Source organism: Cervus canadensis, chromosome 13, assembly GCF_019320065.1.
Source record: "Cervus canadensis isolate Bull #8, Minnesota chromosome 13, ASM1932006v1, whole genome shotgun sequence".
NCBI lineage: Eukaryota > Metazoa > Chordata > Mammalia > Artiodactyla > Cervidae > Cervus > Cervus canadensis.
Genome location: NC_057398.1, coordinates 5326054 through 5611261, shown reverse-complemented (window position 1 = coordinate 5611261; position 285208 = coordinate 5326054). Strand labels below are relative to the sequence as shown.

The 285208-nt window shown below is 52.2% G+C and overlaps 1 protein-coding gene and 2 long non-coding RNA genes across 3 annotated transcripts in view; 1 reads left to right on the top strand and 2 right to left on the bottom strand.

Annotated features, from left to right (window-relative positions):
* Positions 1–8001, bottom strand: part of LOC122452040 — an 8122-nt gene extending 121 nt beyond the window's left edge. Inside the window, exons 1-3 of the long non-coding RNA XR_006272575.1 lie at positions 7868–8001; positions 756–881; positions 1–23 (exon numbers count right to left, since the gene is read on the bottom strand). The exon at positions 1–23 is cut by the window's left edge and continues 121 nt beyond it. This is a non-coding gene — a long non-coding RNA (uncharacterized LOC122452040). The remainder of the gene's footprint in view (positions 24–755; positions 882–7867) is intronic.
* A 42448-nt stretch (positions 8002–50449) lies between these two features.
* On the top strand, positions 50450–279336 carry PLXNA2 (plexin A2). Its single transcript, XM_043485126.1, has 32 exons — positions 50450–51245; positions 77167–78434; positions 84428–84610; positions 153382–153516; positions 193558–193658; positions 197717–197840; positions 199543–199696; positions 200395–200491; positions 203608–203722; positions 213700–213900; positions 215674–215770; positions 220181–220371; positions 238728–238879; positions 245025–245142; positions 247406–247542; positions 248443–248610; positions 248741–248834; positions 252939–253178; positions 253785–253928; positions 254205–254439; positions 257185–257327; positions 257991–258259; positions 260160–260226; positions 260450–260596; positions 261235–261394; positions 261737–261840; positions 266465–266564; positions 267756–267946; positions 269750–269919; positions 272644–272856; positions 273475–273625; positions 274302–279336. Exons 2-32 carry the CDS (start codon positions 77247–77249, stop codon positions 274395–274397), a joined length of 5685 nt encoding a protein of 1894 aa, XP_043341061.1. The 5' UTR covers positions 50450–51245; positions 77167–77246; the 3' UTR covers positions 274398–279336.
* LOC122451945 lies at positions 97380–107469 on the bottom strand. Its single transcript, XR_006272548.1, has 3 exons — positions 107332–107469; positions 98989–99156; positions 97380–97694 (listed from the first exon to the last, which is right to left on the bottom strand). It is a non-coding gene; the product is annotated as an uncharacterized LOC122451945 (long non-coding RNA).
* Positions 279337–285208: the final 5872 nt, after the last annotated feature.

Here is a 285208-nt window from a genome sequence, read left to right as displayed (position 1 = left end):
ATATCTCCAAGCTCTGTGGCTGGCTTTCAAGAGAGAAAAAAAAGGTGAGGAGTTTGTCAGATTATTTGATATTACAGGCATACTTGTGAGACATTACCAGTTCAGTTCCAGATCACCACAATAAAGCAAATATCACATAAAGAGAGTCATGCATTTTTTAAATTTCCCAGTGCATATGAAAGTTATGTTAACAATAAATTGTGGTCGATTAAGTATACAATAGCATTATGTCTTAAAAAAATGTGTGTACCTTGATTAAAAATATGTATTACTAAAAATTGCCGACCATCTTCTGACAATGCGGAGTTGCCACAAAACTTCACTCTGTAAAAAGTGCAGTGTGGGCAAAGCACAGTAAAATGAGGTATGCCTGTATCCACCTCGCAGAAAACAGGAGAACTCAGCAGAATACTGAACCTATACAAAAATAGATGTTTAATGAAGATCTCAGGGAAGCTGCAGTGGTTTCCCTCATTAATTGAGGCATACAGGATTAATTTACTCAACTAGCAGCCGGGGTGCTAAGACGGCCCCTTCAGTTCCCCACTTTTAGTTCAAGAACCTCAGGGACTCTCATCTAGATTGAAGAGTGAGGAACCTGGGTGGAGCAGCACTTCAGAAACATGCATATGAATCAACTAAGGTCATCTTCTTGTTTTTGCCTACTCTTTTTTTCTTTTCTTTTTTTTCTTTCTGGTTGATTCATGGTGATGTGTTAGTTAAGGTGTACAGCCACTTGATTCAGTTATGCCCACCTGAGTTCTGAGGTCTTGCTGGAATGCAGATTCTGACGCAGTAAGTCTGGAGTTGGGTCAAGATTCTGCAAGCTCCCAGATTCTGCAAGATTCTGCAAGCTCACTGTTGCTGGTCCTAAGAACATACTTTGAAAACCAAGAGGAGAAGGTAAGAAAGGATGAAAGAACCAAATAGTAGAATTTTACCCCTATTCAAACTGACTGTGAATAATAGGATTTTAAGTCATTTAAATATTTTGAGTGAAAATCCCTGAAACATTCCAAGAGCCAGATGGGAACTGCCTTTTTTTCCATGCACATGGCATACTGTGAATTTGGGGAGAAAGTGATATTTAGGCTTGGGGAAGTGTGGAGAGAGAGAGCTTGGAGTGGGACAGTGAGTGACACCATGGGGAGAAATCTTGAAGCCAGTGAGGATTCAGATGAGTGTCTGAGAAAATTGGAGCTTGGTCAGATCTTCTAGAGCAGCCTAGATGGACCTGAAGAAGAGATGGAGCATCGAGCATCCTGGATGGGATCAGCTCAGTTCAGTTCAGTTCAGTTCAGTCACTCACTCCTGTTCAACTCTTTGCCACCCCATGAACCACAGCACGCCAGGCCTCCCTGTCCATCACTAACTCCTGGAGTTCACCCAAACCCATGTCCATCAAGTCGGTGATGCCATCCAACCATCTCATCCTCTGTCATCCCCTTCTCCTCCTGCCCTCAATCTTTCCCAGCATCAGGGTCTTTTCAAATGAGTCAGCTCTTCACATCAGGTGGCCAAAGTATTGGAGTTTCAGCTTCAACATCAGTCCTTCCAATGAACACCCAGGACTGATCTCCTTTAAGATGGACTGGTTGGTTCTCCTTGCAGTCCAAGGGACTCTCAAGAGTCCTCTCCAACACCACAGTTCAAAAGCATCCATTCTTTGGCGCTCAGCTTTCTTTACAGTTCAATTCTCACATCCATACATGACTACTGGAAAAACCATGGCCTTGACTAGATGGACCTTTGTTGGCAAAGTAATGTCTCTGCTTTTGAATATGCTGTCTAGGTTGGTCATAACTTTCCTTCCAAGGAGTAAGCGTCTTTTAATTTTATGGCTTCAAGCACTATCTGCAGTGATTTTGGAGCCCCCAAAAATAAAGTCAGCCACTATTACCACTGTTTCACCCTCTATTTGCCATGAAGTGATGGGACCGGATGCCATGATCTTAGTCTTCTGAATGTTGAGCTTTAAGCCAACTTTTTCACTCTCCTCTTTCACTTTCATCAAGAGGCTCTTTAGTTCCTCTTCACTTTCTGCCATAAGGGTGGTGTCATCTGCATATCTGAGGTTATTGATATTTCTCCCAGCAATCTTGATTCCAGCTTGTGCTTCTTCCAGCCCAGCGTTTCTCATGATGTACTCTGCATATAAGTTAAGTAAGCAGGGTGACAATATACAGCCTTGATGTACTCCTTTTCCTATTTGGAACCAGTCTGTTGTTAGGATCAGCTAGAGGGAGTCAAAAAAAAAGAGAGAGAGGGAGAGAGGAGACAGGATTTTTAACAATTATGGATCAGAAACAACCAACAGTCTCCAACCAAATGCACAAAGAGAATGCACAAAAATGGGATTTCTGAGAAGGATGCAGAGGGCAGGAGGCCAGGGCTGAAGAAGAGGGCCACCAGTTCAGCTTTCTAGCAGAAGCTAACGGGTATATATTTTAAAGGCAAAAGTTTGGTTTTGAGCTAGAGAATGGAAGCAGAGGAAATGCCTGGGAGGCCCAGGGTGGCCAAGTAATATTTTAACCCTGAGTGAAGCTAACTTAGCCATGGGGCTGCACAATATTGGAAGGCACAAGGCCATGCGATATGGAGGGAAGACTTGGAACCGGGGATCAGGAGACCTGGCTTCTCTGTCAGATTCATCTTTTCACTCATTACAAATTCACTGGGAGCCTGCCAGACTCCAAGCCCTATGCTAAGTTCTGGAAAACTTAAAATAGCAGTTGAAATAATTAAAAAAAGAACAAAAGTAATACAATAATGTTAGTAATTTGAAGTGATTGATTTTGTTAAGTACTATCCTAAGTAACTCATATTTCTTGAGTACTTTAACTAGCAGAGGCTTGTCTGGTGGCTCAGAAGGTAAAGAACCTGCCCGCGATGCAAGAGACCCGGGTTTGATCCCTGGGTCAGGAAAATCCCCTAGAGAAGGGAATGGCTACCCCCTCCACACCCCCAGTATCCATGCAATATCCTTGCCTGAAGAATCCGATGGACAGAGGAGCCTGGTGAGCTGCAGTCCATGAGCTCACAAAGAGTCAGACATGACTCAGCAACTAACTTTTTAGATATGAGAACAATCTATTGAGGTAAGTGATGCTTTCATGTTCAATTTTCAGATGTTTAAACTGAGGTAGAGAAATAACAGGACAGATTATTTCTGCTCTAAGGGAGCTTATTGCTAACAGTCATGTCTCCAATTAACAGAATGATTTCTGGTGACTTCTCATTCTGTTTCCCCTTCTTTAGCCATGACAATCATAGATAAAAGTGTGAAGAACTGTTCAGACATATTATCTTATTCAATCCTTGCAATAACCTTATGAGGTAATTACTATTATCATTCCCATTTCACAGATGAGGAAACTAAGGTTCAGAGAAGCTAAATAAATTTCCCAAGGGGCCTCCCCTGGGATTTAAACTCAGGCAGCCTAAATCTAGACTAAAATGCAGCACCATGGCAAATTAGGAGACTGGACCAAATCTCTGAGATCACATTTCACCAGAATGTTCCACTGCCGTCCTATAAGTTCCTTGAATCTCATGTATTTTATGATTCAGATATTTCTGTATTTGAACTGGCTCTGTGCACTAACAAGAGTTCAAGGGGTAGGCTAAAGGAAAGGCCACAACCTAAGGACACGTCATGATAGGGGAGGAATCCATTTGTGGTCTGTGGGCAAGAACAGTAAAGAGCCAAGTCAGCTCTCCTCTCTGTGGTTGCTGGTTTCATCACGCAGACCCAGACCTGGATCTGTACGGAGATGCTCCACTCAGCTGGGAGGCCTCACTGTGCAAGGAATAACTGACTGTGCGTGCAGGGATTTGTCTCAGCAGAGATCCAGAACGCAACCTTTCCGGATCGAGTTGTTCAGGAAAGGATTTAAATTGAGGTCATGCTCTGAGAGAGAGGAGAGCGCAGGAGTCACGCTCATTGCTGGAGTCAGAAACAAATCCATTTTCCCTGTGAGGAGTGTTATCAAGCAGGAAATCAAGTCCCAGGTGAGGGAGGCGGTGAGGTGCCCAAGGGAAACAGCAGAGGCAGCCAGGCAGTCACCAGAGTAAGTGCATCTCCAGACTCTACAGAACTTCATACAAAAGAAAAGGTCTTCACAGACCATGTGCCATCTTTTGGCTTTTATAAGACATAACAAAATTTAATGGATGTCCCCAGACTTGAAAATTTTAACTTGTCCAGAGTCAAAGTCATTCATTCATTCCTTCATTCAACAAGTATTCAGTGAATGTCTGCTGCGCTCCCAGCCTAAGAGATGGGACAAACAGAAATGGACCCTGGCTTTCTCAAGCTTATTTCTAGTTACAGAAAACACTCAGAGAGCCTGATAACTATGGATAAACCCATAGTAGTTAAGTAAGACAATCTGAGATGGTGATAAATGTTATGAAGGGCACAGAGATGATCTGATTGAAAGGGAGAGGCTGGAGATGGGATGATCTTAGACACGGTGGTCAGGAAGGATCTACATTGTGAGTGACATTGGATCTGAGATCTGAAGGGTAAAAGGAAACCCGTGTAACAAGCAAGGGGAAGAGAGTGCCTGCAAGCAGGAAGGGCAGGGTCAAGGCCTCAGAGCAGCAGCAAGCGTGGCCAGTCACAGGAGGCCACGTGGCCACGGAGTGACGGGAGGAGCATGCCAGGTGAGGTCCTCGAGAGCAGAAGCCAGGACGGAGCAGGGGACACGGGGCTGGGGGTGCCTCACTGAGCAGTCGGTTCTAAGAGCAAAGGTAGCTTGTTAAGCAGACGAGCGACTTGCTTTTCTTTATGCCAAGGGTCACGTTGCTCCAGTGTGGAGAAAAAACTCGAGGGAGTTCCAGAATGCTGGCAGGGAGACGAGTGAGAAGGCTATCTCAGTCACCCACGTAGGAGATGATGGAGGGGCACAGGAGGTGGGGAAAAGTGGATGGATCTAAGAGCTATTCTGGAGCTGAAACCGATAGTCCTTGCTAATGGATTAGGTGTGGGGATGAGGAAGAGGGCATATTTGTGCCCTAGTATCACAGTCTTTCCGTAGTCGAAACTCTTCTTGGTGAATTCCGTTCAGCTTCATAAAACAGGGCTTCCCTGGTGGCTCAGATGGTAAAAGTGTCTGCCTGCAATGTGGGAGACCCGGGTTCGATCCCTGGGTCAGGAAGATCTCCTGGAGAAGGAAATGGCAACCCACTCCAATATTCTTACCTGGGAAATCCCATGGACAGAGGAGCCTGGTAGGCTACAGTCCATGGGGTCACAAAGAGTCGGACACGACTGAGCGACTTCACTTTCATAAAACAGAGATGCCCCTGCGTGCGACGCGCAGTGAACCAATGCGGGCATCCCATGCTCTTCTCCTTTGTGCTGCTGACCGTGACCCAGGGCAGACCACCGTGGAGAGGAGAGACAGCCAAGGACGTGGATGACCCGCCCCCTGGATCTGCAGCCTCCCCGCACCATTAGCCTCCCGACTCCTGGGCTGGAATCACCTGGGGGAGGCCAGTGATGCCTCGCTGGGCACAGAACCCTGGAAGACGGCTCTGCCGATGGTTTCATCTCTGCCTTATGCCATCAGTGAGGAATGATCTCAGGATGAGTGTGGGGGGGGGGGGGAGTCAAGGTTAAAGTTGAGAAAACCATGGAGAGCAGAGACAGGCTTGCAGTTACCTACAGAAAGGGTCCTCCTCAGCTGCCTTGAATTAACAGAAAGGAAAATAACCCCGTCTCACTCCTGGATGCCTCTGAACTCTTGGAATCTGTCTGTGACTTGCAGCAGGAGGGCAGGAGGTAAAATCTGCCCATCCGTAGCCTCCCTCCCTCCCCAGGACCCCTGTCCCCTCTCCAGGCAGGGCCCTCCGGCAGCACAGCGGGCGGCCGCCTCACAGAGGCCAGGTCATGAGCCGGAGGGAAGCACAGACACGCTGCCCCTCTGTGACCTAGTCAAAGCCAATTAGCCATAAAGGGGGAGGAGAAGGTCTTTGAAAACTTTCCTTGAAAGCAAAATAAAAACCCAGAGCTGGGCCCGAGTGATCCACCTTCAAAAGTCAGAGAAAACGAAGGGGAATCTCAGGTGGGAGGAAAAGCAGAATCGTTGAAGAGAGAACCCAAGGGTATGTTTGGTTTGGCCTGTGATAAAAGGGGGAGAACCAGACAGATGGAGTGGGGGTCTGCTGAGCCTTTAGAAAGGGGTTCTCCCTTCCATCCACCCATTTCATATTACGAGTTTTGACAAATTACTCAATCTTGTAGGCCCTTGTTACTTTGCAGCTTCCCTTGTGGCTCAGCTGGTAAAGAATCTTTCTGCAATGCAGGAGACCTTGGTTCAATTCCTGGGTCAAGAAGATCCACTGGAGAAGGAATAGGCTACCCACTCCAGTATTCTTGGGCTTCCCTTGTGGCTCAGCTGGTAAAGAATCTGCCTGCAATGCGGGAGACCTGGATTCAGTCCCTGGGTTGGGAAGATCCCCCAGAGAAGGGAAAGGCTACCCACTCTGGTATTCTGACCTGGAGAATTCCATGGGGTCGCAAAGAGTCGGAGACGACTGAGCGACTTTCAAGGGAAAGGGAAAACACACATAATACCTTAATTGTCTGGAGACAGGGGACTGAGCCAAATGACCTCTCGAGGTCTTTGCAAGGTGTAAGGACTACAACAGTATACAAGAGACAGAAGCATGCAGCGGCAAGGAACGCGGAGGAGAAATCGATTACACCCAGCTGTGTCGTATCCCGGCCGAGTAGCCTCGGACATCAAATCATGACTTCTCTGTCCCTTAATTCCTTAACTTGCAAAGCACAGACCGTAGCAGGGTTGCTGTAAAGACTGAATGAGTTAACATAAGTAAACTGCTTAGAACAGAGCCTGCTTATTGCTCCATAAATATTAGATGTGTTTTCTCTGTAAACCAGTCTCCTGTATACCAATCACTCAATTATTTTGGCTCCAAAGAATTCAAATACAAGATCCTTAGGCTACCAGGATGATCTGGCCTCATCGTGTCTGTTTTCCTGCTTCCATGGAAACTTTGTCTAAACTGTCCCAGAGAGATGAGAGCTTCTGCCACAGAACAGAATTTGGGGAAGCGCCCTGAGGGGTCTGGTTTCCATGGCTACCAGCTGGTGAGCCTGGATATGACCAGGAAGTCTCCCCCCTGACTAGGAAATCTGGTGGGTACCACAGCCACCATAAATGAGGCCAGACTCATAAAATCAGGCATTTGGGCAAAAGATCACGGTGAAGGGTAGCTGTCCGAGAGCATAAAGCCACCTAAAGAGCCAGCTCAGGCTCTCATCCCCTGGTCAATGTTCCAGGGGCTGGTGAAACAGAGTACTCCCATCCCAAACTCGTTTTACTTAGTAAGGCCAAAGATTCATTAATTAACCATCAGTCTTATTAAAAAGGACAGACACAACATCACAAAGCACCAGGGACCCACAGTTCTCAGAGCAAGGAGCAGAGACAGTCGGGAAAGGCAGGCCGAGAAGAGAGGCTCTGTGACCCGGCTTGGGGAGCAAAGTGCCCCCCGAAGTCCTCCTTTCCTTAGCACAATGCTGAATGCTGCTCTAAAATATGAATAATAAATGGCATGTGGGTGAGTCCATTCTCTAACAAACTCAGAGGCCGTCAGAAGCAGCTGTCATCTTATCCACTCCAGAAGCAAGCAGCAGAACTGCAAATGCCCTTCCTTATTTAACAAAGAGAAAACTGAGGTCCACCGAAGAAGAACTTGCCCAAGTCTGCAAAGCAGTGAGGGGGTTGAAATTGAGCTCTGTTGTTTGACACCCAGCTACTCAGGCAGCCTCATACCTGCTAGTTTAAGCAAGGGAGAAAAAGATGCCTTCCCACAGCATCTCCTGCTTACTCACCTTGTACGACCCAGAAAAGCAGTCATGTGGGGAAAGAAGAGGGAAATCAGCCCCCGGTGGCCTCAGTGCCTCTGGTCCCGTCCCCTGAAATGCAGCACTGTTCCCAGAGTGATTTTTCTAAAACTCAAATCTGCTTATGTTACTCTCCTGGTTAAATCCTTAAATGACTCCCCATTGACTTTAGGATAAAATCCAAAGGCCTTGTAATGAGACCAATTCATGAATTGGCTCCTGCTTCTCTCACCAACGTCATCCCTTCCTCTAACCCAACACACACACACACACACACACACACACACTACATTCCATCCATCAGACGCTCCCCAATAGCTATGCTTTCTCTTTTCTCCAAGGTACAGTATGTATCTCACACTGCCTGTCCAGCCTTTCCAACGTTCCAACTTCAGTTCCTCCGTAGCCAGATACCACCTCCTCCAGGATGCCTTCCCTGACCATCAGGCTGAATGAGGTTCCCCTGACAGTGCTCTCGCAAGAGACGGAGGAGTTCCCTTAGCTAGAGTGTGTCACCACCTTTCCTTTCGAGTCTGAGTCCGTGACCCCTTTGCATACGAGCTGCCCTAGGACAGAGGCTGGGACTATCCATGTCCATCTCCCCAGTCCCTAAACCAGTGTCTGGCACATGGCAGACGCCTAATACATAATTAACAATTGCCTCTCTCTCACCTAAAGTCTGTCCCTTTCGTTTTCATATTTTTACATATATTTATTTGCAAGCCCATTTCATCTCAACCAAGAGAAAAACCAAGGGAACAGAATCAATAGTTAATTACTCTGAAAATGATTATCACCAGCTTTATCAGCCAAAAAGAATGGTATCAATAGCTCAAATCAACAGATGCCCTGAAAGTCATTTCTGGCTAGTGTGCATGCCTATAGATGTGCATGTGTGCACACACACATACATTTGTGAAGAGCAATGTGGCATGTGCAATTACCTGTGAGGTTTGCTTTTATAATTTGACCTTTATTTTGCTGACTGCATACATGTTAGAGAATGAAAGGGAGAAAATAGGAAGAAGTTGGAAGAAATGAGCCTGGTACTACAAGTTACCCAAAGGCATACAATTCACCAGAGGGATAACTCACAATACCCCAGGAATTTAACAAAAGGCTATCAGTGTTCATGATCCCTTTGTCATAATAACCCCTTAAGTTTCTGTTGCATGCTAGAGTTTACAAAGCACTTTCACATTACTCATTTGTTTCTGACAGCATTCTGAAAGGTATGAAGCATATTTTATCTTGTCTTGTTTTATCTCTAAATAATGTAGCAAGAAGCCATGTACCCACCAACAAAGCAAAAATTAGAACCTTTCTAGAGACCTCTACTTTCGGTATTTGACAGTGTTGTAGTCTTTTCCCACCCTACTTCTCCCCTACCCCACACCCTGGAGCACCACGCTAAAGGAAGCCATCTCTTTCCTTTATATGTATTTCTAAAAAGCATCTTTTTATTTTAGTTTTTTTAAACGAAAGCTAGCTTGAAGTGGGCATCACGTGACATAATATCTTTGTGTCTGATTTTTTAACTTAATGCTGTATTGCTAGATTTCAGCCTTACTGTGCATGGAGCCGTGTGTATCTTTTTGCGTGCCAGATAATGTTCCATTATACAACTAACTATGCATCATACAACTTCTATATATACATTATACAACTTCTCCCTCAGTGGGTACTTGATTTGTTTACAAGTTGTTTTGCTATTGAACGGTGCTGTTACGGATATTCTTATGCATGTACCCTTGTACACATGTGCAGAGGTATCTCTTGGGTATTTATCAGCAGTGCAATTTCAAGGAAATAGAGAAAGAAAATGTTAAACTTACCAGAATAATGTTAGGTTGTTTTATGAAGTGATTGTACCAAATTGCCTGAACACCACCATGGTGTAGGTGCCCCCATCAATCCGGATCCTCTCCAACAATGAGGCTGACCCAAATAACTGAGAGTGATAAAACATGAGTCTCAAGCCAGTATCCTTTGAGCCAAATGAGGCTACCTGTCTTGCAACGTATTTTACTTGTTATTTGCTTTGTTGTTGTTTAGTTGCTAAGTCATGTCCGATTCTTTTGCGACCCACAGACTGTATCTCGCCAGGCTCCACTGTCCACGGGATTTCCCAGGCAAGAATACTGAGTGGGTTGCCATTTCCATCTCCAGGAAGTCTTTCCAATCCAGGGATCGAACCTGCGTTTCCTACATTGGCAGGCGGATTCTTTACCAATGAGCCACCAGTTGTTTATTTATTGAGTTTAATTTGACTTTGAAAGGCTTTGGATGAACAGACAGTTTTATCTACTACAGTCCTCACTATTCCCTAATGTATTATACATGGGCTAATTCACACATTTTATTATCACCCAGCCTCTATGAGCATTTACGTTTGAGATCCCTGTGATTCATAAAGCTGGTGAATTTAGATTACGGAAGAGTGAGTCCAAGAAAACGTGCTTTCTAAAAGAATACAGGAATATTCCATCGAATGCCTTGAAGGTTGTTGAAAATTATCTCTAAAAACTGAAACTGTGTCTATTCTGCACTAAACAGAGTGAGTTATAATCTAAGGAGTTAGTGAAATTCAAGTCCAACTGACAGGTGCAAATGGGATGGTACGCAAAATAAACAATGTTGAAGGTGCGTGCTGTCATAATTAAGCTTCATGCCAACTCACAGAGGTATGTGTTCTTCATTCCCATTTCAAAGCCAAAGAAAATGAAGCATAGGGAAGGCCCTTGGCATCTCAAGCTAATAAGCAGGGGAGAGCTGGGTTTGAATGGATGACTGGATCCAAAGCCTATGTACAGTACGCTAGAGCACACTGCTTCCAAGATAACACCAAGTACCTCCTCTGTTCATCAGCGCACATACCAGTTTCGTGGGAAGCACCAGATTTAAGCCCCTAATATCACTGCAAGGGGGTAGGACCGGTTGCTCCTGCTGTTTTGTAGAAACGAGAAATGGAGGTCTGGAGAAATGAAGGGGTTCACCCAGCATCACCTGGGGAGGAGGTGAAGGTACTGGGATTTGGAATATGCTCCTCTCACTGACACCAGCTTCACAGGCTGAGGCACCAGCCCATACCGAAAGGCCTAACGGGAGTCACTGCAAGCTGACGTAATTTATTCTTTCTGGAGAGAAGCACGTCTCCTCACAGCCAGGCATGGAAATTGATGGTCCCAGAAGGAGCAAGTTTGGGAAGGAAGAGAACAGTTTTACCTGTACTCATCTAGATATGGGGCTGTACTTTGAGACTAATTATCTCCTCTGGAAGCCTGCTAAAACAGGAGGCACATGCCAGAGCTCAGAGATTCACTAATCTCCCTGGAAAGGAGAGAAATGTCAGGAAGATAGTCTTCCAGAACATCCTCCCTAGAAACAATGACAGAGCGTGGGAACCACTTCCATCAAGTTTTAATACGATGCCCTTCTTTTTCTCAAAGTAGGTTTGGGAGGTTGCCAGAATAAATTGATCATCCTTTGAGAATAAATTAAACTTTAAATGTTTCCACTCCAGGTCAGCTTTCCTCCATGCTGGGTCCTGGTGAAGGTTTTATTGTAGAGACCAGGAGAACCCTCCAATTTCAGAATAGTCCTCCAGAAGAGTCATCACTGGATCATTTACCAACAACAAGTCTGAAATCCGAGTCTATTTGAAGAGAGAATATTTCTGAAAGACTGGGATGTCATTCATCATTAGTGCTTCAAGCTTGCATGGAGGCTGTTTCTTTCCTGAGTACCAGCCAATCCCAGGAATGTCTTGGGATGATGACTACTTGCCTTCCTTCAGCACGGAACTAGACACAGAGGATGCAATGATGAATAAGATAGGCCTTTCCCTCAAAGATCTTGCAGCCCAGTAGGGAAGACACATATAGAAATAGGCACAGGCAAGTTCCCTGGTGGTCCAGTGGCTAAGACTCCATGCTCCCAATGCAGGGGACCAGGGTTTGATCCCTGACAGTGAACTAGATCCCACATGCCACAACTTAGACCCAATGCAGCCAAATAAATTAACTAATTTAAAAAAATAGGCACAAATCAGAGTGCCATGTTCAGTGATAAAAGCATGCAGCCAGGCCTGAAGATGAGAAAAATGTGGTTACTGCTCTCTGTGGTGTAAAAACAGCATAAGGAAAACGAGACTTAAGACGTGAGCTTTACGGATGGATATAAGTTCCATCCATTGGATTCCAAGTTTGTGTCTAGGACTGTGCCCTGAGCTACCTCTTCACCACAAAGGCAGAGTAATTATCTCCTGTGTGGCAGAGAATTAACACTTTCATTCATAAAGCTGAGATTCAATGGTCCTAAGATTAAAGAGAAAATATATCCCCTTGAAAGACATCCGTGTAGATTGCAGCCTTTTCCTACACTAGAGGAAGAAGCTAGCTCTCCACTCAAGGGTTCTCCACCTACCTAGATTCATTTTGTACCTGTGGAGACAGAGGCCGAACTGATCACCTCTGATAGTAGCATCTGCCTCTTTGTCTTTCTCTCTCTTACCCAGCAATAATAGCAACCTTTTCTATTGTCGCAGAATCCCCGTTCAAGCTGGCACCTTTATCTCCTGTGACCATCAGATCACCAGATGTCTGTCTCTACTTTGCCCTCCAGAGAAACTACAGGTTAATTTGTTGCAAAGTAGTGGGAGGAAAGAACTGCCATCACCTTCTCCCCAGCAATTTTAGCATCCCCACTCCTCCTATCCCCTCCCTCCCATCGAAGTCAACAACGCCAACCATTCCATCCTGATCTGTCCCTTTCCCCTGCACTATATAAAGCTAGCTACAGATGGCATGCACGGATTGATGCTCCAAAACTCACCAGTGCCCACTCCCTTCCATCAAGCTGGTTCCTAAATCTGTGGATGCAGCAGACTTCAGAAGAGGAAGCGGCGTGATCACGCAGTATGAGCCTTGGCACAATGGAGTCTGGGCTGTGCCAGGGCCATGATGCCCACGTCTCTCCCGCTCTGATGCAGCACTCGGGATGGCATCTGGTTGCCCTACCGCCCACGTGATGGGAGCCTGGTGTTTAGAGCCAAGTTTCTCTCTTTAACGCGCTTTGGGTAGTAGATAAAGAAATTCATGATAAGTGGAGAGAGACAAAAAAGAAAAGGAACAGGGGCAAAGGGGTTGAGGGGGCTTAGAGGAAACAAAACCTTGAATGCTTCTTTCTCTGCTCATTCATTTTCCTGCAGACAGCTTCCAGAGGGGTCTCAGGTAAAGCCAACTGAAGAAGCAGAATAAAGGATTCTGAAGGCCTTTCTCCCTTGAGAGGGTTTTTTTTTTTAACTGTTCCCAGTATTTGTGCCCCAGTCATCCTAAATTCTGTCCCCAGGACATTTAATAATCATAATAATACTCATGGGTTGATATTTATTATGTTCTAAGCATTGAATAAAATGTTTCTACTCCTTTTCTCATTTAATTCTTAGGCAAAGCTGAAAACTGGTATTTCCTCCCAATTTTCTTCCCAATTTCTTCCCTTTTATCAGTAGACAAAATGGAGATATTAAAGAAGTTGCCAAGATCATACAGCTCTTAAATGGTGGGCTCGGGATTCAAACCAGGCAGGTTAGATATCAAACCCTTACTCCTAAAGGAGCTTGTCAACTTTAGCCAGCTGCCATAGTAGAGTCAAAAAGCATTACCTGAAGCTCCCTTTCTTGGAGATATTTACATTTTAATAGCCTGTCTTTTAATGAGGCTTCAATGAGCAAAGAAATGAGTTGCTTGTAATGCTATTTGGGGCACTGTAACAGGTCACAGAGAAAATTTGTGGGGTCAAGGGTGTCTCAAATAATGGTGTGTATGAAGCCAGACCCATCTGAAGGGAGATTGAAACTGGGTTGTATTTATCTCAATAGAAATTGTGTTCATTAGGGTTATGACCAAGAGAAATTTTACGTGGATATAGGAAAGACTTCCTGGAGAGGGAGAAGGTGGAAGTATGATAGATGACTGCAACATACACATGAACACACACTCACACACACACACTCAGCTCTCACGCCCCAGACTGGAGTTGGGTCCTACCTGGTCACACAGATGAATCTAAGGTGATTTCCCAGGAAAACTCTTGTTCTCAACTTGGAACATTTAACTTTGACTCAGAATATTTCATTTGATTTCCCAGGACCTCCTAAAGACACACAGTTGACATTTTCTGTCCTTAAAAACAACATCAGACAAGCAAAACTAGAGACTTCCAACACATTCTTTGAAAAGAAAAATATTTCCCCAGACTTGGCTTAAGAATGTGATGTCCAGGCAAAACATTTGGAAATTCAACTGTCGCCTTCCTCCAGGCTTCCAGGTCTCTCAACCCAAGTTAATGCTCTTGTCCTTCTGGGTCAGCCTATCAGTTCAATGAGTCACTCAGCTGAACCGGAGCTCTACAGGATCAACCTATGGCGGAAATCATTTCCTGATCGGCTACCAAACACAACCCCTTGAAAGCAAGCAGCAGACCAAGGGCCTTCATTTGTCCATGCCTCTCCTCTCCTGCTATGGAGACAAGCTTGTCTCCCATCAAGGAGGGTACAAGGGGAGCTGCCCTCCCCCACCCTGGGGCGGGCAGAGGCTAGGATGCCGGCTTCCTCCTCGGATGCTCCCTCTCTCTCCTTCTCCCCCTTCCCGAGTCCTCCGGAGGCTGCCCTGCCAGAAAGGGAGAAGAAGGAAGGCCACAGCCTCCGGAGGACATTCCATCCATCAGGAGCCTCAATTCAATTCAGTTCAGTTGCTCAGTCGTGTCCGACTCTTTGCAACCGCATAGACTGCAGCACACCAGGCCTCCTTGTCTATCACCAACTACCGGAGCTTGCTCAAAACTCATGCCCATCGAGTCGGTGATGCCATCCAACCAGCCTGCCGTGTGCAAATCGAGGATGAAAAGAAATTGAAACAGGGTTTTTACACATTCTCATCCAGAGATGTAAAGGCAGGTGAGCTGGCTGAATACGGGCGTGGGGATTCCACGGCTGACTTTCTGTGCGCTCTTTCTTTCTGGCACTGGCAGGAAGCCCTAAATATCCCAGCTCCATCCTATCCACAAAGCTGTGTGCTATCTGACAAATGCTTTGGTGATCAGCTATTGGTGATTTTGTCCTGCCCTTAAGAACAGATGATCAAGCTGGTCAGTGTTGAACCTCAGAGGAAAAGCCAAACTTCCTGTTACAGGTGTCCCACAGGCACTTTGCCACGTGCCCCCCACCCCCAGCCTGTCTGCCCTCATTTCCTAACAACTGCCCTCTCACGGCCCTCCAGCAAAGGGTCTCCTTGCTGAATCTCCAATTTAACGGTCCTCGCCCTGGCTATGCTTTTTGACTAGAATCATATCTCCCCAGAAATCTCCTCCAATCATTCCCTTATCACATCAAGTGTCTGTTCAAATACCACCTTTCAGAGGAACCTCCTCTCTTCCCTACGCCCCAGAGCACCCCAGCTGCCCTGGCCCCCCTCCTCAGGCCCGCTCTCCCCACAAGCCCACTTGGCCCTGTCCTGCACTCTCCTCTTCCGTTGCACTTGTCATTTCATAACATGCTGCAGACTTTACTGGTTTATTGTTTACACTGCTTATTTCCCTTTATCTGCATATCCTACTAGAATACAAACTCTATTAGAGCAGGGGGTTTTGAGTTTTTTTTCATCACAGATGTATCCCAAAATATCTAGAGTAATCCCTGCCTGACATAATAGATGCTCAAGAAATGTTGGCTGAATGAGTGCTGACTGAAGGGAATACACCTCTGATGAAGGGATTTCAAATACTCTCTAGAACCAGATATTCACCCTCGACCTGTATTCCAGGCAGTCAGGTTCACCCCAGCTCTCCAAAGAAGGGCATACTCGCATATTTCCTCTGTTCCTCACAGCCTTAAATCCTCAGTCCCCTTCGATCTATTTTCCTTTCACATTCCTTTTCATTTCACACTCTGCAACCAAAGGCAAAGTTCATCCTCCCACCTTTTTACTTCCTGATTCATTTCTCATTATGGATTTGCAGTGCCCGCCCACAGCCTCTCGGGTTGCTGCTTTACTTGCCTGCAATTCAGGCTCTTCTTCCCTCTCTCTGGTTTTGGTCTCCCAGGGCTGCCTGCCACCTGGTCCTGCTTGGACATTGAGTTCCTCTGCTGGACAAAAGCCGCCCCACACACCCCACTTGGCCCCAAGAGGCTCTTCCGGGGAAACTGGGACCCTGGAACAAAGTCATGTTCTTGAATGGATCTTCACTTACTATTGTCAGTGGTACCTGAACACATTCGAATCAATAGTAACAAGCTCTCCGTTCCATCAGGAAACAAGTTTAGTAAAGAGGATGACGCACAATCATGCCTCCTTTTGTTCTGGATGTCAGGACTAACCTTGAATTTGTACATCAATATGACAACAGCAAAACACGTAAAAACCTGAAGCCACAATGACAAACTGTCCCTGAATTGCACATGTGTTTTACAGAAAATTTCTCCTAGTCTAACTCTTTCTGACAGCAAAAATCAAATGATACTTTACTTTTCAACAGCTGCTCAATCTCAAAGCTGGGGGCAGCCATTTTTTACACTGTCATCGGCCGCCCTGCCAACGTTATGGGATGGAAACTCTGAACGCTCCAGACCGAGGCGAGGCTGCCGTGGACGTGCGCTGTGCTCTGCGGGCTCATTACATCTGTGAAACTTCAGCATCCACATTAATCACAAACTCCTCCCACCTGAGCCCACCGCTCCTCACGCTGCAGGACCTACCCGTCTTAAACCCCACAGCTTCATTCTCTGCCCTCCCTCCCCACAATATAAAAAAAGCACCTACCATGTGCATATCCCTTCACAGATTCTGAGTACCAATACATGCATCGCCTAATTTTACCCCCACATCCATCCTGAAGAGCAGGCGTTACTGTCCACCTATTACATACAAGCAGTGCTAACTAAAATACAAGGGACTTTGCAAGCTGGGACACAGAGAGGTTAGGTTTGAACCCAGGCCCCAGATCCCACAGCCAGGATTCAGCCTTATCACCTGTGCTCTCTGACTCAGCCCCTCAGCACTCTTCAGCTCCCAGTCAATCAGTTCAGTTCAGTTGCTCAGTCGTGTCCGACTCTTTGTGACCCCATGGACTGCAGCACACCAGGCCTCCCTGTCCATCACCAACTCCCAGAATTTACTCAAACTCATGTCCATTGAGTCAGTGATGCCATCCAACCATCTCATCCTCTGTCGTCCCCTTCTCCTCCCACCTTCAATCTTTCCCAGCATCAGAGTCTTTTCCAAAGAGTCAGTTCTTTGCATCAGGTGGCCACAGGATTCAAGTTTCAGCTTCAGCATCAGTCCTTCCAATGAATGTTCACGACTGATTTCCTTTAGGATTGACTGGTCCCAGTCAATACTTCTGTGGATAAATATTTCTCTTTTTATGCTTCTCTTTTTATGCTGCAAAAATGTTCTTTTCCTCACCCTAACTGCATATCCATACTATCCCCCTGGAGGATGTTCAAGGCATCTATTTCAGGTTCAGGCACCAAGCAGATGCTCTCAGCTCCAGCTCTCTGCCTCCTCTGTGCTCTGCATCCACACCTTGACTATTGCACTTCTTGCTTTGAAGTTACTTCCTTGTGCATCACTCTCCGCTAAAGGGCTCCTCCAGGATAGGGACCGTGTCTTACTCAGCTCTATTGACCAAGATTTTAGCACAATATTTGATACAAAAGTTTTTGATCAAGATAGGCAGTCTTTGAGATGTCCAACGAGTGACAGTCATGCCCAGGAGAAGAGAGGGCATCCCTTCTGATCCAGGTCCAAACTCCATCCCGGGCCCAGGTACACAGTCCTCTCCAGAACTGGCCAGTCAGGGGCCACCAGAACAGGAGGGTCTAAAATCCCAGGGGCCCCAAGTCTCGCTGCTCCAAGAGCCTTGGAGGAAACTCAGAGAAGCGAAGAGTTGCTGGAGTTGGCAGGCACACGGATAGAGAGTGAAGCTCTCAAGAGGGCAGAGGCGGGTTGGGGGCTGCTGGGAGGAGCACCCACTACATCTCCAGTCTGAGCCCTGATGTGGCAGAGCCTCACAAGTCTCTGAACTAAGAGTGCTCAAGCTCCAAGGCCCCTTTGAGGAGGGCCATGCCTGAGTCAAGAAAGGGCTTTCATGTCAATCTGGAATTACACTCTCTATAAGCAAAATCCCAAGCTCCCTGAAAGCTGGCCCAGCTGTACTTGGTTTTATCTCCATAATCTTCACTCCAAACCCCGCTTCCAGTTGGAGCCTCTCTCCTAAATACACACACACACACACACACACTCTCCTAGGACCAAGTTCAAATGTCTACCACAATGATGGTAGATCTTCTCAGCTGTGTGTGCAAGTCAGTCAAATGTAGCTAATGTGCTAAGGTCTCCTCTATATCCAGCACAGTTCGGGGCATGCAAACCTGAATAAGCATGATTCCTACCCACATAGAGCTCTCAATCAAGTAAATCAGATGAGCCCATATAGAAAGTAGTGTTAGTCACTCAGTTGTGTCCCACTCTTTGCAACAGAGTGGACTGTAGCTCGCCAGGCTCCTCTGTCTATGGAATTCTCCAAGTAAGAATATTGGACTGGGTTACTATTTCCTTTTCGAGGGGATCTTCCTCACTCAGGAATCAAACCTGGGTCTCCAGCATTGTAGGCAGATTCTTTACCATCTGAGCCACCAGGGAAGCCCCTACATAGAAGTTAAGGAAGCTATAACAAGCAGTAGAAATGCTGTGGGATTAGGAAAGAGAAGGATCCATCCCACTTAAAGAGGATCAGAACCCCTGGTGCAGTGGGTATGAGCTGAGCAGAGCTTGGAAGGCTGCAATTGGGGCCAGTGTGGGGCTGAGCACCTAGCTCTCCTGGGCTTCCCCGGCGGCTCAGCGGTAAAGAATCTGCCTGCAGGGCTGCAGGGCAGCAGCCTCAGGAGACACGGGTTAAAACCCTGGGTCGAAAGGATCCCCTGGAGGAGGGCACAGCAACCCACTCCAGTACTCTTGCCTGGAGAATCCCATGGACAGAGGAGCCTGGCGGGCTACAGTCCACAGGGTCACAAAGAGTCAGATATGGTTGACAGCGACTTCGCACACACATGCATACCTAGGTCTCTATGTAGAACCCGTCACTTCATGGTGTCCACTCCAGGGAGCAGCTCAGACAGGATTAATATGCTCTCTTGTGAGCAGTAAAAGTCAATCAGGAAACCCCAGAGCAATATGCACACACGGGTTTGGGGTCCTCTTTTTTTGGAACTGGGGAAGTTACCTGTCCACCAAAGTCAGCCTGGAACAAAGCTTGTTCAGTCAGTAACTGTGAAAAGTTAAGATATAAAATGAGAGCATGAATATTGAATGCTTAAAACAGTACCTAGACGATACCACCTTGTCACACCTTATATATATATATTTTTTACCAGCACCAACTTACACTCTTTAATATTTACTTTCAAACTTGTTCCCCAGTAGGAGCCCCCACCCTCAGTCTTGGTATCAAATCTAAAAATGTGGACTTCAATAAGAAGTTGTGAATCGGGGCAGTGTTCCATGGGAATGGTGGCATGTGGGGCCTCTCAGGGGATGGAGAATATTCCCACACTGCTTAATGGGTGGGGATAGTGGGAAGCAGTGTGGCCAGAGGACCTGGGGATCAGAGCATGTGGAACTATAAGCCAAAGACTTCCAATAGGATGGCGCTGGCAGGGCAGACCACTGAGGGCTTCTAAGGAGTGAACTGATCTGATCAGGTCTCGACTGGCTTCCCTGAGACCTGTGTCCTCACTCCAGGAAGTAATCACCCTGAGAGGAACACAGTGTTCATTCTATCCTTAAAAGATGAGGAAGGCATTTGCTGCCTCTGTGGTCTGTCTGAGCTCCTGGGGGTCGGTCTCCATGCGGTTATCTCTGAGGGTCCTCAACGCCACGTACGCCACTAGCGGTTGAACATGGACAGGTGAGCACGGATGCGGTATCTCCTCCCCTGGTGAGAGGACCAACAGGCCTGTGTGTGCTGTACCTTCTGCCTTACCGCGTTCGGGTCCCCAGATGGCAAATGCGGTGTTCCTTTTGTTCACAGCACATTTTCTCTATCCTCCCTGAAGGCTTCCCAAGGAGAATGCATTGCTATTCAGGGGCATGCAGCCATTTTCATTACAAATATATGGTATGGACCAGCCCGTGCAAATGGGTTACCACTGAGCATCACGCACTCGCTTGTCTAGCCCAAGTGACAATGTGTGTTAGCTGGTGGGGGGCCGTGAGTAACCCACCCTTGCCACGGAAGGGCATGCACATGAAAGCAGGTAGACTCGAATCATTAGAGGCAAGAAGGAAGGTGTGGCCAACCTTGCTCTTTGAACAGAGGAAACGCAAGTTCATGTTCCCTCGCTAATTACACTCATGTCCCCCCGCATCCTGACATCTCTGGATTAGCAGGCTTGGGTGGAGCTGGAGCAGAAACTGTGAAGTCAGAAGAAGTAAGCCTTCGTTCTTGTGGCTTCTGGGTTATAGGGGACTAAAGAGTGTTACCATGGCAAAATAGATAATCAGATAATTACAGGGAACATATTTTTAATATAAAAATTGGACATATGGTTTGACAAGTGTGGAAAATATAAGAGAGAAAAAAACTTTGGAAATTTGGACTGTTCCTGAACAAGCTTTGACATGTGGTCACCTTCACACAGTGCCCTCACTTAGAGAGGAATACGGTGCGTGTAATTCAGGATAAACCAATTAACACAAACCACTAGTCGCAACTCTGGCTCACCTGTGATCTGCGTGTAAGAACTCATCAGCATTGCTCAGCTGAGCCTCTGTGTAACTCTCAGCAGCTCAGCCAGTGACTCAGAGGTCTCCGCGTCCTGCAGGGGAGGGAGCCTCCATCTCCTCGTGAGGACACAGGACCGCTCTGGCCAGTGCAGCACCTGGGCGCAGACTCCGAAGCTGATCAAGTTCAAGGGGAGGGTTACACACTGTCCTCCCAGGGAGCTTTCTCAGGGGGTTTCTCCATCTCATTTGTGTGCAGTTCCCATCAGGATGAAGTAACAGCTTTCCTCACTACCTAAGAAGTATTCTGTTCTCATCCACAAAGTGCACAGTTGGTCTCAATTACCCCTATACACACGTAGACACACCTCCAACACAATCCACCCCCCTCTCTCTCTCTCACACACACACACACACGCACACACACACACACATACACACACACACACATGTAAGAGCAGGCTCCATTTGGTTGTAGCTCTTGGGAGCGATGCAAAAAGGAGCCAGATTTGCATAGGATGCCAGACAAGCCCTCCGGCCCCTGAAACTTCACACCTGTCTCCTGCCAGTACTCCAAGTGCCATCTGCTTCCCCAGGAAAGCCAGACACAAGGCCCCCCTCTTTCTGCCTTTGGTAGATGAAGAGAAAACCTGGCATGGGGAGCCTTAATTGCTCAGAAATAACCCCATGGTACGTAACATACAGTTACATGAAGATCCGAAGAGAAAGCCTTGGCAGTCTTCTTACAAACATTCAGATAATGGTTGGGGCATGCAAAAGAGAAACTCTTTAAGGACTTAACCTCATCCCAAATTATTTCTACCACCAAGAACTCCACCAGTGAGGAGTTCTGAGTATGCAGTAGAAAGTCCCCCAACAAAGGCATGGGAAGCATCCAGGCAGGATTGTCCTCTTTCATCTGCCTCACACTGGGCTTGCGAGGCTCTCCTAGAGCTTTTTCTATTAATACCACCTCACACAAATAATCTTACTCCTTGGTGCTACTTGTAAAGTCACCTTCTAACTCCAGTTACGAGGCCAGAGCAGAGGGAAATGCCCTCTCCCCGGCCTGAGCGAGAGCAGCCGCACAAAGCAGGGAGGCGTGGGGGAAGCAGCGGGGTTTCTGGTGTGGAGGGTCAGCGCGGAGGACACTTGAGGGCAGGGTTTATCAGCGGCGGCCCTCTTGACATTTTCGGCTGGATGCTTCTTTGCCATAGGGAGGTTTTCTGTGCGGGGTGGGATGTTTTGAGCATTCTTGGCCTCAATTCATTACATCCCAGACATCCCGCTCCCCAGTAAGACAGCCAGAAATATCTTCAGACATTGTCCAATGTCTCCTGGGGTTGGGTGGGGTGGTGGTGGGGAGGGCAGCTTTACCCCTTTGGAAAACCACTGAACTACAGAGTCTCGCAAAGTGTCTTCAAAGCCCCTTATTGGGGTATGTAGGTGGCAGAGAGCGTTCTGATAGCATCGCATTAATCGCAGAGAATGATATTCGCTTGCTTGTGAGGCGATGTCTCCCACTAGACTGCGTTTCAGTGAGGACAGGCATCGTCTCCCTCTGAGCCCTGCCGTCTCTCCAGCCCATGGCCTGGTGCCTGGCACAGGCGTCAAAGGGAGGGGTCAACGCCTGGATGAAGGCAGGCTGGACCCGGTCTCCTTCCCAGTTTCGAGCTCCTAGCGCCAAGTGCTGGGTCTTTGTGTTGGTGGTGGGGGTAGGGAAGGATAACTTCACAAAACTAATAAAATAAATGACTAAATAAATGGAACCTCTCGTCTAAAGAACACAGAGATAAGATAAATCATTCTGAGTCCTGGGAAAATTATCTCCACCATCCTGCCCCGTTTCTCCGTTCAGCCAGAAAACACTTTAATTTATCTTGTGAAATTTTTCATCCACCAGACGAACATTAAGTATTTCTTTCTTCTTCTTCTTCTTTTTTTTTTTTTTTAAATATTCTTCTCTCTACAAAGGTGGGTTGGCTCTCGACTCATTGGAATAAAAGCTCCATTAGCCTCACTGCACGTAAGGCTCATGAGGTTGGCCTGGATTCAGGGCCAGCAGAAGGATAAAGAAATCTGACACTCATTCTTCACGTAATTAGAGTTGGTAAAATAAACTGTGTGCATTTCATTAAGGGAATGGATCCATCAGGCTCAAGACAGGGCGGGAATCCCATGCTCACTATACCAGCCTTTTGTCTCAAATTAACCCCCAGCTGATCAAAAAGGTTCCTGTGGAGTCCCTGGGGAACATTCCTGCACCCCACCACCCCTGGCCCTTCACGCCATTTAGTCTCTGAGTCCACATAGTTTTGCTCAGCTGGCTCAGACTCAGCAAACACCACACACAGTTGTCTGCTTATACACGACACATGTTCTCCAAATCCCTGCGTCAGACGCTGCTCTCGCCCCTGTAACATGATGGCACTTGCCAGCAGATACCCAGGAATCCTCCCCTGGCCAAGAAGACTCTGGCTTTTCACGCATGGCAAGAGCCAGGATGGGTTTGCACTGAGAAAGCCACACTTGTGACCCACCTTGGAACAAGTAACAAAATGAATGACATTGCTGATGGGGCATCAATAGAATCACCTGTGATGTAGAAATAATTTCTTTTTGAAAAGCAAATGCCCCTTCCTAAATTCAAATTATGGCTCTTACCTATGTTAATATCTTCTTCTGCATGTCAGATCCAACCAACCCTAACTCAGCTTTCAAAAAACGCCAAGGTCTTGGAAGCATCCAACGTTCTTGGATTACCGACCGAAAGATGCAGTCATAACTCTATGTGGCCTTCCTCTCTGCCATCCTACCATGCCCTCACTTTGGCCAACTTAAAATCAGTCTAAATCTCCTCTAGCGGGTCTCCCCTGCTCCTTACCTAGCAGAGGCTCTTATCTTTCTGCATATTTGATCGCTAGGACAGAGAGGGAGGCAGCTGCGGGAATAAGATAGGCTTAAAGAACAGACAAGCCAGGTCTCTCTGGTCTTGGAAAAATATCTCAAGTAAGAAACAAAAAAGGAACCAGAATAGTATAGGACCACTGGGAAGGAAAGACAGTCTTCCTTCCCAGAAAGACAGGCTGGGGAGGAGACTAGGGAAGTAGGAATTGTTTTGTCCAGAGGTGTCAGAGAGCAGCCTGGCAGTCTGCCCTCATCAAGAACTTGCAGGGCCTTGTGCTGGGGCCGCCGGGTTGTGCCCAGGGCTGGGAGAGAGGAGGAAATAGCTGAGGCTACGATGTCAGCTAGCTAGGGGACGTCTCTGCTGGTGCGGGCTGTGAAATGGCTTTCCATTTCATTTCCCGGGTTTTCAAGACCAGGAGAGGCAGTCTTCTATCTGAGAAGAAAATAATGCTGAGCTAGCCCGGGTGGATCCTAGGAAGTTTCCGTAAGTCTAGCAAACTATGAAAATGTCCAGGGGGCTCTTCCCAGGGCAGGGCGCAGCGCCCGAGCAGACTCCAGCTAGGGGAGGGGATGCTCTGGGAGTCTGGCTGGGTCCAGTGTCCGCGCCCTTAACCCAGCCGGCGTCTCCCCGGCTTCAGTGTGCGCTGAGGGTATTTCTCCGCCGTCCTGGTGGGTATACTTTGCGGTGTTTGCTTTTTCATCATCTCGCTGATAGAAATGTGTGTGTGTGTGTGTGCGCGCGCGCCTGTGCACGCACACACACACAGACGCACATGTGCATTTTCTTGGCCATTTGCCCCATGGGAAGGTTTCCAGGGATATTTCCATGGGGGTAGACGCTTGAGCAGAGATGAAGAGCTAGAGGGAGGTGGCTTGGGGGTGAGAGAGAGGCTGTTCACGGCTGAGCCGTGGCTTCTCCATGAACTCAGCCGCTTGGCATCCGTGACGTCTCTGCCGGGGAGCTCACAGCAAGCTGGGGGCCCTTCTCCCCACACCCTCCTCCCCCACTCCCTTCCCCGCTCCCTCCTCCGCCCCCATCTATGCCCAGCTTTCCTTCTCCCCGCTGGGTTCTTCAATTTCAATGAGTTTATTGGCATGACGAATGTTGCCAAAGCCAAGAGCGCCGAGTCTCAGCGTCTGGGGATGGATTTCACAGTGGGAAGGGGGTGATGACCGGGGCCTCAGACCTCGTTCCCACTGTGGGTTTCGGCTTCAGTCTGAGCCTGTGGCAGGCTGCCAGAGACCCTGTTCCCCTGGATTTCCAGTCCCAGCTGAACTCACCAACCTTGTCTCCAGACGGAGAGAAAGTTCTTATTATGGCAGAGGTCATGTCTGGAGCCTCAGGTCGGGTCGGAGGGGCGGGGGGGAAGCTTCAAGTTCATGTTTTCAAGGAGCAGTTTATAAACACACCTCTCACTGTCCTATGTAAGCCAAGACGCTAAAACTCCAGCCACCCACCGACCCTGCAAATTCACACACTGGGGCCAGTGTGACAAAGATAGGTGGCTCTCAACCCAGGCATTCAAGGGAGATTAGAAAGGGTCCTTGATGGTCTTCTGAACATGGAAGAGTTCTATCTGTTTCCATACCCACTCCCCTCCTCCACCAACACACACACACACACACAAGAAAAGCAGTTTGGAGTAGGCAAGAGAAGATGGATATTGTTACAACCAGAGCCTCAAATATCCATCTCAAATGAGTTCTAGCTAAGGAAGTCTCCTTCCTAATGAACGAGCCTTATGAGGCTTATCAAACTTCTATTTTCTCTGTCTCTCTTTTTCTCTCTTTCTCATTTTCTCAAACACACACACACACACACACACACACACACACCCCTTGTCAGCATAGCAGACTTTCCCCTCCAGGGTGCCTCAGCTGATGGAAATTTCTATTTGCAATGAAAATCAACTTTGGATAAAAAACGTCACAGCAAGGGACTTTTTTTCCCTGGCTGCCCCAAGATTGATCTGGTCCATAGGATGCCCCAGATCATTGCATTCGGTAATTTCATTCTGCTTATGATCTATTTCTTATACGATCAATATGATAAATGCGAGGGAGAGCAAAGCGGGTTACGGCCCGACGCTGGTGAAGTGAGGAGAAGGGAGCGCTGGGCTGCCGCACTGTGTGTCTCATGAAGCAGAAAAGCAATTCAGTCAGACTAAAGGCTACAGACAAGGCAGTATATTCTCCGTGATAAATGCAAATGATATGAGTCCATTTCCCCCCGTGCACATGGGGCGAGGGTCGGGCAGAGAAGAGCCCCGCTCTCTGGGATCACCGTATTCCCTTAGGGACCCTCAGGAAGTCTGCACGAGGCACACACGTGGCGTTGGGGATGCCGGGAGGGGAGAGCCAGGGTTGGTTACATAGACAATGCTAACAGCAAGGCCCTTCTTACTGATCCAGCCATGCCTCTGAACACCGCCACTCTTAAAGCGGGGCACAACAGAATCGGGCATCTAGCCAGTGGAGAAACATGTGGAAATCTTGGACCGTGCACTGATCCATGAGAACCGCATCATCTTTCCTGAGCGTCCAAGTTCCCCTTGGCTATAGGTCTTGTAAGTAACAATCCGTGTCACTGCCTGCATTGTTATTTTGTGCCAGGGTCTTCCGCTGTCCCACAGGAGCTGGTGTACTTCGGTTCAGTTCAGTCCAGTTGCTCAGTCGTGTCCGACTCTTTGCGACCCCATGGACGGCAGCAAGCCAGGCCTCCCTGTCCATAACCAACTCCCGGAGTTTGCTCAAACTCATGTCCATCAAGTGGGTGATGCCATCCAATCATCTTATCCTCTGTCATTCCCTTTCTCTCCTACTTTCAATCCTTCCCAGCATCAGGGTCTTTTCCAATGAGTCAGTTCTTCACATCAGGTGGCCAAGGGATTGGAGCTTCAGCATCAGTTCTTCAAATGAATATTCAGGACTGATTTCCTTTAGGATGGACTGGTTGGATCTCCTTGCCTGGTGTACTTAGGTGTCTTTGAACAAGCCATTGAATTCTCTGCATCCAAGTTTCATCATCTGCTAAAGGAGATCCATTCTGTCTCTGAGGCTGTTGGAGAGTGTCTTTATGAGGATGAAATGAAATAATGTAGATAGGTGTAGAAACATATAGTCTGCCCAAAGGGTAAGGTGCTGGTTGTGGTAGGCACTGGGAAACCTGGCAAAGAAGAAAGAGAGGCCACTCTCCTCAGAGCTTCGAGCTTGGTGGGGAAGATGGTCAAATACACAAAGAGGAGAAGCAAGGCAAGCTCACACAGAAGGAAAAGTCCTGGACCGGGGGATGCAAGCCCTGACCTGTAAGCATGGCTCTTCCACTCCCCCATCACATGTGGTACAAGTCCTTCCTCTCTCTGGGGCTCAGCTTCCCCAAAGGAGTGGGTTGAAGAATCTCCAAGGCCACCACGGGCTCTGATTTTTTTTTTTTTTAATGATGCTGTAACAAATCAATCCCTAATGTGGATGCAGAAGATGAAAGAGTGATCTGAGCTCCAGAAGGAAATGAAATAGATCGAGATTTTTAGAACAGGGGAAGGGCATGCTTTGGCAAAATGGAATGGCAGGGACATTCCAAATGAGGAAATCAACCTTGCTAAGCTTCCCAAGTGGGAGTGGGCGCCTCCCAACCAAACGTGTTCAAATGCAGGTGGCTGGATCTTATAGAAGAAGGGTAAAGAGAAAGGTCACATGGCACGGGAGATACCTTTGGCATCTGAGCCCTCGTCTGGAAAGAGGGCAGACAGATGGCAGGGGACAGGACTGTCGGGGCGGTTGGGCTCTCCCCACCAGCGGAGAAGGGCCTGACATGCTGCCCTCCCACCTCCCATTTCTACACCTATCTACCAAAGAGACCCCGGGAATCTTTCTCAGGAGTGCTGTGTCACCACAACACTGCTGTGTCGTATGCTCTTCCAGGAAATTAAATTTGAAGTTGCTCAGCCCTGCTAGTGTTTGATCCTTCCCAGACACTCTCCCCCTCCCGCTACAGAAAGCCTGAGGTGGGTGCAGGGAAGGTAGGCCAGGGAGAGAGCGCTGTGGGTGGGGATGCCATGTAAGATGGATTCCAGCAACACTACGTTGGTGATCCTCTGCCCTCCCACCCCTCCCACTGCAAGAAAGTCTGGCCTGTGTGTGGAAAGGCGCAGACAGAAGGCCCCGTCTCTTTTCTTATCTAGGCGGCAGAGGTTGGAATGAATCTCCATGGGGAATGCTAAGTAGCCACTGTACCAAGGGCAGAACTGGGAACTGGGATCCCACTGTTAACAAAGCCATTCATGGCCCATGTGGAAATGGTCAGGACAGCTCCTCTGGACACATTCCATGTGCAAGGGGGCCAAGGGAATTGTGTTCCTAATATGTACCGTATCTACCAAACGCATATCTTGGTGGTGGTGTTCAGTCGCTCAGTCGTGTCTGACTCTTTGTGACTTCGTAGCCTGCAGCACACCAGGCTTCCCTGTCCTTCGCCATGTCCCGGAGCTTGCTCAAACTCATGTCCATTGAGTCAATGATGCCATCCAACCATCTCATCCTCTGTCATCCCCTTCTCCTGCTCACTTTAATCTTTCCCAGCATCAGGGTCTTTTCTTATGAGCCAGGTGGCCAAAGTATTGGAGCTTCAGCTTCAGCATCAGTCCTTCCAGTGAATATTCAAGCTTGATTTCCTTTAGGATTGACTGGTTTGATCTCCTTAGATTTTATATCTTAGATTTTATTAAAGGTGACCTTCCATGTGTTCATTCAGTACTGGGAAGAGAGCTCCAAAACATGAAAGTGTTGCCTCCTTCATGATGGCTGAGACAGCTGAGACCTGTCCAGGGGGAGACAGATGGTAACTGGAAGACCCGCAGGTCTAGACGGTGTGGGAGGTCTGTGGCTTTTGAAGGAGGTGGGGGTCTGGGTGGGAGACCATGTGCAGCTGTTTGGCCACATGCAGCTGTTTTCAGATTAAAAGAAGAAATGAAACTTTGAAAATGGGAACCACTTATTTTAACCCAAGTTTTCTCATCTCCTCTCCACTCAAATATCTCAACAAGTATGAAGTTCAGAAGGGAGTACAGGGTGGTATCAAGGATCAAAGGGCAAGGTCCACCCCCTTTGGCTTTCATGACGTGAGTTGTCTAGGCAGAGTGCTTCAAGCTCGCTTACCAGTGACTGAGGATCATCAGCAAGGGAAAAGAACTTCTTGAGTTGGTGTGTTCAAAAGCTGCAGCTGGTGTACTGAATTAAGAATGTACAACTCAACAACAAAAAAACAAGCAATCCGATTAATAACTGGGCAGAGGACCTGAATAGACATTTTTCCAAAGAAGACATATGAATGGCCAACAGACACATGAAAAAATGTTCAACATCATGAATCATCAGGCAATGCAATCAAAACCATGATGCTAAAAAAAAAAAAAAACCATGATGCTATATCATCTCACAACTGTTACAATGGCTATGACCAAAAATGCAGCAGATAAAAAGGCAAGGATGTGGAAAAAGGGAACCTCCGTGCACTGTTGGTGGGAATGTAAGTTGGTGCAGTCACAGTGGAAAACCGTATCAAGGATTCTCAAAAAATTAAGAATAGAATCACCTCATGATCCAGCAATGATATTTCTGGGAATTTATATTAAGAATATGAAAATATCAATTCAAAAATAAATATATACCCATATGTTAGCTGCAGCATTATTAGCAATAGCCAAGATATGGAAATAGCCTAAGTGCCGTTCACCCATTCAATGGAAGAATGGATAAAGAAAATACAGTCTATGTGTATAGAATACTACTCGGCCAGAAAGAAGATGAAATCTGGCTATTCATGACAACATGGATGAACTTTGAGGGTATTATTCTAGGTGAAAAACTCAGATGAAGAAAGACTAATACCGTATGATTTTACTCGTATGTGGAATAGTAAACAAACAAACAAGACAAAACAAAAACACATATAGGGACCAGACTGATGGTTACAGAGGGGACGGGGTGGAGGGAAGATGAAACGGACAAAGAGGGTCAGTCGTGTGGTGACAGATGGAGACTTACTTTTGATGGTAAGTACACTGCAGGCTATACAAAAGCCAAAGTAGAATGCTGTACTCAAGAACCTGATATAATGTTGTAAACCAGTGTTACCTCAATAATAAAATTAAGTAAGGGCACATATGACCTACTGAAGGAGGAGGCACAAGCCACCTACATGTGGTCAGCAACTAACTTCTCAGCATCAGAGCTCCCATTTTTGGGAGTGAAAACTCTGTGGTCCTTTTGATTGATACAGGGCTTCCCAGGTGGTGCTAGTGATAAAGAACCCACCTGCCAATGCAGGAGACATAAGAGATGCAGGTTCGATCCCTGGGTCAGGGAGATGCCCTGGAGGAGGGCATGGTAACCCGCTCCAGTATTCTTGCCTGGAGAATCCCATGGACAGAGGAGCCTGGCGGGCTACAGTCCATGGGGGTCACAAAGAATTGGACACAACTGAGCAACTTAGAACGCATAGCACACAGTTTCAATAAGCCCACACAAAGAAAAGAAAGTGACAAAATTTGCTTCTCACAGATCCCATAAATGGGGAGGATGCACAAAGTGAGCTGAGGCAGGGACAGTCCTTCACCCCTGCCTCCCAGGTCACAGATCAAAGGTCACAGGCAGGTGGGCAGAAAATGCAGAGCAGGGCGGTGAGCACCTGCTACTTACAAGGTGGTTGGTGTGGAGATCACTAACTTTTCATGAGCTCAACTCTGAGCAGTTATTTCAAAAGGTGACCCAGGAAAAGCCAAGTGTGAACTTGAGTCAGGACTCCTAAGCTCCATCTTTATCTACATGTCCAGACTCGGAGCAAGCAGGGTTATCATCCTGTAAAATGCCAGGCAGCAGCTCAAAACAGTTGTTCCTCCCGTCCCACCTTCCCACTCAGAAAAGGAGAAACACTGCTCCTCCCCCAACCTCCCCACCTCTGAACCCCTTTTCTACTGACTTGACTTCAGCTTCTTTAGGCTTTCAGCCTTGAAGGGATTTCTGACTCGCTCTGTGCCAGCAGCCCAGGTTGCTCTTCTTTGGTTTGTAACGAGTTCAATTCCCATGAAAAGCCAGAGCCAGCTTCAGAGGCATCAGGGCAAGTCCCAGACCACGTTTCTGCCTTACTTGCTGGTGAATTCATCTCAAGCCCCCAGACAACTTAGACTCTGCTCCCTCCAGCCCACTCTCAATGCTCCAGAAGAAGTCAAATAGCAAAACTCAAGGGGAATTTTCCAGTGGAAAGGCTTCCAAAATCACCAAAGACTTGAATTACCTTTCCATCATTGGGAAGGTCCACCAAATAGCAGAGACATGATCTCTTTCTTTTTCCCCTGGCTTGCCAATCGAAACACTGTCTGCTCCTGATCCAAGGCCTGTCACGAGGCCTCTCCCCAAAGAGCTCAACTCCAGTAATTGGAAGCAGCCCTACCTCGCCTTTGGTCTTGGGTATTTTCATCATGGGACTGTTCCAGCCAAGGCATAAATTTTGCCAAGGAAAACTTTGCTTTGAAACCTCCATCTTATCCAAACAGAGAGCTGGAATTGACTCTTGGCAGCTCCAGAGATAGTTCTGAGTTATGAAAAATAGAACATATGTGTCAGCGAATCTATGAGATTGTCCCTAGTTTGGGGAAAAAAAAAGGCAATCTTACACATGAACTCATCTCTCCTTCCTATAGCTGATAAAGTCAGTGCACCTGCAAAGTTCAGAGTCCTTTGAAACCACCTGTTCAGCTCCCCTGGATGTGACCCACCCCCCACCAAATCCTTTTACCCAAAGAAGTTTGTAAGGCAAAAGAGCAAGAGGTGTTTCAAAGAAAGAGAAGATCTAGGGTACAGAGAAACATAGTTGTATTCTTCCAGGGGAGGCATTCAAATTCCAGCTGCTGGCAAGATTACAACTTGGGGAAGGTTTGGTCCAACTTGGAGGAACTTCAGTGTTGGGGAAAAAGGGCCTTTGCAGGCACTGTCTGCCTCCTTCGGGAGTAGAGTGGGTCTTCATGATGGAAACCAGATTTATACCCAGAAGCTGGAGAAAACATTTGCAAATATCCAAGCCAATCATCTGACCTGGAAAACAGAAGGTATGCAACCCCCTGACAGCTTTCCCCTGGGCAGGGGCTGAGGGAGGCAGAGAAGGGCCCTTCGTGAGAAATTCCAGGCTCTGTGAGTTTCCTCCCCTTCTGCCTCATCCTGGGTTACCGATTTCTCTCCTAGTGGCCTTCACAGCTCCTGGAAACGAAGTGTTATCGCATCACACTCTCAGGACAGTCACCCTACGGGGAGAGAAAGCTACTTAGAATCATAAAATCTCATAACCGGACATGACCTTAAGGTCCATTTAGTCACCTGGCCCATCTCATCTAGAATGCCTCCCAACACAGGAACCTCCATTGCCCAGACAGTTGCTGTCCTCCAATAGCTCGAGGAGCAGGACCACACAGGGTACGTCGTCGCTGTGGTAACCAGATGTGGAGACAGATGAACCAGCTTCACCAGTTTAGGGGATAATGCTGCTTAGGATCATGGGCTGAGACTGCCCGGAATTAGACCCCCTGAGCTCAGACCCTGGGCCCACCGTTTACTCCTAGGTGTCTCTGGGCAACTCAGTTGACCTGTGTGAGCCTTGGTCCCTCATCTGTAAAATAGCGGTCATGATAATACCTACCTCATTTGGTACATGTGAGGTTAAAATGAGCCAACATGAGTAAATCACCTAGGATACGCTTATTCCACCACATCAGCCAACAGAGATCCCCATTTTAAAAACTTATTATAAATAACTGTACATGCTCTGTATACAAAGGCATCAGTGTCAGTACAACAAGCCCTTATACATCGAGATAGTATCACGAACGAGTCAGCCAGCTGCCACTGTACTCCACCCACTTCACTCCCAGCCCCGATTATTTTAAAGCAAGTCCTATTTAATCCTTAAAGACCAGTATGCATCTTTAAAAAGGGGCACACTTTAAAAAATAAATAACCATAACAACATTATCACACTCCTCCCAAAATATAAAATGATTCTATAATATCAAATATCTTCCATCTCTGTTCAAAATGATATGAAAAAAGGTCTGCACATTGACATTTGTTGATATGTCTCTCGCTGTGGTCAGTCGCTCAGTCGTGTTCAATTCTTTGTGACCCCACGGACCGTAGCCCGCCAGGCTCCTCTGTTCATGGGGATTTCTCCAGGCAAAAATACTGGAGTGGGTATTGCCACACCCTCGTCCAGGGGGTCTTCCCAACACAGGGATTGGAATCGGGTCTGCTGCATGGCAGGCAGATTCTTCAGTCTCTCTTAATCTGTAGTTTCCTCCTTCAATTTTATTTTGTTACTAATTTTCTCCTTGCAACTTTTTTGTCATAAGATTGGACCAGTTGTTGTATAGAGTTTCTGACAGTCCGGATTCTGCTGATTACGTATCATTTAACATGTTTCCCGTCCCTTTGCATTTCTTATGTATCGATAATTAGATCTGCAGGCTTTAGTAGTTTGATAAATCTACTTTAATAATTGAGGTTCAATCATTTGACAAACCTACTTCATGGGCAGTGGTATGTGTTTCTGTCAGGAGGTTCACAGTGTCTGGTTGGTTCTTTTGTGAGGATGCTAGAGGTATCAGTGATCACTGTCTGGATTTATTAATTCATGGTCAGATTGGCATCAAAACGTAGGAAGTCCAGTTACGTTTGCATTTCAGGTAAACAATGGACAATGTTCAGTGTCAGTTTATTTCAAATACACTTGTACTAAGTAATTAATTGTATTTTATCCAAAACTTATAGTTAAGTGGGGTTCTGTGTTTTTATTTGCTAAATCTGGAAACCCTAAGAAGGGACTGCAAAATGGTGACTTTCTAGTTCTATGATTCCTTTTTTATTTGTTAGTCATGTTTTTCTAAACATACACTTCCCTTCATTGATTTGATAGCCCTAAAATACATATCACATATGAGAAGCAGAAGAGATACTTGAATTTTTTTTCCTTTTACTTGTCAATCGAAAAATAATGAGATACATTCTCTAATGATCAATAGAGGCACCCTTATGAACTCACAGATGTGAATATATTTGTTGTGAATTTCAACAGTTGGCAGTTATTGGCCAATTATTCAATTGGCAGTTATTACCTTTTTTGATGTTTAAACCATCCCATCTCTGGTCAGTGAAAATCTATTCTAGTAGGCTCCTGAGTCCTTTTTGACATGACACTAGTAGTTTAATATTTAGTTTGCTTTCTAGTATGACCAGATTTTCTAGGCTCATCATGTATATTTCCAGCCCTGGATCTGAAATCAGGCATTTCTTCAAGAAGCCCTATTTCCCTTTAAGAGAAAATGGTACTTAGAAAACATAATCAGGGAGCTACAAGAGTTCCATGCTACTGAACTGTTCATTATTTGTAGGTCTTTTCAGCAGATAGAGCCAGTAAACATGTATCTTTTTCAAAGATAATGACATTCATAAATTTGTAGTATTTTCAATACTGATGCAAAACCACATGTTTTTCTTTGCTTCATGTATCTCACATCTGTATCCCTTTTCTCCCATGATAAAAATCCCTATTGTCAATGATATTCATTGAATTACTCACATACAACACATACACATAAAACAATGTATACACGCAACACACAACTTCACTTACACCACGACTTTGGAATAGCAAAAATACCAATGCTACCACCAACAATATGCTTGGTAAACATAGCTTAAGGTTCTGTTTTATTTTGTATAGTTATTTTTATTCTTAGGGCATATACCACTGGGGAAATAAAAAATATGTACTTTTTATATATTTATTTTTTATATAAGCAGAGACATTACTTTTCTGACAAAGGTCTATCTAGTCAAAGCTATGGTTTTTCCAATAGTCATGTATGGATGTGAGAGTTGGACCATAAAGAAAGCTGAGGGCTGAAAAATTGATGCTTTTGAACTGTGTTGTTGGAGAAGACTCTTGAGTCCCTTGGACAGCAAGGTGATCAAACCAGTCAATCCTAAAGGAAATCAGTCCTGAATATTCATTGGAAGGGCCAATGCTGAAGCTGAAGCTCCAATACTTTGGCCACCTGATGCAAAGAACTGACTCATTGGAAAAGACCCTGATGCTGGGAAAGATTGAGGGCAGGCAAAGAAGGGGATGACAGAGGATGAGATGGTTAGATGGCATCACCGACTCAATGCACATGAGTTTGAGTAAACTCTGGGAGTTGGCGATGGACGGGGAAGCCTGGCGTGCTGCAGTCCATGGGGTTGCAAGGAGCCGGACACAACCGAGCGACTGAACTGAACTGATGTTCCAAATGGATGTACAGTTAAGTTCTCTTTTTAAAATTTCATTTTACTTTAAATCTATAGGAATTGCTCTTTTGTGTTGCATTTTTAAATTATGTAAAAGCATTTATATAGTTCCAAAGATAACTCTATAAAACATTCAAAGAAATCTAGTGTTTATTCTGGTCTCCTCTAGTCTACTCTTTTCTTCCTTCTGAAGGTAAACATGCTATTTTCACAACTTATCCTTCATTGGTTTATCCTTCTATAATCACTTTAATCTAAGCAAATACAAAGATACATCTGCATCCTCCTCATTCTTCAAGGCTCAGCTCCAATCTTACTCCTCTGAGGCGTCATCACCAAGAGCTGAGTACTCACCAAATTGATTACAGTTAGCAGTATCACCTGCCTAACAATATGCTGGTGTGGCCACACTGTTTACAACTAACCTCCATTCTTATGGTTCAGTTTTCTCTTCTAATTGGTTGGTGCCCGAGTTTTACCTGATGACGGTTCGTTGCATTTGCATCTGCCTCTCTTGGGAGCAAACGCTGCTCAGATTTCCTAGAAAGTCAAGACCAGGCCAGCCCTTATGTCTTTTTTTATATATATATATTCCATACAGCCACCCTTAATGAAAATTCATTGAATTGAAAGCATATAAATCAGTGCCTCTTAGCCCTGGATATGCATCCAAATTACCCATATAGCTTTTCTAGCTTTTTAAATAAGTACAGGTTGCCAAGTTCTACCCAAGACCCACTGAATCAGAATCTCCAAATGTGATCACCAAGAATCTGAATTAAATAATAAAGCATGATTCTATTACACAGCCAGTTTGAGAGCCTTTGACCAAAAGCCACTCCACATAAAGGCCCCCATGGAGTAGGCAACTGCAGTGGGTGTTTCTTAATAGAGTCTCCCCTCTGCTGCTTAAGATGGGGCAGGTCTGTGTCAGTAAAACCAAGAGGAAAGCTTAGCTAGCCATTTCATTTACCCTGAGGATTACCTCCGGAGAAAACCTAAAGAACTGTGGAGGGTGGGCTTCTGCCTTTGAAAGAGAACAGTTGCATACAAAAGTTAATTACTTTTTAAGGTCACAAGGTTTGTCAACACCAAGGATGAAACTGGCTTCCCAGTCTCCTGGCCCAGAGCTCCGTCATCATTAGCAAAACAGTTGCTTCCCTTTACCAAGCCCAGGATTATCCAAGGGCAGGGATGGCACACGTCTTCTGCTCTCTCCAAGGGCGCGTCCATCCCCAGGCAGGATCCAGAAGGGATTTCAGAGATCTGATCCAGTCCCTGCCGTGAGATAGCCCTGTCCTGAGTCAGACAGTTAAACGCAGGGCTCAGACTAGAAGCCCAGTCTCCGGTCTTCCGGGTTGATCAAGCTTTTTACTTTCCTTGATGCCTCCATGATCTCACGCTTTCCTATGCCACCCAGTTAACAGTCACTGCATCCGTGCTTTGCAGTATGGGCAAAGCTGAGTTGGGGTTGCTGACATCCAGTCTCAGCCAAATGGGCCGAAGTCAGATTTCTGCAACTATGTAGAAGGCAAGACCCAGATTCTACTCTGCTTGTCTAAGCTTTAGTGACAAAGCCATTCCCAGACCAGTGTCCAGGAAGCCACACCCTACATGAGCTGGGAGGGGGTGAGGGAGCTGGTAGAGAAGGGATTATCTCCTCCTTTTACAATAGCTTTAAATGAGCTCTCTCATTTGATTTTTCTTGATCATCTAGCAGTGAAAAGGGGCAGGGGGTGGGTGGGATGGCTGGGGCAGGGGGCCCCCCAGAAGTAGCAGCGCAGTCGGCTTCCTCCAAGTCTGCCTTTTCACGTCTAGCCCCAGGGCTCTATAAGCCAGAGATGGTCTAATTGGTATCCTGGTGGAAAGGGATGGTGGCTGAGCTCTACAGAAGCAGGCCTTGGGTTTTTCTTCCATTGTGCCAGGCTCCGTAATCCTCACCATTCTCTGTCCCCCGCCCCCGGTTTGAACCAAAGGCAAAACCTGGAGGTGGTCCACTTGGGTACATCTGGCTATTTTGGGAAACTCCAGGGAGGAAGTCATCACAGTAATCAAATGCCTCAATTAAACCCAACAGATCCTTTTCAATCACAGGCAGCATATACATACACGCGCGCACACACACACACACACACAGAGTCTCAGTGTACTATCCAGGACTCACTCTGGCCTCCCCGTCTTCCACATTGTGAAGAAAGGGAAAAAAAAGAAAAAAGTCTATTCAGGTCACAAGGCTGATGTTATAAGGGATGAAGGAAACCGGGGTTGGGGTGGGGGTGGGGGGCGCCAGCTTGCTGGTGAACTTGGATGTGTGCCAGGGAAGGGGGCTTTGAAGGCAAGAGTGCTTGTGCTATAGGGACGCTAATCTTGAGAATTTCACTGGGATAATTCTGGGTCTCTCTCTCACTGGGATGCACACAAAACTGTACTGTGGGATGGGAGCCTCCCAGCTGTTCTCTGTGGCTCGTCTGGAACAGAGGTCAGTGGTAGAGACCAGCCTTCTGCCCGAGGCTTTCGGAAAAATCACTGCTTTCACTAGATTAAAGTTCAAAAGAAAATTTTAGGCTAGAATTTAAGAATCTTCCAGACTAAAAGTGCTGTAAAAACTATAACAAGTACCAAGAGTTTTAGTAATATATTCTAGGTCTCCTAAAGGTTATAAGATAGTAAATGCTTTATCATTGGATGGATACAAAGAGATAAAGAATGACCACTTACTGAGTTGAAGGAGGCAGTAATTTTTATAGAGGGTATCCCCCGAAAATAAATGTTCAAGTTTATGTCTACTAAAAGTATATGTTCAATTTCTAACCCCAGTACCTCTATATGTGACCTTATTTAGAAATAGGGTCTTTGCAGATATATTCAAGTTAAGAGGATGTCATACTGGATTAGTTCAGTTCAGTTCAGTTCAGTTCAGTCTCTCAGTCGGGTCTGACTCTTTGCAACTCCATGGACTGCAGCATGCCAGGCTTCCTGTCCATCACCAACTCTATGAGCTTACTCAAACTCACATACATCATGTTGGTGATGCCATCCCCTCCTCTGTCGTCCCCTTCTCCTCCCACCTTAAATCTTTCCCAGCATCGGGGTCTTTTCCAATGAGTCAGTTCTTCGCATCCAGTGGTCAAAGTATTGGAGCTTCAGCATTGGCCTTTCCAATGAATATTCAGGATTGATCTCCTTTAGGATGGACTGGTGGGATTGCCTTGCAGTCCAAGGGACTCTCAAGAGTCTTCTCCAACACCACAGTTCAAAAGCATCATTTCTGGATTAGGGTGGGCCCAAATCCAATGATCGATATCCTTAAAAGAAGGCCATAGGAACACACACATGGGCAGGAAAGATGACCATGTGAAGACAGGGGCAGAAAGTGGAGTGATGTGACTACAAACTAAGGAAGGCCAAGGGCTGTGGACAACAGCCAGAAGCTGGAAGAGGCAAGGAAGGGTCTTCACTAGAGCTTTCAGAGGGACCCATGGCCCTGCTGACACCTTGACCTCCAGCTTCTGGACTCAGCCACCATGAGAGGATAGTCTGTGGATTTAAACCATCCAGGGTGTGGTCCTTTAGGAAGCCAACGGGCTGCCCAGGCGGCACAGTGGTAAAAAGTCCACATGCCAGTGCAGGGTTCCATCCCTGGGTCTGGAAGATCCCGTCAGACTTCACTGTGCTGTGCAATTCTCTCACACACGCCCCTCTCCCTGCCCCTCGCGCAAACATCGGCTGCATACCTGTGCTGCCTCTCAGGCACAGAAATCAGAACCTACTACCCAGGGCGGTCAAGTGGGATTCCTGACTCAGGAGCACATTCAATCCCAAACAGTTAAAGATAATCCAATCAGCATCTGCCTTTAGAGGCAGAATCTCCCCCAGGCAGTGGGAGGAGGAGGAGAAGGGGTGAAGAAAGACGGTGGACTCAGTCTCAAGGTCACTGTGACCTCCCAGCTTGAGTCACTTGAGACAGATGGCTCAGAGGCAATGCCTAAGTTCTTAGAGGCTGACACCAGCGTCCTCCTCTGAGGAGTCAAGGTCGAAAGCAAAGACGGCACATGCTTCAAGGGACAGGGCACCTTCCAGAGACTTGTAGGGGAGCCCACACATCTCCATGAACAGGGCACGGAGCTGGACTCGGAAATCTTGCTTTTCTCCATTTATCAGCTGCATCCCTTGAACGAAGCGTTTGAGCTCCTAAACCTCAGTGGCCTCGTTGGAAAACAGTGATGTTGCTTGACTTGATTGCTATCTTTCTGTGTCGTTCTGAAGACCGAAACGTATCGGGACCTGACGCTTCCCACCTTACAGAGGAGGAGAACGAGGCTGCCTGACTTCCCCAAGGCCACACCTCAGTTAGTGACAGGCAGGGGCTGAGGCGGAGGAACCGCCCTGTAAGCAGCGGGTTTTCTCGAGCCAGACACCACAGTTTACAAGACTCATTTAATTCTCATAACAACTCTATGATGTCCACATTCTTTTCCTATTTTCCTATTGAGGGGATTGAAGTCAGCGAGAGGTTAAGTAACTGCTGAGACCAAACGGAGTCGGTGGCACAGCCAGGAACCAACGCCACTCTGAAGTCTATGCTCTGAGCAACTGCCCTGGGACCCAGCCAGCTTTCCAGCATGTGTCCACCTGCTCCTAATGTACTTGAAAACTTTGCCAATGCTTGCTACGCACATTATTATGTTAATTATTAATTGAACTTTTATATATTATTGCGTTAAGAGAAGTGAGCATTAGTTTGACTTTGAAGCGCATCAGAAGCACAGAGGTGAGTCACAGGTCCTGGGATGAGGTGACTGCGGAAACTGCAAAGCACTTTGGCAAGTTCTTCTGTCAAAGGGTCTTTCCTGAGCTCATCAGTCAACAGGGTAGAGAGGATAGCACTTTCTTAAAACAAAGCCAGAGGTGTTGGTGACTGTCCCTACTGAAAGAACCAGTAACAGTAAATCTGAAAGCATCTCGAATGTCTCAAATGAGGAGACATTCAGCCTCCTGAGAGTCCTGTCTCATCACATCCCATGTGGGAAAGGGAGACCCAGATTGGTGGAGCAGGGCCGGGTGGAGGAACACAGTTCACGGGTGTGTGCCAATCCAGGTCCCCAGAAGACCCCAGTGTCAGAACCAAGACCTTCCAAAGTTTGGCTCCGAGATGTGTATTTAGCCAGTTTTGACAGACTGGAGGAAAGCTAGGGTGAAGTGGTAACAGCAGATTGATTAAAATTTTTCACTTCCAAGGTAAGGTACAAGAGAAACATAAGGCCTGGCCCCTGCCCAAAAGGACTTTGCAACCTGATGAAAAAAATGGAATGCTGAAGCTAAGCACACGGATGTGAGAGTTGGACTATAAAGAAAGCTGAGCACCAAAGAATTGATGCTTTTGGACTGTGGTGTTGCAGAAGACTCTTGAGAGTCCCTTGGACTGCAAGGAGATCCAACCAGTCCATCCTAAAGGAGGTCAGTCCTGGGTGTTCATTGGAAGGACTGATGTTGAAGCTGAAACTCCAATACTTTGGCCACCTGATGGGAAGAGCTGACTCATTGGAAAAGACCCTGATGCTGGGAGGGATTGGGGGCAGGAAGGGGACGACAGAGGATAAGATGGTTGATGGCATCACCGACTCGATGGACATGGGTTTGGGTGGACTCTGGGAGCTGGTGATGGACAGGGAGGCCTGGCGTGCTGCAATTCATGGGGTCGCAAAGAGTCGGACATGACTGAGCGACTGAACTGAACTGAAGCATGCTAGTGAGTAACAGGAGAGGTCAGAGGCGACCGTAGCAGGAATGCAGCACAGCATAAGGAAAGGACCCTGGACTCGGAGCGAAAGCATCCAGGTTCCAGTATCTTCTCTGCCACATAACTGGACAGGTGATCTACAGGCGACTTAAGCTTTCTGAACGTCTTTACCTTTACCTTCTGGGAAATGGTGAAAGTAATTCAGTAAACATGTATCTAGTGAATTCTCTAGGCCAAGCTCACTATGGATAGAAACAAGTTTACAAATTATTAACCCTTTATGAGCATCAAGTGCCCTGAGCACAAGTTGGAAACGCTATCTTTAAAAACACAGGTCTTGGAAATGGCAACCCACTCCAGTATCCTTGCCTGGAAAAGTCCATGGACAGAGGAGCCTGGCGGGCTGCAGACCATGGGGTTATACGACTGAGCACGCGTTTGCATGAGGGCGGAGGGGGATGGGTTGGTAGCAATAAACTGGTAGAACTAAAAAAAGGTCTTGAGATCCTAAAGATTGTTCAGGTTCTGGGAAGTGAGGAAAGGAACAATACATTCCAGAACATGGGCAGAAGTATGGAGAGAAAACGGGCTTAACAATATCAGGGAACCCAGAGAGGACCAAGAGCCTGGATGGGCGGACAGAGGTTTTTAGGAATAAGACTGAGCATAGGGAGTGGGCAAGCTGATGCAGAGCCTTGAAAGATGGCCTGTCCGTCCTCTGATATTATGATGATGGCTGTTATTTTTATTCAAGGGGAGGAAAAAGCAAAGCAATTCATGCTGCTCACCCAAACTTCAGGACATTCTGTTCCTCTGTGACTGTGCTTCGTGAAAATGCTCTCCAGCAAAAAAAAAAAAAAAAAAATGATTAAGGGGAAAAAAAATAACCAGAGCCACATTCATTTCAGCTCCACTGAAAGCACAGCAGGAAGAAGTCGCTGTGTTTGCCAAACTCCAGAAAGAGACACAATTGATGGGGGAGGGGGGGGGAGCGCAGAGGGGGAGGGGCCGGGGTAGCTTTATTCTCCCAAGAAGATATTGTAAATAATGGCAAGGTATGGTGCACAGAAAGGGGAAATTACTCTGACAGGACCCTTTTAGGGAGGAAAATGGAACTAAATACAGGTTCCATTATTTCTGATCTTTCATTCAACTCCCCATTTACATGGGGGCTCCCCGGAGCTGATGTTTCCCCTTTGCTGTCATAAGTAGTCATTGACTGGAGCCGATCATTTCGAAATAAAGGCCTGCAATTCTTCCATTGTCGTGACTAACACAGGGTAATAATTATTAGCCACACGGAAAAACTGCAGAGTAGAGAGGTACCGCTGCCAGGCTGCCCAGCTTTCCCCACGCCAGAAAAGTTCCCCGGCATTCCACCAGGGGGGGTAACGTCCCCGAGAGACCTCAAAAGGGCTTTGGCGTCTCCAGCTTCTTCGGAGGCCGGGTGGGCAGCCGGGACTGGGATTTGTGGCTCAGATGGTAAAGAATCCACCTGCAAGGTAGGAGACCCGGGTTTGATCCCCGGGTCGGGAAGATCCCCTGGAGGAGGGCACAGCAACCCACTCCAGGATTCTTGCCTGGAGAATCCCCATGGGCAGAGGAGCCTGGCAGGCTGCCATCCATGGGGTCGCAGAGTCAGACACGCCTGAGCGACTAGGCACAGCACAGCAGGGCCTTGTGGAACAGCATGAGATAGAAATTCCACAAGGAGGACAGGGAGCAGGAGAGCCAGGTGGGAGGGGTCGGAGGATGAGGAGAGGAAGTGCCGCAGATCCACCCTACCTGATCACCCCCTACTCGCCTTGGAAACATCAGGAGATATTATCAGCGGGACGGATCGAAGGGGCTGGAGCCACCCATGACTCAGAAAGCTTCACAACAGCAGAGCCCTGGACAGGAGAGTTTATCAAAGGCAGGCAGAGACAGAAATATCCAACTGCAGGCAATTCAAAGGCAAAATCCTCTTTCTCAGCTCTGTTACTGCATTGTACATCCCCGGTGGTGTCCTGGGCACTGGGCTGTCTTAGTCATGGCCAGAAAGTTGTCTAGTGTCCAAGGCCCTTCTTCCATCCTCCAAGGAGAGAGTTGGAGTGAGGACAGGCAGAGAGGGGCATGAGGAGCCTAATTCCTGCTTCTTACGGATGCAGAAACCAGGGCCAAAAGGAGGGAAGGGATTCGTGCAAGGCCAGGCAAGAATGGAAGCAGGGTCAGCACCCAGGTCGCCGGACACCCAGGGGGAAGGGAGTCTGACCTCCGTTTATTGATGGAAATGGTACGGTTGTCATTCGGATACTGATTCTGAATGCATAGAGGCCATTTCAGAAAGGAAAACACACACACACACACAAACAAATAAACAAAAATCAGTGCTGTGGCCTCAGAGAGAAAGACGAGGAGAGTCAGAAGAGAAGGACAGAACCAGAATCACTCTTGCTCTCAGTCTTTCCTGTCTACCTTGTGTGTGCGAAGTCGCTTCAGCTGTGTCCGACTGTTTGTGACCCTATGGACTGTAGCCCACCAGTCTCCTCTATCCATGGGATTCTCCAGACAAGAATACTAGAATAACCCGCAAGAATGAATTTCACAAAAGGGATTAAAAACAGACTTATTAAACTGACTATGAGGGGAATGTGTGGACCTTACTTTCTAGGAATTCGAAACTCAGAATACAGCAAATGCCGTTAAAGTGCTCTATTTATTTCTTTCCTCGTGGCTATTAATTGTTTCATGATGTTGGTGATGACACTGTTGATTCCTGCCTGCCAAGATTTGCGCCATTTCTGACTTTTTCCTTTTAGACACTAGTAGTTTACATCCTGCCCTAAATGTACAGCAATGAAGCAGGCACTGGGGTTGGCATCTGGATGCCAGGACATCTGAGTTATTTAGGCAGTGAGGGCAGTGGACTTTACTCTCCACCAGCCTCCTCTGGGCAAGGCCCCATCCCCCCACCCCCACCCCCTACAAAGGGCCCAGGATCAGCTGTCAGGCATCGAGCAGGAGGCATTCCAGGCCCCCTCCCCGCCAGCCCCTGCTCAGCACTGCCTCCCAGCAGACCAGCAGACCCGAGACAAGCCCCGGGGTGGGGTCTAGCTTTTCCAACCAGCCCCTGTTCATCACTCCCATCACACACAGGCTTCGGTCCCAGGGAGGGCCTGGCACTGCCTTAGGTCCTCCAGATATCAGACAGGAGAGAGAAGGCTGGGGGCAGGCAGAGAAAGAGCTTAATGTTCTGTCTCTGAAGAGCCTGCCATCAGAGGCAGGAAGAAATTCTTCCACTATCATTCTTGTCTTCCTTTCTCCCCTAATTGGGAGGAGATGTAAGTTCAGTTCTATTGGGGTTTGCAGAGCCCAGATGCAATCAAAGAGAAGGCAGACGCAGGTACTTGGCTGGTCCTGCTCCCCGTGAATCCCACAATGACCAACTGGTATGCTCTCTCTAAGGGCTGGGCTCCAGCCCATCACCCCATTATCCTGCGGTGTTGTGCGGGGCCGAGGTTGACAGAAGCTGGTGGCGATCTGCACGTGTGGGCAACTTCTTTCCTCTGGACCAAGTCTCACGGTTAAACGCATACACTCTGCAAAGCAGGGGAGAATTGAGCTAGTCAGTATGATTGTTAATAATAATCACCATAACAATGGCAACAAGCTCTCCTGTGTAGGAGAAAATGACATGCTGACCTTAAGCAGAAGCAGAGCTCAGAGATGCTCTGCTGGACTTGTGATGAGGACTCCTAAGGAGCCCTCTTGATACAGGGAGCTCTGGCTCACTGGCCAGCTCAGTGCTGAGAACGGGGATTGAGGCCCAGAGCCTCCCGTGTCCTGGCACGTGAAGAACAGGACTCCCATACTTTCATCCCTTTTTCCTCCTCAGAAGAGAACAAAACTAGAGAAAAGGGATTCAGAGAAACCCAGGTTCAAATTCGGACTACCCGGGCAATCTCGGGACAGTTGCTGAGCTTTCTGATCATTGGTTTCTGCATCTGGAAAGTGGGGTGGTAACACCTACGAAGACCAGACTTGTGAGGACGTGGAGTCAGGTAGGCACACTGCCAAGTGCAGTAATGGAAGCAGCAAAGTGGGCACCCAATGCGTGTCAGCACATACCACTTTATGATGACAATTATGAGCAACTGAAGGGAAGGTATCCCTTTGTCTAAATGAAGAAACCTGGAAAAAGCGGGTGCTCCCTGTAGGTTCTGATCTCAGAGGAATAACCTGCACCGGCTCTGTCCTCTCTGTCTCACTCCCAGCCCGGATGTCTGCCCACGAGACACTGCATCCTGAGAAAGCCAGGCAGCCCGGCTCCGGCAGGAGTTCGGGCAGTGACTGTCCTCTGAGCCAGGCTGGGCCACGGGGGCTGGGGAGGTTAGCGTGGAGTCTGTGGCCGGTGAAGGTGGCCAAGCAGAGAAGGACCTCAAGACAGCGTCGTCATGCTGTATCTCAGGCAGTGAGGGCCCATGCCTTTCTGACTCCTGTGCAATCGGGAGTGTCCCCCGAGGCATCTCAGCTCCTCCGGCCCTCCCCCACCTGCCTGGAGAAGCGGGTGGACGGGGACGGCCCGCAGTGAGGACCAGCTGCAGCCTGGAACTGCCTTGTGCTTCCAGACAGGAAGGGAACAGGGCAGAATCTCAGTCTGCAGCACTTTCCTGTGGATGTGTGAGAGAGAAGGAGGGACCCCAACGTGATGGGGAGACGATGTAGCCACCCCAAAAGCAGAGGGGTATCTCTAAGGAGCCCAGCTCTTTCTCTCAAAAACTGAACAAGAGGTTGGACTGTAGATTCAGCAGTTGAGAAGGCTTGGCTCTCGAAAGGACCTTTAGAACTTTAAGACAGCATCCCCACTGGACAAACGTGTCGTGGTCTCCAACTCACAGCGAGCATCGTGTCTGATTCTTGTGAAGCAGAGCATGCGGGCCAGGGGTATCATTCCCACTTTATAGACGAGGAAACAGAGGCACTGAGAGGCCTAACCAGGGATTACACGGCCAAACCGGCAGTATTCTTTCCTTTTGGGGGAATCTCTTAGGAGAAAAAAGAAATAGCAAAGAGGACCCTTTCTCAGGCCTTCAATGCCCCGCACAGAACAGCAGCAGAAGTCATACGCCCAGTCCTCACCTCCCACGTCTGAAGCCCGGCGGTCCACGCTCCCCCCTCGCCCCCTGCAACCTTCTCACCCAGGACACACAGGAGTCTTTAGATGGATCCAGAGACCCGTTCACATAGGTTTAGGGCTGCAGTTGGCTGAGCCTCCCAGAGACTACTCTCCTCCCAGAGTAGCATCCTTGATGGATGGGGAGACGGAAGGAGGGTTAGGGAGAGAAGCTGAGGATACAGGCACACCAGCTCCGCTTGTGGGAGGTTTAGTGAGAAAGGAGTGAAATCCCGCCTTGTTTGATTTGGAGCCTTAACAGGCTGGCTACTGTTTAAAGTACACAGGAACGTGGGCTTTGTGAAGGGCTGGGAGGGGAGGAGCGAGGCGGCTGACATCTTTATGAATGGCGCAGAGAATCCTGGAGCAGATGCCCGGTGGCCGCATCCTGGACCGCTGTCCCCAGCGCCCAGCCAGCCGCCCGCCACTCTCCATTCACGAGGCCCGGCCCACACACTCCAGTCTGGCCCATCAGACGGGGCCCTTTGTCCCGGCCCATGTGGGGGGCGGAGGGGCAGCTGCTTCTGCAGCATCCACTGGCAAAGGTGAGGTGGGGGGTGGGAGACGGAAGGGCCCACCCACCGGGAAACGTGCCCCTGCCATGAAATGGGGGAGGTTCGGGATGGGTGGGGCAAACGAAAGAGGACAGGCCTCTTAGAGCCAAGGGAGATGGAGCTGGCGGTGGCACCCATGGTCTCAGCTTTGGGAGTTAGAGGCAAGCCTGCAAAGAGACCACGCTCCACCCAAAGGTCACGGCTGACACGGGCTTCCTGCCCACAGCTCCAAGCATGCAGACCCCCCAGCCCAGGCCCCCTGTCACTCAAGGCCTCCTAAATGTATGCACGGGCACACTCGCAGGCAGCGTTCCCATGCTCAACACTGACTGCTTGCCACCCTCCCAACCTCCGCAAGAGAGCAGACTGGATGCTGAAAGCCTGCCAAAGTATGGCTGCCTGCCAGCACCAAAAATACCTCCCGTGATCCGAGGGGCTACCGGACTGGCATCTATTTGTGGGACTGGAGCTGCTACTGTGACAGAGAGGACTTCCCCTGGGGATGGGCTGGTTGCCCATTTGGGCCTATTCTCCCCCAAAGTCTCAGGCTTGCTTGCAAAGGCCTGCGGAGGCCTGCTCAGCCAGACCTGCCTCTGCAGGAGCAACGCTTCTTTCTCCCAGGGAAAGTTCGGCTCCACTCCGGAGTGTGCCTTTCCCGTGTTCCCTCCCACTCCTCTGATCCTCTTCCCCAAGCCACCCATCTTGGGACCAGCAAAGAAGAGGCCTGGGGCCTGGGATGGCAAAGCAGCAGGCACCGGTGATTCTGCAGGACTGAGGAGCCAGGAGCACTGTGACCTGTAGAGGTGGGTGGCTGTGGGGAGGAAAACCCTGCTTGCTACAACTTTCCAAAGATGAGGATCTGGCATAAGGCAAACATCTGCCCACCCATCCCTCTACTCATTTGACAGATATTATGAAACACCACCACTTCCCCAGAGCTGTGCTGGGCTGTGACCTTTGCTCCTGATGGACATGAGGAGGGACTACAAGCAGCTGGCAGAGGCTTGACGAGTTCCCAGGGGCCATGAGTTTCATATCAGCTGAACAGGATGAGAAAGAGGACATCAAAGCCCAGACAGACACCAGGAAACTCCGGTCCCAGAAAGATGTAGACGGGTCTGAGGGCATGGAACCTGTTAGCGTGATTATCAGCATAATTTCTCTTAAAAAAATATGTGTGGAAGAAATAATCATGTACTATATACCATTCCATTTAAGAAATTTAATAAAGTCACTCTTAATAAATTATGTTTGTGGAATGAATGAATGAATGAATGGATACCCAGTGATCAAAAGGATATGATTACTGGAGCACCTTTGAAGATCAAAGACTCATATATATTGCCATTGCCTCAGAGGATGTTATATCTAAATATACAGCATGAATCTGAGTTGTTCTTTTTTATTCCCAAGATACATTGTTGTAATAATGTACTTAACTAATAAGATCTATATTTGTTTTAGCCTATTAAGACTAAAAATATGAACAAATCTTTCCATTTTAATGATACTATTAAAATCTTCTAACATTTCTATATATTTCTATTTTAGCTCCCACAACTCTCTGAAGATTGGAAGTAGGAATTCCCATTTTACAGATGGACAAACCAAGGCCCAGAGAAGTTAAGTGTACTTAACAGGTGCCTCCCAGTAGACCTGGTAGGGTTCTTGCCTTTGTTGTGCTGACCACAGGCATTCCCATAAAGTCACAGGACTCAGACCTCAGGCTATGTTCCATAGCAATGTGCAAACTGGGTGACACCGTGTCATGCTGCCTGCAACAGGTTTTCCTGCCTATCTTCTTTCTCTCCCTCCCTCTCTTCACTATTTATTTGAAAGGGAGAGGGGAGCCTGGGATGAAGGATGCAGTGAGTGGAGAAGCTTGTTTCATTTTACCTTCCTTACTCTTCCTTCTAGGGTTGATTTCTGGACCATAGGAGGTAGGATTGGAAAGTTATTTAAATTGCTATCAAAATTAAAATCGTCCCAAGACGTAATTAAATTGAGGCATAAGGAGATCAAACCAGTCCATCCTACAGGAAGTCAACCCTGAATATTCATTGGAAGGACTGATTCTGAAACTGAAGCTCCAATACTTTGATCACCTGATGCAAAAAGCCGACTCATTAGAAAAGCCCCTGATGTTAGGAAATATTGAAGGCAGGAGAAGGGGACAACAGAGGATGAGATGGTCAGGTGGCATCACCAACTCAATGGAGAGATGGTGAGCTCTGGGAGATGGTGAAGGACAGGGAAGCCTGGCGTGCTGCAGTCCATGGGGTTGAAAAGAGCTGGACATGACCGGACGACTGAACAACAACAACTACAAAAGAGATGTAACCTCTTCCAGAGTCACACAGCACTTGGTTTGAGAACCAGAAAGTCCTAATTTTCAGCTTCAAGCTGTATCAGTTAGGTATTTCCAAGCCTACCACTGCCTGTCCTGGGTTGAGCTGACCAGACCCATGCTCCATGTACCAAACAAAAGAAATTTTCCAAAATCTTCTAGCATCTTCTTCAAATCATATTCCTTAATAAATTGTGGTTTATATTCAGTCTAACCAAAGTTGAGACAGTAGGCAAGGCTGTCTGGATGGAGAGACAAGATCAACTTATAAAGAGAAATAAATAATAATATAGAGTAACTTATGATAATTGCCTGGAGGACTGCCAACAATAAATACTAAAGAAGTTCAAAGAAAAGAACAGGTATGGATCAGGAAAGACAGCTTAGACAAATTCTTTGTGGCTGCACAGGACACTACAAAGAATAACCAGTGAAAGTCACAAGAAGACAAATTTCAGCTAATTAACCGTGAGGAAAGAACTTTTGAGAAATGAGCTAATTTCTGTGGATGAAGTAAATCTTACATTCCCCCCACAATACTTTACTTAATTCAAGGGGTGATTGCACAAGATAACAGGTGAGTCTACATTTATTTCTCCTTTTTTTTTCTTTAAGGCCCCTGCTGCCCTGAGAATTACTTGTGATTCCTTTTAGGGTTTCTTGTGATTTTTTTTTTTCTTCCTCTTTTCTTTATACCACTGAGGCCTGTGGCCACGAGAGGGCAGTAGACGGAGCTTATCGGAATACTTGGACGTATTGAGTAAACTCGCGTGTGCTCTGATCGCCAACAGGGACTAGGCAGATCCTGCGAAGTCGCCCGGCTCCAGCTCGCAGGCCTGTTTCGCAAAGCCGCGTGCAGAGGCTGCGGGGGAACCGAGATTCTCCAGGACGTGGGAAGAAGCAAGTTAAGGCGCCGAGGCATAGCCATCCGGAATCCAGGTGCCTCTCACCTTGGTGTATTGAAACAAGTTATTGTACGGCTACCTCTCTGATTCCCCCAGCCAGGGAGGCTTCCTGGGTCTGGACATAGAAAGCTCCCCGCTGGGGCCTGCCTCCCTCACTTGCCAGATGCCCAGGATCTCTAACCAGAGTCAGAAACTTGCAATTCAGAGCAAGGCTCCTCTTCACATAATAAAAATGGTAATTAATAAAAAAACAACTTCAAACCTCATTTGACAGCTTGTTGGCTTTCCGAGATTCAGGAGCAGACGGCATCTGCTTGCACAAATTCCGAGAGCCCCCTTCTTAAACTCATCAGCCAAAGGCCGGTTCCTCCCTCCACGCACCCCTCAAATTAAAGACGAAGAGGGACTGTGCAGGATGCGCGCGGTGACAGGTGATGCGGGGGGGGGGGGGGTGCCCACGTCCCCACTGACCTCACCCACCCACTCCGCTTCAGTCCTGAGCTCCCCACGCCCTCCGGGGCTCGGCCAGGCCCCCACCCGAATTCCCAGGCCCCAGCACGGTTGGCGTGCCCACCCCCCCGCAATCCTGCTTTGGCCACTTAAGGTGGCTGGCGGGTCCGGGCTGGAGTTGGGCGCCGAGGAGACAGCGGGGCGGCCTCCCCCGGCCCAAGCTGGTTGTCCTTTGTTGACAGCTGGCGGAGGAGGAGGTCCGGGGGTGGGGGTGGGGGCGGGGGGACGGGGACAGGGGGCTGGCTGCGGAGGGCGGTGCCAGCGGCGGGCGCGGCCCCCGTCCGGGCGGGCGCAGCCGGCAGGGAGGGGGTTAAGGCGCGCGGCCTCTATGATAATGAGCCGCCTGGTAATATAGGGGGGCCGGCGCTCAGGGCCCCGCCGCCGCCGCCGCCGCGGGAGCCGAGCCGCCGGGCGCAGCGCCGTCCGCGCCAGACTGGAGCGGAGCGCGGCGGAACGCAGTTGCTGGGAATTTTTCAGCCGAGAGGGCAGGCGATCCAGACACAGGGACCCCGCGATCCAGACACAGGGACCCCGCGATCCAGACAGGGACCCCGCGATCCAGACCGAAACCCCGGGCTAGCTCGGGAGCCGTGGGGAGCCCGGGGGCCGCCGGAGCGAGCGGAGCCAACCTCGAAATAGATCCGGAGAGCCAGGTTCTCGGAGGAAATAGGACTGTGAACGAACCCGGGGAGCGAGAAGGGAAGGAAGCGCCGCGATTGCTGATGTCAGAGGAGCCCGGAAAGTCGCGCTGGAAAAAATCTGAAGACAGCCGGGGCTCTGCCGCTTCCCAAGGAGAGACCACCGCCAGCCACCACCGCCGCCGCCGCCCCCCCCACGCCCCCTCGGCGCCTCCCGGTTCTCCCCGCGAGCCGGCCACCGCGCCCGGCGGGGCTGCCACCGGGCGGCGGAGGACGGAGGGGCTCGCGGGCCGGAGACCGAGGGGCCACTTCAGGAATACAGATAAGTGGCTGGTGGCTTGACGTGGATTTTAATGAATTTGGACTCCATGTGGATGCGGTCGTCCGCGTGATCTTGAGCCGTGGGCAGCCGGAGGAGCAGGCAGCGCGCCGGCCTCGGTAGCCGGCGGCCGAAGCGGTCGGACCGGGGACGGAAGGACAGACCGACATCTCCGAGCTGGGTAAGCGGCGCCCGAGGCCGGGAGCTTGGAGTCCGCGGCGCCCGCCCGCCGCCCGGTCCTCCCGAAGCGCGCTCGCCCCGCGGCTGCTTCCCGGCGCCCCGCCTCCGCGGGGTCCCAGCCCCGAGCGCCAGGGCTCGGCTGCAGCCCAAGAGTCCCCGCACCGGTCCGGCCACTTTCCCGGGCCGGAGCGCGGCGCCCGCGAGCGCGGGTGCGTGTGCGGGCATCTCTCGGTGCGGCCGCCTCTGGCCCCGGCTTCCCCGCCGGCGCCCCGCTTCCCCGCCGGGCTGCTGGCGGGCGGCGCTCCTCCGCGCGCCTCCACGGCGCACCTGCCGGCGAGCTGAGGCTCGGGGCAGCGCGGGGGTGGCGGGGCTGTCCCGAGAGCTGCAGCCCCAAAGCGGGCCTACCCGGGCACCGCACCCGCAGGAAAGCCGGGGCCATGGTGGCCGCCGCCGCTCGACTGGGCCGGGGAGGGGCGGGGGGAGGGCGGCGTTCACTCTGGAGCCCGGAGACCCTGGAGGCCACTGGTGGTTCTTCGGAGCAGGGGATTCTGGAATCCTAGGCTCAGCTTCCGGAGGCTCAGGGAAGGAGTCCAAGGCACGGAATGGGGCAAGAGCTCTGTGCCCGCTTCTGTGCGCCCTGGCGGTGAAGCGCCCATCACCACCACCCCCAGGTCTGAGCTGCAGGAGAGGGTTGGGGGGCTGAAGGATGAGCTTCTTTCGGGTCTGAAGGCCCCTTATAAGCCACTTTAGGATATTTCCTTCCTTCGGCTTCTTCTTGCCCCACCCCACAAGTGATGTAGGGATCTTGGAAAATTCTAGCCCTGTTTCTCCATCCCACAGGTAGTCTCTATACATACATTCATCATGGTCTGGATGGTCAGAGAGAGTCATCCCGAAACTGCCATCCCAGGCCCCTGACGAATGTCCACCTGTTTGGCATGACTCTTGCTCTAGGAAAGAGCTACCTACTCCAATGCATCTGGGAGGGATGGGGTTGGAGGGAGTCAGCTATTTCTAGAAATGAGAGCCCTATGAAGTGGGTAGTGGAAATATCATCAGGTCTTCTGTAAGAATCTAAGATCCTAGGGCAACCGTGGCATATCCTAGAAGTGGGTAGACACGGGACACAAGACAGGACCAGCTCAAGGTGGTGGCTTGGGGACCCAGCAGCTTGGAGGAACCTATAGAGATCTGGGAACCCACTCAGTGGACAGGGTCATGAGAGGTAGATGAAGATGACTGTCTGGGCTGGGCAGGGCTGGACCTTCTGGGAGCTGGGAGTCAGGTTCAGCTCAGCCCCCACCCCCACCCCACACAATAGCAGGCTCCTGTCTTGCTGGGCTTCTTCCCCAGACCTTGAAACTTCACTCTTCCCTCTGGGCAGGCTTCTGGGGCCTTCCCCAGAGCGACAGAGCCCAGGGAAGAGATAGCTCTGGCTGGAAGAATGCATCTATTCCCAGTTGAAATGCACAACTTATGTGCAGTCACCCCAGAGCACTCCAGGAGTTGCTAGCAGCTGTCTCTCCTGTGACCTCTTGGCAAGAAGAGAAGAATTCATTAACTTTCTCTTCACCCCATCTAGTACCTTTTGAAGTAATTACCGAGGCTCTCCCCTCCTTGGCCTGGGGGGAGGGAATCCAGAGGAAAGGTAGGGAAACTGAGAGCCATCTGCCAAGATGCCCTGGTGAGGTTTTGCTTTCCCCTTCTTCCACCTGGTGTCTCTGCTTCCACCCACCCTTCCTCCTCCCAGAACCTGTCCTCGCCGGCTGCCAGCATCACCTGAAAGAGCGGCTCCGCTCAGCCCTCCAGCCAACCCTCTTTGGGGACCGCTGAAAATGGCAGGGCAGGGTGGGCTGCCCTCTCTGCTCCCCCGCTGTCCTCAGCAAATCGTATTAGGATGGGGCAGATTGGCTTGCAGAGCGGTTAAATGGAAATGACATGTAGAGTGCTGGGCAATGGAGACGCGGCTGAGGAGCGTCAAGGTGGGAAGAGATGGAGAGCGGGAAGGGCCCTTCCACCCAGGACTGCGAGGACAGGATGTAAGGACCAGGGTCAATCATAGCCTGGTGCCGGGCAGGGGGACTGGTTGGTCTTGCAGCCCTAGTCTAAATGAAGAGTAAATAGTGGTGTCCCATCACCCCCAAAGAAACCGATGGGATTACAAGGTTGGTGGCCCTGCCTTCAGAGCTGCCCTGAAGACCCACCCCTGTCCCCAAAGCACCAGGGAACATTCACCCCCTCCAGCCTCTAGACCATCAGAGCTGCAGGCGTGTCAGATGCAAAAGTTCTCCAGCTGTTGTAGTGGAGTCTGGGCTTAACATGAGGTTCCAGAGAAGAACAGCTACTTCTCTATCAGGCTCCTTGCCCACTTCCAGATCCTTCTGGCGATTCTGTTCATCTTTATTTCATGGGCACGTTACAAGGAAACACACGAGCAGGAGGGGAGGCCAATGACACAGTTAAATATACAAGGCAGCAGCTGGCAGCAGCCTCAACTCGCCAGTTCAGGTGCCATGAAATATTTACAGTGCTGGAGTTGTCACTATTGGGGGGTTTTCTAGTCTCTGTCCTGCCTCCTCTGCTATGGCTGCCTCTCCAAGCTCCGGGGTTTGGTGCAGGGGGAGGCGATTTCTGTCTCCAGGAGCAATATCCTCCACCCACCCCCCGCCCCAGCTGTCTCCCTGCATTGCCACACAGCTGTCTCCACACATGCAGTCTGGGGGTGGGGGCAGTATCGTCTGTGTCCATCATAGCCGAGGGGAAGAGAGACGCCCCAAGCCAAGCCTCCAGCCCACCCCCATTCTGATCATAAAGAGACCAGAGCATCGTGTTACTGGAGTCTGTGAACCACAAATAAGTCAGGATGGTGAACAGGGAAACTGGCAGAAGCGGGCTTTGAGGTGCTGTAGTTTCAGAGCTCGTGGACACAGCCACCCCCCAGCACTGCTGCCCTCGCCCAGGGCCAGTCTGTTATCAGTTCATTCTAAGAGCATCTTTCTCCCCTTCGCAGATGCTGGGCTCCAACAATAATGAATGGAACTGATTCCCTTATGGGAAACAGTTTTTTTTTTTCCACTTAGTTACAAAGATTTCATGCCTGATTAGAGTAAATGAGGGGTGGTGGGGGGGTGTTCCCTTCTTGTCTGTTTCTAAAGGTGAGCCCTGTGGAGACAGAGAAAGGCGGTTCTTCCTGGGGATGGCGGGGGTCTGAGGGGGTCAAACAGCTGGTCCCAAGGGCCAGGAGGGATGAAGGTAAGAGCTGGACACCCCCTTTCTCCCTGGGTGTAGCCCTCAGCCTCTCCAGGGCCCCGTTTCCTGGCCTTTGGGGCAGCGGGAGCCTCTACTCTTCTATCTGGGATTCAAGGGCAGAAATAGAGGCCAGAAAGTTCTTTGCTGGGGAGCCGGGTCCCCTACTGGGAAAGTGTAGATGGACAGGGAGGGGGAGGTGGGGAGAGGGAAGCAAAGGCCCGAGTGGAGCGGCGCGGGGCCCCTGCTCCCACCGTGGGTCAAGGTGGGACCCTGTCCGGGGCCTGGTCCTGTCTCCTGCCGGCTGGGGGTGTTCCCCGTGCCCGCCTCTCACTGCCCTGTCTCCCCTGGGCCCCCAGCTCAGCCCGGGTCCCCGCTGACCCTTTTCTCTGCCCCCCTCCGCTGGCACCAGCATCCTCCCCCCAACCCCAGCCAGCCTTCCCCTCCCTGGGGCTCTGCCAGCTGTTGGCCTGGCAGCAGCCTGCCCCATGGGGACGCTGGCGGGATGGTGGGGAGGGTGGACTGAGCGGGCACGTTGGGTTCACACAGGCCTCCAAAACACGAGCTCCCAGCTCAGGCCACAGACTGCTTCAGACCTGCACATCAGCCCCGTGGGGGTGCTGGGTTTGCTAGGGAGCCGGGGTGAGGCTGGGGTTCCCTCGCCTCCGGGAACGCCTGAGTTGGGTGAGGAGTCCCTGCCTTGGCCCTCGGAGAAAGGCCATTTGCTCCAAGGCTTGGTCAGAGCATTTCCCTCTCCTCGGACCTGGAGCCCTGAACTTTGGGGCGGGGTGAGTGGAGAACCCAGCCGACCGACCAGAGATGCAGACCAAGATTCAGGCGTGCGAGGCGCACGTGGTGAGACCCAACTTAAGGCGCAGGAGCAGTCGCAGACAGGCTGAGAGAGGCGGGGTGACAGAGGACAGAGATGAAGACAGACAGCCTGGCAGTGAAAGGGGGGCGGGAGGGGCTGAGCGCAAACTCAGGGATGGTCAGTGGGAAGGACGCGGGCAGAGCGACCCTCGGGTCCTCCGGGGCCCTAAGGGGGCTGAACTGGGAAACCGAAGCTGCAGGCTCTCTCCACTAGAGGGGGCGCTTGAAAACCAGGCTGGGCCCTAAACAGTGGCTTTTGTAGAGGTTTTTTTGTTTGTTTTCTGATTTGTTTGTTTTGTTTTAAAAGAAGGAAAAATATAGTTAAGATATGTTAGAAACTCCCAGCTGTCACTGCTCTGAGACCACAACGGGTGGGGTCCCGTTGCCGGTAGGACGTCTGGGCCCCGTCTGGTCGCAGGGGGCAGGCCGGGGCGCCTGCGGCATTAAGAGGGGGCCCAGGGTGGGGAAGCCGCTCCGGGAGGGGCCTGCCCGGCTGGCAGGATGTGTCTGGGGGCCGGGGGGGGGCGGGCAGGCGTTCTCAAGCAGTCCTGGCTGCCAGCCTCCCCGCCACGGAGAGGCTCTAGCCTCTCTTTATCAGCGATACAAGTTTTTGGCCCGAGCCCAAGGTGCCTTCACGGGGCCTTCCTCTTCTCCCAGCCCCCTAAACAGTCTCAGGTGGTGGCGATGCTGCTCCCGAGGAGACTTTTTCAAAGAGATCTTTCAGGAATTGAACGCATGTCAGCGTTGTATCACTGATTTCATCTTTGTCTTCATACTCTCTGTGGGAGCCTTTCTCTGAATTATAATTCCCCCTTTCATTTCAGCAGAGGACAATATGGAGAGAACAGGGTCCAGAGGCTTTTCTCATCTGAACAGACAGTAACCGTCTGACAGGGGTGGGGGGAGATATTAAAAGTTTGGGGACGGCAGCGGGCCGGAAAGGAGCATCTCTTCAGATCTGATAGCATCCTCTGATATTTAATCTTGGCTCCCCTTTGGTTCACGTTTACCTGGGGTCAAAGAGGGAGGCAAGGGAGGAGAGAGCAAGGAAAAAAGGAAAACAAGACAAATGTATCATGTTATGAAAGTCTAATCCTGCTTTCCCTTGTCTAAAATTACTTTCGGTATGAGAGATAAAAGGCAGTGGGGTCGCCCTTGCAGAGTTCAGCTTGTCTTGGAGAAGGAAGTGGGGGAGAGCTCCCAGGGCCAGTGGATTATCCCCTCTGCTCTGCCTGCCCCCCCAAAAAACATGTGTTCTCCCTGCAGCTTTGAGAGAGGGGGCGGAGGCCCTGACTAAGGCACCTTCACTTCTCCACGCTGTCTGGGGAGTTAAACTTTTTGTATTTTTTTTGCATTTACAAGCCTGCCTTCCCACCTTGGTTTCTTGTTTGCCTATGGAGGGATAGGGAGAGATAGCAGAAAGAGGTGTAGAACAGCTCAACAAACGCCAAGTGTAATCTTCATGTGAGAATCGTTGCCCTTGTGCTGAACCAAGACAGAAAGACAATGAAACCTGGAATCGGAACCCACTTAGGTTTAATCAAGTAGAAGTTGGTCATTGAGTCAGTGCCAGGAATGTGTAACACTCAGTACCCAGACGAAAATATAACTGATCCTACCTTCAAGACGCTTACAGCCTCCTGGGGGGGTGGCAGGGAAAATGAACATCCCCTCCCAGAATTTCAATATAAAAGCAAAGGCAGACTGGAGTTAACGGTATGCTGGGGGATCAGAGTGAGTGGAGGTACAAAAGTTTCCCTTTTGCTCTTTCAGTGGAAGGTGCAGGTTTTCTGGGAGGGAGACTCCTATGCTGGAAAACCTCACAGTTCCCCGTCACAAGGGACTGTCTCACCCTCTCCCACTCCTCAGCCTCTCAGAGCTACCCCAGCCTTTTTTTTTTTCCCCTCATGCCCCTGCATGGATTTTAAACTGACACCACTGTAGTTGTTTTCTATTAGTCAACATCCTAGAGCAAGATCTCCGCGTAGCACCCTCCCAAGGGCTTTGCACCGTGTATTCTATGTAAATTGCATCCCTTTCCGGTCTCCTGGAGCTGGCAGCTTGGACTCCACTGTGCTTCATCAGGAAATGTTGTTACTCATCTGTATTCACGTTGAAGTGTCCAGAATCCTGCTGTTAGCGCACACACTTTTATCTGAAGGAACCCATTAAAGGGAACCCAGAGAAAATATATTCGGATATCCCCCTTCATCTTGCCTGAGCAGGAAAGCCCCCTCCAAGAGCTATCTCTGCTTCTGTCTGCCTCCTGGAGAAGGACACTCCTTTACAGGTTCTGTCCACAGAGAAGGCCGGGAGGATTAAGGGAGGGAGGTTACAAGCAGGCAGATCTCACTTCAACTTGAAAACTTTCTCTAATCCCATAATGGAGGGTAGTGTTCTGCTTGTACCTTGACGTGTTCAGATCAGATTTGGGGTACGCAGAGGCCCAGCACTGGGGGGAGGCAGAACCAGGGCACATGCTTGGACTTTAAGAGGCCTTTGAAACCTTTAAAAGTCTATGCTTTTGAGAAATACATGTATATGTGTGCATGTGAGTGCATATATTTCTGAAGAGAAGGAATCTGCAAGCCCCGCCCCCCTCCCAATATAAAGAACCACTAAACTCGAGTCTCCAGGACCTTACTTGGCCCCGGTTTCCACTTGGTGCTCTGGTTGTGGATGGAATCGAGGCTTCGGGTGAGGAATTGTAACCCCAGTGTCTGCCCCGCATCCCCAAGTGACAGATGACTGACTCAGAGGAAAGATGAGAGGTCCAAGGTCCAAGCCTGGGCGCCCAGGTGTGGTCATCGCTGCACAACCATGGACAAGTCACGGCACCTTTCTGGGCAGGATGCAGGGCGGAGGGCTCCTGCCTTGAAGGGGCCGAGGGTGGAAGGTTCAGGAGGGGAGGAAGGGCTGGGTGAGAAAGCCCTGGCTGCCCCGTGGAGGCAGGAGGGCCAGCGGGCAGACAGAAGTGACACCAGGGGACGGTGCCGCTTTGAAGCGGTTTCCTGCTCCATGAAAGCGAAAGGCCTCAGCTGGGCTGGGTAAATATTACGTTGGCCTCTGACCTCCCACCTCCCCTGACCGCCCCCCGCCCCCCCCACTGCAGTTTCCCTTTTTTTTTCCCTGAGCTACAAAGATACCTGAGGGAGAAGAGGCTGTTTTCTGAACTTGGGGTTCTCAGTGGAAGCCCTTGGCCAAAACCAAGTGGGAGGATCAGGCTCCACCGCTGTGCCCAGCCCTGGGAACCCGGGTCAGCCAGCCCTGCGGGGTCTGAGCCCCTGTTTCACGCTGGAGGCTGGTGATTTTTCCAGGAGAGAGGCAGTCAGGGTTTCACAAGCCCCTGGAACGACTGGCCCCCTGCTCTCACCCCAGCCACCCAGACCTTCCTGACAGGCCCCTTGACTCTCTGTGAAATTAAAACCCACAACCACTATGGTTTCGACCAGGCAAACACCCCCTGAGGTTTATCCGGAAATTAACAGAATTCAAGTCTAACGCCCCATTCCGAGTGACCCCCAGGGTGTGAAGCCCTGCAGGTTCTGGGCCCAAGAACCTAGCTGTAAGAGGCTTCAAGAAAACCTTCTGAACCACTTGTGAAACTGGGAAGTCACACCTGGCACCCGTCTTCAAGATCCTGAGAGCAGCTAAGAGGGGTCGGAACAGATGGTCAGGAAGAGACCAGTGTGAGGTTAGGGTCCTAATGCATGAGAACAAAGGGCCTTCTTTCACACTTGTGGCTCTTCCATCTTCCTGAAAGCTTTCTTACCTGTTGACTGATGCTCATCCTCCATTTGCTCCCAGGTCAAAGCGGGAGATACGAGGAAACCCCAGGACACTCTGGGAGAATGGCCTTCTGCCCCTCACACAGCACCTCCGTTTCTTCATCTGTATAGTGGGGATGAATTGTCTCCCTGACTCTCCAAGTGCCCTCACTTGCCTTTGTTTCTGGAGCTGGGCATGGGAAGATAATATTAAGGGATTTGGAAAAACAACAATTGTCGCAACCTGCAAATAATTCTAAAGGTTACAACAGGAATACAGCCAAGCTAGAGTTTTTTTCCCCTCCCCCCCTCTCTCTCTGAAATTTGTTTGGAATTTTCTGATAAAAATAAGATTTTATTTAAAGAAAATCTGTGTGCTAAAGATTTTTATATATAGAAATAGATGAAGGACTTAATGCTCAGTGGAGACTAGAGGCTGAGAGCAAAACCCACAGTGATCCTGGCAGCCAGGTCATGTGTGTGGCTCTGAGTTAGGACTAAGCCGTGGGGATGGAGTTTGAATTCTGAATTTGCTACCTTTGGGCTTTGATATCTTCACATCTAAGAGTGGAGATTTAGGATACTGTCGCAGAACTGACATGTTGGCATTTTTCTGGGAGTCAGCCTCCAATGAAGGGCAAGGGGCAGAGCTCTGGGGCTCCTGCTGCCTGCCTGCAATCAGCTTGCATTTGTCTGTAGAGAGAGCTCCTAGAAGCGTGGGTATGAATGGGATGGACACAGCATGAAAAGCACCAGCAGACACTGGGGCCCAGGGCCAAGCTAGACCCTGGGGCTCAGGATCTAGATCCCTGGGCAGAATGTAGCAGGATATTGGGGGAGAAGCTGTCTTCTATCAGCCCAAGAAGCTCCCCCCTACCCAGCCCTCCCCGCTTCAGCACAGAACCTGGCCTCTGGTTGAAAGTACGGAGCACGGGAGGGTGGATGCAGGTGGAGGGAGCCCCGTGCCTTCCACAGCACTGCCCAAGAGCCAGAGGTGGAAAACGAGGGTGACAAGGTGCCTTGGGTCTCTTTTCCAGAATGTTATGAAGAAAACCATTTGCATTGCAAGAGAATAGGTGTTATACATACAACACTTGAGAAATGTCTCTGAGTATTCGACAGCAACTTTTCCCCGGGTCCACACAATAGATGCAGAAGCTGAGTCCAGCCTGGGCCAGTGGGAGCGGCCAGTCAAGCTGTGGAGAGCGTGAGGGGGCCTGTTTGCCCCAGCCAGGCCCAGCACACCATCTCCGCCTGCCGGTGTGGGAACTTCTCTTTCCAGCCTCTCATGCCTTGCCACGTCCCTGCCTCTCTTTCTTGAGTTTGAGCAGGTGTCCCTGAGGACAGACCTCTCCCCTGCCCTGCCAGTCCGCCGGCCCTCGGGCACCCCCGTGCTTCTCCGTGGCGCAGGGCAGTGTGCAGAAACCCCCCCCCCTCCCAGTTAAAGACTCCAACAAGCTTTCCCCCATCCACAGCAGGCCTTGCTATTTGCAGAGTCAATGGCCCTGGCAAAGCCCAGCTCTCCCCTCCCTCCCCAGAGGCAGTGTGGGCACTGTTTGCGTGGCGGTCTCTATAGACTCGGCATTCACAGCTTGGAGAGGCTGAGACAATGACCCGAGCAGCTGTCTGCAGACGGAGCTGGCTAGGAGACTACGGGAATGGGAGGCGGGAGCCGGGAGCCAGGAGCCGGCCGGGCTTTGCCCAGCTCGCACCTGCGAGCTTTCTCAGGCGGCCGTAGGGGACCCGAAGGCCACAGGAGGCAGGGCTGGGATTCGGTGGACCTGGCTCAGGCCACCTGACTGACTCCTGCCACGAGCCCCCAGCCTCCTGGGCCAAGGTTGCCACCAGCCATGTGGTCACTCTGGGCCTGGAGGGAGAAGCAAGGCCCGGTCTTCTGAGGAAGCAGTGGCCTCTGGCCTGAGGACAGGAAGCGGAGAACACCTGTCCAGGTAGAGACAGACAGGCCATTTCCCCAGGAACCTGCCCAGGCAGAAGAAAGGTTTTTGGGTTTGGATTTTTTTTTTTTTTTGCATTATTTGCAAGGAGGCTGAAGTTGGTGCAACGTGATTTACTTTATACAAATGTTTATCGAATACCTGCTATGTGGGGGGTATCATGCAAGGGAGGCAAGGCGCTATCCAGGCTCTTGAGGAGCTCCCGGTGTGGCAAGGGAAAAAGGGGAACACGTGCAAATAATGGTCGTACAAATTAAGTGTTGGGACACAGAAGAGAGAAATCAGTCATGTAAGCCAGTCATGTGATCCAGGGAGGGAAGGAACTCTGCATCACGTGAGGGATTCAAGCAGAGGTTGGAAGGTGATGACCAGGTCTCCTGTGGAGCAGGAAGGTGGAAGAGGTGATGGCCGAAGTCCTCACCCACACCCCAGTGCTCTCAAATGGGGGTCTTTCTGTTTGCTGCTCGGGGAATTCAACACAGGAGAAGTCTCCTTTGAGAAGTGAGGCTGAGTGTCAGGTTTGTGAGAATGACCCACAGCTGCTGGCCTAAATTCCACTGTAAATAGAGATGGTTCTCACACCTCCGCTCCCCCAACGACTCCCTTCGGAGCGGGGTGCCAGGAAGGCTGGAGGACAGGGATAAGCCCTGGCCTCTCCTGGAGCCAGAATCGTCCTAATCGTGTCCGAGTGAGCCCTCTGTCTACAAGCAGGGGCAGAGCCGCCTGCATGGTCAGCTCTCTGTCTGCACAGCTCTAACTTCTAATCACTGTCATAAACAGGACGGAAGCAGCTGCTCACTCCAGTCTATTATCAGCTTGGTTGGAGACAGAGAAATTTAAATGACAGTAAGATGCTTAGCAAAGAAACGAAAAGTCGGTGTTAAAAATAAAGAAAACGAGACAGCTTGTTTCATCGAAATAGAAGGGTTATTAAACAGCCCTGAATTAATCAGTGATCTGCCAGGGCTGGGACTCGGAGCACGCGGAGCCAGGGAAGAGAGCTGGAGAAGACAGGGCAGTCAGAGGCAGGTAGGGGCTGCCTGCGATCTCGGGCCAGCTGCTGGGACTGCGGAAGCAAGGGTCTTAGAAGGGGAGATGGCAAGTATCAGTTTTCTCCCCCGCAGATAAGAGCAGGTCGGGTGGGGAGGGGACTTTGGCAGCCCAGCCTCTCTGCCTGCAAAGCCCTGTTTCTGGATTCTTTTCACCTGCCAGCACCTGAGCTAGCCCTTGAGCCATCTCCAGTCCTCGGCCCCTCCCCGGGGCCAAACAAGTGGCATTGGGTGGAGGGCTCCTAGGAAGCCTCTTCCTGTCTCACAGGGTGTCCCCAAGAATGCAAGTCTGAATTGAGCTCCTCACACTGCACCCCCATTCCAGAAGAGTGGTGACTGTGAGCTGGGTGTGGCCAGAGCCTGCCTGCCGCAGGGAGACTGACCTCCAGGGTCGGGGGTCTGTCCTTGCTGGTGTCACTTGGTGGCACCTCACTGCCGGCCGCAGAGCAGCAGAGAGACAGATGTAACTCAGGCCTACTTCCAGATCAGTGCTTTCTCCAAAATATTTCACCTCAAGTCTGCCTACGTCTGTGAAGTGGTTATGCTGACGCTCCGCTCTCCTTCACAGGCTTGCATGAGCGGTGCGTTAATGGGATGTTGTTGTCCACTCAGTCGTGTCCAGCTTTTTGCAACCCCATGATTCCCTATCCTTCACTATCCCCTGGAGCTTGCTCAAGCTCACGTCCATTGAGCCGGTGGTGCCATCTAACCACCTTGTCCTCCGTCACCCCCTCCTCCCGCCTTCAATCTTTCCCAGCATCAGGGTCTTTTCCAATCTTCCCATCAGCCAAAGTGTTGGAGCTTCAGCTTCAGCATCAGTCCTTCCAATGAAAGTTCAGGGTTGATTTCCTTTAGGATTGACTGGTTTGATCTCCTTGCAGTCCAAGGGACTCTCAAGAGCCTTCTCCAGCACCAGAATTCGGAAGCATCAATTCTTTGGCACTCAGTGTAGGTGAAATTCTTATTATAGTTAACTATAAGATCGCTGCACAAATGCTAGTTTATACTACAGTGGGGTCCCTTGAAGACTCAGGACAAATGGAAAGGAAGGTTTGCCATACGGTATGGAGTGGGTCTGGGGAAAGCAGACTTGGGGGCACCTGGCCGGGGCTACGGGCAGGGAGGCGGGGCCTCGGGTGGGGAGGTGGGGCCAAGGGGAGGCGGGGCCACAGGCAGGGAGGCGGGGCCTAGCATGTCCTGAGCACGTGTGCTCCTGACCTGCCAGGCCGCCTGCTATATCTTGAATTAATCACTCCAGGAGCATTTTCTTTGCTCTTTGACCTCAACATTCTTTCTCCTCTCGCCTCCCTCCCTTCTCGCTTCCCTCCTGGCTGTTTACCCTTTTCCAGGCTCCTCTCTCACACCCCATTCATCATCAGGGGGCCAGATCCTCCCTGGAGAAGCCCTCTCATCTCCGGCCCAGGTGGCCCCGCGCTCCCCCGGCCTGTGTTTCCTTCTCTCCCCTTCGGCACATTCTTCTCCCCGGCCGTGTCCGGCTTCCCCCATAACTGTGCCCTTCACTTTCGTTCACCGCGGTTGGGCCTCAAAAACCTCTTCTCCCCTCCCCGCTCACCCAGGTGCTCAGGGTCCTCCAGGCCGAATGCGTTCTGGCACAGACAAGCCCCATAAGTGGGCACATCTCTGCCCAGAGTGCCCCTGGCCCCGCCGTGTTCACGCGTCTCCTTTATCCAGCACCGCCGCGGTTCCCCTGCTCCGTGTGAGCCTGAGTGCGCCTGTTACTTAAGAGAAACTGCTTGACAGCTCGGGATCTTCTCTGCAAAGAGCTCAGAGCCTCAGACAAAGAGAGAAAAATAATAGAAGCTGAAGGTGGGGAGGGACAGGGTGGGGACACAGCCTGCTTAAGAAGCTTCCTCATAAAAAGGAGTTACAGCTTTTTATTCAAAGGCAGGCTGTTGGTTCAGAAAAGCCCGGGAAAGAAGGAGAGGCGGAGAAGATACTGGAGGGGAGTTCCAACCATTGTGCTGACCAGACCCCAGCATGGGAAGAACCCCCCCAAAATGTGGAGCTCAGCTGGGCAAGCATCTCTCAGCATCTCTCTCTCCTCCTGTAGACCACCTGTCCTCTCTCCCCCTTTCCTTCTTCTTTCCTGCCAGGGGCACCTGGGTGAATCACCCAGAGCCCAAAAGGGGCCCTTAAATCCCTCTCAGAGCCCGGAGAGGAGGGGGTGAGGCCCAGGGCAGCGTGGGGCCCAAGGGACTGGAGTGATGGCTACTAGGGAACAGGAGCACCCAGGTCCTCCCCAGAGGCCTGAGTCCCCAAGCTCCGTGAACAAGAACCACCCCATCAGCTGAGTGAGGCCAAGGCTTCCTTGTCGTCACCACCACCCAGGGCAGCCATTGTTGCCAAGGAGATGATGCCCTTGTACAGTGTTTCTCCAAAAACAGAAACAAGAGTAATTGGTGTTTATTCAAAACTGTAGCGTTTGCAAAACACCTTCTCCTCTATTTTTCTCATTGATTCTCACCACAACCCTGTGAGGTATCCTTTTACAGTTGAGGAAAGTGAGACTTCAAAAGGTTAAATAACGTGTTCAAGGTCACTGAACTAGTAAGTAGTAGAGCAAGACTTGCACCCAGGTCTACTTCCAAAGGGCTTCCCGGGTGGCTCAGCCATAAAGAATCTGCTTGCTAATGCAGGAGCTGCAGGAGCTGAAGTTTGATCCCTGGTTTGGGAAGATCCCCTGGAGGAGGACATGGCAACCCACTCCAGTACTCTTGCCTGGAGAATCCCATGGACAGAGGAGCCTGGTGGGCTACAGTCCATGGGGTCACAAAGAGTCAGACACGACTAAAGTGACTTAGCACACACGCACATCCTACCCCCAAAACCCATAGCCTTCCCTCCGCGTCTGCTGCCAAGTGTCACAGTGAGTTTGACTTCCTCATAGGAGAGTCCTCCTCCGAAACCTTCCGAGGGGACGTCTCACCCCATCCCCTCTGCTCCTGATCACTTTATGCTGTCAGCTGGCCACTTCTGAGTGTGTACTTTTTAATGTGATTGATGATAGTATATGATTCATGGCTCTGGTGCTCTCTTGCCAAGGCTTTTCCTGCACCAGCCCTGTCTGTAGGGGGCGTTCATCAAAGGAGAGCTGGCATCTTCCCACTCTTCTCCATCCTTCTCCCCGCCTTACCCACCCGGCTAATGACATTTGCTCATCACCCAGTGGCCCAAGATAAACAGCAGCCAGGATCCTTCCCGAACGGCTCACTCTCTTCTTCACTGCTGCTCAGTGACCAATTACGACAAATGCTTGAGCCAAGTGTGTTAGTTCCACCATGGCTTAGAGCAGCCTCGCGGGTGAGGGAAGCGCATATGCAATCCTCTCCCCTTTGCCCTGCTCTCCACAAGTCAAACTGAGTGCAGTCCTGAGTAGAAGGCCTCCTGCTACCCCTGCGCAGATGTCAAAGACCTCTACTTCAATGGGCAGGTCGGACACAGTCACATGGAAAAGAGGGCCAACAGTACAATGCAATGTTTGCTAGAAACAGCAATGTCTAATTGACTTTGGAGGAGAGACAGGTGAGCGTCTAGAGGCTTCCTGAAGTTTTGAAGGATTGGCAGAGTTTGGATAGGGCAAGAAGAAAGTGGAGATGGGCATTCCAGAGATAAAACTATGCGAGATGTGTTTTGGGGACTCTGCAAATGAACAAGTTTGTTAGGAGTGGAGTCACTCTGGAAGAGGTAGGAAGGAGAGCCAGAGAAAAACGGAAGAGCCAGTTTGGGAGGACTTGAACTTGGGCACTTAGCAGTCCCTGGTCTGTCTGGGCAACAGCAGGGAGCCAAGGAGGGTGTTTCCATGGGTGGATATCATATTTTGGCCATATGCCTGGCAAAGTCAGTCAACGGTAGTCTTCTGACGCACGAGAAATGAAGCAGGACAAGGCACACCTTGCCGGAAAACTTCGGCTGAATCTTTGATGCCAGTGGCCTTCGCCAGAGCCGGGGGCGTCCATCAGGGTGGGAAGCCTGGATGGTGACTGTCTTACATGCACATTTTCAGGGAGGCCGTGCAGGGTTGCTGGTGAAGAGGACCACTCTTTTGAACTTTGGGGAACCCCAGCTTCTAGAAACAGCATTTTTTTAAAAATGCACCTTGATCTGGCACTAATGGCCACTTTCCCTGATGCCAGGACAAGGAAGCAGTGATGGGGAGTGCCCCTAGTCCCTGGAGCCTCTCAATGGCTGCCATGGGGCAGAAAGCAGGAGGGTCTGCAAGAGAAACAGCAAGTGCTCTCACCCAGGGTCTCCTGGGGGCTGTTAAAATTCTTCAAGAGGAGAAAGGCAGGACCGCTTCCCAGAGAGTAAGTGGCGTGTAGGGCCAGTCCCCTGCCTGAGCTGAGATGAATGTCTAGGACTTTGTTTTTTTTACTTTCTTCTCTCTTTTGCCTCCTCCAACTCCCCCCCCCGCCCCACCCCGCCTGCCCCATTGCTGAGAACTGGAGATGTGTCACCGTTCTTTGAAAACATGGCAGTTAATGGCAGCATGATATGCCATTATGTGGAGTGACTGTAATTTATTAATATTTAACCCCTTAGTTGGGCTCCTTCTGCCCTGTGTCCTGCTCTCCTGTCCCATTTCTGTCTCGGAGTTCCTGGCTCTCCCTTGTATAGTAAGCATGGGTGAGAAGGCGGGAGACACATTTCCAGGCTTCTCGGGAAGCTCTTTTGGAATTTCTCTGAAAGGTGACTGCCAGCCAGCAAACCTCTTGCAACAAAGCACCTCCGGACTCCACCTTGTAACAGATAACTCAGTCCTGGCCACTCCTCCCTCAGTCCTGCTCCTTTACCCCGATAAAATGGGAACCTCAAGTCTTGACCTTTAAAATGCTGGCCAAGTCTTATTTAACATCCTTGCGAGTATTCCCAGACCAGACACAAGAGAGTTTGGTTGAAAAATGACTTGTAAATATCTCCATAACTTCTGCTTCCTAGCAGAATGATGCTAGTTACTCAGCCTTCCTGAGATTCCATTTTTTCCATCTGTGAAATGGGGAGAATGATACCTATCTTGCAGAATAATCACAAAATCACCCATTGCATATGCCAAAAATCTAGCTGTGTGCCACATAGCAGATGGTTAATAAAGAATAATAAGATAGCTGCTCCTCTTTATTATTTTTGCCATAGAAAACACAGGGAAATTTTTATCGTCCTACTATTCATGGTTATGAAGTCTTCAAACATGAATTTGGATTTGACTTAGCAAAGCTAGATTCCCACTTTTATTCCTTTGCCAGACTTGGGAAGGAGCCTGAAATTCCTCTTCCTGTCCTTTCATTTCAAAAGGCCTACCCACAGAGCAACCTCACCACTGGAGTGGTTTGGATACAATCCGGCTGGAGTCCGGGGACCAGTGGGGTAACCTTTCTAGGGGCCCCATAGTGCGGAGGGCAGACATACCCCTAGGGTGCAGCTTGGAGGCTCAGCGCCCCGCTAAGTCACCGAAATTCTTTCTGCCCCTGGGGTGAGGCGGTCACGGCCAGGCCCGGCTGCGCTATCCCCCAGAGGGGGTTGAAGAGGGCAGAGCCCACGGAAGGGGGATAGGCAGGGGTGGCGGGCTGGCAGCTGCTTGAAATTGATTGCTCTTGTGGTTTAGTTTCCACCCTGGGCCCCTCTCTGCACTGCCCGGGGGGCGACCTTTAGATAATAAAGGGAATTCTGGGAGATCTCTGACAGGCCCGTGACATATGGGGCAGGTCTGCAGGGTCAGGCGGTGTATCTCCCTGCTCCCGCCCCCAGGATAATGAATCTTGTTTTGACTTGGCTGAGCCAGCCCAGCCAGCGCCCCAGAAAGGAGCCCAGCCCCTCCGCGCTGCAGCCCTTCAAATCAGCGCCTGTCTTTGGAATCCTTCATAATGCAGGGAGACAGTTCCAAACTTTGATAGCCTGTGAGTGGAGAGGAGAAACACGGTGTGTTTTGCTAAGGCCCTGGGAGAGCTGGTGTGGTTTCCCGGGCTCGAGGAGAGCCCACTGGGAGACCTGGGAGAAAGGGAAAACACAACAACAGAAAACCCGTCCCGGGGTGAAGAGGCAGGGCTCCCCGGAGGACAGGCCAGAGGAGGAGGAGCTGGGGTGGGAATGGAGCGATGTTGCTCCCGGGGGGTCACAGAGTATCCCCGAGCGTCCTTGTGGGCAGGCGACATGTGGACTCTTCTGGGCAGGAGCAGAAGAGGGCGGGGGAGGCGGGATGGACCGGAACGCTTTGCAGGAGCAGCGGGAGAGGTGAGAAGTTCTACTCCCCCCGGGGCCAAAGCGGGCTCAGGGGCCCTGTGTCTGCCTGGTGAGGAGGGAAGCGCGTCTCACCGCCTTCGGTTCTCACGGAGGCCTGAAGCGCCTTCTTCTCCAAGAGTGTTGGCCCCACGGGGATTTCCACCCACCCCCCTCGCCACAAACACCCTTTGCTTTCAAGGAGCAGGTCGCACGCCCAGCCAGTGGAGTGCATCGCTCCTCCTGGCTATAGGAGTTTGTGGGGACGGCTGTGGCTGAGCACCATGCCCGGGGTGGCTTAGACACTGGGGTTAACGGCCTCCTGGAGGCCCGGAGTCAGGGTGCGGGCAGGGCTGTGAGGGAGGGCACTGTCCCGGCCTCTCTTCTTGGCTTGCAGGTGGCCGTCCTCTCCCTGTGTCTCTTCACACATCTTCCCTCAAAGCCTACCTGTTTCTGTGTCCGAATGCCCCCCTTTTGTAAGGACACTGGTGCATTTGAGACATAAGAGATATGGATTCAATCCCTGGGTTGGGAAGATCCCCTGGAGGAGGGCATGGCAACCCACTCCAGTATTCTGGGCTGGAGAATCTCATGGACAGAGGGGCCTGGTGGGCTGCAGTCCACGAGGCCGCAAAGAATTGGATTTGACTGAAGTGACTTATAATGCACACGCACCACCCTACTTATCTAATTTTAATTCAGTTACTTCTATAAAGACCCTGACGACAAACGCAGTCCTCTGAGGTTGTGGGGATTAAGGCTTTGCCGTATGAATTTGGGGGTGTGTGAGAATAGGGGCACACCTCAGACTCCTGCCTTTAATGCCATGGCTCAGCCCTTGGCCTCCCCTGCCCCCTGCCTTGCCCACGGTGCCATCTGGGGGGCGGAGAACCCGCCCCCTCACGGGGGATGCAAGGCACCTGCCTGGCCCCCTCACTGTCTGGAATCCGGGTGCTTCCCTAACTGCTGATCAGTGTTAGGGACGCCCCACATTTCCTTCGCTTACTCCTTGGTTATTTGAAATTGAATCGGGTTTATCCACCTGTGGCAAAGAATGGCATGACAGATAAGCAGGGTGTCTCCCTTCTCACAGTGAGAGGAATGATACTACCGAAAGTTGCCTTGACATTCTGGGGGGTGGGGGCTGGGGGGAGGGCACAAGGTCGTCTATTTTACTTTCTCAGAAAAGAGGCCCAGAGGCCACGTAGGCAGAGGCCTGTTTTCCCCCTCTGTCTCCCCTCGCCTCCTCTCCTCTGGCTCTGGGGCAAGGTGTAGCCACTTAGCTTCACAGAACAGCCCAGAGTCTGGGGGAAAAAATGACATTCGATTAATGAAGCAAACGCAGCTGGTACAGCAGTGACATCTAAATTGTTCCTTTGGTCCTGTTATTTTCTGTAGGAAATTCTGCCTGTCCCCACCCCACCCCCTCCCCTCTTCCCTTTAAATCGCGTGCATAAAATACGCTAATAACAATCTCCGGTGTCTGTGCCTGAGTGACAGCTGAAATAAGAAAAAGACTAATCATACCTCCTGCAGCCCCATCACATGGAGATTAAATGAGTCTCTCCCCCACCCCCTCCCTGCCCCCCTCCCCCTCCCCCCACTTTCTCTCCTGGTCTCTTCTCAATGAGCATCATGGGCATTTGAATAATAATATTATAGACGCCGTCAGGGTGACAGTGGGGGAAAAAAATCAGCTCAAACCCATGATTACTCCTTCCATCTAATAATTATTTAAATACCAGATAACTCCTCTCACTCTAATTGAGGCCTTTCAGCTGTCGGCGTCACCCGGGGCCTCTGCGCGCGCCCTGGCGCTCACCTTGTGCTGCCCGACGTGCCTGGACTACCTCCGAGGTCGCTGTTCGACAGTCACACTCGGAGTCCTGGCATGTACAGCCACGCAGATGACATGCGTGCGGGTCCTTAGGGAGCAGTCCATCCACGGGAGGCAAGGCGGGGCCCCCCGAATTGTGCCGTGAGACCATTACCCTCATAGATTTTGATTCTTAGAAACCCTACCCTGAAGGCCGCCTTCTCGGGTCATTGGAACCGGTCCCCTGCCTCTGGGTAAGCATATTCCTAAACAGCTGTCAGGAAAACTCACTGTCAGAAAATTCCATAATTTCCTTGGCAGGATGCCCCGGGATCCTCTCTGGATAGGAGGCCCGCTGGATAGCTCACTCCCATCCCTTCTGCTCTATTTCTGACTCTTTGAGAAAAAGAAAGACGTGGCCTGCGCTGGGACATGAGTGTCCTGTCTGTGAGGTTGTCTGCAAGCCCAGGGAAGATGGTACAGGACAGTGGGGTAGCTCCCCAGTCCAGTTCAGTCGCTCAGTCGTGTCCGAGTGTTTGAGACCCCACGAACCGCAGCACGCCAGGCCTCCCTGTCCATCACCAGCTCCCAGAGTCCACCCAAACCCATGTCCATTGAGTCGGTGATGCCATCCAACCATCTCATCCTCTGTCGTCCCCTTCTCCTCCGGCCCTCAATCTTTCCCAGCATCAGGGTCTGTTCAAATGAGTCAATTCTTCTCATCAGGTGGCCAAAATATTGGAGTTTCAACTTCAACATCAGTCCTTCCAATGAACACCCAGGACTGATCTCCTTTAGGAGGGACTGGTTGGATCTCCTTGCAGTCCAAGGGACTCTCAAGAGTCTTCTGCAACACCACAGTTCAAAAGCATCAATTCTTTGGTGCTCAGCTTTCTTTATAGTCCAACTCTCACATCCATACATGACCACTGGAGAAACCGGTCATAGTAGAGGCGCCCTTCTCGTGTGTGATGACCACCTGGACCTGCCTGGGCCTGGAGGAGGTCACTCCCCTGACACAGAGGGAGCCACTCTGCGTCCCTTTTCTCCCCTGCCCCGTAATCTGCACCCCTTGAGTCTGCCCTGCATGACCACCTCCCTGCCCAGGCCCAGTGCCAGGCCCACTTCCACCGTCACTGGGCCTCCACCATCAAAAGGCGTCTTCTCTGCCCCCCAAACAGGGCAGCCTCGAGGCTAAACGGAACTGACCCCCAGGACCGCGTCACCCACAGCAGAGGAAGCAACGGGCCTTTGGTCACAAGGTCTGGGTTCTGCTGGCACCTGCCTCCGAGTCACGCGGACTCACCTTTGACGATTTGTTTCCTTTCCACGTGGTTTGGCTTCTTCATTTGAAAAAAGAGAAGTGGGTTGGAGTCATCTTAGAGTCAGCTTCAGCGCTGGCCTGGAATCCCTGCTTTAAAGGTGCCACTCATTAGAAGGGGCAGCTGAGGAGAGGACGGGCTTCTCCCTGCCCTGGGAGAGGAAAGGGCTTTGGGGGAAGCCCAGGAACAGCTGCCAACTCCTCGGACTGCACAGGCCTCATTTTCTGTTCGTTTTCAGTTCAGTCGCTCAGTCGTGTCCAGCTCTTTGCAACCCCGTGGACGGCTGCAGGCTCCCTGTCCACTCTGTTTGTTTTGTTGACGTGTAGTTGGTTTTATTATAGCTGGTATTGTGTCAGTTTCAGATGTACAGCAAAGCGATTCAGTTATCTGTATATGTTTTCAGATCCTTTTCCATTATAGGCTATTATAAGATACTGAATATTGCAGTATTTTACAGTAAATCCTATTTTATATATTGCAGTATCTGTTAATCCTATACCCCTAAATTACCCCTGCCCCCCTTCTTTTTTCCTTTAGTAGCCATAAACTTGCTTTCTATGTCTGAGTCTGTATCTGTTGTGTATATGGATTCATTTGTATTACTTTTTAGATCCCACATACGTGATATCATTATTTGTCTTCCTCTATCTTACTTCACTTAGTATGATAGTGTCTAGGTCCACCCATGTGGCTGCGAATGGCAATATTTCAGCTTTTCATGACTGAGTAATATCCCACTGTATATGTGTACCATGTCTTTTGATCCATTCCTCTGTGGATGGACACTGGAGTTGCTTCCACGACTTGCCTGTTGTAAATAGCGCACCGCCCTCGTTCTCATACTTAACTGTCTGGATTCTGGCTTCTCGGGATCCTGGCTGTGTGGGCCACCTACTTGGTGCAGTTATAATAACAGACACCTTTCCTGTTATTGTGATGAAAAATATCATAGCCTGGATGATGTTGGTGATGATGGTGCTGGTGATGGCGATGACAGAACGATGGAGGAGCTGCAGATGGGCCCAAGGGTGGGAGCTCTAGCATCAAGAATTTTCACTGAGTTTAGCAAAATTGTATTCCGACACTAACTCCTCTTCCTGCCTCCTCTTCTTTCCTTTTGCAATAAGGGGGCCGGGGGGCAATATGCATAGAGGCTTGTGCTCCCAGATATCCTGAAAAAGGCAACAGGGCGGGTTGTAGGGAGGAGAGATCCTTCGCTGAGCTGACCTGGAAATGCCTGATTGTCATCTCGTCCTTGTTTTGCCCCTGATGCCTGCAGCATCTGATAGGGAAGGTATTAGATGCCTTCTCTAGCTGTCACCAACACCTGCCTCCTGAGGCCTCATCGGGGAGATGGTGGCACCAGGCCCTCAAAATGAAATATTTAGTGACTCTTGCTTCCCAAAGAGGCAAGTGTGGCCTCCCCTTGGCATCAGTGCTCTGAGTGCCTTGCGGGTAGAGCTGGCATCCCGGGGCAGCACATCCTCCCTTGAGACTTGGGGTGGGGGAGAGGGAAGCTGGTAGGAGAACAGCCACTCAGCAAGTGTGGCTCTTGGGAACACGTGTGGCACAGAGACTTCACAAACTAGACAGAGAGGAAAAGGGACAGGAAGGAGGCATCATGGAGAAAATCCCCAAGGGGGACACTTGGGGTGAGGAGGAAATGCTAGCTCTACACAATCATATGCATATGTTCGCTGGCTTCTACCAAATTAAGGATGGAAAATTCATTCTAAGACAGACCGTGGGATAGACGTAGATGAAAAGCTGGGAATATTGACAAATAGATTACTACTAATAAAGGCTAAGGTATCTCAAACATTTATTATGGACCAAGCATTGTTCTAAGTGTATTTATGTGTTCTAAGTCTATTTATGTGTATTAAATGACTTCACCATCGTAACCCTATGAGGTAGATGCTAGTGCCAATCTCTTTACATCTAATGAGATAGCATCAGAGAACAGCTGTGTACCTTGAGCAAGTTTACACAGCTATCACCTCTGTTTGAATCCAAGCACCTAAATTCAGAGCTTATGAGTCTCTCCATTACACTACATGGCCTCTCATCAGAGGTGGGTACCCTTCTCCCTCACTCTGAACTCAGACTGGAGGTTTGATCCTTGCCAACCAGCCCCTGCTTTGGAAGAACTGCCTGATAATGTCAGCATTGGCATTGAGAGACATTGAAAGTGGCTCTCGACTCACTCTTGAAGCCAGTTGGTCTTTGTGAATTCCAAGGTGGGATGCAAGCGTCCCTCCACCCCTGCATTGCAGGAGACCCCATCTCCTCTTGACCCTGAGGCCCTAGTGCCTGCGGCTCCCAGGTGGACCACCCTTGAGCCCTGTGGAAGGAGTCTGTGTGGCTGGTTCCCGGGAGCAGTCTGTCCCAGAGTAGACGCTGATTGAGAGGGAAGGGGAAAACAGTACAACTACTGGCCTGTTGAGACCTCTAGATTTAACCAGAAGGACCTCAGCTGTTATTGCAATTATTGACTCTAGAAGCTGAAAGCAGCAAGTCTCAAGATACCATTTTGTCTGAAGAAAGAAATCGTACCAACTGGTTATGACATCCTTTGTTTTAATAGCATTCTTTAAGATCAAATAACATCCTTTATTTTAAGATCAAGAAGTAGACTCGGGTTGATGCTGGAGAAGCCTAAAGCCACACAACTCTTGGTGACACAGGCAGGATTTGAAAGCAGGTCTCTCTGAGTTCCCCACTCTGCCCCCTGCCCTATGACTCCATGCCTCCTAGCCACCAGGCCGGTTTTCCCACTCACGTCAACTCTTCAGATCCTGTACCTCCACCAGGCTCCCCGCAGGCTGCAGAGAGCCGTGCTGGGGCTGGTGCAGTAGTGTGCTGGAGATGATCACCTTCAGTCCATTCCCTCTTCTTTGATGCACGCCTTCACTGGGCCAGGGAGGGCTGGGGCTCAACGGTCTGCCCACAGTGTTCATTCCCATGGAAAGGAAGAATATGAGCAAAAAGAGAAGTCAGGAGGTCTGGCAGGATTCCTAAAGGGCAGTCTCTTGGGGAGGCTTCAATGATAATAATAAACTAGTGTGAGTTAAGCATTCACTGAGTACCAGCTCCCATGCTAAGAGGCTTCCCCGCATCATCTCATTGACTCTGATGACAACCCGAGGGGCCGGTACCGTCATCATCCCATCCTTCCAGAAAGGAGTCTGAGACTGGACTTGCCCAAGGTCCCAAATTTCTTCCCAGATTCTGCCTGACCACAGAAGCCACTCACTCTTCAAACTGTGTGTCTGGAGGATACATGGCAGGGAGGTGAGACAGGTGATCTCAGCCTCACTTGGTGTCCTCTGGTGTCACCTTTCCTCCTGGGACCGTCTTCCTCCCCTCCATGGGCTAAGCATGTCTGTGCATGTATGTTGTTGGGGAGGCAGGGGTTCTCTGCCCACGTACTCAATGCCAGAGCGTCTCAGAGAACCCTGCCTAAAAGGCCAAACCCCAAGTACATCACGATGGCAACTATAATCCTCATGGCGGGAAGGTCGGGGGCATGGGGAACACACTGCCCTCCACCTGTAGGCAAACGAGCTCTCCTACCCAGAGAAAGGGCACGCACAGCCCAGCCTCCTGCAGCTCCCTACCCAGATGGAGAATGGGAGGATTCTGTTATTTCCTTTCCGCAGCTCCTCTTGAGGAATTCACGTCTGGCTACCGGCCCCAGGACATAGCTAAATATAACCTCCGATTTTCAAATCGAAAGCTCTGTCCGTCGGGAGGCTTTGCCGGTGAGCGCATGGGGCCGGAAGGGCTGTGTCAGAGCCCCTGAGGTCAGCCCAGGCCTCATGCCGCTGCGCCTTCCTCTTTCCAAGGAAGCCTGGGGCCTGATGAATCACCCCAGAACAGCACTCCAGTGGAACCTCCTTGGAGGAGAGCGGTCAGGTGGGGCCCGCCTCTGGCACCGTGGGGGCTGTCAGGCGGGGGAGGCACAGTTGCGGAGGACAGGGGGAGTTTCAAAAGACACGGAGCAGAGAGCAAGTGGATCCCGCAGGGGGCATCTATTCGATCCCAGATTCCAGCCCTGTGTAGCCAGGTGGGGGATAAATAAAGAGACCCAGGACCCTGATGCTGGGAGGGATTGAAGGTGGGAGGAGAAGGGGACGACAGAGGATGAGCTGATTGGATGGCATCACCGACTCCATGGACTTGAGTTTGAGTAAACTCCAGGAGTTGGTGATGAACAGGGAGGCCTGGCGTGCTACGGTTCATGGAGTCACAAAGAGTCCAACACGACTGAGTGACGGAACTGAACTGAACTGGACTCTCCTAGGCCACCTTGGAACACGTGCTCCATCCTGGGCTTGAGCCTTTCCACTCCTCCTGCCTCATCGCCCAGGCTTCTGTCTGGACTTGTCTGAGAAGGTTGCCGGCCAGTCTGTCCAGCCGAGAGACAAGATTTCTCTACTAGAGCCACCACTGTGCCCACCTCCCCCATAAAAGTCAGGAGCAGGCAGAGCGATGGGAAGCCTCCACCGTCTACCCCCTGCTCACGAGTCTCTGAAGGCCTGCGGGCCAAAGGCTTGCCCCTTTGGGCAAGCTTCCCTGGAATAGTAGGAAAAGCTGTAGAACCTGGGGATTGGGAGTGTAGGGAGGGAGCAGGGAAGTCAGGGCAGAGGACTGACCGGCTGGGGCGGGCAGCCTGAGGTTGACCTCGTGGAGCCTTAAATCATCACGGGGCCCCAGTGGTGGCTGCCATGAGACTGACCTTCAATTCACCTCCCTTTGCTCTTCCCCACAGTCTCCCAAACCCAGAACTCTCACCCGGGTGGCTGAGGCTGGACTCACCCGCCAGTCCCTGTGATTAAGGAGGCTGGCTCCCCGCTGAATTCGACCTGCAAAGGCGGCAACAAGGTCCCCGCTTCTTGGGGAGGCAGTGGCTGAGGTCCTCCTGTCCCAAGGAGGAGGGGTGGGTGGCTGTCTGCCCATTGCCTGGGGATTCTTCAGGCTCCTAAATAGCACCTGTGGGAGCCCCGGGCCTAGCTCACTCTCAGAACAAGTTTTCCCTGATAACACTGCAGGATTCTCTCTAGAGAGGACCAGGCTGAAGGGCGGCGAGAGGCAATGTTAGGATGACCAGCTCCCCTCCTTCCTTCCCTGTGGGGGACCGAGCGTGAAAGAGGAAACCCACAGTGCGAGGCGGTGGACGGCTGAAATAAAAAGGAATTTTATCTGTGACACCAGATTCGGAAGGGACAGCCTGGGAGAGGGCCTCCCTAACCACTGGTGTTTCACAGGCTGGAGCATTTTCCACTGGACTGGGAACAAGCAGAGGAACGTGGCAACTGGGTGGGAAGACTGGCCTTAGTCCCCATACTGCGATCCACTGGCTGCAGGGACTAAGTGTTAACCTCTCTGAGAGGTAAAAACGATATCTGAAGAGGACAGAAATAGAGATGCTTTGTAAAGTTTAAAAAAAAAAAAAAGCATTTTACAGTGTCAAAGCTGGAGACCAAAATAGATAATAGGATTCCCTGAACATCCCGAAGAGGGAGAATGTATGTTAAAAATAGAAAAACCCAAATACAGAAGGAAGAGGCCCACAGAGCTAGTAGGCTCGGGGACCTGGGTCAAGCAAGCCGGTTCTCCGGGGATTTGTTTTCTGTCTGACCACTCTGCCTTGTGTTTTGCAGAACCATGTGAGGGCCAGGCCGGGCAGGCGGAGTTCGCGAGAGATCGGAGGCCCTGTGTCCCGGGCCTCGGCCGGCTCAGAATGGAACAGAGGAGGCCCTGGCCGCGGGCGGCAGACGGGGACGGCTGGCCTGTGGTCCTGCTCTCGGCCGTCTGCGTGCTGCTGGCGCCCCGGGCGGCCGGCGTGCCCCAGTTCAGCACCTTCCACTCGGAGAACCGGGACTGGACCTTCAACCACCTGACGGTGCACCGCGGGACCGGGGCGGTGTACGTGGGGGCCATCAACCGCGTGTACAAGCTGACGGGCAACCTCACCATCCAGGTGGCTCATAAGACCGGGCCGGAGGAGGACAACAAGTCCTGCTACCCGCCGCTGATCGTGCAGCCCTGCGGCGAGGCGCTCACGCTGACCAACAACGTCAACAAGCTGCTCATCATCGACTACTCGGAGAACCGGCTGCTGGCCTGCGGCAGCCTCTACCAGGGCGTGTGCAAGCTGCTGCGGCTCGACGACCTCTTCATCCTGGTGGAGCCGTCCCACAAGAAGGAGCACTACCTGTCCAGCGTCAACAAGACGGGCACGATGTACGGGGTGATCGTGCGCTCGGAGGGCGAGGACGGCAAGCTCTTCATCGGCACGGCCGTGGACGGCAAGCAGGACTACTTCCCCACGCTGTCCAGCCGCAAGCTGCCGCGCGACCCCGAGTCCTCCGCCATGCTCGACTACGAGCTGCACAGCGACTTCGTCTCCTCGCTCATCAAGATCCCCTCCGACACCCTGGCCCTGGTGGCCCACTTCGACATCTTCTACATCTACGGCTTCGCCAGCGGGGCCTTCGTCTACTTCCTGACGGTCCAGCCCGAGACCCCCGAGGGCGTGGCCATCAACTCGGCCGGGGACCTCTTCTACACCTCGCGCATCGTGCGGCTCTGCAAGGACGACCCCAAGTTCCACTCCTACGTGTCCCTGCCCTTCGGCTGCACGCGGGCCGGGGTGGAATACCGCCTCCTGCAGGCCGCCTACCTCGCCAAGCCCGGGGACGCCCTGGCGCGGGCCTTCAACATCAGCGGCCAGGACGACGTGCTCTTCGCCATCTTCTCCAAAGGGCAGAAGCAGTACCACCACCCGCCAGATGACTCCGCGCTCTGCGCCTTCCCCATCCGCGCCGTCAACCTGCAGATCAAGGAGCGCCTGCAGTCCTGCTATCAGGGCGAGGGCAACCTGGAGCTCAACTGGCTGCTGGGAAAGGACGTGCAGTGCACCAAGGCGGTAAGGAGGCCGCCCCCGGCACACACCCGGCTCGGTACACGCCGGCCCCCAGATCCCCTGGGGGAGGAAGGGGCAACCCGCTCCAGTATTCTTGCCTGGAAAGCCCCATGGACAGAGGAGCCTCCGGGGCTACCATCCACGGGGTCACAAAGAGTCAGGCATGAGTCTGCTACCGAACAACCCAGACCCCTGCAGCCTGCAATGAGAGAGGTGGCTAGCTCATGCACTTGAGCTACCTTTGTTGATCCTGCAGAGTCATTCCACATATATCTCATCCAGTGTCTCCACCCCACCAGACACTGTTGTAAGCGCTGCCGGCTTCAGCCGTGAACCCTACCACATCACGACCTGCCCTCATGGAGCTTTTGTGTGTGTGTCCACGACTTCTGCTCAGTCGTGTCCAACTCTTTGCGAACCCGTGGACTGTAGCCCGCCAGGCTCCTCTGTCCATGGGGATTCTCCAGGCAAGAATAGTAGAGTGGGTTGCCATGCCCGCCTCCAGGGGATCTTCCCAACCCAGGGATCGAACCTGGGTCTCCCGCGCTGCAGGCAGATTCTTTAACGTCTGAGCCACCAGGGAAAACCCCTCACTCATTTCGTTAGAGAGGCAAGACAGAGAAATACATAAAACGGGTAGTCTGTCCAGTGGTGACAGTTGCTGTAGAGACAATAAAGCAGGGAATGGGGAGAGGCAGGACCCAAGAGGATTGGGTCATTGAGAAAGCAGCATCTGAGCGAAGAATGAGGAAGAGCCAGCCCGGTGGGTATCTGGGGAGAGCATTTGAGAGTGGGCGGGAGCAGCAGTACAGAGAATGCTGGGCATGCCCGGAGCATGTGAGGAAGAGCGAGGAGGCCACTGCAGCTGGACCACAGCAGGTGGCAGAAAGTGTGGCCGGAGAGGAGGCCGGTCAGGGTAACAGGGACCACGGCCTGCCCATGCAGGGCCCCGCCGGCCACGGCGAAGGGTAAAGGAGGCAGGCAGGTGTGTAGGCTGGAGGAGGGCGAAGGGAGTCAAGCGTGACTGATAGGTTGAAAACTAGAGAAGAAGAACCAGGCGTCCCAGCAGATGGAAAGGAGGAGAGGAAGGGGAGTTCGGAGTCCAGACCTGAGGGTGGCAGAGACGAGGAAGTCGGCGGCGAGCCCCATCCTGTGCGAGGGTCAGAATGCCGCCATCTCCGTGGTCCCCAGGATCCATCCGTCTGTCCCTCTGCCCATCACGCCATCCACCTACCCACCCCTCCATTCTTCCCTTCATCCCTCCCTCCGTCCATCCGTTCAGCAAGAGGGTATCGAAGGTCTCTCGAGTGCCAGGCACCGTACTGGGCACTGGGAATGCAGACATAAAAAAGACACGATCGTGACTCTCCAACGTATCATAACCCAGTGGGCAAGAGAGTGAGAGATAAAAATAGTAGGCAGCATCATATAATGCTGAAGAGTTTGGGATTCAGAGTTTAGATTCCATCTGTGCTACTTCCTGGCTTCAGAAGTGGCTTAGTGTGTCTGCATCATCATCTGTGAAGTGGGACTCATAATGCCTACTTCACGGGATGATCAGACAAGATCAGATGTGGCAAGGTTAACACCATGCCTGGGGTATTAGGTTGGCCATTATTAGTTAACTGTTATGCAGTGTGACAAATACTAAGATGGATTTCTGTGCAAAGTCCTGTGGATAGGAGATCTGTAGCCTGGGGAACAATCTGACTCCAAGTGACCTGTATGGCTGCCTTTTGAACCCCCTAAAGGGGGGGTGTCTGCTACTGGGACCAGAAGCCACTTCTTAAAGCAAGAAGAAAAAAAAAAATCACACGTAGGCTATGCTTCTGTTCCTACTGTCAGTTTCCTGGTACAGTAAGACAGTAGTTAAGGCCATAGGCTTGGCATTCCAACAGGTTTGTATTTAAAAGGCAGTCCTACCACTTGTGTGACTTTGGGCAAGTTACGTACCTGATCTGAGTTGTGTTTTTATTTTAACAATAGAAAGAAGTCTCTTTTTATGGTTTTTATGAGGATTAAATAGAAAAAGTATGCACTAGCACAATACTTGGCACATAGCGTCTAGTAAATGACAGCTATGTATTAATTAAAGAACCAATTATTTCTTGTTATTTTACCTTTATACAATGAGGAGGTTGAGCTAGATAGTTTCCAAAGTTCTTTACAGCCCTGAAATTTTAAAACCTATGGCCCCAACAAATTGAGAAAGAAGCATTGAAACATATACATTGCCATGTGTAAAATAGACAGCTAGTGAGAAGGTGCTGCGTAACCCAGGGAGCTCAGGCCAGTGCCCTGCGATGACCTGGATGTGGGGAGAGATGCTCCTGAGGCCGGGTATATATGTTTACTTACGGCTGATTCACATTGCTGTATAGCAGACGTCAACCCAGTATTGAAAGCAATTATCCTCCAGTTAAAAACAAATGCAAAAAATAATAAAACAAAAGTACAGATTGACAACCAAAAAAAAAAAAAAAGAAGAAGAAATGGCCTTCAGTCAGCACAGCAGGCTGCCCACCACAGGTTTGTTAAATGAATAAATAAAATTCCCTCAAGCACTTAAAAAAAAAAGAGAGAGAAAGGAGGAGAGGAAACGAAAGGGTTAACGCCTTGCAAAGTCTGTCAGTTCCCACTGCCCAGAGGGGGCCTTGTCGGGAGGAAACTGCTGATTCCTGCCTGCTTCTGAGCCAGAGGAAGGAGGAAGAGCCCACACCCTCGCAGGGCTCCCCTGTCTGCAGAGACAAGCCCGGGCTAGTAACCAAACGGCCGCAAAGGCGGGGGACAGCAGGTGGGCTCGGGCTCAGAGAGAACAGCCCCGCACTCACCATGCCCCCCTGAGCATCGGACTCTGCTGGGGCCGCCTGGATAGCAGGGGTGCGGTGGGGGGCAACCAGAAGGGCCCTTACTGTCCTTAAAGTCCCAGACCTGGGCACCCAGAGGCATTCTGGTGGCCTCAGAGGGGGTTAAAGGTGAGTGAGAGAAGCAGAGGTCCCAGGGCTTAATTTTAACATGCTCTTTGGACTCACATGAAACTCTCAGATAAAAGATTTTGAGCTTTCTTCCCAGAAAAGAAATGAGAAAAGGAACCCTCGCTCACTGAATAGCAAGCAGTTCTGTCCTAAAGGCTGTGCTGGGCAACTTAAGGGTTATCTCACTTCATCCTGAATATGACCCTATAAAGCAAGGATGGTTGACAGATGGAAAAATAAAGATCCAAAAAACTCAACTGCTAACATCAATACAACCATAAATGACACAGCAGGGGGTTGGATGCAGTTTAGCCCATAGGACTTGTGAATCCAAGCTCTTTGTGTTTAGCCATGATGCTACTAAGGAAAGCCATGCTTCAGGCTCTCCCTTTCTGGACAAAAGTAAACGGGCAGCAGGTGTCTGGGAATATCTGACAACTTAGAGAAGAGAGAAAGAAACGCTGCCCAATCCTGGCAGCTTAGGCTCAGAACAAGCCATTTCCCTCCCAGTCCGGGGATTCTAGACTCAGGAGGGATATAGAGAAATTCAGAATCACCGACAAGTGTTTAGCTTCTGTCATCATTTCTCAGAAGCTGGCTTGGGTTATGCCTGAGCCTAGGCTCTGCAGCCTTGCTGGTCCCTGGAGAGAGTGGGAAAGAAAGCAAGGCCATGAAATCAGGAACTTCCGGAGCCAAAAGGCAGCTTGACAATTGCCTGGTCCAGTCCTTTTCTTTTACACTTGAGAACATTCAGACTCAAAGATATGTGATACATCAAGATCTCATGGCTGGCTAGTGGTAGAGGCAGGACTACAGTCTAGATTTCCTAATTCTTTATCGGGGCACTTGGGCCTACAGCGTAGGGATGGGAAAGAGAAGTAGAAAATAAGTGGTAGCTGAGTCCTCTGACCTGCCTTTCTAGGGAGCTTGAAATTTCCATCATTGGCTCCAGGGATATACTGGTGAGGCTTAAACGGATGGCTATATGCAGGCAGTGAATGTGGTAGGGAAGAGATGGGGCTGGAGGATCTTGATCAGAAGCATCTGCCAATGTCCTTGGTGCAAATACTCCCACTGTGGATGATTTCAGGCCACTGAGGTGATGTCACTAAATGCAGAGATAGATGTATGGGTGGGCATCCCTCCTGAGCTGGCTGGAGCAGGTCATTGCTTCACTCCCTTCCTGAGAAACTTATCCCTTCCATTGTGCAGAGCTGCATGAAATCCAGAGTTCAAGGTAATCCTTAACCTAAGAGTTAAGTTTCCTTTCCTAAATAATAAACACACACACACACACATACACACAGACAACCACACACAAGGATAGTGCCATAATTCACTTGTTGGAGCAGCAGGTCGCTGCAAAACACCAAGGAATCACAAGGATGCAAGCTCTGTTCCCTTTGGATCTGAACAGGGAATGGAAGGGAAGTCCCTGTTTTACCAAAAGGAAAAAAAAAAAAAAAAGCCCACGCTGATACACCAGTTCTTCCTAGGAAATGAGGCTGTCAGGGGGCAATAAGTCAGCTTGCTCTTCCCTGGTGTGGCTGAGAGGAGGAGTGTGATGGGAATACGTCTCTCCACCATGCCTTCCATGCTTCCTGTGACCATCATTTCCTTCCTCCCCGGGATGCCTTCCCAGACCCAGAAGGAACAGCTGCAACAGGGCTCAGTGCTCTTTCAGATCCAGAGTCTGCAACTTTTGCCCAAAGGATTCCCTGTTGTGTAATCAGCCAGGCCATTTCAGAGGACCCATCATGGCCCAGCCCCAGGCCAAACAGTGTGCAGAGAATGCAAGCTCCTTAGCAGGCCCTGGCCTCAGGATGCATGCAATCTATTTTCTTCTTCTTCTTCTTCTTCTTTTTTTTTTTTAGCTGAGTGAGATCTTGGAAATAATTTAAAAGCTCCTAAAGAGGACGTTACTAGTTCAAGTTCACAGCCACACAGAGGTAGAGCAGAGGGTAGAAATCTTTCTCTCCAGCTATTTTTCCACTTGCTTAAGGCCATCTCCTTTCGAAGTGCCCCAGTCTCCCCTGACAGATACTGTTTATACAAGCACACCCTGCAAAAGGCTGCTAACGGGAAGGTCTTCATCCTCAGAATCTACCCAGACTCCATCGAAGACCTGTAACAGACGATGGTGAAAATCTCTGTATGCTGTGCTTAGTCGCTCAGGCGTGTCCGACACTTGTGACCCCACGGGCTGTAGCCCTCCAGGCTTCTCTGTCCATGGGATTCTCCAGGCAAGAATACTGGAGTGGGTTGCCATGTCTTCCTCCAGGGGATCTGCCCTACCCAGGCAGAACTTGTGTCTCCTGCATTGCATGCAGGTGGATTCTTTACCCACTGAACTATGGGGGAAGCCTGAAAATCACTGTCCTATTAACCTATCTTTGCGGGTGTCATTTCCTTTCCTCCCCAGTGATTCTCTTATGCAGGTGGGCAGGTAGTATGACACATGAAGAAACTGAGATTCACATAGATGAAGTAACTTTTCCAAAGTATAAGGCACTGTTCCATATTGCGACAACTGTTTTCAGTCTATCCCCAATATGGGATGTGGAATGACTGAAAATCCCTTATGCCCAGCGGCAGGACTTTGCAGTCCAGGAAACAAATGAGGAGGCCCCTCCAGGCTGGTAAGAATCTTGTGAGGTTGCCTCTAGACTGAATCTTCACTGTCTAAACAGAAAGAGCCCCCCCAATGGCATGGGCCACAGGGAGTTTCAATGACAAGCATATGAGTCCCAGCCGTCAGTTTTGCAGATCGCCGCTGGTGATCTCTGGGTGGCAGTGGGTGAAGGAGAAGAAAGCTCCTGGGTCCTCTCTGGATTCGCTGGAGCCAGTGTGGGTTCACAGGCCGGGTGTGCGGGTCTGCGCGTGCAGCGCGTGTCAGTGCCCACGCCTGTACTTCTCCGAGGCCCAGTGTTCCAGGCTGGTGCCCGCAGAGGCTGGGCTGGTGTGGGCTGGCTCGGCCCTGCCTCTGCTGATACTCACCCGGGTCCCTTCCCTTCTCTCCAGCCGGTGCCCATCGATGACAACTTCTGTGGACTGGACATCAACCAGCCACTTGGAGGCTCGGTTCCAGTGGAGGGCCTGACCCTGTACACCACCAGCCGGGACCGCATGACCTCGGTGGCCTCCTATGTTTACAACGGCTACAGCGTGGTGTTCGTGGGGACAAAAAGCGGCAAGCTGAAAAAGGTAGGAGTCTGGGCCTAGATGTCGCGAACTGTAACTAGAGGCAACTCGGTTTTCTTGGGGTTGGGGGCAGTTAAAATCAGGACAGCATTAGGGGTTAATTCATGGTTTATCTTCCGGCTACTTCCTCTAGCTGTTGATCAATGAGTGTCTTGGGAATATAAACATATTTCAATATTGTTGAAACACCAAGGAACTGGGAAGGTGTGTCTGTCTAAAGGAGAAAAAGAAAATTATCTTCAAATCAAGTAGAGCTGGTTTTTTGATTATCTATATTATGAATGGCCCACATCACAAATCCCTCCCCACAGCTTCTAGAGTTGAGCAGAAGTCTTCATTGAGTCCCAAACAGCTGCTTGAAGCAGATGATGGGTCCCGATTCTCAGCAAATGGGGTGCAGCTCTGGGATGGTATCCATGCCTGGCTTAGAGGCCATTCCCCTGTCTTTCCTTTTCCTACAATCACAGACCCTTCCCCACCCCTCCGTCCCCAGCCCCAGGACCCAGGAGGAAGCAGACATCTTATCCCATCTGTGTGTGTGTGCGCCCGTGCGAGTGTGCCTGCCCTGGGCACTTCTGCCTGCAGGAGGGCATGGGCCCTCTGGGGCTGGCAGCGCGGGAAGCCTCCTGCGTGGCAGGCTGAGGCCGGCAGCTTGTACCTGCTTGTCTGGCGCTCTGGGTGTGGAGACGACAGGGTGCAGTCTGGTTCATTACGTGGGATTACAGCCGCCGCATTCTTTCCGGTCCCTGCTAATCCCTTTTTCCCAAGCTCACCCCTCCCTCCTGCCCCCTTCCTCCGTCCCCCACCTGGGGATCAAGGCACCGGCCAGACCTCTCTGCATCTCACCTTTGATGTTGGCATCAACCCTGTGGCTCTTCCCTCCTAATTCATTTAGACCCTCGGGAGAGGTGTTGTTTGGGAAGGAGGGTGGCAGGGAAGGAGCCTGAGGAGGAAGTTCCGTGTTCTGCTTGTTCTGAGTTGCTGCCAAAGGAGGTGAGAAAACCTGGTCCATGTTGAGGTGCTGAGCCCAACAGACCTCTTCTTCTCGTGGTACCAGAGCCCCTTAAGCCTTTCCTCACTCCAGGGTGAGCTTCCTGCCTCTTCCAGCCCTGCGCCCTCTGCTCCGCCTGGGACTGTGGGCCCCGGCTTGGTTTCAGGCCCAGGACACAGGATGCGTGTGGTCCCTGTGTTTGCTTTTCCAGAAGTGGAGAGGGAAGGGGTTGGCCGTCTGAGATTCCACTAGGATTTAAAAGTGGTATATTCTGGGAAAGAATCTGAAAAAGAATGTGTATATTTAAATATGAATTGGTATGGTGTGGCTCAGATGGTAAAGAATCTGCCTGCAGTGGGGGAGACCCAGGTTCGATCCCTGGGTTGGGACAATCCCCTGGAGAAAGAAATGGCAACCCATTCCAGTATTCATGATTGGAGAATCTCACTCCAGTATTCTTGCTTGGAGAAGTCCATGGACAGAGAGCCTGGCAGGGGACAGTTCATGGGATCGCAAAGAGTCAGACACAACTGAGCAACGAACACACACACACACATACCTGAACTTAACACAAAATTATAAATCAACTATACTTTGACTTTTAAAAAGTGGTGTAGGATCAGAAAGACCCCCTGGAAGAGGAAAGGGCAACGGACTCTAGTACTTGCCTGGAGAATTCCATGGACAGAGGAGCTGGGTGAGCTCCAGTCCATGGAGTCGCGAAGAGTCAGACGTGACTGGACGACAGCACAGCAGGGTTCATCTCGGACACTCCGAGGCTGGCTACCTTTCTGCAGGGTTATCTATACAGTCGAGCAGATTTTCCCAGGGACTTTGGGCCAAGGGGTCTATGGGAGTTGAAATCTAGCCTGAACTTTTCTTGTCAAGCCACATGCCCTCAGATATAAACATACCCTCAGGGGGTCCTGTTACTGTTTCATCTGCCCATAGAGACCACCTCCTTCTCAGCTGCACAAGGACTTTCTAAGGCCAGCAGTACCCACAACTAGGCTGGTGCTCAGCATCTTTTCCTGTCCTTCTGAAACCTTCAGTCACTCTTCTGGATCATTCCTGTGACCCTGTCTCTGTTCTCTTAAAAGTTCTATTAAAGGCAGGAGCCATGCTTCACTCACATTTCTTTCTTCCTGCCTCATCCTTTCATCAAATGTTCCCACCTAGGGTGGGCCCCAAAACTATCTTGAAAAATAGAACCCTTTTCTGAGAAGTCTTAGAGATCCTCTAGCCCAATATCTGGGGAAGGAAATGGCAGCCCCCTCCAGTGTTCTTGTCTGGAGAATCCCAGGGATGGGGGAGCCTGGTGGGCTGTCGCACAGAGTTGGACATGACTGAAGCGACTTAGCAGCAGCAGCAGCCCAATACTAGGGTTATTTGACAGGAAAATTGAGGTCCAGAGAGGAAAAGTGACTCATCCGAGCTTAGAGATGAGGACAAGTTGCCTCTTGCCCTGACACCCGAGTTGGCACCCTTTTTACATAAAGAGGCAGCCACGGAGCCTGAGGGTGGAGGCTGAGAACAGTCTTCGGGTTCAGGCTTGCTACAGGGTTCAGCCAGGGGCTAGCACCTTCGCTCTGCTGGACTCTGGATCCGAGTTAGGGAATTAATGTTTTCTGAGTGGACAGATGAGGGCTGAGTGAAGGCAGAACCACCCAGCTAGGCCCAAAGGGCCCCATGCTCACCTTCCCATTATCTCTGTGCATCTTGCGCACACAGACAGGGCTGCTTGGGGCACCTTTCCAAGCCAGGCTCTCCAGGTAGCCGAGTTCTCCTAGCCCTGTAGGAATCCCAGCAGACAGGTCACTAAGGAGGCAAGTCGCAGGGTTCAAGGAGCAGGCTGGGGGTGTGGCCGCCCACAGCTTGTTCCAGCGTGCAGTCTGGCTCCTCCTCTCTCTCGGCTTCGCTGTTCTCTGCCTGTTTCTATGAGCTCATAATACCCCTCTTTCTCCTCGGGCGACTCACCCTTCCTTTCCACCCACACTCCTTGGAGGCACCTGATAGCAATGCCAGGCTCCCACCAGCCTCCCGTTTACCCAGAGAAATGGCCCATGAGGAATCTGTGGAATGTCCCCAGGAAACCCTACCATGGTCCAGGCCCCATAGCTCTTTCAACACAGGAAGGAAAATAAAGAAAAAAAAAGAAAATAGCCAAGAGTTTGGAGACGGGAGGGAAGCTGGGTGCGTCAGAACCACTCATTTCTTCCCTGCCTGGCCAGGCGTCTGTCAGACCGTGTGGACTGCGTCCATGGCAGCCCATGGGAACAGGATGTCCCGAATGGGGACGGCTCGAGGAAGCAGAGGCTCGCTAGAAGTGGCAGGACCGCGAAGGGCTGCTCCGCGCGGTGTCACGTTCGTGCTTACACCCAGCCCTCTGCTAGACAGCAGAGAGCAATGCAGACAGGCCACCGCCTGCTGAGCCGCAAGCACACAGAGGGAACAAACGGAATAAGGGCGAGACCTCAGAACCAAGAGGGGCCATACTTGCAGAGCCTAAGGACCAGCACAGTAGAGGCAATAAGAGGACAGGCCAGAATCCCCCACAGAGATGGAACAGTTCCAGAGATATCAGCTGCAACCGGGTGATTAGCCTGGAGGACTTCCTGGAAGAGGAAGCTTTTTTTTTTTTTTTTGCTCCAAGACTGAAACAAAGTGACGAGTTGAGGGTTGGGGAAAGAGACCCTGTAGACCTTGGTTGCCACATTGAGAAGATACAAAGCATGTGTCAGGAAGGTCTAGAATGCCCGGTGGGGCTTGGAGGACTCGTGAGGTAGAAGCCAAGAGGCAGAGTGTCTCGAGGCTTCAGGCGCTAAGCGGATCAAATGAAAAGGACCTTGGGATTTTCCCTGACCTTGTGAGCCAATTCTCTGATCCAGCAGAGTTAATTAGTCTTCACCACACGAACAAAAGAGCAAATTCTAAGTCATGAGAGGTGGTGGCTCCACTTTACACTGGAGATAACATTGTAAGAGGGCTAAGTCAAGTGAATAGTATGAGCTGAGGAAGGGCTGGAAGGATATGGGAGTCTTGCTCTCCAGAGAATATGTTTAAAAGGATGCTAGCCCAAGGGAAGAGGAGTAAAGGAGGAGACCTAGCAGCTTTCTTCACGCACTGTGATTTACTGAGCACTTACTAAGTGGTGTTCATAGAGCTTTTATCTCCTGACTCATCTAATCTTTATATCACTCGATGGGGTAAGCGCTGTGATGCCCTCCGTTTTACTGACGAGGAAACGGAGGCCCAGAAAGGTAAAGAAATGTGTCCAAGGCCGCACAGCAAAGTAAGCAGCAGAGCCGGGGTTCACACCTGGATCACCTGGTTTCCCAAGCTTCGGGCTTCTCCGCTGAGCTGTGCCAGATGAATTAGACTGATTCTTGCGGCCCCACAGGACGGAAGAGGGCCACCAGGTGGGGCTTCCGGTGAAACAGCTTTCCACTTAATATAAGGAAGAAGCTTCTTGCAGGCAAACCATCCCATCATAGAAAGGGTTGACTCAAGAGGAAATGATCTCCCAGTATCAGGGGAAACGTGGAGGCAGAGCCTGGGGAGCCCACGATCAGGGAGGCTGTGGAGGGCACCTGCCCCACGCACCGACTTTCCATCCGTGCCACCACTCCTGCTCTGCCTCCTTCAGCAGGAAAGGGGGTCTAAGGGGGGCCAGAGAAGGCGTCCAGAGCCGGGGAGGCCGAGGCCCCCGGGGTGTGTGGGCTCTGAAGTCCCCGCTGGGTTTGTGCTGACCCTCGGGGTGTGGCAGAGCGCCCCTCGGGGTCAGCAGGGAGGGCGGGATGGGGTGCAGACGATGAGGGCGGGCTGGCCCGGGACGCGGGGCCCCCCGGACCTGGGCGCGGCCGACTCCCGACACCGCTCCTGGCCGAGGGTGGGCTGTGGGGTCCCCCGGAGCAGACGGGGAAGAGTGTGGCCACAGGGACCGTGAGCTCGTTGCCTACCACGTCCCAGACTGGCACATGGGGCCCAAGAGGCAGGCCATGAGCTGTAAGAGGGAAGGGGCTGAGCCGAGATGGCAAGAGACTCCAGGGCCTGGAGGCGGGACCCGCGGGGCTCGGGGCAAAGACCTCTTGGTTCCTCTCCTTCATTCGCAGCTGCTGAAACCACTTCCTCAAGGCCTGGCTTCCCTTTTCTCCGGCCTCCTCCTTGAGCAGGGGGCCTGCTTCTCTTTCTTGTCCGTCCACCCCGACACCCCTCCTGCTGCTCGAGGCCTGTGACCCAAAGCCCTCCCCAGATGCCCCGCCGCTTTGCTCCGACAAACGCAGGAGCAGCTGCTAACCTGTCCCCTCTTGAGAGTCACCGTCCTAGAGATCAGGGACCCTGTTTCCATAGATGTCGCCCATCCCTGCAGTCAGATCCCGTGTCTCTCACCCCTTGGGTGCTCATGAAATTTGTCTCAGATGTACTGGGTATGCCTCCTCCAGGCCAGACTTGCATTTGCACGGAGTGATATAGAGCCAGACACCAGGGGTGACTCCTGTTGACGAGGTTGGTTTGCAGAGGAAGGAAGTCGGGATGCGGTGGGCAGGTCTGGGCGGAAGGGGAGGCGGGTGAGGAGTCTAGGAAAGGAGAGAACCGAAGGGAGGGGAAGAGAGTCTGTTTGCTGGTGAACAGCGCTTGGAAGAGGGTGGGGCAGAGCTCTCAGAAATGTGGACGGAGCTGGGAGAAGGGAGCTGGGTTGCCACTGTCCCCTGCGCATCCCCAGGAGAGCAGGGCCAGCCATCTGCCTCACCTGCATCACGGGCAGGCTTGCCTCCAGCAGGGAGGCAGGTACAAAGGCCCAGGTGACGTCCCTCCCCAGCACCATCCCCCCGCCAGTCCTCTGTTTATTGGACAAACTCCCAGACATTTTGGCAAATCCACAGATACTCAGCCTTTTCAAGGTCTGAGGAGGGCCATGGCCTCTTTTAGCTCCACCTTCTTTCCCGATGGCTAAGGCCGCCACCAGAATGCCTGTGAAATTCTTGAGGAAAATTCTTTCTGCCTTCCCCCTTGGGACCTAGCTGCACAAGGCTTCCAGTCCCGCAGCCCACAGGAAGCCTGTCTGACGTCTCTTCCCATTCCTATTCTTCTCTTTGTAAGCTCACAGACGTTTTACTGAGCCAAGTCAGGAAAACTGCAAGCTTCTTGCAGGAGTAGCTTAAGAGCTGGAAAGGCTCCATCAGGAGCATAGAAGGATTAAGTCTCCCTGGGGCTGATGGCTCAGTGACTTGATAACACTGATTATTTGCAAGATATCTTTCCACGGTTCTTTGCATCCTCCACAAATACTCCAACAGTGAAGACCGCTCCCTGCATCTCTGCTCCATCTTCCAAACATGGAAAACGGAGCCCCCAGGATGCTCAATATCTTGCCCAAGGTTACATGGCCCCGCCGCTGGCAACAGGGAAACCTTGGCATTTAGGCTTCCTCCCACACAGACGTGCCTAACCTGTGACTCGGTTCCCTTGTGGGGTGGGGTTGTCTCATGGACGGAAAGCCAAATTGGATGCAAAGCTGAGAAACATGCCCCTCTGTGTGAGCCAACGCCGCCGAACAATAGCCACTCATTCCTCATTCCTCGGAGTGGAAATGATTCACTCGTCTCTCGGTGTGAACCCCGGATCAAGTAAACAGCCAGGGCTGCGGCTCTCGTTGCAGGAGACCCAGTGGCTGTCCCGGGACCTGGGACCGCTGAGCCGATGCTCTGGCTCCCCGAGACATCTCAGCAGCAGCTCCAGGGGCTGGGGGGAGTGGGAAGCAGACACCCTCTCCTCCTGCCCTGGAGCCCGCGCGGAGGAGGTTGGGGTGGTGGTTGGAGCTCACCATCACATCCCTAGTAATGAGTCTGGCTCCCTGCCCAGGCTCCTGCCGCCAAACTTGCTGTTTGTTTTGTTGTTTTATCGGCCTCTTGGGTCCCAAGAACTGGTCTTCTGAAAGCTGGGAAAGGCAGCATTTGGTTGGCACAGAGAAAGGGGGCATATTTACAGAATCCCCCTAAACCCTTGCCCCCGGCCACAGCATCTCCCCTACTTGACCATGACAAGCGGGGAGAGGGGTGTGGGTTTCTATCTGGAGCCCCAGCTGAGCTCCAGGGAAGAGGCCCTGATCTCCCAGAGCCATTCTGAAAGGAGAATGGAAAGATCCGTTTATTCTTGGCACCTTTGTGCGCCTCCTGTGTGCGGGCAGGCCCTGCGTGAGGCGCCAGGCTGCGTGCTCGGCTGGGCGCTTGCCACACCCCGAGAGGAGCCCTTTGGAGGCTGAGCTGTATCTCGGAGCAGGTGAAGCACATGGGTTCAAGCTCTCAGAACCCAAGTGACCCAAATAGGTTTTGGAGAATTTTTCAGAGGCCACAGTGCTAATGTTTACACAGCATCTTTAGGAAAATACAAACCGCATAGACGTACATCCTTTTAGGCCATTGGGCCTTGCCTGCTTGTGGATACAGAACATGGGCAAATAGCTCAAAGTTGGACAAGACCTCCAAAGACCACCTGGTCCTGTCCTCCTGCCCTCAGGTAGGAACCTGTTTGCATAACAAAGAGCATATGCGCTTCCAGAATGCAGTCCTGACTCCAACTATTAACTGTTTGACCTCTGAGCTTTAGTTTCCTCATGTGTAAAATGAAGACAGTTATAATACCTGCCTCGTGAGACTGTAATGAGAATTAAATGAAATCATTCGCTTTTGAACAAAAATGTACTGAACGCCTACTATGCACCATTTGCTGGGTATACAGAAGTGAAAAGTCAACATTGCCTGCCCTAGTGAAGATTATTCCTTAATGTGGGAAGACAGATGAGAAAATAATGAGAAAGCTCAATATACAGTATATTTAGAAGATAACAAGTGATAACGAAAAAATAGAGCATAATAAAATAACTTATGGAAGCGGGGTGCTGAGCTTATATGCATTTAAGTATGACTACTGTTGTTACTTAACTTGTGAGCCTCACTGTTTTGTTTTGTTTTTTTCCCCTGTGGAGTGGGTACTGGTAATAAACACTTTGCGTGGTTGTTGGAAGGACGCAGTGAAATCGTGTATGAAAAGTGCTTGCTCTGGTGCTTGGCAACAAAAGTGCCTCCATTATTATTACCAGCATCTTTGAGGCTGCCCCCTGAAGCCCACTTCTTCTCTGACTCCCTGGGGGAGTGGAATTGTCAGATCAGCCTCCTTTTTAGTGACATGTTTGCAAGGTCAGATGGAGGAAGAGAATCCTGCTCCCTGCCCCCAGTCCTAATCATGGGAAAGAAAATACAAGACTAGACCAGCCGAGCCGAACTAATCTAACCCTGCTGGACATACACTAACCCTGGCTTAGTCACCAGGGAGAGCTTTCCGAGTCCCATATTATCCAGCGGCATGTACTGACGCCTCCTCAAGGCGGGGCTGGGGGAAGTAGTGGTTCCGCTTTTACAGCTTGGCAGTATTAACTAACATGGGACCATTCGCTGTGCTTTGCATGCTCCCAAGCCCACCTTAATATCCTAGGGTTGCACAGCTCTGCCTTAGATGAACTGGGTGGTCTTGAGCAGACCTCAGTTTCCTCAACTGACCCACTGATGCTTCCTTGTAAGATCACTACGCGTGTCAGGCACAGGGAGCCTGGTGCATAGTAGATGCTCAATAAATGCAGCCGCTGTTGCTATTACCACTGTTACGACAAGCGTGACACTCACTAGTATTACTGCTACCACTTTTGTACCATTATTATGCTTTTCTTCCAAAGACCCAGATTCTCTTGGCTTCTATTAGCTCATGAATCTTTATTTTAGGATAAGTAGGGTGCTTCCCAGGTGGGGCAGTGGTAAAGAATCCACAGGAGACTCTAGTTCAATCCCTGCCTCGGGAAGATCCCCTGGAGAAGGACATGGCAACCCACTCCAGTGTTCCTGCCTGGAGAATCCGTGGACAGAGGAGCCTGGCGGGCTACCCTCTATGGGGTCTCTAGAGTTGGACACGACTGAGCCTGCATGACAAGGAAACACAGATATTTCTCTGCTCTGTTGCAGATGGTAGGACTGAGGTTCACAGGTCTTATGGATTGCTCAGGGCCACAGGGTAAATCAAGGGAAGACTGGAATAAGAGCTGTCACAATATTTCAGGTGGACATCTGGTCACCTGAGCAACGATGACTGAGCAACTGATGGGACCTGAGCAATGGTCCCAGCAACGATGAAGCTGAAAGCTTGCAGCTGCTTGAACTTCCTTTCCTTCCTGTTACTGTGTGTCCTTCCATCCAGAGAAACCAGAGATGTATGGAGATGCAAGGTGGTGAAGGTCACCCTGAGGTTCTGTCCTTTGAGTTTCTCGCTGGGATTCTGTCCGTCCCTGGCCTCAGCCTCCAGAAAGGTTTCCAGGCTCTTAGGAGCTGGTGCCTCTGGGATTGTCCTGGTATCTCATCATGCTCCAGTACCTCATTGGATTTGAAAGGCTACTGCGACCAGCTGGGTGGATACCCACCGCCCCAACCTGGAAGGGGCAGTGGCGTCCACTTGCTTTAGTAACGCATCAGAAGTTCTCACCTTTGTCTGTTCAGAGTGGATGAAAGTGCTGCCAAAGAAAGAGGAGAAAGCCGTGGAGTCCAGACCCTGCAAAGGGGTCAGACCTTCTATCACACACAGTCAGGAATGTTCCCCTGGTCTTATAACTGGAAAGGATCTCAGAAACTCGTCCAGCCAACAGACTCTGGGCAGGTGAGATGTTTATTGTTCTCATCTGTGAATAAGACAGCTGAGGCCTAGGAAGGTTAAGTGATCAGCACAGGGTCACCCAGGTTCTTAGTAACAAAAGCAAGACTAAAATCTAGGTTTTTCCATTTCAATTCGGGGACCCTTCTTTCTGTATCATATGGAAGAAAATTCCCTCTGCACGAAACCTCAGGCTCACCTCTGTCTCTCCCTGGGCTCTAAGCACCCCAAGCAGAACCCAGACTTAGTCTGGGGATCGTTCTAGCTGAGTCTAACTGAGCTTCCTGTCTCGGGCCTGACCATGCAGCCTTCCTCTGGGGTGGCCATCATCCCTGGGCCCTCACCATAAGTGACTTGAGGTGCTTCCTAGAGCCTGTCCAGCTCGGAGGCTTGCTCACCCACAAAATGCTTCCCTTGGGCTAAGAAGTTCTGACAAGTCAGAAGAACACTGAACTGGGGACCTCAGGTTTTACATGTGAGTCCTTTTTCTAGGCACACTACTTTACTTTGTATTTTTTGTGAGGAGTGGGCCCATTATAAATTAAGCACTCACTATCCCCTGGAGGAGGGGATGAGAACCCACTACAGTATTCTTGCCTGAAAAATCCCGTGGACAGAGGAGCCTGGCAGGCTACAGTCCATGGGGTCGCAGAGAGTCGGACATGACTGAGCAAGTGCGCGTGCACACACACACACACACAGACACACACACATGCTAAGCCCTGCACTAAGTCACTTTTTAGTTAAGCCTCGCCATACCCTTGTAAGGTAAGGATTAATATTGTGTCCATTCTCCATATGAGCAAAGGCAGGCTCAGCAGAGTTAGATAGCTTGCCAGAGCCCCATTGCTACTAAGAGGAAAGCTGGGACTGGAATCTGATTCTGTCTGTCTCCAGACCTGGGCTTAGTGAACCACTAGCGGTGAGCCCTCTGCCACCCTCCTCTAAGGCTCGGCTGGCTCCTCTATGACCCACCGTCTGCCCAAGGGAGCTGCAAGAAGCTGCAAGAGAGGAGTCGGGGGACCGAGTTTGCCCTCTTTCCAGCCAAGGTGCCCGGGGAGGCCCGGGACACGGCAGCTGTCCCCCAGGCACACGCTGCCTGGTGCCACTCCCTGCAGGCCTCCTCCTCCCCTTCCCACCCACCACAGCCCAGACCGTGGTGGGGTGGCCGCCTTTGTGCCGCACACAGCCCCCAGCGGACCCCCCTTTCCCCAGGCATCATTGTTTGCCGTGAGCTTTCTGAAGGGGACACAAAGCAGTGTTACTGACGAGGCCAAGAGCCGCTGTGTCAAGCATGGGGCATCACGCTGATGTCAAGCCCATCACCCGGGCGTCCCTTGGAGCCCCCCGGCTCTCCTTCAAAGACGCTGTCTGGGGTCTTTTGTGTGCCAGTCATACCCGTTCGGAGCTGGCCAGGCAAAGGTTTCAGCAGTGGGGAGGAAGATGCTGAGCAATGGAGTCATTTTGATCTGGCGAAATTGGAAGAGACATTTAATGCAATAGTTAACAGCAAACCACTGCTGAGGGGGTGGTGGGTGGATGGGTCGGAATGCTTGTTCTCTGTTTATGGAGCTTATGCAATTCCATCAATATTGATGCCTGATGCCTTTGATTCTGACACTAATCATTGCTATGAATTAAATTTGCAGCCATATAATTAGGATTGCTATTAATAGGGCCCTGAGCTAAGCTCTACGATGCAGCATGTCTTTTTCTTGATAGAAAATGGCATCCTTGGAACTCTGCTAATGGGGCGCACCTGGGATTTGCCAAGAATGACGTGAAAATTACACATTCTATATTTGTATTGGGCCTTTACGAAAATGCCAGCGAGCAAAGGTGAGGCCGGAGGGAAGGTTGTCCCCTGCCCTGTGCTGTGGGCAGCAGTTAGGTGTCTCTCTCGCACTTCCAAGTCTTTAGGAAAGGATATTCCAGAGCCAACTCGGTTGCTCATGGTCCAGCCGCAGAGAGCGGAGAGTCAGGAAGGTCTTCCTTACGTTTAACCTAGCTCTAGTTAGCTTAGGCTAAGGGACTAGGTACTCTGGTGATTTCGTTCTCAGACTTTGAGGGGGATATGAACCATCTGAGGGCAGAGGAGTGTCTTGGTATGCCCCAAGCTTGGCTGGAAGGGGCTGAGCCAAACCCCTATTGATAGCCCCAGTTGGCCTCATTTCTAGGGCGATGAGTAAGCATGACCTCCCCGCTCATAACTGATTCCAAGGGCTCCCATCCAGAGAGCACCAGTGAACCTCACACCTCAAGGAGCCCACTGCTAACCTGGTGGAAAGGACGAGCTGTCCAGGGTGATGAGATGCCTTCCCGGCTAAACCTACAGCAGCTTCATTGACTGAGGAGCCCCGTCTTTTATTATCATGAGGTCCCCAGGTCAGCGCTGGAGACCCGATGCCCCCATTCAGCCTCTGAGTAATCACATGTCATGGTGCACACAAAGGTCCTCTAATCCTTTTCCAACAACAACACGTGTGGTGACATGCCGTGGTCCCTGGGAATAGCAGTGTGCACCAGATGCATTAGTCCCTGCCCCTTTGACCTTCAGCCTGAAAATAATTTTTCCTCCATATCATTTATTGATTTTTTTTTTCCTTTCATGTTTTTAAGTCATTGTGAGAAGATAGTGGTTTGAGTTCAAGTCCTAACCTTCCCATTTATTAAATTTGTGATCTTAGCTAAGTTACGTAACCCCTTGGAAACTTGGAGTTGCGAGTTCACATCTTTAAAGCAGGGATAGTAATATCTACTTCGTAAGGATCATAACGATTTTAAAGAAGTGTCTGAATTGCTTATCACGGGGCTTCTGTGCCTAATGAGAGTCCCCGCTTCCCTTCCCCTTTCTCACGTACATACTCGGATGCACAGGCTGACAGGCAGTAGCTCTTGGTACCCACGGCATTCGGGAGAATGCCACTCCATTTCCCACCTATTCTCAGGGACAGCACATGGGAAAGTGATTCTTCCAAATGAATGGTGAGCTGCAGCATCAATTCCAAATGCCTTTGATCTTTTGCTCACTACACACGAGAAGGCTGAACAGGGGTTGCTCACCCCGCCACAGTCACCCAAGTTTCTGCTGTTTCTCTTTATTCTCAAGTAACCCAGGGCCCTAGGTGGACTGAACACATCCTTGGGTATTCAGGGGGCCTGAGCTCCAGCACGGCTCCTCGGTGCTGAGCGCATAGAGGCATAGAGAACAGGGGGAGAGCACCTTAGCATCACCTGGAATGGAAGCTGTTTTCCATACAGGAATCTGCCTCAGTTCTGCCTCCGGCCCGCACCTCCACGGTCCACTTAGGCATTCTGTGTGTGGGCATATGGCAGGGCAAATGTGTGGATGGACAGCAGGGGCCAGTGACCGACACTCACCAGAGAACATGTGGATAGAAAAGCCTGGAAAACAGTGTGCTTCATTCAGTCCTCGAGTACCCAAATTTGTCACAAATTAGCAAACAACTATTTTACCCTTTGTGCTTGAAGTTGAAAGGGGTAGAGATTCGTGTTGGGGTAGTGTTGGGGAGTCACTGTTCTTTTGGTTCCCACCAAGCAGAGAGCATAAATCAGTCCCTCTAATTCTTTAAATTAGCTTGTTGTTGGGCAAGCACCTAGTTACTCATGTATGCATTCAAGCATAGCCGGCACAGTTAACACTCATCCCATTATGGTCTCTTGTCACTTGCAAGATCTTGAATGATGCAAGCAAAACGCCCATGGGCTCACCCAGTGAGGTGATGCTCCCACAAATGCTGCTGAACCTCCAGTCTTTCCAAGAGTCTCACTGCCTTGGAATCCATAAAACACGGAGTAGCTTCAGTCCCAGACAGATTGCTGGTCTCCCCAGAGGAATAGCCACAGTCAGAGAAACAGAGGAAAAAATATGCCCAACCTCCCCCCACCATCAAATCAAAGAAATAAAAAATCTGTCTCCTTGGTGCCTCCCCAATATTTATGTCTGAGCTCAGCAGACACCCCTGGGCTGCAGCCAGTCTGTGTATTAGCATTAGTCCATTACGCTTTTTATGATGCATGTTACCTACCCTCCCCCACCACCACCACCCCCCCATTGCAACATTTTATGACTGTCCTTTTCATTTCTGGAAAGAGCTTCACAGAATGGCAGATGCCTGCATTTCCCCACTCTTTGGGGAGCTATTTGTAGGCAGCCTGTCCCAGGCCATAAACAATGGCAGATAAACCGCAGCCACTGGCAGTAAATGCATCCCAGGCCAAGGAGACACGCAGAGCAGGGGCTGGGGGAAGCTTGGTGGGGTCTCTACACGCCCAGTGGCCAGTGGGTCTGGGGTAGCTGCCACCCACAGAAGAAGCAAGGGACTGGTGCAGAAGTGGGTGCCAAGGTCCCAGATTTCTGCAAAAGCCAGAGGGAACTCCTACCACGCTCCCTCACTCCCATGGAAGCCCCTTGTCCCTGAACTGTGATCAGAACCGGTAAACTTTCCAATAAGAAGAGGATGGTTCCCTTTGGCATCATTTTCTGCTGCCAGTTCGTGTTACTACACAGATGACTCAGTGCGACTCCTCTCCCATTGATGCTGCTAGATCTTGGAGCAACTGCCTGCAAGTGTCTCTGCCTTCCGCCACCCCGTGTCCCTGGGACACCCACTCCAACCCCTCCCGTCTCCCCTCTCCAATCCTCTTACCCTCCCTTACGCCCAAGACCCAGTCTTACCAATCAATCACCGCCAACTTCTGCCTCATTAAAACTTCAGCCAGGACTCTGGTGGTCCTGGAGGTGATATTTATTTACTTCAGCTTGAAGCGGCACCCACACGCAAGTCGCTTGTGACGCCGCAGGAGCCAACACCTGGAGCCAGCTTTGCTCCGTTAAAAGGCACCCCTGGGAGAAGAAAACCAAATTCTGAATGAATAATTGGTCTGGTGGAGCTTTCAGATTCTTTCTGCACGCACAAACAGCCACCGCAAGCAAAGAACGGAGCAGAGATAGAAGGAGGTGGTTGGTGGGGAAGGACTGCTAGCAAAGCCCTGCATAATGAGTGCGTGGAAGAGTTTTCTTCCTCCTCAACCCCGTCGTCACGGCAGGACGTGGGCAGAGGGTGGAGGTGATGCTCTTTTTCTCCTCCTCCTTTGGTTCCAGACCCCACATCAGATGGAAGCAAGCAGAGGAAAGCGGTGTGCATTTAAAATGTCTGTACACATCAGGCTGCTGGAGATAGTAGCTATTATACCGCGTGTATGTTTTTTTTTTTTTTGCAGTAAGCTGCTAAATTATTTATTGGGCACTGGGCTTTAATCTCATAAACCTGCCTGCAGGCCCCAGGCACCGGCAGGCTGAGCGCCGCATAAAACGCAGACATCGGCCCGGCTGTGCGGAGCACTCTGGTGACTGGGTAGTGAGTCTTCATTTTCACTCAGTCCTCCCCTCCCCCCGCCCCCGGATCAGCTCATTAACAGCAGGCAGACCCAATGAAAAACCTCATTTTTCCCTGACTCTGAACTTGGAAATTGATTTGCATCTTAGGTAGTAGACGAGAACCCCCACCTGAGCACAATGGGCCACGGGCATGGTGGTAAGGGGCTGTCCCAGAGGCTGAGGGATGGGAGCCCTTAAAGAGAGCAGATGAGCCCAGGACCCCTGGATGTTTTGGGGATCGTCCGGAGCTAAATCCCTGAGCTGTGAGCACTTCTGGTTACCCCAACTTACCGGGAGATGACCCTAGATGAACCCTTGCCCCTTGGGCATCAATCTGCCCCCTTTAAGTGCAAGTGGTCTCTGCTCTCCTCCCTGGTTCCAGGCCAGAAGGCAGCTCTCCTGGTGTAAATCTCCCGGTCATTCTCTGAATGCCAAGATACTAAGAACCCCCTTGAACCCACTTATTGGTTTGAGGTACAGAGAGCTTCCATGTATATAGCGCCCACTTTGAGCTCATCTAGTAATCCTAACAGCCCCACAGGCTGTGATCTTACAGATGAGGAAGCTGGCCCAGCGGAATCAAGTAGTTTGCCCAGCATCAGTAAGCGATAGCACTGTGATCAGACTCTGACTGCCGATCCTTTATCCATTCTAGATAGGGGAGCTCACAGGCCTTAAGCTAGTGTGGAAACTGAGGCAGCAGCCATCTCTGATACTGAAGCTGTCCAGGTCTGGCTGTGTGGGAGCCATATTAACCGCCTTGCCCTTGTCCCAAGAATGTGAGTACAAGAAGGCTGTGCCTTCCAGATCCTGGGCCTCTCCTCTCCTTGAGCAAATGAAGCAATGCCAAGACTGGTCTGGGTTTCATCATTCACTGTGTTGCAGCCGCCAGCATCTTATAACTCTCCCTCGCAAAGTCAGAGGGGCAGGGACGCCCGGTAGGAGGATGTGGCAGGAGCTAAATGCACGGGACTTTTCACCTACGTTCTGGGATTCAGGGGAGTTGACGATCTGCCCCCCAAAATGTTCTGCAAACATCTGTGTGTCTATAATGTGTGTATAGAGGGCCCATTGCTTTCACCAGATTCTCAGGACTGTCTATGACCCTACAATGCTGACTCTAAGTTTTTAATAGATACATTTTTAATTGGAGGGTGAGTGCTTTACAATGTTGTGTTAGTTTGTGCTGCACGACAGTGTGAATTGGCGATAGGTGTACATACATCCCCTTCTCCGCAGCCTGCCTCCCAACCCCCAGGCCCACCCTCTAGGTCGTCACAGAGCTCCGAGCCAGGCTCCCTGCGTTATATGGCAGCTTCCCACTACCTATTTTATATGTCAGTGCCACTGTCTCAGTTTTTCCTCGTGGTCTTTAGGCAGTGTGCCTTTGAACTCTAGGGCGATGACTCCAGTCCCCCAATTCCATCCTCCTTCAATCGAAGCATCTTGCTCTCATCTATTTAATATGTGTCAGGGTTACCAGTATGATTCCTGTGTTGTTTAAAAAGTCAGTTCAAATGACAGATGATGAAATCTTGGCCCCACATGACCATCGCGTGGTGTGTATCTCTTGTAACAGGCATGCCTGTACCATACTCACCACCTACCATGCACACATGCACATGTCAGACACATATGTATGCACACATGAACACATGTACAAGTGCATATTCTCACACGCACACACACACAACAAGAACAGCTCCCATTCCCAACCTGGTGTAAGTGGCAACAGCAGAAGGTGAGACGGGAGGAACCCAGATGAAGGCCGCGAGGTGAGTGAGAGCCGAGGCACGGAGACGAGACCGGGCCTGTGGGAAGACCACAGGGGCAGGAGACAGAACTGGTCCCTGGCTTGGTTGTAAAGCCACATCAGACAGCATAGGCTAGGACAGGAGGACAAATGGGCAGCTCCAAGTGAGCGTCCGGAGAACTAGCCCAGGCCAGAGGCAGGCGTCCTGATGGTTGGTTTCATGGTTCGAAGCCGGCCTGAGGCCAGGGCCAGGGGTGCACGTGGGGAGGGTGTGAATTATTCCTAGAGCCTTGATGCGTCTCCATGGCCTTCTCACCTTGGGACTTTGTGTGCTGTTCTCTCATACCTTCCTTCCCCTTGCCCACCTAACGCCGTCTCATGGTCAAGATGCTTTGACATCACCTCCTCCAGGAAGCACCCCCCCGCCTGCGTTGTGCGCTCCATAGAGCCCCGTCACACGGCCATCAGAGCAGAGAGCACAGTGGTTAAGAAGAGTCCAAATGCGAGAGGCAAGATGTCCTGGTTCCATGCCTGACTCTGCCCCTTAGTGCCTGGGGACACAGTAGGAATCACTCCACCTCTCTATTCCTGTTGCTTCATCTGCAAACTAGAAATAATGAAAGTTTCTACCGCACAGGCTTGTTGAGAGCTACATCTAAGTGAGCCAATACACATAGATCCGTGTCCAAAGTGGGACCAGGGCTCAGTAAATGTTACCTGTGGTCATTATATGTTTTGTCATTGTCCTGTTTCTTTTCCCTGCTCTTCAGTACACTCAGCAGTTTTGGGATTGTGGTTGGCATTTGTCATCTCGGCGTCTGTAGGACCACATAATACAGCAGTCTTTCAGTACATGGAGTCAGGGAAAGTGAGGGGTGGGAGGAAGAACTCCTAGAACATAAGTCATCTCTCTGCCCCTGTTGTAAGGCATCTTCTCGGTGGGAGTCAGAAAGGGCCTGCGGGCGTGTCCTCCTCCACGTAAGGGGGCACTGAGGAGTTCCTAGCAATGTCTCTGGCTGGCCCAGAGCAAGAGATGGGATTCTTTAAGGAGTGCACGTGAATCAAGCCATCACATCTCATACATGGGAATTCAAGCCGTCAGTTGCTGCAGGCAGATTCCTTTGGGACTACCCTTTCCCAGAAGGGAAAATTCCTTCAGCCTCATTGCACTCACAGCCTCACTCACCTGTCACTTCTCCATCTGCAAACCCCACGAGGCACCAGTATGTTAGTTGCTCAGTCAGGTCCAACTCATTGCGACCTCACAGACCGTAGCCCACACCAGGTTCCCCCGTCCAGGGAATTCTCCAGGCGGGAATATCAGAGTGGGCAACCATTTCCTTCCCCAAGGGATCTTCCTGACCTGGGGATCAAACCTGGGTCTCCTGCGTGACAGGCAGGTTCTTTACCTTCTGAGCCACCAGAGAAGCCCGCTAGATACCAGGTCTGCACCAAAAGACAGCCGGCAGCAGAGATACCAAGATGCCCTGCCCAGCACCCTCTGTGATTCCATCAACCTTCTGGAGTCCAGAACTTAGTAGCCTGTATACTGCCTGCCACCAAAGGTTTGAAGGTGCAGAACTGTATCCGTGATTACTTCACATGTCCATTCATACATTTGCTCCTTCAAAAAAACGTGAATATCGCTATCAGTGCCTACTGTGTGCTTCCAAATGTATTACTTGCTGCTGATATCATCATTAATTACTTTAAGCTGGTATCCCTCAACTGAGGCAATTCTCTGGACATTTGGCAAGGTCTGGAGACATTTGGTTGTTTTGTCTGGGGCACAAGGGGCTACTGGCATCTACTGGGTGGAGGCCAGGGATACTGCTGAACGTTCTGGGATGCACAGAACAGCCCCCACAGCGAAGAATGATCCTGCCCCAAATGCTGTAGGGCTCCAGCTGAGAAACGGGGCAAAGAAACGTATATTTATTGGTCATCAACTCTGTGCCAGCCAACTGTGCTAAGCACTTGGCTTTATTTAATCCTCCCATCGGCTCTGCCGCACAGGGACCAGGGCTATGTATCTTTCCAGATGAGAAAACCAAGTCGCAGGGAGGCGGAAGTATTTCCCCATTCATTCATGTTGCGTGTATTTATTGGACAACTCAGTCAGGTGGTGGATTTGGAGAGGAAAACCAGGTCTGCGGGCCCCACAGTCTGTGCTCGTCCGTTAAACCACGCTAGCTCTCTGCTCCAGAGCAGGCGAAAGAAAATAGGAAATAAGCAAGTCCGGGAGAAGCACAATTTTAGGGAGGAAAGCGGAGCTGATAAATGCCACTGGGTATGATGACAAAGATACTGCTTTTCCTTCCCTGCCCCCTCCTGCCCTTCTCCCCCACACGGACACGCAGGCTCCCAGACACACACATGAGCAATGCAACCACGTCCTTGAGGCCCCAGTTTGCCTTCAGGTTTCTATTGGTGTGGGTGGTGATTTTCGCTTGAGATTTGCACCCTCACTCCCCTCCCTTCAAAACGTGTCTCATCTTATAAACACAACCAACCCTTCGGCTGGGAGGAGGGCGGAAATATTTCTCCTCCTGTTCCTGAAGTGTCTTGATAAAGATCTGCTCTCTGCCAGCCTCCAGCTTCTCCTTGTGCTGATTTAGTGTGTGCTGGAGGAGGTGTGGTATTTTATCTGTAGCTCCTGCCTGGTGGGCTGTCTGGACAGGGCCCGCATGTGTCATGGGAAGAATGTGGACTTTGGAATCAGACTATCTTGGTGCAAATCTTGGCCCACCTACTTGGTAGATGGTATTGGGAAAATTAGCCTTATTGAGCTCTGATTTCGTCATCTGTGAAATGAGAATGATGAGATATACCTTGAAGGGTGCTTTTCATAATTAAATGAGGTCAGGCATGTTCAGCTTTTAGCGTGGTGCCTGGTGAAGAGTGAGTCCTCGGGAAATGCAAGCCAGTATCCCCATCTCGCACTTCAGCCCCAGGACGGCTCTTCCCAGGGGCTCACAGAGAGGGAGGTGTAGTCTGCGCCCTCCTGGTGGGCCTCCCTACCTGCTCTGGGCCTTCTCTGGGGCCCGTGTGCGTGGGTCAGCCTAGGCCCCCAAATCAGCCACCAGACCGCCATCCTGCCCTGCCTTTGCGGTTAGCTGGGTGACTTAGACCAAAGCCGCCACCTCACCGGCACAACACATGAGTCACCCATATTTCCCGTTTAGCCCTCAACCCAGCAGAGGCCCGAAGAATGCCACGGAAGAGTGAGCAGTGGCACAGCGGACCCTTTTTAAAGTCGTATCCTGACATCATTTCAGATGCTGGGGCTAGGAGCCATCTTCACGATGCCTCGGACTAATGACTGTCCTCACCACTGACCTTTGTCCTTCTCCTCCAGCTTCTCACCACAGCGGCTTTCCTAGAATGAGTGGAGACAGAAGGGAAACCCATTCACCGAGCACCTACTGAGCACTTAGGCCTTTTGCCCCCTGGACGTAGCCCAACCTCCCCTCCTGGGTGCACTACACCCAGCCCGCCCGGAGCAGGAGGGCATGAGCTCTGCTCTAAGGACCCTCAGAAGATGAGCTCCCTTTCCTCTCTGCTGTCTTATCTTGGGTGACCTCCTGAACTGCAGGGTCAGGAAGATCCAGCATTAGTCATTACAGCATGCAGGGTCCTTTCTCACTCCCCGTCTCGTTCAGTTCCGGCAGTGGCTTGAGAGGTGGACCTTATCTCTGTTTGGAAGGTGGGGTAAACAGCTCCCAGTAGATGATTCAGTCCCTGAGTTCTGGAGACTTGACAGAAGTTCCCTTTTCCTGGTTCAAAGATCACAGTCCCCACGATGCCTCAGCTCCCTCCCTGGATTCTTTCTTATATCCTACTTAAGCAACCATTTAAAAAATGTTCTCGGAACCCTGTAGGCGATGGGCCACAGGAGATTTAAAGGACAATGCAACAAGGGTCCTTTCCTCGGGTACCTGCAGTCTATTTGAAGGCATGGGCTACTTTTGCCTGCATCTCGCTTCCTCTGAAGACAGGATGCTATGGGCCCTCTCACAGAGGTTCTGGCAGTGCAGCTGGGGCAGGGGTGGGTTCGGAACAGGGGAATAGGAGCCCAGACGTCAAGGAGCCTGAGCTCCAGCTGTTGCTCTGTAGCCATTGACCTTGGGGAAGTTGTCCTGTTCCCCTATATCTAAAGTGGTGACCTTGATAATTCTGGTTCCTAGTTTTAAGGACTAAGGGGAAGATTGAGTGAAATAATATGTGTGAAAGCATTTGGAAAGCAAATGTTAGGGTCAGTACTCTCATTCTTTCCCCCGCCCCACCCCGCCACATCTTATTAGGTGCCTCAGATACTCTGAGACATTTCTATTGGTAGGTCACCATTGCAGCCTGACCATATGTCTCGTAACCCGGGCAATTACAGTTCCGTGCTTTAACTGCTGCCCCAAGCCTTGCCCTCCTCCCCCTCAACTGCACATGTTTACATGTGTGATGGTAGGTTAAATAACACCCCTCCCCATTAAAATAATAAAATGAAGAAGGCCCTGGAAAGAGAAGCAGACATGTGCAGGTTAGACTCCAGGAATATGTGACCTGGTGATGCCCTGCAGGTGGAGAGCAAAACGCCAGAAATTTCCACCAGGTCTTGGTCACCATCCCAGCAGGAAGGGGACCAACAGTTTGGGAAGGGCCAGGTGCCCTGAGGACATCTAGCTTCCCACAACTCTTGGTGTCATGGTCTCTCCAAGGAAGATTTTTGACCCAGGAAGTTTTCAGAGTTGCCTTCATGAGATCGCTTGTAGGGGACTAAGCTTGGGCAGAGAGCAGAAAAGCATTTCAGATCTCAAGTGCTCACAAGGAATGCCCTCCTTGTGAAGGCTACTGCCCGTCTCCTTCTAAAGCCAGCCCTGCCTGCTGTCTCTGGCTCCCTGCAGAGCTGAGATCAGCTAGGTAACCGAAGCATCTCCCTCTCCAAGGTCTGTGACACACCCCTGCCAGGACATGAGCCATTACCTTTTCCAGATGTGGGATCATTGCAGGGCTTGTCACCCCTGGGGGCTTCTGGGATGGCTCTCCCAGGTACTCCAGGTCCTTCCACTTGATCCTCAGGGGAGTCAGTAACCATTAAGGAGCAAGTGGGGGATGCGGAGCAGAGGAGCTAAAGTATTTGCCTAGAGACATAGTGAGCTGCTCGTAATTCCAGCTCAGAATTTTTAAGTCCGCAAAACACTGAAATATGTCTCTCGTCCCTCCCCCTTACTTCCTACAGGAAGACTTTTGTACAAAATAACATTGCAATTCCCAGAGCAGCACTCCATTGCTTGGCTCCCTCGCCACAGATGTGGGGCCACCTACTCCTCCCCCCGCCATCCCATTTTCCCCATCACCGCCTCCTGCCTCCAAGCCTACCTTCCTGAAAGACATTCTTGACACTGTCATTAAACAGCTGCCAGCAACACCTGCTGGCATTCTCTGGTGCAGGGATAACAACCCAACTTCAGAAAGAAAGAATACCGAACAAGCAAGGCTGGAGGAGTTGGAGTCATAAGTTTGGAGCTTTTTTTTTTTTTTTTTGCCAAATTACCTTTTCTGCATTTCTCTGTTGATTCGCCTATTCTTGGGTATTTTCTGTTTTCCACTTATGAATCCACTCCTCCAACCCCTCCTTGGAAAATCAAGAAAAGGAAACCTGTTTCGGGATGAAATGTGGTGTCAACATGTGGCTAGGCTCTTAATACCTCACGTGAAGGTCCCCGGGGCTGCCTCCAGTCTCCAAAGCCTTTAGCAGTGGAGGGAGAAGAAGAGAGAGGAGCCAGCTGTTCCCTCCTCCCGGCTCCGCCTGTGTCCAGCAATGCTGATGCAGGGTGATGGAGAGACGGTTCTTAGAGTCTGTGCCTAATGACAGCGCCCTCGAAAGTCATTACCTGGGCGGCTTTTCCCGCTCCGGCGTGCTTCCGCCCTGGATTCCTCCTGTTTATCCCAGAAGCCATCAGAGGGAGACCCACCGCATCTTGGCTTACTTCCCCAGAGGTTGTTAAGCCTGCTGCCCTGGTGGCATCGTCCTGCACAGAGGTCTAACCACTCGGAAGCCACCCACACCCCGCCCTTCACGACACCATCCCTGCGTGCTGAGGGACTCTGCTGCCTGCCTCATTTCTTCCTGGGCCAGCCGGAGCTCACATACAAAGCCTATGCTTTATTTTAAAATGATAGGTCAAAAGCAGTGGATTCTTTTTTTTTTTTTCCTTGGCTTTCAGACAGAGGCCAATGAGGAAGAAAGTGGCAGCTTCAGGAAACGGAGTTGTGTCTTGTGGTTGCCAGGGGTATGCGGCCTGTGAGGGCTGGAGGGGCTGAGTTACTGGAAGCAGGGTTCAAGGGAGCCTTGCAAAGGTCAACCCAAAGCTGTATTTGTGGGAACGAGCAAACTTGATGATTCTGCTGCTTTTCTATTGTGTCATGGAAAGGGCTCCAAGGGAATTCTTGCCAAGTCTTTAGAAAAAGGAAAAAAAAATATATATATATATATATAGCTAAAGATGGGTGTATTTATAGAGAGCTATATGGATCTATTTATGCCAGTCATGCCAATTATCTCTGCAGGGAGGAGGAGGTGCCTCTGGAAAGAGGAGAGCACAAGGATCTCCCTGCAGCTCTCCCAGGCTCTAGGAGAAGGAAACACAAGCATCATGGGAGACACTGGGGGTCCTTGGGCTTAATCCCCAGGGGCCCACCTCCTAGATCAAGAGAGGCTCCCTGATGGAGGCCAAGACTCTGAGCCCGGAGTTCTCCTTTGAACTCTTCTGGCAAGTCCCTGCCGCCTAGAGGACCCCTTGGAAGGAGATCTTTCTGGGCTCTGCGAGCTAATCTTCAGAGCAGAGTGTGAGAGGCAAGGGGACCATATGGGAAAGCGCAGGGGTGCCAAGGGGAGGGGGTGACGACTGAGGACTGATGACCCGGAGAAGGGGAGGAATGCTCCGCATTCATTTGCTTCCTACCTGTGAGACCAAAGCTTAATTGGACTTTTGGTTTTGGAGGGGCCCAGACCCTGATTTTAGAGGCATTGGGAAGTTTGCCTGCTTTGCTGGAACCATCTGCTGGCCCCCTGGGAGCCTGGAGGAACAACCGAGACTTACTGAGAAGCTGGGCTCAAGATTCTTTCGAGAATCTCCCCAGAAATATATGATGTGTGTGTGGTATACATGCATGTGTGAGTGTGTGTATGCATGTGTTTGTGCAGGTACGTACGTTTATATATGTGTGTGTGGTGCGTCTGTGTGTTGCTGTGTGTGTGCATGTGCGATTGGTATGTAGTGCGTGTGTATGTGTGCGTGTGAGCATACATGCATATGTGTGTGTGTGTGTGATCGGTGTGTGGTGTGTGTATGTGTGTGTGTGTGAGCATGCATGCCTGTGTGTGTGTGTGTGTGTGATCGGTGTGTGGTGTGTGTATGTGTGTGCATGTGAGCATGCATGCCTGTGTGTGTGTGTGTGTGTGTGTGATCGGTGTGTGGTGTGTGTATGTGTGTGCCTGTGAGCATGCATGCCTCTGTGTGTGTGTGTGTGTGTGATCGGTGTGTGGTGTGTGTATGTGTGTGCATGTGACATGCATGCCTCTGTGTTGTGTGTGTGTGTGTGATCGGTGTGTGTATGTGTGTGTGTGTGAGCATGCATGCCTGTGTGTGTGTGTGTGTGTGATCGGTGTGTGGTGTGTGTATGTGTGTGCCTGTGAGCATGCATGCCTGTGTGTGTGTGTGTGTGATCGGTGTGTGTATGTGTGTGCGTGTGAGCATGCATGCCTGTGTGTGTGTGTGTGTGATGTCCTGTGTGGTGTGTGTATGTGTGTGTGTGTGAGCATGCATGCCTGTGTGTGTGTGTGTGTGTGTGTGTGATCGGTGTGTGTATGTGTGTGCGTGTGAGCATGCATGCCTGTGTGTGTGTGTGTGTGTGTGTGATCGGTGTGTGGTGTGTGTATGTGTGTGTGTGTGAGCATGCATGCCTCTGTGTGTGTGTGTGTGTGATCGGTGTGTGGTGTGTGTATGTGTGTGTGTGCGAGCATGCATGCCTGTGTGTGTGTGTGTGTGTGTGATCGGTATGTGGTGTGTGTATGTGTGTGTGTGTGAGCATGCATGCCTCTGTGTGTGTGTGCTCCTCCCGACCTCCCTCCATCCAGGGCCCTCCCCGGGTGGGTGAGGCAGCCAGGGCCCTGAGTGCTTTGGGTGGGAGGGTGAGCTGGGCCAGCCCGGTGTCTGACTCTGCGCCTCCCATCCCATTTCCATCACGCCAACAGCTTTCAGAATTGACTGAAGCATCACCACTTGCCTCCCCCCCAGCCTGTGTGCCCCGCTCCCCACCCCTGCCTATACCCGCCCATTCGAGGCCCGGGGTGTGATGAGTAAGTTGGGCTAATGACACTACACCCACCTCCTGTAGGATTGCCCTTGGTGTATACCTCCCTCGACAGGCTTCTGAAGCCGCGGGTGGGGATGGGAGGCAGGATCTTATTGCCAAACCCGTTTGGCTGGAGCTGTCACCTGTATTCCTCCCCCACTACAGACACCCCACGCCGCTCCTCCCCCAGCAAACTGAATAGCTTAGTGCCAGCAAAGAGATGCAGGGTCTAACGAAGACGTCCAGGGTGGCAGCAAAGAACACGACAGTTGTGACATTCTTACGCCTCCCTTTCCTCCTACCCATCTCACCCCACCCCACACCCGTCCTTAAGGCCAGTCATTCCTCATCCCTAAGGCGTAGGCCAGCCAGCGTGTGAACATCTGGAGAAATCAGGAATGAAATTCAGGCTCATGTCAGAACTTTCTAGAATATCATTGTTGCAAAGAACTTTCCGTGATAAGGGAAATGTTTATGACTCTTTCAGACAGTACCGTAGCCACTAGCCACAAGTGCCTGCTGAGAGACTGAGACACATTAGCGCCCCTGAAAAACTGGATTTGCTGATTTTCCTGAACTTTAATTAATTGCGATATAAGTAGCTCCACGTGGCTAGTGTACTGGATGGTGCAGTTTGGGAATATGCAGTACAAAGAACCCCAAGGTCTAGGACACCTTTCAAGCCTAAAAGAGAATCCTCCGTCTCTCAGTCCCAATTTAAAAGGGGAGGGGGAAACTTTGTCGGATGCCACAGCGGAGTTTATTTTCCATCAGCCCCCAGAGTGCGCCTCCAGCGTGCGATCTGCTGCTTTCTGTGATCTGTTCCCCAGGCGACAGACCCTGAGGGCGGGATCAAACAGGAGGGGCCCAGCCCTCCCCACCCTGGGCGCCGGAACCACCCGGGCCCTCCCTGCACCTGGCCCGGGGCCCCCTCCACGGCGTGGGACCCTCGGAGGCGGCGGGGCTGGGGGCACGGTGCAGAGCAGGGCCGCAGCTGCAGACCTCGGCTCGCCCTCCGCCTCTGCCCCTTCGTTTCTTTCCGGTCAGCAGTGTCAGGAGGCCCTGCAGCCCTCTTTCCCCATCTCCTCTGCTCCCCATCCCCTGCTGCGGGGGCTTAAGAGGGAAAGAAGGGAGTCAGGGAGGCCCAGCGGGGGTGAAATGAAATGTTAGCGACGTTCAAGGCAGTGACTTCCTGGCCCTCACTGCCCTCCCTCCTGATCCAGGATGAACCTCGTCTGGTCTCTGAGCCGTCTGTTTGAGCCGTCAGACCCCCGAGCCCGCACACACGCTCTCCCCCGCTCCCACGCACACGAGAACACGTGTGGCCAGTCCATCTGTGACCTTTATTCTCCAGGCCTCACTCCCAGAAGGGGAGGAAGCCCCAGAAGAGCTTGCACTCCCTACCCCAGATTGGATGAATTCCACCTTCCTCCCAGCCCTCAACCTTCCCAGTTCCTCCGGGGACACAACAGGAAGAGGGGAAAGGCCCTCTTTCTGGGCCAGAGGTTGGCAGTCCCAGCTGGATCCCGCAGGAGGAGAAAGCCCCGGCAGGAGGGAAGTCTTCCCCCTTTGGATCCCAGAAGGGCATCCTCTGCTGGCTCCTGCAGCCAGAGAGCTGACTGCCCTGTGAAGCTGCGTTCATTCATCACCCAGCAGAGGATGGAGCCTCCTTGAACAGAGGCTAGCTGTCCCTCCCAGGGTAGGCGGCCACCCGGGAGTCCAGGACGCAGACCCTGCCCAAGTCATCTCAGCTGGGAGGCAGCTCTGCAAGCCCCTTTCCTTTGCCCCACCTGCAGTAACAGTCAAAAAGTCTTTGTTTTGCTGCCAACCGGCAGAATGATGGCAGACAGTCCTCGGTTTCCTTCTCTGCAAAATAAGGAGATGGCATTGGAAGGCCCTTCGTAAGCTGACCTTCCATGACTGTCATTCCAAAAAAAAACAAACTCCATGTCTGCGGGCCAAGCAAGGGGCTTTTAATCGCTGTGGAAGGGCAGCAGCATTCTCTTGCGGTTCTTTTGGCGGCTCTGATTTCTCAAGGAAGAGAGAGGAGCCAGCTCTTGGTTTGAGTTGGAGTCACTCACTGCCTCGCCAGTTCTGCGCTCTGGAACTGGGCTGAGCTGGATTGAACAGGCCATGTCGGGGGACAGAGGACAGATATTAGTCAATTCGCGGTTGTTTATACAGCAGTGAGAGCGGGGAGGAGCCGGAGTGAGGTAATAGAACTTCCTAAATCCGTACGCTCTCCGGGGAATGGAGCATTTCAGCATTTCCTTTCCTAGCTGAGTTTCCAAATAAGAAAGTTGGAGGGGTACATTTGCATCTTGAAAGTTGTTTTTCAGGACATGGATTTAAAAATACACATTCTCCTCCTACCTACTGGTACACCACCACCTCCTCGGATGGCCAGACCCTGTCTCTTCCCGCCAGGTCCGTGGGGGCTGGTCTACAGATGGGGGAAGGAGGTGATTCTGGGATAAGGGGGGGTCTGGCAGAAACCAGGGGTGAAACTCCCCTCCCAGCCCCTCACTGACTTCTGACCTCTGCACCTTTCTTGCTAGCGATCCCTAAATTACTGAGCTGTCTAAGCCTCCCTTGGGAGGAGGGAGGCCAACAGGGCTGATGGGAGGTAGAGCAGAGAAAGTATGAGGGGAAGGTCAGGGGTCGTTTCACAGTATGTTTTGGCAAAAGAGGCCCGTGGAGCAAGCAGTGGGATCGGACTTTCATCCTTCCAGAACTTCCCTCCCAAGGCAAACAAAGGCTGTCACTGGAGCGGTGATTTGGAGCATGTGCTCTGGGGAACGGGGGCTCAGCCTTCAGGGCCAGCGACCTGCGGGAAGGATTAGATAACGGTCACGGCCTCCCCGGCACCCCGCCTGCCCCCAGGCTCCTCAGCCCGGGAAGGTGACAGAAGTGCCTGGGAAGGCCACAGCCGGGACCACAGAGGCTCAGCCAAGCGGGCGGCTGGTGGGGACCCGCAGGGTCCAGCCAGGACTCAGCTTCCGCAGCGCTCTGATAGCTTCCAGCATCGCCCCGCGGCTCCGGAGAACTGCCCTGCGCGTCTGTCTCCTGTGCGGGCAAGATCAAGTCTGAAAGGAAGGAAGAGGTGGCAGTGAGCTCGGGCCCGGTTAGTTAGCTCGTGTTCCTCGTCCAGTCGTGCCCAGCTCTTTGCGATCCCGTGGCTCTTCTGTCCATGGGATTCTCCAGGCAAGAATACTGGAGTGGGTGGCCGTTCCCTTCTCCAGGGGGTCTTCCCAGCCCAGGGATCTCTACTGGGTCTCTCACATTGCAGGCAGATTCTTCACCATCTGAGCCATGAGGGAAGCCTGGAGGTCAGTGCTGGGATGGCTTGGAAGGCTGGGAGTTTGGGAGTCCAGAAGAACCAGCCCCCACCCGGGAACCTGGGAAGTGGGGAGACACCAAAAACTTGACCTGACCATGACAATAGCCAATAGGACTCTTCCCCCCCAGCTTAGATGTCTTCCCCTCCAGCTCCCCTTGGCTGCTTCAGCATTCAGGGTGGTAGCAGCAAATCCTCCTGAAAGGCAGGAACTCCCCAGCATGAGCTGGTCTTAACGGCAACCAAGTCTCCGAAGATCGGGCCGTGGCATCGCATGGCCTCTGTCTTCATTGCTTCATCCACTGCTTGCTCGCTGCCTGACTTTGGGCAAGGCCCTTGGCCACTGTGCCTCGGGGGTCCTCCTCTGTGACTCGGGGGTCCTCCTCTGTGACTCGAGGGTCCTCCTCTGTGCCTCGGGGGTCCTCCTCTGTGAAACAGGGATATCGCTCATGCCCCCTGGTGTACATGTGGCCACGCCGTGAAAGCGGATGCAGAGAGTACAGGGCCGGATCCGTGTTGGCTCTTCCGGTTCTGTCTTGCCTCCCAGCTCTCTTCTTTGCAGGGGACTCCAGAACACGTACATGGTGACCATTCACCCCCTCAGGTAGCCATGACCACCACCATGCCAAGGAGTGGACTGAGCAATCAGCCCCTAACTCTGCCCCCTCATCCTGCCTGTAGCCTTCTGGGCAAGGAGGTGCCCACTTAGACCTTCTGGACCAAGCCCCCTCTCCCCCTGTCCCTGAAGCAGAGGCGTTTCCTCCGCTGACAGTCTGAAGACAGGTCATTTTTCTTCTCTTCCCATATAATGGCCTTTACTCCCCTACCCACCACCCCCTTTCCAAGCCTTAATGACTTTAACATACACACAGTTCTGGGAAAAAAAAAAATACAAGCCCCCTGTGAGCCGCCCAGACCCCTTGTAGTGGAGGAGAAATAACCCAAGCCCATGTCCACAAGTCACCGCCGGCGATGACAGGGGTCTGCGCGCCGATTTCCTCCCGTGTTTGAAGCCCGAGCAGGGGGGCGGGGCGGCCGGGAGGAGACAGAGGGCCTGGGCGTTCAGTGCTTCCCTTTGATCCTCCTAGAAACGCTGTAGCATTTAGGGAAATATTTCACCCTGAGAAATCTGAAGAGTAAGAAAGATAGGCTGGGCAGGTGTCGGGGACGATGATGGAGGGAGATTGCTACCAGATGACCTTTTCTCTCCTTGAGAGTCTGAATCTCTGCTGTCTTGTTTCTCTGGGCTCGGGAGGGAGGAGACAGTCTCTGAGGGGAGACACTAGCTCAAAGTATTTATGGGTCCGCTGAAGCCCACTACCCTGACCAACAGACATGGCTTCTAGCTCCAGCTTCTCTGGTTTGCCTGAGAGAGAGACACGGAGGCCCCCAGAGCCCAGGGCCCTCATCATCCACTGCAGGCAGCATCCGGGGTGACCCTGTCCCCCTGCCATCCTCAGGGCCTCCAGAGCTGGCACCTTGTCTGTGAATGAACACCCAGGGGACGGTCTGCTGGGGGGGTGGAAGACAGGCACCTCCTGCCTCTTGGCTGTGTCCCCAGCCCTGCATCTGCCCACATGGGGCCCGGACCAGGAGCAGCCCGGCAGGAGGGAGGATCCAGCAAAAGGGAGAGATGACACGGGGCTGGGAGCCCTGCTGCACCCCCAGGTGTGGAAATGGAGCTGGCCGGAATCCAGGCTTTCCTCTAAATCAGAAGCAAAGGCACCCACACGGCAACCTTACCCCTTGACCGAATATGGGAATGTGCCTGCCTGACCTCACGTCATTGGTGTTATTATCATCATTATTGGTAATATCACCAACATCATCCTGTAATTGACTAGTTTCAATGGCAGGGAGGCCCAGGCCTCCTCTGGGCTTTTATTTTCCGAGAAAATGAGTTGTGGCAGCCTCCCCACCCCTCTGCTTGTCCTTACCACCCACAGGGCCTCTTCCCGGCCCCGTCACCCGAGACTCCCTGGCCCCGGTCCAGCGCCTGTATCCTTGTGTGGGGACACCGCGTGGCAGGGTTAGGTTCCCTGGGCAAACGAGGGGGCCTCTTTGCTGGGAGGTGGCGTATGTCTCCCTCCTTCCAGACAAGAACAAGATTCAATCCAGGCCCCACGCCTGTGGTTCTCAGGCTTGAACGTGCCTCAGGGTCACCTGGAGAGCTGGCTGGACTGCAGATTGCTAGGCCCCATCCACAGAGTTTCAGGTTTCATGGAGGGGGGGCATGGGGCCCGAGAACATGTCTTTCCCAGATGCTGATTTTTTGCCAAGTCCCCAGATGATGCTGACGCTCTTGTAGGGACCACACTTTGCAAAACCACGGCCCTAAATCATCCTCAATTGAGGATGAAAGAGTTGAGTCGCTTGCACTCTTTTCTCTTCCCATCCTCCTGGAGACAGGTGCTTACACTGTGCCTCGTTCAATTGCCTCAAAATCGGGTTCCCAGCCAGGGGGCTGAGGGTCAGGTGCTGCAGGAGGTGGGGAGCACTGCTAGCCCCCCCACCTCAGGACCCCTTGGAGAGAAGGCAGAGGCAGGCGACACACCCTCCCCACCCCCTGAAGACGGATGCGTTCAGTTGGCATTGCGGCCAGCCTTCCTCCGGGGGAGGCTGAGGCCAGCCTGACTCACCGTGCAAACCTTTTGTTGGGAGCGCTGGGCCTCGGCCAAGCCCTCCTCCCTGTGTCTTGCCCACCTGTTCCTCTAGCTGAGCTTCGGGCTCCGCAGAGGGTGACAGGCTCTCTGTGTCCACTGTCCCCTCCCCCCGGGGTGCCCACCTGCGCCCGTGTTCTCAGAGCGAGGCTCCCACAAGCCTGCGCCGTAGCTGCCGGCGCACCCCCGCCCACTGCGGAGCGCAGGGACCCTGCAGAAGCTGCGTCCTGGGAACAGGGCTGTCTCTCTGCTCTTCCACCACGCCTCGGGAGGAAGAGGAGGGCGGGCCGGAGCGGACACTCGGGGGCCTGCTCCTGTCTGGCCGAGACCGGGCTAGGGACACTGCTCCTGGTCTCCCGTCAGTAGGAGTGTTTGCTCCCTTGATACTTGCTCTGGTCCTCTGGGGAAGGCCCCAGACTTTTTTTTTTCTTTTTTTTAATTGGAGGATAATTACAATATTGTGTTGGTTTTTTGCCATACATCAACGTGAATCAGCCACAGGCCCCAAACTTGTTTTGCAACAACAGGTTTGAAATCTCAGGGCACACACTATCCCTGGATTACAAGAAGTGGGCAGAGTCTAGCCCAGTGGTTCTGAAACTCAAACCAGCACCAGAATCCCCTGAAAGCTTGTTATAACATACGCGCCTGTGTCCCCCACCCCCGAGAGGGGCTCTGATTCAGAAGCTCCGGTCCGGTGTGGGGCCTGAGACTTCTATTTCTAACAAGTTCCAGGTGGGGCTGATGCCACTGGCGTGGGAACCACGCGTGAAGTACCACAGGTCCAGTTCTGCAGCTCACTGATGAAGCTTTTGCTGACTGTAACTCCGTGTTTCTCTTCGTCAGAACTTTATTCCACCCCCTACATTAGATTATAGTCTTTCTGAGTTCCTCTGAGGTCACTGAGGAGAAATGTGACCAGCTTGCTGATTCCAAGCTGCGTCTTCATTCATTCAAAAGATAATAATCATCATAGCAAATGCTTACATAGTGCTTCCTAAGTGCCACTGTCCTAGAGCGTTGCATATATTATCTCTTCTCATCCCCATAATGGTCCTGTGAGGTATCTGGAATCCTTATCTCCATTAGGCTAGTGAGTAACTGAGGCCAGGGACGCTCAGGTTATGAGTTGAGTTAAGGTTCACCAGAGGCAGAGCGAACCAGGCAGTGTGGTTCTGGAGTGGGTACTCCTAACCCGTCCTCAGCTCCTGAGGGCCTGTTGAAAGGTAGGCACCGTGCTGGATTCTGAATGGGTCAGGCAGGGAGACTACAAAGACGAATGCCACATTTCGCCTTGTGTTAACAGTTGGAAGGAACGCCATAGGATAGTACCAAGACAGAGATACATACCAAGTGCTGAGCACCTAAAGCAGAGGGGATGAAGGCCTTGGCCTGGGAAAGGCGTCAAAGAAGAGTGGGCATTGAGCTCAGCTTACAAATTAGGAAGGAGTTTTCGAGCTGGAGAAAAGGCTGAAAGGTCACTCCCCGGTGGTAGCCAGACAGCCTATGCAAAGGCGCCGTGTGCAGAGGTGGTGCTGTGAGAGGTTCAGCCTTGGGTCCACCGTGGGCTAACCTCCCCCTGCTCCCCCTGTCACGTTTTCCTGAACAAAATCACTTTCCCTCACACTTGCTACTGTCTGAACAACATCCTTTGTCTATTTTGCAGTTCAGAACCTTTTCTAGTTCTCTTTCCCATTCTTCTTGAGGCTTTTCCAACTGGTATCAACCTAATTCTGACCTTGTCACTCACGGTCATTGGATCTTATTCTCCATGACCCCAAGTCATGCTGTTGTGTAGCCTCAAAGACCATGCTTAGGAAGATCAAGGCTCCTGCTTGGGCAGGTAAGGGTACCCTTGGATACATACATAATTCAAGGATTACAGGGGTCATAGCCCTGCCTCCTGCTCACTCCCATGGAAATGGATGGGCCCCAGAGTTAATTGCAAGCCATTTGGATTCCCTCTGCAGTGCTTACCTCTAGTGCATTTAAAAGGCTTTGTGAGCTCTGTCTAGACTGGCTCTTATCATCTGATTGGAAATGCTGTTGGAACTAATACCAGAGGCAGCATCCTTTGACCTTCATGTTCTCACCTGTGAAATGGCAATAATTCCTTACCCATTTATTCAACAGAGTTTTATGATCTGAAATCAAACCTGGATTCGGAAGCATTTTGTAAACTGTAAAGAACCAGAGAAACGTGAGATAAAGGAAGGTGCATAAGGCTGGTTACTGCAGATAGGAGCAGAACTGAGCCATCTATCAATTTGCTTCAAGCAAAACCCCAAGATACCACGCAGTGGGAGGCAAACCCATGTCCAGCTTTTTAACCGTCCCAGTGAGTCCCTAGGTACCTTTTAACTGTCTTGTAGTGCCCTCTGTCCCGGGCTGTCAGTTTCCTTAGGCTCTTTCTTGGGAAGACTGCATTTCTTATATTGTTTCTGCAGCCTGACCTCTGCTCCCCAGGGCTTCAAGTCATAGCTCCCATCCCCCGCTGGGACTCTGGATAACCCTTCCAGCTTTCCAGCCCATTTCCCAGGAGAGCGGTGACTCCTGGGTGGCAGCCAGCTGGTCCCAGAGCTCCCAGCAGAGAACAGGCTCAAGCAGGCGGATAAAGTCCTCACCAGGCTGCCGAGAACTTTAAGGGACACAGGCAAAGTCAGGCCTTGTCCACCCTGATAGGCTCTTTAAGATATAACCTTACCTCTTGCTCATCCTTCAGGCCAGGGGGCCTCTCTCCTTTCCTACTCAGATGCTGGAGCCTTTGTATCTCCCATTCGGAGAACTCTGGGGTGGCAGCTGTAGCAGCCCTGGGGGTGTCCAGTGGTGAAGGAAGGGGGCATCTCCCCTGAGAAGGAATGGCTCCACTCCCCCGGCAATTGGCCGTATTCCGTAGTTGAGTCCACACTCACCATCGGACGCTGCTCTGGGATGAGTGGACCTGCTGGAACATCCACATTTGTTCTTGGCCTAGCACATCCCGTCCCCCCACCCCACGCTCTCCCCTTAGCCTTCTTTCCCGTCATCCCTCAGTCTAGTTTCCAAGTGGTCCAAGGTCTCCGGGTGTTCCCTTCTCCCATTGTACGCCTCCTTCCACAGATTTCTGCAGCACCAGCCAGGCTGCTCACTGCGGGAGGCCTGGTGGAGGTACTGTTGACTTCTGTTTTCTGAAGCATCTGGGAGCAGCACCCACAGAGTCACCAGCACACAAAGTTCCAGGCACAGCTGGCTCCCCGAGAGCATCAGTCTGCCAGGCCAGGCCAGGCCAGGCCAGAGAGTTCCAGCGTAGGGGACGTGTCTGGTCAAGGGGACCAAATCCCGCCTCCTTGGTGTCCCAGGACTGTTGAGGGAGACGGGGGGGCACCAGCTCATTTCCTCGAGCACATCTCTGCTGGGACCCCTACTGTAGCCCTGGCGGCGGCGTCACTTAGCAGTGACCCCGAGGGTGTGAAACAGGAGGGCAGGGCTAGGGGCTGGTGCAGAGTCAGGAGTGTCCTGTGGGCTTCGAGTCCTGGTGGAGACTTACTGCAGGGGGAGCCGCCAGAGCCTCCACCAGGCTGCCTGTCAATGGTACAGTCCTGGCACGCTAACTGGCTTAGCAGGAGACATGGCAACAACCCGCCCCCCACCTGATGGCATCACTGAGTGGGCCGACCTAGGTGGGCTGCCTCCCTCAGCCGTCCTCTACCCTGCTCAGCCACGCCGTGCGCACCGCCAGCCCGTCTCCTCCATCTGGCCCCACATCTGGCCGATGACCAGCAGGAGAGTTAGGCAGTGCCTCTGCCCTCCCTGGGCAGCCCTCGCCCCCTCCCACCCCTACCCGCGGAGCCTCCTTATGACCCTGCCTTCTGTGTTCCAGCCTATCTCCCCCAGGCGCCCTGCAAGAACAGAGCAGGGATGTGGGCTCTCCGAGGAGTCAGCCCTTCTCTGCCTCGCCCTCAGCCCCTCACACAACCCGAGGTCTTACCAGGAGCCCCCGCTCCCCTCCTGCCTATATCCGGAAGCCCCTCTCATAGGAGCTGAGGCCAGTCCGTGGACAGGGCCCCTCCATCACCAGGCAGACCCTGGACTCATTTGCAGAGACTGACCTCTGACCCCAGTACCATCCTCAGAGAGGGTTTGGCAGAAGCCAGAGACCTGGGTTCGACCCCTTTGTTGGGAAGATCCTCTGGAGAAGGGAAAGGCTACCCACTCCAGTATCCTGGCCTAGAGAATATGGGGTCACAAAGAGTCAGACTCGACTGAGCGACTTTCACTTTCACTTCAGTGTTCCCCTGATGTCTCCTGTCTCCAGGGATCTCCTCTGGGGCTCCTAATTCTGCCCCTGCTGTGGTGTGTGCCTGTGTGTGTGTGTCCGTACACAGTATGTGTGTGTCCGTACATGGCATGTGTGTATCCATACGCAGCGTGTGTGTGTGTCTGTACACAGTGTGTGTGTATGTCCATGTAGTGTGTGTGTGTGTATCCATACACTGTGTGTGTGTCCATACATGATGTGTGTGTCTATACACGTGTGTGTATCCGTAGACAGTGTGTGCGTGTGTGCCCGTACACGTGTGTGTGTGTCTGTACACAGTGTGTGTGTATGTCCATATAGTGTGTGTGTGTGTCCGTACACTGTGTGTGTGTCTGTACATGATGTGTGTGTCTATACACGTGTGTGTGTCCGTACATAGTGTGTGTGTCTGTACACAGCATGTGTGTGTGTCCATATACAGTGTGTGTGTGTCCGTACACACCTCACACCCTGGCATCCCAGGCGGCCCGGCGGACGTGGAAGTGGAGATTGCAGAGCAGATGTTGCTGCGAGTTCTTCCTGGCCCAGTGCTGCCCACCCCTCCGCAGGCCAGGCCTGTAATGAGAGGATTAGTTTTCGTTCCCCTCAATCTCAGCCCCAGTATGGCTGGCAAATGCTGGTTCAGCTGTAGCATTTTCATTGGCAAATCCCCGACTCACCCTGGAGACGGGTTCACCAAAGACACGCAGGCCCAGAACTGGATCTGCCTGGATCCGGGGCGCGGGCCTCCTGTCTCGGCCAGATGCGACAGCTGGGGCCCGAGCGTGGGCGCTTTGTCCCCGGGCAGGTGGCCGGGGGCGCACGGAGGCTGGGCGGGCCGCACGTGAGTCCTGACTGCCGGAGCTGGCTGCGCGACCTTGAGGACGTGGCTGAAGTTCTCCGAGGTTAGCTCTTCTCCTTCCGTAATGAGCAGAGTAACACAGGACTCCCAGGACTTGTTGTGAGGATTAAGGACGATAATGTGTTCGCGTGTAGTCAGCGCTCAGTAAATGCTAGTGAAGTCGGAATCTAAATGGTACACACGCTGCGGGGAAAGCGAGCCACAGACTTCAGAGCCCGGGAAAGGCTCATGCGTGAGCGCCTCGGTGCAGAGGAGGGAGCGTGGCCGCGAGTGACGCCCTCGCGTTTCCCTGCCAGCTCCCGTGCCGAGTGCTCCGCGTGCATTAGCCACAGCCCCGCACCAGCCCACCTTGCGAATGAGGAAATTCGGCTCGCCAAAGGGAAGTACCTTGCTCTACGTCTTGCAACCCCGTCGTGTTTCAGCCTGGAGTCCAACCAAGCGAGAAGGGCTCCGGGCTTCACTCTCAACCGCAGCCCTCCACCACCCTCAGCTGTGCCGGGCAGCCCCTGCCCAGAGAGGGCAGGGACTGGCTCCGGGCCACCCCGCTGGGAACCTGCTCCCTCCTAGGCCTGGACTCTCTGTCCGCGGGCTAATTGGCCACATTATTTTATTTATTTTTAAAAAAATAATTTTATGTGTTTATTTTTGGCCATGCTGGATCTTCGTTGCTGCGTGGGCTTTTCCCCAGTTGTGCTGAGTGGGGGCTACGCTTCTTTCCAGTGGAGGGCTTCTCGTTGCACAGGCTCTAGGGCATGCACGCTCAGTAGTTGTGACTCGAGGGCTTCACTTTTTAGAGGCATGTGGGATGGTCCCAGACCAGGGATCAAACCCGTGCGTGTCTCCTGCATTGGCAAGTGGACCCTTCACCACTGAGCCACCGGGGAAGCCCTGGCCACGTCTTTTTAGAACGTGCTGGAGGGACCCATCTTCTCCAGCCAGACAGCCCCATGGGACTCAGTTGGCCCCGTCTCCTCTGCTACTGGAGGAAACGTCCCCTGAAGACAGAGAGCTGCTTTGTGCAGGCCCTGAGGGGACTCCAGGCATGGCAGGAGTCCAGACTTCCCTTCTGCGCCAAGAGGCAGTGCACTCAGCGCTCCCTGGGGACATGATGCGCTCAGCACCCTCTGCCCTCCAGGATCTCTTAGAAACACCAGGCGGCTTCCTTGGGATGGTTGCTGCCCAAGACCTCAGTACCCGTGCTCCCCAGCGGTGAGATAAGTGTCAGGGCATGTGCTCTGTTCAGCCTGCCCAGGCTGAGATCAGACCCTGTAAGCTCCAGTCTCAGCTGCAGATCTAGGCAGTGTCATGGGCATCCAGCCGGCAGTGGCATCAGAAATAGGAAAGAGGGGCAGCCCTCAGTTGCAAGCACTTAGCTAGTGGTAAAGATCCCGCCTGCCAATGCAGGAGGCCTGAGAGATCGTAAAATATAGCCCTTGCGCTCAAGAATCCCAGGATGTAACGAAGAGGATGAGACAGGGAAAGAAACAGGGAACAAAGCCAGTGAGCAAATGTCTGATACCAGTGATAGTCATGCCAGGAGTTCAGGGATCAGTTCAGGGATCAGGGATCAGGGACCGTATTTTATTTAAGCTTCATACTGCAGGATATTTAACACTCAGAAGGGGCTTAAAGAACTTGGTTGGCACATCACCAGTCATGGTTGACTGTTCATTAAAAGCAATGCAAATTGCTCTATCCCTGGGTTGGGAAGATCCCCTGGAAAAGGAAATGGCAACCCACTCCAGTATTCTTGCCTGGGAAATCCCATGGACAGAGGAACCTGGCGGACTACAGTCGATGGGGTTACAAAAGAATTGGACACGACTTGGAAACTAAAAAACAACAGTATGTAAACATACAGCTGATTCACTTTGCTCTTATATACAGCAGAAACTTAGGCAGCACTGTGAAGACTACATACTCTGATGGAGCTTTTACAGACTGGAATAGTGTTTGGCCATAGTAAACGTTCAATAAAAGTAAGCTAGGATTATGACTACCAGTGAGTGAGTCTGACTGAAAGCACCCCATTCCCAGCATCCTTAATTCTTAATAGCCCTCTCAGTCAAATGGTGGCCACGCCAGCGCATGGCAGCCTCTCCACTCCCACCACCATCACCACTCTTTTCTGATATGGACGACTGACCTCTTTCCAAGTTTGTCAAGTGAGAAGCAAATTTACCTACTTACCTTTGATATGTGTCCCCGTATTCTATCTGGCAGTCAGATTGAGCCCCATGCTGAGATGGGACTACCCATTACTGCATCCCTGGGAATGACGCCCCCTCCAGCAAGGCGTGCCTCTTCAGCCCTAACTGATCCCTCAACTGTTGGCACGACTATCACTGGCATCAGAATGTGCTCACTGGCTTTGTTCCCCGTTTCTTTCCCTGTCTTGTCCTCTTCGTTAGATCCTGGGATTCTTGAGAAGCAAGGACTGTATTTTATTTAAGCTTCATACTGTGGGATATTTAACACTCAGAAGGAGTTTAAAGAACTTGGTTGGTGGATCACCAGTCAGGGTTGATTGTTCATTAAAGCAGTGCAGATTGTAGACAGTTTTGGTCAATATCTAGGCCTGTCCCAAAGGCCAAAGTAACTTTGGGGTCATGGAATCCTACCATGAAGCCTGTTTGACTTTGGCCACACCAGAATCATTCCATCTTCAGGTCCTTGGCTCAGCTAGCCCCGTGAGGAGCACCCCCACAGACAGCTGTTGCCCACCAGCCAGCCCCTCACCCTCACCTGGCAGGCATCCAGCCCTGCAGGGCCCCCCCACCCCTCCCCTCTCTGTGGGTGGCTGTGGTCCTCCTCCTGGCTGAGGTTCAGATCCCACCCACCCCTGCTTCCCCTCCAGCCTGTCAATCACCACTCTCTGGAGATGGTCCCCAAGGCCCACCCTCCTTCTCCCCAGCCTCCAGTCACAAATGACTGCTCCAAGGCAGGCTGGTCTTTGTTTAACATTCCTTTCATTTGACTTTGGGCTAAAGAGGAAGATAAATGACACTCTGTCTCTTTAAGGTAAAAAAGAGGCATTTTTTTAAAAAGACCTTTTTTTTTTTTTTTTGCCTTTTAGGAGGGAAAAAAAAAATTCCTCTAAGTTATTAGGGGAAGAAAATCATTTGACTTAAGCAGCCTCTGGCAGTCTGGTGATGCTGAGACAATATACCTGTCAGCATCTATCAGGTTTGGAAAACAAAGCCATCTGCATATGGGGAAACGCAGGGGGCTGGGGAGTGAGAAGAGGTGGTGAATAGCTAATAAGGGAGGCGCAGGGCACCCCACCCCAGACGGTGGAGCCCTTGCACATCCTGGTTGCCATGACTGGCTGTGACCAGAGAAGTCCAGATAATTTGGGGAGGGAGTAATAAGTCTGGAATTTCTGATTTTTTTTTTTTTAAATAGTGAAGATTTTAAAGTTCATCCAGCCTAGACCTTCAGTTTTGGGGGGTTAAAAGCAAAACTCAAGTGTGTGAAAGGGAGGTGATTTGCTCAAAGCTGAAATCCAGCGTCCACCCGGTTTCCACGCCGCTGTGGGCCTCGGTCCCTCCTCTGCTGACCCGAGTCCGCGTTCTCACCTGTTGAACACGCACTTTCTGTTCTTCCTCTCCCATCCCCCAGATTCTGCCCCTGGGAACCCCAGTGGTATCTCCAAGTCAAGCCTGACTCCTCGGTGCCCAAGCCCCTTGCCCTCTTGCCCGCAAGGCAGGGTTCACTCTACAGCAAATTTTCTAGGAGAGGGGCTCTGGCTCATTTCCGGGCAGGGCCAGGGGCGCCCAGAATACCCTTTTGCATGAAGCCCCCACCTGCCCTGGGGCTGGGGCTGTGCGACGTCCAGTCTCCTGTAGGTGACAGAGAACTCTGCCTGATGAGCTTCCGTTTCATCAGCGCACAAGGCTGGCGGTTCAGGACTTTTTGCTGATGCTACATAACCCGTCTGAACTTTCCCTGCGTCTTGTCGTCACTCCATTCATCTGCACTTGTTTGTCGGGTTTTTAGTATGTGTCACGTCTGGATCTGGAGCGCGTGGCCTGTCACTGCCGTCTGCCCGTGACTCCCAGAGGTCAGCCTCTTCTTTCCTCTGACTCTAAGGCACGCAGGGGAGCGCAGCGCAGGGAGGGGCCAGCCTCGACCCAGCCCAGCTGCTCCACGTCTAATAACTTGGCCCGAGCAAGGGCAATCGGGACCCTCTCCAGGGAGTTCACTCTAAAGCGTGCAAGATGGGCTGATGATCAGACTAATAGGAAACCGCTGAAGGGGCTGAGTATCTTTTGGAATGAATATGGGGGTGGAGTCTAGAGTCCACGATCCTAGAGGGGTCCAGCCTTCTGCTTCCCAGACGTCCCACCTCTTATGGCCCCATGTCCTGGTTGAAACTAGGACTTAGATGCTATAACCTGGCCACTTAAGATGGCCAATTAAGAACTGTGGTGGGGGGCGGGGATTAGCCTCTCAGGAGCAGTGCCCGTTATTCTTTAAAACCACATATATCTTCTGTCTTTATTTTCCCTTTTTCATAAACTAGAAGAGCTCCCCTGATGAAAACACCAGCAAGAGCATTTGAATCAGGCACCTAATTTTTTTTTTTTCTTCCAAATTAGCTGTTGTGCCTTGGACAAGGCACTCAACCTGTCTGAGCCTGTTTAGTCTTTCACAAAATCATGACAACGTAATCCTCCACATGGCTTTGTTGTGAGGATGAAATAAAAGAAAGGGTGTCATTCACTTATTTACGCAGTATTTGCTGAGTACCTACTGTGTGTTGGTTACTGTTCTAGGGGTCAGGGATACATTAGTGCAGAAAAGAGCAACGAGCCTGTTGGGTTCTGGTGACCTGCTCTAAAATGAGCATCCTGAGTGGACGGCATCTTTCCATCCCCGCAGTCCACTCCTCCTCTGGGTAGACGCAGCCACAGCCCATGCAGACACAGCTATGTATGCAGAGGGAAAAGGGGAGACACACACTGACATTTCTTATAAATGGTGCCCTTTAATCCTCCCGGTGTGTAGGGGTCACTGTGCACACTTTCCATTTAAAAAAAAAAAAACCAAGGCCCCAAAGGGTGAGGTCACGTGCTCAAGAATAGCAACAGCAGAATACAAACCCAGGCCTTTTGGCTCGAAAGCCCTGCCCTTGCAGTTCCACCCAAATGCATCCGTACGGCAAGTTCACCCTGTCACTTGAATCAGTACTAATTACGCTGGGTCCCCGAAGCAAGGGAGTCATTCTGTGATGGGTTGAGGGGGGCAAGTGGGGCCCAGGAGGGCACGCAGGTGCTGGTGTTCGTATCTGCCGAGTCTGGGTCTGTGCGTGGGGTGTCAGCAACGGGGTTCTCAGCAGGGAATTGGCATTTGGGCTGCTAAATAACCACAATTTATATTAAGCAAAAACACAGTCATTATGTACCACGTGCGGGCTGCCGTGGCTCGCTCACACTGGAGAAGCGGGAAGCTGATGGCGCTCTGGCCTGCGGTCTAGCGAGCAGTTTCCAGCAGGGGTCCTGGGAGGCCCTTCTGGGGTCAGGTGGTTGGTCAGCGAGAAGACGGGAGGGTGGGGGCGTATGCCCCTCAGCTCCAGAAGGGGACCCGGGCCTCGTCGCCTCCTACCTCTGTGGGCGCCTCATCAGTAGGGCCATTCCGCTTCTCATTAAGTCCAATAAATACACATCTCAGCACTGGGCAGGGGACACACATGTTGATATTTAATTATATAGTGTGCGCTGAGTCTATTATGGCTCCCCCAGGGAATGGCAGTTGCAGACAACGAGGAGTACGTTCAAAACTACTTAGTTAATGAATGCATTACCGCGCACTTTGTGGGGTGTGTGTGTATGTGTGGGTGTGGGGGGTGTGTGGAGCACCAGCTCTTTTCATGACGCCTTCTTCTCCTCCTCTGAGCCCTTTTCTTCAAGAAGCTCTAGGAAATTCTCGACCTTCGGGACAGCCTCCATCAGGAGCTCTGGTCAAAGAGCTAGAGAGCAAAGAGGGTTAAAACTTGGCACTGACTGAAGTAAGTGAAGCTTGGAAATGACGTGAGAATTTCCTTTGCCTAGCTGATGCCAGTCCCCAGCGACCTAGAGACTCAGGGAAATCATCGAGCTGACATTCCAGCGTAGCCCCGAGCTCTGCTCTCTATTTTGGGAACTCCCTCTCCCGTTCTGTAGCCCCAGGTGCAGACTCACGCAGGTGCTGAGCTGCGCAGAATCCCAGCACGCTGGGAATTGAGTGGTTTCGGGGGCGAGGAGGAGGAGAAGGAAAGCAGGGAGTGAGTGAGCCAGGTGAGGTGCTAGGAACTGAAGCCAGAGGTCATGAATCCCTTCACTTAGTAACCGTCAGGGGAGAGAGCCTTCGTCCCAAGCTCCTGCCAGTGTGTACCCCTCACCCTCCTCCACATCTGTGCCCCTGCCTGCCTTTGGGGAAGTGTGAGGTCAGTGCATGAAGTCCTTTTGTGTTCTTTGCAAATTTCATTACTCTCCTGCTTTGCGTGTTTGTTGATTTCCCTTTCCTTGCCCTCTACCCTACGGACTCAATCGCTCATCCTTTTGAACTTCCAGAACAGCTTCCGAAGATTCCACCTGCATTTGTCGTTACGTTTCAAAGTTATCTGTATGGTCCCTCCCAGTGTGAGCTGCTGGGTGCAGAGCCCAGATCGCAGTCAGCTCTCTGTGCCCAGCACCGTGCCCTGCAGGGCAGGCATTCGAGCGGTATTGGAAGTGATGCAGTCTGTCCCCATCACGTCTTCAGGATGTCCCAGCAGGTCTGGGAGCCTGTCTTCCTTTGTCTTTGGAGTTTCTGCTCCCACCTCAGTGGACAGTGCCTGGTGGCCAGTTGCCCACTTTATCAGCCTGGTATCAGCTCTTCGGGCAGTTAGCCAAGCCAGAGACCTCACCAAGAGAAAGGGTGGCTGGGGGTGGCACTCGGGTGACCAGCTGCCAGCATTTCTACGGAAGTTCCCGATCAGTTGAGATGTCTTTTTTCTCTGTTCCAAAATGTTGCTCTTTGGGGTTGACTTCCTTCCGCACCACGTGTTAAATGTGAGAAAAGGTAACGTGGTGGAGACAGGGCACCTTCTCAGAGTTCTGTCTCCTTGGACCATTGGAGGTGGGCCCTGCCTTCTCGTGGGAGGTGGCCCGCAGTTTATCTGTACAGCATAAATAGCCCTCAGCCTGTAGCAGGAAGTGAACCCTCCAGGGGATGCTTCTGAGTGGGAGGGAGGAGTATAGTCAGCCCTGAATCAGTTTCCCAGTGGAAACTGTTGGACATTTGTCATCTTTGGTCAAAAAGGGAGACCCAGGTGCCCTCGTCCACGTAGAGGACAAAGTCCCAGCTGGATGCTTGGGGCTCCTCTCTCAGAGGTGGGGGCTCTGAAGTCCTGAGATTGGAAGAGGGAGGCCCCAGCCACACGCTTGCCTCTGGGTCCCCGCAAGAGTGAGACAAATCCTCCAAGACCAGCCTAGGGCTGGACTGGCCTTAAGTCTGGTAGAGGCACCTGGGCCTGTGGGCCTTTTAAGTCCAGTGACATTAAATGAGAGTTTGTCCTGAGCTCATGGGGAGAGCCTGGCGGGTGGGTATTTCCCTGCAAGGAGGATTATGGGAGCAAAACTGTTGAGAGAAGAGAGGATGCAGGATCCAGAAAACCCTCATCCGAGTGCGCGCTCTGCCACTTCCTAGATACGTGACCTTGGGCGAGTCCCATAAACCCTCAGAGCTTTGTTTCCCCATATATAAAATTGGGATAATAATTCCCACCCCGCAGGCACATCGTGAGGCTGCAGTGAGGTGTTGTATGAGGAAATACTTCAGAAGCAATAAAAACATTCTATAAAGGTAGGGTGTTATTACGCTCTCCCATCCAGGCCGCGGTTCCTTCTCCGGGGTGAGAGAACGAGCGTTATAAAATGAATCAGAGCCTAGGCACCCATCAGCCGACGCAGGGAGGGCCAGGTGCCTACAGTAGTAGACCCACCAATACGGGACGGTCCAGACCTCGTAAACGAGGCAGAAAGGGAACCCCTCCATCTCCCAGCTCTTTTGCAAATTCTATTTGGAGGCAAAAGAGCGGCTGAAGCCCAGCACATCTGGTTCCACTCCTGACTTCCTGTCCCGGAGACCTCTCCTGCCTGGAACTCCCACAGCCGGCCCCCACCTAAGCCGCTCTGCTAACAGAGTATTTTTAACCTGCCACCTCCTTCCGCTTTGCCGATCTGCAGACAAGGGTCCCGGCGAGATAACAGAATCCATTAGTGCCGCTAGCGTCAGGCAGTGCCTACTAAGTATGTCCTCGGAGCGCCCTCGCCAGACAGCCCTGCCAGATGACGGCCACCGAGGGCTGGCTGGCTCCAGGCCCGGGCGAAGGAGGCTCCCACAGGCCCCAGAGGGGTCTATGTCCCCCCTTCTTGGGAGTTTTAGGGGATGGTCCCCTTCCTTGTGCATAGAGGAGGCCCATTATCCCACTTCTAAGAGTGATCAGGGCTTCCCTGATGGCTTAGCAGGTAAAGAATCCGCCTGCAATGCAGGAAACACAGATGATGTGGGTTCAATCCCTGGGTTGGGAAGATCCCCTGGAGGAGGAAATGGCAACTCTGGTATTCTTGCCTGGAAAATCCCATGGACAGAGAAGCCTGGTGGGCTACAGCCCAAAAGGTCTCTAAAGAGTCTGGCACGAATAAGCGACTGAGCGTGTATTAGATAAAGAGTGAGGATCAGATGCCCTTGGCTTCCCTTTTCCTCTCAAAATCCCACTGAAATTTGGGTAGAAAGCATTGCTTGGAAGAGTCTGGAACTGGTTCTCAAGGGAAGACAGCAGCACAAGGTAACTGGTGGTGAACCCATGGGAGGAGGGACTTGGGGAGGAAGAACCACGCACTCCTTACCTTTGGGGGGCGCAGGGGAACGGTACACCAACTCCAGAAGGTGGAGCAGGATTCAGGGGACACGAGGCAGGACTCTCAGCCCCTCCCTGGGACCCTCCTCAGGTCCAGGTTGGCAGTGGTGGCCCAGAGGAGCTTGGGGAAGCTCAGATGGTGGGCAGGGGCGGGTTGGCTGGGAGGGGCTGGCCGCAGAAGGGGAGATCTCTTCAGCAGGTGCCCACTTGTGGGCTGAAGGTGTCCTCCGGCCAAGTCCGCTGTAACCGCTCACTCACACACCAGCCCCTCCTGCTGAGGCCAATTTCCATGCTAAACTGTTCATTATGGCCCCCCGGCCTGCACTACGGAGGTGTCAGAACCCATCAGCGCAGGGAGAGTGGACAGGGGAACACGGGAACACAACGCCTTCCCTGCGCTTGGCGGGAGGCTCAGACCCCGGGGAAGCGGTGATGAGAATCCGTGATGCTGACGTCCAAGGGTGGGAGAAGGGCGAGCAGCCCAGAGGCGGAGCTTAGTCCTCTGAGCTAGTCTTTACTGAGCATCGCCATACCCCGCGCTACGTTCCATCTAGGGCTGAACATAGCTCAGTGCAGATGGGGAAAAGGACAGACCAGCAAGTAACTGCAGGACTTGCTGTTTGGTACAGGGGTGCCCAGAATAAAGGGATATATGAAGTCCCATATGCAAGCGAGGACCTGTGCCTAGGGATGCAGAGCTCCTGGGGGGTGGGAGGTCAGAAGAGGCTCCCTGGGGGAAGTGAGCTGTAAGCCGAGTTGGGGAGGCCTCACCAGCCTCCCTGCCTCAGCCCCGGTGTCTGCAGTTTGGAGCCCCCGCCCCTGCTGTCCCCAATTTCCAGCTGTCCATGAGCAGCTGGTCCTTCTGTCTTCCCCAGGTGCCCCTCCTGCCCTCCTCTTCGCCTCCCCACCCCAGCCCAGCTGAGGCTTTGCTCGCCTGCTCCTGAACCTGTGCTGGCTCCACACCCTTTCCCTCAAGTTCAGTCAGTTCAGTTCAGTTCAGTCGCTCAGTCGTGTCCGACGCTCTACGACCCCATGGACTGCAGCACGCCAGGCCTCCCTGTCCATCACCAACTGCCGGAGCTTGCTCAAATTCATATCCATTGAGTGGGTGATGCTATCTAACCATCTTGTCCTCTGTTGCCCCCTTCTCCTTTTACCCTCAGTCTTTCCCAGCATCAGGGTTATTTCCAATGAGTCAGCTCTTGGCATCAGGTGGTCAGAATATTAGAGCTTCAGCATCAGTTCAGTTCAGTTCAGTCGCTCAGTCGTGTCCAACTCTTTGTGACCTCATGGACTGCAGCACGCCAGGCTTCCCTGTCCGTCACCAACTCCTGGAGCTTGCTCAAACTCATGTCCATTGAGTCGGTGATGCCATCCAACCACCTCATCCTCTGTCGTCCCCTTCTCCTCCTGCCCTCAATCTTTCCCAGCATCAGGGGCCATATTCTCTAACGCTTTTCACAGCACCCCACAGCTTTTAGGAGGTAGCTCAGACCCCTGAGCAAGGTCCCAGCATCTGGCCAGCAGAAACACCTCGTCTCCACCCACATGCCTTCCCCGCGTCTGCCGCACCCTTGTTCCGGCTTCTCCAGTCCTCCTGCTGTAACCTCAGTGCTGGCCTCAGTCCACCACCCAGATCCCGCCTCCTCAGTGAAGCCCGCCCTGATCTCCCCATTCAGCCAGTTAAGGTCTTAACGATTGGTGACGGCACTTAGCAAGGCCAGTTTCCTACTTGAGTTATTTTATGTTCTTCTCTCCAAGGCAGTATGCGCAGTGACCAGTGTCACAGACTCTGGGGTGGGACTGTCTGGGTTCAAAACGCGATCTGTTTGCTGGTGTGTCTTTGGCCAAGTCCTTGAGCTCCCTGTGTCTTATTTTCTCATCAGCGATATGGGTGAACAGCGGCGCCTGTCTCAGTGGGGCTGTTGTGGGCTTGTCACCACTGCCACGGGTAAAGCACGCAGAAAGGGGCCTGTTGGCTGTTATTTTTGTTTCCTCTGTGGTGCTGTCTGCTCTTCTTGCCTGGTTGTGGATTCCCGGAGGTCAGGAAGCACGCAGGATTCATCTCTGTATTCTTCCAGAGAGATTCCGCTTCTCCTGTGGTCTAGAAAGAAACACAAAGGGCTCAAGAGGCTAGGAAGGAGCAGAGAGGTCATTTGGAGTGAATGCTGATTTTCCTGATGGGTAAACTGAGGCCCAGATGAGCTGAAGGACCCGCTCAAATCACACAGCCGAAGGAACCTCGCGGTCAGGGTGTGTGAGATCCAGGTCTCTTCAGCCTTTCCCCGAGCCAACACAATCGCTATTTCTGTGTGCTCGTCGGAGAACAGATGGTCAGCGTCATCTCAGCCTTCTCTCGGCGTACTGGTGACCACCGCTCAACCCTGGACCCCGCCTGCGGATGGATGTCCACCGTCCTCAGCCCTGCGGCCCTTCCCACCGAGGCAGGTTTCCCTGCCTGCCAGTCGGGATGCTGCCTGTGCTTTATGTGGGGAGTGGTGATCCAGATGGGGACTTGACCCTAACAGAGACTCCGGGGTGGGGGCTGGGCAGGGGAAGGGAACCGAGTCCAGAAGACACGGTCCGGCCGGATCCCACCCCCTCCCGGCATCTCCCTGCCAGGCACCCAGGCCACGTTCAGACTCCTCCCTTCACTGTGGATTTGATACAATCTGGAAAACGCATTAAACATTACAGAGAGTAGTTGACGCGTAATTAATAAAGTACGGATTTTGGCTGGAAGCCTCAACTTAAAATAGCACCGCGGCTGAGAGCGAGGGCAGGGGAGGGAGGCACGGAAGATGGCGTGTGATGAGAACCGGGACTGTTATCTCTGCGCGGAACGGGGCCGCTTCCCTGAAATTAAGGAGGGAGCAGAAAGAGAACAGTTGTGTTTGTGTCATTAATAAGGGTGAGGTCAGAGCTCAGGGAGGTGACACGTCTTGCCCCGGGCTAGCTGTGTGTCCCAGGACAGAGCCAAGGACCTGAGCCTGGGCCGGCGCCTTTGACGCTAGTCCACACTCGGCTACTGAAAGAACACCTTTCCTGTCTCACTGAACCTCTCTCGTGAGGTTACACCTTCCAGGACTGTTTTTAATTTGAGAGATGTTTTAATGGCATTTTGAGACAGGCTGTTCCCTGGCTGATTCTCCAGAGAGGCTGGAGGGAGGTTTGTGTCTTCTTTGAAGAAGAAAAAAAAGGGGGGGGGGAGCCTTTTCTTCTGCCAGCACATTCACAGAGACCCTTGCTGTGGTTAACCAGCCTTGTGGTGTGAGGGGAGAGGTGAAGAAGGGGCTTGAGGAAGCAGGGGGAGAGGGGAGAAAAGGCTTCTGTGGTTAATTCAAATGCCTGGCCTCCGGGGCTTTCTCTACGGAAGCTGGAGCCCTGCTGCTTTCTGCCAGCCAACCCCAAGCTGGCTTTCAGAAGCAAAATGCAAATTTCTGCCCAGCTAATCAACCCTGACAACGTAGCATCACCTCCAGCCTGCCCGTCATTAACAAACGAACCAAGGCAGACCTGAGCAATCAGGAGTGCCGCCCCCGATGGAGGAGGCCATGCTGGAAGGTTCCAGAAACTTTAAAATGAGCTCACCAGAGAGCAGAACCTTGACACCAGAAGGGACACTGAGTCAGGCAGGAAGGCCTGCGTGATCCCCTCATTCCGCTTTGACAATATTGCCTTCCTCCTTCTGTGGGACAGAAAGGAACTGGATCATGTTTAAACAGTAATGAGTGGGTGAGGGCATGTGAAAGTCTATTATATTATGAGACCCGGTGGGCCCTCTATGAGAGTAATTAATCTATTAATTATGTGGCATAAGGAAAACAGTCCTGGCTTCCGTGGCGTGATGGCTGTTGCATTTGTTTCTGTATCCCCAAAGCCGTGAGCACTATCACTGGCACGTCAGTCAGTCAGTTCAGTCGCTCAGTCATGTCCGACTCTTGGCCACCGCATGGACTGCAGCACGCCAGGCCTCCCTGTCCATCACCAACTCCAGGAGTTTAATCAAACTCATGTCCATTGTGTCGGTGACGCCATCCAACCATCTCATCCGCTGTCATCCCCTTCTTCTCCCGCCTTTAATCTTTTCCAGCATCAGGGGCTTTTCCAGTGAGTCAGTTCTTCCCATCAGGTGGCCAAAGTACTGGAGTTTCAGCTTGAGCATCAGTCCTTCCAATGAATATTCAGGACTGATCTCCTTTAGGGTGGACTGGTTGGACCCCTGGCACTCGGCTTTTCAGGAATGCTGTGGTCCTGTCTTTGCTCCAGGTCTCCCAGAGCCCCGGTATGTTCCTCTATGGCACAGAGGTGGAGAGAGCGCCCCTCCGCTCCGGGCTGTTGAGTGGATTCAGTGAGAAGCCACTGTGGGTCTGGGAGCCAGGCAGCAGCCCAGTGATGTCTGACTGCCTTGTTCTGCCTGCTTCTGGCTTCTCCCTTCTTCCCTCCCATGCCTGGGTCGCAGCGAGCCAGACAGATCTGAGAGTCAGAGAGACACGAGGCATTTCTGCCCTCTACCCCCCGATTCCCCATGCAGGCACCTCATGCTCAGATATCCAGAACTTGAACCCAGGACCGTATATGGCTACTTCTTTCCCTGGAGGAAGTAGGTCAGAGATCCAGAGCTATTCCCAGCTCTAACCGTTCCTGCTTTACTGGGTGGGGGGTTGGCACCAGGAAGCGGGGAAGGGGCAGAGAAGGAGCGTGCTGTCTCTGGTGCCCAGGGGTTGGGGGGGAGGCTGGTGGGAGCGGCGGGTTGGGTTTCACTGGCATTCCAGAGCGGGCTTTCGCCCTGTGGCTGAATCAGAGCCGAGGGAGCTGCAGAGACCAGAGGAGCCTCAGAGCCGGGCCGTGGGCAAACCTGATAGCCCATCTGGAATCCATCCCCGGCCTCCCTCCTCCCCCGCACCCTGAGCCCATTGGAGGAGCCGCCACTGTGGGAACACAGGGCCGGGCGCCTTGACCAGCAGGCTGGGCAAATCCCCCAGGTGCCAGCCCACAGGCCTACAAGCCTTCTCCCGGCTCTAAAAGCCCAGGTCCCCGGCATGGGTTCCTGCCCCTTCCTCTCAGAACCAGAGTGAGCCAACCTCAAGGCTCCCCATAGCTCCAGAGAAGGAGGTGCCTCAGAGTTCAAGCCGTCCTGTGGTCACCCCAGGGGCCAGAGAGTGCCCGCCCCCCAATCCATGTCAGGAAGACATCCAGATGGGCGTCCAGGTCATTCAGTCAGTTCCGTCGCTCAGTCATGTCTGACTCTTTGCAGCCCCATGGACTGCAGCAAGCCAGGCCTCCCTGTCCATCACCATCTCCCAGAGCTTGCTCAAACTCATGTCTATCGAGTCGGTGATGCCATCCAACCATCTCATCCTCTGTCACCCCCTTCTCCTGCCCTCAACCTTTCCCAGCATCAGGGTCTTTTCTAAAGAGTCAGCACTTCACATTAGGTGGCCAAAGCGTTGGAACTTTAGCTTCAGCATCAGTCCTTCCAATGAATATTCAGGGTTGATTTCCTTTAGGATGGACGGGTTGGATCTCCTTGCAGTCCAAGGGACTCTCAAGAGTCTTCTCCAGCACCACAGTTCAAAAGCATCAGTTCTCTGGCGCTCAGCCTTCTTTGTGGTCCAACTCTCGTATCTGTACATGACTACTGGAAAAACTATAGCTTTGACTAGATGGACCTCTGTCGACAAAGGGATGTCTCTGCTTTTTTAATATGCTGCCTAGGTTTTGGGTGGTGATCAAAGGTTAATCAAATACAGTGGGTGATAACAAGACACCATGACTCCTGCTGACCCCGGGGGTAGGGAAAGTGCCGGGAATAAGGAGAAATAAATCCCGCTCCGAGAGGCTTTGGGAGGACACCTCAGAGAGGGAGGGGACAAGGAGTCCTGGGCGTCAGGGTCTCCAGCTGAGGCTGGCACTTGTCACTGACACTGACACTGTGTCATCAGCTGTCCTGTAGAGAGGATGCCCCGGGGGTGGCATTTCATTTTTTTCCTGTAATCCACATTTTCTTCTGTGATCCTCATGATCATCCCTGCAAGGAGGGTATCCTATTAGAGAAGAGGAAACTGAGTCTCTCAGACAGCAAACGACTCCTTCAAGGCTAAAAGCAAACCACCATGGCAGAGCTGAGAAGCAAGTGCGAGGCTGCCGACAGCTGGTCATCCCTGCCCTGGGCATAACTTGGGCTCTTCCAGCTCTGCTGGTTGGATGGAATCGCTGACTCAATGGACATGAGTTTGAGCAAACTCTGGGAGATGGTGAAGGACAGCGAAGCCTGGCGTGCTGCAGCCCATGGGGTTGCAAAGAGTTGGACAGGACCAAGCAGCTGAATCGCAGCCACCCAGCCAGCATGTGGGGGTGACACCTGTGGGCCTCTCCCCCTGTCTCTCCTGTCCATGAGCAGGAAGGAGTACCCCCCACCCGCGGAATCCCCTCAGCTTAGTGGGCTGGAAACAGAGCCCGCCAGAGGGATCCTGAAATCTGAGTAAAGTTATCCTTTGTTGGAGAACCTGACGGGGTCAGAGGCAGCTCAGACCACCTGGAGGGAACAGGCCCTTTGCCCACCACAAATCTCTTTTCACAACAAACTTTGAGAACAGCCTGTTTTCCCAATGCAACTTCCTGCATAGTGTTTGCCTAATCCGTCTGTCCAAAATCCCTCTCCAAACACGAGGTTTCCTGCCCAGCGCTGGCAATCAGAGAGCTAATTATCTGGGATTAGAGATGGAATGGGGGTGGGGGGGCTCCCATTTAATTACAGGAAAAAATTAGCCCAACTGATGTGGGCAAAGCCACTGGGATTAGAATGGAAGTACAGGTTTGAAGGCAGGGCAGGTTGGAAGGCGCAAGCACCCTGGGCTCCAGCCTGGGCTCTTCTGCCCTTTGGCGGTATCTCGGGTCTGTGAGGTGAGGAGGAGGGCTCTAAGAGGTTCTCCTGGGGGTCCGGGGGAGATGTGTGTGTGTGCGTGTGTTGGAGAGAGACAGGGAGAGAGGCAGAGACACAGCACAGAGAAAGACAAAGAGGGGTAACAGACATGCGGAGAAACTGGAATTGACAGGAGAAACACAAGGAAGAGAGGGAGAAAGAGATGAGCAGGCAGGAGGTGGAAGGGGCTTGCTGGTGACAGCAGACATCCCAGAGACCGCCTTCCGCCCCATAGCCCCTGCAGGCTGGCCTCTGGGTCCCTTTCAAGGTGGGAGCGGGGAACATCTCATAGAGCCCGGCACACGGACCCATTTTGCCACCCACAGCGCAGGTGATGAGCAGGTTCATCCCGGCAGGGGGACGAGGCTGGGACGAAGAGCATGGCTCCTTTGGACTCCTAGTGATCTGGAGTCCCTTCTGTGGCCTGAAGATAGGGCTTCCTGCCAGTCCTTGCCTCCTCTCCTAGGAGAAGAAGCTCCTGGCTCAGGGAGGCATTCATTCATTAACTTATTCATTCATTCTTCCATTTTACAAATAGCTAGGGAGCTGGAGTTTGAGTAAGCTCCAGGAGTTGGTGATGGACAGGGAAGCCTGGCATGCTGCAGTCCATGGGGTCGCAGAGTCAGACACGACTGAGGGACTGAACTGAACTGATCTGAGGAAGCAGTATTAGGGGCCAAACCCGTCATCGATGTATGGATTTTCATTAACCCAACAGAATGGAAATTGACTTCTGGCTCTTAAGTTATGAGCGATAATCTCCTCACTTCTTCCCTCTCACATACACTAAAACCATCCTGGAAATAGCCCAGAAACACCTCCTGGTCAGCTCCTGCCTACAAAGGACATGGACACGTTGTGCAAAAACCTGAGACAACCTCAAGGCATCAAACAGCAAAATGCAAGCCTGTGCATTGCAGAGTGTTTGAGCACTTGCTTGAAAATAATTATTTATATGCATTTATATGTACTAGCCCACTTCTTTCCAAATAAAGAATTAGGTGACATAAAAGACTGGCAAACATTTATAACGAAAACCATCATTGAACTAGAAAGTCGAAGTCGTGAGAGGAGCAAAAATAAATCTGCTAAGAATAAAGTCAAAATCGACACCAGCACCCAGCCTCAAATTTGCCCTGAGTATCCTGGCAGCCATATCAAAAAGGGAAATGGGATGAACTACAAAATTTTAATCTCCAATAGAAGAGATTTTTATTTTTCAGGAGAGACAATTTCTAGACATTACATTCTGTATAAGGGCAGGAAACCAGGAAAAAAGTTTGACATCAAAATCAGAAGTATCTTGTATATGGCAGTTTCTTATATTAACTTCCACTGAAGTGTCACGGCTCTGATGTCCTTGTAGCAGACATCATTCAATGAATTTCTCTCATGGAGTAACCAACAATAAAAGGCAAGTGGATAAGGCCTTTGAGGAAAGTGAAACTTGCTGGTTAAGCTTTAGAGGCCCAAGTTTGCGGCTTTCTGGAGCTCTAACTTAATTCAAGGACAGAAGGCAATTTTTTAATTACCCTCTTTGTGCTTGGCACTCTGTTGAAAGTTGAATACAATGAACTCGATAGCTTCAGCTTCTAGGAATTTATCATTTTTGTGGGCACTTCTATTGGGGCTCAGACAGCAGAATAAGAGCCTTAAAATGATAGATAGTAAGACGTTAACATCCTTTATAAGACAAGAGTGAAAGCCTTTTGGGGAGGCGTGGTTGTTCAGCCACTGTGTCTGACTCTCTGTGACCCCAGGAACTGGAGCACCCCAGGCTCCTCTGTCCTTCACTATCTCCTGGAGTTTGCTCAAATTCATGTCTATAGAGTCAATGATGCCGTCCAACCATCTCATCATCTGCCGTCCCCTTTTCCTTCTGTCTTCAATCTTTTCCAGCATCATTGGGGAGGCACGCAGCTTAGTCAAAGACTGTATAATCAAACTGACCCAGGTTCATCTCTCTCTGCCACTTACTGGCCATGTGACCTAAAGCTAACCTGACCTCTCTGAGGCCCCGTGTCATCACCAGTAAAACGGGCTTGCAGGATTTAAGTAGGTACTTGGAATAAGGCACCCGTTGCCTCATGCAGCACATAGTACTTGCTCAGTTAGTGGCAGTTGCGCTGCATTCCAGGGTTAGTGAAGAAGGCGACCTTCTGAGCATGGGGAGAGGAGACTGAACCAGGCGCAGAGGCTCAGGAGTTCTCTGGTCCTCACCAGGGAGGCCGGGGACCCGTGGTCCCCTCTGGGAAATCCCCTCAAAGCCATCACTCCCTAACGATTGGGATGGTCCAGAGCAGTCCTGCAGATGTCCAGCCTAAGTTCTCTCTCTCGGCTTTGTTTATCACCACTTGACTGGGAAATCCATGACCCTCCTTTCACTCCCCATTTGCTTTCCTCTTTGGAGATGCCCGGGACTTGGGCTTTCAGCAAAGGCAGGCCCATCTCTCCTTGTGGGGAAGGCCCATCCTTCCCTGCCCAGCCCCGTGGTCTATCTCCAGACCTCTGTCCTCAGGGGACCCTCCTCTGCAAGTGGTGGTGAGGTTCAGGTGTCAGGTAGGGTGAGGGGCATCCCTTCCTGATTCGCCCGGGGGCAGCCATTGTCTAGCCAGCCAGCCCCAGGCAACCTCCAGTGATGGTGGAGAGAAGGGCGGACGCCCAGAGCTGGCGGGATGAGAGAGGCCGATCCATCCCGAGTATCGGGGGGTCGGCTCAGGGCCGGGCTCACTCCAGGCTGGTCTTCGGGACACACCCCTTTGGCCCACCCTATCCTGCTCTGCTTTTTTTTTTTCACGGTTTCTCTGGTACTTTCCAGCTCACTGCCAAATTGTCAAAAGCCATGAGAGGCAAAGTGCCGTTCAGTTAATGATTCCGGTCCCTGGAGAGGTGGAGCGCTCTTTTAAGAGGAAAAAAATAGAGAGGATTTGGGGGGTGGGAGGGGCACAGAGTGGGGGGTGCCTTAGTACTTTACACAAAAGCCAAGCTGCAGCTCCTCCTCACTCTTTCTTTTTAAGGAGCAGGTTAGAAGTGGGGAGGTTTGCCCCGAGCAGCCTTCTCTCTGTGGGGAAAACCCGGGGGCCTCCCCCTCACTTGCCTCTTTCTCACAGAGCAGAAAGAGTCTGCAGCGGAACGCAGCCATCCTTTGGGGGCCCAGCGGCCTCCGCCCTCAGCATCCCCAGCACAGGTCCTGGGGAGACTCTGGCAAAACCACCCCTCTGCGCTCAGAGGCCACCTTCAAAAGCAGACAGCAGCCTCCCACCCCACAAAGGGTGCCTGCCGCTCCTGCCCTCGCTGCCTGCCCCCGCCTCCTTCCCCAGCTGTTCCCCTGGGAAAGGGCTGAGAGTTGGGGGCCAGTGGCCCCAAAGAACCCCTGAAGAAGTCCCTCCCGGCCCAGTTTTCCTCCTCAGTCCGGTCCCACCCAAGTCTGTGGGTCAGGAGTAAATCAGTCAGAAAGTCTTCACCTCCGCGCAGCCCTTTCCACATTCCCAGTTGTCTCCACATTCCTTATCTAATTTGTCCTCACCATAGCCTTGTCATGCTGGCTGTATTTTTCCGTTTGTTGTTTTTTTACCATTTTTGCAGATGAAGAAAGTGAAAATTAACTCCCTTGGCTGAGTGCCCCTGGTGTGGCCTCCACCCCCAGCCAGTTAAGACGTCAGCCCTGACTGGACAGTCTACACCTGTCAGGAGGGAAGACTGACGTGTCAGAGAGGAAATGGCAAACCCCTCTGAAGAGGCTGCCCTCCTCACAGAGACGAGACCCAGGCACTCTTTAATTCCCATCATCTCCAAGTGTGTGGAGAAGGCAATGGCAACCCTCTCCAGTACTCTTGCCTGGAAAACCCCATGGGTGGAGAAGCCTAGTAGGCTACAGTCCATGGGGTCGCAAAGCGTCGGGCACGATTGAGTGACTTCACTTTCTTTCTTTCTTTCCAAGTGTGACCTGCCTTGAGGGGGTGTTTTATGTTTAGTTTCACAGCATCCCTAGGGCAGTCCCCTGTCCTCCGCTCACATCCTCATAGGAAGAATCCCATCGGCTGCAGAGAGACAGCCACCCCCTGGGTGCCGTGGCGTGAGGCTGCCCAGAGTCCAGGGGCTCATCGCCTTCTGGGCAGCAGGACCCTCTCAGGGGTCGGGAGGATGGGAAGCTGGAAAAGATGGGCAGTGTCTGCACCTGGCTGGCCCTGGAGCCCACAGGATATTCTGTTCAGAGAAAAGGCGGTACGAGGTTTGCGGAGCACAAGGCCGAGCCCGCTTCCCGCCTTCGCCAGCCCCTCCGTGAGCCCCTGGCACCTGCCCCAGGCAGTGTGGTACCCAGGCCCCAGCAGGAGCTGCGTGCTGGCACTGTGCCCGGCAGCTGTGGGGTGTCAGTCCAGGACGGGGCGGGCATCGAGGAGAAGCAGGTGTCCAGCCTGAGAGAAACTGGTGACCAGGAAGGGTTTCTGAGCAGCGAGGCCCGGGTAGGCGGCTAGAGTCCATGGCTGATCGAGCAAACGAGACGGTCCTTGCTCGTCACCCCACCCCACCCCCAGCCCCCCTGGATTAGAATGATCTGGCCCCCGAAGAACAGCAGTGAATTAATTAGGGGTCTGTTGTCATGAAGCAGCTCATTATTAAAGTCCCTCTCCTGGGAGGGGAGATGGGGAAAGGTGTGACGATGACAGCTCTTCAAACAGAATCTTTTAAGGGAGCTAGACCCTTCCTCAGCTGTCTGCTCCCCGCTTGGGCTCTGCCAGGAAGTCAGACACCGAAGATCCTACAGGGCAGCTCTGAGCTCCACCGGCCGCCCCGGATTTCAGGCGGTGGAGGCTTTCTATCCTCACTGCCCTTCCCTTCTCGGACCCTGTTCCTCAGACCTCAACTCTGACCCCATCTTCGTGACACTAACCCTCACTCTCCGTCTGTCACTGAGCCAGCAGAGCTCCAGCTTAGAGGCTGTTTTCAGAGCAGCACCTTGAATGTTCAGAGTTGTAGCCGTTCAGTCATTCAGTCGTGTCCGACTCTTTGTGACCGCAGGGACCGCGGCATGCCAGGATTCCCTGTCCATCACCATCTCCTGGAGTTTGTCCAAACTCATGTCCATTGAGTCGGTGATGCCATCCAGCCATCTCATCCTCTGTCACCCCCTTCTCCTCCCACCTTCAGTCTTTCCCAGCATCAGGGTCTTTTCCAGTGAGTCTGTTCTTTGCATCAGGTGGCCAAAGAATTGGAGCTTCAGCTCCAGTCCTTCCAATGAATATTCAGGACTGATTTCCTTTAGGATGGACTGGGTGGATCTCCTTGCAGTCCAAGGGACTCTCAGGAGTCTTCTCCAACACCTTCTGCTCAGAGCTCTTACCAATCCCATGGGAACCAAAAAAAAGATCATTCAGCAGACGCTAATGTGAGCAGCGTGAGTGCCGAGTTCCAGAAGATTTGGTTGTGGGGGATGGGGTAGATATATGGACATGATTGCCTCATTCTCTCCCCATTCTTTTCTAGAAATGGGAAAACAGAGGCCCAAGAGAGTTGAGTTCTGTCTTGCTGCCTGCCAGCTTTGTGACCTTGAGGAAGTTACTCCCACCTCTGTGCCTCAGTTTCTCATCTATGACCTGGGATAATAAGGCCTTTGTGAGGATTACATGAGATGTGCATAAAGCCCTTGGCACGATATCTAACAACATGTTGTTGCTGTTTAGTCGCTCAGTCTAAACTGACTAAACAGTTCAGTTTAGTGACTCTAAAAGGGTCATGTTCGACTCTTTGCGACCCCATGGACTGTAGCCCACGAGACACCTCTGTCCATGGGATTTCCCGGGCAAAAATACTGGAGTGGGTTGCCATTTTCTTCTCCAGGGGATCTTCCCAACCCAGGGACTGAACTTGCATCTCCTGCATCAGTAGGCAGATTGTTTACCACTGAGCCACCTGGGAAGCTCTGTCTAACAATAAGAGGAATTAAATAAGCGTAGGCTGTGACTTGTGTTCCACTCCTGCCTGGTTTCAGCAGCAAGAATCTATCCCCCCATCAGTATGTGTTCCCGCGTTCCTACTCAGTACACGGTAGTACCGAGTACATAAGGCATATGGAGCGGCACAGAACACAGGGTCTGCTTTCCAGGGACTGTCAACGATCTCAGGAAAGGTAACTGCACATGTTCACAAGTACCTCTGCCAGGAGTCATGCTGGGTACTGTGCAGGTTCAAAGGAGGGCCTGGTGTAGACTTCATGGAGGAGGTGGTGTTTGGGTTGGGCCTTGAAGGATGATTAGGATCGAGGAAGTAAAATAAATTCTTAAGCAGAGGTATAAAGACCAAGAACCTGGGGACCCAATTGGAAAATGGTGAGATGGTCATGTGAGCTAGACAAATGACCTGCATGACACATTGAGGCATGCGAATTTTTCTAAATTTTCAGTTGGGAGAATTTCAGGTAACTTGTGTGTGTGTGTGCATGGATGCATGCAGTGATTTCCTTTATTTCATCTTCCAAAAGTAGTGTGTGTTCATCATTTTAAAAAAATAGGCGGCCAAGATAAGCTAGAGAAAGAAAATTACAAACACCTGAAATTTAAGGATTTTGCATACAGAAAAGGCAGGATCAAATAAGTGTTTTAAGAAGATTAATCTGGCACTGTTTGGTGGAACAGATTAGAGCAGGAATATGCTGGAGGCAGGGAGATTTCTCAGGTTATTGCAGTAACGCAGATAAGAGGCAATAAAGACTCAGACCTGGCCCGTTAGCAATGGGGAGAGAAATACAGCGACATAGATGTGTTTCTCTCAGTTACCGTGCATTTTCTGCACCGTGGTAGACACATGCCACATTAAAAAATGACTTTTCCTTTTAAAGTCTCAGGGAGTCTCCTGCACTCAGGCACAAGCCCAGTGTCAGAAAGCCATGCTCACAGCCTAGACCTCCCTTCCTATCTTTCCAGCCTGAAATGCCATCCTCGGTGTTAATGAAAGCAAGAGATTACTGTTCCAGATTATAAAATGTGGGGCAATTTTAGGCCATTGAAAAGAATGAGTTAATTAAAGAGTGTAATAACCCTCTTCAGCACCCGCCCTTTTTTGCTCTTTTTCCAGCTGCAGGTGGCCTTCTTTGTCACCCTGGAGGAGACAGCTATATGATCTATTTTGTTCCCCGGGACTTATCTCCAGGGACACCCAGCACTTTCTAGATGTAATTTTTAGTCCCGGTGCAGGCATTGTCCTCTTGTTTGACTTAGGGAAAACCGAGGCCCCAGGGGAGGGCAGAGTGAAAGAGACAGTACAGGCTCTGCAGTCAGGCAGCCTCTGCTTGGAGGTCTGCTCCACTGCCTCCTAGCAGCGTGATCCTACGCTCAATACTTGTTTCTAATGCTGTAAGATGGGAAGGCCCGCCGCAGAGTGTTTTCAAGATTGTTCACATTTGTGTCTCCAGCTTTTTTTGCACACTGGTTGTCATGCTCAATAGATGTTCTGTAAATATGTTGAACTAATTGATAAAGGGAGATAAGCCATTCAAAAGCCCTCTGTATATCCAGCCCCAGGAAGTGTTGGTTTCCTTTGCCCCACCCCCACCCCGCTCCGCCAGCGCCCCCTGGAAATTTTCCAAGGTAGTAGTTAACCCTGGGGGGCATGTGTCCATGTGCCTGGTCTTCTCGGCATGCTATTTCAGAGCTTGGTGAAGGCGGCATTGCCCCCACATGGACCTAAAGGTTAGTTCCAAATCATTCCCAGTTCAAAAAGCCTAAGCGGTTAGATTGTATCCCCACACGGCCAGGGCCTCCCCAGGACAGTCATCTGGGTGTGACGGCTTGGATGGAGATCCTGAGGCTCCACCGTTGCTAGAGCTTTGGGTAAACAGAGATTCTGGATTTAGCAGGAGACGCTCATTATTCTTTATGAATTCCTCCTGCCACCCCTCCACGCTCCCCGCCCCCCAGCTCTGTGCGCTCCCGGTGAATTATCGCTTTGCCGCTGCGTGATTTGATTTCATCTGAGGCTGCTTAATGCTTCTTCCGTCCCTCGCTGTGTTTATCTTATTGTTTCCCAGAACAATCAAGTGCTTCCTCGGCCCCTGGCAGCTTCAGCTTGTTCCCGGAGCCTCCTGACCTGCCCGAGCCTTGAGCTGGAGCATCCTTGAAAGGCAGGGCTGGTCTCGGGTCAGAGCCCCTTGCTCCGAAACTGCCTCACGTCACTCACCTCTCCTGGTTTCTCTTGCCCCTTCCCCGGCCTCTGCTAGCCCTCCCTGGTACAGGGAGACCCAAGACACTGGATTCTGGTACTTCTGGGCCTCGGGGTTGCTCTCCCCTGAGCGGTACAGGGCGAGGCCCAGAGACAGGAGCTGGTGCCCCTGTGAAGTGCAGTCGGTCCTGACCCCCAGGAAAGCATGAAGACAGGCCGCTCCTCGCCGCTCTGCGGGCCGTTGGGTGGTGATGCCTCGGCCACCCACCCCCGGCTGATAAGGAGCAGAGAAGCCATGACTTAGAAGAGAACCCCAGCTAACCTCCCCAACCCCAGGTCAGAGTCCCTGCTCAGTACAGAGTCACCACATCCCCTGTGCTCAGCAGCCAGAATTCTCAGCCCGTCCCAAGATGCAGAAGTCCAGAGGCAAGTGGTTCCTCTTGGGACCCCCTCCCTGCTCTCCAGTAGAAAACCCTCCCCGACCTGGCCTTCTGAAATCCAGGAGCCTCTAGCCCCGCGGCCCGTGTGCTAGCCCGTCCACCCCCTGATTACTATCTAGGGCAGATCCCTGACATGCACAGAAACAGGAATAACCTGGAAATGTCAGTCTCCAGTGTCAAAGCCCCAGGATTGACCGACAGCTCACTGGCGACCGGTGCAGGAAGCATCCCCGTGTATGTGGGAGGGTGTGTGTGTGTGTGTGTGTGTGTGCGTGCTCATGCGTATGTGTGTGTAGCAGGATGTGTGTGTGTGTGTGCACACGCTCATGTGTATGTGTGTGTAGCAGGATGTGCATGTGTGAGTGTGCACGCACATGTGTGCTCACATGTATGTGCGTGTGGGAATGTGTGTGTGTGTGCACATGTGTGCATGCACACAAGTATGAGGGTCACTGGAGTTCTCAAAGTTTAGTACACCTCAGTGACCTCCTTCCATCTCGTTGACAGGAAGGGTCCTTAGTCCCCGTCTTCCTCATCTCTCCTGGCTCCATGCAACCCACAGGCCAAGTTTTCCAGGCTCCTGTGTTCCTCTGCAATTATCCGAGCATTTAGGGGCCAGCTCCCGACTGTCCTCCAGGGAGCGGCAGCCCACTGGACTGTGTGTGACTCCGCGTGGTTAGTTGCCGTTTGCAGACTGGGGGCTGAGGGAGGGGCCCTGAGCCCCTTCCAGCACCCTGGAGGTCGGGGCTGCGGTGTGTCTGTGTCCGCCTGTGGATTCACGTGTAGTGGGTGCTGGAGAGAGGGAGGAAGACTCTCAGGGACCGAATCTACCAGAGACTTCAATCTATAAATAATTCGGGTCATGAAACTCTACAAAAATAAACAGCACGAATCCTCGCCCTCGAAGCCCTCAATGCACAGCTGCAGATACACACGCTCATTAAACTCACTCCCAAGTTCAGCCTGAGCAGCAGCAGGCTGCTCTGCCTTCTTTAACTGTCTCGGTGTACACACACACACTCATGCATGTGGACACACACTATACACCACACAAGCCCAGAGTCCTGAGGCAGAAATAAAATCAAATAATAAAGGCCTCCTCCAAGGGGAATTGTAGGACACGCAGTGGTAAGACCTGCTGAAATTGTTGAGCCCTCAGTGACTACGTGGCGAAAGCCTCACCCTCCAGATACTCAGGTCTGACAAACCAGGTTTCCAGGAAATCTGGGCTTGGAGGTAACAATCGCACTTCTATATTTATGTCACAGTTTATAAAGTTTCCAAAGGCTGTGCATTTCCTTCCCCTCCTGTTTCTCCGTTTCGGTATCAGCTCCTCCAGGAAGCCCTCCCCTCCTTGCCAGTCTCCCTGGATTCACCCCGCAAACCTCTGTCACACGGGGTAGCCCAGGTGTGTGTGGACTGATGAGATTGTCCACTTGCCCGTTCCTGGGCCTTCTTAAGGGGACCCTTTCTCAAAGGGGACCCTTTCTCGAAGCGTCCCCAGCTCTCAACACAAGCCTAGCTCCCAGGAGGTCATGTCTTGAATGAATATTGGACAGTCCTGAAATTCATGGCTAATAAGTCATTTCATTCTCACAACATCCTGCTTGAGCTCTGAGGACAGAAGTTACCACCCTTATCTGGCAGCTACGGAACCTATTACACAAACAAGTGAAGCGACTTGCCTGAAGTCACACAGCCAATTAATGAGAACGCTGGGATTAGATCCCAGCCCTGCAGACACAAACCAGCGCCTCCCTCTGCGGGGTGCTGCCTCTCAAACCAGTCTGCTTCCTACCGAGACGCCCAAGAAGATCCCCGGTTCTATGGCTCCTCAGCAACTATTACAAAAATACTACGGCTACTAGTACCCCTACCAGTACTAATGGAGCGATATGAGAGTGTCAGATCCCAAGCAAAAGCTCCATAATTTAGAACTAACTAGAGAAGAAGTTGATGCATAAGAAAAAGCGTTTGGAGGGGCCTGCAGGTAAGCTAGTTAATTGGATATGCTGATTTGAATTGGATATTCAAGTAAAGAGGCTGTCATTAATTTCTGTGCAGACCTAGCTGTGATTTAAAGGCAAGTGACTGCTAATAGGATTACTATTTCATTCTCCTTTCGAAGAGGCCCCTCCCACCTGGAAGACCAGGCAGTAAATCTCCCGTGGATTTCAGCTCACCTCCTCCTGCCCCAGAGCCAGCCCTCATCAGCTGACTTTTAGCCTCCCAGCATAGTCCTCCCAAATGAGGCTCTGAGCTTACCACCACCCCTAGGAGACAGGTGATTGTCCCACTGTGGCCTTGGGGTCTGAAAGAGGAAGAGCAGCTAAAGACAGGGCTTGGACGCTCATCTGCCCGTCTCCCCTGTTCTCAGCTGCAGTGAACGGCTGCGTGCACCCGTTAATATTTCTTAGAAGAGTCACCGAGTGACTCTGAGAAATTGGACTCTGTATGGGAAACCCAGTTCTGCCACCCTTTAGCTGTGTGGTCTTGAGAAAGTGACGGCCTTCTCCGTGCCTCCAATTTCCTATCTGTACAATGGGAACAGTAATAATATGTCCTTCAGGGGTGGCTCGTAAGGATTAAATGAGTCCATTTTTGTTAAGCACATTGTCAAAGCTATAGAAGTGGTTGTGTGTGCTGTGCGTTTAATCGCTAAGTCGTGTCCAACTCTTCTCGACCCCATGGACCGTAGCCCACCAGGCTCCTCTGTCCATGGGATTTTCCAGGCAAGAATACTGGAGGGGGTTACCATTTCCTTCCCCAGGGGAATCTTCCCCACCCAGGGGCCAAACTGGCATCCCCTGCCTTGTAGGTGGATTCTTTACCGCTGAGCCACCAAGGAAGCTCCAATAGAAATGGTAGCTATTATTAAATTCTTTAGGCCAACAGGGCCCTTTGAAAAATCCACCAAGTCCATCCTACCTTGAGGCAGGTCCTCATTTAACTATGAACCAAAGAAGTCATCCTGTGTTCAAAGCCCTCCTGAGAAGGAGGGCACGGTCTCTTGCGGTCACCCACTGTGCAGCGGGGGGCTCCTCTCAATAGGAATTCTGACTAGACCTAGCCTCCACCTCCTTGTGCAATGGTTCAGGCACATTTTTTTTTCTTTTGCTGGTCTCTGTAGAGACTGTCGCCCTCCAGGGTAGGGCACTGTCCATCTTGTCCCACCTTCTGAGTGGTGTCCAAGCAAAATGACAACCGCTAACTCTGCGTGTCCGCTGAGGTCCCACCCTCCCAGGAGAGGAGGAGCCCAACCAGAAAGACGGGTTGCAGTGACCAGCTTTCCCCGCCTGGCCTGCATCCCCTCCCTGCCCTGCACATCTCCACGCTCCTCCTCTGCCTGGTTGGATTATCTGGCTGGGGCCTGTGCGGCCTGGTCTGATAACGCCCTTCTCTGGGGTTGGGTTCACGGCCTATTTCAGCGTCTTGTTGGTCATTGAATCCTGGCCCTGGGGTGCAAGCTTCAAAGCTGGAGAGAACTCACTTTGTGGACAGGACAGACGCAAGCTGTTGCATTTTAAAATGCACTTTTGTCTGGGTTTCTGCCGCAATCTCCACCGCCACCATCCTGTGTCTGGCGAGGATGGAGAGCAACGTCGAAACTGAAAACTTCCAAGGCAGGAAAGACGGGGACCCCTGGGCCTGAATTAGAGCAGGGCCACCCTTGTCCCTTCTCAGTCCCAGGGAGTGCTCCATCAGCCGTGTTTTCCTCTGGACCACCCCGGATGGAGCCAGTGGGAGCCCCAGGGCCAGCCCTGACCGTCTGCGTCCACGAGCAGAAGGGCTTGGATGAGACGGGCTCCAAAGCCCCATAGCTCCGGCAGTTTTCCTGAGTCTATGATTCTCCCTATTCAGAGAGGGAAACTGAGGCTCGGGGAGGTGAGGCAACTGACCTGAAAGTGAACGTCAGGCAGAAATCAAGCCCAGACAAGAGCAAGAACACAGTCAGAGCAGAAACCCCGGGACCTGGTGTCGCACTTCGGTGTGCTGCCCGCAAGGAGAGAGAGGAATCAGGGAAGGGAGAGGTCTCTGCCCCACACCTGGCCCGTCCTGCCTTCAGCCTGCCAGTCCCGCCCGCACCTCATCTTTGGGACCCCAGCCCCCTGTCCCCCTTCTCCATCCTCTCTGTCTTCTCATCGGGATCTCAGAGGGCTGCACCAGCTCAAGGCGAATAGCACAGACTTCTCCGGCAGGACTACCCCCCTCTCCAGGGATTTAGAGGGAATGACATTGGATAGTTCAGTTCAGGTTCAGTATCAAGAACATTTTCTGTTCTGGTTTAGTTTCAGCTCTGATGTTTTCAGAGTTCTGTAGGTTTGGTTCTGGCTTCAACTGGTTTATTGAAAGATTCGGATTGTAGACAGGAAAAAAAAACCGTTTAGGCTTCTTATTCAGAAAAAAAAAGTTAATGACTGGGATTAGTCCTAACGGGGACATACCAGAGTATGTGATGATAACTATCTTTGGAAGATTCTGCCCCAACCTGGCCATGGGTACCATCTAGTCCCAGGGCCCAGAGAGGGAGGGCCAGACATGGTACTCCTCCTTCTGAGTAGGTGTGCCCAGCCTCTTGGGGAGGAGGCTGATTTATCTGGCAGAGGGTTAACCAGCCTGCCCAGGTGGGGAGATGCTGAGCTGGCCAGCCCTGAAGTGGGGTGATGCTTCTGCAGCTCTTGGGGCTGAGTCAGTGCCTGGAGGAGAATTAAAACAGCTTCGGAGAGGAGCAGCTGCCACAGGGAGATGGCACGCAGCTCTGGGACATTTCCTTTTCCGAGGAGAAAGCAGAGCTTGAACTCTCCCATTTTATGGATATGGGATATTGAGGTTAAGCCAATCAGAAATCATGACTATCACATCTCCCTCTACCTCCTGCAGTAGCCTGAGAACTTTTTTTTTTTTTAATAACAGTCTTTTTTAAAAAATATTAATGTATTTATTTGAGTCCATTTGGTCTTAGTTGTGGCATTCAGGGTCTTCATTGTGTCTTGGGGATCTTTCGTTGAGACTCAAGGACCCTCTCCAGTTGTGGCTTGTGGTCTCCAGAGCGCAGGCTTTGTTGCTGCGTGGCATGTGGGATCTTGGTTCCCTGACCAGGGATTGAACCCACATCCCCTGTGTTGCAAGGCAGATTCTTAATCACTGGGCCACCAGGGAAGTCCTGCCTGAGAACTTTTGTGATTAAAAGCTACTGTGTTTCTAGAAGAATCTCTTGGAAATTTTGGATTTCTCCGTCTAAGAGAGAATGCTGCTCTGAAAGCTAAGGGGAACTATTTTAATTGTGGGGCGTTTTCCCAGACTGAGACCCTTGTTCTTCTGTCTGCTTGAATCCATCATGAGATTCGCTCCAGGGTGGAGGGCAGTAGCTGGGGCCCCACCGCATCATTGCCGACCCTGAGTCTTCCTCCACCCAATAAAAATGAACTAAATAGCCCCCTCACCCCTCCCTGGAAGGGGGGGGCTTTAATGACAGTTGCCAAGGCAACAACTTGGAACAGTAGGAAGCCACTAGTTAGGAAGAAAAAGGTCAAAAGAGGAGCTTAGGGGAAAAGAAGAGTTCATCCTGCAGGGGAGTTTCTGGGGTAAGAGTGGCTGAGAGCAGAGTTTCTTTGGTTGCACTGTGGTCACCTCCTCGTCTTCAAGGCCGGAGCTCCCACCAAAGTCGCCCACGAAGCAGGCAAGGAGAAGTCTTGCCCTGCTCCAGTGTTCACCCTGGGATATAGGCACAGGGCCTCATGCAGGAATCTGCTGGTCCCGCCACTAGGAACTCCAGAACCACTGTGCCCCACCCCACAGTGGGATCAGGTCTCCTTCTTACCCACACCAGTCCAGCCCAAGTCAACAATCGCAGGCCACACCCTGCTCAGGCCCCTCAAGTACACAAACTCTTAGGAGGCTGGAAAAATTTGAATAGAAGCACTAGTCCAACTTTCCAAGTCTGCAGTAAACAAATGCTCCTGAGCTTCCCGACTTGGCCAGTAAAGACTGAAAATGCATCCATTCCTCCATGCGTGCATGTTTCCTGTGCCATCAGGCTCCACGCTTAGCCCTTGCGATGAAGAAGTCATAGTCCTTGCTCTCAGTGGGGTGGGAGACATGGGCAGAGGGAAGGAGATGGTTAGAAGTCCAAGAGAGAAATCAAAGCAAATAGGAGGGAGAAACTTCATCTTAAAATCATCCAGAGAAAACCGTCTTTTGACCTCAACTTTGATTTAGCCCTAAAGAGCCCACGACACTTTATCAGCTGGATCATAGTTCATGCCCTTCATAATAAGCATTTCTCAAGCATTCCCTTTTATCCATCATCAGCTCTGTTCCCAGTTCCATTCTAGTCCTCAGAGGCTGGTCCTCAGAGAAACAGAAAGCATTCCTGCCTTCAAAATGTTGGTGGACTTACGCACATGTGAGGCAATCAGAGAACAATTTAAGTAGGTAGTCAATACGAATTAGCTAATACATATACAATGAACAAGTCAATTGATTATAATCTCAGGACAAAATGTCTGGTGGGGGAAAAAATAACCCTCAGGGTGAGGAGCAATTAGTGTGGTAGAGATATTGGAGAAGGCTTTATGGGGGAAGTGGGCTTGAACTGGGGGGTTTAGATGGACAGAGAACAAAGAAACGGCCCGGGTTGGCAATATTGGTCAACAGTCAGCTTCTGTGTTGGGAACAGGAAGCCTAGCAGGAGGAGTGCGTTCAAACCATGGACTCCCCGTCATCTTGTTTCTGAATGAGCTGACTGTCCTCAGGGGCCTCTCTCCACTGGCTTTCCAAATTCTGTGTAGAACTGGAGTGTTAGTCACTGAGTCATGTCCAACTCTTTGCGACCGCATGGACTGTAGCCCTCCAGGCTCCTCCGTCCTTGGGATTTTCCAGGCAAGAATACTGAAGTGGCTTGCCATTTTCTTCTCCAGGGCATCTTCCTGACCCAGGGATCGAACCCCAGTCTTCCACATTGCAGGCAGACTCATTACCCCCTGAGCTACCAAGACGCTTCATGTATTGCTTAGACTAAGGGGATGTTTCTCCAACCCCCAGCCCAGGAGTATCCACATCGGCTGGGAATTTATTAGAAATGAAATTTCTCAGGCCTCATTCCCGCTGAATCAGAAACTCTGGGATAGTCCCAGGGGTGAATTTCCCACTTCCTTCAGGTGGTTCTCAGGGCATGCTGGTTTGAAAACCCTGGGCGACATTGGTGCTTTTAAACCCTGGCTGCTCATTAGTGTCACCCGGGGAGCTTTGAAACCCAAAGAAGATGCCGGGTCCCCAAGCACAGAGTTTCTGATGAATGGATCCAGCCGTGTGTTTTAAAAAGTCCCTGGATTATTCTAATGTACATCCAGCCTGAGAAGCCTCAGACTAGATGACCTCTCGGTTCTTCCTGATTTCTTATCCTGGGATGGACTCTGAGACTGACTCTCAGATTTCTGTCCTTGGGGATTCCTGGCTCACCAAAATCACCTGGTGGATTTGCACACGTCATTCAGGGGATATTGCTGTGGTGGGGGTGCGGGGGCAGAAATCTCTTTCTGAGATCCTAAAATCTTGAATCTCTTGATGACCAGTTTTTTAATGGTTTGTGTGCTGGTCCCACCATCCTCCCTTACCTGCTCAAGGCGGAACCATTGTGTGTAGATGTTGATTCTCCTACCCCAAATGCAAACAAGTGTGCATAAGCACACACTCGCACATCCCCATCACACAGTGCTGTGAACACATCCATACACGCACAAGAGTAACCACATAAGGACATTCAGATCGCACCTAAAGACATGTATGTACACACAAGTAAACCCCCCATTAGAAGGTTCAGACCAGCACGCTCAGACTGCTTGGAAAAGGATTCCTCTTGGTGGAAACTGGGCTGTTTGAACTAAGAAGCACCTCTGTCTTCCCTGTGACCCAGCCTGCTTCAGGGTAGCTCCTGGGGGCCGGACGTGAGCATTGTCTTCTATAAACTACCTGCTCTAGGCTCAGGCAGGGAATTCAGAAGGGACTGCTGAGTACAGATGCTGAGGGTGCCCTTGTTTCTTTCTCAGATTCGAGCCGATGGTCCCCCCCACGGCGGGGTCCAATATGAGATGGTCTCCGTGCTCAAAGACGGGAGCCCCATCCTCCGGGACATGGCCTTCTCCATCGACCAGCGCTACCTGTACATCATGTCTGAGAGGCAGGTAAGTGCCGGCACCCACCCCTGCTTTCCAGAGCCCGGGAGGCGCAGATAACCCATGACCTTTGTGCAGAAGCTTTTCCGTGGAACAAGAGAGACTCCTGGGCCTGCTGCTCAGAGGCCCCGGGAAGCTTTTGCAGGGAGTCAGGGAGAAGCCACTGGGGCCAGTCACTTCCCGGAGCTTCTCTGCAGGCCATAGACCCTGTCTGAGCACATGATGAACAGCCCCGCAAAAACGGGCCAGACTGCGCAGAGCAGCTTGGTGTGATTAGAAGGTAGATTTACTGCCCCGGGCCCACAGAGTCTGCTGCTCAAGGGAGCCAAAGAGGTGTAAATAATCCAGGCCTCCAGGCTGGACTCAGTCCTGGGAGAGATAGACCCAAGATAGGGCCCCAGAAAGAGATTAAAAAAAAAAATCTTGGCCTGAGTCTTAGAGGGATGCAGGGTAGAAGTTGGCCAGCTCTGAGGAGCTGCAACTCTGCCTGCAGAGACAGAGAGCCCTGAGAAATGGACCTCTCTCCTTTGCTGGGTAACCCCCGAGTCAGTTCCCCACCTGCCTGGATGCAACGCTATTCTCTCGGGGTTTTATTTGATCTGAATGAATATGTAGGAGCAGAGAGAAGGCAAATGCAAGGAGAGCTGCAGTGAAGGACAAGAGAAGGGGAGATGGGGTTTCACCAAAGCAATGGAGATGCAGGAAGCAAAGCTTAGACCTTAGGAAAAGCTGGCTGCATTTCCACTCATTGTCAGTGGGTCAACAGTTGGTCAGCAGTGGCGGTGGTCTTGGCATTGACATGGTAAGATCAAGGCTGTAAGAAGCAGAAAGGACCGTGACTCTGTCTTGGTGTGGAGGACACTGACTTAGGCTAGATAAGGGGGACTAGATAATACTGTGCTGGGGGACCAGAGAGCTTTCTCAAGGTGCTTCCCTGCTCGGGCATCATTCTCAAAACACTCTGCAAAGATTCCAGGCGTCTGTCATCAGGTTCAGCCGGCCCAGAGTTCTCTTTCTCTCCTCCGTGTTTGTGTTTATGAATTCTGAATTGGGGACAAGGGAGGCGGGAAGGGAGGCAGAGGTAAACAGGTACCTGATGGTACCTGATAAGGAAAGTAGGGGTGCAACTCTAACTTGAAAATTCCTTCTCAGAAGAGATGACACAAATCATAGGCTAATCGTTGGCAAATTATAACACATCTTCTTGAAGCCACCCTTTTTTTTTTTTACCTTCCTTTATGTAACCCCCATGATCAAGGCATAAACAGGTCCAGATGGGAACTTGTAACCCTAAAAAAGAAAAAAAAATGGCTGATCATGTATTTATTGGGAACAACGTTCTGGAAAAACATAAAAATAAGTGGAACTTGGTCACTCTCCTTCAGTTGCTTGGAATCTAACAAGGGAATCTTTAGCATCAGGTTGGAGGCTATAAATGCTCTGCCTTTCCTTTCTGTTTTTCTTTGTTTATAAGACAAACAGTTATTTCTTTCAAATGGTAGATGGGCACCACACAAATTCAAATAATTCAAATTTGCCTTCTCCGGATGGTCCCGTAGGCAGGTGCATAAAAGGATGGTCAGAGGGATCAAACAGATCTGTGGTCCCCCACCTTTTTTGACACCAGGAACCAATTATCATGGAACACAATTTTTCCATAGATGGCCGTGGGGGAGTGGGGTTGGTTTCGGGATGATTCAAGCACATTACATTTATTGTGTACTTTATTTCTATTATGATTACACCAGCTCCACCTCAGATCATCAGGCATTAGATCCCAGAGGTTGGGGACCCCTGAAATAGAGCCACATTGACATGAAATTAATATTTTCAGAAGATGTTAAGTATGGCTGAGGAGCAAGCTGATAACTCTGGATAAAAATTCTTTCTTGGGTTCTCGGAGCCCCATGAAGTGGAAAAGCAGAAAGAGCCAACAGAAGTGACCAGTGAGACCTCGGTGGGACCGAGATGATGCTGAGACACGTCTCTGGGCTAAATGCTCGGTCGCTTCAGTCCCATCTGACTCTTCGCAGCCCTATGGACTGTGTAGCCTGCCAGGCTCCTCTGTCCACGGGATTCATATCTTTCACTCAAATGAGATGCTTTTCGAAATTGAATTCAAAACGTGACCAAAGGAAAGGGCTGGAGGCTGATAAGTGGCCTTCAGGGAATATAATGACCTCTCCAGACCATATCTGATGTTGCCTCTGGGAGCATCCGCGCTGACTAAACCGAGCGTCGGCAGCTTATTTCTGAATTACCCTCCTTCAGTCTCACCTCCGGGGTCTGCTGCCCAGCTCCTGTGAGTCGGCCCCAGCGCAGAGCCGCTCGGTAGTAACGGTCGCACGGAGCAGACATGGAGGGGTTTGGGTTTATCGCCGTGTGGCTGTCTTGAATCAGCTGAGCCATGAGTCGGGAGGCCGCTATGCCAGGCGGAGCCCGGGTCAGTGGGCATCGGAGGTGGAGCTCGGAGTCTTGCCGCTTGGAGAGCCACAGGCCACGGGCCAGACAGTACCCCGGGGGTCTCACCAGGGGCCGGGCCCGGGGAGGGGGGCCACCCGAGGCGAGCGGCAACGAGTGCGGTTTTCAGGCAGCCTGGACCTCGCAAAGGCAGCAGTTGAATGTGTGGCGAGAGAACAGCCGACGGTAGTGAAGTCGGATGGCGTGCCTTCTGGGTCAGTGTTTGCCCTGATACTGGATGTATGACCCCCTTAACAGCTTCTGTTTCCTCCCTTCTGGAATGGAGGAAGTGAGCTGAAGTCGCTCAGTCGTGTCCGACTCCTTGTGGCCCCGTGGACTCTAGCCCCCTCAGGCTCCTCCATCCGTGGGATTTTTCCAGGCAAGAAGACTGGAGGGAGTTGCCGTTTCCTTCTCCAGGGGATTTTCCCGACCAGGGATCGAACTCAGGTCTCCTGAATTGCAGGCCATCTCTTTACCGTCTGAGCCACCAGTGAATCCTGGTGGAAATGGAGGATCTGTGTCTAATAACAGGATTGTGTCTGAGGTCTGACGCTCTCAACAGGGTGGCCTCAGGCAGGTCCCACCTTCTTGTCTCACGGGCGTCGAGGTGATGCTGGCTGAGACGGCAAGCAGGGGGTTCCTCCTGCCGCGTCACCTTACACACCACCAGCCCTCGTTCCTGACGGCCCCTCCCAGCTCTCAGCCCTGAGGATCCCATTTCGCAGGAGGGCGGCGACAGTGGGTGGTGATGAGCAGGAAGCTAAGTGGCGGTCAGCACCACCCCCAGGCCTCAGGCCAGGCCAGGAGACCTGTGTTCTCATCCCGGCCCCCCTTTAACCAGCTGGGTGACCTAGACCCTGGACTTCTCAGGGACTCAGTGTCCTCAGCTTGAAAGATGGAGAGAATAAATATGAACGTAGAGTCTCTTTCAGCTATTAAAGAGTTTCTCTAAGGTCTGGGGATCAGGACTCTTTTCCATCTCCAGAAGACAGCCTCAAAAGCACAGAAAACAGTCTTGAGGTCAAACCAAAAGAACTTTCTAAAGGAGAGTTTTTATGAGGCTGTGTGTGCCCTTCTTTATGAGGCTGTGTGAACTTCTTCCCCCAAGGATGAACTCTGCAGTGAGGATAGAACGATGGCTGTGGGCCTCCATGTTGGCTCAGCTGATAGAGAATCTGCCTGCAATGCAGGAGACCCGGGCTTGATCCCTGGGTTGGGAAGATCCCCTGGAGAAGGAAATGGCAGTCCACTCCAGTATTCTTGTCTGGGAAATCCCATGGCCGGAGGAGCCTGGGGGCTACAGTCCATGGGGTCACAAAGGTCAGACATGACTGAAGTGAATAAACCATCGCCATGGATAAGCAGATTTTTGTTTTGAGGCAATGATTTAAGGCTTTGGAGTTCTCTGAAAGACCTAAGACTTTATAAGACATGATGGGAATGGTGGTTTGCCATCACCCCACTTTACAGTAAATCTCTGGGCAGCCTCCTCGCATCTCTGCCTTCCCTGGGTCCCTAGCTTCTGTCTCCCTGTTTCCCTCCCCTTCCCCCAAATCATGGTGCCTGTTGTATTCTTGACGCCACAAGAGAGTAGAATCAGGTGCCTGGCCTCCAGCACTGCCTAGAGAGAGTCTCCCCTCCCCACAGAGTCAGAACAATCCAATATAGGCTCATGTGTTCAGGCAAGTTTCCTCTCTCTCTCTTAGTTAATTAAATGTAATTAAGAAATAGGACTAGTAAGAAGTGTTGGGCCATTAGTGCCACTGCTTAACGACCTTTGACAAGTTGGTGTTAATGTTCTGTTAATAGATCCAAGGCTGGCCGGTCCCAGGGGAACGTTTGGGACCCGATTCCCCCAATCCTACTAATTGCCCAGATGCTGCACTGATAGGATGCCCGGCCCTTCCTTAGAAAGTCCGGCCCAGCTTCCTCGACAGCGAATCGACCGGCAGATGTTGTGGGAGGGGACACCAGCCGCTACCATACCCTCAGTGCCTAATGGAAGTCAGACTGCGGGTCCCGGGACAATCAGGCAGTGAGCCAAGAGAAAACCCAAGTCACCAGATGAAAAGAAACTTGATAGCCCCAGTTTCCACCCAACTTGTCAGGCTGGCCACTCTCCGAAAGGGGAGCTCCCCCTGTACTCCGGGTGGATGGGAAAGAAGTATGGGGATGGAAGCAATTATTCTATTTTATACTTTAATTAGTTTGAATTAGCAGAGGGAATAGAGGCATAAAATGATCCAGCGAAGGGTGAAATGGAAAAAGGGAGTCACAGTGGAGAATGGCTCCACGAAGGCTGCAAAAGGCCTTGGGAACAGCAGAGAGGCTGGCGATGGGTGTGTGTGTGGTTGTTTAGAGTGGGTGAGGGCCTGGGATGCTGCTATCTATTTCAAGGCCTGGAGAGGCAAGGTAGCATAGTGGTTAATAGCGGGAGCATGGCCGTCAGACCGCCTTGCTCGTCATCTGTTGCCACTAACGAAACATATGGCTTTAAGAAAGTTATTTCACTTCTCTACCCCTCACTTTCTCCATCTGTATAATGGGCCTCATATTGGTGACTGCTGTGAGGATTGAGAGGCCGTATATAAACTACCTAGCACCGTCTCTAACACACAGTCAGTGCTTTCAATAAGTGACAATGATTATTATCATTATCACAAGACCCCAGTGCTGGGAAAGATTGAGGGCAGGAGGAGAAGGGGACGACAGAGGATGAGATGGTTGGATGGCATCACCGACTCAATGGACATGAGTTTGAGCAAGCTCCGGGAGGTGGTGAAGAACAGGGAGGCCTGGCATGCTGCAGTCCATGGGGTCACAAAGAGTCGGACACAACTGAGCAACTGAACCACATTATTAGTGGTATTATGAGAATTTCTGAGACCCCCAGGGAGGGCCAGAAGCATCTCCACTGTAAATTATGGCTAAGACAGATACCAGTCTCGGGCAAACACCTCCAACCTGACATTCTTGCTGCTCCCTCCCAAGGGATGCCTCAGAAGCCTCTGTCCTGGTCAAACACCATCTGAGTCACTCATAATCTGCTATTTATTTTTAAAATCCAAGAATGTGCCCAGCAGACTAAACAGTCCCGCTCCCCTTGATATGGGCGGAGGCAGCTCTAGGCTCGTGTGTGAGGCCCAGGAGGCCAGTATTCCAGGCATCTGTGGAGAGAAGGGAGGGAGACCCTGAGCCCTGGTCATCCCCCAAGACTCAGACTCCTGTCTGGCTGCGTATGTGGACAGTGGGCTGGAAAGGGGCTGCCCGGGGGCTTACTGTGTCTGACCTCTGCAACAAAGTGAACTCTATCTCCAGCTCACTGCCATAGAGGGAGCTGCCATGCTCACCAACTAAGTCAGGCATTCAGGTAGGGTGCCCTAAAGGCCGCTTGTCTCTTCTCTGCAGCATCCAGACTGGAGCCTCTGCTGGGATGAGGTGAAAGGCCTGGATGACTGGATGACTAGGGCTAGCGTGGTCTGGAGCCACACGTGTGGCAGCTGGACCCAGCTGGGCCGTCAGCCGCGCTGGCTTCCACAAGGCCTCTCCCTGCGTCTTGGGCTTCCTCACAGCATGGCGGCCTCAAGGTGCTCAGACTTCCTGAGCACAGCCGCTCAGGGCTCCAAGAGGGCATATTCCCCCAGATTAGGTTTGTCAGCCGAGTGTGCTCTCCTCAGTTCTGTCTCGTCTCAACAAAAATTTGAAGCAAAGGACGTTAGAGCCCTGGGCGTGTCATAGCTCTCGGACAGACCGTGTTATAGCTCTTAGACCGATCCGTGTTACAGCTCCGTGTTACAGCTCAATTTTATTTAGAAAATTGCAGGAAAATACATCCTCGAGGCATGAGGGCATGCCGACCCAAAGACGCGAAGAGGAGAGAGGGGGGAGCACGCCAGCGTGCTGGAGAGAGACAGAGAGACCCCAGCCCTTCGGATCCCCTTTTTATATGTTTTTTTCTCCTCCCCCCGGGCCTGCCCTATGTAAATTGGGCTAGCCAGGAGTGCTGTTCATTCTACCTGAGGTCCTCAGACCTACTCAGTTCTACTCAGGTCCTCGGACCTTCCTTTGTTCCATTTCCACGGGCTTCCTTGTCTTTTAGCCACTGCCGTTCTGGACTCCTGTTTCCTATTCTAACTACCTAACAGGTGGAAATGTTATTGCCTTCTTTATGACTTAACCTTAGAAGTCATATAGTTCTCTCTTCTGCCCGCCTCTTCACCTCTCTACTGCCTGTCTCCCCGTGATTCTGACATGTGACCCCTCTTTGAGAAACAAGGCACAGGGAAGATAAATACATGGTTTCCTGTCTCGCGGGGTCATGAACCCACAGAGCATCTGAGCTGGTAAGGACTTCAAAGCTTACCCATCCTGACCCCAGTATGAGGCCCATGGGGCATGGAGCAAGCCAGCTTCCATTTCAGCCTCTGCTACACCCAACACCTAAGATCAGAGTCCCCAGAACTGGTTTGGTTTTCCTAAACTCACAGAGAAGTGCCAGTAGCTTTAAAGCTTGCTGTTGATGGACTGAAGGTTGCGTTGAGCCCTAAACCACATCAAAGGTGGCTCTTGAAACTGCTTCTGGGAATCCTTTGAGGGAATCCATCAGGAAAAGTGTCACACTGCCTGGAAATTGCCCAGGCGACGGCATGTGATTTTCAAGGGCTGTCCTGGTCTGTCTTCCTGTGCAGAGTTTCGTCAGCCCACTCAGAAGACCTTTCTCCTGGGTGACCCACCCTCACGCAGGGCAATGGGACTTCGCCATGGATGAATGGATAGTGACTCTAACCACCTCCGCCTCAAGTCATTTCAGAGAGTTGGGGCAAGAAGGACTCTGGCCTGGAGTTACTAGAAATCAAAATTATTTGGAAAGATTATGAAGCCGCCCTTCTCAGAAGGTCTCAATCGTGGGAGAGACCCCTGCCCCTCAACTCCTTTCACTGATTTAAGACCCCCTGCATGGTGGGGGAGAGCGCTGGGAGGACAGACTTGATGCCTCTAGCATGCCACCCCAGCCAGCTTCGCCTGAGAATGAATTTTGGTTTCCTTGTATTTTTGGAGGAGGACCTGTCAACTATAAACCAGCATCAAGGGCCAAAAATAAGAAACAGTTTCAAAGGGCCTTATTGTGATGTAAGGGTAGTGAGTCTGTCACCTGTGGCCAGCGCCACTGAATAGCCAAGCCCCTAGGCGTCTAACAACTTGGGGAAGGAGCAGAAGAGAATGTGTGAAGCCATCCTTCCAGATGTCCCCTGCTCGTTTATTTTGACATCTCAGACTTTTATTTTGATTGTGCACATTTGTTTAGTCCTGGCGATAAGGCTTCCCAGGGCGCAGGCAGAGCATGCCAAGGTGTATTTTTACAAGGCGGTCGGAGTCCCAGTAACAGGAGACCTCCCTTCTGCCCGGACTGAGAGGCCTGGGCTGCAGCTCGGGGAAGGACGGAATCTGAGGAGGCAGGGCTGGAGCAGAGCCTGGGGGAATTTGGGGGAGAATTACAGAGTTTGCGGATTAGGAAAGTGAGGATAAGCAAATTTCTGCCGTACTTGTGTTTTCAAATATGTCACTTTCAATCCAGGCCTTTGATGCACACATGTTTCTAGTTAAGGACCTCAGCGCGGCCCAGAAGCCAAGCACATATCTCAGCGTCTTTCCCAAAAGAGGGGCGAATCCTACCTCCCGGAGGACGCGGTGCAGGGACCAGTGACCACCCCAGACCCGGGTTTGATTATTTTTTTCCCCTCTCTCTCCCCCCATTTCAAATGTCAGGGAACAAAGAGGCTGACACAGAGCTGATTCCCTGGCTATTAATATTCTCATTGGAGCATTTTTAATAGATATTTTCACATGAAGGAAGGGAATCGCAAACCCACCCTATTAATCAGGCACTTGGCTTGTATTTAAGAAAGAAAACTCCAGCCTCTTATTTTAAAATCCTTTGGTTTGGAAAGAAATCATTGAACACAATGCCCAGGCTGGGAGAACCGGTGCCAAAAAAGCTCATTTCTCTAAATGGGCAGGGAGGCTGGAGACTCTTCCTCTAATCCTTGGCAAGGGACGTGATGTCTCTTACCAGGTAGGACTGCCGGATGCTGACTCTCTGATTGCCCAGAATGACGTTCCTAGGATGGAGAGGTGGGAAATCACCGTACCTCGATCCCAGAAGGAACTCCTTCCCTCATATTAAAGATGAGGAAAATGATGCCGGAAAGGGGAATCACTTCCTAGATCATCCCCTGAATTACCAGGAGAGCCAGAGTTCATCCTAATTCACCTGGTCCAGTCCGGCATCCTTTTCCCAACTTGACAATAGCTTCACTCAGCACAGACCAGACCAAAAATCGGTTGTGTTAAAAAAAAAAAAAAAGACTTTCAATTAAAAAACATTAAAGCTACCCAAGCCCAAGGGAGTCCCTGAAGATGTTCCCAAGGGTCAAATTAAAATAGGGAAAGATTTGCATCTCATTTGCATACACAGACTCATTCATTCAACAGACCATTAAGTGTCTACCATGTATAATGCATGGAGCTGTCCACTGGCAAGTTGTTTGCATATGCAGATATGGACAGGGCAATCCTTCTAAGTCATATTCCTGCAAAAGGTCTTATAAAGAGGTACCTTCTTGATTTCTGAAGATAGGTGCCTTCTTGATTTCTTTCTGCTCTTTACAATGCAACAACAGCACCATTCAGCATGCTTTTATATAGGGATAAATAAAATATAATCCCTGACCTCAGGGACGCTACATTCTGGTGGGGAAGAACGATGTTCAGATAAATTGCGATACGAAGTGAGCAGTACCGTCGCAGAGATCTACAGTACGCCCAGTGACTGAAGAAACTCATGCCGACCACGGGGAGCCCTGTCCTCGTGCCTCCACACTTGGGCTCACTCAGCAGACAGACCCTCTCTCTGACATAGCAGTCCAGAGCTGGGGGAGCTTCAGGGACTGTCTGGTGGGGGGCAGTCCTTCCTTTTATAGGCGAGAACGGGGGACCTAAGGGGAGAGTAACTCTTGAGATCTTGAGACCAGAGTATCCACCAAGCCAGAGTGCAAAGAAGTAGATAGTGATTGATGATGGGCAGTTTCCTGGCCACCATGAAGAGCATGGGCTCTAGAGACTGCCAGCCTGCCCACCTTCCTGGGTTCAAATACCGGGTCCCTGCTGTGTGACCTTAGGCCAATTGCTTTACCTCTGTGCTTCGCCTGCCTCATCCGAAAACGGGGATAATTATGACATTGCATGAGGATTAAATGAGGTGAATTCATACATTAAAAAGATTAAATGAAGTGAATTCATACATTAAAAGGCACTCTGAAAAGTACCTGACACATATTACCTGCTTAATAAACGTTAGTAACAGTAATTATGCTTTTACCGTAGTGGCCCCATGCATAATCGCCAGGTGAAGCTCTGCAAATCAAGCTCCCCTCACAGCCACACCTCGAAAAGAAACTTGGCCACCCCGCCTTGCCTCTCAGCTCTACCTAATTTAAGATGTGTTGAAATCTAACTAACATTTAGGTTGTGTTTTTCTTCTGATACTTTGCAAACATGACCTCGGCTAATACAACACTCTCCTGGGATAAATAGTATTGTCTTTGCTTTTTTTTTTTTTTAAATAGATAAGAAAACTGCAGTTCACTCTGGCTAAGTAATTTGCCCAGGGCCCGCGAGCTGGCCTGCGGGCAGAGCTAGGACAGCCCCCCGTCCCCCCGACCCGGGAACAGACGCGGAGTGAAGCTCAGCCTTGTCCCGCGTCCTCCTGGGGTGGCGCCCCCTGGTGGCCACACGGCTGAGGCGGGCCCGGCCCGCTTGCTCCCCTTCCATCCTCAGCTCTCGGGGCTCCAGACCAGGCCAGACTCAGACTCCTCCCTGGACATCCGCCAAGGACCCTGGGGCAGGGCGCTGTTTTGTTTCATAAAGAAGAAACCAATAGAGGCCCGCTGCCCGATGTGTGCAGTCACAGGAAGTGTCTCTGGTGGTCAGAGAGGAAAGAGAGAGGGCACCCGCCCCGGGAAGCTGCTGTTTGTCCGGTAGGCCAGGTCTTCTGCCAGCATCATCTCAGCCACGTACAGCAACCTTGAAAGACAGGTGTTCTCAGCCCCGTGTGACACGGTGGGGAGTCGGGGGTGGCAGGGCCCAGCGACCAGAGCAAGGCCGGGCCCCCGGGACTCCTAGGAGGCAGAGCCAGGGCAGAGGCGCTTGCCAAGCTGACTCCTGCGCTGCCTGCCGTGCCCCCACCACCTAGGAGCCTGGTTCAAGGTGCCCAGTGGGTGAGGCCAGCCCTGCCCTGCGCTCTCTACCGCGCCACCCGTCTGGCAGAGGCACACCTTTGCGAGGAGGGCAGGTGCAGACACGTGAGAGACTGCACAAAGCCGATCGAGCGTCTTAGGTGCACTTCCAAGTGGGAACCAGGCCACAGGTATCGACCGGCTGCCTCGCTGGCCCTTCCCAGGGGTCTTGGGCTCTCAAGAGCCTCCTGTGTTGCCATCTTGAGTCTGTCTCATCCAGCCAAGTGCGGGGGGCCCCATCACGATGCCCCAGAACCCTGCAGCCTACTGTTCAGCTCCCTATCAGAGCGCCCTCTCACACTCCCCACGTGGAGTTTCTGTAACCGAGTGTGTTTCATTTAGACCATAACGCAATTAGGCTTCAGTCAGATGCTGAGAGCCTGGTTTTGTTTTGGTGTTTGGATCAACACAAAAGATGGCCACATCAAGAGGAGCCCTTGTGCAAACTTATTTCCACCCGCTGGCGGCTAGGCCAGTTGCTGTGATGTGAAGATGCAGCTTTGGAGATGCCAAGAGACTGACCAGGTGTGAGGGAAGGGGCGCGGGGGAGATGCGGGTCAGTGAGCCCCTGGGAAGAAGCATGATTTAGGGTTCTGAGAGCCCAGCCCATACTCCACGGGGTTCCTCGGGGAGCGTGGGGAGGCGGTCCCTCAGTAGGCAACCTGAGGCTCCTTCCCTTTTTGGACCAGGGTCCTCCTGCCCTTGTAAGACAGCCTTGTATCCAGAGGTTCCTAGAACACTGGCCTTCCCCGACACGGGAAGCTGATCCCTAGTGGATTTCTCCAGAGGAAAGCTTCTGAGCTCCTCAGCTGGAAATGGGCCCCCAGGCTGGTTTCTAGAAATGGAGAGAGGGTTTCCTCACTGCCCGTGAGTTCTGCTCAGCCCGCTCACGTGTGCTGCCTGTCAGACAGGTTTTCTCTCTGGGGCTGGTCCAAGGGACATTTAGAAGCCAACTTTGAGCTGCCAGGGAGTTGAAGAGGGAGAAGAGGGTGGAGGGGCGGCAAAGGGGTGAGTGTGGCAGAGTGTTGGGGGAGTGGGAAGTTAGAACCCTGCCTCCAGGGACTCATCACAGACTGTCACGAGTGCCTCTGAGTTAAGGCCAGCTGGAGCCTCAGTTTCCCCACCAATAAAATGTATCGGAATGCTCCCCGCGGCCATGACATGTGGGTGTTTTCTGCAGCCGTAAATATATTTCAGATGGTGGCTGTGGGCACAGCCCTTGGAGGCTGACCCGGATCGGCATGTACGTATGCGTGTGAGACAGGGGTATGTGGAGACGAGGGGGGTGAAAATAGCATCGCTTTGTGTTCTGGGCTGTGGAGAGGTCTCTACAGTGACATGACTTTTTCCTGCAACAGGGCAGGAAGCTCCATTGTGCTCACTGTGGGGGAAGTGGTCATGCCCCCTCTCCTGCAGGCGGGCTTGCTGTTTTCAGAGCCCTGCTTTGCTGCGGTCTTCCAGCTGGCCCCTTGATCTCGCCTGCCCAACTCAGGGACCCAGCGTCTCAGCCACACTTCCTTCATAGTTTGCATGCCACACAGTTCAATTCCCCAAGCCTTCTCCACTCTGCCCAGAGTTCCCTTCCTCTCTCCTGCTTCTGGTTATCCCCACTCCCTACCAGACCACCTACAGATTGGGGTTTGAAATTTGCACCAGCTGGAGGGAGAACTGGCCATGTCATCAGCTGTTGGTGGCTTCCAAACAGTCTGGGCTCAGTCTGTCCATCAAGTCGTGGGACAGACTTAATGATGGGAAGGGAGATGGGCAGAGAGGAGAGCCAGGCAGAAGGAAGATTAGAAAAGGGGGAAATGGACAGAGCTGAGAACAGTGTCTTAGTCAGCCGTTCACCCACGAGTAACACATCAACAGCCTCTGAGGACTTCTTGTGTGCACAGAGCTCGTCCTCACAAAACACAGATAGAGGATGCGTACATGCGTCCAAATTTACAACACAGCGAGCAGAGACGGGGATGGTCTGAGAGGGTGCTACCCAACAGGCGGGTGAGTCAAGGAGGGCTTCCTGGAGGGGGTGATATCCTAAGTATATACGAAAGGAGAGGGGGTTTCCCTGAGTGGAAGCCAAAGCCAAAGAATCTGAAAAATCACTTTGTCGTGTTTACTAACATGCATGAGTGCTAAGTCGCTTCAGTTATATCCAACTCTTGGTGACCTTACGGACTTGTAGCCCACCAGGCTCCTCTGCCCATGGGATTCTCCAGGCAAGAATACTGGAGTGGGTTGCCATGCCCTCCTCCAGGGAATCTTCACAACCCAGGGATCGAACCTGCCTCTTCCACACTGCAGGCAGAGCCACCGTGGGGGAAGCCCCTGATTCCTAACACATCATCGTAAATCATCTCTGCTTCAATATTTTTTGGAAAATGAAAAAAAAAAAAAGCAAAGGAACACTTCTCAAATGAGGGAAAGCATGGAGGCATGAAAGAATTCAGCTTGTTCAGGGACCATTCCCCTCAATTTGATGTTGTTGGAGATGAAGGCAAGAGTTCAGGGCATCAGTCCTCGCGGAATATCCACAGCTCACAGGCAGGCAGCCTTCCTCCTCTGGTCAAGAGGAAAGGAGCCTCAGCTGGGAGAGGAGGCACCGATGGTTCCCCAGCCCCGCCGCTGGAACACGGCGCCCGGGAGGAAATAAGCCCGTGCCCAGCTCTCCGTGCTCCTCCTCCACCAGCGGGGGCCCCCGCCAGGCCTCGGAGCTGAGCAGCAAGTCAAAAGATGCGCAATGAGAAGGAAGATGCCCACCATGGGCAGAGCCCACTGCTGAAGCCCCCTGTGGCCAGGCCAGCGCCCCGTCCCCCAGGACAGTCACCCCTCCCGCTGTGCGGCAGGGAAGCCTCTGCCCGACATAGGTTCGTGGGAAAGGAAAGGAGAGCGTGCGGATCCATTCATTCAGTTGGCCAGCCTGACAGCATTCCTTGATGGCAGGGACCTTGCCTGTCCCGGCGGCTTCTGTCTCCCAAAGACATATATTACAGTGTTTGGCCCTTACTAGGCGCTCGATAAACACTTGGTGAAGTCTTGGAAGAGAGGAAGAAAGACAGAAAAGGGAGGGTTCGGAGGCATTGCGGGATAATCTGAAGAGCTCATCTTTGGAGGCAGGTGGGCCTGTATTCTTCGCTCTGCCACTCTTCAGTCGAGCCTGGCATATCCTCCCTAAAGCCTCAGTTTTACCTTCTGAAAAATGGGGAGAAGAGTAAGACCTGCCTTATAAGGGTGCTAAGAAGATTCAGTGACTAATCCCTGCAGAATGCCGGGGGCAGAGGAAGAGCCAGACCCTGGAGGTGTCTCCAGCTGAGCCCTGGCCTTCCCTCTGCTTTACTCATGAGCTTCCTGCTCATCTACGCCCGAGCACCCCCTCCGCCAACCCCACGACAGCTAACATGTTGCTCATTTTTCATCCTTCAGTCATCTGCCAGTTGCATCTATTTCTAGCCTCTGTCTTATGAGACAAGAAGAAGGAAGGGAACAGATAACTGCAGAGGCTCATTTACCAATTGTCAGCGCCTGCCGTCAGCAGAGCCCTCTGTCTGCTTCTCCCTGGGTGCCTGGGGAGAATCACTGTGACCTTTTATTTACTAGTTGATCTACTCGGCTCTTGGCTCCGTATCATCTCTCTGCTCCACCCCCCACCGCCCCCCTCCTGCCCACCACGTGGCTCCAGCCCACCTTCAGCATCCCTGCCCCTCCATCAACCTGGCGCTGGCTTCCTGCCTCCCATGGCCCATCACACTTAGGATGGGTGAGCTGCCCTGGGCCCTCGGAGCAGCCCCATCTTCATGATCAGAGTCTGTGAGCAGGCGCAGAGAGGAAGGAGAACCAGAATTATTGATGGTTCCTGCTCGCTGCTCTCACCAGGGAGGATTTCTGCTGCTGATTCTCTTCTGCGGGGCTCCTTCTCCATCTCGGTTTCACTGTGGAGCTACACTCAGATGTCAGCCAGTAAGCGACCTGCCCCAGAGTTCTCAGGAAGGCAGCAGCACTGCCTGGCAGAGCCTGAGTCTCTCCCAGTTCCTCAGCCCAGAGTCTGTCCTCTGACTTTTACAATTTTCACTCCATCTCCCTTCAACTTCTGCCACCCTGTATGCAAGCTCCTGGCCTGGATGGATGCTGCGGTTCCCAGCCCTTTCAGCTTTTCTTTCTCCTTCATCTCTGAAGCCAGCTACACACTCACCTACAGCCCCTCTGAGCCAGTTGGGCTGAGATGGGCAGGCCTGGGGTCGTGTCATTGGAACTGGTGACAAGTGCAGAGGTGATGAGGAGATCAAGATGACTAAGAAGTGCGTGCTGACAGGGGTCCCAGAAGGCCAGAAATGAGCCGGGCAGACCCAGACTGTTTGCGTCTTGCAGGAGCTAATTGTGTACACAGCATGCCTCTGTGTGTGTGTGCACATGCACCCATATTATATCATATGCAAATTCACTTCTGGAAAAAATGATCCAAGGTAGAGAGTGTGGCTTTCTGACTCCATCACCTTCAGGCCATCTGCCTTGGACTTCCCAAAGCCTTCAATGCCCATCTCAGAACTGGCCAGCCTTCCAGCTCCCTTGAACGGGGGCCGGAGGACAGGAATTTTAAAAGCCTCTTGGGCAAGTCAGCTCCCTGCTTTCCAAGCTCTCTTCTTGGCCCTCGCTGTCAGCATCAATTTTCTGCAGGGAGTGATTTAACCTTCATTTATTCATTAATTCTTTTTTCCCCTTAACTTCATTAGCTAAGATTTATAAAGGTGCTGAATTGGAAAGGTCATCTGTCCTGGGCCCAGGACACGGACACGGTGTGCCTGCCTCCCTTCTCCTGAGTTTCCTTCCAGGAGTGCCCTGGTGGTGGGGGGGGAGGGGAGCAGCAGAGGAGAGAGTGAGGCGGAGCCTGTGACGCCCCAGAAGGGCCAGGCAGGCCGATGGATGCTGGGGCCTCCGAGCAGGCAGATGGATGCTGGGGCCTCCGAGCAGGCGCCACGATACCTCCTTGGGGTGGAAAGACTGAGCTGTGTGGGGGCAGGAAGGGCTCCACGTTAAGCACGTCTGGAATCCTGGCCCCATCCCTTACTATATTGACCCTCATCCAGTGATCCCATCTTACTAAACCTCCCGTTTCCTCCTAGGTAAATTGTCTGTAAGGGTAGACTCTACCTTCTCAGATGTTGCAGGGTAAAACAAGGTGATGTAGGCAGAGCACTGAACCCAGGGCCTGGCACACAGCAGACGGGAACTTCTGAAAAGCTCTTGAACATTCTAGATGGGCCCTGGCGGTGTTGGGCAGTTCATCAACTCGGAACCACTGAAGACCGGTAGGCGGGGAGTCTGATTTCCCCAAGAAAAGGAAGGCCCCATATTTTATGACTGATCCCATCTCCAGAACCACAGGGAACGTCTCAGCTCAGGGAACAGCCAGAAGCAGCCACGCCTCGGCTCCATGTCAAGACCGTTTGCCCAGGCCCAGCAGATTTCTGCAGGAAGTCAGGCTAAGCTGGCGTCCTGCTGTCTGACCACACGCACCGTCTCGGGCCCAGCAATTTCCCAGAGCCATGGGCCTTCCTCCAACCTCGAGCCATCTCTTCTCGAGGAGCTGTCTCTTTCATGAACAGCCTCCCTGGAAGTAGGGGACACAGAATACAGATGAAAGATCCAGGCGGTATTTTGAACTTGTAGAAAAGACGCGAGTATCTGCTTGCTGACACCTTTTTGTGTCCTTGACCTTCATGCCCCCATCAGAACTCAAGACTGTCCCAGCTGACCCCAGGCAGAATGAAGTTAGCTCTCTGAGTTTCTCTAGCTTTATGGTAAAAGCCACATACCTGGAGGGAATACCTATTTGGTGCCTCCCTCATTAGGATCTAAGCTACCAGGGGACCTGATACAGGTCGGAGGTACCCCATACCCTCCCAGTGCCTATAATTCAGCCAGAACTCAATCAGCGTTTGAGAAAATAGTTTTAATAGGAAAGCACGGAGGGAAGCAGGCAGGCAAACCTATGCTGTGTGCCAAGCTGAGAATATTGGGTTTGAACGTGATCACAGAGGATTACAATAATTAATTTTATTTTATCCAGTACCCTTGCAGTTGGGGCCTCCAGAATCCAACATGCAAATGTATGCTCTTAGTGTAAATTGGAGCATGCCCAGATTAACAGAGAAAAGTCTAGTCCCCTGACTTTCTCTGGAGTCCTATTTCCCTCACCTGGGGTCACCTATTTGTGTGCCAAGGTTGGGCTGAGGAGTAAATTCCAGGACAGGAAGGAGCTCCAGGGCTGAGTAAATGTGACCAGTGCCTCCCGTCTGCTGCATGGAGTGAACAGAGATGCTGCGAGAGCAGCCCGCCAAGAAGCCCGGGGTTTCCGAGCAGCCGCAGAAGATCTAGACTGTGGATGGGGCCCCAGCGTGGTCCCTACCCCCACGCAAGTCACATCACACGTGTGATACTAGTCGGTACTGTCCTCATGCTCCCAGATTTAATGAGATTCTTTGAGCATGGTTAATAAACAACGCTTGACCTTTTTAGAGTAGCAACACCATATCGTTTTATTTCCTGAGATGGGGCCTTACACAACAGACTCTTTGGTGTCGTTATTGCTGTTTTCCAATGGATGTAGTTCTAAACATGAGTTTGAGTCTGTGACTCTCACGGGTATCCCCTGCAGTCCCCAGTGATACTGGTCCCTGAAAAGCCCAGAGAGGAAGTGACCGCCGTCGTACGTGAGCTTCGCAGGCTCCTCATTGCTGAGTTGTTCCCTGCTTCCACCTGAGGCGCTACAGCGACCGCCGTCTGGCAACTGAGGCCACTGCAGCTTGTGGCCTGGCTGTGGACAATTTCCTTTCCCTGGAACTCAAGCTAAATCAATTTCTAGGAAAGCAAGAAGGCGTCACGGAACCCTCTTTGGGTGGGTTTGCCTGAAGCGCAGATATTAGTCCATGGTATGTCTGGTTCTATTTTGCATTAAGCTCAATTTTTTCTTTTTTTAACCTGTCTATAGCCCTAGACTAACATCTAGTGGCCATGATGTAATGGTGGGCATCAGGACAGAAACTGAAGCTGCACCCACAATTTAGTTTTTAAATATTTTCACCCTGGAGCCAGGTGGGCAGAACAGATACCCTGTATCTCTCAGGACCTGCCGCTCAGGGACATATCTCGCATCCCTTATAGAACAAAGGTGATTGACGTTTCCTGAGTCAAATGAATAGCTTTGTCCTTTCAGTCCCGCGTATAAGCCCCTCCTCCTTCAGGGGGGCCTTTGGCCCAGAGGTGTCGCTTTCCTGCATCCTAAGGCTACAGTCTGAACGTCTAAAATTACTTGAAACATAAACAATGACAGATAACCATTAGAGGAGAGTCATTCTTTTACATTGTAAAAATAGAGCTGGGAATTGTCACTTTTAAGAGGTAAGAGAGAGACATATGGGCAGAATACCAAGAGATGCTCATTTGCCTCCTAACATTAAATCTAAATCATAAAACCGCAGACAGGAGACTCTTACATTTGGATCCTCTTTTGTTTTCCTTTCTTTGTATAAAGAGTATAGTGTGTGCAAAAAAAAATACACACTCAAAAGAATGTATCCTTTCTCCACACTGTTATTCCTCAGTGGTGAAAAATAGACTCCAACTGCCTAACCTCTAAGTCTGTAACTACTAACTAATCTTGATTCAGTGAGATTTCTTGGGGCGAACAATTGGACAGTTTCCATCATGACACTGGCTTCTGCGTGTGTGTGTGTGAAGCTCTGCTCTTCCACCTGCTTGGCCTTGAATGAAGAAATTTAGGAAGTTACTAATACATGCTACCACAGGGACAAACCTTGAAAACATAATACTAAGTAAAAAAAAAAACAAAACAAAAAAACCAGCCACAGAAAACCTCCTGTTTTTTGCCTCATTTATGTGAAATGTCCAGAATAGCAAATGCATAGAGACAGAGAGCTGACTGGTGCTTCCTTAGGGCTGGAGGGGTTCAGTTCAGTTCAGTTCAGTCACTCAGTTGTACCCGACTCTTTGCGGCACCATGAACCGCAGCACGCCAGGCCTCCCTGTCCATCACCAACTCCTGGAGTTTACCCAAACTCATGTCCATTGAGTTGGTGATGCCATCCAACCATCTCATCCTCTGTCATCCCCTTCTCCTCCTGCCCTCAATCTTTCCCAGCATCAGGGTCTTTTCAAATAAGTCTGTTCTTTGCATCAGGTGGCCAAAATATTGGAGTTTCAGCTTCAACATCAGTCCTTCCAATGAACACCCAGGACTGATCTCCTTTAGGATGGACTGGTTGATCTCCTTGCAGTCCAAGGGATTCTCAAGAGTCTTCTCCAACACCACAGTTCAAAAGCATCTACTCTTTGGTGCTCAGCTTTCTTTATAGTCCAACTCTCACATCCATACATGACTACGGAAAAACCATAGCCTTGACTAGATGGACCTTTGTTGACAAAGTAATGTCTCTGCTTTTTAATATGCTCTCTAGGTTGGCCATAACTTTCCTTCCAAGGAGTAAGTGTCTTTTAATTTTCATGGCTGCAATCACCATCTGCAGTGATTTTGGAGCCCAAAAAATAAAGTCTGACATTGTTTCCACTGTCTCCCCATCTATTTCCCATGAGGTGATGGGACCAGATGCCATGATCTTAGTTTTCTGAATGTTGAGCTTTAAGCCAACTTTTTCACTCTCCTTTTTCATTTTCATCAAGGGGCTCTTTAGTTCCTCTTCACTTTCTGCCATAAGGGTGGTGTCATCTGCATATCTGAGGTTATTGATATTTCTCCCAGAGAGGTTCATGGGCAGGTAAAATGGAGAGTGACTGCTAATGGGCGTAGGGTTTCTTTGAAAGGTGAGGAAAACGTCATAAAATTGATCTTGGTCATGGAGGCAAAACTGAGTATACTGAAAACCACAGACTTGTACCCTTTACGTGCGTGACTATTTCAGTATGTGAACTGTATCTCAGTGAAGCTGTGAGTTAAAGAAAACTCAGAGGAAAGGTGGGCCGCATGTGGTGGCTGCTCCACAGCTGGTCCTCGGGCACCGCCACCCGAGCAGGCGTGGATGCCCACCACGGGTGGTGCCGGCGGGTGGCCTCCGGGGGCCTGTCTGTCCTTCTCTCTCTCTCTTCCTTCCCTTCTCCACCCTGCCCGTCTCCTGCCTTGGCCTCCACTCTTCCTGTTCCTTCTGTTTCCCCTCTTTTTCCTTCTCTCCCTGTTGCTTCCACCAGCCAGCAGGCTTTCCTTGACCCCAGGAAGCTGAAAGGGGAGGGAACAAGAGATAACCGTGAACATTCATGGTTCACTACATTGATGAATTATTATCGCTGCCTAGGACTTCATCTAATCTGCACAACTTCCCCATTAAGGGGATAATTACCCACACTTTATAGATGAAGAAAGTGAGACTCCAGCGAGCGGAGTAACACACCCAAGCTCGTCAGGGGGCAAAACGAGGATTCAAAAGCCAGGTCTCTCTGGCCTCAGAGTCAATTCTCCAGAGCATGAGAGGACCTTGAATATGAGTTTGGACTGGGTTATTTATTGATGAATTTTAATAGCAGTCATTTGATGGGATTCAAAACTGCAGTATCCACGATCTCATCTGTTGGTCTGATATTTATGGCCACTTACGGGTGATATCCGTGCGGCGCCTCCATTCATTCCATTCATTATGGTTTTCATTAAGAGCCTAGTCCGTTTTAGAAGTCTGTTTGTCACTTTTAACTGCTCTGTTTAATCTCGGAGCGCCCTGATCCTTCTTCACGACAAGCCGGAGGGAGGCAGCTCCGGATGGCCCTTTTCTTCTCACATTTGTGTGCCCCCGGGGGGCTGGGGGGGCGGGGGCGACAAGCGTGATGGGGACGTCTGTGTGTCATGAGTGTGTGTGCATGTGACAGGAGGACGTGTGAAGTGTGCGTGCTGTCCGCGTGCTGGTGTGGAGTGTGAGTGAAGGGTATGAATGTGTGTTTGTGTTCATGAGTGTTTGTACTGAAGAGTATGTGTGTGTAGAGTGAGGCGGTGGGTGTGTGTCGGGAGGCTATCAGTCACTGTATCCTTTTTCTTTTCAGAAGCACCCAGATTCTTGAATTAAGGCCTAGCCGTTTATTTCCAAAGCACAGGGGTTGCTCCCCCGTCCCCCATGACGGCCTCCCAGGCTCCCTCCCCTAGGATATGCTTGGAGTTGGAGGGGGGTCTTGAGTCCAGCCTTGCCCTCATCGAGGACCTTGAATTCCTGCTTCGAGGTCCCAGGGATGGAGATCACCCTTCCTCCCTGCATTGCTGGTTCATAGAAAGATTCTTGCTTTGGACTAATCTTCCTTGAGGGAGGCCTGGAGCTGTTTTACTTTGCTTAATTCATATGCAAAATGGCTACTCCTGAGGAATCAGTAAGAAAAGACATTCAAAGGGGACGTGCTTTATCCTGTCCTTTGCTGTCCCCAGAGCACACCCGAAAGCTCATTGTCTGGCGTCTGCCCAGGACACTTCACCCTCCCCCTCTGCAAACCCCCCTCCTCCACGGAGCCTGCTCTGCTCCTCAACCCACTCTTGACTCCCACCTTCTCTGGACTGCCCCCCAAAGGATTTAGAAGAGACACAGTATTTAGAATCCAAAAATATTCTGTCTGTGGGTCATCTGGGTGAAACTGGTCAAGCCACACTACTCATTTCAGCGCCCTGTTCCACTAGAGATGCCCTGTTTGGGCTTCCCAGGCGGCACTAATGGTAAAGAATCCACCTGCAACGCAGGAGACATAAGAGATGCAGGTTCGATCCCCAGGTTGGGAAGATTCACCTGGAGGAAGGCATGGCAACCCACTCCAGTGTTCTTGCCTGGGAAATCTCAAGGACAGAGGAGCCTGATGGGCTACAGTCCTTAAGGTCACAAAGAGTCGGACACAACTGACACGACTTAGCACAGAAGCACACCCTATTTGGGCATCAGGGCCACTGGATGTGGTCCAGGTTGTGTGCTGCACAAAGGCATCTTGCTGAGGGCCAGTTCAGTTCAGTCACTCAGTCGTGTCCGACTCTTTACGACCCCATGGACTGCAGCACACCAGGTTTCCCTGTCTGCCACCAATTCCCAGAGCTTGCTCAAACTCATGTCCATCCAGTCGGTGATGCCATCCAACCATCTCATCCCCTGTCATCCCCTTCTCCTCCTGCCCTCAATCTTTCCCAGCATCAGGGTCTTTTCCAATGAGTCAGCTCTTCGCATGAGGTGACCAAAGTATTGGAGTTTCAGCTTCAACATCAGTCCTACCAATGAACACCACCCAGGACTGATCTCCTTTAGGATGGACTGGTTGGATCTCCTTGCAGTCCAAGGGACTCTCAAGCGTCTTCTCCAACACCACAGTTCAAAAGCATCAATTCTTTGGCTGAGGGCCAAGGGGAGCCAAAACCAAGTCCTTACTCATCTTACCAAGCCATGCACCTAGAGCGGTCACCTTTTCCAAACTGCACAAAAGGGCTGTATTGGCTAGAGGTGGCCAGGAAAGGGAGCCTCAGAGGGCTCAAACCTGTTGTCTCAAGGCCTCTAGTTGCAGCCAGAGGCATGCTTGATGGGGACCCAAAGATGTTGCCTCCCAGGCCCCCGCAGCCCTACTGCAGAAGACCTGGAGCCCTCCCATCACACTCCGATCACCACTTAACTCCACAGAAGCCTTGTCTGACTCCAGCTTAATTTTCACTTCTCGGTATCTGCCTTTTAAGTGTCCTAAGTCTTTTTTTTTCACATCTTCGTTGTGTCCTTCCAGATAGTTAGCAATCTCTAGGAGGGTGGACAGCATGCACACCCTTTACTTTCCGCCAGCCCTGTGAAATATATCCAAAGATTCGGCCCCCCTGGGGGCCAAGTCAGTGTTGTTGATCTGCTGAGCCGCCAGCTGAAGGAGTAGCAAAACCAAAGCTCTGTTTGCAAAGCCATGATGGATCCTTCTCCCGAAACACCAGCTCAGCTGAGTGTCTCAGGAGACAGAACCCATCCACTCAGCCTCCCTCCTTCTCTGGTTCCTAAGGGTTAGAAAGTTCTGGAGAAACTCAGCCCATCTCCTGATCTCTCTCCAGGGTGACACGAAACGCTGGACAGGAGAATTGAGTGGCCCCAGCCCTCTGCCAGATTAGCCTTTGATTATCACGTAGCAAACCATCGGTTGAGGCTTTCCAGGTGGCACCGTGTTAAAGAAACTGCCTGCCAATGCGGCAGATGTAAGAAACCTGGGTTCGATCCCTGAGTCAGGAAGAGCCCCTGGAGTAGCAAATGGCAGCCTGTTCCAGTATTCTTGCCTGGAAAATCCCATGGACAGAGGAAGCCGGTGGGCTACAGTCCCTGGGGTCGCAAAGAGCTGGACACGGCTGAGTGTACACCCATGCATTACGAACCACTGATTAGACCTCTGATGTGGGTGACTTAGCAGGGACTAAAGCTGTACCCCTCGGATGTCTGGTTTGAATGAGAGACAGGCCATCGTGGAGACACAGCACCCCAGGAAATGGCCTTTACCTGGCTCTGTGACGTGGCTGGGTTGTGCCTCTGCAGGGCAGTGTATGAGGCGTGTCCAGCCCGCAGCAGTGGGAGAAGTACCTGTTTCCCTTTCTTCCTCTGGCCTTCCAACCCCAGGCCCCTGGCTGACCCCCTCCACTTCTATCTCCATCTTTCAGCATTGGTACCCCCTTGGTGTGCTCTCACACTCTGAAATAAAGCGCTCAGGCAGTCACCAAATAGCCGTATTGATGCTCCACCCCGCATGCCCCGAGATGATAATGCATCGCCCGTCGTGCGTATCCAGACGGAGCCAGATTACGCTCAGGTGCTTAAAAGTCCAGGTCTAATTAGAGTTCCAGGGAATCAAGCCATTGTATTATTAATGATTCTCCGCCAATGTTCTGATTAAAACAGTAATTTTAATAAGCACAGCTCGATGCTAAGTGTTCACTGAGCACCTAATTACATCAGTTATAACTCCAAAATTATTTAAAATTCCCCCCTTTTTTTCCCCACCAGACCCGGCATGCACCAAGTAAAATAGAGACTCAGACAACTCAGTGATTATTTGGTCTAATTAATTTCTTAAGCACCTGTTTAAAAAAAAAAGAGAGAGAGAAAAGAAAAGAACCTTTTGTCTGTCTTCCATCTGCCCACCTCCCCCTCCACCCCTTTCTATGCTCAGAGGCTCCATGTCATTGGTTACATTTGAGGCCAGCATCCAAGGAGGCCATGAGCAGAAAGAAGCGAGGAAGGGAGAGATGTGAACCATCCGCTGCACCAGCCATCAGGCGAGGCAAGGTTGCAAAGTTGCAGTCTGCACTAATGGCTCCAGCCTGGCTGGGCTGAGAGGGCTTGTAGCCAGTTCCTCACCACATCCTTGTCTCCCTTAGAACAGCTTGGGATGTCTTATTTAATGATTGCATGTGCATCTCCAGGAGGACAGAGGCAAATGGGTTAACAGGCTTCCTTCCCATTGTGGCTGTTCACAAATCCTTTTGACCCGTGAGGCACTTGAGTTTGAAAAAGAGACCTCACACCTGTTCACTAACTGCAAGGACACCCGAATTTCAGAAAGAATGGTCTGCTGAGTCATCCGAGAGTTGACGTGCAAAGTTTCCTTTAAAAAAAAAAATCATGTCATCAATAAGTTATCGGTCTATCCCCAGAAACAGCACCAATAAACTCCCCTGCATTTGTGCGGTAAACTCGGTCCTGAAGAGCGCTCGGCCCCGGCTCTCACTTCACGTGACCCTCATGGCAACAAGAGAGCTAGGCGCAGCAGTCGTTAGCACTTTCACACTCAACCGGTATGTCAGAGAACCAAATCACAGCTTTTTTTTTTTCTCCCACCATCCCTTTACCTCTGCCTGGGGCAGGCTGCCTAGCTCATCAGCTCACTCTCGGATGGTAAAAAGTCCTTCAGGTCTCACACACAGTCTCCAGCCAGGAGTATAATGCCTGGTTCCAGACTAGAAGTAAAACTCTGGACTTCACTGATGCCCAGATCTTTCTCCCCCCAACCCCCTGGGTCTGCTGCGTGCTCCCCACTTGCAGAGGTGAGCAGACACGTTTCTGCTCTTTCTCTCACTTTTCCTCCCCCACTCAGGCTGTGGCTACTGACCCCTTGCACATCCTTAGCTTAGCACTGTCACCAGGGAGCTCAGTGACCTCCCGAAGTCCTGCCTTCCCTGTGTCTCCCAAGAGCTCGCCACCCTGCCCTCTAGATTTCCTGCTTCCCAGCTCTTCCTGTCCACTCTGACCCCTACAGTCCCGAGGATGCATCTCAAGCTTCCTAAGAGGTCAGAATGAATGCACCTTCCTGGTGGCTCAAATGGTAAAGAATCTGCCTGCAATGTGGAAGACTAGGGTTCGACCCCTGGGTTGGGAAGATCCTCTGGAGAAGGGCATGGCAACCCACTCTAGTATTCTTGCCTGGAGAATCCCATGGACAGAGTAGCCTGGTGGGCTTCATTCCATGGGATCGCAGAGTCTGACACGACTGAGCAACTAACCCACAATGAAGGGTGACTGGGTTACAGATCCCAGGGCCTTCCTCCGAATATCTCACAAAATCCTTTTGTCATTCCTCCGACCACTTCGTTGCATTAATCTGGGTCAGGGGATGCAGAGTAAAATGCAGGGTAGAAAATTCATGTACTTGGATCTTAAGAATCTACTCTGAAATCTTGCCTGAGAGCCGGCCATCCTACTTGAGCAGGCAACAGTCATATCTCAGCACCTTGGTGGATGCTTTCGCTTTGACATCCACCGATATTTACAAGTGTGGAAGCTGAAGCTCAGAGAGGTTAAGTGGCTCACCCAGCACAGCTGAGCATACGGTGTGGCTGAGCCAAGTTCTGACAGCAACAGTCGCGTCCTTTCCGTGACACCGTGCACCTCTGCTGGGTTATAAACATTAACTCTATTTAAAAGAAAAAAAAAGCCTTTGCGTCACCTAATGGATCCCAGCAGAATGCCAGGAGCCTCAGCCACACCTAGAGTGTCTTTGCATAGTTCTTAGTACATTTACTTAAGGAGCTTAAAATAAAACCTGGATCACCCGGTAAGTGTGATTAGCTTCTCAGCAGGTATTTATAGACCTATTTTATGTAAGAAACTGGAGTTGGAACATACAGGGATATCTCATATGAAGAAATAGAAAGTAGAGCCCTGTGAATAACCTAAAAAGATAGAAACCTCAGAAGAGTTTAAAAAATATGTTAAGAGTCCTGCCTGTTGGGCAGGGGATCGGATTCTAGACTCAGAGAGAGGGGTCACAGAGGTCAATGGAAGAGGGCTTCGTGGAGCAGGGATTTGCGTGCGCAGGAGGGAAAGACATTCTGATTAGCAGGAATGTGTGCACAAAGCAACTTAAGGAGGCAGGACCATGCAGAGCAGGAGAGGAGGCCTGCCTGCAAGGCATGGGATTCACGCTGACAGAAGAGTCTGGAGTGGGAATGTGAGCTCGGGTGGGGAGCAGAGGCTAAAATGCTGGAACACTGGGCTGCGATGTTTGCATTATAAACTTACTCCAAGAAGCATTTTTTTCTTGTTTTTTTTTGGGGGGGAGGTATTGTTTTTTGTTTGTATTTTAGTTGAGGCCATCCTTACAGAACACTGCTTCTGAGAAGCCTTCCCTGATTTTCCCTTCTTCTTTGCTCTTGTAGTTTTGCCACATCTCAGTCATAGTGAGGTTTCATGATGATTTGGTGTTCCATGTGTCTTCCGACAACACTCTGAGTGCTTCAGGATCAGGACCCAAAGTCTACTCATCTTTGAACTCCATGCCTACACAGAATATATAGCCGGCCCTTCATGTATTAATAACTAACAGCAGTACCCCAAGCACTGGGCTAAGTGTTTTCCAACTCATGTCGCCCTTTATGCCTGAGAGGCAGTTTAGTGGGGAGGTTCTGCAGCCAACCGGCCAAGATTTGAATCCCAGCTCTATGACTTACTGACTACAACTCGGGTGTTTGTCGCTTAGTCGTGTCCCGACTCTGCAAGGCCATGGACTGCAGCCCACCAGGGTCCTCTGTCCGTGGGATTTTCCAGGCCAGAATACTGAAGTGGGTTGCCATTTCCTCCTCCAGGGGATCTTCCCGACCCAGGGATGGAACCCTGGTCTCCCACATTGCAGGCAGACGCTTTACCCTCTGAGCCACCAGGGAAGGCACAAATGAGGCTCGGAGCTGAGTGACGTGCCCCGGTTCACACTGGCTGATAAGCGAAGGGGCAGGGGTCTGGACCAGGCGGCTTGACTGTAGGCCCGTGCCCTCAGGCACTAGGCCTTTTCGAGGAGGAGAGCCGAGGGTGCGCAGAACGCGTCGGTGTGGGAGGCGGAGAAGGGAGACCGGGGGCCACGCGCCCCGTCCTGCCGTGAGGATGGGCCCGCAGAGCGAGGCGCCGGAACGCCCGGCAGGGACTGACCTGAGCACTCACGAGGGCGGAAATGCAGAGCTTCGCCTCTTTCTCTTTTCTCTGCTGTCTCCGCTGCCCTGGCCCGCCAAGCCTTGGCCCCAATCGCCTTTCTGCCCCGCCGTCTCAGCCCGGACACGCCCGTCCCTCGGCTTCTCCCAGCACCTTCGCGCCGTTGTTTTCTGCCTCTGCTCCTTCCCCTCACGCAGTGTCCTTCCGCCGTTCCTGCCTCTGAGGAGATCACCCAATTTTCCAGGCCTCCCGCCCCTGAGAATGCCTTACTGGCCCCTTCAGCCCGAAGGGGTCACTCCCTTCGAACCTCTCATCTTTCCCTTTCTGGCTTCTCCAGAGGGGATGGTCTTTATCCACGTGGCCCATCTCTTCAGCTTCCCAAAGAAGCACTGAGGCATGGGATTCCCCCTCACACCACCTTGTCACGGTTAAGTGAATGCGTGTGTGCTGGTTGCTCAGTCGTGTCCGACTCTTTGCGACCCCATCGACTGTAGCCCGCCAGGCTCCTCACTCCACGGAATCTTCCAGGCAAGAATACTGGAGTGGGTTGCCATGCCGTCCTCCAGGGAAATGACTGAGTGCATGAATGAATAAGCGAGCTCTATACTGAAAGCAGGGCTTCCCAGGCAGCTCAGTAGTAAAGAACTCGCTTGCCAATGCAGGAGACATAAGAGATGCCGCTTTGATCCCTGGGTCGAGAAGATCCCCTTGGTGAGGGCATGGCAATGCACTCCAGTAATCTCACTTGAAGAATCTGGTGGACAGAGGAGCCTGGCGGGCTACAGTCCATGGGGTCTCAAAGAGTCGGAAATGACTAAAGCGACTTAGCATGCACACAGGCATACTGAAAGCAAGTTAAAAATCTTAATGTAAGTGAGGAGACTTTTGTAACATACAATCGTGTCCTCCACCTCTCTTTCACACATGTGCATACATGTGCATGCAGACACACACTTATCTGACACCTACTAACTTGTCCTAGAAAGCTGTGAGTCACAAGAGATGTCTCTGTCCTTTCTAGGGGAGCTAGTCACTCAGCATACAAAGAAAAATCAGAGTGTTTTCACATCACATGTGTCAGGGAGGATAAGATGTAGTTGTGTCAGATAGTTGAACGGCACGTTGAGAGATGACGGGAAAGACGCACTCCCTGGGTCTACTGCAGACCAGAGTTCTGTTTGGAAGTGGCTTCCAGTCCGCTCAGAGTTGTGTGGCAGCGTAGGCAGACGGGGGGCCCGTCTCCGACCCGGCACCTGCGGGCAGGGCTGAGACAGCTCTGTTCCTTTCTTATGTGCTCAGCTGCTGCTGGGGGTGGGCTGACTAGGGGCCTGGGAGGTTTGGCTTAACCAGAGTTGAGTCCAACTTTTACTGTCTGGTAGGATTGCATTCCGTACATCAAGATGACCTGGGAACTTCAACCCGGGGTCCCTTCACCATCCCGGAAGTGTATGCCAGGGAAGGTATCGAGGTCCCGAGACCCCACCAGCTTGTCTCAGTAACCCTGAGTGCCAGCATCCGAGGCAGAAGTGCGGTCGGGCAACAGGAAGCAGAAACTGGAGCTTGGTCAGGAGGCAGTGCCAGCAACTCTGCTAAACCGGGCTTTGTATGAGCCCCTTGGGGAGCAGGGGTGTCCCGAAGGCCCCACTTGCAATCTTGGAGGAGTCCCTGAGTCTCCTTCTCAGACAACACTGAAGGAGCCCCACCTCCTACCCAGGCAACAGCGAAGATGTTCTTACCCCAGATCCCTGAAGCCTCTTCACCGCCCTGATGATTCCCTCCCCAAACCTCACCTTTTATTTTTTTTTAACTGATTAATTTATTTTAATTGGAGGCTAATTACTTTACAATATTGTGGTGGTTTTTGCCATACATTGACATGACTCGGCCATGGGTGTACATGTGTTCCCCAAACCTCACCTTTTAGAGCTCATGGGCGGCAGATCCTTCAAAGAGAACTCGGGATTAACACGAGGGTCGCACCCTCCTGTCTTGCTCTCCAGGTGATGGGAAGGCGGGCGAGCCAGAAGTGGAAGGGATGGGGCCCGGCAGCCAGGGTGCGTTGGGCAGATGTCCCACTCTCAGATGAATCAGGCTCCACGTGCCAAGACTGCCCCTGGGCCCTCTGCATCCAGGGGCCCGTGGAAAAGTCTGGACGCACAGGAGTGTGGATGAATGAATGGGAATGGGCTGGTGGAGGGCATCCTTGCTTCATCACTCCATCCCCTTGCGATCATCACTCTCCCCCTCTGGGGTAGACGAGTTGATGTTGGCCCTGTGGGGAGCTTTGTGGGCCCTCTCTAATCCCAGCCATCTGGTTTCCAGGTGAGAGTTCTGTTTTAGCTATTTCTTAGGCCCTATTTCCCAAATCCTCTCATCCCCTATTTCCTACCCCACCTGCTTTCCCTCACTGAATAAATCCACGGTTGTCATGGAGACAACATAGTATCAGCATCTCTGCTGCTTTGTAGATCCTTCCGGAAAACAGAACTAGAAAGGCCCGCCTTGTACCTCCTTAGTGTGTCTGGCACAGGAGTCCTGTCTGAGAAAGTGTGATGTGTATTTGGCTGTTTCTGCTCTGCCCATTCACTTTCCTCCCTCTGTCCTTCCTCTTGCCCAGGTTCCACCTTCTTAGGAGACCAAGCGCGGTTTGACTTTTTTAAGCTGAGGGTCCTGAGGCTAGGACCCTAGCCTCAGGGTCCTGTGTTCGTCAGCCTCCAGTAGGGACTGTGTCACGAATAAGGGGAAGAGTTTGAGGGATTGTGCAGACGTAATTCTCCCCAGATGATGGATCAGCCGTCTCGGCGCAGAGGCGAGATGGCTCGCTCTCGTTCACCCCACACGGAGTGCAGAGCCCGCTGCTTCCCTTGCAAACACTGCCACCTTCAGTGGGTCTGCATCGAGAGACAGCACAGAAACTACCGCTATTAAGCACCAACTGTGTGCAAGGCTCTCCGTGTACAAATGTCCCTCAAACCTCCAATCAACCTTGTGGAGTTAATATCATTATCGTCAGCATGTTACAGAGGAGGAAGCTGAGGCGCGAGGAGGACAATGAGGACCCTCTCTTAACTGATCATCATAGTAGCTGGGTTTGCAACTGAGGACTGTCTCCTTCAAAGCCCCGTTTCTTAACCAGGACAACGCAAATACAGCCTTTACCCCAAGGATTCGGGAGGGGCCATCCTTCCCCAAGTGTTCATCGATAGCGTGAATTCCACTGTTTGGGGCCAGAAATTGCTTTCCCCATCATCCTTTCCCCTTTGACTCCTGCATGACCCTCTGCTGGGTTTTATGAATGAGAAGGGAAAAAAAAATATGTCATTGAAAAGTTCAACCTACTTTGGCTCCCATTCTCAGAGTGATAGATAGCTTTAATTACTCCGAATTACTCAGCCACTCCACTCTTCTCCCCCAAGTCATTAAAAATAGATTTTTCTCTTTGAACCTCACTCTGCCCTCAGGTCTCCAGATAGTCAGGAGTTCTTAGGAGACAGCCCCAGGGTCAGCTTCTGGTCAGAAGGTTGCCTGTCGCTTTGGTGGCAATCACAGGGTCTAGAAACTCCAGCTGGCTTTCTGGGGGGTTCATGCCTCCTTCTTCTTGATGCTATTGATCACGTGACTTTCATAGCTCAGAGGATGGGCAGGGGGCTGGATTGGTGTTTACTTTATGAGGCTTTAAGGGGTTCTCACACATCACTATTGATTTTTAAAGAACTGGACCTAACCCTAGGAACAAACAATAATGACTTCTTCACATTAATTACTGGGAAGTTGATTCGTTGGAAAGACCAAAGCTGAAAATAGGAGCTCAGAGGGCCCTGCTCCCTGGTGAGCAGGCAGGGTGAAGTGAGATGGGTATGGAGGGCTCCATTTTAAAAATAAGGGAGGGAAGCTTGAAGAGGTTAAGCTGCTTTCCCGAGGTCTCACTGCAAATGACTAGCAAGGCCAGGACAGGAAGCCCCTGCCACCTCAACCTCCAGGCGGGGCTGGCTGAGGGCTCATGGCTCAGGGTAGAGGGTGTGGGACCCGTTCAGAGTCGTTTCCATCACTGCTCTGGTCCTGGCAGGGTTTGAAGACATCCCGCAGGGCATCCTCACCCCCACCAACCCTTCCCCCTCCTCAGCCTCTCACATCAGCCCCTGTATCGTCTGGCTCCAGATCCACCAGCTGACTCTGTCAGCAAACAGAGAAAACTTTGCGCACGGCCGGCAGTGGTCAGGAGGGGATGCATCATTATAGGGGCTGGACCCCGTGTCCAGAAGGAAGAAAGGTGATCCTGACGGCCAGCCCTCGGGGCAGCCCCAGGCGAGGGGCCTTCCCTGCCTGCTGCCCCCGAGCCCCCCTCACCACCCCCCGCCTGGCAGTCAGGCACACCGGGGCTCCAGTTCAGCTTCCGCCACCTGCAAGGCATGCAACTCGGGCAGGTTGTCGAACCCAAGACTCAGGCAAACCCACTGCAGTGTTCTTGCCTGGAGAATCCCAGGGACAGAGGAGCCTGGTGGGCTGCCGTCTATGGGATTGCACAGTCGGACACGACTGAGGCGACTTAGCAGCAGCAGCAGCAGTTTTCTGACAAGCAAGTGAGGATCAGGTGAGGGGACAGAGGGTGATGCTCAGCAGGTGCAGATGAACGGCGGCTGTACTGTTCCTGCCGCCTCATCCCCTTCCTTGGACAAAGCTCAGCCAACCGCCCGCTCAGAGGAAGGCGGTGTGGGCCCCGGGCGCCCTCAACGGAGGCCTCGGTCCCCCTCAGATCCAAAGAGGGGGTCTCACGGCTGCTTCCAGCCATACCTGGCAGAGGAGAACGAGATTAAAAATGCCCCTTCAGGCATCCGGTTGAATATCAGCTCTTCGCCTGTAAAGCGCAGGAGAGAGAGCAAGGGTATCTCCATGAAGTCTTGCCAAGCCAAAGGGCTGTTTGTTGTACGAGGTGTGTTAGGAACCCGGGGAGGCTGGCCTGTCCCTGGAGGGTCCACTTTGGCTTGGGTGCCTGAGGGAGTCTGGCCAGGCCTGGGGACTGGACGAGGCCTCCCTGACCGTCTGCCCATGTTTCTCCTCCTGTGAGAACGCTGAACTCTGGCGTTCAGGGGTGTGCAGGGAAGGCAGAGCCCTAAGCTGTCAGGCCGGCTGTAGCTGTCCCCCACGGGGCTGACAAGATTTGGCTAAGCCTGTGAAGAGACTCCTCCTGCCCATCCGTGCCAGCCGGTAACAACTGCCAGGCGCCGGCCAGCTCCTAAGAGCAGCAGAGTCAAAAAGACAGAAGCCCAACCTGCCCTCTGGTTGCTTCCCGCCTCTTGAATCCCGCTCTGACCTCAGCCTCTGGACTGACCCCTAAACCTCCTGTCCCTCTTTTTCTCCAAAAGATCCCTTACGGCATGCCACCACTACGGCCATAGAGGACCCCCTGCCCTCCAGCTGACCTTCTCCACTCGCTGAGATGGGCCCAGGGTTTCAGCCAACCCTTTGTATGTATTAGTTGCTCAGTCATGTCCAACTCTTTGCAGCCCCGTGGACTGTAACCTGCCAGGCTCCTCCGTCCATGGGATTCTCCAGGGAAGAACACTGGAGTGGGTTGCCATTCCCTTCTCCAGGGGATCTTCCCGACCTGGGGAACGAACCCGGGTCTCCCGCCATGCAGGCAGACTCTTCACCATCTGAGCCACCTTGGGCGCCTCTATTTCCTGGTGGAGCAAATGGATCTCCCACCATATAACAGCCCGCAGCCTCTCTGCCTGCAGGAGCCGTGCACATCGAATGAGATAAGCGCGCAGAGCGTGCTCACACCCGCTCCCGGCCTGGCTGTGATCCTGCCTCGGAGCCCAGCCCGTGCTCCAGCCCTGGCAGGGCCTCCCTTCAGTCTGCCCTTGGCTTGTGACTGTAGATGAGCATCAGATTGCTTCTTGAAAAAACATATCTAGTTTGGGAAAAAGAGCAGGAAGGAGGTCGGAGACCCTACAGGCTCTGAGGGAAGGGGGGTGGGCTGGTGGGGAGGGGCCATCAAGAGAAGGGACACAAGAAAGGAGGGCGGCTCCAGGAACCAGCTGTGTCTCAGCTGCCGTGTGCTTGGCCCCAGGGCCCCAGGGCCCCTGAGCTACAGCCCCAGGCCAACTGCATGCTTCCACGCAGGCTGTGTGTGCCCTCCCACCCCCGCCACCTGGCTCTCAGCCCCTGAGAAGGCCGCTGTTTCTCTCCTTGCGTCAGGAGGCAGGGGACACGTGTGGGGACAGGTGGGGACATCTGGCGGGGGGAGCAGGTTCCAGAGAAGCAGGGGGTGAAATGCTCAGTCCCCAGGGCCCCAGTGGGCTGGGGAGTGGCTTTCCTTATTCCTCCCTCTTTCCGTCTCTCTGTTGCCCGATTGCCAATGACTCCTGCCCCCTCTGGAGTAGTGCCCATGTGGAAGGCCCCCGAGGAGGGCCTCTGCACTTTGTCCTCTGAGCCACAGCTGTCCTTTGCTTGATGTCTCAGATGTCCCTCCGTCTGTTCTACCATGTTAAGATCATCCAGTTTCCTTGGTTTTGTCCTCGACCAAACCTTGGGCTCCAGAGAGCAGAGAATGCAGCCTGATGCCTAATGAAGAGCTTGCATGCTAAGTCAAGTCTGACTCTTTGCTGTCCTGTGGACTATAGCTCGCGAGTCTCCTCTCTCCTTGGGATTCTCCAAGCAAGGATACTGAAGTGGGTAGCCATGCCGTCCTCCAGGGGATCTTTCCGACCCAGGGATCGAGCCCCAGTCTCTCATGTCTCCTGCTTTGGCAGGCAGGTTCTTTACCAATACTGTCCCCCGGGGAACCCCAGTGGAGGGCTTTGTATGTGTTAGTTGCTTAGTCATGTCCAGCTCTTTACAACCCCATAGACTATAGCCCTCCAGGCTCCTCTGTCCTTGGGATTCTCCAGGCAAGGTTACTGGAGTGGGTTGCCATGGCCTTTTCCAGGGGATCTTCCCAACCCAGGGATCAAACTCGGGTTCCCCACATTGCAGGCAGATTCTTTACCTTCTGAGCTACCAAGGAGGCTGCAGTATAAATGCTCTGTAAATACTGAAGGGTCACGGGGGACCCAGGCCCAGTCCACGGTCAGAATTCTCTACGCTGGTCTCCTTCCAACTCAGGTGTCTCTCCCGTAGACACCCCTGGATTCTTGGAATCCGGTAGCTCCTTCTAGGTGTCCTCACAGGGTGGCAGAGATGCGGGCTTGATTCTCTGACCCCAGGTTTACCCGCCAAAGGGCTGCTGTCCCTCGCTGCACTGGTGGGGAGCTCTTCTCTGAAGAGGGACGGCCTGGCACCTGATGGAGTAACTCTCCGGGCTGAAGATAACCACCAGGGTCACAGAGGTCTCCGGGGCTTCCCCGCACGGTCCAAGCCCTGCGGATGTGCCGTGTCCTTCGAGACCTTCAGGAAGGAGGCGGCTTCTAGCCCTGCCCTTGGTGACTTGTCCCCAAAGCTGATGATCACCTGCTGTCACAGCCGTTGTTGAGCTAGACCCCTCACCCCGTGGGCCAGCAGGGGAGCGGAGGGGAGAGGAGGCCACTCCAACCAAACTCTGCACCGTGCTGAGCCCCACCCAAGTTAATAAGCCCCCGGGACTCAGGCCAGGGGGGAGGCCCTGGAGACTGGGGCCCCGGAGCTGGAGGAGCCAAGAACACAGTATGAGTCACCTTTAATGAAGAGTGTTTCTTAAGTGAATGGCTTAATAGGGCAGTTACATTCATTAGAGACGTAATTACAAGACCTAAGATCAAGTGTAGATGAATGCCGAGTGAGCGGTGGGTGGACTCCAGTATGACGTGACTCTGTGGTCCAGGGGAGAAGGTGGTGGAGGCGGGCGGGGGGGGGTTGTCCTCACTGCCGCACCCGTGTGCCCACTCAGCCACCCGGATCCCCGCACTCAGAGTGGGGGGCGGGGGGAGCCTTCGGCATAATGAAAGCGCAATCGTAATAAACAAACACTAATTAAAGTGTCATCATCGAGTGTCCCATTAGACTCTGAGTCAGCCCTGACAAAGCCCTGCCTGACGCGGTGGACGCTCTCCAGGACTAGCTCCCTTTCCTTCTCGAGCTTCCCCAAGACAGCGCACATCCCCAGCCCACCCTTCCCGACCCTCCAGGCCCTGGAGCAAGTGCCCAGCTATCGCCTGGCGCTGACTGAGTGGCCCCTGACCCCAGAAGTTGGAACTCGGTTCCTTCAGGTCCGCCATAGACTCAGAGATACTGGAATCAATTCCTCCCTGGGCCATGGAGCAGTCCCCAGACCAACCTCCAGCCCTCCTCCCCAAGAGTCAGTCCAGTTCCTTCTGCAGCCCAGAGGCAGAGTTTGACTCTTATTTCTTCATGGCCCCGGGCAGAGCCTGACATTTAAAAAGATCTCCCAGGACACAAGGTCAAGTTTACCAGTGGTTCTCATAAAAAAATCAGCTGGAGAGCTTGTTGGAACCATTTCTCAGGCCCTGCCTCATGCCAGAATTTCTGACTCAGTTGGACTCTGGATTTTGATGTCTCTTAAGCTCACAGGTCATGCCAAGGGTGTTGGTTTGAGGATCCAGGCCGCCTCTTCATGGAGGACACTCTTTCGGCCAATGAGTGATGGACTGGAGAGCTGACATTGTGTATTCCAGCTGTGTGGACTTCTCTGTCCTTCCCAAGTCAACCCAGACCTGCTCTCCAGATTTCTATATACTCATCACTCCTTACCCTCAAGTTCTGCTTTCCTGTTTGCTCATGTGGATCCTTCCACCCAGGATGCTGCTCATCTGTGTAAATACTGTTCACCCTTTTGAAGACCCAGACCCAGGCCACATCCCTCACAAAGCCTCCTTGGGACACCCATCTAGAGCCGCGCTCCCCCACGAGAACAAAACCCCAGGCACCCAGCGACATGTGTCATTTTAACTTTTCTAGCAACCGTATTTTTAAAAGTAAGAAGAGGCAGCTGAAATCAGTAGGTAGGTTTATAACCCAAAATTCACTAAATTTTCTCAACACTTGTCAACAAGAATTGTTAATGTGCTATTTTACATTCCGGTTTTTCATGCTCAGTCTTGTGCATACGGTTGTCTTTAGAGGCTGTTTCAATTCCAACTAGCCCCTTCCAGATGCTGGTAGCCACACGGGCCCACATGTTGGATGGCATAGATGTAGAAGGAGTTTTTTCTTTGCTCTGAACTCCCTCAGCCCTCTTTCCATATCTCTCTTAGAACACACATCACTTTTCTTGTTTTTATTACTAGTCTGCTTGCAACTTGAAGGTGATGGCTGTGTTTTAATGCTGCTGTTGATTTTATTGCCCTAAAGTGCCCAGCACTGGCCTTTCTGTATGATGTGATCAATGACTACGAGTTGATGAATGAATATGGAAGCACATGATTATAGGAAAGACAGAGCGCCCATGGAAACACCTGACTTTGAGCGCCTCCCTCCAGTACCCTGTGACGTTTCTTTCCTCTGGTTTGTGTATGGCTGTTAGATCTCAGAGAAGAGAATAAATTCAAGTTTTAGGACTCCCACTCCCATAAAAGTTTCCTGTTTCACTTTGCTCTTCACCTCTGTGTATTAAAAAAAAAAAAAAAAATTCCCACCAGGAGGGCCCAGGAAACAGGAAAATAGTTGTGCAGTTGGTTTCATGTTTGGAGAAGAACAGGCTTCTCACTATCTCCGCGGCACTTGGCGTGAAAGTGGGCTTTGTTGCCGGAGACACTGCTCCCATTCAGGGCCCTGTTCCCCAGCTGCTGAGAGCAGGGCTGTGTTTTGACAGACGGGCCGAATGCAATGCAGACAGTTGTTTTAATTTCCAGCCAGATGCAGACATCACTCACACGGAGCCCGAAACCCAGGAAAGGGAGGCCGGGCACTGGACTGCGGCTCTCAGGCTTCCAAGGGTGGGTTGGGAGGGGGAGGGCGCTAGCGGAAGCCCCCCTGGGCGACTGGGGTCACAGATACCCTGAAGGGCTGAGGGTCCCCAGGCGCGGGGAAGGGCCCGCAGGGAGAGCATCCAGCAGGCACATGCAAGAAAGGTGCTGCTGGCAGGAATCGCAGGCCGCGAGTCAGGGGTCCGTGGGGGCTCCTTAAGGCCGGTGGTATGGCTGGAGGTTACCTTTGAACCGTCCACGTCATTCAGCAGTCTCAGGGATGAGTTAGGAGAATCCTGAAAGTCAGAGCTGGAAGGACTCAGGCGGCCTTCCTCTGGGTGCAGAAGTATACCTTCCACAGCTTCCCAGACACATGCCCCCTTGACTCGGCTCTTGCCTCCCATGGACGGGAGTCCCTGCTAGAACCCAGGTCTGCTGCATTACTGGACAGCCTTGACATTCTTCGGTCGCGCGTTCCTGAAACTCTTCACCCCTGGGTCTCATCTCCGTCACAGCGCTGCGCTTCAAACTGCAGTAGACCGCGTCTGTGTCCACCTTGAGATTTATCTTCTCTTAGCTAAAGAAACATCCAGGTCTCTCGAGCTGTATCTCAGATGCCAGCGCTGGGTGCCGTCCCACTGTGACCACCCTTCTGGGAAGTCTGTCTGCTGGGGCCGCACTTCTCCAGGGGCAGGCCGCCCAGCCCTGAACTGGGAGCTCCCCAGGGTCGGGCACCTCCGTCCTGACTCCACGTCCATTAACGCGGCCCGTGACCCAGTTAGCCCCCAGAGCCGTGCCATCACCCTGTCGGGTCCGATTGGACCTCTGAGTTCAGAGTCCGCTCAGACTCACACACCTGTCATGCATGAGCTATTTCAAACCAGCTGTCCTCCAAGCTCCAGTTAGAATATCCACTTTTTTCAACTGAAGTTCCAGATTTTACACTTAGGCTTTCTGCATTTCATTTATTTTATTATTAAAGGCAACTCAGGAATGCTTAAAGCTGATCATGTCACTCGGAGGGGAAAGCTTTGTAATTCAGAATGTTAAGTGTTATGATGTGGGGAGAATGAGTGGAGGGGGCACCCGACAGAGAAGGAAGGTTTCTGGGGTTGGTACCCCAAACCTTTCATGATCTGACCCCTGGTTACACCCACCAGCCTCATCTCTCAGCTCATCGCATCGAGTGTGCACTCCACACTTGAGTTAGGCTGAACTTAGCCACGATTCCCAGCTGGTGCAGTGGTGAAGAATTCACCTTCCAAAGCAGGAGACACAGGAGATGCGGGTTTGATCCCTGGGTTGGAAGATCCCGTGAAGAAGGAAATGACAACCCACTCCAGTATTCTTGCCTGGAAAATTCCATGGACAGTGGAGCCTGACGGGCTACAGTCCATGGGGTCGCGAAAGACTCGGCCAGGACTGAGTTCTCATGCGCCAATAGCCATGATTACTTTTGCATGTGGTGATCTCTCAGCTAGGAAGGCCCTTCCAGGCATCTGCAGCAGACCCACTCTTACCCTGACTCACCCATACTCAGCTACTGGTCCGTTTTCCAAACAGATTGTGCTGGGCGGCCCGTCCTTTAAGCTTCCAAGGCCCCCAGGGCATATACCCCTCGCCTGCGTTGGATGTTCGCCACAATGTAGAGTAGGTCTTGGATTGCAATTACCAAGTCCCGCGGGCTGCATGCTCTGCGGGGGGCAGATCTGTGTCCGGTTCGCTGCAGTTTCTCTAGCACACAGCACTGGAGCCTTGTCGCAGTGACATCTGATAAACAGTTGCTGGGTGAGCCGTGTTAGACTCCATCCCGAGCCTCTCAGGAGGATGCTGTGAAGGCATCTCCATCAGGCCCTTCATCCCCCTGCCAGAGGCGGAACACTGGGCCGCTGGACCACAGGTTGTGTTTCCGCTTGACTTCACACGTCCAGTAGGTGGGGGACCTCTCTGCCCTAACAAATGAGATCCCATTCCCAGCCTAGCAAATGTTTTTGCAGCCCAGCAGCCTGCGGGCTCAGCCATCAACAAATACCTGGGACATACCGAATGCAAGACTTCAATCTTCTGACCCTCTGCCTGGCCTTCATGTTACACCCGCTGGGCAGGTAAGGGTGAGTAATGAGCGCACAGGCCTGGTTTCTGTCCCCGCACGGCCTCACCCGGAAGCCAGGAGGAGAAGGCTGCCTGCTCTGGGGGGTCACGGGCTTGAGCTACACACTCCCTCTTTCCCCAGCAAGACAGCATCAGACAGGCAGCTCATCTCTGTTCCCATTTAGCCAGACTTTTCAAAGGACGGGAGATTTACTAGAGAAATTGAATACAGACATCAGAGAATGGGGTAATTGGATCCAGGTGGTACGTTTGCTTGGCTGTAAAAAGACTGTGCCACTTAGTGAATATTATTTGATAGGGAAAGTTTCTCCTTCTCTCTCTTTTTATTTATCAATGTTTTCTTTGCAGGCAGGATGTCTCAGCCTGAGCCCAGCTGAAAGCTCTTCAGAGACTAGTTGGTGGCACTCAATGGCCTTTCAGCACAGTTAACCATTTCCAGCATCTTCCAGGAGCAGGCCCAGCCCTCCCAAGGACTTTTGCGCAGGCAGAGAGAGGCTGGAGGGCTTGCTCTCACCTCTGGGAAAGGCCAGAAGCCTGGGGACTCTTAGCTGTACCTGCCTCATGCAGGGGAAGCAGATGGGACACTGAAGGACCGATTCAGCCCTGTTGTCTCACCTCTCGAGGGGAGAGGTGTGCGTGTGTGTGTGTGTGTGTGTGTGAGTTGCTCAGTCGTGTCCGACTCTTTGCGACTCCATGAACTGTAGCCCGCCAGGCTCCTCTGTCCGTGGAATTCTCCAGGCAAGAATACTGGAGTGGATTACCATGCCCTCCACCAGAGGATCTTCCTGACCCAGGGATTGAACTCAGGTCTCCTGCATCGCAGGCAGATTCTTTCCCATTTGAGCTACAGTGGTTAGGTGTAACTGAGTCTGAACACACCGTCTGGAGGCATCACTCCCTGATCTAACCTGCTGTCTTTTCCCTCTCGGCCAGATCACCAGGGTCCCCGTGGAATCCTGTGAGCAGTACACAACTTGCGGGGAGTGCCTGAGCTCGGGGGACCCTCACTGCGGCTGGTGTGCCCTGCACAACATGTAAGTTCGGCACAGTCTGGAAAAAGAAAAAAAAAAAAAACCTGGAATGCAGAAGACCAGGTACTTTCCTGGGAGTGTTGATGAGGAATGTGACCTCAGTTTGCAGGGAGAGAGGAATTTCCCTCTGCTGAGCAGTAATTCTAATTGCGGTCAGAGTGCTGAAAGCAAAGAGGAAGAGAGGCCGTGAGTGACCTTCTTTCCAAGGGCAGTGCCTCTGTGGTCTCACCTCCAAAACCCAACCCCTACTCCCTCCACCCCTGGCCAGCTGCTCTGAAGTCTGTACCTTTGCTGCAGGGGAGGCTAGTGGTGTTGGAAGAACTCACAAGGGAAGTTGAAGCATCTCTAGTTTTCCCAAGAACCTCCTCAGTGTAGCCAGAATGAGGCACCTCCTTCCTGGAGTTTGGACTTCGGTGAGCAGCCGTGTGACCCAGGATGGTCCACTGACAACCCTGGGCCTCCTTTTCCCCGTCACTGAAAAGGGATAATGCCTACCTCACAGGTGAACCATGAGGATTAAATGCTAAATATAAATGCTTTGGCAGTAAGAAAGCTCAGGATAAGCTACACAAGTCAAAATGATGATCATGGACTCGGAACCCTTGGGAGGACCCTTCTGGCCTCATCAGTCCCTGATTCCAAGAAGTCTACATCTCACTCCAACTGGCCTCGAATCCCTTTTCAGATACACCCCCTGCCACTGAATACCAGCTCAATAGAAATGGAAAATCGCACTTAAACTTCCTAACTCCAAGAGCCCCAGAGGGAGAGCAGAGGGAAGAAACTCCAAAGCGGGTGGGGAGCTGCTGGCTAGGAATTCTGCTCCCCAGTGGACTCGGAAACTCCAGGGCTCTGTGCCAGCCAGCAGAGCACCCCCAGGAGAAGTGCCGGTTTAGGGTGGGGGTGGAGGCGGAGGGCCAGAGTTCAGGGTCCTGCACAATCACTCTTGGCTTCCAGCCTCCGCAGCAGGTGTTGGAAGGGCTATGCAGGGAGGGAGCAAAGCAGGCGCCTCGCAGATGCAAAATCCGGACTGGATTGGCGCCCACACACACTGGTTCCCTGCTTAGATTTGGAGGTAAGCGGCTCCTCAAAAAAGTTTTTGCCAGAAATGCCCTCACCAGAACCCAGACGGAGTGGTGCCATGTGGGTTGGACAAGTGGCAGAGATACTGACGGCACCCCCGCTGGGCCCCAGGAATGCCGCAAGGGGAAAAGTGAAGTTGCTCAGTCGTGTCCGACTCTTTGCGACCCCGTGGACCGTAGCCCACCAGGCTCGTTGGTCCATGGGATTTTCCAGGCATGAGTACTGGAGTGGGTCGCCATTTCCTTCTCCAGGGGATCTTCCCAACCCAGGGATCAAACCTGGGTCTCCAGCATTGAGAGGTGACTACGATGGGGTTCCCATCAGTGAGGCCAGCCCGACAGCCAGCAGGCTCTCCTTCCTCACGAGGGTTTCTTCCTCCATGGAACCCGACAGCCACCCCCAGCTCCTCGCAGTGGCCTGGGGTCACCTGGCCCCCTCACTGGGCGGTGGGCAGGTCAAGCCATACCACCCGCTCCCTGCTCCTCCCTGCCAACCTAGCCACAATGTCCGAGTCTCCCAGACCACCCATCCTCTTCCTGGGTCAGGTCTGTGGGGCTGACTTAGAATGACTCCACCCCCTCAGGGTCTCAGGTTTCCTCTGCACTCTGAGCCCCTTCCCCGTCATCACATCCCAGGGATGCACCCCTCCTTCCAACAGCTCAGCTTGCCTCTTGCACCACGTGGGGAACAAGCTTTTCCCCAGTTTCACCTGGACTTTTCTCTACTCCTGGCCCGTCTCATCTTCGGCCCCTCCAGGTTTCCGGCCCCTCCAGGTTTCCCGCCCTCCCGCCATCCCCTCGCCTGGGTGACGGGGCGAGTGGAGGGACCACCTCCAGTGGCCAGGACCACACGCTGGATTTGAGCGGAGGCAGAGGGCTTGAGGGAGGTTGCTCAACAGCCTCTGGTTCCGGGGGTCGGGGGCGGAGTGGATCTGAAACCCTCCTGCCTCTTCTGTATGCCTTGCTCTTGCAAGTGTGTTATTGTCTCGGAGGCTATTTATCTCTGTTGGGGCTGTTGCCATAAATAGTATGATAAAAAAGAGCCATTTCAGTGAGTCAATGAGATAAAGGCTCCAGTCAAGAGCTCACTTTAGAGCTATCTTAAGGATTCACTTAAACCTCCATAATTCTTTCCTTTGACAGCGTTCATATTTAGATCCATTATGTGCCTGGCAAGGAAGGGTCGGGGGGAGGGACTTTGGGGGGAGTTCGGTGGGAATCTCCGCTGGGTGGTGGACTCTTGTCGCGTCAGCGGAGGGGGCGCTTTGGTTGGAGAAGCGCCAGCCCTGGAGCATATTCCCAGGGGCCACCACACGCCCCTGCGGGCAGGGGTCACAGTGCCCACCTGCTGCTGCGGCCCGCGGCGCCAAGCTCCAGAGATGAAGGTGTGGGACGAAGCTGCCACGCGCACTTCCTGACAAAGGAAACCCTGCCCGCGCCTCCCTGCCTGCCTCCGTGTTTCACAAACATTTATTGAAAATATACCACGTGACAGGTGGACTATCTCAATGAATAAAACATGGCCCCTGCCTTCAAAGAGCCGGGAATCCAGCCACAGGGTCACACGCACGCTATCCCACACAGCTAAGACCCTGTCCAGGGTTTTACATGTCCCTGGGGGGGCAGATAATAATAACATCCATAGCCATCATCATTAATATTTTTCTTAGTAGGGCCAAGAACAGGCCGTTTTCTAAACACTAATTCATTTACTACTTACATCAGGCCTGTGAGATACAGTATTATCATTGGGCCCAGAATTTTACAGCTGGGGGAACTGAGACGTGGGGTCTTCCAGGAACTTGCCCAATGGGGCCACAGCTACTAGGCTGTAGATCTGGGTTAGAACCCAGGCAGCCTGGCTCCAGAGTTCAGATTCTTCGCCTCTGGCCTGATGCTTCTTCTGTTCCCCAACCTTCCGTCCCTCACTCACTGAGATGCTGTCTACAAGAGCTATTCTTTATGTCTAAACTGCAGCTCTCGTGTTGGGGGGCGGGGGGTGTTGATCCCACTTCTGTTAGTCTGTCCTCTTTTTAAATGATTTTCTAATTTGTTTTTTATTATTTTTGGCTGTCCCGGGTCTCTGTCGCTGCGTGGGTTTTTCTCTAGTTGCAGCGCTTGGGCGTCTCGTTGCCGTGGCTTCTCTTGTTTCAGAGCATGGGCTCTGGGGTGCGTGGGCTTCAGAAGTTGCAGCCCTGGGGCTCTGGAACACAGGCTTTGGGCTTGTGGGGCACGGGCTTAGTTGCTCCACAGCATGTGGGATCTTCCCGAATCAGCGGCTGAACCCGTGGCTCCTGCAGTGGCAAGCAGATTTGTTACAGGAAGGAAGGGGGACCACTTCCAGGGCCCAAAACTGGTCTTTTGTCTAACACTCAGAAATGAATTGTGCGAGGAGATACACGTGTTGACAAAGCAAGAGACTTTATTGGAAAGGCCACTGGGCAGAAAGCAGGAGGGTGAGGGAACCCGGGAGAACCGCTCCACCACGTGGCTCACAGTCTCTGGTCTTACAGCGATGGGACTAGTTTCCAGGTTGTCTTTAGCCCAATCATTCTGACTCAGAGTCCTTCCTGGTGGTGCACGCCTTGTTCAGCCAAGATGGATGCCAGCGAGGAGGATTCTGGGAGGTGGTCGGACGTGTGGTGTCTCCTTTTGACCTTTCCCGGACTCTTCTGGTGGGTGGTGGCTCATTAGTTCCGTGTTCCTCACCAGGACCTCCTGTCGTAAGACAACACATGCCAGTGGTTACTACGGCGCCTGGCCAGGGTGGGCGGTTTCAGCCAGTGTGCTTCCCCTGACAGATTCTTTCCCACCGAGCCACCAGGGAAGGCCCCGCCTTAGTCTGTCTTTGGCCGCAGTGGAGACCATCTGGGCGTCCCCGAGCCCTCTGGAAGAAGTGAAGCTCGTCCCTAGAAGATGGACACGGGCCTCAGCGCAGCAGAGCCCCCCCACTCACCCCTGTGCGTCTGTCTGTGGCAGGTGTTCCCGCAGGGACCGGTGCCAGCGGGCCTGGGAGCCTAACCGATTTGCCGCCAGCATCAGCCAGTGCGTGAGGCTCGAGGTGCAGCCCAGCAGCATCTCCGTGTCTGAGCACAGCCGGCTGGTGAGTGCGCCCGGGCGGGGCCTGGGGGCGGGGCGCAGCGCAAGCGCAAGCGTGGGTGTGATCCTTGAGCGCGCCAGCACCGTGCAAATGGATCAGACTTCACGCGCTCCGAGGACATTTTGTGGGAAAACTACGGTAACGCCTGTCGTTGCCCAGGACCCAGTCATTTGCCCCACTCCTTGCAGATTCATCACCCACGGGTCTGTTTTGTAAAACTACATTTTGCATTTAGTACCAGGCCTCTGCCACATCATGCAATCCCATCCCATTCTGTGGTGAATGATATAGATTTCAAGGGACCGCCTGGTACAGTCACTCACAGGAACTTGGAGTTGCCTTTGTATGCGTATGTGAGAGGCAGACAAACAGATGGACAGACAGACGCAGAAAGACTGAGGCTTAATTCACGGGGTGTGCCGAAAGAGAATATTAAAGAGAATACAGCAGTCCTTCCACACCTGTCTAGGTGCAATCCCAAATACTCCAAGTCCTTGGGCCCTGTACGGTTATTTCCTTCTGGAGGTTTTATGGGCATTCACGAATGCTAATTACTTAATGAACCTTCCAAGGCTTGCGTTCATTCATCCCCACCAGGAGGTTTTAGCTCCCGCAGAGCTGAGGGAACAAACAGCAGTTTGTACCTAAGTCTCTTGGCCCCATGGAAACGAAACGGGCAGAGATTCAGCGGCAGACAAATGTATGGAAAGGCTAGGTGATGGCCGCTGGGGCTGAGAAAGCCCTCCAGGCATCCTGAGAGGACAAAGCGAGACCTCCCTCCCTCAGGACTCTCTTCTTGGAGGACACAGGGTGTTGCCACCACGAACCCCCCTGGGCACTCCCCACTGGGTGTCACGTTCCTCACCTCCCGTGTCCAACACCACTTAGATATCATATTGTCGTCATTTAGTACAAACCCACTTCCGAGGACATGGAATTCAGAGCGGTGTTTTGCTATTAAATGGTTCCTCGATCATTCTTGTAACAGTCTGTGATATTTTTACCATTCAGAGGAAGATATTCAAACTCGAAAAGCCTGCAGACCACTGGCCTGCCTCCCTGGAAGCCTAGGGAACCGCAGACATCATCCAGGGCATTGGTGTCCACTTCCTTCCTTTCTCTGCTCCCCTAAGAGTCTTGTGAGGCAACTGCCCTGCTCTCGGGGAGCACTCGGGGGGCAGAGAGCCAGAGGCTGACAGAGAATAGAAGCCCCCCACCTTGGTAGGCAGCCCCTGAGTGACAGCCAGGGAGGGGAGCCAGCCAAGTGGTAAACGCCTTATAAACCTCCAGGCTAGACACGTGTTCTCCTATGAACCGGAGCTAAGGCTTATTTGTGACGGGCTCAATTCATGACTGGCTTTCAAGTTTCTGTGGTTTCATGTCAAAACGAGCTCAGGCTGAGATGGGTTTTGAGACCTTCCCCCACCCCTAGCATCCCTTCCTCTCCCCCCAGTGCTTTATGACTCTGGACAAGACTGAAAAGTAATATTAATAATAGAGACCACTGACCCTGCAACACCCCTCGCAGAGCTACTGTACCGGCTCCGTGTCAAAGCTGAAAGGTCTCCTGGACTGACATCCTCTTCCTAGATGAGGTCAGGGAGAGGAGTGAGCAAGTGGACAGCGGCAGGGCCAGGCCTGGAGCCCAGGTCTCCCGAGCCCTGCGGGGCCTTCCCACAGCATCGTCTCTCTGCTCCGCCCACAGCTCAGCCTGGTTGTGAGCGATGCCCCCGATCTGTCTGTGGGCATCTCCTGTGCCTTTGGCAACCTGACGGAGGTAGAGGGACAGGTATCTGGGAGCCAGGTCATCTGCATCTCACCGGGACCCAAGGACGTGCCTGTCATCCCTCTGGATCAGGGTAAGAAGCGTCTGCAGTGGGCGTTGAATGCTCGGGCTGCTCGATCAGGCTGGCCCAGAGTCGGGGACCCAGGGGACAGGGTGGCAAGTGCCGGCACAGACTGACTGGCAGCTGCCTGACTAGATCTTCTTAAGCCAGACACTCATTTGACTTATAAACCCATTTAAGTTTGAAAGCAAACTGTCATGCCCCAAGGAAATTTCCGGAAGAGGGAGGTCCCTGTCTCCCGTTTGGGTTAAGCCTCCACAGTGTGCATAAGAGTTTTTCCAGACTTCCCTTCCCTTCAGGGAATGGCAGGGGCTTCAGCCAGTGGTTTTTAGTAGGTTCTCTCCATAGAACTGTGGACTTTTAGAGGCTTTGACCTGATATATATATATATTTTTTTGTTTTATTTTTATATTGGTGACCTGATATTTCTAACAGTCTTTCAGTAACTGAACATATTCAACCTAGGCAGAGGACTCTGTAGGATCTGATCCATCACCTCCTCCCTAAGAGGGGGGCATGCGGTGTCTGGGTCTCAGTGATGGGCTGGTCATCAGAAGGATGATAGGGACTCTCTTGGAAGAGGACTCAGGAAAGCTCCATCTGCCATCACTGCCCCATGGGAGCCCCAGAGTGGCTGAATGATTTAGCCCCAGCCTCTCCACTGGGCTCCCAGCTTGTAACACTCTCCTTTTTTTCCCCTTTTTTTCCAGACTGGTTTGGGCTAGAGCTGCAGCTGAGATCCAAGGAGACAGGGAAGATATTCGTCAGCACTGAGTTCAAGTTCTACAACTGCAGCGCCCACCAACTGTAAGCACGCCCCTAGCGGCACTCGTAATCCTTCAGGGTCAGAGCGGGAAGGCCACCTAGACCCGCACCCTCCCTTAGAGATGAGGTCCGAGGAGACTGGTGAGCAAGTGGGTCATGGGCAGGCCAGGCCAGAAGCCGCCTGCCTTGCCCTGGGTCTGGATATGTGTGGGGGGTTTTCCTAAGTTCCCATAGGACAAGAATTGTCTTACATTCACCACCCAGTCTCCTGATCAGACGTGGCACTTTGTCTAGAACAGCGTAAAGTGCCCCATAAATATTTCAGTTATATTCCGTTTATTCAGTTATACCAAACTGAACAGCATTACACTCTCCACAGCCTCTGATCACATGTAGTCTCCCTTGCAACTCACCCTACCCCCAACTCTCAAGCTAAGAGTTAAAAAGGGTTTGAAGTAGAAACAGAAGTCACGGCCCAGGGGCCCGAAGAAAAGTCCTCCCTTTTATGCCAGTGGGTGGTGGCTTTGAACGTGGAGATTGACAGCCGGCGGAACTTAGCCACATCATCCATGGGCACATGAAGAAGGACTCAGAGATGGCAGCCTCAGAGGAAGGGGCCGGGCTGGGGACCAAATAAAGGACCCGGGCTGGGGCAGGGCGAGGAGGCTTTCAACTCTACCGGGGTCCACACTGAGCCTTCAGCTTTTCAAGGAGGAAGGGAAAACCAGACCCAACCATCGGTCCCAGAGGGGCTTAGGTGCCGCCCATCTGACCTCACCAGCCACGTCCAGCAGCTGAATGCTGTGGGTACTTAGAGCTGTGCCGGAAGCTGGGTGCATTTCATAAGTAAAAATCAGGGCCAGGAGTGGAGGAGAGGGACCCACACTTAGTTTCTGCCCGTCTTCTCTTGAAGTGAAACTGAGACTCTTTCCATGTCATCTGGAAACTCATGCACTGTTTGATTTAGAAAAAGAGCGACCTGGGTCTCTGTAATAGGGCCACGTAAGGGCCACATAACCCTGGTCATAGGCAAAAGCAGAGATCAACCAAGAGCTCCAGGCCAGAGGGAGAAGTACCTGGGAATGTTCTGTGGACCCATCCTTCCTGTTGCCCAGGACAGGATCCGCCTGAGGACTCCAGTGGCGTCAAGTCTGAGGGTCCAGGCTGTGGCCATGATGGGCCCAGCTATCCGTGTGGGGAAAGGGCCTGTTAGCAGCTAAGCCCTAAAGGAACCTTTAAGCTGTTAAAATAGACAAATGAGCTTTGTTCGTCTCCCCTTTTCTGATCTGGATTTTCATGATGGGAATCATCTGCTGGAGTTCTCAGGTCTCCAGAGTAGCTAAGGAAGGAGACGTCGCTTGGACCCATTTGGGACAAATCAATAGATGTGCCGAGAAGACAGAATAAGTGATAAAAAGTGGCCTGGGAGGAGCCAAGGCAAGGTAGTATGTGGCAGAAGCTGAACCGGATAAAATCGCCCCCTAAGCCCTGCGTTCCAATCCCAGCTAACCCTGTTTTGGGAACTGCGAGCTTCTTGGAGTGGGAACTCCCCGACCTCCCTCTCACGTTCCGGTGCAGTGGTGATGGAACGAGTTGCTTGTGAGAACATCCTCATCTCCACGGCAACCCGGTGTGATGTCACCACTTTCAACCGTGGATTACCGTGGCAGTGGAGATGCTGTCACAGGCAGCAAGTTCTAGCAGAAAGAAAAGCAAGTATCTTTGACATTTTATTGCCAAGCACTGTCTTATCTATCCTTCCAGTTATAAGTCACAGGATTGAGTTCAAACCTCTCCTTTTACTGCGGTAAACTAAGGCCCAGAGGGAATAAGTGCTCCACTGGAGGTCATCAAATTAGCAAGTCGACAACAAGCCTGTTCTCGAAGAATCCTAATCTCATCATCCTTGATCCATTTTTGTGATTTACTTGCTGAATCGTAAGCTGTGAGGAAGACCCAATCCATCTGGCCTAAGTTCGAGAACGAAATGACTTTGGGCATATCTAGAAGGGGATAAAAATATTTGGCACGGGGAAACACGCCCAGTCCCCTGTGGTTTATAAGCCAATGGCCCCTGGATCAAACCCCATCTGCCCGAAAGCCGTTAGAGCCCCCCAGCAGGTGGCGCCAGTTTGCAGACCTGGCCGTGTGCCTGCCGGGCTGGTCTAGTGGAGACAAGACTGGACTAGGCAAAGAGCAAGCAGAACAACTCCACCGGCCGAACCTATTTCCCTGATGGTGGTCTGACCGCACACAGGGCACCTAGACGATACACACAGAATGCAGGGGAAACCGGAGGGAAAGAGGCGCCCTACCTGGCGAGAAAGGCAGGAGCCACACACAGCCTGTCGCTACCACGTCTGGCTACTTGGAGAGGGTGGCAGAGTTATCAGTTGATGCCATTCACTCTGCTCAAACTCCAAAACACAGGTGATAGGACCCAACTGTGAACACTCAAATATGATTTAAGAGCTTGAAATAACAGATAAGTTAAGCCCCTAAAAATGACACATTTAGCATTGTATTTTTCAAAACCATGTCCTATACGTTATCTCGTTTGACACAAAATAACCCCATGGAATGGACAGAAAAGTTTTAGTACAGACAGACGAAGAAAATCTGATTCAGAAGGTGAAGTGACTTACTCGGGGCAGCCCTAATGGCAGGGGCAGAGGCAAAACGGGAACCAGGTCGGCCCAGTTCCTATCCCTGCCCTCCTTGGGCTCTTCCCTCTTATAAGTGGTGCTAGGCTGGCAAATGTTTAGCTATCAGAAATCAGGGGGAAAAGCTTACTAGGTGGCATTTTCCAATTTCTATGGCATAAATACTCCCTCTGTGGCTCATTTCAAGCCGCTATCATGTCAATGACCCGCTTGCAACGTTCCTGAAAATATGAATAATTGGCTGCCAGGAGCTGACACAGACCAGCTCTAGCACTCCACTGCTTTCGGAAACATCATTCCCACTCTGGACGCAATTTTCTGGTCCCCTGAGCATCTTAGAGGGAGAAGCCACAATTTTCAGGGCTGGGGATGCCCCCCAGTCCACCCCCTGAGAATGAGACTCGGATGTCAGACTTCCATGGTGGCGCGTGGGCCCCGGCACCCTCGCTCCCCGTGGGTTCGCCCTTTTGCCTCTTGCCGTCTGTGTCTCTGCAGGTGCCTGTCCTGTGTCAACAGCGCCTTCCGCTGCCACTGGTGCAAATACCGAAACCTCTGCACTCATGACCCCACCACCTGTTCCTTCCAGGAGGGCCGGATCAACATTTCAGAGGTGAGCGGGGCTCATCCAGGCACAGAACATCCCCAGTGAATCTCAGCAGACCTCCCTTTTCAGATGGTCAGTCTGACAGCTTGGCCATCTCCTGGCCCTGGTCCATGTTGGGCTTCTTCCAGAGAGGTTACAAAGCCCTGGTATTATAAAGCCAAAAAAAAAAAAAAGAAATGGCAGCAAATACTCCCGAGAAGGAGAAGTGTGCTGTATTTGCTAGACTCCTAGAATTGTATTCATTCAGAAGTTCGAGGGGAGCCGAGGGCTCAGACTGAAAGCTCAGAGGAAACATATCCAACCAAACAGACTCCACGGTCTAGAAGAGTGTAGAGAATGGCATTTGTTCTGAGTTTTAAGCCCTCTACTTGGCTGCAGACATAGTCTAGTTCAATAGAACATTCACTCTCAACCACTCTTTCATGCCAGCCTCTCTTCCTAGGCTAAAATTCAATGATTCTTTGACTCTTTTGTATGACTGAGTAGGTGGCCTTATAGAAGAGAGAGGCAGTCCACTGGTGAAAAGAACCCAGGCTTGCTAAAGTCATATTTTATGATACTGTCGATGTGCCATCCCTAAGACCAGTTCCACCTTTGTTATCAACACAGGGAGATATTAAATTTCTTATCTTTCCAATAAATAATCCCACCCAGTGATGTTTCCTTGAGGTTCACTTTCTTAAAAGCTCACGGTAGGCCTTAGGACAATGAAGCCTGCTGGGTCAAAGTCCTTTTCTCATATCTAATGTTTTTCATGCCCCAGGGTGGCCAGTAGTTGGGTTTGAACAACTGCAGAGACCTTACATATTCCCACAAACACACATGTGCATGAATATACATCCCCATCTCATTCTGCCTTTTAGGAAATCCGTAAATGTAAGTAAGTGACTGTGTAGCATGTACAAATATGCTGTGACATTTATCTGTCTCCCTCTTACACTAGACTACAACCTCTTTAAAGACAGGAGTTACGTCTTATCATTAAATCCTCAGGGCCTTTTTCAGTGAAAGTCTGTAGCATGCATGCCTGAAATATGCTTTCATATTTGCTTCCTCTATGCGAGGAACCAGTGACCACTTTAAACAAACATCATTAATAGGAAGTGTTCCTTGGAGCTCCTTGTCTAAGATGTCAAGAAAGAGTCTCTTGTCTCTCCTAATCGAGGTAGAACTACCAGTTGCTTCCAAGAAAGCGCACCTTGGTCAACATGTCATCGTGTTGTACACTTAATTTTTTTTAATTGGAGGATAATTGCTTTACAATGTTGTGTTGGCTTCTGCTGTAGAAGGATATGAATCAGCCGTTAAAGGTCCCTGTATCCCCTCCCCTGGAGCCTCCTTCCCACTCCACCCCCATCCCACCCGCCTAGGTATCACAGAGCACCAGGCTGAGTTCCCTGTGTTTTACGGCAGCTTCCCGCTAGCTACCCATTTCACGAATGGTGGCGTAAGTATTTCAGTGCTACTCTCTCGATCTGTCCCGCCCTCTCCTCCTCTCGACATGTCCACAAGTCCGTGCTCTCTGTCTGCGTCTCTATTCCTGCCCTGTGATAGGCTCATCAGTATTAAATACCTTACAATTTTATTTGTCAATTGTTTAGCCGATAAGTCAGGTCTGACTGTTTTGCAACCCCATGTACTGTAACTCGCCAGGCTCCTCTGTCCATGGGATTTTCCAGAAAAGAATACTGGAACGGGTTGCCATTTCCTTCTCCAAGGGATCTTCTGACCCAGGGGTCAAAGCCAGGGGTCTCCTGTATTGGCAGGCAGGTTCTTTACCACTGAGCCACCTGGGAAGCCCAGTTATACCTCAATAAAGCTATTTTTTTTTAACTTTTAATTTAAGAAGAAAGTAAGCCTTGAAAGGTTTCCCAAACACATGCGCACGCACGCACACACACACACACACATACACACGGCCTTGAATTCTTCTTAGCTTCTGAAACAATATGTCATATTCAGCTAGAAAAAAAATGAAATCTGCCTGTCTTGAAAGAGAGACACACAGATGGTGCCCACAGGCGGTATTTAAGGCAGACCCAACCACAGGTGCCTCCGCGGGATGGAGCCAGTTCTCTGGGGCCCTGAGCACCTTCCAGGGAAGGCCTTTCCTCCAGCCAGTCTCGATGCTTTGAAGTAGCTGACCAGAAAGCGCCATGCTGGTCTTAGTGGGCATCGGAAATTAATCCCAGTACCGGGGTCCTGCAGAAGGCTGAGACCACTTTCAGGCCCATCTTCTCACCCATAGGAAAGGACTCACAAGCCGAGGGAGTTTGGGAGTGGGGGGGAGCCCAGCCTGGGCTTCCGCAGGACAACGGCCAGGGGAGGCCAGACGCCAGGAGCAGGGTGACGCTGAGGCCAAGGCTGGGCAGTGAAGGGCCTCAGAAACTGACCTTCACACTTCTAACCTCCTAACTTAGGTCAGTAAGTAAGTGTTAGTCGCTCAGTCATGCCCGACTCTTTGCGACCCTGTGGACTGCAGCCCGCCAGGCTCCTCTGTCCATGAGATTTTCGAGGCAAGGATACTGGAGTGGGTTACCATTTCCTTCTCCAGGGGATCTTCCCCACCCAGGAATGGAACCCGGGTCTCCTGCACTGCAGGCAGATTCTTTACTGACTGAGCTACAAGGGAAGCCCTTAACCTCCTTACTTGGTTGATGAAATAAGTGGAGGAGGCCCACAGAATGCCGAGAGAGAGGGAAGATGATGTGGACATCCGGATGAGAAGCCGCTTCATTTTCTCCTGGCAGCTGGGCTTCTTCAGGCCCAGAGAAACCCAAAGCCGAGCCTGATGGGACCTGCAAGCCAGGAGCGCGCGCCAGGGGCTGGGAGACCCAGCAAGACAGGAACTCTGCCCCGTGTGGGGCCAGGGGCTGCGGCCCAGAGGGCGAGCTGGATCCTGCCGCCTCCCTCACGCGCTCTAGAAGTCCCTGGACTCGGCCACGGGTAACTCAAGAATTCCAGAGAGCCGGGCCTGGCAGAGGCGGCTGCCGTCCCAAGTCAGGATTAAATTAAAACCAAAAGAGCCCTGGGGAGAAAGCCAGAGGCTTCCCGGCTCGCTCCATGTTCATTTCCTCTCCTTAATGTCTGCTCCTGGAAGTGAGAGAAACATCTCCTCCTCCTCACCCTGCTGACAGGCCCCAGGCCCCACCCCTGGGATGTGCTTTCTTGGAGGGGCAGCCCTGGGCCCCCCAGGCTCCTGACTTAGCTCAGGACGGGAAGTGGGAGGCAGGACCCCAGGAGATGGCAGAGCCGCAGCCCCTCACACATCACTTCCCAGCTGACAGCCCCCAGACCCTGCTGCTTGCTGTCCGAAGTTTGCTTTCAGGGGAAGCCCCGATCCGGAAAATGGGGGGAACCACAGAGGTGCGCGTGTTCAGCTTGAGTGAGGTTCCTTCATTCGGTCGGGAGTCCTTCCTGGCGTCCTCATGTTCTTCTGGGGACTGGAGATCCCTAAGCTGTCCCTTTGGGGTTTCTAGAATATCTTTTATGCTTCCAGTAAGCCCCCTCCCCCCGGCCCCACTGCAATTTGAACCAAAATTTTACATCTATCTACTTCTTAGAAACAATACATAACTGATTAGCTCCATTGATTTGTATAGCAAGGCTAAGACATCACACATTTGCATTTCTCTCGCCTGTGACAGGAGGGTGGGGGAGGGGGGCCAACCGCCTCAGCATCACTCGGGAACTTGTTAGAAATTCAAATTCTTGGGCCCCATCCCAGAGTAAGCCGAAGATTGAGAACCACTGACATATGGCATCTCAATTGATTCTCACAACAGACCTGCAGTTTCACATAATTCATATTTGACAGATGTAGTAACCAAGATGCTAAAATTTTAGTTTTTTTTTTCTTTTTTGCCTAAGGCTACAGAGAACTCAAGCATCCAAACAGGCAGAGTATAGGACGCTCTCTCCAGAAAATCAGGACCCGTTCGCTTGTCTGTTTTCATGGTCTCAGCTACACTTGCAGGCCTGACCTCAAGCAGACTCTGTGCTGTTGGTCATGAGGGTTCGGGGTGTGGAGTGCGTATGTGTGGTCCTCAGTCGCTCAGTCATGTCCAGCTCTTTGAGACCCCATGAACTGTAGCCCGCCAGGCTCCTCCGTCCATGGGATTCTCCAGGCAAGGATACGGGAGTGGGTTGCCATGCCCTCCTCCATGGGATCTTCTGGACCCAGTGATCGAAGCTGCGTCTCTTATATTTCCTGCATTGGCAGGTGGGTTCTTTACCACTAGTGCCATCTGGGGAACCCCAGGTGTAGAGGGACCCACACAAATCCATTCGCACAGATGGAAACCGCCCATGGAAGACAGGTCAGTAGTACCACGTCCAGATGCAAAGGTGGCCAGTATGTGAGGTACATCTGCCTACTTCTTTCCAAAGGGCTGATGACCAATCCCGGGCTTAGTCCTGAAAACCAGGAACCGCTGAGCTAAGTGAAAGTGCAAGTGTTAGTCGCTCAGTCGTGTCCGACTCTTTGCAACCCCATGGACTGTAGCCCTCCAGGCTTCTCCATCCATGGGATTTTCCAGGCAAGAATACTGGGGTGGATTGCCATTTCCTTCTCTCAGGGATATTCCCGACTCTAGGATCGAACCTGGGTCTCCCGCATTGAGGGCAGACTCTTTACCGTCTGAGGAACCAGGGAGGTCCTAGAGTGAATGCAATTCAAAATAAACATGTTAATAGTTAGCATTTGTTGAGAGTCTATTATATATGCAACATTATACATATATCTTTTTAATCTCAGTTGTAACTATTCTATGAAGTAAATTCTGTCCTAGATGAATAAACTGATAAATTTAAACAGTTTTCTATGATCCTCACATAAATGCAGAAATGCAGTGTTCCCAAGTTGGCACTGAATAAGTTGAAGTCCTCTGATCCTGCGTTCACGTGAGAAATATACGGTGATAATATTAACATGGTTAATCCAGTTTATTACCACTGACAACAGACCTTCACGTCCCTCTTGCCTGCAACCTAGAGTTATCAAGTATTACTGGCCCCATTTTATAGATGCCTGTGTGGTAAGTCTCTTCAGTCGTGTCTGACTCTTTGCGACCCCATGGACTGTAGCCCACCAGGCTCCTCTGTCCATGGGATTCTCCAGGCAAGAATACTGGAGTGGGTTGCCATGCTGTCCTCCAGGGGATCTTCCCAATCCAGGGGCGGAAATCACATCTCTAGTGACTCCTACATTGACAGGCGGGCTCCTTACCCACTAGCGCCACGTGGGACGCCCGCTTTGTAGATGAGGAGCTTGAATTTCAACTGAGCCATCTCTTAAGTGCTTTTAAGTTCATAAGCCAGACCTTTCCCCCACTCAGAGTGCAGCCGGTCTCGGATGGGGTCCCAGAAATCTGGGCCCCCCTGGGCCAGATTAAGCGGTGACATGGTGTTTGCAAGCGGGTGTGCGCCAGAGTATGTATGGCTTTCAACTTGAAAAGCTCATCTCCCACCATGGCTAAACCAGGCCTAGTGAGATGTAGATACATAAATATCTCCTTTACGCCCTGTCCCGGGGGAAAGATAGAACCACATAAATCCGATTAGCTTACCCGGATGCGGGCTGCTCTCTCTCTTTGAAGTCCAGTGGGTGAAGATAATGTCATTTGCACGTGGGAGCAGTCGTTTCCGGGGCTGAAGGAAGGGTCCCCCGCGCTGAGAGCCGGTGAAGCACAGGTGGACCATGCGGCCCGGAGGTTCGTCCATCGGGCTGCAGGGCCAGGTCCTGCCCCCCCCAGTCACGTCCCCTCCTCCTCACCCACCCCTGCCCTGCGATGTCCCCAAGCAGGACATCTGCTCATCTCTGTAGAAGCTCAGCTTGCTGCTAAGGAGCGGGATCCTGCTGCCCATTTACCTAGAGGCAGAGGGAAGAGTAGAATGGCCTCCAGAGGTGACTCAGGAGACTGGGGGTCTGCAGGAGCAGTGTCTTCCGCAGTGTTTACAGCAGTCCTCACACTCTGCATGAAGGGGGTAGCGTGTGTGTGCGTGTGTGTGTGTGTGTGTGTGTACTCCCAGGAGCAAACAGGTTGGAAATGGCCTTTTATAGTTGATGAAACCTATCACCTTCCACAGGCTTCCCTGGTAGCTCAGCTGGTGAAGAATCCCCCTGCAATGCAGGAGACCCCGATTCAATTCCTGAGTCAGAAAGATTCCCCTGGAGAAGGGATAGGCTGCCCACTGCAGTATTCTTGGGCTTCCCTGGTGGCTCAGACGGTAAAGAATCTGCCTGCCGTGCGGGAGACCCCGGTTTGATTCCTGGGTCAGGAAGATTCCCTGGAGGAGAGCATGGCAGCTCACTCCTGTATTTTTGCCTGGAGAATCCCCGCGGGCAGAGGAGCCTGGAAGGCTACAGTCCACTGGGTCACACAGAGTCGGACACGACTGAGCGACTAAGCCAGCACAGCACAGCGTCACCTTTCACAAACCCCAGAGGAACTGACGTTCCAACAGCTTGATGATGTTCTATCTCCCGCACCTTCAACCCTCACCACTGCCTTTTCCACCCAAGACCCACTGCTACCTCCAGACAGTCAGCAGAACCATCTCATAACCCAAGGAGTCTGTGTATCCCCTCTCCTAGGAGAAGAGAGTACACCTGGGTACCAGCCACATCTTTCCTTTGCCCTAGAGAATGCAAGGAAGGATGTGATTCTGTCTGGCCCGAGAGAAATAGCCAAAAAAACAAGCAAAGCCTGAGATTCTTTTCTCCAGGGTCAGTCTCAGAACCCTCTTTAGGCATTTGGAAACCCCTAACCATCACACTTTAGCTTAGTCCCAGAGAGTCTGCAACAGCAGACCATGGGAATTTTTTTTTTAATAAAATTTTAGAATCTCTTTAAAAAATACATAAAAGTACTCATAAAGTCTACTTATGATTCTTCAACTTTCAGGCTGAATCAGACAACCCAGCCCGAAAGATGAGGGTGTATGTGGGTATGTAGGTGTGTATTTATGCATGTACACATGCATACATGTATTTTTGTCATGATTAATAAGATTCTACAAACTTGTTCAATACCCTAAGACATCATACTCCCAAAAGTACGTCTTAAAGACTCAGCTCGTGAAATTTGAATTTGTTCTCTGAGCTCGTTAGAGGTGAAAAACAACAGGTCATCCTTTACAATATATCAACTAGTTCTGATTCTGAAAATCTGTTCTCTCCCTCTCTCTCTTACAGGTACACACACACACACACACACACACGCAAACATCCCTTGCTGTACCTCAGTCTTATTTCCAGTCTAAATTAAAATTCTGATTTATTAGACTCAATGAGGATTTTTAGCTACTAACAGGAAATAGTATCTCCTTTTCTATGGGATGTCTGGGTTTTCCTAAAGTCGTGTTCACTTTTTTTTTTTCTTGGCTATAAATATATGAAAGACTCTGTCGAGCGTGCCCTCGGGGAATGAAAGTAAAAGTACAGCAAAGAGCACGTTTATGGGTTGGCAGCTTGAGTGACCTGCTTCTAAACAGGGCCCCATCTGTTCTGGGGCTGCCTCGTGATGCTGTCTCCTGTGGAGACCTGCCCCGTGCCCTCACAGGCAGGCACCAAGGGATGGCTCCATGACCCCACAGGTTCTGCCAGACCCTCCTAGGCAGGCTTCTGTGGCAAACTTCTCCTGGACCCAGCTTTTCGTAAATCCTCAGGATTCCTCCGTAGAAACGGACATACCAATTTAGCAATCCTGTGACTCCAGAAAGTGACCAAATCAATCCCAGCTTTGGGAATCAAACTCCCACCCAAGTCTCTAGATGTCCGGAAGACAGGGATTTACCCTCATCTCGGAAGAATCTGGGACATTGGAGCCGAAAGGAGAGTTTGAGATAGTTTTGTCTGTTGCTTTACTTCCTTGATTTCCACTTACCTTCCCACAAGCCATGAGCAGCTGTCCACTACATGTCAGGAATGTCAGGAATGGGGATAAAGCGAGTAAGATGCAGCCTAGTCCTCAAGGCTCACAGGCCCGTGAGGAGGATAAGTCAGCAGGAAACCGCAATTGTGAGGGCTCAGTGCAGTCAGCCGGGGACCCGGGGGTCAGGAAGGATCTGGGACCTGCCAGCACAGGGACGGGGTCCGGGTCGGGGGCAGCTTTACAAAGAAGGAGCCGCAGAGCTGAGTTTGAAGGCCAATTACCAGGTAATCAACTAAAGAGGGCTGAGTCGGGGGCCAGGAGGAAGATGAGGGGTGGAGGGGGAGTGTTTCCAGTAGAGAGAAAAGCATCTTCAAAGGACCAGAGGTTGATGAGTGAGGGCGATGACTCCTCAGGTCTAATCTTAAATTCCTCTGTGGTATGGCTGGACCTCGATGCACAGGAATCTCAGAGTAATAGGGACGCAGGGGCCAGACGGTGAAGAACGTCTTTCTGAGGCCCACTGCTTAAACCCACATTGAGCCAGAAGCCCCTGCCTCTGCCCCCCTCCCCCACCTTGCCACCCCAGGCCGTCCATTGTTCAACATTCCTGTGGTACCAAGGACTTCTTTCCTGGGATGCCTCAGGCATTGGAGAAGTACCATTTAGTGTTCCAGACTGTCCCACACCTTGATGCTTTTGAAAAGTGGTGTTGGAGAAGACTCTTGAGAGTCCCTTGGACTGCAAGGAGATCCAACCAGTCCATCCTAAAGGAAATCAGTCCTGATTCCTTTGGAATCCTTGGAAGGACTGATGCTGAAGCTGAAATTCCAATACTTTGACCACTTGATGCAAAGAACTGACTCACTAGAAAAGACCCTGATGCTGGGAAAGATTGAAGGCGGGAGGAGAAGGAGACGACAGAGGATGAGATGGTTGGATGGCATCATGGACTGGATGGACATGAGTTTGAGTAAGCTCTGGGAGTTGGTGATGGACAGGGAGGCCTGGCGTGCTGCAGTCCATGGGGCCGCAAAGAATATGACACACCTGAGCGACTGAACTAAACGGTCCCACCCCTTGAGGAAGTTCACCATCCCGCCCTGACCCCCACCTAAATACCAGTAGCGCCCTCTGCAGGAGAACAACAGAACAGCCCTACACCGTCCATCCCTAAAGAGCTACCACCACCACCATGGATCACAAGGGGACCAGGAAATAGGCGCCTCCTTCAAGACTTGGCCCAGCTGATCCTTGGTGACAGGACACGGTTGCACATGAAAGAGGCTGCGTGTCCTCACTGCCCCAGGCCACTGGGCAATGTCCTCCCGGAGAGGGAGAGAGTGGGCAGGGTGTGGAGCTGTGGGGAGGTGGCCATCTGACCTCTGGCAGAGAAACAGCTTCTGGGAGAAGAGCTGCGGGACATCACTCTCCTCCTTGCGTCCTGCCTCTCTCATGGTCCTTCCCCGCAGTCTGGGCCCACCAAGAGTTTCTTTTGTTTCTGTTTTGTTTTCCAAAGCCACATGGTCTTCACGCCAGGCCTGGTAATGAACTGAGCAAGCGTTTAGAGTATTGCTAGTTGGGGCGGGAGGGGGCGCGGTGGGTGTAGTGGGGGCTTTATCCACCTCCTGGAAAGACTGCTCAGCCAGAGCTGGGAGCTGAGGCTGCCGATAACAGATGGCCTTGGGCACGGACGGTGCAAGCGGGTGGGGAGCTGGAGCCCAGTGGGGAGTTGCAACCAGCGGTGGGGGCGTCCAGGCTGGGGACAGGCACGTGTGGAGCCTCGTTTATCCTGTGTCTCAGGAGATAAAATTTCCGCAACCTGCCACATCAAGGCTTGAAAATTTAATTCCTCAATGGTAACATGTGCACCAGATTCAGGATGACTTGTGGGCTGGGGATGATGATCTCAAAGCCCCGGAGCTAAGAGATAGGTCTTACGTCCCCTGCCAACTCCACGTGCCCCTTAAACGAGGAGCGTCCTCAGGGGCAGCCCGCCTGGTTGCAGGGGGTCTGGCTGGGCATCGAGGGCCTGTCCCCCAACCCGGGCTTGGGGAGTAGGGAGGTGTGAGCCAGGACAGACCAGACGGAGGCCTTCTGCTTGCTCCCCAGGACTGCCCCCAGCTGGTCCCCACCGAGGAGATCCTGATACCAGTCGGGGAAGTGAAGCCAATCACCCTCAAGGCCCGAAACCTGCCCCAGCCTCAGTCCGGCCAGCGGGGCTATGAATGCGTCCTCAACATCCAGGGGGCAGTCCACCGGGTCCCCGCCCTGCGCTTCAACAGCTCCAGCGTCCAGTGCCAGAACAGTTCGGTAAGAGGACCGGGGCCCAGGCCAGCCAGAGCCAGCTTTTGTCTTGCACCTGAGCCAGGGCCTCAGCCTGGCCTCCCCCCAGCTTCTAGAACCTTCCGAGTCCACAAGCGACCCACGTCCGCAGAGACAGAGGAGTGTATACAGACACCCAGGTTTCCTCAGCAGAGCAGGGCAGGTGATGGAGGGAGTGGAGGGCTGCAAGGACCCCCGTGGCTTAAGTTGAGGGCTTTGCGCCCTCTCCGAGTTGAAAGAGTACCTCTAAGCCTTTGGTGAAACTTTTTTAGCACCAGTCAATGTGACCCCAGAGCCTGCCCCGGTTCGGGGAGTGGATGCAGGGAGGGTACCACACGGGAGGAAAGCTGCAGAAGGGACCAGGGGAGGTAGGAAGGCCATGGCGGGGGGCTGCGGGGTGGGGAGGAGGAGGACACAGTGAACCTCAAGAGCAGCAAGGGTTAAACCGATCCCGAATGCCAGACGGAGAGCCCCACAAGGTGTTTCATTATCCTGCTGGCCCAGAGAAGATCTTTTCATCTGCCAGCTCCCTGTCTCTGCCTGTGGGGGTTCAGCTAGGAGATGGCGGTGGGAGGAATGTGACAAAGTTGCTGAGGGAAGGTAATTCGCCTGCGAGCGATAAAGAGAATCTTGGGCCTCTTATCAGGGAGCTGTCGGGTTCGCAGGTCACCGGCGCTTGATAGAATTTGTAATCGGTGGAAGACCGCCCAACACCGGAGGAAGGTGGGAGATGAGAAAGCCGTGGAGCACAACAAAGGGAGGAAGGCGGCGGGAAGCCGGGGAGAGGGGCGGGCTGACGGTGACAGGCCCTGGGAGCCGTGTGGCCAGGCCGGGCAGCCCCCCCAGCGGGGAGTCCCGGGGGGTCTCCACTGAGGCTCGGGAGCTGGACCACCAGAGGGGCGGTTCTGATGTGTCTGAGGTCTTGAGGGCCCCGGGCGGGATCGGCTTGGGAGGAAGTCCACTCCTGGCTGCAGCTTGGCAGTCTTCAGGGGTTGGGCTGCTCAGAGGTGTGCCCACAAAGCTCTGGGCACGGTCCCTAGTGGACTGGTGACCGAAGTAAAGCTCACACGCGGAAAGAAAGGGCCTTGCAGGGCCCGGCCGATCAACTGCCGAGGCACTGCCGTTCATTATGCACGTGCTATGTCAGGGCTTTGCGGGGCGTCCAGAGCGGTGTCTGGACTTCCTAAGAGACTTCCATGGGTAAAAATGCAGTGCAGATCCCAGGAAGTGCCGGGTTCAAGACCAAACACCAGGGGACGGGGAGCATGGGGTGGGCTGGGAGGGAGGGCAGAGAAGACCCCTGGGGGGAGGTGCGTTTGAGCCAGGCTAAAAGAGGTAAGATGCTGAAGGTTGGAGGCTGTCGGGAGAGGGGAGGCATTGCTTGTGAGATGTGAACTGAACAGATGCAGCGAGGGGCTTAGGAGAGCTTGCTCGGAGACAGGGGCTCCAGAGGTTTCTGGAGGAAAGCTGTGGAAGCGAAGGTTGGAGAACTAAGCCTGGATTGGATCATAGGAGGTATTGAATGCCAGCAAAGGGGTCTGAGCGGGATCCTGTTGGCATCCATGACTGGGAGTCGGAGGAAGGCACCGTAGGGATGATGTGAACCGTGCCTGGAGCTCCTGTCTCTCCATCTGCCTCTCTCTCGGTCCAAAGGGAACCAGAGTCCCTGGTTTGTTTCCTGGCACCCTGAGATGCTGGCAGCACCCTGACTCCCTGGGATAGAATTCCTCGTGACATGTGCCCCTGCCCCTCTCCCCACAGTACCAGTACGACGGCATGGACATCAGCAACCTGGCCGTGGACTTCGCTGTGGTGTGGAATGGCAATTTCATCATTGACAACCCTCAGGACCTGAAAGGTAGGCAGCTACTTCCGGGTCGAGTTTTGATCTTTCCCTGACCCTGAGAAAGACCAGGGCTGGAGGGATCAGAGCCGGCCAGCCGCAGTTCCATGAATAATACACTCCCCCTGTCCGTGGAGCTCTTCAGAGGCACCTAAAGCAACATTTGGCGCCATCAAAGGAGTCCTGTTGGGAACCCTGTTTTATTGCAACCAGAGCATCCGCTGGGTGGCTGCCGGCTCATCGCCTGTTCCTTTGGCTCCAGGAGACTTTGAAGTGTCTGTGGAACCTGCCCAGGAGAACAGCAGGCAGGAACGTCCTGCCGGTTTCTCTGGAAATGGAGATATTATTCCCAATGAGGACCTGGTTCCCCTGTCTTTGGCCTCAGTCTCTGTACAAAGAAGGCTTGTCAATCGGCTCCCGGGTCCTGAGGCAGGTGGGAGGGCCCAGCTGGCTGACTCCAGGGCACGGCTGTTGCAGGAAACCTCAGGAAGGAGCTGGGCTGATGCAGGAGGGGGCGTTCCATGAAAGGGCCTCATTCTGGTCCTGCAAACCCATGGGGAGGTCCTCCTGGGTGCCCAGTCGGCTGCCCTCCGTGCAGCATTCCTCCCAGCTCTCCAGAGTAACGGAAGTGACTCCAGTTTGATGAGCACTCTGGCTAGGCACTCACTGAGTGATTTATTTAGGATTTTTTTTCCTAATTGTCATAGGGCTGAGAAGGATGCCCTAGCATTATCGTCATTTGACAGATAAGGGAACTAAGACCCAAAGAAGCTGAGAGAGGGACCAAGACTGCTGGCTTTGGCAACACGGACACTAAAATTGGAAGAAGGCAGAGACCAGCCTGACCCGTGCACAAGATGATGCAAGCTTATAAAGTGCTCCATGTTTAAGACAAAGACTGTGTAGGATAACTTATATGTGGAATCTGGGTCGGGGGGAAATGCCCCAACTCATCAGAAACAGAGTGGAAAAGTGGTTGGACAGTTGGAGAACTAGGGAGAAGTTGGTAAAAGGGTACAAACGTCCAGCCCTAAGATGAATAAGAATCTAATTATGGCATGGTGACTCTAGTTGATATCACTGTGTTATGGAACTGAAGTTTGCTAAGAGAGTAGAACTTAAATGTTCTTAACTTTTGTGTGTCTCTGAGAGTAGAACTTTAATGTTCTTAACATCTGTGTGTTCTTAACATCTATTAATTAACTACATGGGAGGAATCTTTTCCCTCTGTAGTGTATCAAATTATCACTTTAAATATTGTACAATTTTTTTTTTTTGTCAGTTACACCTCAATGAAGTTGAAAAAAGAAAGAAGTGGACCAAGGGTCAAATAATAAGAGTTAGGATTTAAACCCAGACAGTCTCATTTTGGAGCTCACGTCCTTCCTCCTATGGCTCAGGCCACTGTGAGATGTGAAACTTCCTCCCCCAGAACCCTGTCCCCTGACCCTGAGCCATGAGCCCCATGTCACGTTTCAGTTAGCTAGGGTTTTCACAAGCCTGTCCTTCAGGCTGAGGTCAACCCAGGGGCACAGAGAGGGACCAAGTCCCTGGGAGGACCTGCAAGTGCTTCAGCATCTCTTCCAGATGCTTCTGTCCCTGTGCCGGATGCTGCCATCAAAGTCAGAGCTCAGGCTGGGAGATTCTTCTTCTATTTCTCCTCATACCCAGGCCCAATTTTCTCAGTGCCAGGAGATAGACATTTCGCCTGCTGAGAATCTGGGCTTAGTTCCCAGAGGTTGCCTTTGCACCTGGAGTTTTAGAGGAAAAAAATGGCCACATCCAAGCTGTTGCATCAGAACCCTCCCTTGTGGCACCCAACAACTTTTAAGCAGCTCCTTGAATGCAGGGGCCATGGTGTCTTCACGCTCACCTCCCACCCAGGGCCTCGCTGTCCCTGGAGGCTAATGCACTGTGTTGGGTAGAGAAAGTCATGGTGCTTAAGGACTAGGGTTCCATAATCCAGCAAACTAGGGTTCGAATTCTGCCTCTTTCACTGATAGCTAGGTGAACTGACACCAATTACTGCTTCTGTCTACGTCCCAAGTTCACTCTCTGGGCAGTGGGGGGCCATCATGAGCATCAAATGAGAAATTATATGTGGACCATTCGTGCATGTTGATAAATGCAGTGTGGACCTGTTCATTTTGATTCCCATTTCCTGCCCTTTACCGTAAGAAACCATAGGATCAGGATGTTTCAATGTAGTCTCTGCTGCTGGGATTGAGGAATGCTTGGCAAGGCAGAGGAACAGGATGAGAATAAAGTGGAAGAATAAACCCATGGAAGAATAAAAAAATGCCCCTCCCCTGGGCCCTGTCCCTGGCCTCCAGATGCACACCACCCAGGCCTGCGAGCTCTTGTGTGCTTGGCCAGAAGAACTGAGAAAGGGCTTTCCCAGTATCCCACTTCTAGAGAATTCCTCCTGGGACTCTGAATTCAAAACACCAGCAGACAACCAAGCCTCAGGCTCACAAAACAGTTCTGCCAGCTTGCCTGTCTAGGGCTTCTGAGTCAGTGAGAGACAAAACCAAAAGCATCTGCAGACTCCAAAAGTAGCCAGTTTGTCCTCTTTCGGGATGTTCTCTCCATCCACAAGACTGCGTCGACCCTCTTTCCTTATGGGCTAGCTCTGTCTCCACGCCGCCAGGCACGTGGCCTTTCTTGAAAGCCCAGTTGACACCTCTCCCAGACCCACCAGGTCCCCTGTGTGCCCCCCTCCTTTCAGGACCTGCGTGCTAGCAGAACGGTGAGTGTCCCAGCTTAGGACACTAACCTTTAAACTCTGAGAGTCCTTACTTCTCTCTTTGAGCTTCATTTTTGCCTGAAATGGGGAAATCAGTCCTTACCTCTTTCAGCGAGGTCCATGTGTGCCAGAAACAGAGGCAGCAGCATAAGAATGTAGCTTGAGTTGAAAGAAAAGATAATAAACATGTATAGAACATAGGCTATGTTGCAGACACTGTGTTAATCACTGAATATACCACATCTCATTCAAACCTCACGAAAAACAATGATTACTGTGTAGATCACAACAAACTGTGGAAAATTCTTAAAGAGAAGAGAATTCCAGACCACCTCACCTGCCTCCTGAGAAATCTGTATGCAGGTCAAGAAGCAACAGTTAGAACTGGACATGGAACAGCAAACTGGTTCCAAATCAGGAAAGGAGTACATCAAGGCTGTATATTGTCACCCTGCTTATTTAATGTATATGCAGAGTACATCATGAGAAATGCTGGGTTGCATGAAGCACAAGCTGGAATCAAGATTCCCAGGAGAAATATCCATAACCTTAGATATTCAGATGACACCACACTTACGGCAGAAAGCAAAGAAGAACTAAAGAGCCTCTTGATGAAAATGAAAGAGGAGAGTGAAAAAGTTGGCTTAAAACTCAACATTCAGAAAACTAAGATTGTGGCATCTGGTCCCATCACTTCTTGGCAAATAGATGGGGAAACAGTGGAAACAGTGACAGACTTTATTTTGGGGGGCTCCAAAATCACTGCAGATGGTGACTGCAGCCTTGAAATTAAAAGACGCCTGCTCCTTGGAAGAAAAGTTATGACCAACCTAAACAGCACATTAAAAAGCAGAGACATTACTTTGCCAACAAAGGTCTGTGTAGTCAAGGCTATTGTTTTTCCAGTAGTCATGTATGGATGTGAGACTATAGTTGGACTATAAAGAAAGCTGAGTGCCGAAGAATTGATGCTTTTGAACTGTGGTATTGGAGAAGACTCCTGAGAGCCCCTTGGACTGCAAGGAGATCTAACTAGTCCTTCCTAAAGGAGATCAGTCCTGAATATTCATTGGAAGGACTGATGCTGAAGCTGAAGCTCCAATACTTTGGTCACCTGATGCGAAAAACTGACTCCTTGGAAAAGACCCTGATGCTGGGAAAGATTGAAGGTGGGAGGAGACGGGGACGACAGAGGATGAGATGGTTGGATGGCATCACAGACTCAACAGACATGAGTCTGAGTAAACTCCAGGAGTTGGTGATGGACAGGGAGGCCTGGCGTGCTGCCGTCCATGGGGTCGCAAAGAGTCAGACATGACTGAGCAACTGAACTGAACTGATTGACTGATCCCCGAGTTACAGATTAGATACTGAATGCTCAAAGAAGTTAAATTCTTTGTCACGTCGCTAGAAAGTGCTGAAGCCACAAGGAAAGCCCTGATCCAATTTAATCTAGAGCCAGAATTCTTAAATAACAATATTTTCTGTCGTGCCTTTAAACGACTGCTAAGAGCCTCAATTTATTATTAATTCCCCATCAGTTATTCTTTGCAAGGATAATAACAGTCACTGGTGATATCCCTGGACGGGGCGGTCTCTGTCACACTCGCGAGAACAGGGTAAGCGGCGGGGAGTCCCCTGCAGCTCGCGGTGTGACCGCCCCGTCCGTCTCCCTGCAGTCCACCTCTACAAGTGTGCAGCCCAGCGGGAGAGCTGCGGCCTCTGCCTCAAGGCCGACCGGAAGTTCGAGTGCGGCTGGTGCAGCGGCGAGCGCAGGTGCACCCTCCAGCAGCACTGCAGCGGCCCCTCCAGCCCCTGGCTCGACTGGTCCAGCCACAACGTCAAGTGCTCCAACCCCCAGATCACCGAGGTAAGCCCCCCAGTTTCCCCGAGCGGGGCGGGATGGCCCCGGGCACTGAGCCTTTATGGAAGAATGCTTGATGTTGATGCGAGGGCAGGTAACGCCTCTCAGGGGTGTCCCGGTGGCCTGTGTCCGGGCATAAGCGACAAGCGTGTGGAAGTGTGTGCTCGTGCACCTGCACAACCACGCGTGTGCCTCGGTGTGCGTGTGTGCACCAAGGAGGCGGAGCCAGCCCAGCCTCCCTGCCAGGCCAGCTTTGCCAGCGGGGGACGAGAAATTGGCTGGATGGCGGGTGAACGTTTCAGAAAAAACAGGCTCAGCTTTTCTCAGCAGAAATGTGATGTCAGGGGCTGCAATTAGCTCAGAGTTGCAAAGTTGAAAACAGAAGGAGAAAGCAAAGGCAGGCACTGCATTAGCCACCGCGCCATTTCCCCGGGTTTCCTTTCTGTCCCAATTTGTGTGTGCATTTTAATGGAAAGAAATAGGTAATTAATTATCCTGAGGGGGGAAAAATGATGTTTCCTGAATAGTCAGTTGCAAAAGAAGATGAATAGATGATGTGAATGAACACGCAGCTGCTTGGGGTTTGAATGGCCGGGGAGAGGAATAGTTGTATTTAACTTTGGTTGCTTTATGAGCTCATCACTCTTTACTGCTCCCACTTCACCGACTGTTGCTGGCACTTTGAAACTAATTACACATTCCTTATGATGACTAGGCATATCGGCCAGGGCAGGTACCACTGTGATTGCAAGTCTAAGAAAGCAAGAGCGGGGAGTTCTCTGCTGGTCCAGTGGGTTACATTCAGGCTTTCACTGCCATGGACCGGGTTCTAGCCCTAGTCGGGGAACTAAGGTTGCACAAGCCATGAAGTTTGGCAAAAAAAAAAAAAATTTTTTAAAGAAAAGAAAAAAGAAAGCAGGAGCGGCTACTCCTTTTCTGCCTCTCCCCCGAGCAGCTGCCTTGTCCCTTTTCCTGCCTCATTTTCCCTGCTGGCCAAAGCAAGCCAAGTCTGGCTCTCACCTGTGTCAGAGTATTGGGAAACTAATGGAGCATCCCTGTGACCATTTTGCAGCTTCAGATCAGTTAAAATAAAAAAGAAGAAGAAAAAAGAAGAAGCCTCAAGATCAAATGAGTGTTGTTAACCTACCATGAGGTATTCAAAGAGGGAGCAAATATTTGTTTGGTGTGCTTGGCACTGTCTTATTTAGCCCTCATAAACTCCATGAGAAGCCAAAATTCTCACCTCCATTTTACAGAGGAAGAAAACGAGGCTCTGAGTGATGGAATTGTCCAAGTTCACAATGGCAGAGCTTATATCTCAGCTCAGATATATTTAATTGTAAGAACATTTTTAAAGTGTCTAGGATTTGCCCAAGTAATATTAAACAAGAAGTGGGCTTCGACTGAGAGTCTAGGTCCGGGCAGCCGAAGAGTGTGGTTAGCAAGATGAGCAAAGATGCACAGGTAGAAAGCATCAATTAACCAAATGCTGATAGAACCTGGAGAAAGAGAGCACCTCAAAGCCTTGCTGAGAGCTAAATTAATTGAATGTGGCCGGAAGGACCAGCGGAAGGCACGCTGTAAAGATCATGACTTTAAATGATATGATTTGCTTCTTGCTTTTGCACTAGAGGTAATTTAAGGAAAAAGACTAGAACATGTTACTGTGGACGACTTGGTGGCTGAAGGCACACCAAAATGCAGAGCCCTGGTGCCTGACAGTGAAGAGAATCCTCCTTGCTCAGCGCGCCAGCCTTTAAGATCGAATGAGATTGTGTTGTTTGGGGGTTTTATTTCTGGAAGTAGAACCTGCCGTAAATTAGAAATCGATCTCCCAAAATAAAATCCTGTTTTGTATGATGGTAAAGTAAAAAAGAAGTGGGCTTCCCCATCCCTGACATCCAGCCTTCCTAGCGGGGGGACAGACCAGGTGCCATGCATCCACAGGGCTGTGAATCCCAGGGACAGTGAGGAGCTGGAGGAGCCCGTGTCCCTCTGCCCAGGTTCTCACCCGTCCCTGTAGGAAGGTGCTGTGAGGGTGTGGACACCGCCCCTCAAACACCGGGCTTCCCATTCTTCTCTTGGCCGTGCCCGCTGGCGGTGCCTGCTGCCTCTCTCCCCTGTCCTCATCTCACTGGCGAAGTGCTCACAGGGACTGCCGGGGGCATCCCGGCCTCCAACCCCAGGCGGCTAGCTTGGAGCGGCTCAGGGCTCCGTGCCTGCTCCCTGATTCTAGTGATTTCCCGCAGCGGCCGCCCTGAGAACTTGCTCCGTTCTGTAATTCTTGCTGCGGCTGTGGTTCGTCTCTCTGCTTCTGCACCTGCGGTCCAGGGGCGTTTGAATCAGGCAGGAGGGACCCGTTTCCATCAGCCCCTCTCACCCTTGCCAACCTTGACTGCCGCCCCAGCCCCTCCCAAAGGCGGGCTTCTCCCGAGAAACCTCTGCCCCCACGCCCCTGCTCACTGACCCGGACTGACAGGCGGCTATGTTCCCGAGGACACCCAGGCTACACGATGCTAATTAACCCCCCGAGGTAATTAGGCGGTAATTGATTTTCCCAGTGAACGCAGCAGCAGGAGGTGGAGGCCCCGAGCAGTGGGGTCTCTCCCGTTGGTGGTTTCCAAGTAGAGGCTGTGGACAAAGAAAGAGCATCAGGGGAGAGAGACAAACCCACAGGGTGTCTCCAGCCACTGCAGGGCCGGCAGGCGCTCCAGACAGGACACGTGGGAGGGAGGAGCCCAAGCGGGAATGTTCTACCCGAGTTCAGCCTGCACTTCCTGCCCCCAACCAAGCCTCTTCTCCTCACAAAAGCCATTTTTCACTTTTTAAACTTTGCATGGTCGAGATAATTTCAGACTGATAAAAAGGTGCAAAAATAGTACAAAGAACTTTCGTATACCCTTCACCCAGATTCTCCAAAATTAGCATCTTATATAACCACAGTACAATGATCAGAATCAGGAAATTAATAGTGAGGGAGTAACGCCGTCCAATATACATGGTCTTCTTCACATTTCCCAGTCATCCCACTGATGTCCTTTTTCTGGTCCAGGCTCCAATCCAGATCACATGTGGCATTCATCATCACAATGCCTCAGTGCCCGAATCCTCAATCTTTGTCTTTTATGACCTTTGTCTTTCAGGACCATTATTTCATAGAATGTCTTTCAATCGGGATTTGTCTGATGTTTTCTCATGATTAAATTCAAGTGACATATATATTTTAGCAAGGAACACTAAAACAACTGTAGGATACAGGTCAAAAGGGCACAGGAGCCAACTTGATTTAGCCCCAGTGGCCAAATCTGGGGCAATGTGAGCAAGAAAATAAATAATCATCCTAATGTACTTGATGCAAGAAAATAATATAAGAATGTGTGTGGTCCTTGTTGATATAAACAAACAATGTAGGAGAGAGGAAGCTCCTCTTTATACTAGAATTGCAAATCCTAAAAATAGAAGGACTTAGGGAAACAGAAATATCACCACTTAGCAAAGTTCACAGTAATCATTGTTTCAGGCAGGAATGTCCAATGAAGGCTAAAATTAGCAAATGAAAGAAGGATGAGAAATGGGATACTGACAGAGCCTCAAGCTCTCTCCCCACACGACATGTGTTCATTACAAGAAAAATGGTACAGAGCGCTTTTGTACACGTGAAGAAGCCAGGTAGACGATGGTTAAGGGGTTAAGGTACCTTAACCAAGTGATCAAAGTTGGCATCACCAGTCGTCCGAAGAATCAGCCTCGGGCGCCTCTCTGTAGGCTGAGCTGAGAGGACCACCACCTCGCTTCCGTGGCATTTGTAACCAAGAACGTGTGATTTGTTAAAAGTAACTTTTTAGAAGAGTCAACTCATTTCCTTTACCTCGGCTTTCTTGGCCAATTCCTTGACGTTGGCATAGATCTTTGTTTTTTTTTTAAACAATCAGAATTCTATGAGCTCTGTGCCCTTTTCTACATACCTCCCTCTTGTCTCTGACCCTCCCTCATCTTCAAAAATGTATAGCCCCCCAGGACGTGCCCACGTGTAAACAGGAGCCTTCCTGAGGGGGAAGAGAAGATTCTCTGACAGCCCGCGGTGGTTCCTGGGAGCAGCAGAACGTCCACTGCTGGAAACCAGTGGGGACTGGAAGGGGGCTGCCTTGCCTGCGGGGGCAGGGCAATCAGTGAGCTGACCTCAGAGGAATTCTGCTTTAGGAAAAGGAGCGAGCTGAAGCTTAGTTGGATGAACAGCTGTGTTCGTCCTTAACCCCTCCTAACCCAGCTGTCTCCATGGCAACCAAGCCCTCCCCTAGAGACCCGTCTCTTGTGGCAGCTCCATGTAGGACACGTCTTCCAGCCAATTGAATTTCCCAGTTTGCCTCGACTTCAGGTTAGGACCCCCTCCGGACTCACCGTCTGCTCGCTCTCAGCCAGCCCTTGGTGTGATGATGACGCTGTCCCCGCGGGAGGCATCCCAGGCTGTTCCCGCTCCAGCTGTCATCCCGGGCGTCTGCACGCGTGTCACCTGTTCAGGTCCCAGAACAGGAGATGACGTGCGGAGGTTTGGAAAGCCTGTGAGAGGCCGGGCAGCCACGCTTCTGTTCTTCCCCAGCGTGTGCCTCGGGCCTGCCAGGACATCAAAGAGGAGGATGTTAGGAGCCATCCCCTAGAGAGAAAGGAAAGCCCAGAGAGACTGAGTGGGCACCATCCGGCAGAAAGGGCCAAGCAGTGGATGAGGTTCTTGGAGAGAGAACTTTAGGAAGGCATCGGCGCGCCCGTGAGAGAGCCCTCCACTCCAAGTGAGTGTACTGGTCTGCTAGGGCTGCAAGTATCAAACTCCACTGGGGACCTTAAGAAAAAAACAGAAATTTGCTTTCCCAGTTCTGGAGGCCGACGTCTGACATCCAGCTTTCAGTGGGTTGGTTTGTGCTGAGGGCTGTCAGGAGGATGTGTTCTGAGCCTTTCTCTTGGTCTCTGGTGGTTTGAGGCGGTATTTGGCGTCCCTTGGCTTGTGGAAGCAGCTCCCTAACCTCAGCCTTCATGTCACCAAGGTGTTCGCCCTGTGTGCATGTCTGTCTCCAATTTTTTTTTTGTATAAATATTGTACTTTAATGAACTCCTTAAATAGAAATGTCACGACGAAAATATATAATTGGAAGAGATGGGGTGTCCCGTGTATACTCCCTACCCATAGAAAACTATAAGGGAAGAAGTAGAAATTGGAATTAAAGAAGCAGCAAGAGGAGGTGAGAAAGAGGTCTGTAGGCCATCTCATTGGCAATGATAAACAGTATACCTGATTATCACAATTTACCAGTGCGATATCCAAAATTTCCATCCCACAGGCATGGAATTGCCCTGAAAAAAGAAATCTTCTGGATTATTTTTGTCTCTTAATTCTTCAAATGACAAGAACTATTTAAACCAAACAAGGCAGGATAAAAGTTGGATAAGGTTAGCACCACTCATCTGCAGTAGAAACTCAGGTCAGTGATCTTGTTTATGAAAGCTGAGGCAGCAAGACCAGATAAGAAAAACCGAAGTGAAGTCGCTCAGTCGTGTCTGACTCTTTGCGACCCCATGGACTGTAGCCTAACAGGATCCTCCGTCCATGGGATTCTCCAGGCAAGAGTACTGGAGTGGGTTGCCATTTCCTTCTCCATGTCTCCAATTTTTAAAATAAGAATCCCAGTCATGTTTGATTCGGGCCCACACTAATGACCTCATTTTTAATGTGATTATCTCTGTAAAGACCCTGTCTCCAAATAAGGTCTTATTCCGAGGTGATGGGAGTTAGGGATTCGACATGTGAATTTGTGGGGGATAAAAATCAACACAAATTCCCAAAACAGAATATTCTGAGCAAAAAAGAGGAGATGCCGTGGTTCTAAGGAATTGATTCAGGCATGCTAAGGTTAGAAGCTATCACATGGATAAATTGGTCCTGACTCAGGCAGCCGGGGGATGCAGCTGGCCTATCCCTGAACATTGGCCACCTGGCAGAGGCTGGAACCTACTTCTCCCAAAGGGCTTCAGACAGAGATGTGTAATTTGTGACCGTTTGCAGCTGTCTGCTGTCAGGAAAGAGGGCTGCAACAGGGACCTAGACCTCCACACCTAACAAGAACACCAGTCAGGCCAAGGACCTGTACAGATGAGTCACACTCACAGTTCCGGGAGTCTTACTAATAATAGCTTTTCTTTAACAAGACACTACTATGTGCCAGAACCCATAGATTCCGCATACCTGCTCCTTCTTATTGCAATCCTGCAAGATGACTGTAATTATCTCCATTTAAGAGTCAGGGAAACAGTGCTTAGGGGAGTAAATAATTTGCCCAAAGTCACACATCTGATTAGTGGCAAGACAGATTCACTGGTGCCTCTTGACTCCAGAATGCAGACTCGCCGCACCTTTTGATGCTCCTTCTCTTGGCCAGAGGGCTAGAGAAGTATTCCCTGGCTGTGCATGTTCACCCCACCCCCAAAACATCTGTGCCCAGGATCCAAGTCCCCTTGGTCGGTGTCAGGAAATAAGGACAAACTGGGGACATTGGCTACTCTTTTAAGTCTTAAAATAACCTTCCCCTGTCTTCCTAAAGATAATTAAGTCCACACTTATTTCTATGAGTGGGGGAGAAAAATGGTAGAACATTTGGGGGCACTTTTAAGTGTAGGGTGATCACTTCTTGTGTATCCAGGGGAGGTGTTACTTTAATTGCATGTGGTTCTTAAAGCTATCAGACTGTTCAGTTGGTTTCTGGTCGTATCTATCAATGGGATGATGGTCACAGTGAAAGTTGCTCTCACAAGCATCTCAGCTGAGGGGAGAGCTCACAGGCTGGGGCCCAGGCAGTTCATGTCTGCAGGTAAGACTAGAGATCAGGGTGAAATAAAGGCAAAGCGGGCTTGGGATGCAAGGGACAAATGCCCAGTGTTGGGGTCCTCCGGGAGTGACCAGGAACCTACACCGTTTGGGTACCAAGGGACACTCCTGTGTGCCTCTGACGTCCCCCGCCACACTGTCCAGTAATGTCACACTGGGGCCAGGTCCTAGGAGAACTGGTTTTGCAGTGGTCTCTCCCTTAACCACTTTGTCGCTTTTCCGTATAAAGTTGTCAACTTCAGTAACTCCCCACACCTCACTAGCCCACTGTTAGGGAATATCAGTTCTGTTTAACATTATCTTAGGTATGTGTAACCGGGAAGGAAAACCAGTTGTAGAAAACTGCCAACACTGCCCTCCAAAACCAGGCATAAATAATGGTTGATGCGCTAGAAGTTTGAGATGATTCATTGCTCTTGATTCCTCCTGCTCTCCGTTTGCCCTAATATTTTAAAGCAGATCTTTTTCCTGGATTCTCTCAGTTGCAAATGCTTGTGTGAAACTGTGTGGCAAGCTGGATCCCTGGAAGTATTTATCTATAAGGCTACACCGAGTTTCCGCGGGAAAAGACAAGAGCCACCTGCCCAGGGCGAGAGCGACTCGCTGCAAAGTTCCCAACAAATAAATAAATAAGTCAGCCAGCTTTCCTGAGAAACAAGTCGGCCCTCTGATCTCCCGTTCATTTATTTGCAGGCCTCATTAATATAACATCACTGCAACAAACAGCTAACGGGGGATGGTGTCAGGATGAATAATGGAGTTACTCTGCTGAGATAACAATTAGGTTTTCAATGTACTATCAGCTAAGACAGAGCCGGCAAGGATTCGTGCCGGGTAGAGAGCTGGTGGCGCTGATGCTATAGATGCCCGCAGAGCTCTTCGGCTGGGCTCTGCCATGAAGGGTGTGCTCACGCTTGCTCAAGCGCACACACGCCCACGTCCACACGAAGGTGTGGACACGCGAAGGTAGAAAAGGACGTGACAGTCTGCTGTCTTGGACTCAGCATCCAGGTGCCTTGAGGAGCCAGGCTGGGGTCAAAATTTGCAGGCACAATGCCCTCTAAAGTCAGGAAAACTCTGAGCAACAGGAAAGGAGTAAGCGGGTGAGTCTGGAGAGGGCTAACTGTCTCCATGCCCACAGCGTCCTCCCTGGCCCGTCCTCATGAGGCGGCAGAGCCCTCCTGAGCCCAACCTCAGACACAGCAGCTTTTGATACAAAGTGTAACCGTCCCCTGGGGCTGCTCCACCCTGGGTGACTCCCCTGGGACCCTCACCCTTGGCTGTGTCGGGAGGCTCTGATGTCTTCTCTCCCATCTCCCCTTAAGAACACAGCCTAGGGTGCTGACAGCCTGCTGCAGACATGGCAAGAGACGCACAGGTCCGTCAGAGATGCAGCCAACACCGTGCTGGGCAGTCTCCACACCTGGCTTTTCCCTGCCACAGCTTGCCTCTCTGCCCCTGCCCTGAGTCCCACCAAGAGCAATACCCAGAGGATCCACTTGCGTGGGACACTTGTAAACATGAAGCCACTTTGGGGGAAATATCAATAATCTCAGATATGCAGATGACACCACCCTTATGGCAGAAAGCAAAGAGGAACTAAAGAGCCTCTTGATGAAAGTGAAAGAGGAGAGTGAAAAGTCTGGCTTGAAACTCAGCTTTCAAAAAATGAAGATCATGGCATCCAGTCCCATCACTTCATGGCAAATAGATGGGGAAACAATGGAAAGAGTGACAGACTTTATTTTCTTGGGCTCCAAAATCACTACAGATGGTAACTGCAGCCATGAAATTAAAAGACGCTTTCTCCTTGGAATAAAAGCTATGAAAAACCTAGACATTATATTAAAAAGCAGAAACAGGACTTTGCTGATGAACATCCATCTAGTCAAAGCTGTGGTTTTTTCAGTAGTCATGTATGGATGTGAGAATTGGACCATAGAGAAAGCTGAGCGCCAAAGAATTGATGCTCTTGAACTGTGGTGTTGGAGGAGACTCTTGAGAGTCCCTTGGATGACAAGGAGATCCAATCAGTCAATCCTAAAGGAGATCAATCCTGAATATTAATTGGAAGGACTGATGCTGAAGCTGAAACTCCAGTACTTTGGCCACCTGATGCGAAGAACTGAATTATTGGAAAAGACCCTGATGCTAGGAAGGATTGAAGGCAGAAGAAAAAGGGGACGACAGAGGATGAGATGGTTGGATGGCATCACCAACTTGATAGACATGAGTTTGAGCAAGCTCTAGGAATTGGTGATGGACAGGGAGGCCTGGTGTGCTGCAGTCCATGGGGTCACAAAGAGTCAGACACAACTAAGCGGCTGAAGTGAACTGAACATTTTTGGAACTCAATTGATCTGGCTTCTGCTGAGATTTCTTAATCATAGAATAGTAATGAGAAAAATGATAGCTAGCACTCACTGAATGCTCACCTGGGACCTAGCACTGCTAACTTATCACTGTCTATATATTATCTCATTTAGACCTTATAACAACTTCTATGAGATGGAAGCAATCATCATGAGCCCCACTTTACAGATGAGGAAACCAAGGTACTATGAAGGGTGATACACTTCCTAATGTCACACTGCTAGTCAGCTTTAGAACTAGGAGTTAATCCTAGCTACTTGACACCAGCACTCCCATGTTTGACCCTGTAGCATCCTTCATCTCTTTCCTGGGCTCACTTAGACAAACAGAACTGTCAATCCACTGGGCTGGGGGAGGGGATAGAGTGGGTACCATGTGTGTCATGAAGCCTGCTGAAGAGATGGGAAGCAAGCCAGTGGTCCCCACCCAGAGCATCACTTGGGGAGACTGGAATGCACAGGCAGAGATGACACCAGGGCAAGCCTGAGGGGAGTGTGGGCATTCACAGGGTCAGGGCCAGACAGCGGGGAGGAGGGGAGCTGAGAAGTTCGCAGAAATGCTGGCTAGCCAACTCCAGAGCTCCTTGGAGAGCAGCAAGTGTGGCCTTAGCCATGGGGGACCTGCACAGCGGGGCTCCCGGGGCTGGGGCGTGAGTTCTCATAGCTGATGACCTTGGGGCTGTGGCCCGGCAGGACGCTGGTAGCTCAGGCAGCGTGGTGGGGAGGCTGGAGGCACCGGTTAGGTGGGCCTGGCTGGGCTCTGCCACTCACTCTGTAACCTTGAGCCGGTTCCTTCACCTCTCCAGGACACTAGTCCGCATGTGTAAAATGAAAATAATGGCAGCAGCTCCTTCATAGTTTGCCGTGAGCTCTAAGTGAGATATAATATATAAGAAAGTGAAAGGGTCAGTCTCTCAGTTGTGTCCAACTCTTTGCGACCCCATGGACTGTAGCCTGCCAGGCTCTTCTGTCCATGGGATTCTCCAGGCCAGAATACTGGAGTGGGTAGCCACTCCCTTCTCCAGGGGGATCTTCCCAACCCAGGAGTCAAACCCAGATCTCCCACGTTGCAGGCGGATTGTTTACTGTCTGAGCCACCAGGGAAGCCCAATATATGAGACCCCCGGTACAATTCCCGCCTCATGATAAATACTTAATAAATGAAACAAATGGTAAACAGGCACCATTATCAGAATCTTCAGTAACCTGGGGCTGATGCCCACTTCTGTCTCATCTCCCATCATGTCTATCCAGGTGGGAGATATAAACAGAGAAGACAGGGTCTCTAGGATGGGAGCCAGGCTTCATGAGGCTCCCACCATGAAGGGCTTCTCCTGTGACTCCTTAACCATCTACCCGTACATCTGCCCCAACTCCAGCCTCCAAGGCTCTGCCAAAACCCAGAAGTGGCCCAGCCGGCGCTCCCCAGGCTGCCCAGGCCCTGGGCCGCCAGCATTCCGCTCTGCTCCCGGCGCGGCCCCGCAGAGCTCCCCAGCTGTAATTAATCGGCCGCATCTGCTCTTGCCCTTGGGCGGCTTTGTGGCACAGTTCCCTCCGAACTGTTCAATTAGCGGCTGCAAGAATCAGGGCGAGTGCAGCATCACGGCGGCTGTTTTCCAGGTCAGGGCACCCACGGTGGGAAACAAACATGACACAGTCTGGCAGGAATACAGATTGGGCTGGGGTGCTCAGGCGTGCAGCAGGCTCGGCTGGGCTGCGGGCAGGTGAGGTCTGAGGAGGTGGGGGAAGTGGGTCCCTAAGTCAGGGATTCCTGGCGACTTTTAGAGGACCTGCAGGAGACAGGAGTCTCCTGATTTGTCCTACCACCCCCCGCCCCATCTTTCATGCCAGCCTCATCCCATATCCTGCCGGCCTGCTCATCCAGGCCTACAGTGGGCAGATGAGGGGCATGGCCCGGGCTGGGGCCAGACCCCTTGATCCTGGCACGATCTGTGATTGCTTCTGGGACAGGGCTGAGCGGCTGCTGGACTGAGCCCTCTCTCTGCCTTCATGTGTTTCCCACATTCTCCTTCTGAGCCCTGCAAACAGACAAACCTAATTCTACAACCAGTTAAAAAGCCAATACTCTTAAGGCCAGGTAATAACACAACTTTAAGTCTCAGTAGGATGCAACTGGGTCTTGCCTGGTGGCTCAGATGGTAAAGAATCTGCCTGTAATCCAGAGACCCGGGTTCTATCCCTGGGTCGGGAAAATCCTCTGGAGAAGGGAACGGCTATCCACTCCAGGATTCTTGCCTGGAGAATTCCATGGACAGAGGATTCTGGCGGGCCACAGTCCGTGGGGTCTCACAGAGAGTTGGACATGACTGAGTGACTAACACATTTAAAGGGTTCCTTGGAGTTTCCCTGGTGGCTCAGATGGTAAAGAATCCACCTGCAATCCAGGAAACCCAGGTTTGATCCCTGGGTCAGGAGAATCCCATGGACAGAGGACCCTGGCAGGCCACAGTCCATGGGGTCTCAAAGAGTCAGATACAACTGAGCAACAGAGCACATATGCATAAAAGGTCATTTAGGGAAGAGAGACACGTAGGGTGAGAGGTGACTAAAATGGGGAAAGGAATTCCAGGGAGTAAAATAAGCATATGGGAAAGAGAAGGGCTTGCCTCCCCGTGCGGTTTGCCCAGGGCCTGCCTAGCCAATGGCGTGTAAGCCCGCGCTAGGGGAAGTCATTGGCACAGGCCTCCCTTGCAGCGAATCAGCAGGCCTTTGCTCAAGCCGCAAGCCTGCTTGGCGTTTCTTTCTTACGCTCTCAGAGGATGCATGGATATCCAAGAGTCCAAAGAAAAGCATCTGAAATGATCAAAGGGCCTGGAAAACAAGAGCTTCCAACGCACGGCTGATGGAATTGCAGAAGCGCAGACCAGGGGTGACTTAATTGCTGTCTTCAGTATCTGAAAGAGGTTTGATGAAGAGGCAGCTGTTCAGTCCTCCATTCGAGGAGAAATCACAGCAGAAACTGGTGTGAACTAAAGTCAGCGAGATGGCAGGAGGAACCTGATGCTTCTGATGTGAAAAGACTGCCCCACTTCCAAGCAACACCTGGGCACCTACCTCCATCCTTGCAGCGGTCATTCGAGAACACGGGTTGTCCTGGAATCTGCCTGAGCCCAGCGTTTCCCAGAAAGAGAGAGCTGGGGACAGGTCTTGACAGCTGCTCTGTCCCAGGCAGCGTGCTATGCATCAGGTTACTAAGACAAACGGAGGAGGTCCCTGTCCCGAGAGAGTTATTGTCTTATGGAGAAAAGACAGAGAGTCCAGGGTGACCCTTGCTGTCAGGGGTGTTCACCATGGCAGTGGAGGTGTAGGCAAAGGGGCTCCTAAATCTGCCTGAGATGGTTAGAGAGAGACTTTCTGAGGGGGTGTCATTAGCAGAGCCTCGTGTGACGGGTAAGCCTGTGTTGGCATCACGCTTGACGGGCAGAGGGAACCGTGGGTCAGAGGCACACGGGCTTTAGACCCTGTACCCACGGGCGCCCCCCACCTCCCCCAGGGAGCAGGCATAGTGCAGGAGAGAGTGGAGCCAGAACTCGGGGAGGGGACAAGGGGCGCACAGTGAGAGCCCGCAGAGAACATGGGGGAGCCCCTCGGTCGCCCCCTGCACCCCACTCAGCAGCTGCCCTCTCCCCGCTCCTCCCCTGCTCCTGGCTCTGCCTTCTGGGGTCCGCAGAGAGTGGACGGCGATCCCTGGTCCACGGTATGTGCTGCAAAGCATGGAGCTGAAATGAGTCCATGTATAAAGATCTTCCCAGCTGATTTCACAGGATTTCAGCTCCCTCCCCCCTCTCTCCACACGCCCACTACGCGCACACACACACACATCCATCCCAAACTGTCAAACCGTTTGTTTGCGTGGGTGGTTCATGCAGAATTACTTTCTTGAAAGAACCCATTGAGTTCATAACGCAATGCCCCATCGACCTCAGAATGGCCAATAGCCAGGGGCAAAGAAGTGACGAGAGGGAAGAATGAAGGCCATTTTAGACAGGGCCACTGTCCTCCCAAATTTATTCTGGGTGAAAGGGCGATGTCTGGCTCTGAACATGCTTCTGCGGGGAGCCCCGAACCCGCCAACGCCAAGGCCCCGCCCTGGGCGGCACGGCCACGCCCCTACGGGCTTTCTCCAATTAGCCCACAAGCATCTCTCTCCGCCCTGGGTCAGCCCACCAAGCACCATCTAAGTTATGCATTCCCTGGACCGTATGTCCTCTTTGCAGATAAATAGGAAGATGCCTCCCACCTCTAGGCTCTCTCCACCTCCACCATCCCATGTTTTTGTGGTCTTAGAAGACACAGGTGCAGGGGAATGCTAGGAAGGAAACGGCCAACTATCACAACCTGTTCTCAAAACCATCATCATATTAGGGACTTTCCAAGTGTTGTCTTATTTCACCTTCACAGCGTCCCTGCGAGGCAAGCACTGTTTTCTGTTTTCTGATGAGAACACTGACAGTGAAGGTTACCTAGCTTGTAAGTATCAGAATTCAGAGTCTGACCCCTTCCCGAGCTCACTCTGTTCCTGCCGCAGACACCACCCGAGCATCAGGTCCCCCTCCACACCCCTGGGCCGCCAGCAGCCCAGGGCCCATCCGAAACTAGAAGACGAGATGTTTGGACCTGGCTGCTCCCCTGGCCGTCTCTTGGTTCCCCTCTGACTGTGGGGGACTCTCTTCGCCTCACCTCTGTGGGAGGTTAGCGCTCCCTCCCCTGTGGCCCCACACCTCCTCCCAGATCTGGAAGGCCTTCCTGGGAGCTCTACAAGCAGTAGTCTGGGACTCCACCAACTTGCCTCCCTGTAGACCCACACGGAGAGGCCAGACGCGGCTCCCGCGGGGACCAAGCTTCCTGGTGCCAGGCCGGGTGCCCTGCCATCTGTATTGAAGAGAGAGTCTTGGAGGCAGACTCCAGGGTGAAGCCCTGCTGGGCCTGGGGCAGTGTCCTGAAGACTCCTATTCACGCCCTCTCTGGAGAATCCATTCTTTTCCTCCAAGTCTCCCCTCCAGAGCCTCTCCTCCATGCTTGGTCCTGGGGAGAAGTGAGAGCCGGATGGCCGGGATGTTACCACCACTCAGACCCTGACCCTCGTTCTCAGAGTCACCCAGAAGCCCTCAGGTGGCAGGTGGTGAGTTCCACGGGACTCCGTCTCTGTTCCGCTGAGCCCAGACCTCCACCCTGCCTCTCTCTGATTTTCAAGTCAGCGGGGAGAGCAAATGACACAGGCAAAGACACAGAGAGCGTTAAAGTGCATTGTGTGTCTAGGAACCCCTGGGCTCTGGGTAGCACTTGGAGGACCCAGAGTGAGGTGGCTGGTGTGGTTGAAGTTACTAAGATCAGAAAGTGAAGGACCAGGCCGGGAGTCAGGGACTTTGCCTGGACAGTGGCCAGAGCTGTTGAAGATTTTAGGAGCAAGCAACCAGTCCCCAGATCAGGTATGTGTCCGTGACAGCCACCTGGCCGTGCAAGGAAGTCAGATCTCACAGAAGAAGACTGAGGATAGTGTGACAGAGAGGACACAGATGCGCTTATCACCTCCTCTGACGCCAGAGCGGGGCACGGATTCAGAAGACACCTGGGAGCCAGCACCGATGGTCCCTGTGTGTATTACACTCGGTAGGGGAGGGAAAGGAAACAGATGCTTGCAAGATCCCTAGCTGGGTGCACGGTGATTCCACTCACCTTGAAAGAGGATCTGGGAGGATAATCAGGTTGGGGTGGAAGGAGGGAAAATTAAGAGTTCATTTTCAGACGTGGTGAAATTTGAGGTGCCTGAGGGACATGCGTGGGGAAGTCGAGGTGTCCAGTAGCAGTTGGATATATGGATATGGAGCTCAGGAGAGAGGTCTGAGCCAACAATATAGGTTTGGAAAGCATCCGTAATGGAGGCCTTGGGAATCCTCTTGCAAATCAAGTGCTCACCACCTCATCTGTGTTTTGGAAATCCAGATTTTTGTTCATCAGTTTTGTCTTAAGCAAGAAAAGGGAAGCTCCACCCCATGTAAGCCCAGGGCACAGTGACTGCTGAGTGTTCTGACCCTCAACTCCTTCACCGCCTCCCTGGGTGCTGGAGGCACAGGATATAGTGTGTACTGTGTGGGGAAGACCCACAGGGACCCAACACTCCCCAGCCACTTGCCCCTAACCGGTGAGGATGAGCCAAGTCTGGATTCCAGAAGCTCTTAGCTTCTGGGTTAGAAGGGCTCAGACTTGGGTCTCCACACTCCTAACTATCCATCTCTTTGATGTGTCTTCATACCAAGATGATAATGCTTGCTAATAATGTTGTTAAGTCTCCCATCTCCAAACAGCATAAGCTGGCTACAGTCCACTATAATCCCCGAGGGACCATGCCTCCACCCCAGACCCTTGAAGGTCACTGCAGTGAATTCCCAGCAGGAGGACACTGCCCCGTGGACCTGCCAACACCACAAAATAGCCACAATACCATCCCCACGTGCTACCTGCAAGACCGAAATATTTTTAGGCTTTCCAGCAAGATTTCATTTCACAGTGTTTCTGAAAGGTTGTAATTAACTGCCGTGAGCAAGAGAATGTATTTTTAAAAATACAAGTTGGGGAAAGAGAGCAAGCTGATCATCACAGTTCTGTCAGGGTTTTCAGTAGGTTCCTGGCATCCAGGTGGCTGAAGGAGGGGAAGGCGGACCAGCGATGCTCATTCCAAGCTATTGGGGGAGAGCGCTGGCTCAGATTTGCTCAGTGGTACTTGCTTCCTCCTGACACTCTCCTGCAGGGTCATGGAGGCCACACTTTACTGTTCCTCCTTACAGTGTCCATCTCCCAGAGCCCAGGAGGCCCAGGGACCTGCGGAAGTGGCACCAGGGGAGGGCGGAACAACCAAGATCTCATGTTGGTTATTTTTAGAATCCCTAGAGACAGGAAAGCCATGGATCTACAGGTTCCTCCTGCCAGCTCCTTTCTTTCCAAATCGCCCTGACTCCCCCCACCTCCAACCCCACACCCAGTGCCCAGAGATGCCTCTGGGCACCCCCTTCCCTCCCTCAGGAATTTATCCCACGAATCTTATTTATTTTTATTCATCAGTTCAGTGCAGTCACTCAGTCGTGTCCAACTCTTTGCAACCCGATGGACTGCAGCACGCCAAGCCTCCCTGTCCATCACCAACTCCCGGAGTTTACCCAAACTCATGTCCATTGAGTCGGTGATGCCATCCAACCGTCTCATCCTCTGTCATCCCCTTCTCCTCCCGCCTTCAATCTTTCCCAGCATCAAGGTCTTTTCCAATGAGTCGGTTCTTCACATCAGGTGGCAGAGGATTGGCCATAAGGTGGGATATTTTATTCCCAGAGAATGGAGTCAGAGCCACAGACAAGGTGACCAGGGCAAAAGGAGCCCCGAGATGAGAGAGTGCCCGGCCTGGGCCAGGGGGACGGCCGGAGGCTTCGCCATCTAGGGTCTGCTGAAGAGCCTGGGAGTCTGACCTGGCTGCACGGCCTGCGTGCGGGAGCCCAGGAGTCAGCGGCAGTGAGGAGGAGGCCTGGCCCTGGGCCTCACCCCTGCGCCGTCAGCTCCTCCCTGCTGCTCTCGCCTGGGTGCTCACGGCCAGGCTGGAGTCCTCCCGCATGGTGCTCACTCGCTGACAGAGAGCAGGGCCCCCTTGAGAAAGACGGGCGGGAGGAAGAGTCTCCAGAGCCTTGGATACCTTTTTCACCTGCGCTCACCGCTCATCACTGCCCAGAGCCCATCTGGAGGTTTCTAGTGGACTCTTGGCTTTGTCCTGCCCTCCTTGCCTCTGTCCCTCCCTTACTGTCTTGTCTTTCTAAATGTGCAGTGAAAAAAAGCCCTGAACATTTTTTTTCATTTGATCCACATATATAGGTTGTATGATCTTAGAATAAGACACCCTGACTCTCCTTCCAGTTCCGAAATTCTGTGCTTCTTGCCAGGGTTCGTGTCTAGCTTCCTCCTACTTTGGATAACTATGGACCTTGGAGTGGGAACTTTGGGATCTGTTGGATCCCAAAGAGCTGCATTTTTCCTGGAGCTTGATTCATTCTCAGATAGAAATTTACATGTGAGGAGAGCCTGATTCTGCAAGTTCCTTTTCCTGTTGCATCAAAGTAAAATCAAACAGTCAGCATTTGGTGACTGAATTAAGAAATGAGTGAATGATCCTGGCTACTGGGAAGCCAGCAAAATTTGGAAAATCAGGAAGCTATTTCTCTTTGATACTAGCACCAATGAGTTACAGGATTTTTCTTTTTTTGTGTGTGTGGAATAATGTCAATTATACTTTCCGTCTTTGAACATCCCCTGCAGCGGCCCTAATCAGGGACTCCTCAGATCTCCCACGGCTTTTCCTTCAAATCTACCTTGTCACTGAGTACCCTGCATCAGCGTTACTTATGGCCTCCTTGTCTCCTCCTCCTTGACCACTAAGTTCCTCGAGAGCAAATTCCCTGCTCTGTTCATTGTTGTAAACTCAACAGAGGCTAGCACACGGGCTGGTATGTCACAGTTCAGTTCAGTTCAGTCCCTCAGTCGTGGCCGACTGTCTGCGACCCCATGGACTGCAGCACGCCAGGCCTCCCTGTCCATCACCAACTCCTGGGACCTGCTCCAGCTCATGTCCATCGAGTCAGTGATGCCATCCAAATGCCATCCTCTGTCGTCACAATTACAGAGTCCTTGGGAGTTGACAGAATGTCCCCGGACACCCTCCATGTGGGAGCTTCCAGGGTGAGGTTGGTTAGAGAGGATGATCCCCTTTCCCACCTAAAGAGGACTGAGGTTCAGGGAGATTCTGAGACTTGATTACAGTCAGGCAACTAGTGAATTCAATCACTGCCTTGAGCCCAGTACTTTCTCGTAATTTCTTTTTCGTAAGTGGATGAATGAATGAAGGCATCACTGGATGGATGTCCTGAAGAACCAATGCAGTGGGTACAACTTCATTGTCGGGATGATGACGTTGGGATCCTAGGCAGGTTGGAAAGTGGCGGAAACACAGTTTCCCCCCAAACTCCAGGTGTCCCAAAGCCTCCCTGCGGGGAGGGAAACGGGTGCCCCTGCCCGTCCTTCCGTGACCAACTGGGCTTTCTCCTCCCGCTTCCCTCCCGCAGATCCTGACGGTGTCTGGACCTCCTGAAGGGGGCACTCGAGTGACCATCCATGGCGTGAACCTGGGCCTGGACTTCTCGGAGATCGCCCACCACGTGCAGGTGGCGGGGGTGCCCTGCACACCTCTGCCGGGGGATTACATCATCGCTGAGCAGTGAGTCCAGTCCGCTCAGGCCCACCCTCTCCCCCTGCCCCCCCAAAGCCTGGGGGAGACGCGCCCCTCTCTGTCTCCTCTGGGACTGCTCCAGGATCCATCCCCCGTCTCCTTCTTCCTCTGGACCCCACTCCCTGAAGCCTCCCTGGGGCCCTCTCCTAGAGTGTCCTGTTCTGTGTGATTTCCAGTTCCTTGGCTCCTCTGGCATCAGGGCTCCCGGGGCCAGGCCGCCCCGCGGTTGGTCTCCGCCTGCCCACTGGCTGAGCCGCCTTCCCGTCCCATCCGTTCTCCTCCTCGCCTTCCCCCGCCCCTTCTCCTCCGGCCCCCCGTTGGAAGGCATCCCACTCGGTGGGCTGCGGGCAACAATTTGTTTGGCTCGTGGGGCTCTGACAGCAGCTTAATCCGAACAGGGCCTCCGCTGGAGCAAATTCATTTATTTCACTAAGGGAAATGTCAGCTGGAAATTAGAAAATAGGCATGTAGCGGCGGACGGGCGAATGGGGCTCCCAGAGTGACATATGTTCCCATTTGGGGTGCTCATTTGGCAGTGGCGGCCGCTGTGGAGTCAGTGGACAGGAGGTGGGCAGGAGGCTGGGGGGCTTCTGGGGGTGGGAGGGCAGCGGGAGTGATGTTTCCCCCGCTAGGGAGAAAGGGAGGGGGCCGCCAGGGTCTCCTGCACGATTTCTCAGGTGGAGTTGGGCCACGTCACCCTGGGTTCAGCGGGCTCGCAGCTCTGCAGGGGGCACTGGGAGCCTGGCCGTGAGCAGGGCTTGGAAGCCGGGTTCTCCCCTTAAATGCCACCCCTTGCAGCCTCCCTCAAGCCAGCCCTGAGTAACAACCAGAAAAGTGGCGCTGGCAACCGTAAAAAAATGACAGGGTGTCTTTCATCAGCACTTAGGCTTTCTCCTCCATTCTCTCGCTTCTAATCAGTAAGGACTCTGAGAGGTAGACACTGTTAGCACCATTTTAAGAGCAAAAGACTCGGAAGTGAAGTGACATCCCCCCAACTCCTTCAACCCCGTTCACTCAGGACATTAAGTGGCCATAGAGAGTTGGAACTCGGGTCTCCTAAGTTTTGGTTCAGGCCTCTTGCTGTTCCCTAACAGTCAGGGGAGACTCCTGGGTAAGACTGGCCTGAAAAATCCCATGATCCGTCAGCGTGTGGTTTTCCGGGTCAGAGGCTGTGATTCCAGGATGGCCAGGGCAGGGTCAGAGTTGAGGGGTGAGTTCCGCGACTCTGGGGACCCCTGGCAGGGGAAGGAGAAGCCGCCTGATCCTTCGGACCTTCAGATCCTGCAGACCACCCCTTCGCTTTCAGCCTTGGCCCTTCAAGGAGTGAATCGTGGAGGAGAGACTGGCCGGGTCTACAGGAAAGATATGAAGAAGAGGCAAATGGGGAAATAGTATAAGTAGCGATTCTGAGCCGGGGGCGGGGGGAAGCTGGCGGGCAGGAACCAGGAGTCTGCCGAGGTCCTCATGGTCAGACGGTCTCTATAGAGCCCAGCGCCCGGCCAGACCCAGCTAGACACTCAGTCACACTGAGCCCAAATCCGCCTCGGCCTCATGGACGTGCCTTAGGCCTCTGGACACAGGCTGAGTCTCCAGCTTGGTGAGATACCACAGTACTGCAAAGGAAAGGGTTTGCGGGAGACGAAAGGGTAAGGCTTTGAACGGAGAGGTGCTGGCTCTTGGGCAGCTGAACATGGAAATAACCTGAGATCTGGGATTCAAAAGTCTTCTAAGTCCTGCCATCTACTCCGGGCAGCCCTGAGACCATCTCTCCAACCTTCATTGGCCTAATGGAAACCATGATTCCTACCGCATGGGTTTGGGGGAAGAATTCAGTAAGATGAAAATGAGGAGACCATAACGTGCCATGGGTACATCAGGAAAGATTGTTCCATCTTTGAAATCAAATGCATCACACTCACCCAGGTCTCCAGGAAAGAAAATTCCCCCAAAAACTGAAAGTGAGGATATGAAAGGAGCCTGGGAAGGTGAATGGTTGCCAGGGGTCCCTGCCAAGGCCAGTAGTCACCCTAGAAAACCGCCCCGGTCGTCTCCTTGAGCGCGGGGCAGGCAGGAGGCGGCAGGCGCGTTCCGCACCTCGGCTGCACGCAGCCCTGGCTTCCAGCCGTGCCAGACTCATTACTGCTCTCGAGGTTTCAGAGTTTGTTAACATCATTAAAGCCTCCATCCTGGGCAGTGAGCAGCAGGCACAATCATTACAGACGTCTGCGAGAGATGAATTTGGCTAAATAGGCCCAGTGCAGAGTCCCAGGCACGGGCAGGATTGGCGGGCACGGTAATGACTCGCCATATGCTTGTGCCACGCCATCTATCACTCAGCAATTAGGTTAATGTTGGTTAAAGGGTCCCGCTTAGTCCTGCAATCAGCGCCCCACAGGTCTGGGGAGGGCAGGATGACTCCATCACAGGACGTTTCCTGGGTGATGAGAGGCAGGTTGAGGCTGCAGCTCAGCCCTGCCTGAGACAGGGGCTCTGTATGAGACAGACTCAGCTGAGGTCCTCAGACCCGCCCCCCGTCTCATCCACTGTACCTACGAGCTCAGCCATGCCTTGATGGATGTTAGGTTGTTTGTGCTCCCCACCCCAAGGATGCGCGCTCACGGGGAGAAAAGCACCATCCATGCCAGTCTGCGGGAGGTGGTGCAGGCTGGGCCGAGGGCACTGGGCCGGGTGCCAGGAGCTCAGCTACTGATGAGCTCTGTGACTTTGGGCAAGTCCCTTGGCTCCATGATCCTCAGATGTCTCACCTGGAAAGTGGGTCTGTGGAAACAGATCTCTGCAATCACTTGTACGGCCCCTAGGATGTCAGAAACGATCACCTCTAAGCCTCATGGGATCTACAACTCCCATCATTAGAAAGCGTTATCAGTGGCGCTAATGTGAACCCAGAAGCCTGCTATCTACCGGGAGGAGCCAAGCCATCAAATGTGGAAGCTAACTGTTACAGGGTTATTTAGTCTAATTTCTCATTTTACAAGGGGAAACTTTAAACATCCTGGTAATACACAGGGAGACTGACGCTATCAGGGATGCTAGGAGGGAGCAGGGAGACAGGGAGGTAGGAGGCCCCCGGAAGTCTAACCACAGGAACTTTGCTGACCTGTAAGGCCTGAAGGAGGAGGCAGTGCCCACACCACTGCCTGTGGTTATCTCCTGCCAGGGAGCGAGTGGGTGCAGCTGGTTAAGGCTCAAAGCCTTAGGAACCCAGCCAGGTCTTCCCTACCTCGCCACCCTCCACCTCGGCCAGCAACCTCAGCTCCACCCTTGGACAGCCACCGTGTCCACCCTGTCCCTTCCACGAAACCCACAGAGAGCGTTCCACTGATTTTCGGGTGGTAGAGTGGAGGAGCATCAAAGGCATGAGCTTTGGAGCCAGGCTGAACCTGGGTTTGAATCACAGCTCTGCCACTTCCCAGCTCTGTGGCCATAGATGAGTCACTTAGCACCTCCGAGCCTTGGTTTCCTTGTCTGTAAAACTGCAGACAGTAAGACCCACCCTATAGGACATGGGTCTGAGGCTGACATGAGATCCTGGTACAGTGCCTGCCACACGCAGCTCAGTAAGCTGTAGCTCTTGTTATTATTGAGAGACTCCACTTTGGCTTGACCCTCATCCTCAGTATAACCCTCTGCACTCCGATCACATGGCAGTAACAGTAAGAGGTCCACTCAGTCAAGGGGGCCTCTCCATCCTTCGCTGCAAGCACTGGGTCCCGGGAATGACAAGGAAGAAGAGTGACAGGTCGTCAGAGTTCTCTACAACGTGGTCTGAGTCCTTAGCACTATCACCCAGTCCTCAGACCTACCAGGCAGACCCTTCTGCAGCCCACTGCTGCCCCCGTCCACTCCAGAGAGGGATGGATGAAGTAGAAGCCCGCTCCACCGGCAGGGAAAGGACTCGGCTGTGGGCCCTTCCTGCAGGCCAGTCCCTGGGCCCCCCATCACGCCCTTCCAGGAGGGACACTCAGAGCCAGCTGCAGGCGCTCAGCCTTGGGCCCTGGGGCAGCACCCTCTCCCCTCCGTCCACCTTCTCACAGGCGCTTGACACGCAAAGCTCACCTTTTGGGCCATGAGCCCTGAGCAAGAATATGTTCTAGAAAAGACAGTGTGCCAAGAGGCCCCAGTAGCATTGTTCACCCCCTACAGGGACAGCTGGACAGGCCATTCTAGGCCTTCTCCTCTCCTAGACAGGTCCCAGGAGGAACAGAGATGCTCATGACCTTCACGTGTTCTCACGTTTCCTCTTTCCCAGACTTCGAGCCCACCATGATTTCCTCCTGCTTTTTCTTCTCAAGGGTGGTTCCAGCACAGTGACCAAGGTGGGGTGAGAGAGGGACAAGGAAGTGCCGATGAGAAAGGAAAGAGACTCATCTGCTCCCTCCTCCTCTTGGCTCCCGCCTCCCCCCAACTTCCAGCAGAGAGCAGAGATAATCCACTGATGCTGCTGGAGGGTGCAGGGCGGCAGGACAGGATGGCAGGGACCCCAGACAGGAGCAGGCGCTGGGGCCCAGGAAACCCGATAGGAGGGGTGTTACTCTAAGCAGGAAGCAGCGTGGAAATAACCCCATGCAGTACCTTAAATTAAGCTTCTCAAATGCTCCGCTAGTGAGGTTTAAGGAGACAGTTATGTGTAAAATACTAATTGATCATCACTATCATCTTTACTGTGGGTTCATAATTAATTTATTTATTCTTGGTGAAAAGGAGGGGAGAACAGCCTTCGACATGCACCCACTACTGTCTTGTCGAACTTAATATGCTAAACGCAATAAGACAGTTATTGCATGTTAAGTAAATATTCACCAGGAGTGAAAGTACTTATTTGGGATTAACTGTTATGAAGGAGATGGAGATCGGTGGCATGCCGTGTGCGCGAGCACGCCTCGTATTTGTTTAATGCAAGTTTTATTACATCGAAATGAAATCTCTGTTTAGTTACCTTCCTTCCTAGAGAAGCTGTTGAGATAAGCATCACTCAGTTAAACACGGATCTTCCCCACCGTGCCTGGATAATGCTGAGGATTACTGGAGAGGGGTCTGTTTTTCTGGTTCCCCACTAAGCCAGCCTACCAAGGGCACCAGGCTGCTCTGAACTCTAAAATGGCATTGGGAGGAGGGTTTCTCTTTACCGAACCTGGTGGGGCCCTTTCCCACCCACCCCATGCCTTAGGATTCCAGGCAAGAGGTTCCCCCTAAAATCTGATTTCTTCCCTTCCTCCCATATGCTCCAGCTGCTGCCCACTCCTAGAGGCAGCCGTGGCTAAGGCAACCAGTCTGTAACTATGCTCGTTGTGACTTATGTCAGGCACCAGGGAAGCCCCCACCCCACGAGGGGGCATCGATTTTGCACAGCAGCAGAGAGAGTGCCCCGCCCCCTCCTCCCTCCAGCTCTCCTGTGAACGTGAGACGTGACTTCCAACCCCGGGGCTGGTTGGCCGCCTCGCCCACCAGCTTCCTGCGCTCAGCCCTTGATTAAGTGGGAGTCCGGTGTCGACTGCCGTCCTAATGAACTCATCCACCTGCCACCCCGTCGCCTGCTGCTGCTGGACGCCGCTGCTCTCACTCAGCCGGGAGCTCCGGTTCGGGGAACTCACTCTCTGGCCGGATTATCTGTCCCCTCACTGCAAACCACAGGGAGGGAAGAGAACCACACCTGAGTCAGCTTGCCCAGTCAGTCCCCAGTCCTGCTCCTCGGGCGTGTTGAAGTGTTGGCCTGTCGCTGCCCCTGCCTTGCCAGCTGCCCTGCCCCTCGATCTCTCTGCAGGACGTTAGGTTTATGCCACGGATACTGGGACAAGACTCAGCGCGAAGCCCTGCGTTAGGCACTGGGGACTGCAGGCTTGTTCACAGAAATAGGCAGCATAGCGCTTTGAAGGGACACAGCTCTTTAGAGATGAGCTCATCCACACTCTCACTGTGTGCATGAGACTAAAGCCCAGAGCGGGAGCGTCCTTGACCCAAGGTCACACAGCCACACGGTTGAACAGGCTGTCTTGGTCCAGCCCTGGTGTAAGACTGTGTTGAGTTATTCACGGTGACTGTGGTGGGGTGAGCAAACGGGCAGGAATGCCAGCCGTCCCCAAATCTCTGACGGGAAGGTTTGCTCTCTCCTCAGGATCGTCTGTGAGATGGGCCACGCCCTCGTGGGAACCACCTCTGGGCCTGTGCGCCTGTGCATTGGCGAGTGTCAGCCGGAGTTCATGACCAAGTCCCATCAACAGTACACCTTTGTGGTGAGTCCTGGGGCTCGCGCTGGGCTCTGCTGCTGCTGAGTCGCTTCAGTCGGGCCCGACTCTTCACGACCCTCTGGGCTGTAGCCCACCCGGCTCGTCTGCCTGTGGGATTCTCTGGGCATGAATACTCGAGTGGGTTGCCAGGCCCTGCTCCAGGGGATCTTCCCAACCCAGGGATCGAACCCATGTCTCATTGGCAGGTCGGTGGGTTCTTTACCACTAGCGCCACCTGGGCAGTTGCTAGGCTACAGGCTCCCAGAAAGTGCACATTTCTCTCCAGACTTCTCCCAGGAAAGTCCCACCCTCCCCTTCCCAAGCCAGTGCCTCCAGGCTTCTTGTAGACTAAGTAGGAGACTAGAAAGGGAAAAGCCTGTCTTTCCCGGGTGAGTCGAGTTCATGACTAACAATGCTTATTCGGACACTTGGGAGTCCCAGGGAGCCACAGGTCAGGGTTCTGAATAAGCAACATCAGACCTTTCTTAGAAAGTGGATCCTCAGTGCAGGGTAGGGAGGGGCTGCCCTTTGTCCCACCAATGTGATATCTTTGTCTAATTCCAGCCTAATGAGGACAGATAGCCTGAGGGACCTAATTAAAAGGGTCTATATTTATCGACTTGCTTTTTTTCTGCCAGGGATATTGTAAGAAGGAGTTTAGAGGAGCCACTTGAAATCCTGCAGGGACGCGTGTCTCTGTGTGCGACCACGGAGAGGAATATAAGAGTGAGCTGCTCTGTGTATTGGTGTGTTGCGTGCACATACACACATACACAGCCCTGAAAACACTTCTTCACACCCAGGCAACAGGTGGAATCACAAAGGCTTTCTTTACTCCTACTGAAAACCCTCTTCTGGGGCCCAGAAGTCCCTTCTCTGACACCTAACCAACATTGCTTTATCAAGTTCTTCATTAAAAAGTGTTGACACCCTGCAGAGGGGGTCAAACCAGCCTTACTCAGAGTATTGAAAAATTAGTAGATCACAAAATTCTCTTCTGTCCAAAGCATTTTACTGCTGATTTTAGGTATTCCAGTCTCTACCTTGTTAGCTCAGCAACTCCGCCTTATCCTTGTGCCAGTCTTCTCTTGGGTTGGAGGGTACCACGGGCTTCCCAGGTGGTGCTAGTGGTAAAGAACTGGCCTGGCAGTGCGAAGATGGAAGAGGCGTGGGTTCAGTGCCTGGGCCGGGAAGATCCCCTGGAGAAGGACATGGCAACCCCCTCCAGTACTCTTGCCTGGAGAATCCCATGGACGGAGGAGCCTGGTGGGCTACAGTCCACAGGGTCGTGAAGAGTCAGACACGACTGAAGCGACTTAGCACACACGCACGCACACACACGTGCACGGCCTATACCTGCAGCCCACCTCCCCCGTCTGAGAGGGTCTTATGTGAGAAGGAAACTCAGAAAGACTAGATGGAGAGAGCGTGGTAGAGTGACGAGCAGGAAGGGCTCCAGAGACCACATCGCCCTCCTCCTCTCTTGACAGAGTGGCAAGCAAGACTGATTGCCAGCCCAGACTGATTCAGAAACTTGCTCCAGGAGTGAGTAGAGCTTGCTTGCATCGCGTCGCTAGTGAGTGGCTAGTACAGACTACAGTTCACATTGTGTGGTTGCTCAGTTAAATGCACTTCCCACTCCACTCTGCTGCCCACTAGGCAAAATCAGTTTCTTGCTGATGCATTCTAGGCCAATGACATTTCTTTTAGGCTTCAGGGTGATTGTTACAATTTAATGAGCTTAGTAGGACATCCCAACCCACCATGGGCCATCCTCCTGGTGAAGGTCGGGGAAGCCAACATTACTGACGAGTGCCTGCCCCAGGCACCCTGCCGTGCCCCTCTCGGGCTGAGGGAGGGCTGGAAGGACGTGAGCCTGGACCGTGAACGGAGACTCTTGGTGGCCCAGTCCAGGCAGGGATGCTTTATTCAGCCTTATCGATTTTGTGCCAAAAAAATCAGTACATGCTCCAGATAGAGAAGCATTCTCAATTGTTCTCAATTTGTAAACTAATTGGTAGATTAGTCAGTGTCATCTCTGCCTTCCCATCAGTGTTATGAGCAGAAGACTCCCCGGGGAGTTAATTACTTGCCAAACGTGGCCTTTCTGCCTTCCCTGGATATGCCCGGAGCCTCTTCTTAGAAAGGGTCTCAGCTGCAGGGTAGGCAGAGAGTTTGAAGTTTTCTCCCTTCTGTCTTTAAGTCTAGCCTGGGTTACTCCCTTTGGGCAAAGCCTGAGCCATGATCATGTCTCTGCTTCCTCCCAAAGAACCCTTCCGTGATGTCACTCAACCCCATCCGAGGGCCTGAGTCTGGAGGCACCATGGTGACCATCACGGGCCACTATCTCGGGTCTGGAAGCAGCGTGGCCGTTTATCTGGGCAACCAGACCTGCGAGTTCTACGGGTGAGAAGGGCTTGGGGGAGCTCTGAGACTGTTCGTGTGTAGGCTGTGCACACATACATGCACATGCATGTGCATGTTCACATATATGCCTGCCCCACCATCTCCATGGTAGGCGTCAATCCTAGCCCCAAACCCTGTTCTAGTCGCTGTGAGAAATGCCTGCCAGTAGTCAGTTTGTATCGCATCATAAGGGCTAAATTGTCCTACGAACACTTGGAAGTGAGGACCAGGAGATCTGCTCCTGAGGAGGGCTCCCGGGAGCGCTCAGTCGCCATCAGGATCGATTGTTCATTAGGTCCCCACCGTGGTGACTCCAGAAGCGTGGCCTCTGTCCCCACGCCACGCGCAGACGCCTCCTCGGAGCATCTCGCGTGTGTAAAAATTGAAACCTACTATTTGGCAGGTATTCCAATGAGACACTGGGGATGTAGAGAATCCAGAGAGAATTCTGAAGGGATCCCTAGATGGGAACCCAGCTTGCTCAACCGCATCCTGCTTGGATCATACACTGCCTGAGGCCAAGGACTGTGTTTTCTGTGTTCACTTATCTGCATTGTAGATACTCCATGTATCAACTGACCGACCAGCCTCCAAGCACTGGCTAAATAGTCATGTTTTAGAAAAATCCAGAAAAACAGGAGTTCCCTCAGAACCCAAGGAGCCCTGCCCCTGCCCCACCTTCTCTAACCCCCTTCTCCAGTTGGCTGCCTCCCTAATCCGACCAGAGTTGGAGCTCAGGTAGAAAGAGACACTGATGTAGTGTATGACACTAAGGTACATTCCCTAGCCTGGAGTAGAACAGGAAGACGAATCCACCCTTCGACTGGGGGAAAGCCTCTTCTCAGGCCAGAGGCCACCCCGCTTGCCTCGGCTCCTGACCCTCCTGCGGTCTGCCTGCAGGCGGTCCATGAACGAGATCGTGTGCGTCTCACCCCCGTCGTCCAACGGGCTGGGGCCCGTCCCCGTCTCCGTGAGCGTCGACCGGGCCCGCGTGGACAACAACCTGCAGTTCGAGTACATAGACGACCCCCGAGTGCAGCGCGTCGAGCCGGAGTGGAGCATCGCCAGGTGAGGCGGCCGGGCGCCCAGCCGCCGCGCCCGAGCCCCTTCCACCCCAGTGCGGCTCCCCGACTCCGCGGGGAGCGTGGGGGCGGCTGGAGAGGGTTGCCGCCCTCACCCAGCCTCTGCTTCTTCCCAGTGGCCACACACCCCTGACTATCACAGGCTTCAACCTGGATGTCATTCAGGAGCCAAGGATCCGCGTCAAGTTTAACGGCAAAGAATCTGTCAACGTGAGTACTGGCGTGTCCACCTGGCCCTCAGGAAATGCAGCCGTGGGTGTGTTTGGCAAGGTGATGGGGTCTGTATTAGCACTGGGGTCTTCCACTGCCAGAGCCGAGTCCGCAATCATGTCCCCAAACACGTGGGTCTTGCAGTAGTCTTTATAATTACAGTATAACCGTTTCTCGTCAGAAGGTCACGACTCTGTGGGCTACAAGGGCACGTGACTCCTTATCCCAGCATGGCTTCTGAGCCTCAGATATGGTGCCAAAGGGCTCCTGCTTTCTGCCACGTTCCCTTCGAGGTCTGATAAGAGGAGTATGAGAGGGTGAAGAAATTCTGGCTGCCGATCCAGATGTTTTCGAATTAGAAATAGGACGCTGCCATCTATTAGCTGTACACCCGTGATAAAGTCATTTAACCTCTCTGATCCTCCCTTCCCCGGCTAGAAATGCTGATGATAAGACTCTCCTCGTGGATCTGTAACGTGCAACAAGGCTGACACTTGATAAACGCTAGTCACTGCATGCAGATAATTCCATCGTGGTTGCTAAGATGATCAAGCTGAACATTTCACTTCACTCTCCTGGGCAGAGCCATGTAATTTAATTTTTTTTCCCCCACTGTGGATTTTTGTGATGTTAAAAAAAGTTCTCTCTCGTAAGAGCAGAATGTCTGCGATGTTGTTATAAATTTTTTAGTTTGTTCTGCTGGCTCCATCTTCCTCTTTTCAGTCAATATGCTCTGAAACATTATTGTATTCATAATTACAGTCCAGGAGATGCTGTTATGGCCATCATTTTTCACATGAGTTACTATTATTACTGCTTTGACCTTCTGGAGATTGACGAGGCTGAGATGGAGATGGAGAAGGTGGTGTTGGATCGACCCTGTTTTTCCTGACACATTCCCAGCATGCTTGAGGCTTCCCTGGGAAACACAGAAATATACAAAATGACAGACTGCCAGAAGGCTAGATCTGGAAAGGTCTCAGAGATCATCTGGTCCAAACTTCTCCTTGTGTAGCTTAGAAAATAGGGCCAGAAGGGAGTAATGACTTGCCCCCAGACATGAAGGTGGCAGGTGACAGGGCCAAGCTCAGTCCCCAACATCTGAGTCTTCGTAACTAGACTATGTGAGATGCTGGTGGGCTTGACGTGCCGTCATGCCAGAGACATGGGACACCACTGTGTCACCTCCAGCACCCATCGTGGTAACAGTTCCGTGGGCTAGACGAGCACGTGACTTGTGTCCCAGTGGAGAGCTTGATAGCTGAGCAAAAGAGACTGTGTCCCCGCTCCACTTCTAGACTGAGGCCACAGCCCTCCTCCACCTGCCTACCGGCTCTAGGAACTGGCCAGCCTGGGGAGGGGGCACAGTCCCTCCAGGGTCGGCAAGACCCCAGAGGTCAAAGCAGCAGAATACAGAAAATAAAAGACACAGTTCGTCTAGTACAGAGGGAATGTTGTAGGATGAGTCCATGACTCATCACGAAGGCCAGCCTCCAAGGCTACATCGTTAGTCCCCAGGAAGCTATCTGAAGGGAAGATGGAGCTGGGAAGGGCCCCCAACAGCTGACATCCTTCTGCGAATGCTTGGGTCTTGGCTGCCCTCCCCAGGACGCACTGGCAGGAATTTCCCCAGCAGTTCCCCCCGCCCAACCCCCAGGACCTCAGTGCTTCAAGGAGTTAAGAAGGAGAGTCGGGTGTCCCCGAGCACCAGCAGTGACCTGCCTGGCGTCTGCAGGCTGCAGCCTAGAGGAAGGGCCTGGGAGTGCATGTCTCCAGCAAGCCGGGCCCGGGAGGGCCTTCCCTTTCAGGGGTGCTGGGAGAGAACCGGGTGTCCCCTCAGCCCTGCCTGGAGCCCACCTCACCCTCAGGCCCCGGCGCTAACCCCCGCCTCTGGGTTTGGAAGCAGCCCCAGGGGGAAGGGCCAGAGCGCAGGCCGCCAAACCCGAAGGAATGTTTGGCAAAGTGCCGATGCAGCGCCAGGCAGGGAGCAAACAGAGGCCTTTTGTCTGGGGGTGATTTGCTCATTCTCAGAGGAGCCTCGTCCAGGGGCACCGGAGCGAGCGGAGAGGAGACGGGGCAGGCGGGGCGGCAGCGCTCGGGCTGGGGGTCTGTCCCATAGAGCCCGGGGTGGGACCCCCAGCTCAGCTCCGCCTGTTTGACAGCACCTCTGTTGCCCCCCTGCCAGGGTGTCCCAGCTGGCATGTGAGAGGGACACTGGGTTCATAGGGGGCTGCTGAGGGGGCCGGCAGAAGGCGGGGTGGGTGCTGCTGTCTGACGGCACAGAGCCCTCCCGAACTGTTGGGTTTAAACTCTTCAGCTCCCCCTGGGAAGGGAGGGTTAAGGCTTGGAGCGCTGACATCATCTCCATGCAAGTGTCCGCTTTTTCTTCCATCTCACACACCGTCTTGTTTTCCGAACGTGAAGCCCGGGCTTGTGTATGTTGGCCGGACACACAACACGTGTGGAGCTGCCAGGACAGCGCGTACTTGAGCAGGGTTCCCACACATGCCCCTGGCGGTTGCTGGGACACCGAGCCTCCCGCAGCCCCAGCAGCTGCAAAGGGCGGGACGGGAGGAGCGGGGAGGGGTCCAGACCGTGCACGGGCCCCGGGGCGGGGTCTCCAGTCGGGCTGCTGCCTGGGCAGCCCCCAGACCAGCCAGGAGAGGAGGGCCAGCTCAGCGAGCTGTTAGCTGGAGACCAGGGCCCCCCAGGAGGAAAGGACATTGTGAACTCAGGGGCGATACCACGGTCACACCTCCATGGACGGCGAAGGGACCCTCAGAGAAGGGAGAGACCTTGACTAGGACATTTAAGGAGGCGAAGGGTCTTTTTCATCCATCACTGTGGTCAGTAAACACTAACTGAACACCTAGTATGTGCTCATCTCCCACAGCATCCCCCATCCCGTCATACACACACACACACGGACACACACACACACGGACACACACACACACATACATAGACACAGATACACACACACATACACCCATACATATACACAGACACACATACACACAGACATATACACCACACACATACACATGGACACATGCACACACATACATAGACACAGATACACACATATTCATACACATACACACATACATAGACACAGATAGACACACATATTCATACATACACACACATAGACACAGATACACACACATATTCATACATACACACGGGCGCACACACACACACACATACACACAGACACAGATAACACACACATACCACACACATATACATGCATACACACATATACACACATACACACACGTGGGCATACACATGCATAGACACACACATATACACATATACACACACGGACACATACACATACATAGACACAGATACACAGACATATACACACATACACACATATGCACACATATGCACACATACATAGACACAAACACACACACATACACGCAGGACACGGCTTCTGTTCTTATCTTTTCCTCAGACGTTCATGCTCCCTCATTCCCAGGCCTTTGCTACTTTGCTCTCTGCCTAGAACTTGATCCTTTACCATCCCCCGTGTCTGGGCAAGTCCTACACATTCTCCAGGTTAAATTTCATTCATTTTTTCCAGAGGAAAGCTCCCGTGAGTCACCCTCACCCTGCCTCAGGCCACGCGCACGCGCGCGTGCACACACACGCACACACAGGCACCCCTAGAGCGCCGGGACTCCCCCATCCCGGCATTTCTCACTCCATCCGTGCCTTTAGCGGTGCCGTGGCCGCTCCTGGGCCCCAGGCCCTCTGCTGGGACCACACTGTGATGCTGGGCAGACCCTTGCCTCCGCCCTGGACGGGGGCCGTCTCACTGATGGCCCAGCTCCTGGGCACAGCGCCTGGCACAGTGTAGGCGCTCACTCAGTGTGGGCGAGTGAAGAAGTGAAGTCAAAACACATCCCTGCCCCTACACACACACAAAAACAAGACCAACCACAACAAAGAATACAATTTCACAGCTCTTCTCCCGAAGCAAGCAGCTCGCTGGAGATGGGCCAGACGAAGCAGGGGGTGGGACGACGGCAATGTGACCCCGCCGTGTCGCCAGCTGGGGGCTGGAACTCTGCGCTCTGGGCCCCTTAGGTGTGCAAAGTTGTGAACACCACCACCCTGACCTGCCTGGCACCCTCGCTGACCACGGACTATCGGCCTGGCCTGGACACCGTGGAGCGGCCAGACGAGTTTGGATTTGTCTTTAACAACGTCCAGTCCTTGCTGATTTACAACGACACCAAGTTCATCTACTACCCCAACCCGACCTTTGAGCTGCTCAGCCCTACTGGAGTCTTGGACCAAAAGCCAGGATCCCCCATCATTCTGAAGGTAGGAGCACGGGGAGGCCAGACCACCCCCCTCCCGTCCCAGCCTCGTCTCCCTCCAGTGCACACAGGCTTGCATCGCTGTCAGCGCCCTGTGAAGGGAGCTCAGACATAGATACAGACCCACTGAGTGACATTATCTTGAGCTTGGGATTCTCAAGGAACCCTGGAATATTTCTGTGTTCTTGCGGACGTTGGGCCCAAAAAGTCTTGCAGTGCATTGGAAGCAACCATGTCCTTTATTGACCTCATCCGTGGCCACCATAACTGCCCTCAAATGTGAGGAGGTCACAGTCCCTGGGTGCCATCTATCCAAGGGTGTGTGACTCCACCGCTTTCATTTCTCAGCCCTGCAGCCTCCCCTGGAACTGTTTGCTGTTTGCCTGCTCCTTCCTCTTTTTACCACTGTCTCCTTGCCTTTCATCCTCTCCTCCCTTTCTTTTCTCTTTTCCTCTCTAAATTGTGGCCGTTGGATGTCCTCTCCGATGGAATCCCTCTTTGGCTTTTGCATTGCTGCCCTTACCCTCTCTCTTTCATCTCTTCTTAAATAGGCAATTAACTTCTGTGTGCATGTATCAATTATTCCTAATAAGATTGCTATTCTCTGCAGGGCAAAAATCTTTGCCCTCCTGCCTCTGGAGGTGCCAAACTCAACTACACAGTGCTGATTGGGGAGACCCCATGTGCTGTCACCGTGTCCGAGACGCAGCTCCTCTGCGAGCCTCCCAACCTCACGGGGCAGCACAAGGTCATGGTGAGTGGACCTTCCTCTTGTTCTTTCTTCCCTCTTCGCCTTGCATGGATAATCTATTGTAGCAAAAGGGTTTTCGACCTCCTCCATGTGTCCTCATCTCAAGGTTCTATATTAAAATGGATAGGAGCAGAGAACACAAGAAAAGAAAGGCAGGCGGTCAGCAGGAAGTTGTTTGGTCTTCAGACTGCACTGTGTGGTTGTGGTTGCTCCTGTCCTTTCTGAAACAAGAAGGACCGGACGGCCTGACAGCATCTGTGTGCGTGTGTCCACGTCCAGGTCCACGTGGGTGGGATGGTGTTCTCACCCGGCTCCGTGAGTGTCATCTCGGACAGCTTGCTGACCCTGCCCGCCATCGTGAGCATCGCGGCAGGGGGCAGCCTCCTGCTCATCATTGTCATCATCGTGCTCATCGCCTACAAACGCAAGTCTCGAGAGAACGACCTCACTCTCAAGCGGCTCCAAATGCAGATGGACAACCTGGAGTCCCGCGTGGCCCTGGAGTGTAAGGAAGGTAAGTGGGGACGTTCCTTCGCTTCTAGAACCGCTTTCCTCACCAGCCTTATTCCCTTCCTTCTCTGAGACACCTCTCATCTTTCCTCTGGTCTCATCCACCCCAAGCCATCAAGCTCCGTTTTGACCTCTGTTTTCCTTTGAACGTCCTTTGCTCTCGGGGCCAGAGAAGTCCTATTGAAATGCACGCAGTGAGGCCCCAGGTCTGACCGCATTATTCTGTCTTGCTGTGCCCTGGCTCGTCCCACAATCTGGCCACCTTCCTCTCTTTCTTGGGGCAGTGGGTGGCACTCAGTGCCCCCACAGGCAGAGCCTCCTGGGCCCTGCGGCCTCGGACTCTAGATCCCCACGTGGCAATGGCTCCTTTCGCCTGGCCGCCCTCGGAGCAGCAGAAAAGGCAGGCGAGCACGCCCCCCTCCTGCCCATCCCCTCCCCCAGGACACTGTCCCCCCCGTGCTGCAGGCTGAGCCTCTGAAGGCCAGGCGCAGGGCATCTCAGAGTGTGACGGTGGAGACTGTGCTTCCCCCGTCTCCCAGGCCACCGCCGCTGCCAGCTGACTAGCATACCTGGTGTCCCCTCGGGCTGAGGACCTGGCAGACTCTGGGTAAACATCTCAGTTAGGAATCAGAACACTCCTCCTTTTACTGCAAGCTTCAAGATCAGAACAAGCCCCCTGTGGGATGACAGGGAGGAGCTGGGCTGGGAGAGTGGACCCTGGCTCCTCCCTCTACCAGGGCTGGGGCGGCGAGGAGGGCCATCAAGGGGAAGCCCCTGCTGGCCAAGGGCCTGGCTGGCAGGGCACCCTAAGGCTGGGTTTGGTGGCATTCTCAGTTTTGTGTGTGTGTGAGAGAGTGAAAATATATATAACATACAATTTACCATTTAACTTTCTAATCTCTATACCCTAGTGCTCTCCCCTCCAGTTCAGAGGCATTGCATGCATGTATGTGTGCAAGCAAGTGTGCATGCTCAGTCACTTGAGTTGTGTCTAACTCTTTGCGACCCCAGGGAATGCAGCCCACCAGGCTCCTCTGTTCACGGGATTCTCCAGGCAAAAATACTGGAGTGGGTTGTCATTTCCTCCTCCAGGGGATCTTCCCAACCCAGGGATTGAACCCAGGGATATCTTATGTCTCCTGTGGCAGGTGGGTTCTTTACCACTAGTCCCACCTGGGAAACTCCTCAGAGGTATTAAGCACATTCAGAATATTGTGCAACCACACCCACCATCCGTCTCCAGACCTCCCTCACTTTCCCCAGCTGAAACTCTGTGCTCACGAAACAATCATTCCTCTTCCTCCTCTCCCTTTGGCCCTTCTGCTTTCTGTCTCCAGGACTCTGGCTGCTCTGGGCACGTCACATAGACGGCGTCATACAGGATTTGTCCTTTTCTGTCTAGTTTATTTCACTTGGCATCATGTCTTCAAGGTTCATCCATGTTGTAGCACGTGACAGAGTTTCATTCCTTGTTAAGGTTGGATAATTGTTCATTAGGTGTATAAACCACATTTTGTTGATCAGCTTATCTGTCAATGGCCATTTGGGTTGTTTCCACCTTTTGGTATCATGAATAATGCTGCTATGAATGTGAGTGTACAAGTATCTACTCAAGTCCCTGCTTTCAGTTCTTGTGGGCATGTATGTCAGAGAGGAATTGCTGGGTCATGGGATAAAAATTCTCTGTTTAGCTTTTTGAGGAATCATCAATTTGGTTTCCAGAGAAGGGGTGCCAGTTTACATTTCCTCCAACAAGACACGAAGGTTTGAGTTTTCCCACATCCTTGTCAGCACTTGTTATTTTCCATTATTTACATTAGCCATGCTCATGGGTGGCGCTTCCCTGATGACCCTAGTCTCAAAGAACCCGCCTGCCAATGCAGGAGACATAAGAGATGCAGGTTCAACCCCCAGCTGGGAAGATCCCTTGGAGACAGGCACAGCAGCCCACTCCGGTCTTCACGGGAAATCCTATGAACAGCGGGCTCTGGCGGGCTGTAATCCACAGGGTCACAAAGAGTCGGACATGACCAAAGTGACTTTGCACGCACGCACACTGATACGTATGAAGTGGTATCTCCTGGTGGTTTTGATTTTCATTTTCCCCCACCGTCTTTGCATCTTGATTTATTCTTTTGCTGGGAAAAGGGGAGCAAAGCAGCCTATTCAGCTCTTTGTTTGATCCGCTCAACCAGTCTCTCACCTATCTCCCGCATCTGTGTCACCTGTATGACCCAAGTCACGTGGGCTTCCTTTGCTTTAAGAGCATGTGTAATACATAGAAAGAAAATTCAAAATTATAGATAAGCAGAGAGGAAGCAATGGGCTTCCCTGGGGGCTCAGCAGTAAGGAATCCACCTGCAGAGATGCAGTTTCAATCCCTGGGTTGAGAAGGTTCCCCTGGAGAAGAGAATGGCAACCCACTCTAGTATTCCTGTCTGGAAAATCCCATGGACAGAGGAGCCTGGTGGGTCACAGTCCGTGGAGATGGAAACAGTCAGACACGACTTTGCGACTAAAGACATACACACATAGAGGAGGAAACGGTATAGAAATCACCCGTATTCCCACCACCTAAGAAAGGCAGTCTGGAGCTCTCTCACTCCCTCTGGAGGTGCACGCCTGTAACCCCACACACGCCCCATCTCTGCACCCCAGCCCTTCCCTCCTCCTTCACAAACGTCTCTGCCTCTCCCCTCCCCTGTCTGTTCCCCTCCTGAGTCTCCCTGTCTCCTCTGTACCTTCCCAGCTTTTGCCGAGCTCCAGACAGACATCAACGAGCTGACCAGTGACCTGGACCGCTCAGGAATCCCCTACCTGGACTATCGGACCTACGCTATGCGCGTCCTGTTCCCGGGCATCGAGGACCATCCCGTCCTGCGTGAGCTGGAGGTAACACCTGCCTCCCTCGCCCAGTTGCCCACTGGGGACCTGGGGCCTGGGTTTCCTAGGAAACACCCCGCAGCTAGGAGGGTCTGGAGTGAGGAGCAGAAATCGCCTGTAGAAGCACCAGCACCACAGGGACATTTCCGAACAGGAAACTCATGGCCAAGGGGGTACCCAGGTTCTTCAGGATGATTCCAGGGGAAGGCTGGCTGTCGTTCTTTAATTAATAACTGAATTAATTAAGATTCGGCCTCATTTCCAAGTGGATTTGAGGTGGCTTAAGGAAAGACCCATGATTCTGTGAGGTTTGCCCATTCATTTCTCAGTCTGTTTTATGAAAGATAGTAAGTACATCACGGCAGAGGAGATGGAGGAGAGGGGAGTAAACCCAGTTAGTCTGATGGGGTAGCTCCTGTTGTGTTGGATCCTTGACGCAATCGGATGTATAGCATCCTCTCTGGAGCCCAACCCTCTGAACCCACCAGGAGGTCAGAGCAGACCGCAGACCTCAGAGACCAGCCATTCCTGCCTCTCCAGGGTGGGGTGGCTATCGTCTCATGGAGAGAGTCCTAGAGCTGGTGTCGTCATCAGCTGAGACACCCCCCCCACCCCAGCTCCCGGGGAGCGGGAAGCCCGTCCTCTGAGGCCATGCCCGCCCCCCGCCCCCAGGTGCAGGGCAACGGGCAGCAGCACGTGGAGAAGGCCCTGAAGCTCTTCGCGCAGCTCATCAACAACAAGGTGTTCCTGCTGACCTTCATCCGCACCCTGGAGCTTCAGCGTAGCTTCTCCATGCGGGACCGCGGCAATGTGGCCTCGCTCATCATGACGGGCCTGCAGGGCCGCCTGGAGTACGCTACCGACGTGCTCAAGCAGCTGCTGTCCGACCTCATCGACAAGAACCTGGAAAACAAGAACCACCCCAAGCTGCTGCTCCGGAGGTCAGACCTGCGCCCCGGGGCTGGGGAGGCAGCCGGTGTCTGAACTGGACGTGGTGCGGGGCGGGGCTGGGAGGCAGCTGGCATCTGAACCGGACGTGGTGGGGGGCGGCGCCCCTCCCCAGGAAAGCCTGTGTCCCTGCAGCGTCCAGTGCAGAGCCTCACCTTCCCTTCCCCGGGCAGCTGGGCCGTATCTGCAGGGGCTGGATGTCCAGTGCATCTCAGCCTGGATCCCAGCGCCGGCCACTGGCTCGTCGTGAGGCCTGGGACCAGTGGTGCAGCGTCTCTGCTATTTAGCCCCCTCATGAACAAAATGACACTCATCACCAAGTCTTTCTCCCTCCCCCTGTATCTCAGGTTTCACTGTCCAATGCCGTAGCGTATGTGGCCATTCATTAAAATGAGATAAAATCTGAGATTCAGTCCCTCCGTTGCACTTGCCACATCTCGAGGGCTCGGGGCCACAAGTGGCCACCATGTTGGAGACGCAGCAGCGGCTGTTCTCGTCCCTGGAGAAGGTCTCCCTTCAGCACCCAGCTAAGGGTTTGGTGCGGCCTGTGCCTTCAACGCCCAGCTTCCGGCATCTGAATCACCAGCACCTCCCACCAGCCCCTCCCCAGTTGCCATTTTCCTGGCAGGGAAGAGGGTCAGAGACCTTGACATCCATCCCCCGAGCCCACCGTCTCTGGAGGCCCCGGGGATCCAGCACAGCTTTGGAACCACCTCCACGTCACCGCCTCCTCCGTAGCCTTCTCCTAGCAAGGTCTCAGGCTTCCAGACCCCACGTGGGGTGAGGGGGTAGGAAGAGTGGCGTTGTGTTATGAATACAGAGCCCCCATTCTGCCAATCTGAGCATTAGAAACTCTCATTAAGAACTGTTGTATTTAAATTAGAGCTAATCTCAGGCACAATGCAGGGTGAGGAGGCTGGGAGGAGCCTGGGGAGAAAGCTACAATTTCTTCTGCCTTTGTCACTCTCTGCCAGGCCCGGGGTTGCTGAGCCACCCTGGCAAGTGCCTGGGATTTACTGCGACCAGAGGGTATAATTTGCACCACGTGCAGGGAGTTAAAGTCCTCCTCCAGCATCCTCATCCCTGAGGGTCTGTCAGAGCCGCTTTGTTCCTTCCCGTGTCCCCAGAGCTGCGGCCTGGGATGGGCGTGGGGGCTGGGGAGGAGCGGCAAAGCAAAGGGGCAAGGCTCGCAGAAGCAGACCCCCGTTAGCTCAGCGCTCACGCACACGGTTCTCTCTGTGAGGGGCCGGGTCCAGACCCGTGTGTCAGCAGTGATGACAGTCCCGGTCCAGGCACTCAGCACTTTTTGTATATTGACTCATTCAACCTTGACAACAACCCTGTGGGATATGATGACGACAGTGGTGGTGGTTATTATTCTTAATTGTGGTTGTTATTATTATGATTAATTCCCCATTTAGAAATGGGGAAACTGAATCCAGAGAAAGGGAAACGACTTACTCGAGATCACAGAGCCAGTCCATGGCAGAGTCGAGATTTGAACTCAGTCTGAGTCTGAGTGTTCGGAGGGGCAGGTATCAGGGGCCTTCTAGACATGCATATAAAGTATTCAGACCAGGCAGGAAACCTCAGAGGGACTGAGAAACTGTATGTATCCCCCTGAGGCCAGAAGAGGGCTGGAGGATGGTGTCCTTGGCACCTGCGTCTGTAGACCCAGAGTGCCACTCCATTCTCCCTGGAAATTGAGGCTCAGAAAGCAGAAGCCTCTGGCCCAAGGCCTCGTGTCTTGCTACTGGGGTGAAGTCGGGATAGGACGCAGCGTCCTGGCTCCCAGCCCTGGGTTCTCTTGGGCCACAGTCCACCCAAAGAGCCAGGCACCCTCTTGGCGAGCCCTCCATAAAGGACTGCCGCTCATCCCCTCTCCCTCCCCAGGACAGAGTCTGTGGCAGAGAAAATGCTGACCAATTGGTTTGCCTTCCTCCTGCACAAGTTCCTGAAGGTGAGAATGGGGGTTGGTCAGGGACTAGAGGTGAGAGTGGGATGGGGGAGCTGCCCCTCTGAGCCTGGTCTTCAGGGCTGCATGGATGCCCCGCCCGCCTCCCCATTTGGAGCAGGAACCTACCTGGCCAGGTGCCCCCAAACCACGCGGGCCTAGGAGCAGGGTCAGGAGAGGGAGGGAGGGAGGCTGGGGCCCCGCCGCCCACACCCGCCCGTGCCCGCAGGAGTGCGCCGGGGAGCCGCTGTTCATGCTATACTGCGCCATCAAGCAGCAGATGGAGAAGGGCCCCATCGACGCCATCACGGGCGAGGCGCGCTACTCGCTGAGCGAGGACAAGCTCATCCGGCAGCAGATCGACTACAAGACCCTGGTGAGGAGGCGGGGAGCCCAGCGGGACAGCACAGACCTCCTGCTTCTGAACCCCACCCCAGCCTCTGGCGACAATGCCAGCCTGAGGGCTCAGCAGCGAGGCCGGGAGACCCGCCTGGGGCCAGTGCGGGCCCAGGGTCCCAGGGGTGTGCACGCCAGCCTGAGCTCCTCTTCCCCCATCTCATTGGGTGGACCCAAAGAGCTCAGATTGCCTCAGTTTACCCTAGATCGCCCAGCATCGGGCCTGGGGAAGTTGGCATGATGGGGAAGAAGTGTGCTAATTTCTAGTGTAGAGACTTCAGGGAGGCGGGAGGTCAGCCCACCTGGAGCCACCAGGTTTATCCTTAAAGGTTTAGCCTTAGGACGCCTGGACCCAGGATGGCAGCCTCCCCGAAGCCATCCGGGGCTATTGGGTGGAGTCCTGGTTCTTTGAGGAGTAGAGGAGTGGGCAGAGGACTCAGGTTGCCATCGGCAGATGGCTGGAAGGTGGGGAAACTGAGACGCAGACAGAGAGATGCTCTTTCTCCCGTGAGGAGGAGGAGGAGCCTGGGTAAGAGAAGGTCCCGGGGCTGCACTCCCCACCCTCAAATGACATCTTCAACTCACATCCCGCCCCCCACCCTCGATCACCACCTGCAGATTCTGAACTGCGTCAACCCTGACAACGAGAACAGCCCGGAGATCCCAGTGAAGGTGTTAAACTGTGACACCATCACGCAGGTCAAGGAGAAGATCCTCGATGCAGTCTACAAGAACGTGCCCTACTCCCAGCGGCCCAGGGCTGTGGACATGGACTTGGGTAGGAGCCCTGGCCTTGGTGGCGCCGGGGCTGGGGGGCCGGGCTGGGAAGATGGGACGCCCTGCCCAGCGGATGGCCCTTCCCAGGGGCCTGGGTGGGTCCCCCCGCCCAGGCGCGGGCCGGGTGAAACACTTCTCCCAGGGCGCTGCCTGCTGAGACACGGCCGCCTCTAGGCGGCTCCTCGCAGCCTTGCCCCCACGGAGCCCTGGACGTCTTACGTGCTGTCATTGCCAGCGCTTTGTCATTGTGCTTGCGGAGCCGGGGTCGCCAGGCCCCCAGAGAACGCCCAGTGGGGCGGTCCCGCCCCCGCCCCTCACACTGCTGCCCGCCCCCTCCTCCCAGAGTGGCGACAAGGCCGGATCGCCAGGGTCGTGCTACAGGATGAGGACATCACGACCAAGATCGAGGGCGACTGGAAGAGGCTGAACACGCTCATGCACTATCAGGTGAGGGGCCTTTGCGCCAGGGACCCGGGTCCTCCCGAAGTGCCCCCTCCCTCTAAGGTTCGTTCTAAGGTCCTGAAAGAGTTTTCCTGTCGCCCCCATCAACCAGGGAATCCCTGGTAGCTCAGCTGGTAAAGAATCTGCCTGCAATGTGGGGGACCCTGGTTCAATTCCTGGGTCGGGAAGATCCCTTGGAGAAGGGATGGGCTACACACTCTAATATTCTTGGACTTCCCTGTTGGCTCAGCTGGTAAAGAATCTACTTGCTAGGCAGGAGATTTGGGTTCAATTCCTGGGTCAGGAAGATCTCCCAGAGAAAGGAACAGCTACCCACTCCAGGATTCTTGCCTGGAGAATCCCATGGACTGTAGGAGCCGCGACATCCCATGGGATCATAAAAAGTCAGACACGAGTGAGCGACTAAGCACAGCACAGCACATTTCCCGTAGCTCCTCCCTGAGTCCAGAGCGGTGATTCTCAGCCCTGGCTGCTGATTAGAATTACTGGGGGATGTAAAAACACGCGTGTCCAGACTCATCCTGAGAAACGGACTTAAGTGGTCTGGGGTCTGGTGGGACTTTCCCATCCCATACAGAGTGTAGCTCTTCTCATGCAGAAAAATTGCATCTTTTAAGGACAGGTTCAGAGGTGTCTGCCACTTTCTCTGACTTCTGACTAATGCGGCTTACCTTCCACTTCGCGCCTGCAACGAAGCAGGGAATTGAGTCTTAGTTTCTGCCGCTTACCAGCTGGTGTCCTTAGGGAAGCTGCTTAAGCTCTCTCGCTCTTCTCATCTGTAAAATGGAGTTAATGGTGATCCCTGCCCCATGAAGTGGTGAATAGACTGAATATAGTAGGTAGAGCATTCAGCGCACCGGCAGACACACTAAAAGAACAGTCAGAAAAGAAAAATCCCAGCAAAAGAACAAAAGATGCAAGGGGTGTCAACTCTCACTCTGCTGGCTTCTCAGGGTAACCGCTCACAGCTGGGGTCTCTGTAAGATTAAGCACAGGTAGGCTGGTTGGGATTCGAAAAAAATACTAAAATAGAAGCTGGAAAGGAGAGTCAGTGAGGGAAAGTAAACCAACCAGAGGAAGCGCCTTGGGCTGCAGGACGCTGTGGGACTGCTTGATTAATAACATCACCCTCTGTCCCTGCCTCACGCAGGGAGGGTGTGTAGGGACTGGCATGCTGGGCTCTCACGCACTGAGGTGCCAAGGGCCGGGAGGCTGGGGGTCCTAAAGGCCAGCAGGACCTGGCTGGGAGCCTCTCAGGGCACACAGAAAGCTGGGGGGCAGAAACCCCAAAACAGCCCTTTCCAGGCTCCATCCTCCTAACGGACTTGCCTTCGCCATGCTGACACTTGGCCTGGACCCCACCCTAAATGGAGAGCGAGCGTGTGGTACAGGGGGAAGAGAAGAGGATTTGTGAGCGCTATTTAAACCCCTGCTTCCCCACTCACTGGTGACATGACTTTAATCTCCCTGAACCCTGAGCTCCTCATGAGTAAATGGAGACACAGTCCCGAATTGCGAATGTGGTTGGGAGTGTTAGAAACCACAGATGAGGTTTACCAGGATGTATGTACCTCTCCATAGTAGCTGTTGATCCCGCCCCACCCCCGCTTCACACTGTGCTGAACGCATCCTGTAGCACGGTTGTAATGAACCAATTAGAACCGAAGAAGAAGGTGCAAGAGAAAAGAGCATTATGCTCCCAATTTATGTTTCTCGAAGGCAGCGATGGCGCTGCTCTTCTGTCTTTGGTGCCCTGATGCTTATTAGTGGGCTGTCTGTCCTATGACTCCCAATCAGAAGAACGGAATATTCTTTACTTACAGTGTTCATCACACAGAGCACTTTCAATTCCCCGATGTCATTTATCATTCATGTATTCATTCATTCCTCAAATATTTACTGAGATTTACTTTGTGCGAGGTACTTCCCACATGCTAGCCCTGAGTGACAGGGGACAAGAGGGATTATTCTTCCCTTTGACAGATGATGATGATGGTGGTCATGGTGATGATGGTGGTGATGATGATGATGGGGATGATGTGGTGACAATGGTGGTGATGGTGAAGATGGTGCTGATGATGGTGGTGATGTGATGATGATGGTGATGATGGTGATGAAGATGATAGTGATGATGGTGAAGATGATGAAGATGATGGTGATGATGGTGATGATGTGATTATGGTAGTGATGGTGAAGATTATGGTGATGATGGTGATGGTGGTGATGATGTGATGATTATGGTGATGATGATGAAGATGATGGTGATGATGGTGAAGATGATGGTGATGGTGATGATGGTGATGTGATGATGATGATGGTGGTAATGGTGAAGATGATGGTGATGATGGTGAAGATGGTGATGATGTGATTATGGTAGTGATGGTGAAGATTATGGTGATGATGGTGATGGTGATGATGGTGATGATGTTGAAGACGATGGTGGTGATGGTGATGATATTCATAGTAACAACAGTAACCCCAGCATTTACTGAGTCTCACTGGGCACTGCTCTCCACCTTTACTCACTAACACCTTTAATCTTCACAACAAACCTAGACACAATTATTATCCCCTTTGACAAATGAGACAATTGAGGCACAGAGAGCTTAAGTGACTTTCCCAAAGCCATGTCGCTAGTAAGTGCAGAGACAAGGTCAGACCCAACCAGGCATCTTGATCACACCTTTGCATCATGTGTTGGTCAAGAGAAAAACTGGACACTAAGGACAGGAGAGATTTAGTGATGAGACTGGGAACTGAGTTGAACTGTGGTCATTCCAGTCACCTTGTGAATCTCTCTTTAGGTGACAACAAGCCATAAATGATAACACAATCCATTCTCCCTGGGAGAATAAACCCTTAACCCTGCCAGGTGTTCAAGTATCACTTCTAGGATGCTAGTTGCAGAGTTCCTGAAAGACTGAGGTGGCGAGTTCCTCCTCCATGTCAGTCCTGGTGCAAGCTGCCCGCAGTCCACAGAGCTGCCCCCGCTGGGAAGTAACGATGCCTTGGCATCTTCCAGGCACTGTGAAGAGCCCTGGACCCTGCAGCTTTACGCCATCAAGTCAAAGCATTGCCCTCTTGTTACCCTCCCAGGAGTCAAAGGTCCTTGGAGCCCCTACAGGAGAAAAATCTGCATAACCTTAATTAACAAAGAGATTTTTAAAAACTTCCTGGGCTCCCGCAGATTTATAGGGAGGGTGAAATTAAACACCACTGCTAAAACTGGCTATCAGGGAATCTCGTTAGCACTAATGTTCATTTATAGTTTGACTTCCCAACATTTAATTCTTTTTTGGTGGGAGAGAGGGACTGACAATTTAAGACCTAGAAAGATGGTTTTACGACTGGTGCAGCTATAAATCAAACTTATAAAGTTCATAAAAATTGTTAAAATAAAAAATGGTTTAATAGGAATGTTTTATGGTCCATAACATTATTATAGCTGTTTTATTCCCTCTGCGTTAGGGGTTTAATTGGATCGCCACAATTCTGGGGATTCTCGGTTTTTATTGGATGGAGGGTAATCTTAAATCAAAATGGCCCCAAATGTCTTCAATATGGCGCCTCATTTATCAGCCGTCGCCCTGCAGGCTGGGTGCTGAGCCTCAGTACCCTCACAGAGGACACGCAGACACCTTCTTTCTCTCTTGAGTCCCCTGGAGCAGCTGCCCTCTGGGGAAGCTCCTCAAGGTGGCTGAACCATTTTAGGGCCCAGGCCAAAAGGAAATCAGAGCCAAAGGGAAAAATGGGCTCCAGACCAGGGTGTCTTGAAACAAAATCCCGAATTAGAATTCGATGAGAAGAACATGTGCTGTGGAACCCGACAGCCTGGTGACCAATTTCGGCTCCATCGTATGTGAAGCGTGTGACCTTGAAGGCAGAGGCTCAGCCGCTCAGGGCTTCAGTTCCTCCTCTGTAAAATGGGGACAGTCATACGTAACTGAAGGCAGGCTGGGCTACCCCAGCTCCCTCTAACAGAAACACAAGGCAAACCACCTGGATAACTTTACATTTTTTCACTAGTCACATTTAAAAAGTAAAGATGAGCAGATGAACGCAATGTTAATAGTGTTGTCTCTAACACCACTGATCTAAAATAATTGTCATTGAAACACATAATCAACGTCAACATTATTATTTTTTTTTTTTAGTTCTACCACTTTATTGCTACCAACCCATTTCCCTCCACCCTCATGCACACATGCTCAGTCATGTAACCCCATGGACTTCAGCCCGCCAGACTCCTCTGTCCATGGGCTTTTCCAGGCAAGAATACTGGAGTGGGTTGCCATTTCCTTCTCCCAACGTCAACATTGTTAATGAGACAGTTTGTACACCTTTATTCAGGCTCGGTCATTGAAATTCGTGTGTCTTGTACATTTATAGCATACCTGAGCGCGAACACTTACAGGGGATCTCACTTTGGTCTAGTCGGATTGTAAGAGTCCAACAGCTACCATACCGAATAGGAGCAATGATTATTCCTAGCACTCCTCACCTCCTCACCCTCTACCCTACCTGTTCCATCAGCTTCTAGAAGCATCGACAATTCCATTTCCCAAGGTACCGACAGCCACCCGAAGTGTCTCTCTCGTATCCCCCTCAGGTGTCAGACAGATCGGTGGTGGCCCTGGTCCCCAAGCAGACCTCCTCCTACAACATCCCCGCCTCCGCCAGCATCTCCCGGACGTCCATCAGCAGATACGGTGAGGACCGGAGATGCAGCCTGGGCGGCCAGCGGCGTCTCCTGTGACTCCAGGGGCTGCTCCCCACCCCTGCTGACAGTGGGAGGCCTGTGCCGCCGCTGCGGCTGGCCTGCAATCAAAGGAGGCTGGGACGGCCCATCTCCTCGGGGCTGTGGTACCAGGCAGCACCATGAATCTTTCCTTCAATAGCCCAGGTCTGATGGAGGAGCCTGAAGGGCCCAGAACTAGGGAGGCCCTTGTGGGGGACGTTCACAGAACCCAGTCCCAGTGTGTGCTTACTGTCCTGACTGAATCATTAACAACGTCCCCCTTTAGCCCCCGGTGATACGGACCAAATAACTTCCCTGGTGGCGCAGATGGTAAAGAATCTGCCCGCAATGCGGGAGACCCAGGTTCGATTCCCTGGGTCTGGAAGATCCCCTGGAGAAGGAAATGGCAACCCGCTCCAGTATTCTTGCCTGGAGAATCCCATGGACAGAGGAGCTGGGAGGGCTACAGTCTATGGGGTCGCAAAGAGTCGGGCATGGCTGAGCGACTAACGCTTTCGCTTCACTTTCCCTCTGGCTCTCAGGAGTGCCCCGATGTGGGCGTGCGGTTGGCCACCCCAGCCCTTCCACCCCTGCGTGCTGGGCCCCCGGTGCCCTCTGGGAATGAGGTTGAGGAGTTTCAGGTTCTCGTGCTGTTTCCTCTAGTTCTGGGTGGCGCTCGGCTTCAAGCGGTCCGGCCAAAGGACCCCTCAGGCCTGAAGCCAGCAGCTGCAGGAGGGGCCTGTATTCCGGGCCCTAAGTAAGAAGGAGCCTTGACTCCCGAGGGGGAGCGTTTCCGTTCACAGACCCTTAGCGTCCACACTTCAAGCAAAGCCCCTGTGAGAATATCTGGTTGACATTCCACCTATTGATTGGTCTTTGCTGGAAGCATCAGGAAAGGATGTACTCTTGTATTCCCCAGGGCCACTCCAGCTCACAGAATTTCTAGATCCTTATTTTGGCAAAATGATTTCAGGGTGTCCTCACACCAGCCAAGGATCCCTAAAATAACCCACCAAATCTGAAACCCCAAGGGCGCTCCCTTCAGATCAAAACCGGCTTGTTCTTAGTGAGGGCAGCAGGTGGGTGGGGATACTAAAAGGATTCTCCCAGCAAGGATGAGGAAATAGTCACTCACAGGCCTCCGCCGCCTCCTTCCCCTCAGACTCCTCCTTCAGGTACACAGGCAGCCCCGACAGCCTGCGGTCTCGGGCCCCCATGATCACCCCGGATCTGGAGAGCGGGGTCAAGGTGTGGCATCTGGTGAAGAACCACGACCACGGGGACCAGAAGGAGGGGGACCGGGGCAGCAAGATGGTGTCTGAGATCTACCTGACCCGGCTGCTGGCCACCAAGGTAACAGCCCCTGCTCTGCCCTGGCCCAGGGAGGGTACCTCAGAGACGTGTCCTGCCCCAACCCCTACCCGGCCCACGGCATAGGAAGGATGCCACGGGGTCTGCCCCTCAAGGGGACCCACCCGGACAAGGATGGCCTCGTCCTGGGGCACGCTTCCCTGGAGATCAGGCCACTACTGTCCTCCACCCTGCGGCAAAAATCACAATGGTCCACCCGGCTCACTCCATAGGCCCCCCGTTACTCCTCAGAGGACCAGTGCTCTGGCTTCTGGTTCCCCATGCCCCTCAGGAAGATACTGGGGGTTTTATTGGTAAATATGAGATGGCCGGATATGCCATCTTCCTCCATCAGTGCCTTCTCTGCCCACACTGGGGGGAAAAGCATGAAGGCCTGGTCCATCTGGTAATCTAAGAGAAAGCTTCCCCTTCCCCATTCTATCGTGTGCGTGTGTGCTAAGTCGCTTCAGTCAGGTCCAACTCTTTGCAACTCCATGGGCTGTAACTCTCCAGGCTCCTCTGTCCATGGGATTCTCCAGGCAAGAATACTGGAGTGGGCTGCCATTTCCTCCTCCAGGGGGTCTTCCTGACCCAGGGATCAAACCCATATCTCTTGAGTCTCTTGCATTGGCAGGTGAGTTCTTTACCACTAGCCACCTGGGAAGCCATCTCATCTACCCCCAAATGCTGACAGAAGCTGAGATCTAAAGCAGTCTTCCAGCCTCCCTAGCAGAGAACAGTACACCTATAAGCGTAGCAACCATATATAGCTTGTATTTGACAGGACTCGCCTCCACTGACCCCATAGAAATGCTGCTGAAATTCTGATACAGTGGCATCTCAGACTTGTTCCCTGAAGTGTCACAGAAATACACCATCAGAGAATGTGTCTCAAATTTTGCTTCAAATAATATGCTGATGAGAGACCAGACTTCCCAAGTGACTCAGTGGTAAAGAATCCATCTGCCAGATCAGGAGATGCAGGAGATGTGGCTTTTATCTCTGGGTGGGGAAGATCCCCAGGAGGAGGGCATGGCAACCCTCTCCAGTGTTCTTGCCTGGAGATCCCACAGACAGAGGAGTCTGGTGGGTTACAGTGCTCGGGGTTGCAAAGAGTTGGACACAACTTGGCAACACAAACTTGTGCTCACAAAGAGACACCAAAAGGTTGGACATTTACTGACCTTCAGAGATGTTTCTTGAACCTGCGAACTGTGGGCCCCAGGCCCAGCCTGGGCCCTGCCCCCTCCCGATAACCTCCAAGGCCCTGTGATCAGGGCTGTGCCTGAGCCTTCTAGGATCTGTGCCCTTCGCCCAGTCCTCACTGCAGACCCCACTTATCCCAGGCTGCTAACACGGTGAGCCCTTTCACACCTTCCTGCCAGACCCTCTGCAGTCCTCCCCTGCTCCTGCTGGGAGGGCCCCAGTCCTCTGGCTGGTTCTTTAGACGCCCTCTCCCACCAGCCTGTGCCCCTCACCCGCTGTGGGACGCCTGAGCTCAGAGCACTCGCTGTCTGCCATCAAACTCCTCCTGCCCACGCCCACCAGGCAGGGACACAAGCGTAAATGTGCACGTGGCTCCCGCTCGAAGGAGCTTCTTCCTGGAAACCTGCGGCCCATCAGTCCTTCCCACCTCCCCGATAGCCCAACAGGACCCTCCCCCCCCCCAACCGTGCTGTCTGCACAGCCTGGCGTCACAGACAGACTTCCGAGGCAGGCTCGGTCCAAGCAAGGCACCTTCTGGCCCGCGCGCCTGCTGCCGCCCCGCTCCCCGCACCTCACCCTCTCCCACCGGCCCTCCCCCAGGGCACCCTGCAGAAGTTCGTGGATGACTTGTTCGAGACCCTGTTCAGCACAGTGCACCGGGGCAGTGCGCTCCCCCTGGCCATCAAGTACATGTTTGACTTCCTGGACGAGCAGGCGGACAGACACGGCATCCACGACACGGACGTGCGGCATACCTGGAAGAGCAACTGGTAAACCCCGGGCAGCCAGGGCCCGGCGGGCGGGGCGTGGGAGCCAGGGAGGCGGGGCGTGGGGGCCAGCGGGGGCCCGGGAGGCGGGGCGTGGGGGCCAGCGGGGGCCCGGGAGGCGGGGCGTGGGGGCCAGCAGAGGCCAGGGAGGCGGGGCGTGGGGGCCAGCAGGGGCCCGGGAGGCGGGGCGTGGGGGCCAGCAGGGGCCCGGGAGGCGGGGCGTGGGGGCCAGCAGGGGCCCGAGAGGCGGGGCGTGGGGGCCAGCAGGGGTCCGGGAGGCGGGGCGTGGGGGCCAGCAGGGGCCAGGGAGACGGGGGCGGGAGCCTGTTCTCAGTGGCGGCTGGGTCACCCGAGGCTCCTGGGACAAACATACACTCCGCAGAGCCGACGTGGCCCCCAGGCACCAGGCGGGGCCGCCCGGCATAGGGCCCTGCACCAGGACACACCCACCCTCGAGCTCCCGCCCTTTCAGGCCGAGACCCTCCCCCAGGCCGCGCCTCCTCCTCCTCTCTGACGTGTGGTTCTCGGGAAAGGCAGCCGGGGAACCCATACACAGAGCCACATCCTAGACCACCCGAGCAGCAGGCCAGGCCGCGCGGGCCTCCGGAGCGCAGCAGAGTCTCGGGCACGTCCTGACACTGGGAGAGCCCTGCATTAAACTCAGACCCCAGGGGAGCCTGGCCAGTGCCAGGGAGAGCTTGCACTTGCCGTGGACTTGAGCCCCCCAACAAGAGGAGGCCGTTGCACACGCGACCCCTTACGGCCGCGTGATTACCCGGGCACCTCAGCTCTCAGGAAGCTGCGGGCAGGACATCCCGCGGGCCTGACTCTGTCCCTGGAGGGGCCCTCCGCGGGCAGACCCAGCAGGGGGAGAGACGGCTCCCCCGGGCCCTTCGCACGAGACGTCTCTCTGCTGGGTTTTGAACTTGGATCACAGACCACGCTGAAGATGGGCCCTCAGGTCCCACCGGGCCTGTCCAAGAGCCAGAGCACAGACCTTCCCCCAGGAAGGAGCGCAGAGAGGGCAGAGAGGAGGGCCAGGCCTGGGGTTGGGCAGGCCGCCCACACAGCTGTCTGGACTCAGCCCTCTCCTCGGAAAACAGAGCCGGCACAGATGGGCCCCGGCTGTTATTTAGGAATCCAAAGTCCTAGCAACCAGCCAAACACTGGGGGGAGAACCCAGCCCCAGACCCCACCTATTCCTCCCTTTCCGGGGTCTTGTGGCTGCCAAGCCCTCCAGAGGCTGCAGCTCTTGATCACAGCGGAGTGAAACGAAGAGGCTCTGGTGGTCTCACGGTGTAGAGCCCCCCAGGACAGGTCCCTGAGACCGGCCTCTCATCCGCATTCCCAGGGCCCGGGCCGCGGCTGTTCTATGGCTTTGGAGCTTCCCCCATCGCCACCCCCAGCCCGGCCCAGCGTGATTTCAAGGACATCAAGAGAAAGTTCTGGAGTGTCCTCCTCTCTGCTCCTTCTGTTTCTGGCCAAGTCATAGAAACACCCTCCCCGGGGGTTGTGGCATGGAGAGTCCCCTTAGCCAGACCTCAGATACCCAGTGTCCAAGGAGAGAACACTGGAAGTTTCCAGAGCTGCCGGGGGAAGGCAGGGTGGGCCAGAGGAGCCATGTCTCCGCCCAGGCCACCCTCCTCCAGGTTAAATGAAGGAGCCCCCAATTCACTGCAAAGATAGGTGGAAATCCTAATGGAAGGCCTTGCCTCTGGGCAAAACTGATCTTTCCCAACACTTGGCATGGGGCGCGGAGACATTTGGGAAGGTCTGGGTCCAGGAGAGTCAAGAGACAGGAAGGAGAGAGGGAGGGGAGGTCGGCCCAGAGAACAAGAGGCGGACAGAGCTCACTGCACCGAGGAGCCCAAAGAGTTAAGGGCCGGCAGGCGGCTGGAGAGGAGGGCCAAGTTGGAAAAGGCCACAGAAACAGCAGCTGTTCTGGTTTTGAAGGGGAATAAATGGGCTTATCCTCCTCACGGCCAAGGGAGCAGAGAAAACGCATTCTCCTCCGATTATAAATTCCCCAAGTCGCAGAAAGAATTCTCCTAACGACTGATCAGTTGCTCTCGGGGTGGGAAAAACTCGGAGCCCCAGCGAGTCATTCCCAGCGTGCCAACAATGGCCTCCTCTTCTGCCTCTGCCCCTGCCCGGAGCCGAGAACGCCCTGGGGAGCGCCCTGAAAGAGCTGCCCCCAGGGGAGCCCATTCCTCCGCCCAGCCCGGTGGGGCCAGCCCTGGGAAGCGGCCGGCTGGCCCGGCTGGGCGGGGAACCCAGGTGGGGCCTTTGTGCCCACTCCGAGACTGGGGCTGCCGCCCCGTCCTTCAGGACAATGGCCGCGGGCACCGGGAAGGGGCCTCTGGGAGCCTGGGGGCTTTGTCTGAGGCTCTGAGAAAGCGCTGCAGGCCCTCTGGGCTTGGGTTCCCCCGGGGGCACAGGAGTCTTTGGCAAAGACCTCCAGGAGGGAGCCAAGCCACCCACGCCCGCCTCAGAGCTTTTGAAGGACGAGGTCAGTGCCCCGTTAGGGCACAGTGGGGCTCCTTCTCTTCCAGTGTCAGTCAAAGCTCAGGCTAAATTAGCAGCCCTGGCTGGACCGGTTTTCTGTGATTCCATTCCCTCACCCTTCGGAAAGAATTGTGCACTGGTGGGGTTGGGAGGAACGTTAGTGGACGACACAGGGCCGGGCCCGGATGCAGCCCTTAGAGACCCCTCTTCTCTCTCCTCCAGCCTCCCTCTGCGCTTCTGGGTGAACGTGATCAAGAACCCCCAGTTTGTGTTTGACATCCACAAGGGCAGCATCACGGACGCCTGCCTCTCCGTGGTGGCCCAGACCTTCATGGACTCTTGCTCGACCTCAGAGCACCGGCTGGGCAAGGACTCCCCTTCCAACAAGCTGCTCTATGCCAAGGACATCCCCAGCTACAAGAGCTGGGTGGAGAGGTCAGTAGCATCCGAGGACCGGCCCAGCCCCCAGTGCCTGCTTCATTCCCTCCTCTGGGCACCACTGACCAAGGACTCAAAGCCATGCTTGTGGTCCCTTCCAGGTCTCAAGCTCATCTTTTTCTCCCTTGCCCAGAGTTCCTGCTGGGGGAGGAAAGGGGAGCTTTGCACCCTCTGAGTCCGATTTAGCATTCTGATCACCCTTTACCGAGCACATGCTAAGCAGCCAGCACTTTGATGAAGACGTTGTATGTATCGTCTCACTAAAATACCCAGCAGAGCTGTGAAGTGGGTCTTATTAGCATCCCCTTTTCACTGAGGAGGCCACTGAAGCAGAGATGCCAAGTGACTTACCCAAGGACACACAGCTAACAGGGCACTGAACTGGAATGTAAATACTGAGAGTCTGGTCACAGCACTGCAGACTCTGGGCTGAGGCAGAACAAGTCTCCAGGCCCCAAACTCAGCTTGAGAGCAGAGGCTAGAGCAAGCTTCATCAGAAGAGAAACAGGGAAGCAGCCTGGGTACACCCATCCTCTCCGGGGTCCTGGGGTCAGGGTACGGATAGGCGAGCCTTTGCTGAGCCCCTCACCAAGGAGCCTGTCCTCTCTCCGGCAGATACTATGCAGACATCGCCAAGCTCCCCGCCATCAGCGACCAGGACATGAACGCCTACCTCGCCGAGCAGTCCCGCCTGCATGCCGTGGAGTTCAACATGCTGAGTGCCCTCAATGAGATCTACTCGTACGTCAGCAAGTACAGCGAAGAGGTGAGGCAGAAACCCGCACCCAGAGGGCCCCGCAGGTCGACCAGAAAGCCGGGTTCCATCCATAAACAGCAGCAATGGGTGGTAATTCCGAAAACATTCAGAGTCAAAAAGTCACCCGCTCTTCCTTTGGAAGGCAACCTGTCCTCTCCTGATTCATCCTGTGCTTTCTCACACCTTACTTTGTCTCATCTTCATTGTTAATGCAACACGTAGTACTTTCATTGAATGTTGTCATTGTTGCCCAGTTCAAAGTAGATGATGAATTTCATCCCTTCTGAAACAGCAAATCAGACTACTCTTTGCAGCTGGGCAGAAGCTGTCAGCTGAACTATTTCGGACAGACAGGTGGACATGGCTAGATCCTGAAGAGGATGACTTCAGGACAACAAGTCATGTATCAGTGTCGTATCTGAAAAGAGCAATAGTAGTGGTAGTCATAGTAATAGCTAACACCTACACAGCACTTCCTGTATGCCAGATGTTTTAAAAGCTTTAGATAAATACATGCATACACACACATATGTATATCATGCACCTGTTCAGGTAATCACCTGCATTGTTTAGAGTTGTGTCCGTTGGGCAGGATGGAAAGGCAGATGGAAGGATGAAGGGTGTGGGGAAAGCGGTCTTGTATGCTGAGTGCTGAACCTGCCCCGCCGTTGTTTTCGTCCCTCAGCTCATCGGGGCGCTAGAGCAGGACGAGCAGGCGCGGCGCCAGCGGCTGGCGTACAAGGTGGAGCAGCTCATCAACGCCATGTCCATCGAGAGCTGAGAGGTGGAGCCTCCCATCCCTGGGAAGAGGGACCCACAAACGCTGTCACACTGGGCGTCTCAGAAGGAAGGACAAGTGAAGGGGGTCAGGCCCCAGAACTTGCTGTCCCCTGAGACCCTAACCCCGGGGAGAGGGGAGGGCCCCTCTCCCCACGCCAGCCAAGTTTCGTCCCAGCTGGTCCCTGCAGGGAGAGACCAGGGGCATCACAGCTACCCACGACAAGCGGGACGCAGGGGCACGGAGAAGGTGGTTCTTCAAGCTGAGAGGCGCATCTGGGCACGGTTCTGCCTCTGTGACTGCTGCTTTGCATGAAAACTCATTTGATGTATATTGGGGAAATAATGAGAACTTTATTTAATTTTTTTTTTTAAGAAAAAGGAAAACCAGAAATAAAACAAAAAGCCTCCCTGTTCATCCCGTCCAACTTTGGTTTAATTCTGCTTTCTGTCCCCCTTCCTTCTTTTGCCCCCGTCCCTCCTTCCTCACACAACTCCTGGTTCCCAGCAACTGGAAAAAAAGCCTACAAAGAGATGCTGAGAGAAAATTACTGTTTCCTTGCCCTTGAAATCTTTGTCTAAGGAGTGAGGAGGAGAAGAATGAGCACAAGTGGACGCCAAACACTCCGAAGGAAGACAGGCCAGTGAAGTCAGAAGAGGTGGGGAAGGTGGGACTTTGCACAAACGGCAGAGCCATTGGGCTCCACCCTGCTGACAGCAAGCTGAGCTTTATATCCGCGCATCCGTGCGTCCTCTTCTCCAGTGGACGTGTGTGTCTCAAAAGCACCGATGCTTTTTGCTCCTGTTTGGTTGTTTTCTTTAAACCCAAACCTCAACAAGCGAGGAGCTGATTTTGGTACTTTTCCTTTGGGTTTCCCTACAGTGACTCCCAGAGGGGACACCTGGTCTCCCGAAGGACTCTGGGCAGCTCTGCCATTTATACATCCCCATCGTAAACCAGGCTCCCCGGGGGCAGGGCCCTGGAGGATCATGGGCCAGGCCTCCAGAGGTTCCGTTCGGGATCCAACTGGGGGACATGGGCGTTCAGACTCTGCTCCAGTCTGCCCATGGTTTCTTATGATTAAAAAGAAAACAAAATTCAAACACTGTTTACAGCAAGCAATACTTGAAGAGCATAGGTTCAAGAAGCTGCAGTATTTATTGTTGTGCTTTCTTTGTTTTATTATCTCGTGTGCCTCGAGAGGGGAGACGACCCTTCGCTCGTGTGTGGACGCTCCTGATGGTCTGAGCACAGGCCGCAGTAGAGAGGACTGTAGCATCCCCAGGCTGCGTCTTCTGCCTCTCTCCCTCCCTCTGCCTCTCACGTCCTCATGAGTTCGAAGGACAAGTGGGTGGCTTCTCACTGGGCTTCTGTCTTTCCTGCTGACACCTAAATGCGTGGATGCCCAGCCGTCCTGAGTGTTGTTTCCAGACAAAGAGACCAAAGCTCCATGCCCTGATCCAGAGGCCCCGTGGAAGGCAGTGGGGGCATCCCAGGGAAGGACCGCCCCCACCAACACTGGTGCAGGGCCCTGTGATCGGACAGCCACCAGCTTCCAGGCCTCCCACCCTGGCGCGGATCCAAGCAGCCAGCTCCAAGTTCTCTGCAGGCAGCCGCGGAGAGAGTGGGAAGGACAAGAGGAAGGCGAGGTATGGGAAGAGAGGCCGCTGGAGAGGTCCCGTCTGCCCTGCTCTGCGAGGGGCCGCAGTGCTGGGAAGTGGGACCGGGGAGACCAGACCAGGGTCACTTCCTCTGTAATTAACTCTGGGCCCCGGCTGCTCTGGGCCCGCATTTACCTCCAAACCCTTCCAGTTTCCAGAGACTCTGCTGACCACACTGGATTGCCAGGAAGGGGCCGGGGGAGGGGGAGCTCAGAGGGCTGGCTCCCACGGCTGGTGTGTGGCTTTGGATCGCTGTGCTCGCCGCGCAGCAGACATCGCCGGGTCGCCTCAGCTCCGGTTTCTTGCCTGAATGCGGCTGACAAATGGGACAAGAAAAGCATTCAGCAAAATACTCAGGAAATGCGCTGTTTTCATTATAATTCACAACCAGCCATGCCAGGACCGCTTCCTTCTGATAATCCACTTCTGCTAAAAGTTTCTCTGGGCCCTGCTAATAGCTGAAAGAAATCCTAATGACTGGCCTTCTGCACTAAGCCAAAGTGTTTGCCCTTCATAGCACCCAAAGCTTATCAGCTCAAAGCCCACGATGTAAGATGAAATGCGAGGAGATACTGGCAAGGGGAGCATGAGCGGGGGGCTCTGTGCTGCCCACAGAAGAGTTCAGCCCCTCCCCTCATTTGCTTCTGAGCTCCGAGTGAAGGTGGTCCAGTCACACCGCTGCTTAGACCGGCACCTCGGGCTTTGCTCCACCAAGAAGTGAAAGCTAGACATCTCAGCTGCGTCATGACCAACCCTGACCTCTGTGCGTCTACCCGCTGTTTCCTAGCAGCTACTTTTGGTGACCACTCACCACCCCAGGGCTGCGTCCTTGATGGTCTGGGGGGGAGTGGGAGAATGGTAGGGGGATGGCCGCTCAGAGAGTGGACAGGAGAGGCACCAGAGCTCACACGAGAGGTTCCACCGCCTTTCTCAGGATTCCTCAGGAGGACTGGGGAAGGGGGGCTGGCGAAGGAGGTGGCAGGAGGCATCCCTAAAGAAGGAAGGAAGATCAAGGAAAACTACACAGGATTCAAGTCAGGCCGTGAGGATGAAAGGTTGGAGAGCCTTGCTTGGCTTTGGGTCACCAAGAGTCCATGCCCTGCGGGATGGGAGGAGAGGGCCTCCCTCCTCACCGTCATCCAACGCGGAGATGTCCTAACCTCGTGTAAGGAATAAGTGTTCAAGTCACGGCCTCTGCCCCCACACAAAGCCATCCATCTCAGAGGGAAGCTGAGAGAGCCTGCTCTCTCTGAAAGTTTGATCCAGATCCATCTTGTTTCACTGAAGTGCACAACAGACAGTTAACCAGAAAAGGGCAAGCACCCTAGAAAATGCGCTTGGCAAGACAGAGGGTGTCCACGTTCGCCACGAGATGGACGAGCTGGCCTGAGCCCCTCCAGCTGGCCTGCTGCCGCCTCCCAACCTCCGCAGGGGCTCCGGGGCTTCCAGGCCTACCCCCCACTCCCGTCACCCTGCTCTGGCCCAGCTCAGGACCATCTCTGATCCACTTCTGGCGGAGCGCTCCCCATCCTTGGAAAGTTCAGTCATTGAAAGCAAGGAGCCCCTGGGAGCCTCCCTCGCGGGATGGAGCTGTTCCCTGCATGCGTTCGTTCATTCAGAGAGCGTTCCTGAGCTAAGGCTGTTCCCTAGGCCCTGCTCTAGGTGCTGAGGAATGATCCAGACTGAGAAGGACCTCCTTCTAGCACACCGACATTCTTCCACTTGCTGGCTCCTATCACCACCTCAGCCCTCCTCCCAGACCTGCAGAGGGCACGCATTTTGGAGGAAAGGGGAGTGGGAAGGTGAAAGAAAGCCAACTGACCCAGCTGCCTTACCTGCTTCCGGGGACAGTCCTCCAGCCACAAGGGCCTTTCTTGTCCCCGCCGCTGCCATCTCTTCTGGTGGCCCTCTGCCTGCCGCTTGAGCTCCTGACCTTCCTCCATTTCCGCCAAATGAGGACAAGAAATAATAGTCAAGGCCCCTGGCCCTGCTGAGCACGAAGCAGAAGCAATGGACGGGGTGGGCTGGACTGCGATGGTCTGGGCAGCACAAATAAGGAATGTTTCTAGAAGCCTCTGGCTGATCAGCCTCCAGGCGCATCCTGGTTGCCACACCTGCCCCCACTCAGTTCAGTTCAGTCTCTCAGTCGTGTCCGATTCTCACAACCCCATGGACCACAGCACGCCGGGCCTCCCTGTCCATCACCAACTCCCGGAGTTTGCTCAAACTCATGTCCATCAAGTCGGTGATGCCATCCAGCCATCTCATTCTCTGTCGTCCCCTTCTCCCGCCTTCAGTCTGTTAACCCGCGGCAAATACTGAGCCAGCAGCTGCCCCAGAGAGGGGCCTGCTGTTCCTTGCCACGCTGTGTCCTGACTCAGGCTCCTGGGGCCTGGCCATGGACGGGAAAGAACTGAGACTCAGGAGAGGGAGCTCTGTGGGTGAGAGGACGCAGAGGAGTTTAGCGGACCCGGGCCGGTGGAAGCGGACCCCATGGGTTCAGGGCCTTCTGGTGCCTCGTCTCAGGAAGAAGCTTTGAGAAGGTGGCAGCATCCTCTTCGTCACCCCGCCTGTCTTCCCCAACCTCTTCCCTTTCTGCCAGTTTCCCCAAGAGTGAAGGTGTAGCCTCTGGGGCCCACGATGTCACGGATGAGAGACGAAGTTTCACCCCTGGTATTAGGGAGGTCCTGGGAGACAGGGCCTCAGCCCGTCAGCAAACTGGAGAGTCTTGGTGGACATGCTCACTGCATTCCCCTCTGTCCTTTGCGCTGAGGCCTCAAGGGGAAGGGAGGCCCGCCCGGATTTCGGTCACAGCCCTGACTCTGGCCTCCTGTGCGCTCCGTGTCGGCATCACGGCAGGAGAACGTGCTGGAACGTGGTTCCCCCTACAGAGCAGATGTTGCCAGGAGTGTCAGGGACGGGGGGACAAGCTCTTTAGACCACGAGACTAGGGACCTGAGCCCGCCTGCCTCTCCCCTCAACTGCTCCTTCCCAAACCCACTCTTCTTGACACACTGGAATCTGTATTATATATATATATATATATATTTTTAAGAAAATAGAATAATAGCTGTCTGGTTTTGTTGTTTTTACAGGTGTTGTGGAATAAAAGCTGTAAGAAAATTACGTATTTAAAATGTTCCAATAAAATGGGGTTTTTTTGTTATTCTAATATATTATTGTGTACCTATTGTAAATATGAAACACTCCTATTTTGCAAGCCAAGGACACAATTTGTACTGTTGTTATATATAAATAAAGTTTACTGGATAAAAAACCTTATATCTTCAAACAAACATGGTTGTTTGGTAGCATGTATGCAGAATAACGTTTCAAGGGCATGTTTAAGTTGCTCGTGGGAAGATGAGCTAAGTTGTTTTGAGGGACTCCTAGAATTCTCTCTGGAGCTGGAGCTTATGAATGTCCACTTATCAGTGTCAACACACACACACACACACACACACACACACGGAGCTTATGAATGTCCACTTATCAGTGTCAACACACACACACACACACACACACACACACACACACTCTGGATTGTACCCATAGGTGAACACTGCCCCCTAGCCCCAAGACCCAGAACATTGCTTTTCTCTATCAAGAGGCTGACAGTGCAGATCTGAGATTGAGGTACTTTCCTAGGGGTGAAAGAGGTCTCCAAAGGAGGAAATCCACCCTCAGTGCTTCCTGAAAATTGCATTCATTTCTTTGTATTAAACATTTTAAGCACCTACCATAGCCCGGCGTTGTGGTAAGTGCTGGGGGATGAAACACGAAATAAGAAAGACATAACCTTTGCCCTCATCAGCCTGAGAATCATAAGGATTCCGAAAAAGGAGGGTCTCAGCAGGGCCTTGGAGGAATTTTATGGGCTGTTTTTTTTTTTTTTTATTCTCAGTTGCAGGATTAAGGGTGGATCAAGGGAAAGAGGACAGATAGCATGTACTTTTAGATCCAGCCCAGGGGAGCGGCCTGGGGTTAAAGCAGTTCAGGCTGGTGTGGAGTCCAGAGGCAAAGAGGCCTACAGGTAGGCAGCTGAGGTTTGGCCTGTCCTGAGGGTGCCTTGTCCCATCCACCTCTCTTTCCCCGTTTTGCTTTCTCGTGTTCCAGAGTGTGTGGGTGACACTTCCACTCTCAGCTGCTAAAAGGAGCAGATGAGGATAACTCGTCAATTTGACATCTCAACTGAGCATGCCAGGAAACCACCGCTCTCCCCCGCCACGAGATCAGAACTGTGTGTGGGCCCACAGCCTCACCCCCAGCACTAAGAGGGGAGGATCCTTAAGGATAAGACACAAGCCCTCACCTTCAGAGAGTCTCCAATCTGATGGCAGAGACAGCCCCTGCCTTCAGGGTGACTCCAGCCAGACAGGGGAGACACAGACCCTGATCTCGGGGACAGCCCAGTTTTTATATGGACAGACCATGCATGTACGAATGGGGCCCAGGAAATTTTGATTTCAAAAATTTTTTTGAAATGATTTCACAGTGATTTTGAAAAACAAAATCATATCAACAAGTGCATGTTGATAAATCTAGAGCATGCTAGAGTTATGGGATGATTGTAGATTCGGAGAGACAATTCCTATGAAGATATTTCAGTGCCTATTCTGCAGCCTCTGAGTTTAGGGGCTGCACACACACACACACACACACACACACACATGCACACACTCGCTCCTGGCGAGAGTGGAGAGATGCCAGTGCTGGTCCTGAGGGTGAGAAAATGCAAGCACAACGGCCTGGAGAGCCGGGAGATCACGTCACCCAGGCCTGTGTGTAACTAGTGCATCGCTTTCAGTTGCACGCAGGGTTTTGTTGTGAGTGCAGCAGGCTGTTTGGCTAACGTTAAACCATCCTCCGCTTCCCTTCTGAACGCAGACCTTGAGTGCTGGAGGCACTCTGCTTCACCACACTGACAAAGCTATAATCCTTCCTCAGCAGAAGCACTGGCGTGGCCCCGACCAGCTCCTGGAGGCTCGGCGGTGTGGGGCAGTTAGACGAGACCGCCTTCGGCCACTGCCGCCTGGGGACCTTGGGGTCCGCTGGGCTGGGATGCAGGCCCATATGGGCTGGATGGAGGAGGCCATTTCTCTGCAAGGAGTCTTGGACCCCAGACTTTCTCCAATCTTCTTTCCACACCCCCCCCCATGTCTCCCCTCAGCAACTTGAACTTGAGGCACCGCCGTTATTAAATATCTGTTGCAAGAACTACTATCCTCAGGGAAGGAGGAAATCGCGGAGGAGGGAACCCACCAGGCATCTGTCTGTCCCGCTCATGGTTGTCGTCCCAGGACAGAGCACAGGGCACACCAGATGGACCTATAGCAGGTGCCCGATCAGAAAGTTCTGAATGATGAACGATGAAATGATAGGGTGCTGTGAACCACCTCCTTATTGCAGACACTGAAGCATCCTCTCTTTCAGGGTCGCTCAGTCTCCTGTGATAGGCAGATTCCACTTTTATAGTCTGAGGAGCAGAGAGGTTAAAGGATTTGTTTAAGGTCACACAGCTACTCTGCTCTTTCCACTGCACAACACTGCCTTCCATTCGCTCTAGAACCATTTAACACTTGAAAGTCTTCCCAGGCCTTGATCCGTGGCCTTGTAACAGGCAAGTGCTATGAGCGCACTCTTCAGCATCTGTTACTAGCCACAATCACTCATGTAATCCCTGTCTACCCATCACTTGTAGTGAGAACAACCCTAAACCTGGCTCTGCTAGACAAAGGGGGACAAAACTAAGTCTTAAAGTAGCGACCTTTCTCAGACACTCATCACTATCCTAAGACAGGAAGACTCATCCTTTTTCTTAGTGGGAATTAGATCTCATGTTTACCACAAGTGCAAAATAAGGGTGTCAGCTGCAGCCGTAGGATTCTCAAAGAGCTGGGTCCTTCGGTTTGAGGGGAACCCTTCATGATAAGCCGCTCATGAGATTTTAGGGAAGTGGGCGCTGCTGGGGGGGGGTCTGTGCTTGATTAGGGTGATGCCATGTGCTGCCAAACCTCCCTGCTCAGCGAGTGTTGGCTGCTAGGAACTGGGAGCTAAGTCCATGGCCCCCTGGTAGCACATGGGCAGGATTTTCTGCATCCTATTATAATATTTATCTTATTCTTCACTTCGCTTTATGCCTCTAACTCTTTTATTCCTCACTCCCCGCCTCTTTTCTAATGGCAAGTTTTCATGTATCCCTGGCTAAGAGCACAGGCCTTGGATTCAGATTGCCTCGGGTTAAATTCCATTCCCAAGATGCATGGCCCGGGGCAAGTCACATAACCTTGCTGTATATCAGTTTTCAAATCTATAAAATGGGGATTATCTGTATTAAATAAGGGTTTTGCAAAGGTTAAATGAGATAACATATATAATGAACTCCATAAATATTCTAATAGGCAAATGAGAGAGAAAGAAAGAGAGAATTAGCCATCCACCCTCCTTTTACAGGCAGTCCAAGAGGACCTACCGGAGGCTCTGAGGGTCTCTATCTGGCTGTGGGAAGAAGCAGAATTAATGCTCATAGATTTCAGCCATAAAAGTTGGTGCCCGAGAGTAAAGCCCTTAGGAAACTAGGCATGGATGCTGACCAAGGAAAACAGATGAATTAAGGCTTTACCCAAAGGCAGAACCACTTAGGAGCCAGCCGGTAAATAAGCTCCAGGTAAATGCAAAGGGGAAGAGGGGAATGGATCAAACCAAATCTGCATGTGCTAAATCCACAGACGGAGTCTGCGTGCCCACAAAGTCAGGAGATGGCTGCCAGAAAGCCTCACTGCGATCAGGGTCCAAAAGTGTCAGGGACTTCATAGGAATAGACACTCCAAGAGCCGACGGCAGGACAACTCCCAGGCCCAAGGCAGGGGTAACAGAGAGGGGCAAGTAGGCTGGAAGCAGAGGGCGTTTCCAGAGACCAAGTCCCAGAGGAAGCGGGGGAGGAGAGGGAATGCAACGCTCAGCAGACCTCCGAGGAGGGTCCCTCCTGTTTCCCCTCTGGATATCTGAGGACCTCCATCCCCAGCTGGTTTCAGGTGAGTGTGTTATTCAAGGTTTTCCAGAGAACCAGAACTAGAGAAGGAAATGGCAACCCACTCCAGTGTTCTTGCCTGGAAAATCCCAGGGATGGGGGAGCCTGGTGGCTGCCGTCTATGGGGTCGCACAGAGTCGGACATGACTGAAGCGACTTAGCAGCAGCAGCAGCAGAACTAGACCAACAGGAAGTGTGTGTATCTGAGGGTGTGTGTGTGGATAGGGAGGTAGATAGAGAAATTTTAAGGAATCAGTTCACACAATTGTAGAAGCTGCCAAGTCTGAAATCTGCAGGGCAAGCTGGCAGGCTTGCAACTTCTGCAAGAGTTGATCCACAGTCTCAGGTCCAAAGGCAGAGGAAGCATTTCTTCTTCTTTGAGAAAACAGAGTGTTGCTCTTAAGGCTTTCAACTGTTAGATGAGGCCCACCCGTACCACGGAGGATAGCCTGCTTTCTCAAAGTCTGCGATTGTAAATGCTGCTGCTGCTGTTCAGTCACCCAGTCGTGTCCGACTCTTTGCAGCCCGTGGACTGCAGCATGCGAGGCCTCCCTGTCCCTCACCATCTCCCAAAGTTTACCCAAGCTCATGTTCATTGCATTGGTGATGCCATCCAGTTGCATATTAACCACATCTAAAACATAACTTTGCAGCAATGCCTAGAATGGTGTTTGACCAAACAACTGGGCACCACAGCCTAACTAAACTGACACCAAAAAATTCACCATCACAGTGAGGAAAAGACAGATCTCCTACTATCAAACACTGAAGCTAAACTCAGTGCAAATGATCTGTAAATCCATCCACTTTGATGAGTTTTTTTTTGTTTTTTTTTGTTTTTTACTGTGGTAAAATACACGTAACATAAAATTTACCATCTTAACCATTTTTAAGTGTACCATTTAGTGCTATTCAATACATGCACATTGTTATGCAGCCATCTGCATAAGTTTTTTCATCTTGTAAAACTGAAATTCTATACACATTAAACAATAACTTCCCATTTTCCCCTCCCCAACACAGCCCCTGACAAACATCCCCTAGGGTCATAAGCTGGCATTTAGTCCCTGCCCTCTGTGCATACCACCATCACTACTACTCATTGGATGGTTTAATGAGGCCCTGTATCAGCCCCACTTAAGAAAAAAATGACAGCTTCAGACTCAAGGAACTATGGAAACAGCAAGGGCCAAAGATGGAGCCAACATAAGGATTAAGAAATCAGAGAGGGTACATTTGGAGTAGCAGAGAGCAACAGTAGAAGGAGCGTGAGCACTTCCAAACTTGAGCGTGAAGAAGGCAGCTGCTTTATAGAGGTCCAGCCCACAGGAGGGGCATGCTGGGTTCCTTTAAGGGTCCACCGTGGGGCAAACCCCCACTTCCCCAGACCCAGCCACAGCTCTTTTCTCTAAGTTCCCCCATATCAGGACGTGATCTACAGTGGTTGGGGGCAGAGTTTCTGAAGCATTCCCAAAGAACATAGCAAAGGTCACCCAAGTCTTGAGGTCCTCATTTTTCTACCTACAGAGAACCAGTAGGACTTCTGCTCGACTAGGAGATAGAACCAGGGTGAGGTGGTTCTGCATGTGCAGGGTCTGGGAGGACTGAGGAGCCCATCCCCAGGATAAAGGATGAAAGAGTGAAGCAGGAGGGTGCTGGGGTCGCCCCGAGGAGGAAGAGGGCGAGGAGCCTCATGGATGGTGGACCCGACACTCCGGTACTTGAAAGAACAGCAGGATTACACAGTCCATGTGGTCTTGAGATTTATTTAGCCTTTGCCTGCTCTAGCAATGGTTATTTTGTAAACTGTTTTCATGTGAAGAGTTGAGAGTCTTAGAAATGGAATCCCTGGGTTGGGAAGATCCCCTGGAGAAGGGAAAGGCTCCCCACTCCAGGATTCTGGCCTGGAGAATTCCATGAACTGTATAGTCCATGGGGTCACAAAGAGTCAGATACGACTGAGCAACTTTCACTAGAAGTGGAAACGGGTGTGCTGATTCATAACCAGGCTCCCATTTCAGAGCTGACTGGACCCAGGACAGCCAAGGAGAAGAGAGGTGAGTAGGCCAACCTCCTGCTCTAAGACAAAGAGGAGACAGAAAGGGAAGGAGACATTCAGGCCC

Excerpts from the sequence above, each read along its gene's own strand:
- PLXNA2 (XM_043485126.1), top strand. The coding sequence starts at position 77,247 with ATGGAACAGAGGAGGCCCTGGCCGCGGGCGGCAGACGGGGACGGCTGG. Across the intron at positions 153,517-193,557 it reads ACATCATGTCTGAGAGGCAG|ATCACCAGGGTCCCCGTGGA; the intron begins GTAAGTGCCGGC and ends CCTCTCGGCCAG. Across the intron at positions 200,492-203,607 it reads AACTGCAGCGCCCACCAACT|GTGCCTGTCCTGTGTCAACA; the intron begins GTAAGCACGCCC and ends GTGTCTCTGCAG.